This window comes from Sus scrofa, chromosome 7, assembly GCF_054392235.1.
Source record: "Sus scrofa isolate SSC_HxYL_T2T_F1_AM1 chromosome 7, Sscrofa_HxYL_maternal_Yorkshire_Landrace_v2.0, whole genome shotgun sequence".
In the NCBI taxonomy this organism is placed as follows: domain Eukaryota; kingdom Metazoa; phylum Chordata; class Mammalia; order Artiodactyla; family Suidae; genus Sus; species Sus scrofa.
In genome coordinates, this window is record NC_139389.1 from 55,186,350 (window position 1) to 55,445,002 (window position 258,653).

The following is a 258,653-nucleotide window of genomic DNA, read 5'->3' on the forward strand; positions in this document are numbered from 1 at the left end:
ATATGGAGGTTCCCAGGCTAGGGGTTGAATCGGAGCTGTAGCCACCGGCCTACTCCAGAGCCACAGCAACTCGGGATCCGAGCCGCGTCTGCAACCTACACCACAGCTCACAGCAACGCCGGATCGTTAACCCACTGAGCAAGGGCAGGGACCGAACCCGCAACCTCATGGTTCCTAGTCGGATTCGTTAACCACTGCGCCACGACGGGAACTCCCTGCTTTCTTAAATACATTATTCTACCTCCCAATTTTGGTCTTAAAAAAAAAAGGTAAGTGAGAAGTTCTAAATGATCATCCATGGGCCCCCATCTGCCCCAGTCTTTACTTTGCCTTGCTCTCTGTATTTGTTTGTTTGTTTCAAACTAGTTTATTTAGGGGTTCCACTTTCACTCCTCGATATATTTTATGTATTTCTCATATGCCTCTTCACTCATTAGTTCATCTAGGTCTGAAGGGTTACCTAGTGTCATCTTGATCAGCCAAACATCTTCATAACATGATTTGTTGACAAATCCTGGGTTTTCTGCTAGGGCGTCATTAATTTCAGCTACTTCTCCTGATAGAGGAGAATAGAGTTCACTAGCAGCTTTCACGCTTTTCCAAAGCACCAAACTCCTCCAAGAGAAAGGAAGACAAGGATTTATACCACTAAAGCCTGGTCTGTTCAATTTTGTCCCAACTTCAGGCTGACTGCAATAAACAACATCTCCCAAAGCTTCCTGTGCAAAATTGCTGATTCCCACTGTTCCAATGCCATTTTCTGTTGTTATCCATGTTGTGGAAATAAAATGACTCTGGCTCGGGTTGTCAGTGTCGGAAAATGAGCCACGTGGACAAGGGGAGATCTCGACCAGGCTCTTGACTTCTGCAGAAGGGCGCGGGTGCTCAAAAAGTGGTGCAAAGACAAGACCCTCCCTATTTATCCCTAAGACAGGTGAGGTACCTGTCCCCTTCCCATTGGTCAGGTCAGGGCGCCCATTCTTCTCGGTTGGCTGATTGAAACAAACTGTTGCTGGGAGAAGAGGGAAGGGGGGGAGGGTCACAGGAGGGCGTTTCAGCTGAAACCAGAGCAAAGTGCAGTAACCAAGATTTCCTTTGATAGAAAAAGACGTGATGTTACTTTCCCCATCCATTCATGGTTGTCACTGAATTTTTGCACCGTGAGTAGAGCAGGGCTGGTTGTGCAGCAACCTGACGGCACCTGCGGGCAGCACCCAAGGCCATGGCAGGCAGGGCACTGAGGATGTAGACAGAGAGTAGGTTGGAGACAGCAGCCTGCAAACCTGCCTTGCTCTATATTTTTAAAACGTTGAAGCATTGCTGATAGGGGGAGATTTCACATAACCATCCAGATATCAAACTTCTTTGGTAAAACTTCAGAAAAACTGGGGAAATTGGGCCTGCTGAGATATGTCAACAGAGGGCTGGGGCTGAGCCCTGTCCTCCCCTACCCCTCCACATACTCCGTGGGCAAAGGCCCCTCTGCCCGCCTCAACCCAATGGCCCATGTCCACCCTGTAGGCATTAGAATTTGGTCCTTTGAGTTCTTTTATCATCATTCAATTTCCCCTTCCTTTTTCATATAATCAGAGTCATCAATCTCTTTTTCTTTTTTTCAGTCTCTTCTTAGTTTAGTTTGTTCTTTTCTAAGACTTCACCTTTTAATCCACACTCTTATTTTGAAATGAACTAGAGTAGGAAAACTGATTGTTTAGTTGGCTCAAGCGGTGCCAGGGACAATAATTTGCATTTCGATTCCGTCCTTACGCTTTCTTTGTACACTAGTTGAAAGCAGGATATTGAAAAGATGTTTGTACACTCATACTCCTAGCAGCATAATTCACAACAGCCAAAAGATGGAGGCACCCCAGTTCATGGACAAGTAAGACATGGTCTATGCATAAGATGGAATATTATTCAGCCTCAAAAGGGAAGGAAATTTGGACAGGGGCTATGCATGGATAAACCTTCAGGATATTAAATTATGCTAAGTGGAGTTCCCGTCGTGGCGCAGTGGTTAACGAATCCGACTAGGAACAATGAGGTTGAGGGTTCGATCCCTGCCCTTGCTCAGCGGGTTAACGATCCGGCGTTGCCGTGAACTGTGGTGTAGGTTGCAGATGCGGCTCAGATCCCGCGTTGCTGTGGCTCTGGCGTAGGCCGGTGGCTACAGCTCCAATGAGACCCCTAGCCTGGGAACCTCCATATGCCGTGGGAGCGGCCCCAAAGAAATAGCAAAAAAAAAAAAAAAAAAAAAAAAAATTATGCTAAGTGAAATAAGCCAGCTGCAAAAAATAAGTGCTTAAACAAAAATCAAATGTGGAGTTCTTGTCTCAGTGGAAACCAATCTGACTGGCATCCATGAGGACACAGGTTCGATCCCTGGCCTCCCTTGGTGGGTTAAGGATCTCATATTGCTGTGAGCTGTGGTGTATGTGGCAGATGTGGCTCAGATCTGGGGTTTCTGTGGCTGTGGTGTAGGCCAGAAGCTACAGCTCTGATTCGACCCCTAGCCTGGGAACCTCCATATGCTGTGTGGCCCTAAAAAGACAAAAACAAAAACAAAAACAAACAAATGTAATTAAAAAACAAAAAGAACTTTTTCACCAAACAAACAGGCTCAAAGATTTTGAAACCAAACTTATGGTTACCAGAGCGGAAACCCTGGGGGGAAGGATGAACTGGGAGGTTAGGATGGGCATAGACGCACTGCTACATACAAAACTGATTGATAACAAAGACGTAGTATGTAGCCTGGAGAAATCTGTTCAATACTCTGTGATAGCCTATATAGGGAAAGAATCTGAAAAAGAATGGCTCTGTGTGTGTGTGTGTGTGTATGGTATACATATGCAAACATATATACCATATGTATATACATATGCATATACCATATATATACCATATACATATATATACACATATGCATATGCATGGTTGATTCACTTTGCTGTACACCTGAAACTAACAAAACATTGTAAGTCACCTGTAAAATAAATAAAGGGAGGTATTCCCCTAAAAAAATAAGGTAAAATTTGAGTATTTTAAGTTTCGTCAAAGTGCACTAATTTTTTTTTTTTTTCTTTATGGCCACACCTGCAGCACATGGACATTCCTGAGGCCAGAGGTCAAATTGGAGCTGCAGGAGCTTTGGGCCTGGCAGGAGCAAGCCTGGCTTCTTGCCCTCATCCTGGTCTCAGCTCTGGGAACCTAGGTCTCCCGGCTTCTCAGGGCCTCAATTTCCTCACCTGTGCAAACTCAAGTGATCATACGTCTCTCTGAAAGGTTGTTGAAAGGATTAAACCATATGATAGATGCAGAGAGTCTGATTCATGGAAAATGCCCAGTACGTGTTACTTTTTTCTCATGACCTTTGTCTAAAGCCATCTCTAATCTCGATGTAGTTTAGTTGGAACACGAAGGACCCTTGATCCCTGATATATTCATACCTATTTCCTGATACCTGAAATTTCTTTTCAAAGGGGCAGAGCTTTAACCACAATTAAATAGAGGCATAAAGGACACACGGCAGAAAGAGGTTACATAAATCTGAGAACTAACTATGAAGGGGAAGAGGGTTGTGGTTAGAGAATCCAGAAAGAATAGGATCCCAGTCCACTTCTCCAACAAGGATGCTGGTGTTATACAGGATCCTGCAGCCTAAGAGTCTGGGTCAGCTCTGCAGGTTCTGTGTAAAGTGCCTCTGGGGGTAACACGACAGGAGGGGGCTGACTTGGTTAAGAGCAAACAAGGCAGCGTTAAAAAGGAATGAAATTCTGACACACGTCACAACATGATGAACCTCGGAAACAGACACAAAGGAACAGATGTCGTATGACTGGAGTTGTTACGAACAACTTGCCAACCTGCTGACATGGGGTTGCAGGAAGGAAAGGGCAGCATTTATTTAAGGCACCAGACAAGGGGTCCGGGATGGCTCGTGCTCCAAAACCCTGAACTCACCCATGGATCTCAGGGAGGTTTTTTTTTTCTTTCTTTCTTTTTAGGGCTGCATCCATGGCATTTGGAGTTTCCCAAGTGAGGGATCCAATTGGAGCTGTAGCCACTGGCCTATGCCACAGCCACGGCAATGCCAGATCTGAGCTGCGTCTGCGACCTATACCACAGCTCAGAGCAACGCTGGATCCTTAACCCACTGAGCGAGGCTGGGGATCAAACCTGCATCCTCATGGATGCTAGTCAGATTCATTTCCGCTGAGCCACGATGGGAACTCCATGGGAGGCAATTTTAAAGGTCTGGTGAGGGAGGGGAGTCCCAGGATAAGTGATCAGCTCATGCACAATTCTCTGATTGGTTGCGGGTGAGATAAAAAGGCAGTAAATACTATCAATCCTTAGGCTCCAGTAGTTCTGGGGGAGGTGAACTCAAGGTCATCAAGCAGTTAAATTCCTCTCATTGGTGGGAATTCTGGTGGTGTTATAATCTGAAAGAATGATCCAGCCTTGCAAGATTTTGGGGAGGATCCAATAGACACTGGATAAGAATGGGCTTGGGGTGGAGTTCCTGTCGTGGCGCAGTGGTTAACGAGTCCGACTAGGAACCATGAGGATGCGGGTTCGATCCCTGCCCTTGCTCAGGGGGTTAAGGATCCGGCACTGCCGTGAGCTGTGGTGTGGCTCACAGACGTGGCTTGGATCCCACATTGCTGTGGCTCTGGCTACAGCTCCAATTGGACCCCTGGCCTGGGAACCTCCATATGCTGCGGGAGTGGCCCTAGAAATGGCAAAAAGACAAAAAAGAAAAAAAAAAAAGAATGGGCTTGGGGTAAATCAAGAAATACATTAATGTATAGCATTATAATGGCTGTCAAGGGTTATGAATAGGAACACCGGGCCCAAGTTTACCAGGACTGACCTAGCTCCTTGCTGTCTTCTGTCTCCCAAACTGAATATTAGGCCACTGGCAACTATATTGGGAAGAACATGGGTCCCAACTTCTGGACCCAAGATCCGGAACTGGTTCAGCCACTCATTAGTTTGTGATCAGAGATAAATTTGTGATCAGACTCTTTCTACTCTGTTCCATCCCTCAAACCAGGATATAACTCCTGCAGGCAGCTCAGCACAGTGGGAGCTTGGCCCATGGGACAGGGCCCCTGCTGAGCTTCACTTACCCTCTGTGTAAACAGGGGAGCTGTAGAACCAGCCGTGTGGTTCTGTCTGCCCAGCCTCTCATTCTTCTCCAGGTAACTCCAGCCCCTCTCCTCCCAGGAAGCCCTTCTGCTTCCTCCACACAGTTCAGCTGTGGCTGCAGCAGTGCCCCCACCCTGGATGGGACAAGCCAACCACAGAGCATGGAAGAGGTTGAAGCCAACACACAAAGAGATGTGGGCAGTCTGGACAGACTGAAATCCCCGAAACTTGCTCTTTCAAATGGATATGCTAATAAATACTTTCCCTGCTTAATCAGGCTCCCGGACTTCACACTGTACTACAAAGCAACAATCATCAAAACTGTATGGTACTGGCACAAAGACAGAACTATAGATCAGTGGAACAGGAAGGAAAGCCCAGAATTAAACCCACGCACCTACAGCCAACTAATCTGTGACAAAGGAGGCAAGAATAGACAATGGAGAAAAGACAGCTTGTTCAATAAGTGGTGCTGGGAAAACTGGACAGCCACATGGACGAGAATGAAATTAGAACACTCTCTAATACCATACATAAAAATAAACTCAAAATGGATTAAAGACCTGGATATAAAACCAGATACTATAAAACTCATAGAGGAAAACATAGGCCAAACACTCTCTGATAGAAACGACAGCAACATCTTCTCAGATCCACTTCTTAGAGTAATGACAGTAAAAACAAAAATAAACAAGTGGGACCTAATCAAACTTTAAAGTTTCTGCACAGCAAAGGAAACCCTAAACAAAACAAAAAGACAACCCACAGAATGGAAGAAAATCTTTGCAAATGAAGCAACTGACAAGGGATTCATCTCCAAAATTTATAAACACCTTCTGCAGCTCCATACCAAAAAAACAAACAACCCCATCAAAAAATGGGCAGAAGATCTAAACAGACAATTCTCCAAAGAAGACATACAGATGGCCAAAAAACACATGAAAAGATATTCACCATCACTCATCGTTAGAGAAATTCAAATCAAAACCACCATGAGGTACCACCTTACACCAGCCAGAATGGCCATCATCAAAGAGTCTACAAACAATAAGTTCTGGAGAGGGTGCGGAGGAAAAGGAACCCTATGACACTGTTGGTGGAATTGTAAATTGGTGCAACCACTGTGGAAAACAGTATGGAGATTCCTCAGAAAACTAAACATAGAACTACCATTTGATCCAGCAATCCCACTCCTGGGCATCTATCCAGAGAAAACCATGACTCGCAAAGACACCTGTACTCCGATGTTCATTGCAGCACTATTTGCAATAGCCAAGACACGGAAACAGCCTAAATGTCCATTGACAGAGGAGTGGATCAAGAAGATGTGGTACATACACACAATAGAATGTTACTCAGCCGTTAAAAGGAATGAAATACTGGCATTTTTAGCAACATGGATGGACCTAGAAATTATCATGCTAAGTGAAGTCAGCCAGACAATGAAACACCAACATCAAATGCTTTCACTGACATGTGGGATCTGAAAAAAGGACAGACTGAACTTCTTTGCAGAACAGATACTGACTCACAGACTTTGAAAAACTTATGGTTTCCAAAGGAGACAGTTTGTGGGGTGAGGGGATGCACTGGGGTTGTGGGATGGAAAGCGTATAAAATTGGATTGTGATGATCATTGTACAACTACAAATGTAATAAATTCATTGAGTAATTAAAAAAGTAAAAAAATAAAATAATAAAAATACTTTTCCTGCTTAAAAGCAACAACTACAACTCCTAAACCCTCCTCACCCCACCCCACCCCCAACCTCTCTGCAAAAATCAAAGATCAAAACCCTCTCTCTCCATTTTGCTTCAGGCTGTTGATCCAGGGAAACAGCCATCTCTGGCTTTGTCTTAACTTTCCTCTCTGGCCCTGTGCCAAGAAAACTCCTGCAGCAAACACACAATTTAACACGCAGGGTGGAGTCCAAAGGGAGGATTAAACATCAAAGCCAAAATAAGGGGCCTCTGCCCAGGTTTTAATTCTTTGTATGCTGAGGTCCAAACAGACAAAAACAGGCTCTAACTGAAATAGAGGAGATTCATAATCACCCAGAAGAGAACTTCGCATTTGCCAGAGTTCCAAACTGAAATGGGAGAACAAAGGTGGTACCAGGATCTCCATCCAGCATCTCCTGGTAGAGAGGACCGGGACCACCAGGCCCTGCCCTCTGTCTCTGTGGGTTATTTGAACTGACGGCCTCATTTGCCCTTCTCCTTCAGTCCAAATCTAAGACTCCCTGATGTTGGGGGAAGACAAGTGGGGACTTGAATGTTGCTGGGGGTTATTGGAGTCCCTGAAACTGGCTTCCTTGGGCACCAGAGTTACCTCCGGAAGCTTGTGTAGCAGGCTCTGGGCCCAGAGAGAACCCTATTAGGTAGGATAAAGAGAATAGGAGTCTTACAATAAAGACTATTAGGTAGGATAAAGAGAATAGGAGTCTTACAATAAAGACAGCAAGTTGTACCTAGTGGGATTACCGAGTACTGAAAGCTGTGCTGGCATTGGCGGGCCGTGCCTTTGGGGGTGTGCCAGGCTGGATCAGGCCAAGGGCTTGTGTTCAAAACCTGTGAAGCCGAACAAAATGAAACTGGCACGGAGCTTTGGAAAGTCAAACACAAGGTGCTCAGCTTCTCAAGGGAGGATCCGGAGCAAGGAGCCAGGACCCAGGACCCAGGAAGAAGTTGTTTTTAAAAAGCAATCCAAGGAGAAAAGGATTTTATCTTTCACCATAAAAGCCTTCTAAAGTTTTGAATTATTTCTAAGACCACAGGAATATAACAAAAAGAGGCTGGCTTAAAACAGTGTGGGTTTTTTTGGTTTGTTTGTTTGCTTTATAGCGCCATTCCCACGGCATATAGAAGTTCCCAGGCAAGTTCAAGTAGGAGCTGCAGCTGGCGGCCTACACCACAGCCACGGCAACACTGGATCTGAGCTAAGTCTGTGACCTGCACCACAGCTCATGGCAGCACTGTATCCTTAACCCACTAAACTGGGCCAGGGATCGAATCCTCATCCTCATGGATACTAGTCGGGTTGGTTACTGCTGAACCACAATGGGAATGCTTGCTTTATTTATTTATTTATTTATTTATTTATTTTGGCTTATTGTTTTGAATCTCCCCCAAATAATTTCTTTTTCTTTTTCCATTTAGTTTTGATCAGGTCAAATTCTCGGCTTTGGTGGAAGTTAGAGGAAAACATCATCCCCCAAGAGGGGCTGGGATTCCTTTGAGAAGCCTTCCCTTAATTCACCATCTTACGGCTGTGGCTGTTCAGGTGGGGGATGAGATGGGGCCATTTGCTAAATGTGATCCCCAGGTTGGGCTTCGACTGTGTTGGAAGCAAGAAGTCAGGCCCCAACCTCAGGGTTGGGCAGGGGCTGCTGACAGGCTCAGGCTGCCAGAACTCTGTTAACCATTGCATCCTCTGAGGGAGGAGGAGGACGGGATGGGGCAGGGTATAGCATAGGCATGGCCCCGGCCTTTGGTGGTCCTGAGGAAAGGGCAGGAAGTCTAGTGAGCCATGAAGTTATTTCACAAGTCAGGACATATACTGGGACACACACTCAGAAACTGATGCTGTGTGCAGCCTGGGCGGGACGTCGCAGAGCTTAGAGCTGAGTGCTGTGTTCCCCAAGCCCTTGTACCAGAGAACTCCCAACGGGAGCCACAGCTGTGCCTGGACCACCACCCTGAACAGAAGCTCCATCCCTCACCAAACAGAGCCCTGAGGGTCCAGATTTCATGGCTTGGGAACACAAGCGTTACCCTGAAAGAATGTATAGCAAAGGAGTTCCCGTTGTGGCTCAGTGGGTTAAGAGCCAGTTGTGGTATCCACCATGCCGATGTCCATGAGGATGGGGGCTCAGTGGGTTGAAGGATCTGGGCGTGGCCATAAATGTTTTTTAAAAATGTATATCAAAGCTAGGGAATCTCTGGGTCGATTTGCACACATACTCCTCAGTTATATCTAACCTCAGTGTTACTTGGAATTTTTTGACCAAAGCAAAACCTCATCTCAGGTGTCTCTGTTCAGTGGAATGAGTTGTCTAATTGCCCACTTTTTTTTTCAGGGTTGCAAAATGATGTTTCCTGAACACACTCTGTCCCCCAGGCTTCCTTGTAGAATTTACTAGTGCCAGCCATTATCTTACTCTCGATTTGTCATTTGCTGCTTTTATTCTCTCCCAAGTACTCAGCATCAGTGTGGGTGTTGGAGAGACCCTGCCCCCCTCAAATCTGCTCCCTCTTCCCCCAATGGTCCTGACCTGGATGGAGACAGTAGAACAGCGCCCCTTGCAGGCTGCTGCCAGAAATACACCAGCCTCCTCTACATAGAACAGTGGTTTCATAAAAGCTGTACCCATCACCCACAACTGACAAGCTTTAAAAATGTCACACATCAGAATGGTTTTAGATTGCATTTAATTGGCAGTTGCCACTGATGATAATATGGTTTTGTGTTTTTCAGACACTTTACTCCTAGAATCTGCACTTTACTCTTAGAATCTACAGTTTGCTTCCATGGGCGACATCAAGTGGATGCTACGATTGGTTAAGCTGCAATCATAAAACTTCTGGCATTAGAACTGCAAAACATTCCTGACAACCTTGACATAGTGGCTATCCGGGGGCGGCTTCCTCTGACTCCCAGGCTGCAGGAACTTCTTGATTGTTGGGATGTTGCTGATTCTTGTTTTAAATGCCTGAAATGATAAAACAGTAGAACCAGGGTCTCACGAGCAGTTACAACCTTCAAGAAAAACTAAAACTTTGTCCTGAGAGGGAAGCTTAGCTTGTCTGCTTGTGAGGCCCCGACTGCTGAATCCAAGTTAATCCTTCAGTCCACATTTGCTGGGTCTTCCTGCAAAGGGTAATGTGATTGCTGGCCTGCTAAATATGACCAAAATTTTCTTATTGAAAAATCATTGACACAATTAGGCAGTGCATATTAATAACTCTAGAAATTCATATTTTTGGAGTAGTAGTTCCTATCTTGGGAATTTATTGTAAGGGAATAAGTAAGGGTGTGAAATAAACATAAGAATGTTAGCACAATGAAAAACTGGAAATAACCTATGTTTCCAGGAAAATATAACTGGTTATATAGATTATGGTACACCTCTGCAAGACGCATAAGTTAACAATTTAAAATAGTATTATAGGGGGTTCTCTGATGGCCTAGTGGGTTAAGGCGCCTATGTTTTCACTGCCGTGATTCAGGTCACTGCTATGGCACAAGTTCAGTTCCTGGCCTAGGAAATCCCACATGCTGGGGGTGTGGCAAAAAAAAAAAAAAAAAAGAGAGAGAGAGAGAAGAGAGAACCTGAAATACAGTGTAACTATCATTTAAAAAAATAAAAGTAAAAAAAATTATATATAAACGAAAGAGGAAGATCCCTGTATTGACTGGGGTTACAATGCATTGCATTATATGGTTTAGTTAAAAAAAAGTCTGGGAGTTCCCGTCGTGGTGCAGTGGTTAACGAATCCAACGAATCCGACTAGTAACCATGAGGTTGCGGGTTCGATCCCTGCGCTTGCTCAGTGGGTTAGCGATCCGGCGTTGCCTTGAGCTGTGGTGTAGGCTGCAGACGCGGCTTGGATCCTGCGTTGCTGTGGCTCTGGCGTAGGCCAGCAGCTACAGCTCCGATTAGACCCCTAGCCTGGGAACCTCCATATGCCGTGGGAGCAGCCCAAGAAATACCAAAAAAAAAAAAAAAAAAAAAAGACAAAAACAAAACAAAACAAAAAAAGTCTGGAGTAGGACATAATATACATTATTTTCTGTTTTGTGTGAGAAAGCAAGTGGGGGTGATAAATATATATTCATATTTGATCATATCTGCACAAATAGGAATCTTGGAAGGGTACACAGGAAATTGATACAAGAAATTACGGGGATGGGAAGGTGAGGGCAGTGATGAAAATGAGATTCATAATTTATGCCCTTTTTATACACTTCCTATTTTTCAAAAAGATATGACTATTGCCTGATGAAGATAAAATAAAATGATACTGCAGAAGAACATGGGTTGACATGTAAATATATTTATGATAATTGCAAAAATGTTAAGAGCAGGCATAGTATATTGCCATTTGGAAGAAAAATGTAAAATAAGAGATTGGGGAGTTCTCATTGTGGCACAGAGGAAATGAATCCGACTAGGAACCATTAGGTTTTGGGTTTGATCCCTGGCCTCGCTCAGTGGGTTAAGGATCCAGCGTTGCTGTGAGCTGTAGCGTAGGTGGCAGACGCGGCTCGGATCCTGAGTTGCTGTGGCTGTGGAGTAGGCTGGCAGCCACAGCTCCAGTTAATCCCCTAGCCTGGGAACCTCCATATGCTGCGGGTACAGCCCTCAAAAGACAAAAAAAAAGAAATTAAAATTAAAATAAAAAGATGTTTAAAACATTCTTTAATTTTCTTTTGGGAGGGACCTAGAGGCACATCGTGTTTCAGGCTTGTGTCTGTTCATGTTTTCCTAGGCTTTGGTGGATGTTAGTTAATTCACTACCTGTAGCAGAGGAAAGTCAGAAAGAACAGAAGCATCAAGTTCTTCCATCATTAAAATAGCTTCCAACAGCTGGATGTCTGCCCAGCTGAATTTATTGCCAACGAGAAAATCCTCTCCTTGGTCTTTCAAAATCTGCAGAAAGAAAAGTAAGAAAGAATATCAAATAACAGTAAAGACTCTTTTGCCTGGCTAAACATTTATAAAAGCATAGGCTTTTTTGGTACAGATCACATTTATGAAATAATTTTTTCCTTGATAATTTCTGAGGATGCTGGCAAACATAGGCTGAAATCAACACACTTGTACCTTGTATCAGACCTGAACATGATCAGGCTTCTAATTCCATCTCCCAATTGACAGGAAATCTCGGGAATGAAGGATTCTATTGCATTTAGTAAAATCAGACTGTGGAAAACTTCACTAGACAAATGGCAAGAAGAAAACAGAAGAAAAAAAGAGAGGAAAGAGGACCTTATTGATTAAAGAGGCTTAAAAATATAACTGACTAATTACAAAGAATGAACTTGAGGTGGATCCCCATTTGCACCTGGGGCAACTTCCATGTGCTGCATGTTTGGCCCTAAAAAAGCAAAAAAAAAAAAAAAAAGAAAAAAGAAAAGAAAAAGGGAAAAAAAAGAAAGAGAGAGCGAAAGAAAAGAAAGAAAAGCAGAAGGAAAGGAAAGGAAGAAAAACGCCGTCTCCTTTCACTGCCCTTGCTTTATTTCAATTCTGTGTTGCTGGAGGGTCCATACTATACATGTCATTTGTTTTGGAATCCTTACTAAAGTTTTGGCCCTAACACAGCTTCTATCTTTTCAGATTTCACTCTTTCTTCTTATCAGCATTAGGAAACGTCGCAGTCCTGCATCTCTGTAGCCTGGGAGACGGAACTGGGGACTTGCCCCGCGGTCACCTCGCTCCCAGTTCTCATCAGCCCCTCCCCCATTGCCTGCTGGGCTGAGGGCGTCGGGGCACCCCGGGGAAGGGAACGTGGGGGGCCCCTCGTAGATGTCAGCCCTGCAGGATCTGCGTATGTTCTGCTGTCACTGACTACGACCCTGTGCCTGCCCCGCCTCCGCCAAACTGGATCCCAGTAGCCTACCTTTTCGAAGACGGGGAAGTACCGGGTTTTCGCTTTCTCCACCACTAAAGCCAGGTTCTCCTCTTTTTCCCCGGGGGGTTTGAAGGCAGCCAATGCCACCATCATCATGAGGTCCAGAGTGCCGTCCGCGTACATGTCGATCCTAACGAAACAGTGGGGACTCAATTGGAGCGGAGCCTCTGAATACAGGGTTTCCTAATCCACCACTTTTGGGGTGCCGCTAGATTTCTGGGCAAATGACTTTTGCTTTCCTCTCCCTTCAGCTTCCATGCTCAGGAATGATCTAGAAGCAGAACCCGTCAACTGACCATGGTATAGGAGGGTCTCTGGAAATGCTTACTGAATAAAAGAATCTGCCATAAACAAATAGATTACTATGGTTTTAAAAACGAAGCTAGATGAAGTTGACCAGATCTCTTCACTTACTTAGAGAAGATAGATGTATAATTTAGCAAGTCTTCCACTGACCTGGCAACTGAGAAAGAAGCTCTATTTCATTCTTTTTAAAAATTTCCTTACATTGACAAATACTTTTTAAAAAGAATATTTAAAAAAGAATTATATTATTTATGATCTATAATTTATTACCTATTGGTGCCATCGAGCTGTGTTAGTTATCTTTGCGACTAATTTGCAAACACATTAAGTGTTGTGCTTCTTTGTACCCCCTTCCCCCCATGTGCCAATGACCCAACAAATTTGGTTTAGTGATCTTTTTTGTTTCTTTTTTAACATATATAAGAATAATTTACTTTCATTGTTCTGAGTCACAAACCGTTGTTCTTCCATGTTAGACTGTCACCCAGCCTGCTTGTAGTAGTCTATTACAATTTATAACTAACCTGGAGGAGAAAAATATTAGTAGGATATCTGTAGCTTAGGACACATATCTTGGAAAAAAAAAAAACCATGAAATTTTTTTAAAAATTAAAAACATGCATCAAAACAATGAGAAACAAGACTCCTGTTGTGGCTCAGCGAGTTAAGAACCTGACATAGTATCCATGAGGATGAAGGTTCAATCCCTGGCCTCACTCAGGGTTAATGATCTGGCATCACCGCAAGCTGTGGTATAGGTCACAGATGCAGCTTGGATCTGGCACTGCTCTGGCTATGGTGTAGGCCAGTGGTTGCAGCTCCAACTCTACCTCTAGCCCTGGAGCTTCCATAGGCCACAGGTAAGGTCGTAAAAAGAAAAAAAAAAATGAGAAACAGACTGCATATTAGTGCTTGTTTGCACTACTATAAAAGTAGTCTATTCACGAACTGTGTTTGGAATTGCTTCTCTTGCCATGTATCTTTGGGATTGCAGGTTAGAATGACTGCGTCTGTACTGAAGATGGAGTGATGCGAAAGTCGGGGTTGGGTGCTTCGTTACAGATTTTGCTCATTCCTGTGTTAGGCGCTCTCTTTTTTCTGAATGATGAAAATGACCTTTTCTCTCACTGTGTCCTCTATGTATATTGGTGTCCATGCTGATGGTGACGAGATTTTAGAGACCACTTAAAAGGTCCCTTGACCCCAAATCCAAATAAAATTTATGGTTGCGAGTCTTTGTTTTGTCTTCAGCTTATTTATCTCCTGTGAAACAGAACTATTCCTGGGAGAAGGAACTCCATCGTCCTCAGCCGGGCCTAGCACAGTGCACAGGACAGCGTGGACACTTGCAGGTGTATAAATGCGGAAAATAAAAATAAAAAATGGCCACAAATCTCCATCCTTTAGTATTTGAGAGAAAACTTGTTAGCTCCTCCCATCAATAGAGGGGGTCTGCTTCCTGCGCTGACCTCATGACTTGTTTTGACTCACAGAATGAGGTGGAATTGATCAGATCCCGCTTCTGAGCCTAGAACTTAAAAGGCCTGGGTGCTTCACACTCTCTCTGTGAGAACCCTGCCTGGCTGCCAGGAGGACAAGCTCAGGAGGAGAGGCCAAGAGACATGTGGCCACTTGCCCCTTAGCTGATAATCGGCCAACACCCCAACCAGTCTCCTGGCTGACCACTGGTTGACCACAGACGTGGGAGTGCTTCCAGTCAAGAAACATGAAGAAACGCTGATACCCAGATAATGCATAGACTGGTGAGCAATAACAGCTTCTTGCTGATTTAAGCTGCAGGGCTTCAGAGTGCTGCCTTATACTACTTTTTTGCAGTAATGAGATCATTGATACAACCCTCAATATTTCTTTGCTGAGTCAGCCATTTCCATTTTCATGCACAATTATTTACTAGGTCATTTTATGAGAACATCCTTTGTTAGGAGGGGGAGGAGAATTGAAGAAGGCTGAATGAAGATGGTGATGAGGAGTTGAAGGGGAGACCCAGAGCAGGTATTCAGAGTATTCGTAAGGCATGGTGGTGTAGCGAGAGCATCTCCCCTTGTTCCCTGGCCTCCTCCCCTCCATCCAGGCTGAAAGGCTACACCTGAGCAGGGTCTCAGTTGGCACAGGACCACAGAGCTTGGCTAAAAACCAAGTACAGGCACAAACACTCTGGTACCTGACTCTTTCCTTCAAATCCTTCCCATGCAAGTTGTACTTGGCAGCAAGGTAGCTGAGGATGGCTCTCGTCTGGGTCAGTGCCATTCCGTCAATTTCAACCAGAGGCACCTGGCCAAAAAGCAGGAGTCCATCTGTGGTTGGAGCAAAGAAAGTTTAAGACACTCTCCCGCCATGGTTGTGATCAGCTTGCAGGAAGGGCCACTTCTAATTTCATGGAATGAGTCTTAGTTTTTCTCTAAAGTGGTGAGTTAAAGACCTCAGTTGTTGAGGAAATGCCTATCATTTACCTCATGGAAAAGGTGAGATTTGCTTGACGGTTTCATGAATTTTTGTGTATTGGTTAATTATGATTATAAGGCTTTCTGCCTTTACTATGACTGTGTTATAGTATAAGTGCTTCTAGTTCTCAAAGTTTCAGGTGTATAAGAATCACCTGGAAGGAGTTCTCTTGTGGTACAGGGGTTAAGGATCTGGCGTTGTCACTGCAGTGGCTCAGGTTGGTGCTGTGGTGCAGGTTCAAGCCCTGGCCCAGGAACTTCCATGTGTTGTGGGTGTGCCCACCCCCCAAAAAAGAATTGTCTCAGAGAGGTGGGTTATTAAAAAATACTCACCCCACTTTCTACATATTCAGACAGAGTCTGAATCCTTTAAAAGGCACATCAGATACCACTCTACATCTACACAGAAGGAGAATGGATGAGACAGCAAGGACTTAGGTCCTGGGTCCAATGTCAGCTTTAGCCCTTCCCAGCCATGTGACTTTAAGCAAATAACTCACCCGAGCTTCAGTTTTCTTTTCTCTAAAATAGTCATAATAGTGGGATGGACTGGGAATTTGGGGTTAATAGATGCAAACTATTGCCTTTGGAATGGATAAGCAATGAGATCCTGCTGTATAGCACTGGGAACTCTATCTAGTCACTTATGATGGAGCATGATAATGTGAGAAAAAAGAATGTATGAATGTATGTGTGACTGGGTCACCTTGCTGTACAGTAGAAAATTGACAGAACACTGTAAACCAGCTATGATGGAAAAATAAAAATCATTAAAAATGTTAAAAAATAAAGTAAAATCATAATATCCATCTAGGAGGATTTTGAAAGGGTGAAACAAGATAAGTAAAACACTGAATACTGTCAACAGTCAGCGTTCAGTAAAATCAAATTTTCTTCTTTGTGACTGCCTATATGAATGATGCACTTAAAGAGGTACAAATCGTGCTCTTTTCACGGGATCTTGAAGAAATGAATAGCTTTAATTTCCCACTAATACCTGTACATTAATGAGAATAAGGAATTTTACCCAGAAGAGGAATTAGACCTCACAAGTGCATTGGCAAAGGCCACAATTAATGTCTCCACCTTCCAGTATGGTTCCTACTTGACTTAATGAGAGGCAGCAAAAACATAGCACAGGAACCAGGAAGCTTGGGTTCCTGTGTTGTGCGTCATGGAGGATGTTAGGTAAGTCTTTAACTTGCTGAGCCTGTTTTCTGATCTGTAGCAGTATCTGTCCTGCTCAAATTACTGAGTTTTTTGGGGCAGCATTATGATTCTGCTGGTGACCGTGCTTTGGAAATATCACTACTATTGTTAATGGAGAGTCAACAAAACCTCCATTTCCTTGTTCAAATTTGAATGAAAAAAAAAAAAAGGAGTTCCCATCTCAGCTCGGTGGGTTAAGAACCTAACTAGTATCCACGAGGATGCAGATTCAATCCCTGGCCTCACTCAGTGAGTTAAAGGATCTGGTGTTGCCGTGAGGTGTGGTGTAGGCCACAGACATGGCTCAGATCTGGCGTTGCTGTGGCTGTGGCGTAGGCTGCCAGCTCCAGCTCTGATTCAACCCCTAGCCTGCGAACTTCCATATGCCGCGGGTGCAGTCCTAAAAAAATTTCAAAAAAGGTGAATGAACATCTAAAGCTGGGCTTTGTGCTGCTGCGTATGAGAGATGTAGCCATTCATTAGAAATGATCCCTGCTTCTGGGAGCTGATCTTGTTCAGAGGGATTTTTAAAAATCTCAGATCAAGAGTATAGGAAAAAGTCTTTGAGATCATTCAGTTCAATTTGTTCATGTCAGAGAGGATGGCACTGTGGAGGCCAAGGGGGCAATGTGACTTGCCAAGACTCATAGTCAAGGGACAGAAGTGGGCCTCCTGACCCAGCCCAGTGCCCTCCCTACCTCCTGTTAACAAGTACCAGCCATGCCCAGGAGGATGGTCCAAGCAGCACCACAGCAGCATCACAAACCTGGGGCTGGAGGATTTCATAGGCTCTTAGGGAGCACTTCCTGCTGGATTGATCATGGATTAGATTGTAGAGATGTATTCAACACATCTTATGTATTCAACACACGTATCCTGAACCACTACTATGTGCCAGTGACCATCCTTGTTTAGAGTAAAATGGGGCAGAAATCAAGAGGAAGAGGGGAAGAGGCACTTCAGAGGTATTCCAGACAATGAAGTTCCTGGACAAGAATTGGGAAAGGTCTTCCCCTCAATGAAAGGACCGTCTAGGACCAGAGATCATTTTATTCTATGGTAAGGAGACAGGGTGCAGAGAAATTAAAGGCCTTGCCTAAAGCCATACAGTTTATAAATGACAGGTCTGCTGATGACTCAGATGCCTTTTAAAAAATAACTTGTGGAGTTCCTGCTGTGGCACAGTGGGTTAAGAATATGATTGCAGTGGCTCAGGTTGCTGTGGAGGTGAGGGTTCGATATCCGGCCCAGTACACTGGGTTAAAGGATCTGGTGTTGCCACAACTGTGGTGTAGGTCGCAGCTGCAGCTCAGATTCAAACCCTGGCCCAGGAGCTTCCATATGCTGCCACAGGTGGCCATAAAAACAAAATGTACAAAAAAAATTGTATTAGTGTCATGACTGTCAGCAATAATGACACCAACTTTCCTCAGATAAAGAAAATAACATTATGGCTGTTAGAAGTTTAAGAGGGGCTGAGAAATTACTAGGCTTCTCGCAGTGGGAGAAAATCTTCTGAGGAATTATAAGGATTAAAGACTTCCTCCAAGTTTACTCAATTTTGGATTTTTTTTCTGTAGTTTTAATTCTGTAATTGTGACCTGATAAGGTGGTGTATATTTTTTTTTTTTTTGTCTTTTTGCTATTTCTTTGGGCCGCTCCCGCGGCATATGGAGGTTCCCAGGCTAGGGGTCTAATCGGAGCTGTAGCCACTGGCCTACGCCAGAGCCACAGCAACGCGGGATCCGAGCCGCGTCTGCAACCTACACCACAGCTCACGGCAACGCCGGATCGTTAACCCACTGAGCAAGGGCAGGGACCGAACCCGCAACCTCATGGTTCCTAGTCGGATTCGTTAACCACTGCGCCACGACGGGAACTCCAAGGTGGTGTATATTAATCTGTGAAGATCACTAAGGAAAGGTGGCTATGAACCATGAGAACCAGAGGATGTCTTAGGTCTGATTCAGCCCCCCTGTTTCTCCAACCCATTAGGTATTGGGAAGAATTCTTTTTTTTTTTTTTTTTTTTTTTGTCTTTTTAGGGCTGCACCCGAGGCATATGGAAGTTCCCAGGCTAGGGGTCAAATTGGAGCCGTAGCTTCTGGCCTACACCACAGCTCATGGCAACCCTGGATCCATAACCCAATGAGCGAGGCCAGGGATTGAACCAATATCCTCATGGATACTAGTTGGATTCGTTACCACTGAGCCACGAGAGGAACTCCAGGGAGGAATTCTTAAAGGAGGCTCTGGTGAGATAGAGAGTGAGCCAACTGGCACTGGGTCAACCAAGGCCAGGGTCATAACCTACTTGACAAGTTCTGTTAGCTCTGTGTCAGGGACACAGTGAATAGCCCTATTAGCAATTATGCTCTGTGCCTTTCCAATATTTGTCATTCTAGAGGCCTGTGTTTCAATTTCTGTTTTTTTTCTGATAACATTAAATAAATCAATGCTCACCTTTCTTCAACTTCTCATATTGTTCTCTTGTTTCAAAAAATTCCTCTTCGAACTACATAAAGGATAGAGATGTTGTTATAAATTTAAGATTCTACAGAAAGAAAAAGAGAAGGAAGGAAAGAAGGAGGGGAGGGAAGAAGAAAGAAAGAAAAGAAAAAGAGAGAGATCAAGAAAGAAATGCTCACAATATACCATTCCCAATGGCTTCTAGAATGAAAATTTTAAAAAAGAACCGCAAAGCTATCAACTACCACATGGATGAAAATTCTGACAGAGCATGCATGTAGATTAGCTTAGACTGACGTAGAACTGAAACCCTTTTTGGGGTGTTGCCCACTTAAAGGATAGCATTCATATTTTTCCTTTTCTTCATCTTAGTTCTGCCTTCTCTCCAAATTCTTGTCCTTTCCTCCAACTTCCCCAGTGATTTCTCCTCTTCCCTTTTCCTCTCTTTCTTCCTTCTCTCTTTTCTCTGTTATTCTCCCTCCATATCAGATCAAATGAAATTTCTTTTTGATACTCACATAGTCAGTGAAAGGGATCTAAAGTTATTGTCACTCACTGATGGAATTTCTAAAGTTTTGTGGGGGGAAAAAAGTGACTATTTCGTGCCCCAGACCTTGAGATGGGTGTGAGAAAAGGTGAGCAAAATGAAGCAAAATAAAGAAGGTCCTGAGTCCATGTTCTAGGAGAGATGACATTCAAGTAGGGACAAGGGGGTCTACACCTGCACGAAACAAACAATTCTGAAGCTCTTGTGAAAATCTACAGAAAAATTAGCAGGGGTGTTCCCGCTGTGGCTCAGTGGGTTAAGAATCCGACTAGTATCCATAAAGATGCAGGTTCATCCCTGACCCCGTTCAGTGGGTGAAGGATATGGCATTGCTGTGGCTATGGTGTAGGCTAGTAGCTACAGCTCCGATTTGACCCCCAGCTGGGAACGTCCATATGCTGCAGGTGTGGCCCAGAAAAAAGGAAAGTCAGCTGGAGGGAATTCAGAGTTAAGGAAAGATCCCAATGGGACAGACCTTTCCAAGGAAGGTCCAGTGGGTTTAAGGTTCTGGTGGGCAGCCAGGAGTAGAAGTGACTGAGATGCTGACACAACTGGAAAGAGCCCAGGGCATCACCTGGTCCCAACGAAGAGAATGATTCAGATGCAGGTCTCCTCTCTCTCCTCTGTCCTATGATCCACCAAGATCTTTTCAGCTTCACGAACCTTCCAGAACACATCTCTAGCCTTGGCCCTTCCCACCCCTGCTTAAGGGGAGGATTATAATCCCTCCTTCACCTCTTACGAAGGAAGACAGCTGGAAAGGGAAAGAGTGGATACAGTTTGAAGGCACCATCCTGACCTTTGAAGGGGGAAGAGGACCACTTCGCTCTTGCCCAGACTACCCTTCTCCCTTTCCCAGTCAGGGACCAACCTCCACACCAGCTGCAGCCAGCAGCCAACGGATCGACTCCATCCTGCCCCGGCCACGGAAGTAGTAGAGCTTGGGTTTGGCTGCCATGACTCCCGGCTTGGGTTTTCTGAAGGGCAAAATAAGGACAATATGTTTAACTACTCAGCTGTAAAACAGAATGACATAATGCCATTTGCAGCAACATGGATGCAGCTAGAGATTTTCATACTGAGTGAAATAAATCAGAAAGACAAATACCATGTGATATCACTTATACGTGGAATCTAAAATATGGCACAGGGAGTTCCTGTTCTGGTGCAGGGGAAGTGAATCTGACTGGTATGCATGAGGACACGGGTTCAATCCCTGGCCATGTTCAGTGGGTCGGGTTTCTGGTGTTGCCAGCTGGGATCCAGCGTTACTGTAGCTGTGCCTTAGGCCGGTAGCTGTAGCTCCGATTTGACCTCTAGTTGGGAACTTCCATATGTCTCAGGCGGGGCCCTAAAGAAAAAGCAAAAAAATAAAATAAAAAATAATAATATATAATGGCACAAATAAACCTATCTACAGAACGGAAACAGACACACAGACATAGAGAACAGACTTAGTAGATGCAAACTATTACATTTAGAGTGGATAAGCAATGAGGTCCTACTATAGAGCACAGGGAACTCTATCCAGTCTTTCAGGATAGACCATGATGGAAAATAATATAAAAAAAGGAATGCATGTATATAATATGTATGACTGGGTCACTTTGCTGAAAGACAGAAATTGGCACAACATTGTAAATGAATTGCACTTTAATAAAAAATAAATGTAAAAAAATTTTAGGCGTTCCCATGGTGGCTCAGCAGTAACAAACCCAACTAGTATTCATGAGGATGTGGGTTTAATCCCTGGCCTCACTCAGTGGGTTAAGGATCCAGTGTAGTGGTAAGCTGTGGTGCAGGCTGCAGATATGGCTCGGATCCCATGTTGCTGTGGCTGTGGTGTAGGCCAGCAGCTGGAGCTCTGATTTGACCCCTAGCCTGGGAATCTCCACATGCTTCAGGTGTGGCTCTAAAAAGACAAATAAATAAATAAAATTTAAAAATTAAAAAAGAAATTAAAAATCAAGAAAAAGAAAAGAAAAATACATTTAAATAACAAACTAACATACACTGCATGGTGCATCTCCACTTAAAACATTTCCAAAACAGGCAAAATAAAACTATTGTTTAGGGACGCAAACATAGGAGGTAAAGCTAGGAAGAAAGGCAAGAAAATTATCACAAAAGCAGAATGGTGGTTACCTCCAGGAAAGAGATTGGGGTTGTGATCTAGGAGGAGGATGGGGGATTTGGGAGGCTAACGATGTTCTGTTTCTGAAACAGAATCAGTAATTAGGCTTTATAATTAGTCTTTAAACTCTATAGAAATATTTTTGCACTCTCCTGTATGTAGGCTCTATCTCATGATGCAACCAAAAAAGAAAGATCAAACCATATATATTCAGGTATCTGTATTCTGCAGATTTGAGAGACTCCTCTGGTATTTTGAAAAAGGAGCCGGGGTTAATAGGATGGTTTCATGAATAACCTGCAAGAGAAAGCTTTTCTAACAGTGGGACGGAGCTGGGCCTGTTGGGTGGGAAACGGTTACCTGGGAATGGGGGACTCTTTCATTTCTGTCACGAGATTTCCTGAGTGCTGGAACAAGTCCAGAAGCAGCCCTAGACAGACCTAGACAGGATTTAATTTTTACCCGGCCAGCAAGGAGCTGGGTAACCTTAGGCCCAAGTCACTCAACCTCTCCCTGCCTGCATATCCTCCTCAGTAACTTGAAGCATCACACTAGGTGACCTGCCGCCTTTTCCAGCAGAGCAGAGAGATAATGCAAGCGTACCCAGTGGCACTTTCCACCTGTTGTTGCAAGAGCCACAGCAGCTATAATGTTAGCGACCCCACCAATCTTCCAGCATTTTAGAGGTGATCAAAGGAGATGACATAAAGTGCTGTGAATGCACTAAAGCTCTGTACCAACTTAGAGGGTAGTCTCATGCCTTTACTCACATTTGTCCCTCTGACCCCCAGATGCAACAACGCTTCCTTGGAGGAAACAGTGAAAATGCCAGCTGCTGGCACAGCACACAAGGCACTTGGAGACACTCAGGAAGCCTCAGGGTAAGCTCATGGAGAGGGAGGCCGCCCTCAGCTTCCCCATCAGGGCAGCGCTTACAGTGGTCCCCTGCCTGGTAAGCCCCAGACTGCCACGCATCACACCCTAGCCAGGATCCCAGCTGAGGATGCTGCCTGCGCTAATAAAACTCACAAGAAAGTGAAAAACAGGAATACTAGTAGTTTAGTTTATGAGAAATGTAACTATCATATGACAACAAGATCACTTGGGTTCCCAAAGTCATGGGTGTTTTGAAGCCATTTTCCTGACAGCTGTCCTCTGTGTTGGATACATATAATTTGTTATTTCTTCAGCTCTTGGAGAAGTTTTATTCTTTTCTTGCTGTGGTCTTGCCTCCCCCCCAGACACTGCCTGTATTCGGTTATTGTCAAGATTCATTGTGTTTGGAGTTCCTTGGTGGCCTAGCAGTTAAGGATCTGGCATTGTCACTGCTATGGCACGGGTTTGATCCCTGGCCTGGGAACTTCTGCACTTGGCAGGAGTAGCCAAAATAAAAAAAAAAAAATTAAAAGATTCATCTATTTTATTTTAACTTTTTATTTTAAAAAATTTAGCAACATCTTTATTGAGATATAATTCATACCATATAATTTGCTCAAAGATGCCACCATTACCATGATCGCTTTATGAATATCTCCCTCATCACAAAAAGAAACCCCATTAGCAGTCATTTCCCATTTCCCCCCAACCCCCTCAGCTCCCAGCAATGACTGATCTACTTTCTGACTCTGTGGATTTGCCTATTCAAGATTCGATCCTTTTAAATTTCCTGTTTAGCTACTGCATGTTGACAATTTCAGGAGCTTCCCGAAAACCCACCACTTTGTTGTCTTAGGAGACAGTTTGATGAAAAAGGCATGATAATTTTCTGATTAGAGGAACTATGTTCAGGTCCAGTAACTCACACTAACAAACCTGAAAATGAACCTTACAATAAAGTGAACGTGAAGACAACACGAGCAGAGGAAGATGGAAACTATACCTTTTTCTTAACTTCTTTCCAACTAGGTAACTCCTGACTCTTCTGCTCTCCTGGAGGTTCCCTGCAGAGTGGCTCGGGACCAGATAGAAGAAGCCCCTTGCACTCTTAGAATCTTAGAAGTCAAAAGAAGGAAGGCACGGGAATTTACCAACAGACCAACGGCACAGCAGGACGGACACACACACACACACACACACACACAGGGTTTCAGTGCTCCCCAGCAAGTGTCAGGAGGCAGCAAAGCCAAAGAAAACGGGCCACTGACAAATGATGCAAACCTCACTCAGAGGACCCCCTCCAGGAAGCCAGGCATCTTGCTGCCTTTAGACAAAAATAGAGAAATGCTGGTAAATTTAACTAGGTCTTGGGGAAGCTCCATCTCACCACTCTCCTTTCAAATTTTTTTTTTTTTTTTTTACTTTGCTGCACCTGTGGCATATGGCTGTTCCCGAGCTAGAGACTGAATCTGAGCTGTAGCAGTGGCACAACGCTGGATCCCCCAACCCACTGTTCTGGGCTGGGGATCGAACCCACACCTTTGCAGCAACCAGAGCTGCTGCAGTCAGATTCCCAACTCTCTGCGCCACAATGGGAACTCCTCTTTGCTGTCGTTTGACTGCGCAGAGCTCCCACCATTTGACATCCCCCCCATTCCACCGTCTCTGAGAGACAGGAATGAGGCTGCAAGGCTGGCTGGGGTGGTCTGAGGTTGATTCCTGTCATTCTGTCTCCCTAAAGTGTTTAACTGGCCCAAATCCTGTTTGAAATAAATCCAATGGGGAAAAGGAGCTCCTGCTAAAGTCCTTTTTACAGTGAGTCTATTCTGCTCCCCCAGTTAGCCAAAGCTGCAAGTTATACTTTGGTTTATACTCTATGGATCCGAATAAGACCGTATCTGTCAACCTCCAGAAAGCTGTTTCTGAGTAATGGGTGCTTAAAATGCAGGTTACAGGGAGTTCCTATTGTGGCTCAGTGGTTTACGAACCCAATTAGCATTCATGAGGCTGCAGGGTTGATCCCTGGCCTCACTTAGTGGGATCCTTAATGATCTGGCGTTGCCCCGAGCTGCAGTGTAGGTCGAAGATGCGGCTCAGATCTGGGGTGGCTGTGGCTATGGCTGTGGCTGTGATGTAGGCAGCTCCAATTTGACCCCTAGCCTGGGAACTTGTATACGCTGCAAGTGCAGCCCTAAATAAAAACAAACAAACAAACAAAAAAACCCAGAAAATGGAGTTCCCGTCGTGGCGCAGTGGTTAACGAATCCGACTAGGAACCATGAGGTTGCAGGTTCGGTCCCTGCCCTTGCTCAGTGGGTTAAGGATCCGGCATTGCCGTGAGCTGTGGTGTAGGTTGCAGACGTGGCTCGGATCCCGAGTTGCTGTGGCTCTGGCGTAGGCCGGTGGCTACAGCTCCGATTCAACCCCTAGCCTGGGAACCTCCATATGCCGCGGGAGCGGCCCAAGAAAGAGCAACAACAACAACAACAAAAGACAAAAAGACAAAAAAAAAAAAAAAAAAAAAAAAACCCAGAAAATGGTGCAGGCGACACAGTCTTTCTTACACATTCTCAAGGCACATGGGAGGTTGAAAGATGGAAGGGACAGGATCAGTCCCTTACCCGCCACCACCTCCAAGCCCTTCCTAGTGCTCCAGGGAACCCCGGAGCCCAGGGTTGAAAAGGAGGCAGCTCCACTTCAGATAAGCAGGACTGCGGTCTGCAATCCCACCTTCCAGTCCAAAAGAAGGAAACCTTTATCTCTACTTGGTAATTACCGGCCACGACACCTTGTAAAAACCCCAGTGAATGTCTGCAGCCCTCTGATGGCTGGCTCTGGACCACCAGCCGCCCTTTCTCATCTCTAAGCCTGGCCTCCACGATGTTCTAAACTGGGCTCTCGGGTGAATGATGGAGTCTCTGCAGGACTCCAGTTCCCAACTCAACCCCTCCCTGGACGAGCTGTTCCTTCTAGAACAGCAGAGACAGACTAAGGGCCTGATATCTCTTACAATCTCACACCCCAGCCGTGAACCAACCGATCTTCTGAATCAACGCTGCAAAACCCTAGGGAGGCAGCCAGCTCCTGGGAGGCATAGTTCCTCCACCTTCTAGCGTTTTCCCCAGACACAAAGTGGCTGTCACCTCAACGTGCTGCTTTGAGATACCAGTTTCTAAATTTGTTAGGATTTCTGTGCTTGATCTTTCATCCTTTCTTTCAACATCCAACATTTATGGAGCTCCTTCTGTGGCTGCAGTGCTAGGCTGGACATTCCAGGCATACAAAGATAAGTAAGATGTAATTCCTGCCATCAAAAACCTTACAAACCTGATATCTAGTGAAGGAAACATCCAGATGTCCAATAGGTTAAGTAGGAATGCAGTAATTATTTAACAAAAGCATCATATGATAGTATAGGAATTGAGCAGATCCTTACAAAATAGGTGTATATAAATATGTTTGGGTTTTTTTGAGCCCCACCCCTCCCTGACTCATGGCATGATAGGTTAAGGGCCTAAACCAGGTTTTTTAGTCCACTTTCCTTCACCTCTAATGAATTTCAACAAAAAATTTGGATAAGGCACAGGTTGGTAATACAGAAGACCGAGTTTGTGATTCAAAAAGTAAACCCAATTCTCATTGTTTAAAAAGAAATAGGAGTTCCAGCTGTGGCTTAGCAGGTTAAGAAGCCAACTAGCATCCATGAGGATGTGGGTTCAACCCCTGGCCTCGCTCACTGGGTTAAGGATCTGGCGTACACCATGAGCTTTGGTGTGTGTCACAGACGTGGCTCAGATCTGGTGTTGCCATTGCTGTGGCTGGTAGCTCCAGCTCTGATTCAACCCCTAGCCTGGGAACTTCCATGTGTGACATGTGCAGCCCTAGAAACAAAACAAAACAAAAAACCATTGTCAAAGCTTAGAAAAAGAGGTGCAATGGAACTATTCATTCTGCCCATGGGAAGCAAAGCAGGGAACAAAGGAGTTCTTTCTGGATTTCACCCAAAATGCAAACACTCTGAGAACATAGGTGCCAGAAGACCCAGAACCTGGGGGCCGTGGTCAACTCTGCACTTTATACTGATCTTGACTGACAGCTGTGTCTTTTGAGTTTAGGAATTGAGAGCCACCTCTCAGGGCTGAGGAACCTCACCTGTGTGCAGCACCACCGGAGATGAGCAATGGTGCCCAAGGCGAGGTGGGCAGAAAGCAGCCATGGCAGCGTGGGAGTCTTTGCATAGTCGGAGTGTGGTCCCTGAGTAACAAACACGCCCTAAATCTTTTAGAAAATGTGGAAGAACACGATCTGAGTTGGGCTCTGGGCCCCAGTAAAAACCAAGACCTAGGTTTAAATTTCAGCTGTCTCACTTGAGAAAGTTTTTTTTAATGTCTTTGAGCTGCAGTTTCCTCATAGTTCCTAATACACTTGGTTAGGAATGAGGTGGGAATGAGATAATGTGTGCAAATTATTGAATATAGTAAAGACTCAAAAAATGGCACATACAGGGGCACACTCGAAACATCTGTATTTCCAGATTGCAGCCACTTTCACATGTGAGGGGGAACAAAAGTCGATTTTGCTTTGGAAAGGAATGGAGAGCATTCTCCAGAAATGTGATTTTCGACCAGTAGCATCAGTTTTACCAGGGAACTTATTAGAAATACAGAATCTCCTGGGCCAGAGCTGCTGAATCAGAGTCTGCAGTTTTCACAAGACCCCCAGGTTACTAACGTGTATACAGGCAGACCTCAGGGGAATTGCAGGTTTGGTTCCAGACCATGACAATCAAGAGAATGTCAAAATAAAGCACGTTTCAGAAATTTTGTTGATGTTGTTGTTTCCTGGTACCCATAAAAGTTATGTCTACACTATAATGTAGTCTATGAAGCATGGAACAGCATTAGGTCTAAAAAAACAGGATGGCGTTCCCATTGTGGCTCAGTGGTTAACGAAAAAGGCTAGTATCCATGAGGATGCAGGTTCGATCCCTGGCCTTGCTCAGTGGGTTAAGGATCCAGCGTTGCTGTGAGCTGTGGTGTAGGTCCCAGACATGGCTTGGATCCTGTGTTGCTATGGCTCTGGTGTAGGCTGGCGGCTACAGCTCCAATTCGACCCCTAGCCTGGGAACTTCCATGTGCCATGCGTGTGGCCCTAAAAAGCAAAAGGCAAAAAGAAAAATCCTTAACATTTACTCTGGCTTTTCTGATGGATCAGATCAAACTATATTCTTGAAAACCAGTAGATCAATATGCATCACTAAGACAAAACATTCTCCCAGAGAATACTGTGTTCTGCACAGAATTTAATATGCTTGTTTGGAAAGATGTAGCATCATTTTAGCTTTCAGAGAAAGAATATGTTACAGTTGGAAGACAACAGTATTAAAGGGACAACCAAGACTTTCAATATAGCTTTAAATGTACAGTCCACTTTAAACTGATTATGAATGATTTCTCTTCTATTTGTCTATTGTATGACACATTAGCAAAAAATGTGTCTGGTTGGATTTGATGTGTTAATTAGTTGGATTCGACATGCTATCAAAGAGAAAGTCGCCCGTGTGGAACTACCCCTTGGAAAAAGACCTCAGGCGTGTATATGGCATTTTTTAATACACAAATAGCCAAATCATATTCCTGGGTGGGGAGGAAGTGGGGGTGATTCATATAATAAGATGATTCAGGAGACAGCTCTATTCAAAGCTCAGCCATAAAAAAGAACAAAATAATGTCATTTGCAGCAACATGGATGGAACTAGAGACTCTGATACTGAGAAAAGTAAGTCAGAAAGAGAAAGACAAATACCATATGATGTCACTTATATCTGGACTCTAATACACAGCACAAGTGAAACTTTCCACAGAAAAGAAACTCATGGACTTGGAGAACAGACTTGAGGTTGCCAAGGGGGAGGGGGAGGAAGTGGGGTGGACTGGAAATTTGAGGTTAATAGATGCAAACTATTGCCTTTGAAATGGATTAGCAATAAGATCCTGCTGTGTAGCCCTGGGAACTATGTCTAGTCACGTATGATGGAGCATGATAATGTGAGAAAAAAGAATGTATACATGTATGTGTAACTGGGTCACCATTCTGTACAGTAGAAAAAAAAAATCGTATTGGGGAAATAACAATTAAAAAAACCCAAAAAACCCCGAAGCTTGCAGGCTAAGTGCCTTCTCTGGAGAGCCCTAAATTTCCTTTCCATTTGGGCCTAATGGTATGATTCAAGTTGATATATCCCCCCCAAGGCTTAGAACTTATTGAAATGAAAAAAGCTAAGCTGAAGTTCCCATTGTGGCACAGTAGAAATGAACCCAACTAGTATCCATAAGGATTTGGGTTTTTATCCCTGGCCTTGCTCAGGGTTAAGGATCTGGCATTGCTGTGAGCTGTGGCGTGGGTCGCAAACGTGGCTCAGATCCCGTGTTGCTGTGGCTGTGGTGTAGGCCAGCAGCTGTAGCTCCAATTCGACCCCTAGCTTGGAAACTTCCATATGCTGTGGCTGCAGCCCTAAAAAGCAAAAACAAAACAAACAAAAAAACTGCTGAGCTAAGGAGACTTTCATCCTAGGCTGCTTAGAGAATAAACAAGGCAAACCACCTTTAGTTTTGCTATTTATACATGGGGGCAAGCCCTAGAAAAACATATCAGGGCTTGACTTAAAGAATCCTGCATTTCAACATGGCGCTGTCCCCTCAGATGCAGGACCCCAGAGGGAGACCCCACTGCCAGATCATTTGGATTGAATCTTCCAAAAGCATACACGGAATGCAAGAGATTGAATTCACCCACGAGGCACCTGACACAGAGTGGGTGAAGCTTGTGATTTTCCCAAAATAGATTTGGTCCACGAGGAAAAAATGTAATGGTTTAAATTATTTCTTAATTTCTACGAAGCATGTTATGTCCACCAATCAACTATAACACCACTTAATTCACACATACTTATTTTTTTTTTCTTTTGTCTTTTGTTGTTGTTGTTGTTGTTGCTATTTCTTGGGCCGCCCCTGCGGCATATGGAGGTTCCCAGGCTAGGGGTCGAATCGGAGCCATAGCCACCGGCCTACGCCAGAGCCACAGCAACGCGGGATCCGAGCCGCGTCTGCAACCTACACCACAGCTCACGGCAATGCCGGATCCTTAACCCACTGAGCAAGGGCAGGGACCAAACCCGCAACCTCATGGTTCCTAGTCGGATTCGTTAACCACTGCGCCACGACGGGAACTCCCATACATACTTATTTTTGAAATTACTGATATAATTTTGTCAGCATTTTAACATCTGATATTATGTGATCACACGAGGCAATGAAAGTCTGCAAAGGCCTTGTTCAGATGTACATTTGCTCTCTTGTTTTCATTTATGTGTCTTCCTCTGCATAAAAAAATGTCTGTTCCTTTTGATATAGGCAAGTTTAGAAAAACTAGGCATTAAACTAACCATAAATTAAAACAATTGCTGCCTACAAGTTGCAACTTTGGCCACAAAATAAACTACGCCACCAAGCCCAAAAAAGTGTATAAGAACACCTCCACTCACCTTATCTTTTCCAGGCTCTAGTTCCAGGTGCTGTGAGGGAATCAGGTGATGGTTTATAACTGTTCCTTCCCTATTGAAAGCTCCACCCCCTCAAGGTATTAGCCAATGAGCATTCCAGTCTGTACACCCTCTGACAGAGCATCAGATTACTCAAGTAAGAAGAAAGTAAGATTCAACTGGCTCATTGCGCAAGTAGTTACTGAGTGTTCTTTTATGACAGGGGCACTATTTTAAACCCTTGGGTGTACAGTGGTGGGCATGAAATGGAGTTTTAACTAAAGAACAACCCCCCCTTGGCTAAGAAGGCAGCTGCAAGCCTTTCCAGCTATGCTCCTCACTATACCACCCTTCTTGTAATAATGTAACAACTGTGTGCTCTCTGTCCAAGCCAGCAGCCCTGCTAATCAGGTACCCAGCATTGCTTATCAGTTCCGCTTCTGTAACCTTGCTTGCTCAGTTTCTTAGGGAGGAACACTGTCCGCTTGGGGATGGGGGAGGTCCGGGATGCTTGCATGGGAAAATCAAGACCTTGTAGTGTATAAAAGTTACTAAGAACAAAGACCTGGTGCTCAGACTCTGGAGGTGACTCCTCTGAGCCCGCACCGGTGCTGAATAAACCTTGCTTTTCCATATCTCCGAGTGCTGTTTGTCTCCTTCCGTTGCCACAGTTTTTGCGGTTTCCGCAACAGGCATGGCAAACGCAATTCCTGTACTGTTGGTGCTTACATTCTAGCTAGGGAAGCCAAGCAGTATAAATATATAAATGAATAAATGCAGTGTGTTCAAAATAATAATGGCAATAATACACGGAATGCAAGAGATTGAATTCACCCACTAGGCACCTGGCACAGAGTGGGTGAAGCCTGTGTTTTTCCAAGGGTGTCCAAAAACAGATTTGGTCCAGATGGTTATAGGTTATGGATAATGAAATTTATAACACTGTTATAAAGGGTAGGAGGGAAGAATTAGAAATACAGTTATAAGGTATCTGCACTCCCCATGAAGTATATAGTATACACTATAGGTACAGTGTTATTTCAAAGTGGTCTTATTGCAAAAGATAGAACAACCAGGAAAACTTTAAAGAAAAAAACTATAATTAACATGCTAAGAGAGGAGAGAAAATGGAATCACATGAAATGTTCAATTAAAACCAGAGAAGGCAGAAAAAGGGTGGAAGACCAAAACAGCAAAAAAGAAAAAGAAACAAAAGAACTAGGGCTGCTGCCGGAAACCGCAAAAACCGTGGCAGTGGAAGGAGACAAACAGCACTCAGAGATATGGAAAAGCAAGGTTTATTCAGCACCGGTGCGGGCTCAGAGGAGTCACCTCCAGAGTCTGAGCACCAGGTCTTTGTTCTTAGTAACTTTTATACACTACAAGGTCTTGATTTTCCCATGTAAGCATCCCGGACCTCCCCCATCCCCAAGCAGACAGTGTTCCTCCCTAAGAAACTGAGCAAGCAAGGTTACAGAAGCGGAACTGATAAGCAATGCTGGGTACCTGATTAGCAGGGCTGCTGGCTTGGACAGAGAGCACACAGTTGTTACATTATTACAAGAAGGGTGGTATAGTGAGGAGCATAGCTGGAAAGGCTTGCAGCTGCCTTCTTAGCCAAGGGGGAGTTGTTCTTCAGTTAAAACTCTATTTCAGGGCAACCAAGAAAAAACAGTCATAAGCATGGTAGAGATTAATGCAACCACATCAATAATCATTTTAAGCATGAATGTCTTAAACACACCAGTTTTAAGACAGAGGCTACTCCGAGTGGATTAAAACAAGACCCAATATTATATTTTCCACAAGAAACCCACTTCATTTTTTCTGGCCACACCTGAGGCATGTGGAAGTTCCCAGGCCTGGGATGGAACCCGCACCACAGCAGTGACCTGAGCCACAGCAGTGAAAACGCCAGATCCTTAACCTGCTGAGCAGCCAGGGAACTCCAAGACCCACTTTATTTTTTTAATTTTTTAATTTTTTTTTTTTTTTTTGTCTTTTTGCTATTTCTTGGGCTGCTCCCTCGGCATATGGAGGTTCTCAGGCTAGGGGTCAAATCGGAGCTGTAGCCACTAGCCTACGCCAGAGCCACAGCAATGCGGGATCCGAGCCGTGTCTGCAACCTACACCACAGCTCACGGCAACGCCGGATCGTTAACCCACTGAGCAAGGGCAGGGACCAAACCTGCAACCTCATGGTTCCTAGTCGGATTCATTAACCACTGCGCCACGACGGGAACTCCCCGAGACCCACTTTAAAGACACAGGTTGATTAGACAGAGAGGATTGCCAATGCATGTCAAGTGCTCTGAAGAAAATGAAATAGGATGGTGAGAAAGAGGAATGGGGCTTGGGGGTGAGCTACAGAGCTCGTGGTCAGAGGATTCACTTAGGTGGGGAGACAGAACAAGGAAACCACTTGATAATTTTCTGGGCAATTTGGGTTAAAGGAATAGACAGCATGTGCAACAAAGAGGGACACCAGCAAGCACAGGAGCCTGGGCTGGTGGCCGTTTGCTGCAAACCCTGCCCCTGGCATTAACTTTCTGCTGTTCCGGCTCCTTCATTCCTCCACCCCAGGTACTTGGGTAGGAGTGTCAGGTGTTCCTTCAGGCATCCCGTCTGCCAAAGCCCCTCTGAGAAGCTATGCTGGGTCGTGGGCTCATCAGATGCTGGTCCTTGGTGTGCATTTACGCCTTGCTGGCTCAGCCCCTGTGCTGTCAGCCTCCTAGGTTCCCTCTGCTCTGGCTCTTTGCCTCACAGGTCTGGTTCTCTCAGCACACTGATGTCTTTGAGGATAATGATACGCCACCTGACTTCCTGCCCTATTCCTGGAGCCTGGTGGCTTGTGAAAATGGGAGGGTGGAGGGTGTTGGGATTAAAGGGTCTGGACCCAAAAGGGACTGTGACAAGGTTGGGGACTGCACCTGTGCAGGATGGGGGAGGGGGCTTGTTCCCCATATGGGAAGTGAACCACATGATTTAAGTTTCTGTAACTGTGAGCAGAGTGACATGGGAACCTGTCTCCACCAGAGGCAGCTTGGCTTCTCTAATCCTCCAATTCAGGCTGTCTTCTCAAGGAGCCAGCCTTGAGGGCACCCTTGTGTCTAAGAGAATTAAAACCCTAAAAGCACTGCTTATACTATGGCTTACTGATCTACACAGCAGGCCTTTGAGTAATATCAGCAGGCAATGGCCCTGGGTAGTAAAATCCCACCCAACCGGTCATACAACAGCCCCAGGTTCCTGCCGTCCTACCCCAACTCAATGATAGAGCCCCTTGGAGGTTATCAACTCCATGTCTGACCCCCATGTGTAAGTGAATCTCCAAATGAGTATAGTGTTTCCCCTCCCTGAAGAGTTTGGAAAGAACAATCCCAAATGACGGCCCTCACTCAGACACAACTGCAGGTTCGGGGAGTGTTGCCCCCAAAGCCCTCAGGCTCCACAATCCACTGGAAGGACTCACAGAAAACAGTTACACTCATGGCTACAGCTTATTACAGGGAGAGGATACAGATGCCAGTCAGGCAAGGGATGTGAAGTCCAGGAGGGTTCTAGACGTGCAGGGACCAAATGTCCTCCTGGCAAGCACGTGTGACAATGGAGCACTGTCACCAGGCAGGCCCACCCACACCCAAGTCCAATCATTGCTGTGGCTCAGAGCCTCCACCCTATTATAGAAGTTGTTACCCTGCTGGCCCAGGGCCCCCGGCAAACAGGGCCACTCCTACCCAGCTTGACATTCCAAGGGTTTAAAGATCATCTCCCTGAAGCAAGGCCAGACCTGTCTTTGGGAAAGGACTCTTTTATTACCCCCACCATCCCACTTTCTTCTTTTTGTTCCTTTGTTCCCAGGAAGCTGGTGGAGGCACCATCCTGGGCTACCACTGCTCCTCAGGCCAGCCCCATGCTGCATCTGCCACCCTGCCTGGGCTCCCCCAGCAGCTCTAATTACTGGGGTGACGACAGAGCGCTCCCGCTGTGGAAACATGAAGACAAAGGACGATCTTCATGTCTTCATGTTGGATTTTCCTCTAATAAAACTCCAAGGTGCCTACAGTGCTGCCAATAGGCATTAAGGGACACTTGGGACACTTGACAACTGTTTTGTTTTTCACGTCTGGGCAAAAATCCCTCTGGCAGTAAGGAATGAGTGTGTCCTATGAGATCTGAATCAAACACTTGCCTTTTTTAAGTTTTTTTTTTTTTTTTTTTGCCGCACCTGTGGCATATGGACATTCTCAGGTCAGAGATCAAATCCAAGCCGCAACTTCGACCAACACCATAGCAGCAGCAATGCCAGATCTTTAACCCGATGCACCACAGCAGGAACTCCCTTTTACAGTTTTTAAACGTCTAAATATCAGATACTCCCAAAGCAGCAATTCTTCCTTTTCTACAATTACTTCTGCCATTGACACATCTCTCTCACTTACTGTGTGGTTGAGTTTTTTTCTAAAGCAGGGTCTCTGTTCCAGGGTTCTGCCTCCTGGCACATAACAGGTGCTCAAGTAATATTTGAGATGTAAATCCACACATGTTTTAAAGCAGTATTGATAAGCCAGACATACTTTTAGTTCTGAAGTGCAAAAAAATTGCCTCTATATAACCCTTTGGGCAGAAAGAGGATAAAAGTTATATATCAACTTCTATTTTCTTCTACTTGTGTCAAATGCAACTTCCGGGATATACAAATGATACGGATGTTTGCCTATGGGGAGCAGAACTGAAAAGAATACTTCCAACCAGACAGCCTTTTCTACTTTTCCAATTTTTGAACCATGTGAATGTATTAAATATTCCAAGCAATTTAACTTAAACACTCTAGCAGCAAGGCAGTGATTTGTAAATCCTTTATTTTGGCAAACATCAACTGCGTTCATCACAACCATGGGTCTATTACAGCTCAGAGGAGAGAGTTACTCACATGTAGTGGATTCTGTTGTTATTAGACGCTAAAAACAGGAAGAGACTGGAAGGGGTTGAGAACAGGATAAGGAGAGGAGAAAAGAGGCTCAGGGGACAGCTCGAGGTCCTGCCCATCCTTGCTACCAGGAAATGAATTGACAGAGTAGATCTAACTTTTAAACACCAGCCTCTCCAAAAGGGTTTTCAGAAGAGGTCCTGTAACACTCACGGGACAGAAAAGAGAGTCAGTGTTTCTAGAAGAGATCTATCTCCTTGACATGAAAGACCAACTGAGGAACAAGATACACAGTACCACGACAGAGCTGGATCACGGCAGCCTGGCTTCAGTTAAGACACTACTGTGGACACAGCGATCTCTGTGCACGGCGTTCACTCACGGCCGCAGGCAGGTCTACGGCATAAAGATGTTATACACGGTCCTCACGTAGATGTCATCCGGGGGAGGCTTCTTCTTGCTGCCAGGTTCAAGGAATTTCTTAATTGTAGGGATATTACTTATTTTCACTGTGAACTCCTGAAAAGGGAGAACACAAAAGTTCAAGGCAAAGAGCAAAGGCATTTGTTTGGAAGAAAATACGGTGGTGCAAGACGGGCCATCCAAATGTGCCCAAGAAAAATGTGCCACAGGGATCCACACAGAACTGTGATCCAGCACCTGCTCAGGGCAGATTTCTTGGGATGATTACTTTCAATCACTGCCAATAATGGCTGGAATCTAGACCAGGCTTTATGCAAACACCCAGATGCGAACTCTTTTCAGAGATAGCAAAATAAAAAAGGATCTTTGGAATGGGATTATACTTTCTTTTTTTCTTTTGGCTTTTGTCCTTTTAAGGCCACACCCATGGCATATGGAGGTTCCCAGACTAGGGGTCTAATCAGAGCTGTAGCTGCCGGCCTACACCACAGCCACAGGAATGCCAGATCTGAGCCACGTCTGCAACCTACACCACAGCTCACAGCAACGCCAGATCCTTAACCCACTGAGCGAGGCCAGGGATCGAACCCACAACCGCATGGTTCCTAGTCGGATTCGTTTCTGCTGTGCCACGACGGGAATTCCAGATTATACTTTCTTGAAGAGAAAAAGGGAAGGATGAAAAAGGCATGGCAAGTACCTCAAATGTACTGATCTTAGATAAAAATGCCTTAGATAAAATTATTTAAATCAAAGTGTTTTACAAATTCATCAGACGGTACAAGTTACATTTCAAGACGCAGCTTCCTTGGACATTTTCACTCCTATTAACAAATGAATTGGAGTTCCCGTTGTGGTGCAGTGGTTAACGAATCCGACTAAGAACCATGAGGTTGCAGGTTTGATCCCTGGCCTTGCTCAGTGGGTTAAAGATCCGGCATTGCCGTGAGCTGTGGTGTAGGTTGCAGTCGCGGCTAAGATCCCGCGTTGCTGTGGCTCTGGTGTAGGCCAGCAGCTGTAGCTCCAATTTGACCCCTAGCCTGGGAACCTCCATATGCCGCAGAAGTGGCCCAAGAAACGGCAAAAAGACAAAAAAATAAAAAAGTTAAAAAAAAAGAATCGGCCAGTTGCATTGTTTGTAGCCGAGCGCTCAGAAATCAGATAGCAGATATTCATGTAAACTGCAATGGAAGAAAAAAATCCTTTTTCTGTTCATAGAGTTAAATCTTACCAATGTTCAGTAATTAAGAAGAAACGTCCATTCAATCTGGTAAAAGTTTTGAACTACATGAAAAGATGTATAGCCATCATATATAATTATGCTAATAGAACCTTTCTTTTCTTTCTCTTTCTTTTTCTTTTTTTTTTTTTTTTTTTTTTGTCTTTTTAGGGCCCCACCTGCGGTATATGGAGGTTCCAGGCTAGGGGTCAAATAGGAGCTACAGCTGCCGACCTACACCACAGCCACAGCAACGTGGGATCCGAGCCGCCTCTGTGACCTACACCACAGCTCATAGCAACGCCAGATCCCTAACCCACTGAGCAAGGCCAGGGATCCGACCCAAAACCTCATGGTTCCTAGTCGATTCATTTCCACTGCACCACAACAGGAACTCCTAATAAAATCTTTCAAAGTAAAAGGTCATTTATTTTCAAAGCTACTATTTATTGAATGTCTATTATGTAAAACACACAGCCTTAAGCTTGCACACAAATACACATAAGCATTCATACATGTCACCAACATTAACAAAAATTCCAATACGCATGTCAATAAAAATTCTATGTAAATATACCAATTTTCTTTTTTTATTACTAATTTGAACTGTTGTGTTATTATATTTGTAAGACTGGTATTATTATCAATATTTAGAAATTTATTCCAAAGGACTTATCAATTCGAGATTTATCTGGGGTTCACACTTGACATGTATAGTAAAACTTTTGTGACCTTTGGCAAATTGTTTCTCCTTTAACCAGTACAGGAATGACCCTTTAACTCAATCAGATCCGATGTTACATTCCAAAATCCTTTAATATTGATGGCTTGATCTGATCAGATTTTAAATAGGGTTTAAAAACAAGTTGCTAGCATCATGGACGGAAAATACCAACGGGTCCTTGGGGTATTTCAGGGATCTATTGGTATGAAAGTCAAGCTGTAAAATGTTCATCTCTGTGTCTGCAGGAAGAAAGGAACAAAGAGCTAAATATAATAGCTATTTGCCTTGTTGAAGATTTCTATTCTCGTTTTGTGAGTGTGTGTATTTAACTGGTGGCTGCTGTCCTCATTTATGTCAAAATGATGTTCATCCGACTTGAAAAAAATTATTATTATTTTTTTAAAGTGTTGTTTTTTAGAAATTTAGTATGTGTCTCTCTTGGCTTTTGATAACTCGACCAAAGATATGTCAATTTGGTCTATATAGAGGATTGGCAGCCTTTTTCAATAAAGGACCAGTTAGTAAATATCTTAGGCTTTGCAGGCCATATGGTCTCTATTAGAACAACTCGACTCTGCTGTGGTAGCACAAAAGCAGCCCTAGACAACGCATTAATGAATGGGTGTGGCTTTGTGCCAATGAAACCTATATGTGGACACTAAAATTCGAAGTTCCTATAACTTCATGTGGCAAGAAGTATTCCATTCTTTTGGTATTTTTTCAACCATATAAAAGTGTAAAAACTGGGAGTTCCTGTAGTGGCTCAGTGACAACAAACCCAACTAGCATCCATGAGAACTCAGGTTCAATCGCTGGTGCTGCTCAGTGGGTTAAGGGTTCTGGTGTTACCGTGAGCTGTGGTGTAGGTTGCAGATGCGGCTTGGATCTGGTGCTGCTGTGGCTGTGGTGTAGGCTGGCGGCTACAGCTCTGATTCCACCCCTAGCCTGGGAACTTCCATATGCCATGGGTGCTGCCCTAAAAAGACCAAAAAAAAGAAAAAAAGGTAAAAGCCATTCTTTGTACAAGAGCTGTATAAAGACAGGTGGCAAGTCTGATTTGGCCCCAGAGGCAGTAGTTTGCCAAACCATTCATGTGGAAGAAAGCCTACTGGAGATAAAAGGCTAAGATTCTATGCAAAGTAGAGGCATCCACTAATGATGCCAGCTCAGCTGCTGACTTCTCATCCTGGGTCTCTATTTCCCATATGTATACTGAAGGCATTGTGTGAGATTAGTGTGGGGTTTTTGTTTTTGGTTTTTTTTTTGTCATTTTACAGCACATGGAGGTTCCCAGACTAGAGGATGAATTGGAGCTGCAGCTGCCAGCCTACACCACAGCCACAGCAATGAGGGATCCGAGCTGCGTCTGTGACCTACACCACAGCTCAGGGCAATGGCGGATTCCCAACCCACTAAGCAAGGCCAGGGATCAAACCCGCATCCTCATGGATACTAGTTGGGTTTATTACTGCTTAGCCACAATGGGAACTCTGGATGGGATTAATTTTTAAAGCCCTTTTCTGCTTCAAAATTCTATGATCCCTCCTGCCAGAAAAATACCAAGGAATAAACTGAGTCACACACTGATGTGGAATTTGGGGAAGGAGAATGGTGAGAACTTTTGGGGGTTTGCAGGGCCTCTTAGCTCTCAGAACTCAGGCTCCAACATTTCCAATCTGAGACCTTATTTCTGAGAATGGGAGCCATATGCTGATGACAAGGCTGTTTCTGATGGTGCCTCTCAGGCCCTCCCACCAGCACACATAGCACCAGCAGGTGGGGAAGGCCTGGTCCCAACAACCACCTCTCCAGTGTATCCTTCTCACCAAACCCTGCGTGGAATTTGTTCCAAGAGTGCAGTCAAGCAACAAAACTAAGGGATCACTTCTTAGATATTTCACCTCTAAGGGTTTGCAGATCAGAAAACCAATTTTAAGTTTTTATCTTCATTTCATTTTACTAACTGGAACCTAAAACAACTATACACACACACACACACACACACACACACACAGAGGCAACCAATCAATAGACATTGGAGGAAGGCCTAAGAATTCCAGGCCAATCTTCTAAAATGTTGTTTTATTTACCTGGAGGTGAGGAAAGGCAGACAGGATATTAGGAATTTTCTCTTCAAGAGCCAAAATGGTCTGGAGCAGAATTATGTCTGCAAGGCTCAGCTGATTACCGACAAGAAATCTTTGTCCATGACCCCGTAAAACCTGCAGGGTACAAAGGTTTTGCATCGGTTACAATACTCAATACAGAGAAACTGATGAAGCTATGGAATCAACAGGGCTGAGACTACCGCCTTGTTCTTATATAAAAACATCAACTAAGAGGAAGTTCCCTATAGGAGAGAGAGAGACAGAAAGGTGTGAAACAGAAGCATCCCTAAATAACTGCTTTACATCAGGATGAGACTCTGAAAAGGGGTAGGAAATATTAATTCTGGATCTAGCATCCAGTACTTTAAAAGGATACACCCATTCCATGAATGCGTCTATTCAAAATTAGCCCTGATACATTCTGGAGGTGGGAGAAGTGATGTAAGACACCCTGTCCAAGGAGTCTAATCTCATCTGCCAGTTCTGTGTTTCTCCCAGCATCATAAACTAGACATGACGGTAAAAAATCAGCCTTCCTTTCTCATCTTCTAAGTTAGAGAAAATTAAAAAGATGACAGTTCATCCTGATTCCCCTTTAGAGAGTAATATAGAGGCGCAGAGATTCACAGGAATAGAATTGGGAAGAGGCAAGGAACAGGGGAGGTGGCCTTTGAAGATGCCTACGAGTGTGTGTGGCAGGGGGAGGGAGAGAGAGAGAGAGAGAGGGATTCTATATATGACTGCAAATCAAACAGAGTCCCTGGAGCCAGAGTGGGAGAGGATGAAGAGTTTTGAGTTGCAGTCAGAGGTCAGAGTTCCAGTCCCAGCTCCATGTCACCCAGGCTTTCTGTGATTCTGTTTCATTATGTGCAAGAGAAGGCAACAATGTTTAGCGCACATGTTAGCAGAGCCCTGATACAGCCTGGGACACAGGGCCATAGAAACTAGCACTGCCCCTTCTCCAAGGCACCTGTTCCTCCTTCGTCACAGCCCATTCCCGCATTATCATATTTTACATTCACAAAGTGCCTGTGGGCAAAAGATTGTGAAGCTAAGGACAGAAAAACTCAGAAAATACCTCCCCTTTTTCTCACACCTATTTCCATGTAGATGGCCACAGGAAGTCTGCCATATTTTTACATTCTCTTTTTTTGTTGTTCAAAGTATTTAAAACAATTCCTCTCAGTTGAGAAAAACAGAGGAGTGTGAAGTTCAGAAAAACAGATAATAGTAGTAATAAGACAAGAAAAATAATACAACAGAAAACAGAAAAACAGATAATAGTAGTAATAAGACAAGAAAAATAATACAACAGAAAACCAAAAGAGCAAAGGGAAGAGAGATAAAACAGCAATGGCTCTTCTCTTCATATCAAATATCAAGTAGGATGCCACATACACAAATGACTCTGGAAGGAAAGAATGAATGAAGAGGGTGGCTTCTGTCCTTCTGTAGCCTACATGGGGTGGCACCTGGTGAATGTAAGACATGATAATGCATACATGGGTGAGCCCAAATTTTCCCCAGAAAACACAGAAGACTTGGGAAGAGGCTGGGAGGCTCCAAGACACACTAGCTCTGTCAGCTCTGTCAACTCTCAGGGGTCCAGGAGGTTGGTCCGATAGGGCTCAGCTTTTACTCCGCCTGAGCAGAAAGGGGCATTCATGGCCTGGTGATGCTGTATTCACAGGCTTCCTTGCCTCCTACCTTTTCGAACACAGGAAAGTATCTAATGATAGCCTTCTGGGCCATGTTAACCACTTCCTTTTGCTGATCGTCTGGTTTGAGGAAAGGATGCATGATAATCAGTTCCAGAAGGTCCAGTGTCCCCTCCACATACATGTCAATCCTTCAAAACACAAGAAAGTGTTTTCTCAGTCACCCTGCTCTTGGAACTCATTGGCTTCCACAGCTAAGTACCCAGAGTGCTTTTCTCTTAAGGCTCTGGAACTTAGGACCAAGAAGCATTAGTCTACATCTGTCCCTTAAGATGCGAAGTCAGGAGTTCCCGTCGTGGCTCAGTGGTTAACGAATCTGACTGAGAACCATGAGGTTTCAGGTTCGATCCCTGCCCTTGCTCAGCAGGTTAAGGATCCGGCGTTGCCGTGAGCTGTGGTGTAGGTTGCAGACGCGGCTCAGATCCAGCGTTGCTGTGGCTCTGGCATAGGCCTGTGGCTGCAGCTCCGATTCGACCCCTAGCCTCGGGAGCAGCCCTAGAAATGGCGAAAAAAAAAAAAAAATGACAAAAAAAAAAAAAAAGATGCAAAGTCATTTCTGGTTGTAATTCAGAAAAATCCCTCCTAAAAATGTCACAAATCTCAAAGCACAAGGGTCACAAAGGTTCTCTCTTCCTGGCCCCTACTCTCCACCCTCATTCTGGCACCCACACTTGATGTAGGTGGCACTTCGTATTAATAAAAATAATGGGTATCATTTGTAGAGTGCTTGGTGTGTACCACGCACAGGCTAAACACTGTATATGCAATATGTCATTGAATCCTACAGCATGATGAGGAATGTGCTATTATTATCCCCATCCCACAGGAAACTCATCAGGACACTGGGGTGTAACATTCTGCCCAGGGTCATGATCCAGGAGGTGCAAGAACCAGTGCACAGTACCCCAGGCCTTGAGTGTCACAGCTGCTTCCCATTCCTGATAGTGATATTTGCAAAGACAGATTAAAAGAAAAAACAAAGCATTTAAAGATGTTGAGGAGTTCCCACTGTGGCACAATGGGATAAGCAGCATCTCTGCAATGCCAGGACACAGGTTCAATCGCCAGCCTGGCACAGTGGGTTAAAAGTTCCGGCATTGCCGCAGCTGCAGCATGGGTCACAACTGTGGTTCGGATGTGATCTCGAGCCAGGGAACTCCATGTGCCACGTGGCGGCTAAAAATGAAAAAGCAAAGAAAACAAGAAAATCTATTTTTAAAAAAACCTTATAGGAGTTCCCGTCGTGGCTCAGTGGTTAACGAATCTGACTAGGAACCATGAGGTTGCAGGTTCGATCCCTGGCCTTGCTCAGTGGGTTGAGGATCCGGCGTTGCCGTGAGCTGTGGCGTAGGTTGCAGACGCGGCTCGGATCCCGCATTGCTGAGGCACTGGTGTAGGCCGGTGGCTGCAGCTCTGATTTGACCCCTAACCTGGGAACCTCCATGTGCCACGGGAGTGGCCCAAGAAATGGCAAAAAGACAAAAAAAAAAACAAACAAAAAAACCCAACAAAAACCCTTATAAATCAACTCTATTTCAATAAAACTAAAAAAATTAAAAACAATAAATAAAGATGTTGAAGCCTGCATCACACCCCAGACTCAGGCTCCAATATCTGAATTCAATTCTTTTCTATCATTTTACTCGTACTCTCTGTACTGATTTTCCACTTGGTCTTGATGGCCTTTCTGGGGGTTTGTTCCCTGTTTGCACTAAAGATACAGGACATGAAGTGAACAGGTGTGCTGTAAAGGACATGTAATCAGCTAAGCATTGGTAAGCGGACAAGCAAGAACAGGTGAGAGGCCACAGTACAGGGTTCTCTCCTTGAGGTCTTTGCCGAAGAGATGGTGCTTGTCTGCTATATAGTGGAGGATGCTTCGGGTCTGCACCAACTTCATCCCGTCAATCTCAACCATGGGCACTTGCTGGAACAGCAGGTGGTTCCCTGGAATGGAAGCTAAGAGTTAGAAGTGATGGCTTCCCCGCCCCCTCCCCCAACTCCTAAAAAACGCTCCGCAGAATGAAAAGGGACAGTGGGGTCACAGCCTTGGGAAACAGTATAAAGTTCCCTCAACTTCATTCGGGGCAGATTTAGCCATAAAACAAACCTGCAAATGAGCACTGACCTAAACCTGCTTTGTTTTGTTTTTGTTTTTTGTCTGTGCCTGAGGCATGTAAAATTTCCTGGGCCCGGGATCGAACCTGCGCCACAGCAATGACAACACCAGATCCTTAATCCCTGAGCCATGAGGGAACTCCTAGATCTTCCCTTTTGATTTTCACCCCGGGAAAAATAGCTTCAGCGGCAATGGGTGGGGGAAAGGTGGTGAAGACATTCTCAAGAGAGCTGCGCTGGCTAGTGCAGTAGCCAATAGGGTGTGGCTAAAACTGAACTTAAATTAATCACGCTTTTGAAAAATGTAACACTTCCTTCCTTAGTCATCCTGGACACATTCAAGTGTTGAATTGTCACAAATGGCTGCTGGCTCCTGTGCTGGCCAGTGGAGAACAGCACACTCCCATCCCTGTAGGATGCTCTATGGCTGCACTGCTTGGACAATCTGATAATGAAACCTAAGCCACGAACTGATACTCACTTGCTCACAGCTGCAGACCATCTACTACCAAGTTTGCTGTCCCTGGTCAAATAATAACCCATTACTTTCTTCAAGAAGCCTGTCTCAAACAGTTCCCCCCACCAAAGCCCGGGGAAGGACGCAAACACAGGATATAAACCAGCTTTGGGGGTGGGGGATCAAGGACGGGGGTATGTGCAGGTCAAGCGGAGATGAGTACTCAGCACATACCTAGTGACGCCCGACAGTGTCCCACATGACAGGTGCCACTACAGCCCTGTAGAGCTGGCCCTTCTCCAGGGAGCTCTGACTTGGGCCCCAGAACTCCGCTCATGGCCAGGAGGGAGGCTGCTTATGGGAGCCTGGGCGTGGATGGAGGGTGTGACCAGGAGTTAAAGGGGGTCTTTCACTGATGTCATGTCTGTTTGCTTCAGAAAGCAGCCCGGTGTAAACGGGGACTTGCACCTGCATACTTCAAGCAGGCACTGATGCCTCAGATAATCTGAAGGCGAGAAAGATGAGGAAGGAGGGGATGAGGGAGCAGAAGAAAGGGGGAGATGAGGTAGAGGAGGGCAGGCGGAGAAGGATGGAGACGGGCTGCCCACTTGGGGAGAGGGAGGAACTGCTTCTTCCTTTTAGCTGGCTTTTCCAAAACGGCTGAATAACTGAGTGCCTTCCTGGCCAATTCAGCTACTGTTCCCTCTTGCATGCCCAGTTTCAGGATACTGTTCCTGATGTTTAGAATTGAGCAGCATCTTTGCCCTTCCACATAAATGTTGGTTCTTAAAAAAAAAAAAATCAGCATTACCAATAGTAATGCATTTTTATACTCACCATCCTGCAACTTCTGCAACTGTTCTTTTGTTTCTAAAAATTCTTCATCAAACTAAATTTAAAAAGACCCCCCCCAAAAAAAGGGGAAATATCATTACAGGTTCCGGATCAAAAATACCAAGTTAAACTGCGTCAAAAACAGAGAGAAAGAACCCACTCAGTATTCACATCTTGGTTTCTAAGTATCAAGGGGCTTGGAGTTCCTGTCATGGCTTAGCAGTAACGAACTCGATTAGTATCCATGAGGATGCGGGTTCAATCCCTGGCCCCGCTCAGTGGGTTAAGGATCCTTCGTTGCTGTGAGCTGTGGTATTGGCTGAAGATGAGGCTCAGGATCCCACGTTGCTGTGGCTGTAGTGGTAGGCCAGTAGCTGCAGCTCTGATTCAACCCCTAGCCAGGGAATTTCCATATGCCGTGGGTGCAGCCCTAAAAAAAAAAAATGAAAATAAGTAAATAAATGTCCCTGGGCTCCCTGGAGAGAAGCGTGGCTCCATTATGTCAGAAAGTGAGGACACATTCAACAGTTGAGAGACATGTCAAAGGCACACAGGACCCCAGAGGGAAAGAGGACAGCACTTTGTCCTACTCTGTGATGGTAAAATTGACCATATAAGCAAAATCTCAGACTATAGGTCTTCAGATTGATGGTAATTTAAAAGAACTTTTCAAACTTAAAACTGACAAGCAATGCACTACTAAGGACAAAAGGTAACAGGATTTTTCTCATCCAGTTAACCAATCAACAGGAAGGACTTCATAACACAAAATGTTGGCAAAACCCTAGCCCATCACATTTTGCTAGAAGGATGTATATTATTTTCTGTTTTAGGAAATGACATGCCCGGGATTTACTTGATAAAAACAATAAATATCTTGATACTACTGTTAATAATTGATAGCTGGCTATGACTAAATTATGATTAAATTTCAATCAAAATTAAGTAAATTAAACTAAAAAAAAAAAAAAAAAAGGCACACAAGACTTTTTTGCGTGCCCAGAGAGATTCCCTAGCCACATTTGGACAACTGAAGCATCAAAGTGAGTGATGTCACTTACGGATTCGAACACACACCAACCAAAAAAGAAAAAAAAAAAAAAATCCTTGTGTCCACAAATGACAACACACACACACACAAAAGGAGAAGGAACACCTTTTTTTTTTTTTTACAGAATTAGCACTAATTAGTGTAGAATTATTGCTAATTAATGATAAAATTAGAAAATCACCAATTTTCACCCTGCAACATAGTAACTGATTCTAATAAAGGTTATAATGGACACTGAAATCACTGGGTCATGAGGCACAGAACAGACACACCATCTCAAAGCGTCACCCTACAAGTTACTTAATCATGACGAGGAAAAATATCTCTGCAAATTTGGAGATCTCACTGTCTACCTAACCCACTGGCCAAATTCAGCTCCCCACCAGGGTCACCTGGAATTACCAAGTGCTCCTATGGAGGATACAGTGATGCTGCCAAAAGAGTGCCCCAACCAATTTATTTATTTTGCTCTTTAGGGCTGCACCCGTGGCATATGGAGGTTCCCTGGCTACAGATCGAATCGGAGCTACCGCTACTAGCCTGCACCACAGACACAGCAACGCCAGATCCGAGCCGCATCTGCGACCTACACCACAGGTCACGGCAACAAAGGACCCTTAACCCATGGAGCAGGGCCAGGGATTGAACCCGCAACCTCGTAGTTCCTAGTTGAATTTGTTTCTGCCATGCCACAACAGGAACTCCCCCAAACCAGTTTAACTTGGACTGAACTACAAGGTGAGAGTGGGGCCTGTCCAGAACTCAGACCACTCTGTAACATAAATGGCTTGGAGTCTTCCTGATCTACTGAACTTCTGTTTTGTTTTTAAGCTCCTCCAGAATGCTCAAGGTTTGGAAATCAGTTTGGGGGACTGTTTGCCTCTGCTGTTCCTACTCTGTGGTCCTCACCCCTTGTCTGGCTCCCGTTTCCTAGACATCCAGCCACTTCCCCACCGAAAGCCTGAGCTCTGCTCTCAAGGGCAAATCTTTATTTAAAAGGGATTTGACCTTAGCCAGTAGCCCAACTCTGATAATTCTGTCATTTGGTCTCCACGTCACATAACTGACTCTTTATTTTTGCTAGCTGAAATTCATGCAAGAGTTTCAACTCCTCCTGCACCCATTTGCTGTTAAGTGAAGAGTATGGAAGAAAAGAACAAAATGTAGGTTCTGTTTCAGATGAAAAGAGTCTAGAGACATAAGCACCAAATACCTGAATCTTGATTAGATCAGGGTGAAGCAGGAGGTAGATGGGGCCCTGGGCTGAGAACAGCTGGGACTTGTCAGGCCAGGTAAACTGGCCCTTGTTTCTCTTTGTCACTTCAAGGAAAAAGTTGGGGGAGCTGAGCTTGGCTGGAGTAGAGAGATAGGATTGTTAGGATGGCAGGAAGAAGGAGGCAGAGCCTGGACCAATGAGATCGCAGGTGGAGTTTGCTGACCAGCAGAGTGGTGGGGAGCTCTGAGCAAGTGAAATTCGGGCTTCCCGGCTGCAGGTTTTTTTTTGTATAAACAGGGGTCCTTTGGTTGAGCCATGTAGTCTGTGGCCTTGGGGCTATCTTTGTCTCTGGGGACTCATCCGTTACATGGGCATGTTCTGTAAGGAGTCTGTCCTTTTAAGCCTTGTTTCATTTTCTAAGAAAGACAACCACTCCAATCACTCCTGGGGTCAAGGAGAACTCTTCATGACTCATGCACAGTGAGACTCCTAGCGGTCAGAAAGGGAGGGGGCACCAGGCTATAATAATAAGTCCTGACACCGTCCCAGCATGCTTTGTTCTGGAATCCATCTTCGTCAAAAGATGCACATGCATATTGGGGAGGATCCTATGTCTAGTCGGGTGTGAGAATTAAAACAGGATAATTGACTAAAGGTAAACAGAGCCCCGGAAGAACTGTCCTACATAAGTGATTTAAATCACCTCTCTGACATGCTCCTTACGCAGGCGGATGCCAGCATCTGCACTCCTCTTTACAGTGTATAGTCTTTGCTTCTGACTTAAATAAACTACTTCTCTGTGTGCTCTCCCGCATGTTGTACTGTGACTCTAACGATAAACTTTATACCTGTTTTCACAGTCTTTGCCTCCTTGAAACATTCTTGCTTTCAACAGGGGGCAAGAGTCAGGGCAATTGTTTCTAGCCTCTAATTAGTCCACAGGATTTCATCCAGGCTGCCCAGGTTCAGTTCCTGAGCACAAAATTAAGATTTTGCTCCAAGCCATCACTCACTGCTGTCTCTCTGAGATCAGGGAGAGGGGGCAGTTATACCTGCTAAATAAACAAGTTACACAGACACTTGGGGAACAAGAGGGGACTTCTGAATATGGATTGTGTAGGAGATGTTAAAATCTTCTTAGTTGTGACAATGATTTTGTAATTATTAGAACAATTATTCTTTCCTAGCATGAAGATACATGCTAATGGCTGCAACTTACCTTCAAATGGTTGAGGACAGAAAAAGTGAGAAGGAAGGAAACAGAAGTAGCAAAATGTTAAGTGGTGAATTTAGTTGGAAGGTGTCCATTGTACTATGACACTTGTGCTATAGGTTTTCAACTTTTCAAACTGAAAGGTTGGAGGGAAAAGAAACAGTGAAAAGTGACATACACACTGATGCTCTTCCCATCCTCACTGAGTCCTCGGACGGTTCCCTACCCTCGACTGCCCCTGCGCTGCACCCCTTCATCCCCCGCAGGAGCAGAGCTGACAGCAGTGTGGATGGATCGGACCGGTCTTGTTCTCTCCGCCTCAACTAGCGGACCTGGGGTGGGGATGGAGGTGAGGAGGTGCAAGGTCCTCATGTGTGTGTGTGTGTGTGTGTGTGTGTGTGTGTGTGTAGGGGGGGCCCTCAGTGTCCCTCCAGGCACTCCACCTGGGGCCCTCTGCACAGCAACCTCAGAGCAAGAATGTCCTGGGCATTTGTCCAAATGCCCAGCTAGTCAGGTGTGATGCCACATGTGCTCTCTCCACACTACTGTTCTCAAGCTCTTAGGACCACAATCATGTATAAAGCACATAGGAAAGTGTGTGAGTGTGTGTGTGTGTGTCTATCAGACTCCAGGCCCACTCCTCAGAGATTCACATCCAGTAACTGGGAGAAACCATTAGTGTATACTAAAAAAAAAAAAAAAAAAAAGGCCTTCCAAGTGACATGGATGGACCTAATTATTATGCTACTAAGTCAGAGAGAGAAAGACAAACATTATATGATATCACTTACATGTGGAATCTAAAAATGATACAAATGAACTTCTTGACTAAACAGAAACAGACTCAAAGAAAACAAACTCACAGTTATCAAAGGGGAGGAGGGATAAATTAGGAGCTGGGGATTAATAGATACACACTACTATATATAAAAATGATAAATAAGATCCTACTATATAGCATATGGGGAACTATATTCAATATCTTGTAATAACCTATAATGGAAAAGAATCTGAAAAAATGTGCATATAACTAAATCATTTTGTTGTACACCTGAAATATTGTAAATCAATTATACTTCAATTAAAAAAATTTTTTTTAAGTCCTTCCAAACAGCTGTGATTTTTGTTTTTGACTTCTGGAAACATGTAGCAAAATGCATCCTCTCACTAGAGAAACTTGGGTGAACTTTATAAAAACTGTTGGTTGATAAGAAGAAACTGGCATCAGGATGGGAGATGAGAGGGTGAAGAGAGAGGAAAGGAAAGTCACCAGGCAGAGACTGGAGGATCTGGCAACTGTCCGGGTGCTGTTCCAGCCTGTAAGGACAGACAGCACTTCTATCCACGCAGTCAGCCATCTCTGCTCCCATCCAGGGTGCAGCTGCTACTGGGATCCTCCAGAGAAGTGCTCTTGACCACCCCACACCCTGCCTCCTCACACCCTCCCTTCTTATAAGTGAACTGCGCAGAAGTCCTGAATAAGGAGTCTGTGGTCTTCACGTCTCCTCTTTTACACTGCTTACCTCCCTCTTTACAAGGAGAATCTGATTGGGTTTTGGGGCGGGGGGTGGTTTCTTCGGGCAAACGGAGCCCCAAGCAGCTGAGAAGCAGCATCCACCACAGAGCAAGGTCTGAGGACTAAAACCCAGGGTGAGACAGGTGATGCTGACTCTCTGAAATAGGCCAGGTTGCCCCTCAGCAGGTGTGAGTTACCTGGTTCCTGGGATGCATGTGACTTACACACTGGGCTCTACCCAACACTGTGACCCTAGGAATCATGAACTTACCCCACGGCTGTCACCATGGCCGTCCAGATTGTTTCAGATCCCAACGAACACGAATGTAGCTGAAAATGTCTTTTGGCAAAGTTCTCCCCTCTCACCCCACCCTCACCCCACCGCCCCTGTACCACCCTTTGGGAATTGCTTCTAGAAACCCTGTGGTCTGCCCTCGTGAGGCCCCTGAGGGATGACAGCCCAGCTCCTTCCACTCTGGGCAGAAGAGTGGGCTCAAGGAATGAGGAATGGAATTACATTTTGTTAAGAGAAAATAAAGTGTGTCTTGTAGCTTTTTGTTTTGGATGGAAAAATAAGGGACAGAATAATATGGATACAGAAAGTGATGGAAGGTTTGTGGGAAGTGGACACTGAGAAGAGATTTTGTGCATGGTCAAAGTTTAAAATCAATTTAATTGAGGTCATTAATTTTTTTTAGGGGGGGGTCTTTTTGCCTTTTCTAGGGCTACTCTCATGACATATGGAGGTTCCCAGGCTAGGAGTCTAATCAGAGCTGTAGCTGCCAGCCTTCGCCAGAGCCACAGCAACCTGGGGTCCAAGCCGCGTTTGCGGCCTACACCACAGGTTACGGCAACACCGGATCCCCAACCCACTGAGTAAGGCCAGGGATCGAACCTGCAGCCTCATGGTTTCTAGTCGGATTCGTTAACCACTGAGTCACGACGGGAACTCCAAGGTCATTAATTTTATTTTATTTTATTTTATTTTGGCTTTTTAGGGCCGTGCTCAAAGTATATGGAAGTTCCCAGGCTACAGGTCGAATCAGAGCTACAGCTGCTGGCCTATGTCACAGCCACAGCACAGCCAACTCGGGATCTGAGCCTCGTCTGTGACCTACACCACAGCTCATGGCAACACTGGTTCCCCCACCCACTGAGCAAGGCCAGGGATCGAACCTGCATCCTCATGGATACTAGTTGGATTTGTTTCCGCTGTGCCACAACAGGAACACCCACAGTAAATTAATTTTAAAAGTAAACTAGTACAAAACTTAAATTGGTTTCTCTTTCTCCTAAGAGAACAAAGTTTTCTAAAATGTGACTTTTGACAACAGATTATGCGAAGTTCTTTGCTTTTAAGTGATCTACATTTGCTTTTGAGATAACACAGAGAGCAAGGGACAGTGCTACTTCTCAGTCGTCCTGGCTAGAATCTTTATTGACTTCACTTTCCTCTCCTTTCAAATCTCTTCTCCTTCCCCTTATAGCTCCCTTAATAATTCTCCTCTTAATACTACTCCTTGGCTCTTGTCTAATACACCTTTTAATCAAATTCATACAAAACACAGTCCAGTCCGTGGTCAACCAAACTAAGGGGAATTGCTCCTCCTTCAACAATACTGATATCAAACCAGACCCCTTGCCTAACCCCAATTTTCCTTATTTTTCTGTCCCCTTAGTAGGAAGGACCTCATGTCCAGCCACTATGCCATCCCAGATACATCGCCCCCGTCTAGCAGGAAGTAGTTATGGAAGAGAGAATTGTTGACCCTATCCCATGTAACAAAAGCTGGAATGATAGGTTCCTAGGGGGACAGCAGATGTGACTGTTCCAGTTGAGCTACGCGGGACAAGGGCATATGGAAGGCTGCTTGTGAAGCTTGATTGATTGACTGAGGATCGACTCCTCTGCCTGCTTATATCAATCCCTGCCCTGGGAAGGGCGGTTACAACACTTATCCAGACCTGAGATGCGGAGAGGAGATACATACTCCTTTGCCACACCCCTGCCCCACACATTGGTCCCACCACCAGCCCTTTATCAGCAGAATGCCGCTTCGCAATTGTCACTGATGCCGTCCTGAGCTCAGCCCATCCATTTCAGATGCCTTAATAAATATCTCTTGCTGTTTGCTGACTTGGCCTTGTGCGTTCCTCCCTCCACAAACCTAACTGTGATGATCAAGGCTCCACAGACCCTTGCTGAAAGGGTAGTGGGGGAAACTTCATACCGCATGGATCACGCTGATGTCACGGGAACACACCGGTCAAGCCCAGCAACGCTGAAAACCAGACAGGCAGACATCATGCACCCCCGATGTCACACAAGAGAAATGTGTTCAGAGCATCACCTCTGCCACAGTCTGGCAGGGAAAAGAATTCAAGATGGAAAGAAAGAAAGGAGCCTGGATTTGATCAGATTTCTGCATCTGCAATAGTTTACGAGAAACACAGAGAATAGAGGAACATGTTAAATGTGAGTAAATCTGCCAAATCCAGAATGAGGGACAGTCTACATGGCAGTTTCTTCTACAAATGGCACTAGAAACAGATGTAGACACTTAGCATCCAGATCTTGACTGCTAAAACCATTTTCTAACAAAAGGGACCAGGGCTCCCTGGAGAAATACTTGAGCCAGGGTAAGGAAAATATGAGATGAGTCCGGAGCATCTTGAAGTGTTAGAAAGTAAGCAAATATTGAAGGAGAAAAAATAAAAAGGTAAAAAGAGGATGGGGCTACATGGAAAGAACACAGGCGCCAATCTGAAAGAGTCCCACGGTCAAAGCTGGGCCAATTTGAGCAAGAAAATGATTCTAATCCAAGGGATGAAATAAATACAACTTCAGTTCACACTGATATAAAGAAATGAGTGAATAAATACATGGGGGGGGGGGACAAATCTTCCTCACATAAAAATTCTAAATGCAGAGACTCCCCCCTTCAGGAGGTAGAGTTTAATTCTCATCCTTGGTAGTGTGGGCTGAACTTAATGATTCACTTCCAGAGAATAGAGGGAAAATTAGTCACTTTACAATGAAGGGACCTGGCAGACACCATCTTAACCAAGTGACCGAGGTTCCCCGCACCAGTGATAACTCACGTTAGCATCCCGTAACCCCTCAAGCGATGCAACTGGAAGGGCACCTCACCTCCATGGCTTCTCCCCCCAGACCCAAAACCTGGTCTAATCATGAGAAAAACATCACCCTGTGGAGGACTCCCCAAACAGCCTGATCAATACTGAACACCAATTTTCAGGACTGTCAAGGTGGTAAAACAAAGGAAAGACTATGAAACTGCTGCAGGCTGAAGAAAGCTAAGGAAGCATGATGACAAAATACAATGTTGAATCCTGGAACAGTAAAAAGACATTAGTGGAAAAATGAATTTGATGTGAATAAAGTCTGTGGGGTAGTTAAAGCAAATGTTTATTTCCTAGTTTCGACATGGTTAAGAAAGATGTTATTATCGTTAGAGGAAACTGGGTGACAGTTATACAGGTATATTCTGTTTTCTCTTTATTACTTTTCTATTCACCTAAAATTATTACTGAATTTGAAGTTTTTGGTTTTTTTTAATGCAGAGGAAATGTTACAGAGTGTTAGAATATTGAAACAAAGGTTTTCAAATGCACTGTGTGGATCTGATTTAGATCTAGACTGAAACAAGGCCTCTTTGAAACAATCAGACTGAGTATTAGAAGATAACATGGAGTTGTTGTTAATTGTGTTGGGTGTGATCATGGTTGTAGTTATGTTTTAAAATGCTCATCATTTAGAGATCAAAGCTGGAGTCTCACAGATGAAGTATATGATGTTTGGATTTTACTTTAAAATACTCCCAGCAAAGCAAGTGGAGGAGAGGAAACAGATGAAACAAGATGAGCATAAAGCTGATGGCTGTTGAAGCTGGGTGACAGGTACAAGGAACTCCTGGTAATGTTCTCTCTACCTGTGTGTATCTGAAAGTTTCCATAAATAAGGAGCTACAGGAACAGAATAAAAACAAGACCCAAAACACTGTGGGCCAAAGCATACAAGTATGCAGACAAGACAGGAAGGCTGTCAGTTTGAAGCCACAGAAGCACACAGGAAATTAAGATTTTTTTTTTTTTTTTTTTTTTGTCTTTTTGCCATTTCTTTGGCCGCTCTGGCGGCATATGGAGGTTCCCAGGGTAGGGGTTGAATTGGAGCCGTAGCCACCAGCCTACGCCAGAGCCACAGCAATGCGGGATCTAAGCTGCATCTGCGACCTACACCACAGCTCATGGCAACACCGGATCCTTAACCCGCTGAGCGGGGCCAGGGATAGAACCCGAAACCTCATGGTTCTCGGTCAGATTCATTAACCACTGAGCCACAACGGGAACTCTTCACTCAGATATTCTATATTCACAAAATTCTGGGTATAATTGGCAAATTGCAGCTTCATTCCTTTTCTCCTCATTAATAAATATTTATTGGTGGTAGATCAGAAGCCTATGATTAAGAAAAAGCTAAAAGTAAAATAGAATTCCATCAACTCCATTCTTAATAGAGAAATCCTTTTATGGAAGGGCTCTTCCGATTCGTTGAACCATGTCTGTAGTATTAGAGGGAGAAGACAGGGCTCCCCATTGACATTTCCCTCGAAAGTCCCAACGTTGTAGGACAAATTTGTGCAGAAACAGCAATTGGTAGGGAAGGTACCTCGACTCCTGCGGCAGCTAAAACCCATCTCACGGATTCCATCCGGCCTCGTCCATTGGGATAGTGGAGCTTGGGCTTCGTAGCCATCATGGCTTTTCAGCTTTTCTGAAAAACAAACCCAGCAGCTCCTCGCAAAAGAACTGCCTCAATTTCGTGTCCTCATCCCAGTCCTCAGACGCTAAATGAATATTCAAGATTTGGGCACAAGAAATTGTTTTTTTGGATTTCTGTGGTTTGGAAGGGAAGGGGTTTTATTTATATCCCCCCCCCCACCACCACCACTGCGTTTTCCCTCACTCAACAATAACATACCACCATTTTAAAACCTTAAATAAGCCCACACACTTGGCTTTCATATCATTTCTATTTATGATTTCACACTCTGGATCGTGGGAAGCTGAGGCCAGTTGCTGGAAAGACATCTGTACTAGCAACACGGGACTTCGCAGATTAGGAACATCATATACTTTGACCTTGAAAATCTGAGATTTCACAAATTCGGCCCGGACAGGCCAGACCCCAGGCCGCGGAGAAGAAACATACCCATGGAACAGCTGCAAGAATTCGCGTCCACACGCATTCAGATTTGAGCCTCACAGCAACAGGGAGGTGGATGGACCAAAGATTACTATTGTTTGCACGGCCTGCGTCTGCGGGCAAAGCGGCCCTAGGTCGCGCAAGCCCCGCCTGCTCCCGGCGAGGACACGAGCCCCCAGCCCCCGCTGCGACCAAACCACCGCTGGGCCGCGGAGCCAGGCCCCAGCACTTCGCGTGGCTGCTCAGCCCGCGTGGCCTGGCTCGGGGACCATCCGAGCCTGCCTCCCCTTACAGGGCTGCGAACTCCACAGAGAGTGTTAAAAATCATTCCACATCGAGCCGAGCAAGACCCCCACCCCGGCCCGGGGGCCCCACCGACCCGGATGGTGCGGGGGCGCAAAGGACCTAGGAGAGAAAGACGAGAGAAGGATGGGCGCAGGGTACTTAGGGTATGGAGGGAGAGTCAGAGGCTCAGAGCCAGGAGAAAAACAGTTAAGAGGGGAAAGGGCAGGTGGGGGCAGCAAGAGAAAGACAGACCTGGGTCCACTCCGAGCGCCCGGAACCGAACAAAACGCCCCCGCTAGCTGTCTGCAGCTGGGGAACCCGCGGGCTGCCGGAGATGCTCGAGGTGGGCGAGGCTCCGGAGGATTTCGCCAATAGAGACGGCAGTATTTAGCATGCTCCACCCATTCTGCAAGGCATGCTGGATAATACAAAAGTAACCCCAATTCACGTCATTTAAACCCAAATTTTAGCGATCTGAGGGATTAATTGACCTTTTAAGTGTTAGTTAGATTTTAGTTTGAAAGGCATGTTAGCGATTTAGTGCAATAAATAACTCGGCCTATGCAGAAAGACACAAATTTCCTCAGGTTTATATACCGCGCGGCCTTCCTCAGGCTCTCGGATGTGAGGGCGATCTGGCTGCGACATCTGTCACCCCATTGATCGCCAGGGTTGATTCGGCTGATCTGGCTGGCTAGGCGGGTGTCCCCTTCCTCCCTCACCGCTCCATGTGCGTCCCTCCCGAAGCTGCGCGCTCGGTCGAAGAGGACGACCATCCCCGATAGAGGAGGACCGTTCTTCGGTCAAGGGTATACGAGTAGCTGCGCTCCCCTGCTAGAACCTCCAAACAAGCTCTCAAGGTCCATTTGTAGGAGAACGTAGGGTAGTCAAGCTTCCAAGACTCCAGACACATCCAAATGAGGCGCTGCATGTGGCAGTCTGCCTTTCTTTTGACATTATTCCTTTCTTTTACTTATTCTTTTGACATTATTCTTTTCTTTTTCTTACACAGTGCAAGAGCAGGTATCTTGACTAAATTTTCAAAAGGCATTAAGTACACGTATTAAACGTAGAACTTAATTTCTCTCATTTTGTGTATTGCTTTCTCCTTCCCCTCCTTTATTCCTTGACACGGTGAATAGAGATGTTTCTTCATTTTGCATGCGAGCCAGAAAAGTCACTTTCGAATACAAATAATATATATATTCAATTTCGTCTTCCTCATTCTGATCTAACACAGTTTAACATGGAGAGGGAGCCATATCTAAACCTGCTCAAGGTGATCATTCCTTACTAATTTTTTCCACTCTCATTGAACTAAGTAGAACAAACATTATTATTCACCTTTGCTGATAAGCCATTTATCTCCATTTCCTTATTTCTAGTTGCTTGAGCCATATCATATTGCTATTTTACTATTTTTTCCCTAACGTACAGAATCGCTCACTTCACACGTCCAGACTAATAAATTAGGGATCACATCCTAGCAATCTTGTTTACCTGAAAGAAAACCTAAAGGAGTGTCATAAGACTCTGTCTTTACACAGGCTTGTGGAGATATAAAAAGTCCTGTTATAATAATTCTGCCATTCTATGGCAGGTATCCTGTCATCGTGTTCCTTGGAAGCCTTGAAATCATTCTATTCTTGGAGACTCTCAGTTGCTCTCAACCTGGGACAGTCCCACTCAAGACGTCTTTCTATCTACCTGATATATATGTTCAGAGGCCCCGGGCACTTGTCTCGGCCTTTGACCCTTCCCCCACCCACTCAGTAGTAAATCGAATCGCCTGGACAAAAATCAAGACCTTTAGATCACAGTTTAAGAGGTGCTTTTATAAGTAAATACTCCGGGAAGATGGAAGCAACAGCCTCAGCTAGGATTGAATGTATTGGACCCTATTCGAACAGCAGGTTTTGGTGGCTGAGAGCTTGACTCTGTGGGGCATCTGATCAGATGGTAGTGGGGGAACATATGCCAAAATCTTAGGGCAAAGGGAATAATTATATAGTCGGGGGTGGGGGCAGTGAAGGTGTTCTAACCAGGAAGGGCAAATCTACAGATTCACTAACAAAGATTCATCTGTAAATCATGTTCCTCAAAATTCTTTCAAGGAGTCTAAGAATGTTTGGGAAATCAGTTTCCTGTGGAATCTTGAATAGAATTCATGAAGTTATGAGCTTCTTTTGAAGCATTGTTTTGTACATGCGTTTACTATGAAAGCTAGAAAAATACAAGTGAGATATTAATCATAATGAAATCAAAAAGATTGTTTTCATCTGCTTTTTTAAAAACATTTTTTATATTAATTTTTTTTATTATCTATTTTGCTTAAAGCTAATTTTAAAAGGCCTCTGCATTGCAAGATAACCCTTCCTACTGCTTGTCTACGTATATGCTTCCAATTTCCCGGCAGTAACACTATATTGAGCGTTAAGAAGTTTTAAATCATCCAAATTCCAAATTAGGACATAGCAATGTTATCATTTGATAGAACGTAAAAACAAAAACAGATCACACATCAATTTTTCTTAAACTGTAACTTTATTTGGAGCAGAATCTTCCTTATGCAATATTTTTAAACACCTTAGGGCAAACTTTTCAAAGGAACATTTTAAGTCAGAAGGGACTTAAGTGATTTTCTGTCCTATTTTCTCATCATTATGAATATTTGCTTTATAAATAAAATATTAGCTACTCCTTTGTGATCAAATCAGAACTAAATTGTCATCAGTACTGCAATATCCGAGATCAGAAGACTGTTCAGATCATTTTAAATTCACATTAGCACAGTGTCCAGAAGAAACCAATAATACAGATTAATGTGGTATTTGCCCCCAGTTTGTCTTCTATTGGTTTCCATAATAAGGTCCTCACAATAAATTATATAAAATACAGTACTTTGGTTGGAAATTGTAAAAATAATTCCAAAAGTTAACCACATATATTAAACAAACAAGTTGCTACAGTATGCTTTAAATGATATAAAATAATTAGTATGTCAAACATTTTCTTACAAACATATTGCTTTGGGTCAGACACTGAGCTAAAATCATACAGCCTGCATTCTTTTTCTCTCCTAAATGGCACAAAACAATGGCTTGATGCCACTGCGTGAGAAAAAATGGTGCCCGTGAACTCCGAAAGTACCGTAGTTTGTACAAAATAATTCTTGTTTTATATATTGTTTTGATTATATTCAATTTTTGATAACTCCAGCTGACATGGTATCAGTTTATTAGACACACGTAGTCCTTTAGGTTAGAGTTCTGTCTAAAAAATTGCTTGAAAATCAGTTTTCTTCCTTTTTCAATCACACACAAGCTGGGTGAGGGCATAGTAATTAATGGCAGTTTATTGTAAAATGAACAATCACACCAAGAGTAGCTTTTATGCCCATTCAACTTTCTCTAAAGTTCACACATGTACTCCTTGGCATATCATTGTCACTGAACCTTTGGGAGCTGTACCATTTTCTGACACCCCTGGAAGTTTTCCAACCGGAAATGAGGTACAGTTGTGGATAGGTACAGTTAAATCATCATTCCTCTTGGTGTCTGGCAGTATATTTTATAATTCTATATTAATTAAGATATATACAACAGGCAGCATTCCATTTTCACCTAACAAAAAAATGGTGATTATTGGGAGTTCCCTTGTGGTGCAGTGGGTTAAGGATCGGGCATTGTCACTGCAGTGGCTCAGCTCTCTGCTGTGGCTCAGGTTTGATTCCTGGCCCAGGAACTTCCACATGCCCAGGCAGGCACAGACAAAAAAAAAAAAAAAAAAAAAAAAAAAAGGTGATTATTCCCCTTTATAGTTAAGTAAACAGTTTGAATGCCCAATTTATCCTTTACCCATCTCAAGGCTTGGGGGAGAGGAGGGAAGATTTTATAGGAGTTTTGCTAGTTCTTTAGAACTGACATCTTGGGAGAGTTTTCTCAGGGGCAGGTCAGCTCCTTGACTTTCAAATGAATAAACGTGTTTGACTTCCCAAGGGAAGCTGTTTGCTAATAAACAAAGGAAGAGGAAGAAAACTGAAATATTTTCTGAATTTGGGGCCTACAAAAGTATTAGAAAAACAATTTTATCATGTGTAATAACTAGGTAACTAGGTTTTTCAATTTTAATAAAGTTTAATGACCTTAACACAAGCTAGAGTGCCAAGAATATGGTATTCACAATCCATCTGCTTCTCTAGGAGGTATTTACAATTTAAAACTGGCTTTCCAGCAAGCTGGGTAAGGTTTCAGATTAACTTACTTTTTATACATAATACAGAAAAGGGAAATAAATATATAACCGCTGAGTAGAGGACTCATCTCCAAAAACATAACTTCTGTTGCTTGAGATAATGAGTTGAGAATATAATACAGAAATGAATTCAGCTTCAAGTTGTGCTTACATATACATATTTGTTTCCTGAAGCTTTGCTGCCAGTTTGTTAACAGAAAAGTATCACCTCTCAATCCACATCCACCATGTGCTTTTCTCATGCCCCCAGGGATCATGGTCCTTGGTCAAGTACATTTTTGAGGCAGACTCTCCAAAGCACAAATTACTCTCTGATTTTAGTCTAGGGCCCTTTGGGAACCACAGTGATTTGTTCCAGCTGCAAGGCATCATTAATACATAAGAGCGAACGTTTACCAACTTATTAGGTTGAACATATCAAAGGGCCAATACTCATTTTAACGTATCCTTTGCACCTACAAAAATGACGATTTCCTGGGCTCAACTTGCTGTGTCCTGGACCCAAACGAGAATGGCTTGAGCCCTGGGAGAAGGGGAGGCAACACACTGGAGATGACGTCACATTCACTGGCGGTGACCCTCCCTTTCAGGCAATCATGCTTGGAGGCGAGTGTGCCCAAAAGAGGTGGAAGAGAGTGAGTGGACTTTTGGTCTTTTTTGTTGCCAAACTAGCTTTGTCTTTTTCAAAATTGCTGTAAACATTCCTCTCCATGGAACAGCCTCTGCCCAACAAAGAGAGTTCTCATTGTTGAAAGAAACTACCCAAGGGTTAAGAGTTTGAATGTGGCACGCGATGGACACTGACATTGGGGTAACCGGAGCTTCCCAGACCAGTGGGACCTCTGCATCAGTCTTTCCTGCTCCCCAAACTGCCCTGAAAAATTGGTTACAGAACAGAAGGTTATTCATCTTCTGTCCCTAGCCAGGTCCAGAGAACTGTGCTAAATGCAAAATTCTAGGGGTTCTGATAATAAAAAATCTGCTGCTCCTTTGAGACTGAGCTTTTGGATCATGCATCCTGGCAGGGATGTATGTTTAAGCAAGTATGTTCACCTTTATGTGGAGAACACTTTGGCTTGAAAAGCTTCCCTTTTGTGTGTACTTGTAAAAGTTGACTTCAAAAATGGAAGAAAATAGAATGTGATGGCATAGCATGGTTTCAGCCAGATATCGCCACCACCAGAAAGGATGTAAAAATTTCAAAAGCTATTTACTTAGAGTTCTTTCATCTGGGCATTAAAAAGAAAACAAAGTGAATTATGTAATTGTACTTTGAGAACAGCACAGTGTATCAAAAAGTCAAACCAACAACTTGATACTGAGAACAGCAGATGATCAGTTTTCTAGGGCTGATGTCAATCCAGAAAAGCCAGAAGTACCAAATATGCCACATTAAATTTTAACCACTTTGCAAATATCTATACACATTGGGGGAAAAACCCTTTATCACGTAGCCTTAAATTGCACCCCTGTTGCAATACTGCATCAATATTATTACATTTTTAAAAATCTGTATAAAATATTATCTGGAACCCCAAAGGAAAATCAAGACTCTTTAAAAAGTCCATTACAAAGTTGACTGTATAAAATGCTAAAACATAATAATCCATATATACAAAATGCTGCTGTTTAAGAAAATAAGGGGACCCAGTTTTAGAATAAAATAACTTTGTACAAAAAAGGTATTGCATTCAAATCAATATTAAAAAAAAAAAAACTTTAAAAAAGAATATTGAAATGTCTCAGTTCGGAAGAATAAAGTGTTTCCTTTTTCACCATCTGAAAGTCTCTGGCAGGTAGAACGCCAGCGGGCCAAGGGACAGGGTCCTGCTGTCCCTTACAAAGGGCTTTGTGACAGTCATCGCCGAGACGCATACTTGGAAACCCAGTCCGTGCGGCCATGCACAGGCTGGGCGGCCGGAGGCCGAGGCAGCAGCCCGGGAGTGCTTCTAGGCTGGGTGTGGAAAAAAGGTCGCCCGGGATGAGGTCGCACAGCCTTCAGGGAAGAATAACCTGCAAGGAAGGAGAAAGGTGGGTCTGACTGATAGGGGACCTTTGCAAAGTACAGAGAAGAGCATCTTGGTGACAAAGATACCAGGAAAGGAGAGTGCAAGAGGAGCTGCCTCCTCTAAGTCCTCCTGCCCAGTTAAGTATGTCCCTATTCTGTGGTGGTCGGGCCAGAGATACTGGTGTCATTCCTGACCCTTCCTTTTTTCTCAGATCCCAAATGTAATTTGTCAGCAAATCCTACTGGCTCCACCTTCCAAATCTACCCAGAACCTGGCCCAGGTCAACTACACAAGGAACAAGGCCTCATCCCTTGCCTGGATAATCACATCAGCCTCCCATTGGTTTCCCTGCCTCCACTCTGCTCAACCCTTCAGTCTAGTGATAGCAGGGCTTGAGTGAGCCTGGAAGGCAGACCCCTCTCCCCAGCTCACAACCCTTCAGGGGCTCCCACGTGGGTCAGAGTCTGTGATGACCTGCTTAGGGTTGGCAGCCCACGGGGCCCTCTCTGACCTCCTCTTCCTGCTCCCCTCCCCTGCTCACAGCGCGCCTGCACTCCGCTTCCCTGCTGTTCCTTGAATCTTGCAGGCCCACCCTGCCCCAGAGGCCCAGGCACTAAGAGCCCATGTTATAAGCCTTGCTCACTTACCTCCTGCAGGTCTTTACTCAACTTTTACCCTATGTAAAAGTGCATCGGCACCCGACACTCCAGCCCCCACACTCCCTACTTCCTTCCCACTTCATTTTGCTCCTCAGCGCTTTGGAGCATCTTATCCAGTTAATTTATTGCCTGTAGGGTACAAGGTCCTTGACAACGGGAGTCTTGTCTGTCTCCTGCACTCGTGGACCCTAGGCCTATGAGGTCTGGGACAAAGCAGTTGTTCAATAACTATATGTTGAAGCAATTTATGAATAATCCAAAATAGAACTTACCAGGGGGAGGGTCGGGAACAGGTGCCAAGTGGACCCTCTGCATAGCAGAACCGATTTCTTTTTTCAGAAAGGAAGGGATATAGTTTCCAGCCAGTCCACTAGAACTTGTAGAGCAGGAACCAACTGATTCGCAAAAGGAAAAGCTCGTCACTACAAAGATGTGCATAGGATTCCAACGGGGGAAAGGACCGCGGGACAGGACAATAGAGAACTGGGTTTTTACTTTTAGGGGGAAAAGAATTAGGATAAAAACAGTGAGTTCTGAGCAGAGCATTTCCACACTATGCTGTTGGAAAGACTGGGGGACGGGGTGTTGGGGAGAGGGGGCGGCACAGACAGGGTGGCCCCTATATCCTGCACCCACATGAAGGCTGGGAGGTTGGTTTGCTTAAAAAAAAAGGGGGAACAAAACAGAAATAGACTCACAGACATAGAGAAGAGATTAGGGTTGCCAAGTGGGACAGGAGAGGGAGTGGGGGGGACAAGGAGCTTGGGGTTAGTAGATGCAAACTATTATATTTACAGTGGATAAAAAATGAGCTCCTACTGTATTGCAGAGGGAACTACAGCCAGTCTTCAGATAGAACATGATGGAAGATAACAGGAGAAAAAGAATGTGTGTATATATATGAATGTGTGTATACATATATATATATGACTGGGTCACTATGCTATTCAGCAGAAATTGGCACAACACCGTAAATCAACTATATTTTAATAAATTTAAAAAAATAAAAAAGGGGGAAATTTGGAATTTTCTTTCTGGAATAATGAGTTTAACCTGTTCTGATATCTGCTTTTCTCCACTCCATAACCCATATAGAAGAGTTGGCCTTCCAGGTCACTATATACAAATTCCAGAGGATGGCTACACCACAACTCATTTAACCATTCTCTTATGGATTAGCATATAGGAGGTTATGTTCATTATCTAGTTATTATACATACTTCTACTGGAAATATCTTTGTCCAGAACCAAAAAAGTAATCATAACTAAAATACAGTAAGTACTTTCACTTTTTATGCCATTTCCACCTTAAGAGTGTTTCAAGGGCAGGAACTGGATTCTGCTCATCTTAGTCCAGGCAGTTCATGGAAAGCCATACATACTGCAAGTAACTGATACACTTCAGATGGATGAATGAGTATCTATGGTGAGCCTTATTATTAAGGCATAAAGACGCACATGGAATAATGAAGAACGTGATACAAATGGAAGTTATAGCCATTAGAAAGAGTTCATGGGGCAAGAGCTGCTCCATGTCTAGACAATGCAGAAGCATTCTCAGCAATGGCTCAAGGCAGAGAGGGAAGAACAGTCTGGAACTTGTGCAGGAGGCGTTGGGTTGGTCGGCTGAAGCCCATTTTGCAATGCTGGCGAATAAACAGGTAAGAAGTAATGGAAAGAGAATTTGAACAAGGAAATCACAAAAGGAGGTGAACGTAACGTCAGTAAACACACAAAAAAGATGCTCAACCTCATCAGTGAACGGACATGCAGGTTAAAGCCACAGTAAGATGCCAGCGCACACCCTCGGATTAGCACACATTTACAGTCTCCATGGTCCAAAGAGGCATCAAGGATGCAGCCCAACTCCCATACCCTGCAGGACAGCACTTTGGCAAAATCTGTGAAGTCGAAGATGAGCACAGCCTTTAACCTACCGTGTTTATGTCAAACCCAGAGAAACCTCAGGTGTACAACGATAGGGGGCATCCATGGTCACTTTAGCACTTTTTATTTTTTGGGCCACAGACGTTCCTGGGTCAGGGATCGAACCCACGTCACAGCAGTGACCTGAGCCACAGCAGGGACAACAATGGCTCCTTAACCCACTGCACTACCAGGGACCTCCTCCAGTGCTCTTCCTAATGACACACAGAGTCAACAACTTAACATGTTAGTTAAGAAAAGAAAGGGTGTATAAATCATATTCTAACTGTCCATCAACAGATGGATGGATAAAGAAGATGGAGTATATATACATGATGCAATACTACTCAGCCACAAAAAAGAACAAAACTTTGCCACTTGCAGCACTACGGATGGGCTTGGAGGGCATTATGCTTAAGGAAATAAGTCAGACAGAGAAAGGCAAAGACTGTATGATATCACTTCTAGATGGAATCTAAAAAATACAGCGAACGAGTGAATACAACAAAAAAGAAGCAGACTCACTGATACAGAGAACAAACTAGTGATTACCAGCAGTGGGGGGAGGGACAATTTAAGTGTAGGAGAGTAAGAGGTACAAACTATTACATATAAAATAAACTACAGTATGTATTGTACAACATGGGCAATATAGTCAATATTTTTTAATAACTATAAATGGAGCGTAACTTTAAAAAATTGTGAGTCACTATATTGCACACGTGTAACTTATATAATATTGAACAGGAACCTATACCTGAATTAAAAAAAATATGTTCTAGGAGTTCCCATCGTGGTGCAGTGGAAACGAATCTGACTAGGAACCACGAGGTTGCGGGTTCAATCCCTGGCCTCACTCAGTGGGTTAAGGATCCGGCATTGCTGTGGCTGTGGTATAGGCCGGCAGCTATAGCTCCAATTTGACCCCTAGCTGGGGAACCTCCATATGCCGTGGGTACGGCCCTAAAAAGAGAAAAAAAAAGACAAAAAAATATGTTCTAGACTAATTAATAAATTGTGGCAACATACAGTTATATGTATTATATATGTTACATTACAATGTAATATATATTTTTTCATAATGTGATATTCTACGTATATACAATTGCTGATACATAATTATGAAAATGAAACAAGATCCAGGATTATATGCACATAAATTTTAAAATATGCAGAGCATGTTTTAAAACAAGCAAGTACATTCTTTGTATACTATAAAAAAAAGCATGGGAATAAAAAACACCCAAGTTAGGAGGGGTAGAGGGTTGGGGGGAAGGAGAGGAAGAGAGGAAGGAAAAAAAGGGAGGCCCAGGGTTTCGTGTGTGTTTGCAGAGGGTGGGCAGTAGATCGTGGATATCGATATATTCCTTCTTTGCTCCTATTTATTTATTTTTTTGCTTTTTTTTTTTTTTAGGGCCACACATGCAGCACATGGAAGGTCCCAGTCTAGTGGTCAAATCGGAGGAGCTGTAGCTGTCGGCCTGCGCCACAATCACAGCAACGTGGGATCCGAGTCGTGTCTGGGACCTACACCACAGCTCATGGCAATGCCAGATCCTTAACCCACTGAGCGAGGCCAGGGATTGAATCCACATCCTCATGGATACTAGTCAGGTTTGCGTTCTGCTGAGCCACAATGGGACTTCCGCTTTCTTTGCTTTTTGTATCCCTTAAAATACATGAACACTCAAGGCACAGAGGCAGGGGGAAGAGAAACCCAGATGTTTAGTTGGCACGTGGAAGCAGAAGGGGCTGCTTGTGTGGGGGAAGCTGGCCTACTGGGCCCTGGGGTCGTCAGCCTGGGGGACTTCTGAAATTCATCTGTCTATTAGAAGAGTGGGGCTGCCCTTCCAAACAGCCCGTCCTCCAACCAGAAGGGGTTTGATGCTCTGGGCTAAGGCTGGACCATTAGGTGGAAGGGACAAACCAGAGCAAGGCCCCAGAAGCCTGACCTTGTAAAGGTATTCTTCCCTCGAGCTGGGGAAGATGACGCCCTCCTCCCCAGCTCCTCTTAAGGGGAGCTGGCAGAGCCCCCGGGCCTCCTGCCGAGAGAGAGGAGCACAGGCCTGGAAAAGAGGCCCTGGGTTTTCACACCAGAGAGGCCCTTGTGATTCCACCCTAGAAAGACTAGGGAACCCACCCTGCTGCATCTAGAGGTTCCTAGGCTAGAGGTCTAATCGGAGCTGTGCTGCCGGCCTAAGCCAGAGCCACAGCAACACCAGATTCAAACCGCATCTGCAATCTACACCACAGCTCACAGCAATGCTGGATCCTTAACCCGCTGAGATAGGCCAGGGATCGAACCAGCAACCTCGTGGTTCCTAGTTGGATTCATTTCTGCTGTGCCAAGATGGGAACTCCCAGAGACCTTTGTCACTTGGGATTTAATAACCGTTACTTGCCTGAATTTATCTTGCTGATCACAGATACCGTCCCTGAAGATTTTCCAGACAAACCAGAACTGGACCATGGATTGGATGGAATGAAATCCTTGCCTGGATTCGGGAGTATGCCGTTTCTTATATTTATTCCTAATAGGGAAGAAATGCTTTTTAAAATGCAAAATTGATATTTAATCTTGCCTCACTTGTCAGAGACGAAAGGACTGCAGAACCCAATCTGTCAAAAAATTCCTAGGGCTCAACAATCTAAGCCAAATCGGACCATGCTGACCTCACTGGACAGGTGGCAGAGGCAAGACGCCGTCTTCGGATAAGTGGGCAGTCTCACTGGCAGGTGACCTGAAAGAAGTCTCTTAACAGAGATCTGCCAACAGGTCTATGTCTGATGTCTTGACCGCCTGGTGCTGTCCTGGGCTTCAGTGTCCCTCGAACTTCTTATTTCTCCCCCTTTGCACACCACTGCCTTCTCTGTCCCCTGCCCCACCTCACGCCCAGCTCTGCAGCCCTCTGCTCTCCTCCTTCTGATCTAAGAGGTCATCTTCTCACCTGTTGGGGACCATCATTGTCCTGGTAACCCTGGTCTCTACCAATAGCCTTCACTGACTCCCTCACACATGAGGCTGCCTTGACCTCAACCACAAGACGAACCACCCTCCCCCGGGCCACCCAGTTCCCACTCCCATTCAGCGTCACAGCTATCTTTCAGGACAGAAAGACTGAATTCATCCTTTACCCTTCTTCTTCCCCTGGACCCAAGACAAAATAACTCTCCCACTCACTCCCTGTCGCTAAAGAGCCCAACACCCTGTCATCTGGGAAGTGTCAGGCCAATCTCCTGAGACCACAGTGCCAACCCTGATGAGGTCTAGCAGCACTTGGGGAGGGCAGGAAACCAAAGCAAAAGCAGGGCCTCCATTTCCTGCCCTGGGGCCCCAACTCCAGCCTGAGTACCACTCCCCCAAGACAGTATCAGCTTGTGAGCCCCTTACCCATGCAGCACACAGATGTTGTCAGAACCGTGTTACTACTCCAGTTACAACCTTTCAAGAGCTTCCCATTGCTCGTCAAATCAAATCCAAATTTCTTACAAGACTCTGCGGATGCCTCACGCATCGTAACACATCCCCCCCTCCGATGGTGCTCAGGCCACACCGGCCTCTCACCAGCCAAGCCTTTTCTTACCTCCAGGCCTTGGCACTGGCAGTTTCCTCTGCCTGGCATGCTTTCAGCACATCTCTGCAAATGGAGCTCCTTCGGAATCTCTGGGGCCCAGAGAGGAGTCACCTGCTCAGAGAGGCCTTCCCCCAGACTGCTCTATCGAGAGCGGTGCCTCCCTCCCCTCATAGCACCCTTAATGTCACCTGTCACCATCTGTAACTACTGTGTACCCACGGTATTTAGGGTCTGTCTCCCATCACTAGACAGTACAAGGGTGAGGATACCGTCTACAGGCTGTTGGCTAAAGTCACTGTGTAGACCATGATGTGACCAAGATGTGCAACCCACTCGCCCTGCTTGGCTGTTCTGTCCACCTCATTCCCAGCGCCTGGCACAGGAGGATGCTCAATGTGTATTTGCTGGTGCAATAAATTTGTGGATGAACAGCTGGCTGATGCTATATATTCAGAACACAGAGAACCTGGAGAAAGGCTTGGGCAGCCTCCAACGGCTGTTTTTTCACTGCAGCCTGTGATACAGCCGGAGGGGGTGGTGACTTCGTTTCCTGAGAGCACAGGGCTGGCAGTGTCTGTGCAGAGACCCTGGGCAAGCTGTCTGACTTTTCCTCCCCCTGGGTTGGAGGGCTGCACCCCGTTTCCTCTGCCAAATTTCTTTTTTTTTTCTCTTTTTTTGGGGGGCTCATCCAGTATACGAATACCAAATTTCTTATCTTAGGCAACCCAAGAGGATAAGAATGTGAGGCATGTATTTCTACGGTGGTCCCTTCAGCTGGGAAGAGAGGAGCCCCAGGCCCTTGCTGCCCAAAGGGCATCTCTGTGAACACGTGATTCCGAGAACAAGGTTTCTCATCGGGGATCAGAGCAGGAATGCGAATTACCAGGCAGGTACCGGGAGTGCTTCAGGTAGTGCTGCTTGGCCGCTGACCTCAGGGTGGGCGTGTCACGCCTGGGGTAGGACCCCTGGGTGGGGGCGCTACTTCCGGTGCTCACTGGCTCTGAGGGCTTCAGGTCCAGAACGCTCTCAAATCTGAATGGGGAGAAGACGGGGTTAGGTCGGCCTGAGCCAGGCAGCTCATCAGATGAAAAAACGACCTCACAGGCTCCAGGGGCAGCCTGTGCATGGACGGGAGCTCACACTTGCCTGCACAGGGTCTCATCGCTCTGTCTTTTCTTGTTCTTCAGGTCAATCCCGGTGAACGATGGGCTAAAATCCGAGGCATCCAGCTCAGCCCAGTCATCAGAATCCTTTGTTGACCGGGAAACGAGACCCCACCTTCTTCTACTCTTTGGCTTGATCTCACCATTTTTGTGCTCCAGGCCAGTAAGCATTTTCTGTGTATACAAGGAGGGGGGGAAAAGCAATACTTGGCATGAATGGAACTCACCCATGAGTGACCCCCATTCTGAGATTTCTCAGTGATGAAAACGAGGGTCCTGAGGCATATCATTCCCCAATGCGTACAATTTGTCAGATGGCCACCATGGAAAACACAGTCCCAGACCTCTGACTCCCACTCCTCCCACACAGACTGCATTGGGTCCCATCCAATGGGGACACTAAGCTGTGTAAGACAAGGATTTAAAAAAAGAGAAATTTAAGGAGTTCCTGCTGCAGCATAGTGGGTCAAGCACCTGGTGTTGTCTCTGTGGCGGTGGGGGATTGATCCCTGGCCTGGGAACTTCCATATGCCACAGGTACAGCCAAAAAAGAAAAAAAAAAAAGGAAAATAAATTTAAGGTACTTCTCATAAACGAGGAAGGTGGCTGGATTCTTATCTAGGGTTCAGCTCTGAAAGCGTTAGCATGATTGACACGCTCCTAAGTAGAAAATAAGAGAATATAGTTAAGGTGTTAGTCACCTGCTCTTTTACAGAAAACTATATGAAGAATGCATTTTTTTTTTTTTTTTTTTTGCCTTCTCAGTGAACCTGGATACCATTTAATTGCAAAATTAGTGACGATTAGAAATTTCCAAACACACACTGGTGGGTCTGGGGAAAGCCCCCGTAACCTCAGGCTGTGCTAGTCAGGAGCCAGTCTACTGAGTTAAGGACTAGTCAGCAGAACAGGTAGTACTTTTGCATCAAGGTGGTAGAAAATTAGACTCTCAGCCCACATTACGAGGCTAACGGCAACCAGACTCCCTTGTCAATTATCACTTTACTGAATCTCACATTCACTGTTTCCTTTTGAGCAGAAAGAGAAGAAAGAGCTGGGCTCATCAACAGCATCAGCATGGGTAGGACTCATAACCTACAAATATCAGGGTGATGCTTGATGATTTTCCAAATACCTTCGCAAGTAGCAGGACCTTTGCTCTCCACGAACAGCCATGTCTGGTGGGGAAGACAGGCATCAGAATCCCCCCCCCTTTTTTTTCCCTTTTTAGGGCCGCACCTGTGGCATGTGGAAGTTCCCTGGGCTAGGGGTCAAGTCAGAACTGCAGCTGCCGGCCTGCACCATAGCCACAGCAACTCGGGATCCCAGCTGCACCTGCAACCTATGCCACAGCTCATGGCAAGGCCAGATCCTTAACCCAGTGAGTGAAGCCTGGGACTGAACCCCCATCCTCACGGTCACTATGTCGGGTTCCTAACTTGCTGAGCCACCATGGGAACTCTAGGATCCTGCTTTTCCAGAGGAGGACACTGAGTCCACAGGGACTGCTGATAAAAATGACGAACCCTGACTGAGTTCTAACTGGGTGCCAGGTACTATTCTAAATTCTTCATGCCTGAACTCATCTAGTCCTCAAAAGAACTGTATCTGGGGGGTGCTCTCATTATCAGCCTCTATGTTCCAGAGCAGGAAGTGAGGAGCAGGCGGGTCAGGTACCCTGCACAGGGTCACTGGGCTATGAAACAGCAGAGTTGAGAGGTGAGACCTAGGCCATCTGGCTACTGTGTCCAGCCCTCGGCTATCCTCCCACGAGCAGCACTGTAAGTGACAGGCAGAATTAGAACTTGAACTGAGACCTTGGACCTCTTCACACCTCCACGATATTGTAAAGACAGATCTATTATAATTCGATAATTATAATTAATAACTAATTAATAAAAGTAGTTAATCATTAATTCAATAATGCTGAAAGAGAAAATATTTCATGAGGTAAGGGGAGTCAGCAGAGGATCAGGCCAGACACAGGACTCTCAGGCGAAGCTTCCTGCTTACTGCCTGAGGATGCTTGGTGTGGAGAGACGGCAAGAGCAAAGGGCTGGGCTTGTCTTCTGGAAGGTGGTCTGTCCTGGAAGCCTCGGCTTTGTAGGGGTACACGAGATGCTGAGGGGGGTGGCTGGCTTGATGTGGTCTCGAAGAGATGCGCGTGTGTGGCTTGGTTGGGGGCTGGGCAGGAGGGACCGGCTTTAAGTGAGGCGGTGGGCCTGCCTTTTCCAGAACATCCTTCTGTGGTTTTCCTGAACTCTGAAGGCTCTGTGTGGTGCTGCCCAGGGGGTGCCCAATCTGGAAGTAAGGATATCGAAGTGCCTGGAAAGACATAGAAGGCTGCTTTAGGAGAAGAGTCTGGCCAGGAAGGCTGACGTCATTCAGGGTCACTGGCTAGATTTCATGTAACCCAGTTTAGAGCTGCTCAGCCCAAACCAACTATAAAACAGCATCTGGAACCTGTAAAGCCCTTGTGATTTTCCCTACCTAAAAAGAGAGTAAAATGGGGAGTTCCCGTTGTGGTGCAGTGGAAACAAATCCGACTTGTATCTATGAGAATGCAAGGTTGATCCCTGGCCTTACTCAGTGGGTCAGGGATCTGGCGTTGCTGTGGCTGTGGTGTAGGCTGGCAGCTGCAGCTCCAATTCGACAGCTAGCCTGGGAACTTCTATATGCCATGGGTGTGGCACTAAAAAGCAAAAAAAAGAAAAGTGTAAAATGTATGGGCTGGTTGCATCATTGAAATTATTTAGGTAAATATGAAGCCAGGTTCACTGCTATTCCTTATGATATTTCCGCAAAGACCTTGGCTTTGTAACTTGCTGTGCATCTTAAATATAATATTTCACCATTCTAAGCCCATTTCTTCATTCCATAGAAAGAAAAAAAATATAAAACAGCAAAGCCAAATATAAAGATCCAGGAAGACTCTGAAAGGTCAAATATAAAATAAGCAGGTACAGATAAACAACAACAATTTACTGTATAGCACAGGGAACTATACTCAATATCCTGTAATACCTATAATGGAAAAGAATTGGAAAAAATATACATGTAAAACTGAATCAACTTTGCTGTATACCCGAAACAAACACAAATATTGTAAGTCAACTATACTTCAATAAAAAAATAAAATAACAACCCACAGAATGGGAGAAAATATTTGCAAATGAATCAACTGACAAGGGATTCATCTCCAAAATTTATAAATTACCTCCTACCACTCAATACCAAAAAAATAAACAATCCCATCAAAAAATGGGCAGAAGATCTAAACAGACAATTCTCCAAAGACAACATACAGATGGCCAAAAAATACACGAAAAGATGTTCAGCATCACTCATTATTAGAGAAATGCAAATCAAAACCACCACTATAAGGTACCACCCTGCATCTGCCAGAACGGCCATCATCAAAAAGTCTACAAACAATAAGTGCTAGAGAGGGTGTAGAGATAAAGGAACCCTATGACACTGTTGGTGGGATTGTAAATTGGTGCAACCACTGTGGAAAACAGTATGGCGATTCCTCAGAAAACTAAAAATAGAACTACCATTTGATCCAGCAATCCCACTCATGGACATCTATCCAGAGAAAACCATGACTCGAAAAGATACATGTACTCCAATGTTCATTGCAGCACTATTTGCAATAGCCAAGACATGGAAACAACTTAAATGTCCATCAACAGAGGACTGGATCAAGAAGAAGTGGCACATAACACAATGGAACATTACTCAGCCATTAAAAGGAATGAAATAATGGCATTTTTAGCAACATGGATGGACCTAGAAATTATCATGTCAGGTGAAGTTTGTCAGACAATGAGACAACAACATCAAATGCTATCACTTACATGTGGAATCTAAAAAAAAGGATACAATGAACTTCTTTGCAGAACAGATACTGACTCAGACTTTGAAAAACTTATGGTTTCCAAAGGAGACAGGTTGGGGGGTGGGAGGATGCACTGGGGGTTTGGGAGAGAAAGCCTATAAAATTGGGTTGTGATGATCATTGCACATCTATAAATGTAATAAATTCATTGACTCATATAAAAAAAAATAAGCAAGTACATCAGCTTGGACACCAGAAATGCCAAGAGTGTAATAACGCATGCTATGGTTAAATCTTGCCTATCAAGGTAAGTTTTCCAGGGAGTTCCCTGGTGGCTCAGTGGGTTAAGAACCTGGCATTGTCACAACTGCGGCTCTGGTTGCTACTGTGGTGTAGATTTGACCCTTAGCCTGGTAACTTCCACATGTTATGGGCATGGCCTATATATATATATGAGTTTTCTGGATAGCTGAGGGATAAATCTTAAAGTGCTGAGGTTTGCAATTCTATCTGAAATATTCCCTCATCTTTTTGAGTGGAAGTCAATGATCTGACTCTGGGACATAGCTATAAACTCCTGTAATAATGATAACTAAGTGTAGACACAGAGGCCCATAGCATGGATACTCTCTCAGAGAGGTCCTGGATCCTAACACCAAACTCAGAAAGTCTTCTCTGTAGTCTCAGCTATCTCTGCAAGTCTCAACTGATTTGGTGGTATTTTTAGCTTTTCTGATACTTTTTTTTTTTTTTTTTTAATGAGAGTTGCAATGTTTATTTCAGGTTCTCTCTTGTTTTTTTTTTTGGTTTGTTTTTGGTTTTGGGTTTTTTTGTATTTTTTTTTTTTTTCTTTTTTGCCACACAGGTAGTATGTGGGAATTCCTGGGCCAGGGACTGAACCTAGGCCGCACAGCAGCAACGAGAGCCACAGTGGTGAGAATGCAGGAGCCTCAACAGGCTAGGCCATCAGAGAACTCCCTTCTGATACTATTTTTAAAAGTACACATTCTTCTCTTGGGTCATTGCTACAGAATCTTTTTCTTTTCATCTCTAATGTGTATCCTCTAAAAAACTGAGTTCATCAGAAAGCTTCCTTCCGAGCCCGGAAACATTTGTGAATTTCATCACCAGAAGCACATTTCTGAGGGCTCCTGAACCTTCTTGAGCCACCTAGAGTCTTATGGTACCTCAAGGATGACTCTTCTTTGTGCCACTGGAAAGGTGCTTTTCTCCACTTCCTTAACTCCCCACCCATCATCTCTCAGACCTCACAAACGCTGACATCACAACAGCTCTGTCTTCAAATATCTCCATCACCATCGCTCAGCCAAATCAATGCCCCTGTTTAGAACTGGTTACTTTTTTGATCCTCTGAGCAATGGGATTGTCGATGTAACAAGCTGAAAAGAGGCCAGACACAACTAACACAAAGAGAGGCCGGCAGGAGGCCTGGGAGCGGCTGAAGCCCACAGCAGGCCATGCCTCTTTTGGGTGCGCTTTATGATCTAAGTCAAAGTGGCCTGGGGGACATCAGGGTAGGAAAACAGGAAGTACGCAGTCAGAAGACTTGCCATCCATGTGATGGAACTGCAGTTGGTTACCCTATCTGTACTAGTTACTGGCTGAGTAATGAAAGCAAATGGCTTCAACTTTCTGAAATTCCGTTTTCTCATTTATAGACTAAAAACAGAAACGCCCATCTCATGGAGCCTTCATGGGGTTAAAGTCCCATAAAGACCTACTAAAGCATTTGCAGACCAAGAAGTACTTTAAAATGCTAATTACAGTTATGATCCTCCCTCTCTGTCATCCGTAAAATGAGTGATTTGGATCTTACAAGGCATTTTCAAACTGCCTTTCAACAGCCAGTACTGCCTTACTAACAAACTGCTACATCATTTTAACTCATAGAGAACATACTTGAATATATATATTCTCCAAAGACAGATTTATTTTCATTTCCATATATATGGTGATAGATCACATGAACTGTATGGCAATTTTCCCAGCAACTAATATACTGCTTAAACCTTAACTACTTTATACACAGAGAGTTTCAAACTATTCTAAGTTCTTATACCTTATATAGTTCGTTAGTGGTATTCAATACTATTTTTCACCTATAATACCTGATAGGTCCCTAGGGGGATGGCAGATGTGACTGTTTAAGTTGCACACATGGGACAAAGACAAAATGGAAAGTTGTTGACCAAGGACTGACGACCCTGCCTTCTTTATTTTTTTAATTTATTTTTGGTCTTTTTAGGGCCATACCTGCAGCATATGGAAGTTCCCAGGCTTGGGTCCATTTGGAGCTGTAGCTGCAGGCCTACACCACAGCCACAGCAACATGGGATCCAAGCTTAGTCTGTGACCTACACCACAGTTCAAGGCAATGCTGGATCCTTAACTTCCTGAGTGAGGCCAGGGGTCAAACCTGTGTCCTCATGGATACTAGCTGGATTTGTTGACAGCTGAGCCAAGATGGGACCTCCTCCCCTGCCTTCTTATGTCAATCCTTGACCTTGACAGGGGGGTGGCAACATTTATCGGGACATGAGACTTGGAGGAGACACAAACTGCTTTGCCACACTCCTCCCCACACATTGTTCCCATCACATTTCCCCTGCCACCAGCCCTTCATAAGCAGAATATCTCCTCACAATTGTCGCTGATGCCATCCTGAGCTCAGCCCACCCGTTCCAGGTGCCTTAATAAATCTCTCTTGCTTTACTGACTTGGCCTTGTGCGTTATCCCCTCGACAAACCTAACTATACCGATTTTCTGCGTGAGATTTATAGGAATTATGCATAGTTAGAGATGAACTTCATACGAAATGCATCAGAAGAAAATGAAAGAAAACCTGACTAGCTGTTGGCCGTTTCTTGGGGTCCCACTGAAGCATGTCTCTCAGGAGCTGAACTGCCTCGCTGCTGGCATTTGGAATCAGGGTCTTCAGGTTATTGGGTACACACTGGGGCCAGCGGAAGTTCATCGCACTCGAAAGTTGGTAGCCTTCAGGCCAGTCAGTCTGAAAGAAGGAACGCACAGGTGGAAAATCTTACTCAGCCAGTGGGGGTGACAGGACTTTATATTCTGGCACTTGTGCCCCTAAGGGAAAGGTGACAAGTCCTTACCATGCCCATACTCACTACGGTGGTGCTGCGGGCTCTGAAACACAGGCCGCTAACAGAGATGCAAGGAACAGGAAGGCTGGGAAACAGAGGGAGAGACACTGGACTGGCCGCCAACCTGTTTTATAACTCTAACATAAGGCAGTTCATCTCTTGAGATTTGGGAGTTGAACCAAATTAATATTTTCCCAACTGCGTTCTATGAGACAGAATTTTTAGAACCCGCTAATGAGAATTTTTTTTGGAGGGGAAAAAATTAAACCACTTTGTTCTTGGTCAAATGATTTTGTGAACCTCTATATATTACTTTATTCCGTCTGGATGATTCAAAGTACACACGCTGATGAGTCCAGTAGTTAAGACAGCTGTGGTCTCAACAGCTTTTCCAGGCATCAGAACCTACGGGACACTCAGCCCTAGAGTGAATGACCAAAGATGCTGAAGAAGCAGCCTTTAGGGTCCCTTTTAGTTCTAATAAACTACTATTTTACAAGACACGTTTTAATATAATTACTTTTTATTTTACTTTATTTTATTTATCTTTTCGCTTTTTAGGGCCACACCCATGGCATATGGAGGTTCCAAGGCTAGGGATCGAATCAGAGGAATAGCCTATGGCCTATGCCACAGCCACAGCAATGCCAGATCTGAGCCGCATCTGCGACCTACACCACAGCTCACAGCAACGCTGGATCCTTAACCCACTGAGTGACGCCAGGGATCGAACCCGCAACCTCATGGTTCCTAGTCATATTCCTTTCCGCTGCACCACAATGGGAACTCTGACGTTTTATTTTTTTTAAAGTGAAGTGGCAGAATATATAACTTATAGTGTTCATCCACTTGGGTAGTCACCAAGTGCCTCCTATATGTTTTGTGTTGTTGGATAGCCAAAAAATAATCCAATATAAATCTTGCCCTTAAAGACAAGGACTGACCAAAAAGAGAAAAGAAGACATCTATTTAAGAAACACGGTAACACAGAATAAAAAGTAGCAAAGGTCACAAGAGAGGAAGAGGTACAGTTCTCCAGAGGAGGGAGAGCTTCCAGCAGGAGAGTCAGGACGTCTTGAAGAGGTGACACTAATGACGCCTTCCAATAAATTAAAAAAAAAATTTGTGAGGGTCTGATTTTGTACCCACAACGGTGCTAGGACCTATAAAATAAATGCAAAGAAACACAAGACAAATCCTATCCCTGAGTGAACTTGTGGTCCGGGAAACAGGTATGTCCAGAGATAATAAATATAAAACACAGGTGAAGATGAAGAGGTTAGAGGAACAGGGGGAAAAAGATGACTGAGGGATTTGGAAGAACCCTCAGTGGGGTGGGGTTGGGGCACGTCAGACATGCCCCGGGCAGAAGCTGAGAAATTCTAAGGCATAGAACCAGGAGGGGTACAGGCACTAAGTGGGGGATAAGGGATGTGTCAGAGGGATGGGCAGTGGGTATTTTTAAGACAGAAGGACAGTTCCAGAGCTATCCTTTAGGGGGATAAATCTGGCCAGAGCCTGGAAGAAAAGCTGAGAGAAGGGAGCTTGAAGGGAGAAGGACTGGAGAGATACCCTAAACCCCTCAACCCAGGCGGTGATCACGGCAAGTCAGGGATATCAGGAGGAGAGAGTCAACCGGATCTATGGGCCAACGGCTGGGATAAGTGGAAAGGGGAGCAAGGGAGAGAGAGATGGGAAACCTGAAACTCAGTCTTGAGGCTGGGGCTCTGGGATGTGAGGGGCCACAGGCAGAAGTGGGAATGAGTAAAGGAGGCTGATTGAGGGCTAAATCAAAGGCAATCTGGGTCACCCTTGTTGAGTTTGAGTGTTAGGGGAAAAAGCCCAGAGACAGGTGTACATCTGTGAACGGAGTTAGGAAGCAGGGAGGGGAAGGCCGTGGACCACAATAGGTGACTTCCACATGGATGAGAGTTGTAGCCTGGTGAACAGAGAAGCTCTGCCAGGGAGCTGAGAAGAGGTGGGAGAAAAGTAGAGGGAGCCAGGAAGTCTTCCACTGCGGGGTGGGAGGAGGGGGCAGAGGGCTGCCCCAGTGAGGAAAGTTCCAGAAGGAGCCGTCCGCTCAGGGTGACAGACAGGGAGCAGGGGAAGCTGCTACTTTGGCCCCCGAGCCTTGGTCTCACATCATTACCTTTTTCGGAGTCCCCAGCACTTGGCAGATTTTGAAGATCGTGTCGATCTCACTGGCCCCGGGGAAGAGTGGCCGGAGGGTGTACACTTCTGCCATGATGCAGCCCACGGCCCAGATGTCGATGGGGGAGCTGTAGTTGGTGGAGCGCAGGAGCACCTCTGGGGCCCGGTACCTGCAGGACCAAGGAGAAGCTGGTTACACACCCACCAGTCAGAAGCAAACTAAACACCCAATCAACTCCCGTGAGTGTACTTCTGCCTAGTTTAGGGCGGTGCATGCACTCGGGAGGACTCAGTCACCCTCGAGGCTGCAGGAAAGCAGGGCCCTTCCGCTTCCTATCAAGCATCTGATTGCCTGTTTTCTGCAGCACCTTCAAGAAATTCGAAAAGTGAGAGAGCAGAAGAGAGCCAGGGAGAGAAGGGGGAAAAGGAGCGAAAGAGAATCTCGAACTAGTCGTCTATAGGCTCTTCTTGGTCACGGCCACTTGCTTAAATCAAATTCTTAGAGTCTGAAAGCTTTAATCACACCACTTAGCTGGTTTTCAGACAGGTCTTGGAAGGCTCTTAAACAACTCTTTTGGGTCTTCAGGAAGCTCTAGATACAGAATATTATTTAGATTATGGAAAACGCACAATGGACTTCTTTTTTAAAATTTTTTAAAAATTAAAATACAGTTGACTTACAGTATTTAGTTTCAGATGGAAAGCAAAGTGAATTAGTTATACATATAATGTGTGTGTGTGTGTGTGTGTGTGTGTGTGTGTGTGTGTGTGTATGGGAACCCCCATATGCCGTGAGAGCACCCCTAGAAAAGGCAAAAAGACAAAAAAAAAAAAAGACTAAAATGTCTTACAACACAAACTTTTTTTTTTTTGTCTTTTCTAGGGCCACACCAGCGGCCATATGGAGGTTCCCAGGCTAGGGGTCAAATTGGAGCTATAGCCGCCAGCTTACACCACAGCCACAGCAACATGGGATCTGAGCCACATCTGCAACCTACACCACAGCTCACGGCAACACCGGATCCTTAACCCACTGAGCAAGGCCAGGGATCGAACCCGCAACCTCATGGTTCCTAGTCTGATTCGTTTCTACTGCACCACGACAGGAACTCCACAACACAAGCTTTCAAAGCTTGTACAATGCCAACATTCCCACAAATATGTGTTTCAAACGGTGCTCTTTCTCTTAGCAAAAGGTTAGTATTTGTGGCATTAATATCATCCTCAGTGTAACTATATGGTCTTAAAAAATAAGAAATGCAAATATTATTATTTATCCTCAGGGTAATGGTATAGTTTTAAAGACGAGCAATTAAATCCTCGTGAGGAAGGCGGCACTCACCATCTGGTAGATACATAGTCAGTGTACGGTGGTCTTGATCGAATTTCTCGAGCCAATCCAAAGTCAGCAATTTTCACGAGCTCGGGTCCCATACAGAGGAGGTTCTCTGGCTTTAAGTCCCGATGGAAGAAGCCTGCAGAGGTGGAGAAAGAATCCAGAGGCAAGACTGCATCTGCATTACTCTTTGCAGTCGTGATTGTTCTTTTCATGACAGGGATAATTTGAAAAGTAGTCTGGTGTGACACTGAAGCCTCTGTACGTTCATCCCACTGATAATGTAGAGCCCTTTGGACCATTCATTTCCCCTTGATGAATCCAAAATGTCACATCATTCAAAAGTTGATCTTCAAAATGTTTTTCTAAGAGAGCAAACTTCTTTTAAAATATCAAAACTCCATTTTGGGATGAGATAACATGGCAAAAAGAAACTGTCACTCAAAGAAAAAATATGCCCAAGTCAGCCAGAAAGAATTTGAGATTAAAACCATTTCACAAGACAAGTCTTATGGCTACTGAGAATTTACACCAGAGCAGAAATATGATGACTTTTTTTTGTTTAAGAAACAAGGGATTTATGAATATGCCCTATTCATATCTGAGATTTTGGCATGTGCCACAATAAATATTTAAGTGTTACACACTTACAACTTGGCCCAGTGAAGAAGCACAGAGGTACATCTGCAGTTCACACTGTGAAAGGCAGAGATAACTCCTCAAATGGGAAGCTTGTCTCAGCTACAGCAGGGCTTTGGGGGTAAATGTAGGAGAGACTCAACCAACCACTGAAGAGCAACACGCACCTCTGAAAACCCCAAACCTTCCTCTTGAAGAGTATCACGGACAGACATCATTGTACATTTAGACATGAGTCTAAATCTAAATGGGTCACCAAAACTGTACAACTCTGTCAATGCTGCTGGTGGGGCTATTTGTTACCTGCCATCATGAACAATGTTAAGCTAGATTCTAAGCAGCACATCGTGGGAGACAGTAATAGCCTGTCCCAAACCACTCTTCTCCTCTACCAAATTGTCTCTCCTCAAATCTCTGATATGATATCCAGGTAGCTTGTAGTTATGCTGGATCCATCTTTCCCCAAATGGTCATAGCATTGTGTCACATTTTTGAATCGAAATACGTCCTGTCTCTTCTGTCCTTTCTCACTGCCACCTCTCCCCCCAGTCTTTGCTCTCACTCCCTAACTCTGGCACAGCCTTGCCACCTCCTCGATCCAGCATTCCTGGACACCTACACATCCTGACAGTTTAAACACTATCCTTCCCTTGTCACTGTCACACACACACACACACACACTCTCTCTCTCTCACACACATACACATTCTCTCTCTCACACACACATACACACAACCTCCATGGCTCCTTTCAAAATCATTTAACAAGTCTGAACTTCCTCCCCTCTACCTAAAGAGATAAAATTATTTTCCAGCATCCACCATCATCATGTGTAAAGTGTGTCCCAATCAAACAAAGCTCCTAATTTTTAGGTTCATTGTGTTTATTGCATTAAAATGTTGTACCCTTTTTCCTCTTTATCTACATCAACCCCAACCTTCGTCATCCTTCAAGATCTGTTTTAAATTTCCCTTCCCCCGTGAAGTCATTCTGATATGGTAGCTTTCATCCAGCCATCCATCCACCTCTAAATACCCGTTGAGGGCCAACTCCATGCCAGGCACTGGGTCAGGCTGTGTGGACTCAGAAGTAGTCCCAATGGACATGGTTCCTCCCTGGTGGACACAGAAGGCCCTCCCCTCTGAACTTGAGCAGAGGTCATTTTCAGGTACGTTAACCATCCCTTGCAGATCAGATGGAGCATTCTAGGGGTAGAAGAGGCATTTATATTTCTTCTGCAAGCCCAGGGCATGGTGGCCTCATAGTATATTCTTGTTGATTGGACGAAGGACTTGAATAGGTTTGTAGGGGCATGAAGGTGACATATATACCTCGGCCAAGGACACAGGGGCAATAGAGAGCAGGGCTGTGGGGAGGGTGGCGGTTAGGAGGCCTCATCAGACTGGGAAAGAAGGGCAGTGACCTCGAAGTTGAGGGAGAGACACTGAGGGCTCAACATGGAGTCCTCGTCAGAGAGTTCCAGTAGGACCACACCCTACCGGTCAAGGTTATTTTCCAAAAAGTCCCTGTTCTAGAAGAAGAAGAAGGGGGTGACTGCAATGTGGTCATATATGAAAACGCACTAGATGTCACGGATCACAGAAGGCACCAGTGTCTTCTTAGAAGGACACCCCCCTGTGTTCATCACTCTGATGGCACCAGGGCTTAGCCCGAGGTCAAGGTCCAGCTGGACAGTGTTGTGGCAGGATGATGGGTCTGCAGGGTGAATGGCTAAGATGGACCAAGTGAACACAACCACGGAGCTTACAAAGGGGGCTGAAGTCATCGCATATGTCCACGGGGACACAGGTGAGAAGAGGAAGTATTTCTTTCCCACCAATAAGCTGCTTCTATTTTGCATAATCTGAGGCATTGAGATACTTAAAGGAGTTAGATCTGGGTTAGACCAGAGACAGGCACAGCAGGTTTTCGACTTATATGGTGCATGTATATACATGTACGTATATGTATGAGTGTTTGTATGTATATATGGGTGTGGGAAAAAAAATACACATTCTTTTGCTTCATTCTTCATCCTGTGATTGCACCAACATATATCTAATGGCATCGTCACACCAATCCCTTAAGTATCCTAACCAAATTCATTATAAACTATATTGAAATTATAAGAAGTACCAAACTTGAGGTTGTAACCTCAACAAATTCAAACAGTAATTCACTATTAGAACGATCAAGAATGGTCTTTTCTTTTTTCCTTTTTAGGACTGCACCCGAGGCATATGGAGGTTCCCAGGCTAAGGGCCAAATCAGAGCTATAGCCGCCGGCCTACACCACAGCCACAGCAATGCAGGATCCAAGCTGCATCTGCAACCTACACCACAGCTCACGGCAACGCCAGATCCTTAACCCACTGAGCAAGGCCAGGGATCGAACCCGCAACCTCATGGTTCCTAGTCGGATTCATTTCTGCTGTGCCATGACGGGACCTCCAAGAATGGTCTTTAAAATGAAAGAAAAGGCGTTCTGCTGTGGACAAATTGGAGGAATTATCATCACCCTAATTAAATAAAAATTACCAGCACCCACCAGAGTGGATGATTGTCTGCCCTGAGACTTGGTATAACCAAGTCATCGGGTTTGGACCCTCTTTTTCAGAGCACTGTCCAGCTCCCAGAAGGCCTAATTGCTTGCTCACGTCTTGTGTGACTTAAGAATGTGTAAACAGGCAGTTCCCATTGCGGCGTAGTGGTTAACGAATCCAACTAGGAACCATGAGGTTGCGGGTTCGACCCCTGGCCTTGCTCAGTGGGTTAAGGATCTGGTGTTGCCGTGAGCTGTGGTATAGGTCACAGACAGGGCTTGGATCTGGTGTTGCTGTGGCTGTGGCGTAGGCTGGCAGCTGCAGCTCTGATTCAGCCCCTAGCCTGAGAACTTCCATCTGCTATGGATGTGGCCCTAAAAAGACAAAAAAGAAAAAAAAAAAAAAAAGAAAAAAAAAAAAGAATGTGTAAATAGGCAAGTGGTTATGAGAATGGGACCATCTTTGGTCAGTGCATCTGGGAAGGCTCTTATGGCCCCTGAAAACATATGAACTGTGAGACGATGGTCTCTCTTCCTAAACACTCAGAGCACCAGAAGCATGAAGCAGAAATGGCAGACATCATTTTCTCACTGAACATCTGAGAAAAGTGAGTCATGGGGCAGGGAACGGGGATGAAATGTCAAGCTGTCCAGCTCTGCTCTGTCCCTCTCAGTCCAGATACCAAAATCTTTTCGTTCCTTCTCCTTTTGGGCCACCCCATGGTGTATGGAATTCCTGGGTCAGGGATCATATCCAACCCTTAACAGGGATCCCAACACTCTCGAGACATCCTGACACTCCAGAGACATTGCCAAGCCCACTGCACCACAGTGGGAACTCCAGATACCAAAGTCTTGATTTGTGGTGCTTGCTCTTGTTTCTCCTCCTGACTCCCTTTTTCTCTTCTAGTTCGGCTAAAGTCTTATTTCCAAACCTAAGCAGCATTTTGCCGATAATGTGCCATTTATCCCCCACCCCCAAGCCCCACTGCATCCTTCTGGGCCACCATCTAACACCCACTCAACACACCTGTATCTTCTCATTTGGTCACATCAACTGTACTCAGATATGAGCATCATCCTTACATTCTAGACCTTGTACCTTGCTTCCACCTGGGTCATGCTCCCAAACACGTACAGTGACCACCTCCTCCCATGAGTCAAGCTCGATCCCTTCCCTGCTAATGTGCCTTCAGTCCTACTGCCACAGAGAACACGGGCACAAATGACACAAGGAGAGTGAAGATTTTGGTCCTGCATATATCCCTCAAGGCAGCTTTCCTCTCTATGGCTCATACTTCAGGCCCCACATCAAACTATCAGAGGGAAAACAGCTAGGAAAAAAGTTTAGTTGCAAATAGACTCTTCAAAATGACTGATGAAAACTGTTATCTGTTACACTGTATTCAAGTATAAGCCTTTATAACTAGGAAGCATTTGTAAGTATGTCTATAGAATACATCTATTGTAAATACGTCTATCTAGCCCTCTGTTCTTTTCATTATGAATCACAGCATTAACTATCACCAGTCTATAACCATGAGTTCTCTTCCTTGGTAATTAAAAGTATAAGACCTTCTTGTCATTTACTTACTTTTCATCTCTATTTTATTTTCATTTTACTTTATTTCATTTTTTCTTTTTCTGCTGCGCCCACCACATATGGAAGTTCCTGGGCCTGGGATCGAACATGAGTCATCTCTGTTTTAATAAAACATCACTATTTTATCACTATGAGAGGCAATGCTGCCTAGTAGTTAAGTTACAGACCAATCAGGTTGCCTGATTTCAAATCCCAATTCTGTTCACTGACTGGCAAATCAGTGAACCCTAACCCTAACCTCTCTGTGCTTCACTTTCCTCATTTGTACAATGGGGAAATAGTAGTATCTGCCTCTTGGGGTTATTTTGCAGAATTCAAAGTGTCAATATTTGTAGAGCTTCGGGAAGTTCCTGTTGTGGCTCAGCAGTAAAGAGCCTGACTAGTATCCATGAGGATGCAAGTTCAATCCCTGGCCTCGCTCAGTGGGTTAAGGATTCAGCGTTGCCATGAGCTGTGGTATAGGTTGCAGACGAGGCTCTGATCCTTCATTGCTGTGGCTGTGTCGTAGGCTTGCAGCTACAGCTCCGATTTGACCCCTAGCCTGGGAACTTCCATATGCTGCAAATGCGGCCCTAAAAACAAACAAACAACCCCCCCAAAACCCCAAAACAAACAAAAAATATTTGTAGAGCTTCTAGTGCAGTGCTTGGCACACTGGCACCTTGCAAGAGCTTGTCATGGTCAGTCGTACGAATCTTCTTATTTTATCTCCCCAACAACCTGGCAAGGTGGGCAGGTAGACAGGGTTCTATTTTTTGCAGATGAGAATTAAGGCTCATGATGCTGGTGACATGCACCCCCACCCATGAGGACATGGCACTAAGCTCTGATCTGACTCCTGGCTGATGCCCCTTCTGCTGAGGTGTGCCCCAGAACTTGTAACAATGAGCCCACTTCTTCCTCTGTGCTTCCGATTCACAATGGAAACCCTTCTAGCTGGGTTGTTCGGAGATCCTGCAAGAGCAAAGTGCTGTTAACAGAGAATCTTCCTATTCAAAACTGTCTGCCTTTCAGAATTACAGAGGCAGACCTTCGATTTAATTTCAGGGTCCCGCATGCCAGGTGAATAATGGAGGGATTTTCTCTTTCATTCTGGCAGAAAATGTGTTGTGCTTTCTTTTGTGTTAACAAGCCTTGGGTAAGAAAAACACGAGCCACAAAGAAATCTTTCTCCCCTTCACCAAAATCTGTTCATGATGAACCTGTCAGGAATGCTGGAAATAACCAGGGATGGTTCAAACACTATGAATTTCTAAGGCACATCTTCCTGCTAGGGAAGTCATCATTTCACTGATATTACTGAATTTAAGCCATCAGTATTTTATCGAGAAGGCCAGGAAGACAGCAACACACAAAAATGCCAAGAGCTGGAGTTCCCATTGTGGCTCAGTGGGTTAAGAACCCGACATAGGAGTTCTCGTCGTGGCGCAGTGGTTAACGAATCTGACTAGGAACCATGAGGTTGCGGGTTCGGTCCCTGCCCTTGCTCAGTGGGTTAACGATCCGGCGTTGCCGTGAGCTGTGGTGTAGGTTGCAGACGCGGCTCGGATCCCGCGTTGCTGTGGCTCTGGTGTAGGCTGGTGGCTACAGCTCCGATTCAACCCCTAGCCTGGGAATCTCCATATGCCACGGGAGTGGCCCAAGAAATAACAACAACAACAAAAAGACAAAAGACAAAAAAAAAAAAAAAAAGAACCCGACATAGTCTCCATGAGGATGAGGGTTCAGTCCTCACTCAGTGGGTTACAGAACCGGTATTCCCGCAAGCAGTGGTGTAGGCTGCAGATGTGGCTTGGATCCGGTGTTGTTGTGGCTGTGGTACAGGCTGGCAGCTTCAGCTCCCATTCAACCCCTAGCCTGGGAACCTCCATATGCCGCAGGTGTGGCCCTAAAAAGAAAAACGTTTTAATTTTTTAAAAGATTCCAAGATCTGACTCAAGTTCACATGCAGCCAAAGGGGAGTAAAACACAGATGCAGAGAACCATCTCTTGGGACAAAACATTGTCCTCCAAGCCATCTAAGGCCTTCCAGATTTCCTGCATGGAAATGTGTAAGGGAAGGGTGAGGGAGAAACGAGGTTTGCATTAACTATTTAATTCATGCAAGGACACATTGGCATTGCTCAGTCAGCATCAAGTGGAGCTGGGCTTCCATTCCCCGTGGGGGGGGAGGAGTCACTGACATGAACCATGGCCATGGCAACCACCCGCAGCACTGTGCTCCCCTCCCAAAGGAGTCCACGCCCTGGGACAGAAGGCACCTTCACACAGCGAGAACCAGCCAACAGGGAAGAGCCTGAAAGTCACAAGACACATCTGAAAAATGCTTTCGATTATTTTTTTCTGTGACTGGAGGAAGGGAATCACATAAAGCCCCAATGTTAAGTCAACATCATATGCAAACCATCCGAAAGTTTTTGAAAATCATTTATCCATGAAAACGACATAGGACCTGCAAAATGAGCATCCAAACCACCTCCAATGATGGTCACCATTTTCTTTGCCTCTGGTTCTGTTTTCTTGGAGAACAAGGTTTTCTAGAGAAGCCTTGCAAATGGGCACAGAGAGCAGAGCTAATCTCCGCTCTACTGCTTGAATGCAGTGGGGCCCTTGGCAGGTCTTCAAGCCTCTCTGACCCTCAGCTTCCTCCTCTTTGGGAGGAAGAGTTACCCTCTGTCCTCTCCACCTGAGAAATTGACAAGGGAAATAAATAGGGTAACAGAGGAAAGGTTATTAAGCTCAAACAGGAACTGGCACTTAGCTGAGGAGAGTGTCAACAATCTCAGAGTTCCAAAGAGCTGTTTTGACACAGTAATTTCTGGATGCCATGTTAGTACTGGATACAAATATGAGGGGTGTGTGTGTGTGTAGGTGTGTGGGATCATTTAATGGGATTAGGTAGAGACCCAGATGAAAAGCTACACGTTCTTTCTAGCAACAGATACCTCAGTCTTATGAAAGGCAACAAAGAAAGGAAGAGAAAGCCAACACATATTAACATGTTCTTACAGGTCCACCACTCGGTTTCCAGTACTGAGCAAGGAGCCCCAGTAACAGACACTATGATGGGTCCTATTTGAACATGTCTGGTTGAACCCTTCTCTTTGGAGAATCCCTTAGACTTCTCACCATTGCTTTGTCCTGGGCTCTCAGATCGAGTTAAGTGCCCCTTTCCGTCCTGTCTGTCCCTAAGACAGCGTATCAGTTTTCAGCATCTTGCCAGCTCATTCTATCCCCTGGGAATTCTGTGAATAAAGGCAAGAGTGTTCCTTCCACCCACGTTGGTGGAATCAGATAACTTTTACTGAAAATTCTTTACTAGAATTGACCCCAGTCCTGCATGTGACTTGCTAACTATTCAGCGCATGCCCACAGCCTCCAAGGACTTGTACAGACAGCCTCTGTCTGTGTTTCGTTTGGTCTCTAAATGTGAGGGGCTGCTCGGGGGTCCCAGAGCAGGCTGGGAAGGGTTCCAGATGTGCCAGGCCACTGGCTAAGGCTCGATGTCCTTTCTCTCACTGCCAAATTTGTGTCAAATCTGAACTGACTGTATCATCGAAGAGCTTCCACCCAGTTTCCTTGCTGGGTGATGATACTCATTGGCTGGTGCAATATTTGCAATGGCAATGGCAACGATACCCTTAGACTGGGCATGAAGGGATTTCTGCCTGTGCAAGATCAGCTGCCTTGTCCGTCTGTATGTATGTCAAAGTGACCTCCAATGGCCCACTGAGGAGTACCCTGGCTCCGCTAGGACATGTCCATCCCAAGGCTTTTCATTCATGAGAAAGTACTGATTCAACCTTAGCTGGGTCTGTGGCCAGTTAGTAACACAGACTGTGAGGCCTCAGGACTTGCTGGAAATACAGCCTCAAATCCACTGCTACTCAATACTGTTCAAATACTCATCCAAGAACAATAGTGATGGAGGATTTCCTGAAGGGCAGGTGACCACCCACTCTCCTGGATGCTCTAAATCTCTCCTTGACTCACCAGGCCATCCCTAGAGTGGGTCATACTAGGTCCCAGTAGGATTACACCTCTGATGAGGTATTGAGGGAGGTGACCTGAAACTGTCACTGTGTTTACCAGGAAGTCATGTTACATACTATCCCCTCTATGAGGATCCATGAGAAAAAGCTCTCCGGTATCAAGACCCAGAATGGTTCTGCTTCTCTTGGGCAACTGAACTGTTTTTACCCTTTTATGTTGGTTGTAACTGGTTGTGTTTCGCATTCTGCATTGTCTGACCGCACACTCAGACTCACACCTGGAGCTTGCTTTTCCTACTTCAGTAAAACTTGCTGACATGTATTTTGTAGATTAACCTCACCCCTGGCTACTTCCAGGCCTTGTTTTGCCTTTTTCTTTGCTTATTTTTCATTTATCTTATTTTCCTGTGTTGCATAAATCTTAAACCACTTTGCACCCCTTTGGAAAGGCTGAAATTGAAATACATGAGGAAAATGAAACCACAGCAAAGCAGTGTTAGCATGTTAAACATCCTATGTAAAAGCTCCTCTGAATTCTAGTCTGAGCTTTCTCACTCATACACCAGTTAATGGTCAGGCATAATTCTTAGATCTATAACTTATAAGCTTAATGTTAAAGCCTAAAGAATAAGAACACACAGACATGACAAATAATGAGGGAAATTCAGAAATCAAGCTATGTATGGAAGATAATATTCCAAAATCCACTGTCAGGCTCTCAACTCTTCAACTTTTTTCTGGGAGTCAATTACAAAAGACATTGATGGGAGTTCCTGTTGTGGCTCAGTGGTAACAAACCTGACTAGAATCCATGAGGATGGGGGTTCAATCCCTGGCCTTTCTCAGTGGGTTAAGGATCCAGTGTTGCCATGAGCTGTGGTGTAGGTCGCAGACAAGGCTCAGATCTGACATGGCTGTGGCTGTGACCTAGGCTGGCAGCTGCAGCTTCGGTTTGACCCCTAGCCCAGGAACTTCCATATGCCACGGGTGTGGCCCTCAAAAGACAACAACAAAAAAAGGATGTTTCCTACATCTTCTACCTGATGACATTTCACTGCCACCCCAAAGCACAATATTCCAAGTCACCTACCGTGTTTGTGAATAAATGCAAGTCCTTGCAATATCTGATACATGATATTTCTGATAGCAGACTCGGGAAACAATTTATTCCTGTGTGGGGCAGAGGAAAAAAAGTTACACATCTAGATTTACATATGCAAAGGAATCCTCTGCTTTCATGTTCTTTTGGTTATACAGTAAGAATTTAAGAAAACATTTGCTCACATGCTAGTTTGACGAGATCCTTTGATAACAAAGACCAAAGAAAACAATCATTTACCCATATAGGAGAGCATGACTTATAAACGCTAAATATATTCAGTTATATTACAACAAAGAAATGATTAAACATGTAAGAACAAACCAAAAAAATTCCCTCCAATGTATCATATAAAAATCTCTCTCCATAATCTACATTAAAACTTTAAAAATTTTGGATGGGGAAAATCTGAGGCCTTTCAGATAAGGTCTTATAGATGCAGTGGACAATGACATTTTTCCCCTGGTTGGGCAACCCACACAGCTTCACTGCTGTTATCAACACTACAAATGATATTTGTTCACTGAAATCACTCAGAGGGATGCTGTGAGTGGCCTTCACCTGCCACCAAGAAAATGTGCCAAGAGGTTCTATGTGGTTCACTGTCAAAGTTCAAAATTACCATCACAGGGAAGTTTTTCTTTAATTAGTTTCTTTGTCTTGCCAGCATGCAAGCCCTGAGCACTGCAGCAAGAAAGGTACTGAAAGGAACCCAGAAAGTTTTCAATGAGTGTCTCCCAGTGAATGAAGGTGCTTCATCCCTCACTTGTAGTGGCTCTGCCCACACACCCTGTGGGAAGGAGGGCTGCAGGTATCTGTTGAATTTCAGAGCCTGTTTGGGTAATTAACTGATTTAGACATGCAAAATGGGAATTTCTGCTGTGGTGCAGTGAGTTAAAGATATGATGGTATCACTGCTGTGGCTCAGTCACTGCTGAGGTGCAGGTTTGATCCCTGGAAACAAAACTTCCATATATTGCGAGTGCAGCCAAAAAAAGAAAAAAAGAAAAAAAAGTCATGCAAAAGAGCCACACTGTCAGTAGCATCTATGTAGGTATCAAAGGCCTCCGAAGCAGGAAGGCAGGTGGGGCCCTTTATCTCACAGGCAGCTTTAAACAGCAAAGCCCAAGCAGCATGACTGCAGTAAAGAAAAGCAGAAAGAAAACACATCTAGGAGTTCTCGTTGTAGCTCAGTGGGTTAAGAACCTGACTAGTATCCACGAACATGTGGGTTCCATCCCTGGCCTTGCTCAGTGGGTTAAGGATCCAGCGTTGCCACAAGCTGCAGTGGCACAGGTCGAAATATGGCTTGGATCTGGCATTGCTGTGGCTGTGGTATAGCTCTGATTTGATCCCTGGCCTGGGAACTTCCATATGCTGCAGGTATGGCCCTAAAAAGATAAAAATAAAAGGGAAAACACATTTACTTTGCAACATTTATTTCTAAGATCATAATGACCAAACTGTACCTTTCTTTAATAAGCTGGTAAAGATTTTCCTTCATGTACTCAAAGATAAAATAAAGATGATCATTTTCCCTGATAACTTCTTTTAACTTTACAACATTGGCATGGTTGAGCTTCTTTAAAGACTGAAAAGTGAAGAAGAAAAGAACACAAAAAAATTAGAAGTCTGTTGTCAAAAAAAGAAGTAACCCCACATGTACTTAGGAAGAAACAACTTATTCTATTTTCTGTTGCTGTTGTATTTATAAAACACCTCATTCTAGAACCACAGAATGCCACAATTCATATTTTATTGACAATATCTTAGTAAAGCATATTTCTCTGAAGTTGGTAGTAACTTGATAGTGGAAAACTATTTCAACTGACTACTAGAAGGTAAGTACTTGACCATAACTGGAACTTGCAGCTGCCTGCAGCCCCAGGTACTGGGACAGGGCTATTTTAGGTATACCCCTTCCAAATGATGGCCTTCACTCCATGAAAGTGGCCAGAGGAGAATCCACTGAGGCTCTGATTGATCTGGTATCAGAGAGGCAGCTGCTTGGAGCTGACACCATCCGCCAGCCGTCTGCAGACTCTCTGAACAGGACATTGTCCCAAGTGACAGAGGCAGGTAGCCTGGTTCCCTCAACTTTCTTCTGACTCCTTTGTGTCCACAGGACATCCAATGGCCCTCGAGAGGTGAGTTCTAAAGGAGAAGGAGGAGCAACCTCACTGGGAAGACCTCTGCTTCCAAGAACAGCAAGGGCAGAAATGTCAGGCTGAAAAACAGAGTGGCTCAGAAAACACTGTGGGACCTGACTATTCACCATGCACATATGCGGTTTTCCTCTTCCTGGAACACATCTGTGAGTGCAGCCATGTGCCAACGACTTTCTGTGTGCGTCACCAGCTCTGCTCATGGTGAACAGATAGACTTTTACATCAGTGACCAGTTCATGTACGACCGCCAGACACCCAACAACCGCCAGACCACCAGGTGATCAGAATCTGATAGGCCGTCTCCGTCAAGAAGGCCTTGAAGGGTCCCTGTGGCAGTGGGTTAAGCCCTTGAATTCAAAAAGCCTTTGCCTCATAGAGACGCGAGTCTGATGCAAATAAGTTGTAAAGCCCTCTTTATCTTGGAATTTCCTGAAAAGGAACATCGCTTCTCTTAAACAAACACTATGTCTGAAGATGCAAGTGTTAACGTGAGTGTCCAAATCTGGAAGGATGCTTGGTAACAACACACCCCGGGGACCAGAGTCGGGAAATGCATGTCGTAAGATCGAATTATTTCAAGCAGCTGAGAAGAGAAAGGAAATAGGGCCAGTGAATGAGAACAAAATGAGACTCTTCTGGAACCTCTTTCCTGAAAGACAAGCTTTTGCCAAGTGCCTCTCTGGCAGGCAATCCTCAGTTGTTTGGGCCAAAGGGCCAGATCCTCCCAGAATGACCCAAGAAGCTGATTACTTCTTCTGCTTGGGTTGGCTTTCTGGTTCTCCATCAGCAGCAAACATTACCTAACTTGTAAGCATTCACCAGACTCTCATGGGCGGCAGACATTTCTCCTGCCTGTTTGCTTCAAATGCACCTGTGGGAGAGCAGCAGAATGGACAGAGCACATTCATCCAGAGGAAAACGAAGTCAGTTTTAAAGTGTTCCAAGAAGAGATTCTAGGCAAGGAGAAGGGCACATTCTGCTCTTGGCCTCAAGTGGGTTTTGAGCATGAATTCCTGGCCCCGGGCTAAGAGCGGCCACAGGCAAGCCAAAGTCTCCACGAGGCTCACAGAAAAAGAATAAAAAGAAAGAATTCATTTTTGTGGAGGACTTGATATGGCTCATTTTCAAGAGGACTATTTCCAGAAAGAAGTCTTTTGGCTTGGGCAAGGCTTCCAAGTAGAAGAAGAGGCAGGACAGTCCTATCGGGCAGAGAAGGAGCAAATAAATCTGGTGACGGAGAACATCAGAGACGTTTCCAGGAGTAACCTGCCAGCTCTGAGGGTTGGGGAGTGTCTCATCCAAAATGGGACTTGAAGGAAGAGGGAGGCCTGGACAAACTTGGTGGGAGGGCAAGAGCGTGTCAGGAGGAAGCTGCTCCGGAGTCAGGCGTGGGAGCCGAAGGGCTCCCAGTGTCTGAGGGACGAGAACTGCCCGGTGCCACGTAGATGCCCAGGGGAGTCTTCTGACACACCCGGGCTTGCGACCAAGCTTCACTGCCTCAAACTATGTTTCCTTCAAGCAAATTACGGAGTCTCTGGGCCTCGGTGGTTCTCATCAGGAAACTTAAGATACAAAGACTTTCTGCATAGGAATTGTGGGGGTGAAACGAGAGAGCACAAAAAGCACCTAAAGTGCCTCCTGGCCTTGATAAACGGTAGATGGTGTGTGAACAGCCAAGTGTTAGAGACATGAGATGTGCGGGAAGTGGTGGGCGGGTGGGGGTGTCACACAGGCCACTTTGATGAGCTGTAGTTCCTGAGTGTGGGGTTAATGATAATTTCATTTTTTTATTTTAAATTTTTTTAATTACTCAATGAATTTATTACATTTATAGTTGTACAATGATCATCACAATCCAATTTTATAGGAGGGTTAATGATAATTTACAGAAGGCAGAGAAAATATGAGCACTGGGGGAGAGAGAGACATTCCAGAAAACTCAGGCACTGATATCCACTCAGCATATGGATATCTGGGTCTGAGGCAGGAGTCGGGCAGACTTTTCTGTCAAGGGACAGAGTAAATATTTTAGGCTTTCCTGGTTCTATGGTGCCTGCTACAACTAAGCAGCTTTGCCAGGATAGCGTGAAATCAGCCATAGAGAATATGTAAACACACAGACATGGCTGTGTGCCAATACAATTATTTTTTGCAAAAACAGGCAGGAGGCTATTTATTGACCCCTAGTCTAAATTCAGAAGAAAGATGAAAGCTATCATGGGGTTGCCACAGAAAGGGAAACAAATGAAATCACTCAGGAGAAATCCGAGAAAAAACTGCTAAGAAGAGAATGGCAGAAAAAAAAAATTTTTTTTTGTCTTTTTAGGGCCGCACCCGCAGCAGACGGAGGTTTCCAGGATAAGGGTCTAATTGGAGCTACAGCTGCTGGCCTATACCACAGCTCACGGCAATGCTGGATCCTTAACCCACTGAGCAAGGCCAGGGATCGAACCTGCAACCTCACAGTTCCTAGTCGGATTTGTTTCCACTGTGCCACAATGGGAACTCTGAGAATGGGAGAAATTATTGCTATTTAAAGGGTGAAACCATAGAACCATTGGTGAAAGGTAAGAAAGAGGTAGAAAAGCTGAGTAAAGGCAGAACCATAGGGGCCTGCAAGAGAAAAAGAAGTGATCCACAGATGAAGAAATGCCTGAGAAGATGATCCTGGACTTGGCAGCGGGTGACTTTTAGGAAAGCAGCTTCGGTAGAGCTGCAGAGGTGAATGCCCAATTCAGTCAAGTGGAAAGTCGGTATGGGGGGGCGACGGTGGAGGGCACGTCTGGAAGATGAGGTCAAAAGGAAAGGGTGGAAGCTCCAGGGAAGGGAGGGCTGAGGCTGATTAGAGAGAATGGTGGTACACAGACAGACTGAAGACAAGGAGAAGGTGAAAAGGAGAAGTTTAAAGATATGCGAAGGTTCATAATAGCCAAAGGCTTCCCAGTGTCCAAATGGACAGACAAATGGGACAAATGGATAAACAGTATACAGTATATTCATACAATGGAATGTCAATCAGCCTTAAAAAGGAGGGAAAGTTTGACACATGGATACATCATGAACACATTACACTCAGTGAAATAAGCCAATCACAAAAAGGACAAAAAAATGGCTTATTGTCATTATGTTCAAGGAACAAAACTCAGAGGGTGCCATCATCAAGCAACCTTGTTTTTCTGTAACTCTCCCTTTAATCTTGCACTAAAGGATGCTAATTTGTCTTCTGCCCTTAAATGATATGCAGAGTCATTTTCATAACTTAGGTAATGAAAAGTTCCACATTCACTTCTCATCACAAAATAATCTCTGTTCAATAAGTAATATGTCTAATCCAGTGCAACAATAAACAATTTTGAATTAAAAAAAAGTTAAATACTGTATGACTGAACTTATATGAGGTACCTGGTGTAGTCGAATTCTTACAGACAGAATGCAGAATGGTGCTGGCCAGGGTCGGGGGAGAGGGGGTCATAAGGAGTTAATAGTTTAATGAGTATAGAGTTTCAGTTTCATAAGATGAAAGGAGTTCTGGAGATGGACGATGCTGATGGGTGGACAATGTTATGTATGTAGTTATTAATACCACTGAATTGTACTATTTTTAGGTCAAAAATGCAATTCTAAATCTATCTTGAGCCCTTTGGGTTCTAGCCTGGAACACTTTGGCGATTGTTCTAATGGTCTGGACTATTTCTCTGACTACCTACCCGGTAACCTGCCACTTTCCTTTGAATTTTTGTTAACGTTAATGCACAGGCATTGTTTGCAGAAAATGTGCAAAGGAGCCTTCCCCAGAGATGATGACCAAATGTGATTACTGCATATATACAATTTCTGGATGGTATGACAGACTTTCTAATATCGTTCAGTTTGCTATGTAAACAAAACCATGTATGTCTTTTTAAAAAGGATCACAAGGTAAATATTAAGTGTGTTTCATCACAATTTGAAAGAAAAGAGATAACAGTGAGAAACCAGTGAAAGCTGAATAAATCTGTGGTTTAGTTAAATAGTACTATTTTCAAAGTTAAAAAAAAAGACATGCACACACAAACACTTAAAAAAAGTACATGCACTAATACAATAGCAAAGAAATCTTCTCCTTTCAGCTGTTAGCTGCATTATTTTCTCATCTGCCTCCTTTTTCAGGATAGGTGAAACAATTCGAACTGTATCTATGCAAGCAGAAAACTATTTTAATCAACCATACATAAATGAACCCCTTGAGTATTAATAAATACCTTAACCTCCCGAAGGTTCATGCATTCCTCCCAGGAATAAAACTTTCTTTTCATTCTAAAAGAGAAGACAGAAACAAATAGCACACTTATTCCCAATAACAGGCTACACCTTATCTTTTTTTTTTTTTTTTTTTTTTTTTTTTGGTCTTTTCAGGGCTGCACCAGTGGCATATGGAAGTTCCCAGCAAGGGGTAGAATCGGAGCTGCAGCTGCTGGCCTATACCACAGCTCACGGCAATGCTGGATCCTTAACCCACTGAGCGAGGCCAGGGATGGAACCCTTGTCCAGTGTGGTAGCCGCTAAGCACACATGACCAATGAACGCTTAAAGTGGGGCTAGTGTGACACAGAAACTGAATTTTTAATTTAAATTGAAGAGTTCCCATCATGGCTCAGCAGTAATGAACCCGACTAGTATCCATGAGGATGCGGGTTCTATGCCTGGTCCTTCTCAGTGGGGTAAGGATCCAGCGTTGACATGAGCTGTGGTATTGCTTGCAGATACGGCTTGGATCTGGCATTCCTGTGGTGGTGCTGCAGGCAGGCAGTTACAGCTCTGATTTGACCCCAGCCTAGGAACTTCCATATGCTGCGGGTGTGGCCCTAAAAAAAGAAATTAAAAAAAATTTTAATTTAAACGTATAATGACTCCCTGCCATGTTGGACAGTACAGCGATGGACCCTCTCATACAGAGGTTGGCAAACCATGGCCCACGGGCCACCTCCACCCCACCATCTGGTTATACACAGCCCACAGAAGAACGGCCCTTGTATTTTTAAATGGTCGGCAACAACAAATCAAAGGAAAAATAATCTTTTGTGACATGTGCAAATGATCTGAAATTCAAGTTTCAGTTTCCATAAACAAAGTTTTATTGGGAGACACTCACACTCATTTCCTCCTGTATGATCAATGGCTGTCTTCCTGCTACAATAGCAGAGCTGGGCTGTGATAGAGATCATATGGGCTGCAAAGCCTACAGTATTTATTGTCTGGCTCTTTGAAGGAAAAGCTTGCCAACCCCTTGTCCAGCGCCGGAGAGGAGAGACAGAGGGCCTGGTGAGCTGGTCAGAAATCCAAGTGTCAGCGTTCTTCCTCTCATGGCCCCTCAACCCCATGGTCTCATCTGAACCTAAAAGCAGCCCCAAGACATGGACGCCAGGATGCGATGCCATTTCCCCAAGGCCGCACCCATGGCTGGTCACAGACCAACTCTCCTCTCTCCCCCTCACTCTGACAGTCTGTCCCTGATGTCACATCATTTCCCGGTTGAGTGACCCGTTCCTTTATTCATGCCCCAGATATTCTGTAGCTCCTGCTACGTGGCAGAGGCCCAGGCACAGGAGATACAATGATGAGAGAGATGCTCCTTATAAGGCTGACCTCGGAGCAGGAAGGCAGGTGATCGAGCATGTTCTGTGCTGAGGGCACGAAGGGCAGGGACAGGGCCCCCATGACAGTGGACCCCAAAGCAACCTGATCTTGTCTAGGGTGTTAGGGGATAGTCCTCTGGGAAAGTGGTATTTCAAGCAAGACCTGAAGGACTGGGGGATTCTGGCTGATTGAGGTATGGAGTAGGGTGTAGCATGGGAAGGCTCAAGGCAGAGGCCAGAGTGACCAGGACAAAGCAGGCAGGGGGCTAGTGAGAGGAGATGCAGCTGAAGGAAACAGGTGGGGCTGAGTGAGGCAGCAGTGGGTAAAACTCTGGGCTTGATCCTTAAACTGATAGGAAGACATTAAAAGCTGACTTAGTTTGGGTTCCCTGAAAGCAGAGATGGAGGAAAGGACTTGGGTGCAGGGAGCTGATTTGGAGGTGATTCCAGGAAGCCAGGGCAAGGAGCACAGAGGTGGGAAATGCATGACAGGCATGTCATGGAGCTGACACCGTGGTGGGCAGGGGGCTCGGTCCCGCGGGGACCTTCTATGGACCGTGCAGAAGGTGTCTTGGTGAGTTTCCCATGAGCACCTGGGGTGGGATGCTGGCGGCAGGCACAGCGCACTGAAGTCAGGTAGGACAAAGGGGACGTGATGGTTTGGTGCAAATGAGTTTAGACAGTTAGACGCATGGGTTTAATATAATCTTTTCAGGCTGGGACAGGAGTAAGAACGGAAGCCAGGACCCCAGAGAGGAAAGTATTCCAGAGGCAGAGGTAGTAAATGATAACAGGTTAATGGGAGACTAGCGGTGGGAAAATAGAGATGTAGGTGGATCAGAGGGATATCTGGTAGTTAGAATTCACAGGACTAGATGAGCAATGCTGGGGCACACAGCGGGAAAGGGGGGGGGGCTCCCAGGTTTCAAGAGGATGGAAATGTGTCATTTATCCAGACAGGGAACACTGAAGGAGAAACTGGTTTGGAGCAAGAGAGAGAATGTTCTGGACAGAAGTTCTGTTTTGGATATGATGAGTGTGGGGTGTCTGCCTGGCATCCAAATGGAGATGCTGAAAAGGCAACTGGGAGTTCCCATTGTTGTGCAGTGGAAGCGAATGGGACTAGTATCCATGAGGATGTGGGTTATTCGCTGGCCTCGCTCAGTGGGTCGGGGTTCTGGCGTTTCTGTGACCTGTGGTGTAGGTCACAGACGCAGCTTGGATCCCGAGATGCTGTGGCTGTGGCACAGGCTGGCAAATCCAGCTCCAATTTGACCTCTGGCCTGGGAACTTCCATATGCTGTGGATGAGGCCCTAAACAGACAAAAAAGAAAAAAAGAAGGAAAGAAAAGGCAACTGGATATAGACGGGTGTGGTAAGCAGATGCTAATCTGGTCCCCAAAGGCCCCACCTCCTGTTAATTACAACCTGGCATAACCCCCATCCCTTAACAACTTGCTTTTAACCAACAGAATACAGCAATTTGAGAGGATACCCTGCCTATGATTAGTTCACAAACGCAGGAAGATGTCCCTTCGTCTTGGTAGAGGACTCTCATTGCCCTCTTGGTCCCCATAACTTGATGGAGCAAGTTGCCATGTTGTGAGCTACTCATTCGAGAGGCCCTCATGGCAAGGGCCTGAGGGCAACTTCCAGTCAAGAGACAGCAGGGGACTGAGGCCCTCAGTCCAACCACCCATGAGGTACTGAATGCTACCTACAGTCATGTGAATGAGCTTGGAACTGGATCCTTCCCCAGTCCAGCCTTCAGATGAGACCCCAGCAGCAGCCAACACCTTGACTATAGCCTCATGAGAGACCCCGAAGCAGAGAACTCAGCCAAGTCATGCTGACCCACAGAAACTGAGAGGGTTGTTTTAAACCACAATTTTTTGGAGGGGTGGAGGTGTACACTGTCATGAAGCAACAGATAATTAATACAGTGGGTCTGGACTTTTGCAAAGGGAAGGCAGACTTTTGCTTGTGGGGAGAGCAAAAGCGTGGTCACCAAGATGGAGTCACACGTGTAAATGATCCAAAATAAGTCACTTAATTTCTCTGTTTCTGTTTCCTTTCCTATAAAATATTTCTCAGAGCTCCCATTGTGGCTCAGTAGAAACGAATCTGACTAGCATCCATGAGGACACAGGGTCAATCCCTGGCCTTGTGTTGCTGTGAGCTGTGGTGTAGGTCGCAGACATGGCTCAGATCTGAAGTTGCTGTGGCTGTGGTGTAGGCCAGCAGCTACAGCTCCAATTCAACACCTAGCCTGGGAACCTTCATATGCCGCAGGTATGGCCCTAAAAAGACCGAAGAAAAAAAAAAGTTTCTTCATCTGCTTGTTACTGCCTCCCAATATGAGAAGACCCTTGAAAACAGTACTAGTGCTGTATGCAAAGTAGTGCATCCAACATGGGGACATGTTTAAGACTCCAACATTGGAGCTCCTGTCGTGGCTCAGTGGAAACAAATCCAACTAGGAACCATGAGGTTGAGGGTTCAATCCTTGGACTTCCTCAGTGGGTTAAGGATCCAGCTTTGCCGTGAGCTGTGGTGTAGGTCACAGACACAGCTCGGATCTGGCATTGCTGTGGCGGTAGTGTAGGCCGGCAGCTATAGCTCGGATTCGACTCCTGGCCTGGGAACCTCTACATGCTGCGGGTGCGGCCCTAAAAAGACAAAAGACAAAAGAAAAAAGAAAAAAAGACTCCACCATAAGTATTCCAGATCCACAGTCATCTAAATCACAGAAGTCAATGTCAGATTCTCCGTGTTCCACACGCTCCCCTTTAGAAACCTTTCAAGTGGGGGAAAGGAGACAGTACAGTTAAAACTTTGTTGACGAGGTATTACTGACATTGAATTCATGAGCATGAAGGCTAAAACTTTCTTTTTTTTTTTTTTTTGGTCTTTTGAGGGCTGCACCCTCGGTAAATGAAATTCCCAGACTAGGGGTTGAATAGGAGCTGTAACTGCCAGCCTACAACCACAGCCACAGCAACACAGGATCCAAGCCATGTCTGTGCCCTAAAACAAAGCTCATGGCAATGCTGGATCCTCAACCCACTCAGCGAGGCCAAGGATCAAACCCATGTCCTCATGGATACTAGTCAGGTTCATTATCATTACTGCTGAGCCACGACGGGAACTCCCCAAACTTACTTTTTAATAGCAATCAGTTCCCCAGACTCGATGCTTCTTCCCAGCAGGACGGAACCATAGGTTCCATCCCCGAGTTGCTTGATGGTTGTGTATCTATTCATGTTGTGCCCACTCAGGCCGGACACGCATCTCAGGGCCAAGGCGGATCAGTTCTGCAGGCCTCCCCGGAGTGTAACCAGATTTTTCTATGGCAGCACCAGCACAAGGTATTCAATAGAACGTGACTATCTCCCAAATACATATTTTCAAAGATGAGTCTTTTGCCTGCAGAGAAAAATGAGAGAAAGGGATAAATACTAATGCACATTCAGAGTCTACCTAAATCAGGCACCAGCAAACTGTAACCTGTTTTATTTATTTACCTGTTTTTGTAAATAAAGTTTTATTGGACCAGTCGTGCCCTTGCACTTGCATATTGTCTACAGCTGATTTTTTCATGCTACACAGCAGAGTTGAGTAGATGTGACACAGGCTTTATGGCCCGCAAAGCCTAAATGGCCCTTTATAGAAAATGTTTCTCAACTTCTGGTGTAAATAATGCTCTTTTCATTGCCATATGATCCAGCAAACCCATTTCTGGTTATATATCCAGACAAAACTATAATTTGAAAAGATACATGCACCCCAGGGTTTAATGCAGCACTGTTTACAATAGCCAGGACATGATAGCAATCTAAATGTCCATTAACAGATGAATGGACAAAGATGTGGGATATGTATACATACAATGGAGTATTACTCAGCCATAAAAAAGAATGGAATGATGCCATTTGGAGCAACATGGATGTACCTAGAGATTATCACACTAAGTGAAGTAAGTCAGAAAGAGAAAAACATATCATATATTATTTACACGTGAAATCTAAAATATGACACTAATGAACTTATTTACAAAATATAAACAAGACTCACAGACATAGTAAGCAAACTTACGGTTAACAAATGAGAAAGGGAGTCAGGGAGAGATAAATTAGGAGTTTGGGATTAGTAGATACAAACTACTATACATAAAATGGATAAACAACAAGATCCTATGTATAGCGCAGGGAATTATATTTGATATCTTGTAATGGAAAAGAATATGAAAAAGATTAAATATATATGTATATATGTGTGTCTATATATATGTATTCCTATATGTACATATATGTGTGTGTGTGTATATATATATATATATATATATACATAAAAATCTGAATCACTTTGCTGTATACCAGAAACTAACAACATTGTAAATCAACTATACTTCAATTAAAAATAATTAATAAGTAAATGAAATAATGCTCTTTTCCAATTTTTTATAAAACTAGAAATAGCATTCTTGGAAGGTGGATTTGTCATTGACTCAGAAATGAATAAACAGCAATTTCATGCCTTTCTGCTGACTAACCACTGTAGGCAAACATTACATGATAATAAGCGTTGATGGAAATTGCCTAGCTACAAGAATCCATGCTAAATATATGCGTTCTGTGTAATTCAGCTCCGATTAACAATGTAAACATACAAAGGCCAAGAAATGCTTAAGTGAAGGTTCTCCTAATATAAATACATGGATTCCACAAACTCTTTGTGGCTAGGCAACAAGAGTATTATTTTGACTACTGGACATTCAGAAGCTAAACAAAGATCTAATAATTTTTTAAGGCCTGTATATAGGGTATGTCCCTTTTAAAGTCATTCAACTATGTTTTTAAAAAGAATAAGTCATTGATTTTTCATTTAAAAAACTGAGTCTACCAGAGTTCCTGCTGTGGCGCAGCGGAAATGAATCCAACCAGGAAACATGAGGTTGCGTATTTGATCCCTGGCCTTGCTCAGTGGGTTAAGGATCTGGTGTTGTCATGAGCTATGGTATAGGTTGCAAGCAAAGCTGGGATCTGGCATTGCTGTGGCTGTGGCATAGGCCGGCAGCTGTAGCTCCCATTTGACCCTTAGCGTGGGAACCTCCAAACGCCGCAGGTGCGGCCCTAAAAAGACAAAAAATAAATAAAATAAAACAAGATAAAATAGTTAAATAAGAACACTAAAGGCATTTAAAAAATATAACTGTCAAACTAATTATCTGAAGAGTCAAAAGATCAGAAAATAATGATCAGAAGTATATGACACTCTGCCTCTAAATCAGATCAATGCAGCTTCTCCTTTCAGAAGAATTCCAATCAATAAATGTTGAAGGAAAGAGGGAAATAAGAAATTCAGTATTAATCAAACAGTAAAATTTGTTGCAAACAAGATTCTCTGATGGATGCAAATATTAGTGGGTGAAAATCTGAGGAGAAACAGCCTATTCACATAGTTTCGAAGTATCTCTAAGATATTTGTTTCTTTTTTTTTTCTTTTTTCTTTTTCTTTTTTGGTCTTTTTGCCTTTTCTAGGGTGGCACTGGCGGCATATGGAGGTTCCCAGTTTAGGGGTCTAACCGGGGCTATAGCTGCTGGCCTACACCAGAGCCACAGCAATGCCAGATCCGAGCCGCATCTGCAACCCATACCACAGCTCACGGCAATGCTGGATCCTTAACCCACTGAGCGAGGCCAGGGATCGAACTGGAGTCCTCATAGATGCTAGTCGGGTTCGTTAACTACTGAGCCAAGAAGGGAACTCCAAAGTATCTCTAAGATATTTATTAACGTCAAAGGGAAAAATGGTAACTCTAGAGGTAGAAATCTAGCAGAAACCTCCTTACCCAAATGATCAAGTTCAACATCACCATTAATAAGATATACAACATTGTGGACCTTGGATGGTGCTCTGAGGAGGGCACACCATCACCTCTGCGCAGCTGCCAAAAATGCAAAACCTCAATCTATTCATAAGAAAACACCAAACTCAAAATGAAGGACATGCTACAAAAAACTGAGCTATACTCTTTGGAAGCATCAAGATCATAAAAGGCAAGGACAGACTGAGGAACTGTCACAGACTGGAGGCAATTAAAGAGGCGTGACAACGACACACAATGTGAGATCCTGGAGAGGATCCTGGAACAGAAAGAGGACGTTAGCGGAAAAGTTGGTGAAATGTGAGTAAGTTCATAGCTGAGTTAACAGCATTGTGCCAATGCTAACTCTCTGGGTTTGATCACTGCCACAGTTTCAAAAGATGTTAATATTAGGGGAAGCTGGGTGAAGAATCTCTAGGAACCCTTTGTACTATTTTTGTAACTTTTCTGAAAGTCTAGTATTAGCTCGAAATTGGGAATTCTGTGGTGGCTCAGTGGGTTAAGGATCTGGAGCTGTAACTGCTGTGGCTTGGGTCCCTATTATGGAGTGGATTCAACCCCTGGCCCTGGAACTTCTGCATGCCTCAGGTATGACCAAAAAAATAAAATAAGTCTGAAATTAAAAATTAAAAGACAAATCCAGTCTGTGTTCCTTTTAAGGCTGTGCATGACCTTGAGAAACCTTAAGAAACCTTAAGAAAGGTAAAGCTTATGCCTGATTTCACTATATTCTACCATACAACTGGAAAAGCTTTTAGAGATCAAGCCTCCCACCCCCATCCCACACACACACACTCATTTCCTTTCCCCCTCCCAGAACCATTTTAAAACACCTTGGTTTGAAGGGCATTTTCCTTCCTTTTGAAGCTCTATAGAATCAGACTCCCTATAGCTTCCTTCAAGGAGCAGAAAAGAAGGCACAGGGGCTTGAATCTGGTGTGGAATTGAGGCGGGGTGGGGCTTGGAACTGGAAAGAGGTTTGTTTGCTGAGTGATTCAGATGCCATTTTGAAAAACAAAGGCTATAACTGGATCCTGTACTGAAGGAGAAGAAATTGCTACAAAAGACCCAATAGGGTCAATGGAAACAATTAGAATATGGATGGTAGATTAAAGCATTGTATCTGTATTAAATTTACTGAAGTTAATGTCTGTCCTGTGGGTCTGAAGAGCATAGTTCTATTCTTAGAAAACATACCCTGAAGAGAAAAAGTTAAAAGGCCATGATGCAAATGGAGAGAACAAAAATTGTGTGTGTGGGGGGGGTACAATGCTAACATGAGATAAATCTGGGAAAAGATATTCTTTGCACTATTCTTGAAACTTTCCTGTATATCTAAATTATTCAAGATTAAAGGTTGAAAACTCCTCATAATGGTAGAAGGGAATCTTTTAAAAGAGACATATGCATCTTAAACATTTTATTTCAGCTTAAAACCTACAAATGTAGGTTTACTTAATAAAACTGACTATGGGAATTCCCATTATGGCTCAGTGGTAACCAACCTGACTAGTATCCATGAGGACGTGGGTTGGGTCCCCCCACTCAGTGGGTTAAGGATCCGATGTTGCCATGAGCTGTGGTGTAGGTCACGGACTGGCCTGGGATCTGATATTTCTGTGGCTGTGGCGTAGGCCAGCAGCCGCAGCTCTGATTTTGACCCCTATCAAATTCGACCCCTCAGGAACTTCCACATGCCAAGGGTGTGGACCTAAAAACACCAACAAAACAAAACAAAAACCCAACTATGAACTTGTTCCTAAGACAGAACAACCATGGTTCCTTCATGTCGCAATTAGTACATTGTGGACTGTCTTGACCTCAAGCTGGGTCTCAATATAACACAGAAAGAGCATTTGGGCCACAACATAAACAATTTTGGGCTCTGTGTTTGTTTTCCTCTCTTTCTCTTCTTTTTCATGTTTATCTCCATCTGTTTTTGATATGCCATATATGATTTCTGCATCATTTATAATTTCATTTTCCAACAAATTAAAATTCCTAAACCATTGTTGTATGTCATCTTCCCAAAAAAAACAAAAAAACAAACAAAAAAAAACACCACTGGAAATTTGACTTGTCAAAAATCAGCTAACACGGCAGCACTTTTCACAATGGCCAAGACATGGAAACAAACTAAATGTCCATTGACAGATGAATGGATTAAGATGTGGCATATATACACAATGGAAAACCACTCAGCCATAAAAAAGAACAAAATAATGCCATTTGCAGCAACATGGATAGAACTAGAGACTCCCATACTAACTGAAGTAAGAAAGACAAATATCATATGATATCACTTATATCTGGAATCTAATATATGGCACAGATCAACCTTTCCACAGAAAAGAACAAACTCATCGACTTAGAGAACAGACTTGTGGTTGCCAACAGGGAGAGGGAGGGAGTGGGATGGACTGGGAGTTTGGAGTTAGCAGATGCAAACTATTGCATTTGGAGTGGATAAGCAACGAGATCTTGCTGTATAGCACAGAGAACTATATCTAACCACTTGTGACGGAACATGCTGGAGGACAATGTGGAAAAAAAAAAGTGTACATATATATAACTGGGTCACTTAGCTGTATTGACATAACATTGTGAATCAACTATAATAGAAAAAAATCAGCCAGCTAATGCAATGTAATTTATTACATGCTTTATTTTTCTAAAGTAAGCTTTGACCTAGAGACAATGAGGAGTCAAGTTTATTTAACTAGAAAATAACATGATCAGATTTGCATTTTATAATCCAGTTAGTGAGAATGTTTTTCTTAATGTCCAACCAAAACCTGCCTATTCTAATTTAACCTAGTTTCCTCTTGCTTAGTTTTCTGCACACATAAAAAAACTATCTCACCAAAATGTGTGTGTGTGTATATATATATATGAAATTAGTAATCAAATGTGTGTCTCTCAGTCTCCTCTGGCTGTAATTACACAACCTTTCCTCATAGGACCATTTTCCACTCCTTTAATTGTCTCTGGCATTCATCTCTGAATCCTCGCACATGCCTCCATCTCCTTGAGGAACTGTGGCGACTATAACTTAATAATGACCTATAGTCCAGCAGCATGTGGGCTCTCCCCTACCCTTTTTTGAAATGTCATTATATTCCTGATTCATATCTACTAATTATTCATCATAGAAGCCTTTCTTTGATGGCTACTAAAACTGTATAATTGGGACAGGGTCTTCCTAGATTATCACTGAGAAAGCTATCCGTGAAAGAATTAAGAACTTTAGGATAGAATAAGTCATTCATTCGGTACACAGTTGTCCTATGATTCTGCCTTGTTACAATTTGTCATATTGTCATAGAACAAAATTCAATTACTCTGGCAAGATTTGGCCCTCACCGTACTACGGCCGCTGCTTTTTAATTTTATTTCAGATAATTAAATATTGACTGTAAAATGGATCAGACTCAAGTCTCTTCAGGCACTGAAGTCAGGTTGAGAGTGTATCTGATTTTATTAAAGTTTACCAAGATGCCCAGCACTATGCAAAGTTTCTGGGGCACATTATGGATAAGGGGAGAGCCCTCCCTCTAAATAATTCATGATTGACATATACATGGAAAATGTAGGAAGTGCTATGAGCACACAGCAGAGAGAGCAGCCAACTCTTGGGAGGAGGGAGAGCTCTGACAACCCTTCAGAGAAGAGGCAGAATGGAGGTCTGAAGAAGAAGCAAAGTGTTATCACCTAGAAAAGAGAAAAGAAAGGAATTACAGATGGGGGAAACCATACTGAAGTTTGGTGGTAGAGGAGCTGGGTGTGTTCACAAGAAGGCAAAGCCTAGTGCTTCATACTGGGGGGTGAATAACGGAAACCCCGGGGAACTTTCAACAAATGCTGATGCCCAGACACCACCTCTAAGAGTCAGGTCTGGGCTGAGGACCCAGTCTGGGGAGTTTAGAAAGCTCTCCAGGGGATTCTAATGTGCAACCCCACTGGGAAGTACAGGGCTAGGGTATCAAAGCCATGGAGGGCAGTAAGGAAATGCAGGAAATGGACAGAAACTTAGGGTGGGGCCCGGCTGTGAAGGGGTATGTTTGTCATGCAGGAGTTTGGGCTTTACCCTGACGTTTGGGAAGTGGCCTTAAGCAGGGAAATGACATGAGGAAGACTCCCCTGGACTATTCAAACTGATGTCAGAATAGAGAGACTAGGGGCCGAGACTAGTTAGGAGGGTACTGCCACTGTCCAGGTGAAGTATGTGCAAGGCCTGAACAAAGGCACTGGGCAGGACGAATGTGAGACGGAGCAGGAGCAGGTATGGAACAGGGAACGCGTGTGCATGTGCACGCATGTGATTTGGACACACTGTAGAGAGACAGTGGGTTCTGCTTCTAAGATGCTGGATTTGAAGCATATACAAAACCTCTCCTTGGAGATGCTCAGTGGGCAGCTACAACTAGTTCTAAGGTTGTTCTATTGTTTTTCCAAAGATAATGCGTCACTGGAGTTCTCATTAGGAGGGGAGCATTCAGGCAAGGCTAATATATTGCACAATTCTGGGGTACTCAGAGAATACAGCATAAATGGTATCCACTGGAATTTTGCAACACAGTGGCCGTGGGTCCAGAACAAGGGATGTGACAGTCTCAACACAGGCCCGAATTACTGTCTAAGTTTAGATGACAAGCTTCAAGAAAGATATTAAAGAACATAATAAAGGGCTTCTAGGAAAGCACAAGAAGCACAGGTGAAGAAACACAGAACACATGAGGAAAAATAAGACCTAGGAGGCCACGGTCGTTGTTTCAAGTATACAAAGGGATATCAGAGAGGAGGGTTAGTCACACTATACATGGACCCAGAGAGCAGAACCATGACAACTATCTGAGCTTTCAGTCTCTAGTGAATGACTTCCTATACTGAAAAGAAATGAAGTGGCATTATCCAAATCAGCCTGAGACAAAAAGTCCCATTCAACCCACAGTCAACTCTAAGCCTATCCCAGCAGAAAGTGGTTAAATAGGTTCAAGATCAGTGTCATTCAGTTGGGCATCATTTTTGTGGTGGCCTGAATATGATGACTCATGTCATACTCTGAAAGGAAAGGACAAAAACTCATTGCTGCTCTGGGAAAACAACAGGGTGATGGACAATGCATTAGGAAGAAGGGAAAGAGGACAATGCCATTGCTGATCTGCCCAGTGGCGTGCTCCTCTGCTGCGTGGTTTATAGAGCTCTGATTTTATTTATTTATTTTTTAAAATTTATTATTATATATTTTTTTATCTTTTGTCCTTTTTAGGGCCGCACCCGTGGCATATGGAGGTTCCCAGGATAGGGGTCCAATCAGAGCTGTAGCTGCTAGCCTACGCCAGAGCCACGTCTGCGACCTACACCACAGCTCATGACAACGCCAGATCCTGAACCCACTGAGCAAGGCCAGGGATCAAACCTGCAACCTCATGGTTCCTAGTCGGATTCGTTTCTGCTGTGCCATAACGGGAACTCCGAGGGCTCTGATTTTATTTAGGATTCAATATAATCAGGGATGGCAGCCACCTACTACAGTCTCAGGGCATGGACTAATGATCAGTCGAGGCCAAGCCAAGCAATCCCACCTCCTACTGAAAACTCTTCAGGAGGAGGACTAGTCTCAGAGTACAGATCAGCATATGGAGATTCTACACTGTATGGACCCGGAGTTGCAAACTGAATAAAAAGCAAGATGAGCATGATTGCCATTGGTTTAGACCAAGCACTAGTTCTCTAGCTTGTCACCAACACCTTGAATGCTGTGTTAGTTGCTAATTTTTTTTTCAGTTGCCATTTATTTTTGTACCTTCACAGTCGCTTGTTTGACTGGAAGGAAAATATTTCTCTGTTCCTATGCCTCTATCAGAAGTGACAAAGGAAGGAGGGGGTTCCTACGGTGGCTCAGTGGGTTAAGAAACTAAATAGCATCCATGAGGATGTGGGTTCGATCCCTGGCCTCACTCAGTGGGTTAAGGATCTGGAGTTGCTGTGATCTGTGGTGAAGGCCACAGATGTAGCTTGGATCCCACGATGGTGTGGCTGTGGTGTAGGCCAGCAGCTGCAGCTCCAATTCAACCCCTAGCCTGGGAAACTCCAAATGCTGAGGGTATGGCCCTAAAAAGACAAAAAAAGTGACAAAGGAAGGAGTTCCCTTGTGGCACAGTGGGATAAGGATCTGGCATTGTCGCTGCAGTGGCTCAGGTAGCTGCTGTAGCACAGGTTCAATCCCTGGCCCAGGAACTTCCACATGCTGTCGGTAGGGCCAAAAAAAAAAAAAAAAAGAATTAGGATAACAATTTTAAAATCTAGGAAATTTAAAATCTAGGAAAAAAATTAACGGAAGATTATCTATAACCTAATGCTAATTAGCATAGATTGAATTTCTTTTTTTTTTCCTTTTTAAGGCTTCAGCTGTGGCATATGCAAGTTCCTGGGCCAGGGGTCGAATCAGAGCTGTAGCTGCAGGCTTATGCCATAGCCATAGCAACACCAGATCTGAATCGCATCTGCGACCTACACCACAGCTTGTGTTAATTATGGATCCTTAACCCACTGAGCATGACCAGGAATTGAACCTGCATCCTCATTGATACTAGTTAGGTTTTAACCCACCAAGCCACAATGGGAACTCCCATGAATTCTTAATTTAATAGGCCCTAAGTTGAACACAGGCATAGCACGTTAAGGAAACTTGACTACAGAATTACATGCTTTGGGCATAGCCAAAACAAAACAAAACAAAACAAAACAAAAACAAAAAGCAAAGTGACAAAGGAAAAGATAGCTTGAAAAAAATCTGGTATGAAGAGAAATTGGAGGGAAAGAGAAGTTGTTCTTTTTAAAAGAGAAGAGCAGGAGTTCCCATTGTTGCACAGCGGAAACGAATCTGACTAGGAACCATGAGGTTTCAGGTTCGATCCTTGGCCTCACTTAGTGGGTTAAGGATCCAGTGTTGCCGTGAGCCATGGTGTAGGTGGAAGCTGCAGCTTGGATCTGGCGTTGCTGTGGCTGTGGCATAGGCCAGCAGCTACAGCTCCAATTAGACCCCTAGCCTGGGAACCTCCATATGCTGCAGATGCAACCCTAAAAAGACCAAAAAAAAAAAAAAAGAGAGAGAGAGAAGAGCAACTCCTTAGCGTTGAACAAGCACATACCCTTGAGTCTTTTATGTTTCCTCCTCCCCCCCATGGCATCTGAATTCACAGCTCCTGGCCTAGCCAGTCATCACCCTCTGCCATGTGAATGGGGGGGTGGGGGGGGAATAGCAGCCTATTCATTAACTTGAAGAATTAGCTCACACAGTAATGGGTGATTCCTCTAAATAACACTCAGACTCCAAGAATAACTTGGATCACCACTTGCTATAACTAATCCATACCTGGTTCGCCATTACTAAACCATACCTAGCTTACTAATATATCAAATAAGCCAAAAAAGTAAACCAACTATCATTTTAGAGCTTACTCGGTGTACAGTACTGCTATACACATAATAATCTTTGCACATAATAATCTTTTTATCTTCACAACAGTATTATTATTATCTTTGTTTTATAGATAAGGAATCTGAGACACAAGCTACTTGTTCAAGGTTACGCAACTAGTAGCTGTTAGCATTGAGACAGGAACAAGGGCCAACTGCATCAAAGTTAAGGAGGAGGTTGCAAAAGATTCAAACATCATGAGATTTTCTGAGGATCTGAGAACAAGAGGAACTGAAAGAAGTACTTTGTAGCTCAAAGTCCACATTCTGAACCAGTGAGGTGGCCGTGCTCTGGGTGGCCTCGTTCTGCAATCGAGCTTCAGCAGACCCAGCGGGACCTCACTGGCACTGACTGCCTATAGAGGAGGCACGTGACCACCGACAAAGAGGGACTGGGTCCCAGTTTCCACTTGGCACTGACCCTCCCATGACTTGAAGCACCTCTTGGTCCTCAGGTTAATTTCTGTGAGGCTAGGGCCCTGGGCTTGATGAAGTGAGCTGATCTTCCGCTCTGATGCTCTGTGGTTCAGTGATTTCTCTGGGTCAGGCAGCATTTGTCTAAGAAAAAATGGATCCGTGTTTCCACCTTTGCCATCAGCACACAAAAACTAGCGAGGAGCAGACAGCACCCCAGAAGGACTCTGTACGTCAAACAACATCTCTTCCAGAGTAGGACACGTGTCCCTGCCTCGGTCAGACCCCAAAGCTCAGAATCTACTCTCTCTCTCTCCCCAAGTTCAGCTCAAACGTCACCTCTTCAGAGCCTCCTGCCCGATCCTGCAGATGCAGCCAACGGCTCTCTACCAGGGATGCCACAGCGCCCTGTCCCCACCTCACTGCCAGCCCTTCCCCAGTGGCCAGTGGCCAGTGACACGCAGGCCTGCCCCAGACACTCACCACACCTCCTTCATCTCTGTTCTCACGCCTCACGCTCCACTTGCACCAGCAGATTCCCATGGTTTGAATGGTCAGAACATGAAGTTTAGTCTTTGCTATTTACTTATTAGCCATTTATTTGGTCAGTATCTCACAACACTCAGCGCTTCTATTTCTTCACGTGCAAAGTGATGGTAATCAGACTGTTTGCCCAGAGCAGAAATGTTCTGAAACAGGAGAATACTAAACACTGCAGAAAGGCTAGTGCAGGCAGGCTGCCTGGCCTCCCACTACAGTGCCGGAATGACTGCATTTGGAGAATCTCAGAAAGGCCCCTGCAAATCAGGCCTTTGGCCTTTGGGTTAGGCTGTACCCAACTCGTGGAGTGACACAGCTATATTTTGCTTTCAAAGGGTTCTGGCCAATCTTTGAAAGCAATGCTTCAGTTTTTCTGACTAGGTGACAATGGGGACACCTTTCCACAACGTGCCCCAGCCCCTTCCCCTTGGCTCAATCCTCAGTGGGACAGACTACCTGTTCAGGCTAGCAGTGCACGCCTGGTGCCCTGCTCGCTGACAGCCTGGGGAACCGACTGGGTACGGGGACGGAAGTAATCTGCTCTTTATTTTGGAAGCTTGACAGTCACTGAATAAATGCCACAATGACTCATTTTTTTTAAGAAAGGAGACAGAAAACTGTATGGAAAAGTGGGCATCTCTGAGAGTGGTGGTTTACCAGCCCCACTTCCCCCATTCAGACCCTTAGCCTTCATCATTTTCCACTGAAAAGATTCCATGGCTTCTATCTGTTCTCTTAGGAAAACTGGATCCTGTGCAAAACTGCTCAATGGACCTTCTCCTGGCACTTCTGGGTTCCACTTTATCTTAACTGGCACGAATTCTAGGTTCAAACATGTCATAACTTTACACAAGTAAAGTTAATATTGTGACATTCCTTTTAAAAGGGTACCCAAAATAGTACATCTGTATTTCTATTTTTCTCTCTGGGACCTAATTCTTCTGCCCACATACATTTTCACAAAAACGTCCTTTAAGTATTCTGCCTCTTGGGCAAGTGCTTTCTTCTGCATTGGGGACAGCAGCTACAAGGCTAAAAGAACCTTCTTTATGGGGAGCTCGCTTTGCCTTCTCTGTGACAAGGAGCACATCAAAGATGTTCTGGCGATTGCCTTAACTGGAGGGATGGGCAGAGAAAATCCAGTACCTGGGCTGCCCTCTTCAATTCCCCCAGAGACCATTTCAGGCCCTGACTTCCCTCTCTTCTCCAAGCCCAGATTCTGAGGGGAGAATTCATGCACCAGGTCCTGAATCCCAGAAGGGTCTACAACTTCCCATCACTCTTCCCGCATGGGGTGCTGTGCCCTGAACCTGAGGGAAAGTCTTCCATCACTTGAAGATTATTATTATATTTTTTAGGGCCACACCTGCGACATATGCAAGTTTCCACGCTAGGGGTTGAATCGGAGCTGTAGCTGCTGGCCTACACCACAGCCACAGCAACACCAGATCTGAGCCGTGTCTATGACCTACCTACACTGCAGCTCACAGCAACATCAGATCCTTTACCCACTGAGTGAGGCCAGGGTTTGAACCCTCATCCTCATGGATACCAGTCAGGTTCATTACTGCTGAGCCACAAGGGAACTCCCACTTGCAGCTTATTTCTAAACTAGGACCCATCGCTCGATGTGGTCTGTTGGCTGCGAAGACCCAAAGGGAAAGGAAATACTGAAGACCCAGAGGATGAATAATTTTTCCTCTGACTTGTGGGAAACTGTGAATGAGCCAGGGCAACAGTGCCCCAGCTTCAGGCAGGTGGTGGCCTTTTTCTGGCCCCAGCTGCTTGCCTGATTGCCACCCCGTTTTTAAGGGAGGACGAGATGAGGATGGGGGAGTGAATCAGAACATGTCACGTGTTCAAGCACTACAAGCAAGTATCCGCTTACTCAGGGCTGATCTCACGTGATGCCGGATGGTTCTCCGCCTGGTGTAACAACACTAATCAATAACACGATTCAACGAAGTACAGGCTTAATATACAGATGAAACAGAGCAGGATCAGCAAATGTTTAATGCAAAGGGCCGTGCATTAAATGTAAGACTATGTCTCTGTCACGACTATGTGACTCCTCGGTGGTCTCCCCAAAGCAGTCAGACAGTAGGTAAACATATATGGGCACAGCTGTGCCCAAGTCAACAACAAAAGCGAGCAGCAGGCGGGATGTGCCTGCAGGGCATGGTGTGCACAGTCTTGTGACACAGGAAACCCTCCACAGAGACAGGAGCACTTCGACCCTCCCCATATAATCCTCACTTAGCCCCAGGGTCACAGGGTTACATGTACACACTGTATGTATGCTGAGAAGATAAGCTCTCCGAGGGCAGAAATGTTGTGATGTTCACAACTGTATTCCCAGCATCTAGACAAATAAGTACCTGGTATCCTGTTGGCCCACATAGGTACCCATCGTAAGGATGGGTTGAATGAATAAATTAATGAATGAGCGACTTGTGGGTTTATAAACGATCGTTCGGATTGCTGTTAATTTTCCTATACCATCAACCCACGCCTACTGCCACCCCTCATGACTTGTTGGCAAAATTGGACAACTCAACGGAGACCAGGACACAGAAGTGACGAATCCTTCTAAAAACACTGACAACACTTTAGGAAAGCATTTGCTTTTGAACAGCTGAGATCACCCGTAGGCGTAAAGAGCTTACCGTTTTTCTCACTCAGTTTTGTCTGCATTCAATCGGTCATTAGTAAGTTCACTTTCAAAGCACAGGCAGTGTCCCAGAGGACACAGCCATGAACTGTTGTCTTCTGGGAACAACGAGCTCATGCAGAGAGTAACCTTCATGACATGGTCAAGTAGGTAGCGAGATGGAACACCATTACTCCTCTATCTTTTCTATTCTAGACACTCTCTTTTACAGTAACCACGAGACCAGTCACATGATATTAGCACTTTATCACAGATCACGCTACCCCTACAGAAAGGTACAAAATGAATCACATTGATCTTTCCTCACAAATATGTGGCTTTCACAAGCCCTCAGCCATTGCTGTTCATTTATAAAGTGGCTACTAAGAGCATGATGGAAAATAAGACTATGGTGGCTTTCCATTTAAAAACCCTGAGTTCGGGAGTTCTATTGTGGCACATCAGGTTAAGGATCTGGCACTGTCACTACAGCAGCTTGGGTTGCTGTTGTGGCACAGGTTCAATCCCTGGCTCCGGAACTTCCACATACTGTGGAAAAACAAAAAACAAAACTGAGTTCGGACGACAATCTTAAAATTTGGGAAAAATCTGATGGAAGATAATATATAACCTAATTCTAATTAGCATAGGTTAAATTCTTAGTTTAATAGGCCCGCAGTTCAACACGGGCATATAGTGTTGAGGAAACTTGACTACAGAATCAGATTTTTTTTTTTTCCCATAAGGGACCTTAATGACCACCCTGAACCCTCACTTCATAGATCAGGTCCAGAGGCCCAACCAGAAGAATTCTGGTTTTCTTTAGGGCAGATGATTTTTTTGTTTGTTTGTTTGTTTGTTTTTTTGTCTTTTGTCCTTGTAGGGCCGCACCCGTGGCATATGGAGGTTCTCAGGCTAGGGGTCTAATCGGAGCTGTAGCCACCTGCCTAAGCCACAGCAACAGCAATGCCAGATCCGAGCTACATCTGCGACCTACACCACAGCTCATGGCAACGCCGGATCCTTAACCCACTGAGCGAGGCCAGGGATTGAACCCGCAACTTCATGGTTCCTAGTCAGATTCATTTCCGCTGTGCCACAATGGGAATTCTGCAGCAGATTTTTAAATGTGTGAATATAAGAGATGTTTTCATAGTTGATCAAAGAGGTAACAAATGCTCCCCCACCTCTTTCGCAAAACATGTATGAAGGTATTGCTAACCCTGAACCACATGTGAAAAAAGTAGCAGCTCTCCAAAGATGTGCTTTCTTCAAACTCCGAGACAGCTTCACAAACCAGCATTCCCAGGATTTGATTCCAGATGCACAGGGGAGTCCAGCCTCAGGCGTTCTTTCTCTGAAGGTTTCAACTTTCAGAGAACAGTGAGCCAGGCACTTAAAGTGCAGGGATGCTTCCGTTTCCTTGGAAGGAATCAAGAAAGGAAGTTCTCCGCTTGGACTGAGTAATTCCCTAGGATCTGCTGAGCAGCAGCTCTTTCCCACTATCAGACAGCACCCCAAGAGGAGCAGAGAGAGGGATGGTGAAGTCCACATCAACCTCGGCTACCATCTCGAGGACCCGCTGCTGTTGCTTCTATCTCTTTGGCTGCTTTCATTTCCTCCTGCCACAATATTTAGCATTTTAGTGCATTTTGCCCCAGAAATTTATTTGCTTTAACAAGTTGTTGTTTTTTTCAACCAGGTCATTTTCTCGAACACATGTATATGGATAAGGAAATTCAAACTGTTTCAAGGTACGCACCCCCAACCTAGGACACTGTTACACTGTCACCCTCAAACATATGGGATGTAAGTCATGTGGCACACACTTCTGTTGGCACATTCTCCCAGTCCCCACAGCAACCACAAACATGAGGTCCACAGGAAGTTTCTGATGCTCTAGTCACAGGCCGATCTGACAAGGCCATGGTTGTTCACGAGAGCTGATGAGACACTTTACAGTTAAGGGAGTGACCAGTCACAGGCTGACAGATCGACATACACAAAGAGGTCACTGTGTCCAGAAGTCTGTCAAGAAATCACTAGGCAACTTATCCTGCCATCAATACATACGCTCACATGAACCCCAAAGGGCAGAAAAACAGATGTGCTGCATACAACTCCGACTCAGCGAGATCTTGCAAAATGAAATGGAGGAGCTACCTGTGGTTGCCAAGGGAGAAGGGGAGGGAGTGGGACGGACTGGGAGTTTGGGGTCAGTAGATGCAAACTATTGCATTTGGAGTCGATGAGCCATGAGATCCTGCTATATAGCACAGGGAACTATATCCAGTCACTTGTGATGGAACATGATGGAGGGTAATGTGAGAAAAAGAATGTGTGTGTGTACATATATGTGTGTGGGTGTCCATATATATATATATGACTGGGTCACTTTGCTGTATAGCAAAAATTGACAGAACATTATAGATCAACTGTAATAAAAAAAAATGGGAAAAAAAAGAGAGGCAGTAAGGAAAAGAAAAAAATTTAAAGGCAGTCATGTTCCTGGCAAGGTTTAGATGGAAAAACAGCAACAGATCCCAGAAGCAGAGCTGTAGCCAGGAATAACCTAAGCTCAAGCCATCTGAAGAAAGGGCAGGATAACACTAAGGATTCCACATGGTTGCCCTCCTCTGCGTCCCCAGACCAGCCATGACTTGGCTCCATGTCAGCTGACAAACATCTACCAAATATCTACTACGCATTCAGGGCTCACTAAGTCACTGGAGAGGGATGAGCAGATTTTTGTCAGGTGCATGCCTGATGCTGACCACCTCCACACTGCAGCTGGGGAGGCATTTCCCCCTATTTCACACGTGAGGACCAATGCTTGGAGAAGCCATGAGGCCACGTGAGTGACAACGAGGAGTCATGCCCCGACCTCAATTCCACCTGACTCGAAAGCCCCCACCCCCACCCGCGTGACCATGCAGAAAACAGGGCTCCTGCCCTAAAGAGGCTTAAAATAACATAACCCAATTAGAGATCCATAAGGTCCATGTAATGAAGGCCTACTAAACAAACATCTGGAGCCTTTCAAGAAACAGAAAAGAATGAGTAGTTAGAGAAGAAAGAAGTTAGGCGCCTCCCCTGGGGAAAAGTAAGATTTGCAAAGGAGAAGGGGAGAGGGGTAGGGGTTTCTAGGAGAGAGACCTGAGCAGGACAGTCCTGGCCTCCTGGGAGAACAGGCTAGCAAGAAGACTACACCCAAAGGGTGCAAAGATGTATGCTAAAATGTAAACAGAATTTTTTCAAAAATTTTATTCATGCATTCATTTTAGGGCCACACCTGCAGCATATGGAAATTCCCGGGCTGGGGTTAAACTGGAGCCACAGCTCTGGCCTACACCACAGCCAAAAGCAACTCTGCAGCTTGCCGCAACACCGGGTCCTCAACCCACTGAGTGAGGCCACGTTTGAACCCGTATCCCCACGGATGCTATGTCGAGTTCTTAACCCACTGAGTCACAGTGGGAACTGCCTGAAAGGAGAACTTAGATAGGAGGAGTGAGAGGCCTGACTCTGAGAGGCCTTGAAAAATCAGGCAGATTCTTTCAGACTTGGGATACTTGAAAAGGGAAAGGATGTGATGGTTGCAAGGCAAGAAGAGACAGGGGGAAGTGATAGTTTTAAAAGATTAGAAGAACGACCAAGCTGAAGAGACCAGAAAGGGGTGTGTCTCATTCATTCATTTATTCATTCATCCTTTCACCCAGTCACTCAGCAAATATTTAATGAGGACTAAGAGCGGGCTTGGGAGGCTAGCTCAGAGGCTGCCCTGGTCTGCAAGAGAGGAAGGGTGAGGCTCTAGATTAGAATATGGAGGGAGGGCTCTATATAAATCACCTTTCAAAGCTCTGGATGACTCACTGATAGAAAGGATGAAGGAAATGAAAGACAAGAGGGTTAAAGATAATTCCAAAGGTTCAAGACTGACATAATTTCCACCAGTACTGAGAACCTCTGAAAACGATGAGAATAAAACATTGAAAGTATAAAAAGAGTTGTTTGGTTTTTGTTTTTTTTTTTTTCTTTTTAGGGCCACACCTGTGGCATATGGAAGTTCCCAGGCTAGGGGCTGAATCAGAGCTGCAGCGGCAGGTCTATATACCACAGCCACAGCAATGCTAGATCCAAGCCACATCTGTGACCTATACTATCCTTAACCCACTGAGTGAGCCCAGGAATCAACCTTGAATCCTCATGGATACTAGTTGGGTTCTTAACCCATGGAGCCACAACAGGAACTCCTAAAAAGAGCTTTGATGATGTGAAACAGTCAACAAATAAAGCCCCCCAAAATAAAACAAGCTTTATTCTGGCAGCGTGTTTACAGTCTTCTTACATACAGGTAAGAAACTTCAGTGGGAAAAACCATTTCTTTGTCACTTAATGCCCAAGTTCCCTTGGCTAGGACAGACTTCTGCCTAATCAGAGAGGCTCGGGCAACCATCCAACACATCCTTCCATCATCTAAAACTTAAATCGGTCTCATTTAGAAAGGTGGCTGCCCACTCCCGCCCTGTCATCAGATTTGACTTTGAAGAAGGGGACAAGGCAAAGTGAACTGACTGGCAGGGTCACTGTAGAGGGCTGGACCTTAGGGAGGCTGCAGTGGTACAGGGTATCATTTTAAATAAAGAATCCCAGCACTGCTCTTGTTTCTACACCCACAATTACTGGTCCTCAAATAGATAGGAAGGCCAAATTCTTTACCAAATCACAGCGCTTTGTTCTGAAACTATTTCAAATGTGCATATTTACGAATACATTAACTCCTAGCACAGCTAACATATGGCTGAGGCACACATTCTTCTTAATAATTTATATGTGCACTACATAAATTTAAAACTCATTTTAATTTCATATTCAGCAATAGTACAATTCATTTTGGAGCCACATCCTGAAAGCCCACTCACTGAAAAATGTGAGAAATGAAAACTAGCTATCAAACTGCTACAAAGAGTGCTCCAGGCTAAAATAAAAAAACACACAAGTGCCAGTACCTTAGAGAAACCTAGCCCTGGATGCAGAATTCAGGGTGATGTTTTCTCAGTATAAGCAGCTTCAGCAAAAGCAGATCTTTATTTAGTTATAAGTGAAAACGAGTACTCTTCTCTGCAGAATGAGACACTCAACTCCTTTAATATTTCAAAGTAAAAGTCTAAGCCCTCAATGCTAGCCTCCAAGTCAAACTTAAAAAGGTGCATTACAAAAAAAATGGTTGTTCTGGAAAATCCTTCAGCATCCCTCTCAGTACATCTACTCGGATTAGTAAGAGAGAAATCAGAGCAGAAAGAAACCCAGTGAAAAATGGTTGCACGTGAATGTGCGAGGATTTCTTGCACAGACCCCTTTCGGGACAGCCAAAGGCCTAGTCGGGAAAATTCCAAGAGCAAGTCCTCCACATCCTATTAAAGGGGCTGCAAATCCGGCCAGGATCTTTCCCCTCTACAACGCTGAAAGATAAACACCCATCAAAATCTTCCAGACTCCGAGGAAACGGGAGTTTTTCTGCCAAGAGGGAGAGACCCACAGGATCGCGGAGAGAAACTACAGCCCACGAGCCTCTCCCTCACCCTCCGATCCCTCGCGGGGCTACCGCATAGGGGGTCCCTCGCAGCTCGGGGTCCATCGCCCCGAGTGACAGGTCCCCCGGCAGAAGCCCCTAACCCCCGACCCCACTTACCAGCGCCGCGAGGATAGGCGGGGGCCCGCCCCTGAGGGGAGCGCGGCTCCTCCGAGGGCAGGCGCGGGGCCGCCGGGGGAGCAGGGGCGGGAGCGGGGCGATCCCCGCTAGGACGGACCGAGGGGTGGACTTAGGGACGCCCGAGGGCGCCGGCGAGAGGCGCGGGCCGCGCGGCGCATGGTGAGCGGCAGGCACCCGGCCGCGCTCCAGCCTCCGGCAGGAAAACAAACAAAAGGCAGGGAGGCTTCTGGGGAGGACGACCGGCCGCTTTCCCTGGGAAAAGTTACCCTGCAGCTCCCCTTGCTGGCCTCGCGCGTCTCCGCACCGCGCCCAGACCGCCGGGGGCGCCGAACCGCGCACTCCGCTCTCCACCAGGGGCTGAGCGGAGCCCAGGGTCCCTGCCCACCGCCGACTGCGTCCCGCCGCGCCCTCCAGCTCCACCCGCTCGCTTACTGCAGATCTGCTGCCTCGGGCATCAGGATGGGGAAATGCAGGCCGAGGATGCGCGTTCGGAGAACATCTCATTACAGGTGACCACGGTGAACACTCGGCTGGCTTTAAAAAAAAAAAAAAAAAAAGTACCTGAGAACGCCGGATATTGTGACTGCACCAATGCCACCGAAAAATGGTTAAGACAGCAAATTGTGCCATAGAGATTTTTACCAGTGCAAAATACTTAAAAGAAAAATTGGACGGTGAGCATAATATTTGAATTTTAAGTTTTTATATTGTGAGCAACTTGAGTTTGAAAAACTGTATTGTTACTCAGGTGGGGGAACAGGCTAGATAATGCTCTATGCGACTGTCCTCTGAATCTAACACTTTAACACTTTTTAAACACTCTCACATGTGTCATTAATTATATTGTAGACCTTATCTAAATCATCCCTATAAGGTGACTCTGAACCACTTCAATAAAAAGAAATTGCTTCGAGGTCCTCGATTTAAATTTACATCATTGCCCCAAGCCAGGGGTTCTCAAACTTTAGTTGGAGGCATCAGAATCACCAGGAAAGCTTGTAAAAAGCAACTGCTTAACCTCCTCCCCAAAATTCTGGTACCGATGCTGCTGGCCAGGGGAACCACACTGCCTTAAGCAACACAATTTTAGTGAATCCTTTCACACACTGTGGATCTTTATCTGAGTTTAAATTCCCCTTGCTCATATCTTTTTTCTCTCACTGTCTTTGTTTTTGAATTCTAACCGAAAAGACTTTTTTTTTCTTTTTTCAGTAAAGCATCTATGCAAAAGGCTTGAATCCCTTCTCTTGTTCCTGGTGAAGAAACCCACCAGATACAAGACACTCAAGCGTCCTTAGACTTCCTGTCCCAAATGGAAAAGAGTCAACTGGCCACTTGGCAAATGTATAACACTTATCTACCTTCATGTTTACTTATATAACAGCCATATGGCAAATGAAAATTGAAAGTCATTACCAACAAAAAGATAGGGAGATAGGAGACAGTCTAAAAGATCATATACTACCCCCCAATACGTGATTTTTAAAGTATTCAAAATGATCAGTTTTAGTCAAAATTCAGTTGTCCAAGCATCTGGCAAATGGACTGCCTTGGTCCTCCTTTAACAAGGGTCTGTTGGGCTAGTAAATGGCTTAGGTCAGGACTCCTAGTTTTAGGAAAATTGTAACCCATAATACAATGCTGTAGGGAGCTCTAGTGGATAGAGTGAGTGAATACCGATGTAAAATTGAAAATTAGTAGCTATGACACAGAACAGTGTATTAATAAAATAGGCGCTCAATTTATTTTTTACAGATACTAATTATTATATTTTAAGCTTTACTATTTATTTGCTAGAGTGGAAACCACCTCTTTGACAAGTTTAATGAAACAGAATAGTTCTGAAAATATTTCAATACCCCATTCGTTTGCAAAATTTATCTTTTTGTATTCATGAGTCACACATAACATTTTTATTATAAATCCTTACATTTACTCTTTCCCCCAGATTTAAATTTAAAATCCAATTTAAAAGAGGCCATTGGAATAATAAAGAGGTCATTGGGAGGAAAATCATCCTTAAAAGACCTAAGCCCTAGAGTCTCCTTTAAAAATTAAAAACTATTAAATTTTTGGTCTCCATTAAACAATCAGGCACTTTTTATAGGTAGCTAGTTTAGGATGCAAATGAAAACGCACCCTTCCAAAAGGGGGGACCCTAATATTAAAAAGAGCATTTAGGCCTTCCTGATTTGTAGCTCCCCATTCTGCATCCTTCCTCTTTTTTTTTTTGCCCTTAATTTTCCTGTCGAAAAATGTAGTGCATTAGTAAGATCTCCAGAATAAACTAATGTATATGAGATTTAAACTCTGAACTTTGCGGAACGTAGGTAGGATCTTGGAATCCTGATATCTATTTCTATTAGCTGGTAGAAACTTTAGAAACTTCATGAATGTTTACTGAATGAAGGGAAGCAGTTCTTAAGACTGTAGGCTTACACAGAGAAGAGAGCATGCAAAATTCAGTATTTAAAACAATGTAAAGTGTGGGGAAATAAAACGCCGCCTAAAAAATTGGTGCCTCTGTGGACATGAAATCAGATGTTTGGGCTTTAAAAGGTGGGGCGAGGACCAGCGTCTGCGGCCTGCGCTCTATGCGGAACGGCGGACTACAAATCCCAGTGTGCAGAGAGCACGGTCTCCGCCGGACTCGGGGGGTTCGGGAGCGTGGAGGCAACGTCCTTACCGCGTTGCATGATGGAATCTGTAGTGAGATGTGCGTTGCGGAAGTTGACTTTTCCTTCCCTCCGCTGCTCCCCTGAGCACATATCTTCCTCAATCTCCAGGCCTGTATTTTTAAAAAGTTCAGTCGTTATAACTGCCTGTGACCATAGTGGAGTTTCGGCGATTCCCTGCAGTCCTGGAGAGGGGCTCTAGCTGCAGTCGCCGAGAAGACCATGTAGCCACCGTCACGAGCGTCCAGTCGGAAGCCTCTTAGAGTCTCAAATCTAAATTTGAGTTAACGCCTGGTCAAGTTTGCATAAGTTCGCTGGGCCGAATGCTTGGTTGAGTTTGGTCTTCGGTAAACCAGTGTCCTCACCTGGGCTGTGTTCCTCGCCCTCTGCGGTGCAAGCACTGCCCGAGGCTCCGAGCTCTGCTGCCCACGCGGGCGGCGGCGGTGGCGGCACTGCACTGCGCATGCTCTGTTCCGGCGCAGGTTACCGCAGCACCCGGGCCGCTTAGCTGCAGCGTCGAGGTCTCCAGCAGGGCAGGCACTCCTGTGCGTGCAGTCCTCGGCCTCGGCGGGCCTCCGGCGTCCTTGCGCTCTGCTAGTCCCGGCTGGCTCCGCAGCGCGCCCAGATCTGGCCCCCTGCCCCACGAAGATGGCTGCCGTACGCCGGGCCCGCAGTTACTGCCGCTGCCTGGTGCGATTCTCCGACCGAGAACTCTGCTAAGCCGCGCCGCAGCAAACGGCAGGAGTAGACGCCGGACACCCAGCGCACCTCCTAGCGGGGGCGGTGCCGAGGGGGCGCCGAGAGCCCCGCGGCCGCGGCCGGCCGGCCCGCCAGCATGGTAACCCGCGGAGGGGCTCGGGCGGGCAGGAGGGCCCGGGCCTGCAGGGAACCCCGGGAAAACAGGGAGAGGAGCCTTCGAGGGATGGAGGCGGCACGGCTGCCCCTGTCCTGGGGCCCAGGCCTGAGAGGGAGCGGACGGGTTCTATCCCTGACCACCCCCCGAGATTCCTTCCTCCCAAGCTCCCCCCCCCCCCACTTACTCCCCCCTCCCCGCCAGGCGGGCCTCCAGGTGAGCAGAGCGGGTTTGCAGGACTGCCGAGGAAAATGCCTCTCCCCGGCCTGCAGGGGACATCGAACCAATCTCATCCCTTTTGAGGGATTATATTAAAAGCGAGCAGAGATTGAGATGAGCCGTCGCAGCATCCGAAATCGGGAGGGAGCCTTGGAGAGCGGAGACACTTGTTGATCGCTCCCCCTCTGGAAAGCCTGCCTACCCGCGGAGGCGCGGCACTGGCCCCTAAGGAGTCTTGGATTTAGGACGCACCTGCCCCGGGACGCAGCAACGCCTGGGGCAGGATTTTGGCAGGAGGTCCTGGAGGCCTCTGGTTGGAAGGATCTCGTATCTCATTTCACAGCACTGAGGGCAGGAGCAGGGCAGGAGCATCGGTCTTTGCGGTCCAGACGGAAAGACAGAGCAAGGCTCCAGAAATTGACAACGCAAATTCCATGGGACTCTTGTGTGCTGGAACATGTTAGTCTCTGATCCAAGCTGCCTTGCTTTGGCTGTGAATAAGTTGTCCAACTAATCTCTGGCTAAAGTTAAATGATTTAATGGAGAAATGATACCAAACTATCTTATAGTAGACACCCAGCGTTTATTGAATACATGAATGGTTGAATGAATTTATTTTATGAAGTTAGTCTGGAGGATAGAAAAACACTGACTATGCTTCTAAACATTCAGAAATAGTTTTCAAACCAGGCTTGAGCACTTTGTGTACTTCATTAATCCCGTGTGTAAAACAGTAAAATGATGAACACATGAACTACTCAAGTGAAAGGTGATGTTCAAACTTAATTATGAAAAAGTGCACATCTCTGGATGACAGCCAAAGACCTACTTATTTCAAGTGGTACTTGAGTTGAAAAGTGTAGTAAAACCCCACATTTGATGGTTCTTGTTTTTGTCGTAATACTGTCAAAATCAAAGTCATAGAGATTAGAACTCATAATACAGCTCAGGGGGAAAGAAAGATGCTGTCTGTATTATAGGTTTTCTGTCTCCTTTCCTCATCCTTCAGATAACCATTGTATATCCTTGTGGCATTTTCTTTATTAATTCAACCAGTTTTTTCAAGCAACTGTTAATCGGCCTGGTGCAACACCAGCTCTTTAATATACCTAACCCTGTACAGTGATTTATGGTAAACCCACTATCATAGACTGTCACCCAGGAAAAGGGACCTCAGAAGTCACCTAATCCAACACCGTCTGTACAGATGAGACAGCTAGGCCTGGACAGGCCTTTATTATGAATCAAGCAGTATGTTTGGTCCTAAAATGGCCAAGATGACTGAAATATGATTCTTGTTGTCGATGCACTAAGTCTAAAGGAGACAGTATCTCTGTACAAGTCTTAAATGTTGTGATACCAGCACAAATCTAAGGGGAAAACCGGAGAGGCAAGAAAAAGGATTGGAGAAGTCTCCTTCTAGGATAATCCCTGAGCTGAATCTTAAAGGATGACTAGTAGTAGCCAAGTGAAGAAGGAGATGCAGTCATCCCTGTTTCCGAGATCGAGCAGCGTATGCACGAGCACAGGGCCAGGGAGAGCAGGGGAAGCTCATGGAGTCAATTTAATGGGGCTGCTGGGCCGGAGGTAGAGGGTGGATTACTAGCAGGTTCCCCCCGGGACCTCAGGTCCCCTTCCATTAGTTGTCCTTAGAGTTTACGGTAATAAAGCAGACACTTTGAGAAGAGCGAGAAATAGATTTCTCAATGAGATCTGTACACGCAAACCTCTTTATGGTGCAATTTCCCACTGATGTTCTTAGTAGGAAAAGCACTCAGCTTGAAGAGACTTAAAAAAATGTATTTGGCAATACGTTAATGTTTAAATTTTCCAGTTTTCCAAAAATTCAGCCTGCCTCATTTATTTCTTCATTGATTTAGCCTTTCCATGATACCAAGCACTTTACCATATACTAACTAGTTCATGCCTAACAGGCACCTCTGGTAAGTCTGGTTGCCACAGATAAGATAGGAAGCCAGGCTTGTGTTGCACTGCGAAGTGACACAAGTATATCCGGATGCTGTGCTCAGAGATAGGTGTTGATAGAAACATTTCAGTCCTGGCAGAAATTACAACCCAAATTGGCAGTTGTAAAACTTACCATGTTTGGAATGAGTTAAATTAAGTAGATTTTATTATTTTTATTTCTAACCTTCAAAGTCACTTCCTGATTGCCACATTACTTTGTAGGGCTAAACACTTGAAGTGTTGAGCAAGCCCTATTTGCTAATAAGTGTTAGGTAGCAGACTGCACCTAGGCAACATACTGTTTTCACTGAAAGGTAGGACTCCATTTAATTTAGCAAACACTTACGGCAAATAAAAGGATGAAATGGAAGGAAACACACCTGAGGCCTCTGTTAAGCCCCAGGCCACACTCAGTAATTCCAGCCAGAATCTTCCCACTGTAATTCAATCCAATATATAAAAATATGGATTTATTTAAAAAAATGAAATAGGGGCTTCTTTACAAGAACTTTCACCATTATATGTCTTCAGTTAATGAGCTTTTCTAGGATGTTTATTAATAAAAGTCGTTTGTAGGTTAATAACATTCTGGTTCCCGTAAAGAAGAAACAACCCCATATGGACTATACATGGTCTTTTAAGTGATCCATTAAATAAAAATTATTTGTTGACCTCTATACCAGCTGTTGCTTTCTGAAGCAGAGTTGTTGTTTTTATAACTTTTTTTTTTTTTTTTTGCTTTTTAGGGCTGCACCCTCGACGTATGGAAGTTCCCAGGCTAGGGGTCAGATCGGAGCTACAGCCACATGAGATCCAAGCTGCATCTGCCACCAACGTCACATCTCACAGCAACGCTGGATCACCGACCCACTGAGCAAGGCCAGGATCAAACCTGAATCCTCAAGAATACCAGTCGGACTCATTTCCACTGCGCTACAGCAGTAACTCCCCAGAGTTGTTCTTTTTAACCACCTACCAAAACATTTAAAGCTGGAGTCTAGTGAAATTGTCTATTCTATAATATTAAAAGATTAAAGTAGGCGTTCCCCTTGTGGTTCAGCAGTAACGAACCCAAGTAGTATACATGATGTGGGTTCCATCCCTGGCCTTGCTCAGTGGGTTAAGGATCCAGTGTTGACCACAAGCTGTGGCGTAGGCTACAGATGCAGCTCAGATCCTGTGTTGGTTGCTGTGCCTATGGCGTAGGCTGGCAGCTGCAGCTCCATTTCAACCCTAGCCTGGGCACTTGCATATGCTGCAAATGTGGCCCTACAAAGACAAAAAAAAAGCCTGAGCTTTTTCTGACTGGAATCATTTGCCTTCTGTGTAATGAAAATATCTAGAGAGGCAGCCATATATTTCATCGCGCAGGTCGCTGGGTAGGAGATGCAGATGACCACGGTGTTTGTGCTTTACTGAGCATTATCTATTTTCTCCCCTCTCAGGCAGAAGCTGAGGAAGATTGTCATTCTGATGCTGCCAGGGCAGGAGATGATGATGAAAAGGACAGCTCTGCTGAGACAGATCTGCAGGCAGGTTCTTCACCTGTTCTTTTAGTTCTTCCATTGCTTTCCATGCACATGCCGGAGGTGATCCTCAGGAAGATCTGTAGGTTCTTATGTGCACTGAATTTTAAGTGTATTTTCATACTTGCTCATAGAATACTTAGTTTTAACTGTGCTATGGATTTCTTCTTCTGTGACAAGGAATACAGTCATTGCTGCTATGTAATTCAGTATATGGGTTTAAAGTGTTCAAACCAAGGTATAAACATGACTAAAACTCATCACGTTAAAAATATTGACAGATTTGACCACTTTGAAGTTTAAAACCTCTACGTAGCCGAAGATATCCTAAATCAAGAGAAATAATTAATTGAAAAAACTGTTTATAGCACATGGGGCAGAGAATTGCCATCTCTCATATAAATACAACATCCTTATAAAATTAGTAAGAACAGAAGATGGAAAGATAGCAATGGACAACTAGTGGAAAAAATTAATGTATTTATTTATAAACATCTGAAGAGCTAATTGGTTTCACTAATAATTTTTTAAAATGCAAATATAATCTACAAAGACTATTTTGGGGGGACCACACTTGCAACATGTAGCAGTTTCTGGGCCAGGGCTTAAACCCACACCACAGTTGTAGCCTGTGCCTCAGCTGTGACAACGCCAGATCCTTAACCCATTGTGCTACAAGAGAACTTCCTACGAAGTTTTTTTTTTTTTTTTTAATGATTAGTGATTAATGCCTGGTGCTGCACAGGCTATGAGGACATGCATGCAGTGTACATGAAAGAATAAGTTGCTACAACTTTTTTGGAGGGAAGACTAACAGTATGGATCAAAATGAGTAATACACATTCCCTTTGAACGAGGAAATTCTACTTACAGGAAATTAATCTTAAGGAAATTATGGAGGGAATAAACATCCATGTACAAAAATGTTTATTGTAGTATTGTTTATATGGAAAATGGAGTACTAAATATTCATCATTTGTGTTAAGTAATGCAGCCATTTACAGCGTTGAGTTATTTCTTTGTGCATTGAAATAGAAAAAATATGCATTGTAATGAGTTACGTGCCTCTTACTGAATTTGTAAGTTTTATGATACTTGTGCATTTGGAGTGTACCATCTGTAGGCACTGAGTGATTCCAAAGATCCCTTAGGTCAGAATATATCTGTTATGTGTCAGAGGAAGAAGGTGGATGTCAAAGCACTATACAGAATGTAGGGAAAAATTATTCTTAAGACTTTCATATTTTAAATATAAATAATCAAAAAAGCCAGGACTAAGATTTCCCTTGTGGCTCAGTGGGTAAAGGATCTGGCATTGTCACTGCTGCGGCTCAGGTTGCTGCGTGGCATCGGTTCAGTCCCTGGTCCAGGAACTCCTGCATGCGGAGGGTGCGGCCAAAAAAAAAAACCAGGACTAATATACACAATCCAGTTACCAAGGGCATTCTTTTGGGGGGTAGGGCCTCCTAGGTTGGGTTCCCAGGAAGGGACTCTGAGGAGGATGTAGGAGGTTTATTAAGCAATAATAAACATGGGGTCAACGCCTGTGCTGGGGGAAGCAGGGAGGGAGGCTGGAGTAGTGGGGGGAGTTGCGCTGCTCTGAGGTCTCAGTGACTGTCTTGGTCACTCCTGCAGAGGCCGGAATAACCAATCAGAGCCAGGCCTTTAGCAGTCATTGATGACTCTCATTGATCAGTCATTGGTACAGGTTGCCTGGGAAGGGGTTGTGCTCCCGCAGGGCTGGCTGTTTTTTGGTAGTTCCTGAAGGGTCCGGACAACACAGCAGGGTTCACCACACAGAGGGGACTTTACTTTTTCTATAATTAAAAAAAATTTTAATGATACTTACTAGGAAAAAAATAATTCTTTTAAAAAAGAAAATGGTTATTAAAGACTTGGGGCTTGCATGCTGAATTTTTGGATAACTATTTCAAGTAAAGAAATGTTTGAAAACATGTACATTCAGTCCCTAAATGATGGCTTATATTTTCAGTTCCAACTAAAATTTGATTTTTGGAGTTCCCATCATGGCTCAGCGGAAACAAATCTGACTAGTATCCATGAGGATGCAGGTTCAATCTCTGGTCTCAGTGGGTTAAGGATCTGGCGTTGCTGTGAGCTGTGGTGTAGGTGCGGCTCGGATCCCGAGTTCCTGTGGCTGTGGTGTAGGGTGGCAGTTAGAGCTTCAATTCGACCCCTAGCCTGGGAATTTCCATATGCTGCAAGTACAGCCCTAAAAAGACCAAAAAAAAAAATTTGATTTTCCCATACCATTAGAAAACCTATATAGAAAACCTTATTTTCAGCAAATTTTCACAGTTTCTTCAGTCTTAAGCAATAATTATCTTGGAGGATCACTGGTGTTTAATGGTATTTATTTATTTATTTATTTTTGCGTTTTAGGGCCAAACTTGTGGCATATGGAGGTTCCCAGGCTAGGGGTTAAATTGGAGCTACAGCTGCTGGCCTATACTACAACCATGGCAACACCAGATCCAAGCTGTCTGTGACCTATACCGCAACTCACAGCTACACCAGATCCTTAACCCACTGAAAAAGGCCAGGGATTGAACCAGCAACCTCATGGTTCCTAGTCAGATTTGTTCCTGCTGTGCCACGATGGGAACTCCTATTTTTATTTATTTTTTAATGATTTTTGTTTTTTCTATCATAGCTGGTTTACAGTGTTCTGTCAGTTTTCTACCGTACAGCAAGGTGACCCAGTCACATATCTATCTATCTGTATATATATATATACGCATACATTCTTTTTCTCACGTTATCATGCTCCATCATAAATGACTATAGATTCCAGTGCTATACAGCACTATCTCATTGCTTATCCATTCCAAAGGCAATAATTTGCATCTGTTAACCTCAAATTCCCAATCTACCCCACTTCCTCCCCCTACCCCTTGGCAACCACAAGTCTGTTCTCCAAGTCCATGAGTTTCTTTTCTGTGGAAAGGTTCATTTGTGCCGTATATTACATTCTAGATATAAGTGATATCATATGGTATTTGTCTTTCTTTCTGACTTAGCATGAGAGTCTCTAGTTTCATCCGTGTTGTGGTTCTTTTTTATGGCTGAGTAGTATTCCATTGTGTATGTGTGTGTGTGTGTGTGTGTGTGTGTGTGTGTGTGTGTGTGTATTTTAATGGTAATAATTTAAAGACAGCATTTTCTCATCTTAGAAGATGTACATATGTGGAAACAAATGTTGAACCTGTTGTCAGGTTGTTCCAGAGTTAAGCAGCTCTTCCTGTGAGTCCTAAAACAGTTTTCTCCCCGTAGGCACAACTCCAGATGTTCCGAGCTCAGTGGATGTTTGAACTCGCCCCAGGTGGAGGCTCGAGCAGTTTAGAAACTCGACCTTACACAGCATCAAGAGGTTCTCTACTGAAAGCAGCAGATACCAAAGGAAAGCAGGAACTGGCAAAAGAAGAAAAGTTAAGTGTTCTGGGTGTTGTACTCAGGAAGATTTTGACAAGTATACCAGTGAATTGGTCCCTCAGAACATATTGTAGGTGTTTGGATGGTACACTCCTTTCCACGGGTACACAGTCTTGATGGACCTCTTTGGTAATGCACACGTTCCTGAGATTCCCTGGTCTCTAGAAGATAGAATTTATTATGTCTCAGAATTTATTAGCAGAAGCCCAAGGAGGGAGAAATTTCTCAAATGTCAATACCTTCCCCAAAGTCCTAATGTAGTAATGCTTGCTTTTTTTTTTTTTTTTTTTTTGTCTCTTTAGGGCTGCACCCTCAGCTTATGGAAGTTCCCAGGCTAGGGGTCTAATTGGAGCTATAACTTCCGCCCTACACCACAGCCACAGTAACTCAATCCCGAGCCATGTCTGTGACCTACGCCACAGCCCATGGCAACGCTGAATTCTTAACCCACTGCGCAAGGCCAGGGATTGATCCCACAACCTCATGGATACTAGTTGGGTTTGTTAATCACTGAGCCACAATAAGAAGTCCCTCATTATTTTTTAATTTTAGCAATTCTGATAAGTGTGTGTGATTTTCGTTTGTATCTCCCTGATGGCTAATGATGTTGAATATCTTTTCCTGTGCTCTTTCCTATCTTTATTTCCATTCTGTGAAATCTCTGTCTTTTCTAATTGGATTGCTCGTATTTTTACTGTTGAGTTTTTAAAAGTTCTTTATGTCTTTCCAAATCCAAGTCTTTTGTTGAATATGTTGCTTATCCATTCTTTCAGGTTGTAGCTTGTCTATACATCCTCTTACCAGGAAATTTCCCAGAGGAAAAGTTTTTAATTTTGTGAGGTTCAGTTTATCAGTTTTCCCTTTCATAGATTGTACTTTTGGTATCAAGTATAAGAACTACTCCCCTAGTGCTAGGTCTCCAAGATTTTCTTTCTTATTTTTTTTGCCTAAAAGTTTTTAAAGTTTACATGTTAAGCCCTTGACCCATTTTCGAGTTACTTTTTATGTAAGCTGTGAAGTTTAGGTTGAAGTTCATTGCTTTGCCTGTGGATGTGTAACTGTGGTAGCACCAGTTATTAAAAATGCTAGCTTTCTACCACCTGTACTCATTTTTAATACAGATTTTCAAAAATTATTTTGCACTTACTTTTATAGGCTCGTGAACTCTTCCTAAAAGCAGTAGAAGAAGAGCAAAATGGAGCTCTCTATGAAGGTAAAAACTTAGGGCCCAGGGTCATCTTGTGACATTTTTGAATAACAACTCTTTGTTACTGACCTATTTGATTTTATTTTTTTACTGGAATATATTTGGTGTAAAACATCAGTCTCCCTATATGTGAAATCGTTTTCTGAAAACTCAGAAATAAAAACTGTATTTTCAGATAACCCATCTCTTTCCAAAAAAATACCACTGGGAAACATCATCATGTTGGTAGGAGGAGTAAAACAACCTTTTTCTACATTTAGAGTTTAGTATTTATTAATTCTTCATTATAAGAGTGTTAAAGATAAGAGTTTCTGGTGGCTCAGCAAGTTAAGGACCTGCTGTTGTCACTGATATGGCTCTGGTTACTGCCCCGGCACAGGTTTGATCCCTGGCCTGGGAACTTCCTTGTGACATGGGTGTGGCCAAAAATAAAAAGAAAGTTTTAAAAATATTGTTACTCAATGAAAAATAGTACTGCTCCTGGAGTTCCCGTTGTGGCTCAGTGGTTAACGAATCCGACTGGGAACCATGAGGTTGCGGGTTCGATCCCTGGCCTTGCTCAGTGGGTTAAGGATCCGGTGTTGCCGTGAGCTGTGGTGTAGGTTGCAGACACAGCTCGGATCTAGTGTTGCTGTGGCTGTGGTGTAGGCCGGTGGCTACAGCTCCGATTCAACCCCTAGCCTGGGAACCTCTGTATGCCGCGGGAGCAGCCCAAGAAAAGGCAAAAAGACAAGAAAAATAGTACTGCTCCTTTGACAGGTGAAAGTTATTTCAGAGGAGGGGACTCTGAAGGATGGATTGAGGAACATGTCTGTGTTTTCTAAATTCTAGTTTATATTATACAAGAAGGAATACCCTTCATCCTTCACTGTCTCTCTTATTAGGCTAGTAGAAGTGTGTAAGTAGGAGTTCCTGCTGTGGCACAGTGGGTTAAGAACCTGACTGCAGGAGTTCCTGTCGTGGCACAGTGGAAAGGAGTCTGACAGGGAACTATGAGGTTGCAGGTTTGATCCCTGGCTTCGCTCAGTGGATTAAGGATCCCCCATTGCTGTGAGCTGTGGTGAGGGTTGCAGACTAGGCTCAGATACCACGTTACTGTGGCTGTGGTATAGACCGGCAGCTGTAGTTCTGATTTGGCCCCTAGCCTGGGAACCTCCATATACCGCAGATGTGGCCCTGAAAAGACCAAAGGTGCAGATTCAATCCCCAGCCAGGGGCATTCCTATTATAGCCCAGCAGGAGCAAATCTGACTAGTATCCATGGGGACGCAGGTTTGATCCCTGGCCTCACTCAGTGGGTTAAGGACCCAGTGATGCTGTGAGCTGTGGTGTAGGCCAGCAGCTATAACTCTGATTGGAACCCTAGTCGGGAACCTCCATGTGCCGTGGGTGCGGCCCTAAAAAGACAAGTAAATAAATAATTTATTTTTAAAAAGTCTCCAGCCAGGTGCAGTGGGTTAAAGGCTCTGGCATTGCTGTAGCTGCAGTATAGGTTGCAGCTGCAGCTGGGATTCAGTCCCTGGCCTTGGAACTTCCATATGCTGTGAGTGTGGCCATAAAAAAAAAAGACAGAGAAAGAGAAAGAAAGGTGTAAGTAAACCAGGTAAGAGGACTGCCTAACAGGTTAGGTTTGTCATTAGGCTAATTATTAAAAACTAATAATTGGGGCATGGGGAAAAGGCTTGTGCTTGAATTGTTTAAAAATGCCCCTCTCCATGATGTTGTCAGAATTACTACGTTTATTCGTAAGTTCCTTCTAGTGGTGTTTTTACGTGGATATAGTAAAAGGGCCCAAACGGTGACACCCATCCATAGTTGGTATTAGCTTGTGAGACCCTTGACCCCCATGTGGTGTGACTTGCCCAGAGTCACAGGAGGTGGGAGAGTAGACTCAGCTGAGGGGCTTCATCTTTGAGCAATGAGATACTCGGCCTGTGCAGCCCCAAGGTCTGTGGTCTGTGTCTGTGGCAGAGATTTTGTTAAATGTCCCAGTTCTAAACCGCCCAGCCAGGAGAGTCATTAAAAGACAGGCGTTAAAGGTTAGTTAACTAAGAGGCAGTGGGTCCAAAGGAAGTGGCTCTGAAGGACGAATCCCCCAAAACGCCTTTACCCCGCTCCTGAGGAAGCATTTGATTTTCCTCAACTCTGCATCCTAGAAAGAAATTTGCATAAAGTTTGTTTTTGTTGGGGTGACAGCAATGGCGTTTTCAAAGCTCAGAGAGAACCACATATAGTGGCTAGTACATGAGAGGCTGAGGGAAAAGATGGGCTAACAGATGAGTAAAATGCAACCTCTTAAGTTCTCTAACACAAGAGCTTTAGAAAAAGATGATTTCTGAACAGTAAACTTGGGAAATAAATTTGTTCATTGAACTACTGCTGCATGTAGAAAAAAGGGAATTTGTTTGTAAGAAAGTTACCAAATTAAACCACAGTTGAGGGTAATCAAAGGAAATGACAAAAATGTGTGGTCATAGCTAATTTAGCTTTATTTCTTCTTTTAGCCATCAAGTTTTATCGTAGGGCTATGCAACTTGTACCTGATATAGAGTTCAAGATTACTTATACCCGGTCTCCAGATGGTGATGGCGTTGGAAACAGCTAGTGCGTATATAATTTGATAGACAGTAATATATAGTTTGTTAAAGTTAAGCCTCTTTGCCCTGTTGACTCTTAACATACGAAGATGGTGCTAATTCTGTTATGTAGTCTTTAGTATAAAGACTTATTTATAAAGTTGTAGACATTTTTTAATTAGGGGAATTTTAAGATTGAAGTATTCTAATGCGCATTTTAAACAGATGTAACAACAAGGTGATGAAAGAGTATTTTTGTTTTGTTTTGTTTTTTAGTAAAAGTAAAGATCATTGAAAGGAGTAAATTAAGGGACCCATTTCAACATTCTGAAACTTACATAAAGTTAAAACTATTAAAATGTGATCAAGCCAAAGCTGAAAAATGTTAAGAATCCTTGAACTTGGGTACATGGGGTTTCTTTACACTGGTCTTTCTCCCTTTTGTATCTGTTCGAAACTACACATTTTTTAAACGTCTTTGTATTAGGAAAACACTGGACGCCAGCCTGACTTCGTTGTAGAGAGAATATTGTTAAGACTGTTTAAAAGCACAGGGGCCGCTAAAAGAAACCACCTTCACGGCATAGATGCCACTGGCATCAGAGTCACAGAGTGGCATTGATGGTTTGTATGGACACAGATCAAGAGAATGTATTTTTAAGCCAATACTTTTGAAGCTGTTTGTAAAACAGGTATTACATTGTGTTGGCTTAATCCCTCTCTCCCCAAAAACCCATTAATTACCTCTATCATGAAGCAGTTAAGTTACCTTTATCAATAACTGATGCTGATTGCCAGTGCTTTTGTAAGTGCCTATAGTATTAACACTTAAACTTTGGTTAAGCCATATTAAAAATATGTATTGACATATTTGAGCATGTATTGACTGTTTGAACTCTGGGGCTAATAATATTGTTCACCAAATTCAATTTAAGTGTGAGGTAGTTCACACTCCAAAGGGCTCCGTTTGAGATTTTTCTGAGCCTTGTTTAAATTTGAGTAGTTTGTCATGGCTCATCGATTAGTGAACCCGACTGGTATCCATGAGGACCTGGGTTCGATCCCTGGCTTCATTCAGTGGGTTAAGGATCCAGTGTTGCCATGAGCTATGGTGTAGTTTGCAGGTGTGGTTCGGATCCCACATTGCTGTGGCTGTGGTGTAGGCTGGCATAGGCTGGGAGCTACAGCTCTGAATAGACCCCTAGAGTGGGAACCTCCACATGCCACAGATGTGTCCCTAAAAATAAATAAATAAATTTGAGTAGAGTCATTTAGACCCAGCCCTTAGCCAGTTTTATAAATAAATGCCAGGTGCTGTTACGAAAGTTTATATTAAAACATTAAAGAAGCTTTTCTTTCTGTCCTGTCCCATTATACAAACCCAGATGCTCTGAAAGTTCTTTAAGGATATGGTTCTTTATTTTCTTACCAGATCTACTAGGCCCTAGTCTCTGTGGGGTTTTTTTGTCTTCTGTAAAGTCAGTAGCAGAGGAGTTCCCTGGTGGCACAGTGGGTTAAGGACCTGATATTATCACTGCTGTGGCGCCTCAGGTCACTGCTGCAGTGTGGGTTCGATCCCTGGCCCAGGAACTTCCACATGCCACAGGCATGGCCAAAACAAAATGAAAAATAAAGTAAATTTTAAAAATTTATTTGTGGATGCTGCCTAGATTTTAAAAATCACACATTTTTCTCTCTTAAGGTAGGCTGGTAAGGCACATATATTAGAAAACCCTCGGTAAGTAAGTACGTCAGATGATGTTTGTATATTTTATTTTTATCCAATTAGAATGGATTGTGATCACTTAAAAGGCTATATTTACATAAGATTTTTAAAAATTATTTGAAATTATCCTTTTTACTAATTCTCAAAATCTCTACTTCACCATAAAACTAATTAATTACGATTCAGTGCTTTTAGAGAAAAATTCTGATTCTTTCTCTGTGGGAATTAAAATTGCTGAAGCTGTTTTCAAAGCAGGGCCACCTGTTGTCAGGAAAAAGAGCATTAAGACATTTGCTTTTAGATGACTTTTTCTAGAGCCGATTTGAAAGTACTGTGAAAACTGTGCGTCAACAGGAGCACTGAGTTTGCTCACCTCCCTTCTTTCTCAGCATCGAAGATGAAGATGAGGATGAGGACAGCAAGACGGCGGATCTCCTGGCCTACTTCCAGCAGCAGCTCACCTTTCAGGAGTCTGTGCTCAAACTGTGTCAGCCTGAGCTCGAGAGCAGTCAGACTCACATCTCAGGTGTGACTTTGTGCTCGTTACAACTCGGGGGGAAAGACTTTGACTGAGGTTTAAGTTCTCCAGGCTTACAAGTTCAGATAGCTTATGGGACCTTTGTTCTAGTTCTAAATGTGGTCGGTGATCTAGTTATAACTCATCTGTATGTGCTAATAAGCCTTTCAAGGTCTGGAGTAGAGCAGGGTTTGCAGCGAGAAGTTGTTCCAATGACAGTTGTGCTTTTTCCAATGACGACCTAAGAGGGTGAATGTGTGAGTGGTTGGGGCCCCCCTGAAGCAGTTGAAGGAATACTGCACTTCAGCCAAGTTGGACAGTAGTCCTGAGAGAGGCTGAGTGTTGAAAAAAAATTTTTCATATGTCGAATGTTTTTCGTTAGTTACGGAACCTCTCAGAGGAGAACAATTTGAAGTTTTCAAGGAGATGAAAATAACTTTTTAATATTCTGACAAATGGTATATGAATCACATGGCACGTGTACATAACTGCTTTTCTAAAGTTTATTTTTATATGTCTTGATGGCATGGTGATCTTCTGAGGGAAAGAGGCACTTTATAAAAACTTTGGCTCTGTTCTAGACTGAAAAAAGAAATATATTTGTGTCTTTAAGTTAAAAACTGTTTATTACTTTCGGGTAGTTAAATATGCTTGTGCTGCAGCTCTGAGCAGCACTAAAGGTATGATTTATAGAATGTTAGGAAGACATAAAATATTGGCACTGGAAGCGTGACAGTAGAATGACACACAGGAGAGTCACTGAGAGGTGGGTTTCTTTCGCAGTGCTGCCGATGGAGGTGCTAATGTACATCTTCCGATGGGTTGTGTCGAGCGACTTGGACCTCAGATCATTAGAGCAGTTGTCACAGGTGTGCAGAGGATTCTATATCTGTGCCAGGTACTAACTTTTTTGTTTGTTTTTAAAGCCACTCAAGCAACGTTGCAAAAGGGATTATTGTCTTTTGCCAGTTTTGATAAAAGAATTTGATATTCTCGGTAAAAGCTTACATCGAGCAATTTGGCTAAGCCGTATTTACATGAATTTCTCAAACAGCTTTGCAGGTAATGGCCAGAATGCACTAGGTTTCCAGGGTGTAGAATAATATGTAGAACAAACATATTACGTCCATGGGGTAGTTTGCATACTAGCTTGGCTGATATGGGAAAAGAATTATGCTAGGAAAATATACTTGTCATTTTCACAGTAACTCTGAACCCATTAAGTAGTAGTGATTTAAATTTAGATTGCACTAGAATTTTCTTTTGGCTTATTAAAAGTTATCCTAAAAATGCTTGGAAACATACAACCTACCAAGACTGACTGAATCAGGAAGAAATAGAAAATCTGAAAAAAAACAGTTACTGATAAGGAGATTGAATTGGAATAAAACATTCTCCCAACAAAGAAATGCTGAGGCCCAGATGGCTTCATGGGTGAATTTTATAAAACATATTAAAGAATTGACACCAGTCCTTCTCAGATGCTTCCAAAAGAATCGAAGAGGTGGGAATACTCTCAAATTCACTCTACATGGTCAGATAAAGACACTACTGGAAAAGGAAACTATAGGCCTGAATTGCTGACGAATACAGATATAAAATCTCAGCGAAATACTAGTAGACCAAATTCATCAGCACACTGAGAGGATCATTTGCTGTGATCAAGTGGGATTTATCCTTACACCCAAATCAGTGTGTGGCATACCACATTAATAAGATGAGAGAGAATCATAGTCATGGCCAAACAAAATAAAAAATTAAATTAAAAAAAAATTATTTGTGGATGCTGCCAAAATTTTTAAAATTACATATTTTCCTCTCTAAAGGTAGGCTGGTAAGGCACACGTATTAGAAAACCCTTGGTAAGTAAGTACCTCAGATGATGTCAGTAGATTTTATTTTTATGCAATTAGAATGGATTGTGGTCCCTTAGAAGGATTACTTTTCATCTTATTAATGTGATTTCTGAATATATATCCAAAAGAAAAAGATACCTGCACCCCAATGATCATAGCAGCAATTTTTTTTTTTTTTTTTTTTTTTAGGGTTGCAGGTAAGGCATATGGAAGTTCCCAGGCTAGGGGTCAAATGGGAGCTGCAGCTGCCAGCCTACACCACCACCACAGCCAGAGCCACACTGGATCCTTAATCCACTGAGTGAGGCCAGGGATCGAACCCGCATCCTCATGGATATTAGTTGGGTTTGTTTCCACTGAGCCACAATAGGAACTCACCACAGCAGCATCATTTACAATAACCAAGACATGGAAACAACCTTAGTGTCCATGAGTGGATGAATGGATAAAGAAGATGTGGTATATATGAAAAAAAGTTACCCTATACTTTTAGTCTTGCTGTGTGAAAAATAATTATAGTTTAGTATAACATTAAGAGGAGCAATCTTTTATGTCTTACAGGAGAATATATACTTAGTCCTTAGCACCTAGAACTTTTTTTTTTTTTTTTTTGGCTTTTTAGGGCCGCACCCATGGCATATGGAAGTTGCCAGACCAGGGGTCAAATCGGAGCTGCAGCTGCTGGCCTGTTCGGCAGCCACAGCAGTGTGGATCTGAGCTGGCTCTGCAACTTACACCACAGCTGATGGCAATGCTGGATCCTTAACCCACTGAGCCGAGGCCAGGGATTGAACCCAAGTCCTCATGGATCCTAGTCAGATTCCTTACTGCTGAGTCACATGGGGAACTCCCTCATAACTTTTTTATAACGTTAGTTCTTAAAATTTAGATGCATTGTTTTTATTTTTTTATATTTTATTCATGTATTTATGTATTTGTGTATGTATGTATGTATGTATGTATTTTGCTTTTTAGGGCTGCACCCACTACATATGGAAGTTCCCAGACCAGGGGTCCAATCGGAGCTACAGCTGCTGGCCTAGATAAGCCACAGCAACACGGGATCCAAGCCCCGTCTGTGACCTACACGCAACGCCAGATCCTTTCCCCACTGAGCGAGGCCAGGGATCAAACCCACAAGCTCATGGTTCCTAGTCAGATTTGTTTCTGCTGCACCACAACGGAAACTCCGATGTGTTGTTTTTAAATAAACTTAATTTCATTTGGAGTCTGTTGGGTCAAACACTGGAATTGATTGAAGCCTTTGTTTTCTGGTGATCTGTGCGCATTTCTATTTAACAGGTAAGCACCTAGTGAATTGACCCAGCCTTTTGAAATTGGGGTTTCTAGCCCTGTTCTGCCATTAACTTTTCTTTCAGTTATACTTGAGAGAACATTATAAAAAGGGAATTGATTAATAAAACAAATTTTCAAGGATAGGATAAAAGTTAGTTATACACCTATTTGAAGTAAACGTTTTAAGGACACAGCGCATCATAAATTTGGGGGAGATTTATCTCTTTTTGCAGTCTGGCTTGGATGTAAGTAGTTCTTACATCTTTAAAACTGAATGTCAGGAGTTCCCGTCATGGCTCAGTGGTTAACGAACCCGACTAGAATCCATGAGGATGCGAGTTTGATCCCTGGCCTCACTCAGTGGGTTAAGGATCTGGTGTTGCCGTGAGCTATGGTGTAGGTCACAGATTCAGCTTGGATCCCACATTGCTGTAGCTCTGGCATAGGCTGGCGGCTACAGCTCCTATTCGACCCCCTAGCCTGGGAACCTCCGTATGCCACCAGTGTGGCCCTAAAAGACAAAAAAAAAAACAAAACCAAAACAAAACAAAAAACCCAAAAAACAAAAAATTGAAAAAACCTGAATGTTAGAGATGGGGTTAAAATTACTTTAAGCCGTATTAGAATCACATCTGTCTCAGTACATCTTTTGCTTTGCTTTTTGCACCAAGCCCATAACAACGTCTCCTTGGTGCTACCTTCAAAATTTATCTCCGGTCTGACCGTCGCACTATTTCTTCAGGTCCCATTTGGACTTAGCCACTGTCAGGCCTGGTCTGCTTTATGGCCTTGGCATTCTTTATTGTCCTAGGCTTCCACTCTTAACACCCCCTGAGCATATTCTCCATTAATCAATCACCAGGGTGATCTTTTAAATGCATAAGTCATGCTCCGAGTCCTCCGGTGGTCTCCACCTCGTTCAGATAGCCACTCCTGCCTCTGACCACCTCTTCACTCAAGTAGTCTGCACTTCACCTTGGCAGTTAGCTGCAACCACGTGAACCTTTCTGCCCCTTCTTGAGCACACCAGCCAAACTCCAGCCTGAGGGCCTTGCATGCTGTGGCTTCTGCCAGGAACCCTTCCTCCTCACCATAGATACCTGCCCAGAAAAAAACAGTGTCCGTTTCCCCACTGCCATCATCCTTGTCTTTTGACCCTGATTTGTTTGGCTTTGCACTGAGCACACTACTTGGAACTTTTCTCTCTGCACTTTCTTGTTTTTGTTTGCTTTCGCTGTAAAAGAGCAAAGCCTTTGTCCTGTCCATCCATCTGCCCCTGTTGCTAGGACAGAGCCTGGCAGGCCCTCAACCAGTGTTGCTGATAGAACTTGTCTGGTAGGAAGAATGTTTCTTATGTCTGAGTGCGAAGAGAGACTGAGCCTGTTATATATTGTGATGTTGTGCTTTTATTACCTAGAGATCCTGAGATATGGCGTTTGGCCTGCTTAAAAGTTTGGGGCAGAAGCTGCATGAAACTTGTTCCCTACACATCCTGGAGAGAGATGTTTTTAGAAAGGCCCCGCGTTCGGTTTGATGGTAAGTTGAACTCTTTAGAGAAATTGTGATCTATTGTGCTGATTTTGATGAACACACTGTCTTCATTTTCTATAGCAGAGCTGAGTACCAGAAACATATGTTAAGGAAACCATGGTAGAAGTAATGCTGGAAACCTATTGCCTGATTGTAATGTTAAGAGTTATCTGTCGTATTCTTTTTTGAAAATCTGTTTCTTCTTACAGGCGTGTATATCAGTAAAACTACATATATTCGTCAAGGGGAACAGTCTCTTGATGGTTTCTATAGAGCCTGGCACCAAGTGGAATATTACAGGTACAACTGTAGAAAACTGAGTGAGTGAAAAATTCTCTCTCTCCAAGTATTAGTTCCTTAGTTATTGGACGTCTATTCTTTGTGGCTTCCGCATTTATCCACAAAATGGCCCTCAGTATTTGTATCCAGGGTTATAACAGGCACTGCACTCAGAGAACCAATAGGTGAAGATAAACCACTTAATTCGTCCTGGCCTCCAAATTTAAGAATTACTTTATACTTTGGAGCTGTCCCTCATCTTCTGCCCTTTTCAGAGAGCTGATGCTCAGCCTCACTGTTTCCAAATACCACTGTCCTTGAGAAACCCATTAAGCAGTGTTAACTGCTGTGTGATATCATTGGACCTCACCTTTGTCTGACATTAATTAAGCGCTTCGGGGGAAAAAGACCCAAAACTTGAGCAGATGTCTAATCCCATTTGCTTTTATTCAGTGAGTGAAACTAAAAGTTGCACCGTTCCCTCTAAGGAAGGTAACAAAATGCTTTGCTTCTCTGCTGCCCACCTTGCTGATCACATTCGTTTCAATGATGCCCGTGGTATTTCCATGTGGGTTTCACAGCCATAAACAAGTTGAGGTGCCAATAAGTAAGGACATGCTTTATATTTCCGTGGTGTTGTGGGTCTCTTTTCCTGGCTACACAGGTACATCCGGTTCTTTCCGGACGGCCACGTGATGATGCTGACCACCCCGGAGGAGCCTCCGTCCATCGTTCCACGCTTAAGAACCAGGAATACCAGGTAGTGTGTCCCTCTGTCGTTTTCCGTCCAGTCCACGTCTCCGGAGGTAACTGGCAGATTGTGTAACTTAATATTGGATGATTAAAGAAGCTGTCATCGGGCACTTGTGAAAAATACCACCCCTGCTTCAGTAGGTCTGGGGCCTCGGGAACTAGGTGTAGTGTGCTCACCTCCTAGCCAACCTAAACACTTCTAGCCTATGACCGTCCATTGCTTAAATAAATGCAGATAACTGACTGTTAGACCTAATGTGGATGTTTTTAATTTTTAGAACTGAGGCAATTCTACTGGGTCATTATCGCTTGTCACAAGATACAGACAATCAGACCAAAGTATTTGCTGTGATAACTAAGAAAAAAGAAGAAGTGAGTATGCAAAGAAGGGTTGGCAGCTTTCTTTTGATTTCTGTACCCTGCGCATTCACACATTCTTGATCAGGAAGGATAAAATACACTACACAATACAGGTACACAAAATGGGTGTTGCCTTAATAGCCCATCTCTGAAGAGAGCTGGAGGGTTTTCCAAAGTGCAGTTAATTTTTTTTATTGGATCAATTATTTGTTCTTCTCTAAGTTTCCTTTGCTGGTCCAGGTTTTTTTTACACGTGAAATTAAAGCCAAAAAATCTTCTGAAATAACTAGTACAATTATATCTGAATATCTTTTCAGCTGTTCTCATTTCGAATCATAGGTTTTCTTTCTAAATCGTCACAAGGATATTTTTTAGAATTTCAGTTTCTACTGGAAATAAGCTAAAGTGAGATCATTTCCTTCTTGTTCTTGCAAGAGGGGAAAAAAAAATGCCAAGCAAATAGGGTGGCTGAATTATTCCACTGCAGAATACCTTAAACTCACTTCATAGATTAAGGGCCTAATTTTTTTCACAACCTTTCTCCATGTGCGGTTTTCTCAGTCCTGGTTAAAAACCATAGTGCCCTGCAAGTCATTTGTGAGGTGTTGGAATAGACTTGCCTATTGCTTTTATAATCGGCAGAGTTTTTTTAAGTTTATTGAAGTATAGTGAATATCATTAATAGAGTTTCTGAACAAAGTTTCTCTTGCGTTAAATCCTCCCCACCCCCTCCCCCTCCCAGCACACTTTTTGGGAATAGTTAGAGCAGGGTTTCATCAAGTCCTGTCACCTTGTGGCCCTCAGCTGTGGCTTCTCTGGCTCCTAGAGTCGGGGCAGAAATGCTTCTATCCGTAGGAGCTGTGAGTTTCCTGAGGTCAGAGGTGGGTGTTGTGAGGCCTGAGTTGTTTCGGTTTTGTCTAATGAAAGAGTTCAGGACCTCCTGTGCTGGCCACCAGTTTTCTCTTCAGAATATGACACAGCAGAACCATGCATAGTGTCCGCATTCTTGTGTGTTTGGCCGTATTTGCAGAAGGGTTGTTTCCAGTGAACCTTGTCACATCTATTTCTCCGTTGACTTTTACTATTATGGCAAAAAGATAAGTTATACTCTGGGCTTTTTCTGTAGCCTTCACCAATTTATCACTTTCCCTCTTTAAAAATTTCCCAAGTGTTTTGGAGTGGAAGGAAGTACTAGGCTTAAGAGACAGGAGTTTGAGTTCCCATCTCTGACCTTGACCCTTGGCTCCCCGCCCTGGTCCTCATCCCAGCAGCCGTGACATGGCAACGATGTGGTCACACGTCACATCACACCTGGGGTTGCTGTGACGCTTGAGATGATGATGGTGGACGGAAAGGCCTTCTGCTTTTCGAGGCCTTCCTGCTTTTGCAGGCACTCATACACCAAGACAACCTTTACTGTGTGCGGGTATTACGTAACTTCTGGCATTGCCCTTGAGCCTCTGTGGCTGAGTAGTTTGTGTGAGTTGTAGCTCATCCATCTGTCTCTGTCTCTGTGTCGGTCAGTGCAGTGAGGCCTTGTTGTTCATGCACCTCTTCTTTTACAGAAGCCACTTGACTATAAATACAGATATTTTCGCCGTGTCCCTGTACAAGAAGCGGATCAGAGTTTCCATGTGGGGCTGCAGCTGTGTTCCAGTGGCCACCAGAGGTTCAACAAACTCATCTGGATACATCACTCTTGTCACATTACTTACAAGTAGGCACCTGCAAATAGCAGTCCCAAGGTTACAGAGTAGATGTGTCTTTCCGTCCGACCAAGGGGACCCTCAGATAGGGTTTGGTTCCTCAGAGTTAAGGCTGAATTACAAAGCCGAACCACAGGATAAGGCTCCCACAAACCAAGACAGCAGCCACCTTGGAAAAAACTAAAAGTGGACTACGTAGTGGCCATTGGTAAATCCCCATATGTTTGTCAAGGGGAACAGTCTCTTGATGGTTTCCATGATCCTGGCACCAAGTGGAATATTGCAGGTACAACTGTAGAAAACTGAGTGAGTGAAAAATTCTCTTTCCAAATATTAATTCTTTAGTTATTGGACACCTGTTCTCTGTGGCTTCAGCATTTATCCACAAAATGGCCCTTGTTTTTGTTTTTCTTTCCAGGGTTATAATAGGCACTGCCCTCAAAGAACCAGTAGGTGAAGATAAATCAATTGATTTGTCCAACCCAGTGCCCATGGGAGTGAGGGTGGGCACCTCCACTGTGGGGTCAAGAGCCACTTCCGCGAGTGGGAGGGGCCCGGTCACTAAGCTGTCCAGGCGCAGCTTCATTCATTATCATACTCAAGGCAGTTGTAAAAAACACCAGCTGTCTCTCTTTTTTCTTCTCTCACATTTCAGTCTTAACTATTTTTCACTCTTTTCCATTTGGTTTACCCCCACAGATTACACACAGATTTAAAGTACATTGTAGTTAGGAAAGTAAGTCTGCTAAAAAGATCCTGTGTGAGAGTTCCCGCTGTGGCTCAGCAGCTAATGAACCTGACTAGGATGCATGAGGACGCAGGTTCAATCCCTGGCCTTGCTCAGTAGGTTAAGGATCCGGCATTGCCGTGAGCTGTGGTGTAGGTTGCAGACGCAGCTTGGATCTTGTGTTGCTGTGGCTGTGGTGTAGGCCAGCAGCTACAGTTCCAATTCGACCCCTAGCCTAGGAAGCTCCATGTGCCGCGGACACAGCCCTAAAAAGCAAAAAAAAAAAGGTCCAGTGTGTGTTTCAAAGCCAAACCTGTTCATGGTTTCTATTTACTGCTCTTTGTGTAACAGATGAGGGTGTGTGCCAAAGGAACAGTGCAGAAATTAGTAGAATAAAGAAATTAGGAAAGTGAAGTATCAGTTCGTGTGGATACTGATGTGAGCTGTTATTAGGTTTGGGAGAATATTGGTTGGTGACCGAGGGTCTCCACTGGATCCCCAGTTCTGAGAGGCAGGTTGTGAAGTCACCTTCCATTGACTGACCTACTTCATGGCCTCAACCAGGTTGTTGAACCATTTTTTTTTTTTTTTTAATCACATTTCCACCTTCTGAACAACTTCCCACACTTCTGAAAGGTCCTGGCAGCTGAGAAAGCATTTTTCTCTCTTCTCCCCTTTACTAACCAATCCTCCTATCTTGGCATAATGTGAAGTACAACATTTTTTTCTTTTCAAAGCAAGAAACCAAACCCAGAAGTAGGACCAAGCAAAAGAAAAGTATATTTTAGGAGAAAAAAATGACATCATTTGTAACTGCTCGTGATCATGTTGACTTTGTTATAATGTTTATAAATTCACTCGAATTTTGTTTATTTCCCCCTCCCCCCCCCTTTTAGAAGAAAATAGGAGGCTGTGGTAGTATAACTCGTTACCTCCTTTCTCCCAATCTGAAATTACACTGTTGATCATGCAAATATGAATTCATTAAATTCTCTCTGGCATTATAATTTGTTTAAAAATACATTTTAATAAGAGCCTTAAAATGTCTATCACCTTTAATTTAGGAATCTGTTCAAAGGGTGTAATAAAAAATATCATAACATTTTTTTAGCTGCACTCACAGCATGAGAAAATTTCTGGGCCCAGGATCAAACCCATGCCATTGCAGCAACACTGGATCCTTAACTGGCTGCACCACTAGGGAACTCCACAACAGTATTTTTAACTGTCAAATGTTGAAAACAACCTAAGTCTCCAATAAAAGGGGAATTAAGTAAATTGTGGTTGTAAGCAGACAGTGAAATATTATGCAACCACAAAAAAGTCTTTCTGAAGAGTCTTTAATGATGTGAGGAAATGCTTATGTCATAATGTTTTAAAAAGCAGGATTACCAGTAGCTTGTGATCTCAATAGCAAAGCTCAATAGCAAGATTAAAATGCTAGGAAGAAACACTTCATGCAGCTAGCTATATCTGAGTGGTGGGATGATGCGTGATTTTTCTTTACCCCTTTCTAAATTTTTTTTCAAAATTCCCATTATTCATGAGTTATTTGGAATTGACTGAGAGATGAGTTAAAAATAAGAAAGGCTAAAGCCTAAAATGCCCCCCTTCCCCCCAGAATAGGCAAGGATTTTAAATGAGTTGAAATCTTGGAACAGTGGATTCTGTGCTTTCTTTCCAGATCCACTGGAGAGACGGCAGTCACGGCTTTCGAGATGGACAAGATGTACACGCCCCTGCTGTTTGCCAGGGTGAGGAGCTACACTGCCTTCTCAGAGAGGCCGCTGTAGCACCTCACGTCCGCCCCCACCACGATGCATGAGTAAGAGTAGAGAGAGAATCAGAGCACCTAAGTTATAAGTGTACATATATATATATAAATATATATATATGGAATTGGAACTTATTTTACATTGTTGGAGTTCTTTCAAGAAGAGTATAAATTGATTATTTTTTTTATTTAAAGGGATAATTGATTCTTGGGGTGTTTGTTTTGAAATTAACCTGTTGAAATCACATGTTGAAGTACCTTTGTGTTGTTAAAAAACCGTATGAGATTTAAGTCATGGCCTTTTTCAAGCAAATTTCTGAGCCGACTTCTGTCACATAAGTCATCTTCTGCCTGATCAGCCCCGTGTTTAAATGCATCAGGGAAACATCTCACAGGATCAGCATGGCATAGCGTCTTTTCACTAAAGGCTCAAAATGTGAACACCTGTTTTGGATTTGTTTGAAACTGTTTGACCAATAAAGAGCATAAATAAATGTTTCTTTCAAGAAAATATATTTGGATAGCTTTATTTATTTATTTATTTTGTCTTTTTGCTATTTCTTAGGCCGCTCCTGCGACATATGGAGATTCCCAGGCTAGGGGTCTAATTGGAGCCGTAGCCACCGGCCTATGCCAGAGCCACAGCAACGCGGGATCCGAGCCGCGTCTGCAACCTACACCACAGCTCACGGCAACGCCGGATCGTTAACCCACTGAGCAAGGGCAGGGATCGAACCCGCAACCTTATGGTTCCTAGTCGGATTCGTTAACCACTGCGCCACAACGGGAACTCCTGGATAGATTTTTTTTAAATGGCAGAATATCAAACAGTCCTATGGTAGCCGTGAAGTCTTAAGAATAAATCAGTGCCTCTTTGGTCTTGGTCTGTTCCTGTTGCCACAGCCTATGGTATCTGTACCCCAACCCACCCAAGTACCCCTACAGATGTGTGACACTAAGTGAGAAGGGCTGACCCCCTTGAGACCAGAACTCTTGTGTGTGTGTGTGTGTGTGTGTGTGTGTGTGTGTGTGTGTCTTTTTGGGGCTGCACCCACAACATGTGGAGTTTCTCAGGCTGGGGGTCAAATTGGAACTACAGCTGCCATCCTATGCCACAGCCCCAGCAATGCCAGATCTGAGTGGTATCTGTGACCTGCACCACAGTTACTGCAACGCCAGATCCTTAACCCACTGAGCGAGGCCAGGGATTGAACCCGTGTCCTCATGGATACTAGTGGGATTCGTTAACGGCTGAGCCACTACAGAACTCCGAGACCAGAACTCTTGAGCAAGCCCATACAGTCACCTTGGTTCCTAAAAGAGTGGTAGAGAATCACGTAGACCCAAGCCTGACTCTTTCTCCAGAATTAAGTTGGGGAGCCTACCAGCCACCAAGTCAACTGTATGTTACTGTCCTACCAACAGTGCTAGGAGTATTTAATTTCAGAGTTCATCCAACACACCTCTACCAGGTTCAAATTTGTTTTTGGTGATTCAAATATAATTAGAGTCAGGGGACCGATGGATTTTCAGAAATTGGCAGCTGCGGCCATGGTTGCTTTCCAGTTCATTGTGACATTAAGAGATGCTTTGTAAGTTCCCACAATTCAGTATGGGCCTTTTATTTATTTATTTATTTATTTTGTCTTTTTGCTATTTCTTTGGGCCGCTCCCGTGGCATATGGAGATTCCCAGGCTAGGGGTTCCAATCAGAGCTGTAGCCACTGGCCTACGCCAGAGCCACAGCAACGCGGGATCCGAGCCGCGTCTGCAACCTACACCACAGCTCACGGCAACGCCGGATCGTTAACCCACTGAGCAAGGGCAGGGACCGAACCCACCACCTCATGGTTCCTAGTCGGATTCATTAACCACTGCGCCACGACGGGAACTCCCAGTATGGGCCTTTTAAAAAGCTAACACGTTTTGAGAGTCCTGTTGTGGCTCACCGGTAACGAACCCAACTAGTATCATTGAAAATGCAGGTTTGATCCCTGGCCTTACTCAGTGAGTTAAGGATCCAGCATTGCCGTGAGCCGTGGTATATGTTGCATGTGAGGCTCGGATCCTGCATTGCTGCGGCTGTGGTGTCGGCTGGCAGGTGCAGTTCTAGAAAGCAAAAACAAAAAGAAAAAAGCTAACACATGTTATGTTAAATAGGAAAACCATCCATCCAGTGTGTGTTTAGAAAATTCCACTCAGGTTGGCTTTTCGCAGCGGTCTGAGACATGTGCTTCTCAAGCTGGAAAATAGGTAAGAAGCCTTGTGCCTAAGAGAAGACAGCTCTTCGTGACAGAACTCTTAGGTATTTTTCTTTTATGGTCACACCTGCAGCATATGGAAGTTCCAGGCTAGGGGTCGAATTGGAGCTGCAGCTGCCAGCCTATGACACAGCCACAGCAGTGCAGCATCCGAGTCACATCCAAGGCCTACGCCACAGCTTGTGGCAATGCAGGATCCTTAACCCACTGATTGAGGCCAGGGATAGAACCCACATCATCATGGATACTAGTCAGGTTCTTAACCTGCTAAGCCACAACGGGGACTCTGGGACTCTTAGTTTTTATACACAAGTTTTTTGTTTTTTGTTTTTTTTTCTTTCGTGGCTACCCCCACAGCATATGGAAGTTCCCAAGCTAGGAGTAGAATCAGAGCTGTAGCTGCCGGCCACAGCCACAGCATTGCGGGGTCCGAGCCACATCTGCGACCTACACCACAGCTCATGGCAACACCAGATCCCCAATCCACTGAGCAAGGCTAGGGATTGAACCTGCATCTTCATGTATACTACTCAGATTCACTTCCGCTGTACCACGACGGGAACGCCTTGATACACAAGTTAATAGAACATCTGATGAGGACAGAGTTAAATATAGAGAAATACTTCCCTAAGGAAAATAGAATTTGGAAATTCTCTGTTGTTTGCCACCTAGGTTAGGTGACCTGGTGCAGACAGCCAGGGGTTACCAAGGCTAAATATTCTATTGTGACCATGAAAGCATCTTTCACAATAAGACGCTTGGAACTGAAGATCATTGTTTTCAGATTATATTTACTGTATATTGAAAAAATTTTAATAGCAATATGCATTTATTGTGAGAAAATTAGAATGTACAGAAAGTCAAAAAAATAAGCCCATCACCCAAAGATAACTAACCAGGAGGAATTTTTGCTAGTAACTTTCTCCTGTTCTCTGCAAATCCTGTAGGAAGTACCTTCAGGAATGTCCTTCCTTTGCTCTACTGGGTCCCGACAGAACCAGTACTGTGGAAACCTGACACCAGTATCTAAACTCTAAAAACAAACAAAAAAAATTTCCAGAAATTGCCTTTCCTATCCTGCTGGAACTGCCTGTGCTCAGGTAATATCCTCAGAAGGAATCTGGCCTCTTTACATACTAAATTGCCTCCTCTTTCTCTATTACATTTTCTTAGTAGAGGGCAGGGGACAAGTGCTTGGGGCCTCTGGGGCCTGGAGCAGTGGACTCTAATTACATGTGAGGACCAAGCATTAGCCTTCTTCCCCTCTCTGTCTCTATGGTAACCACACTCAGCTTATGGGGCTCATCTTTTGACTCTTTATTCTGTGCATCTACTAAAAGTGGGACTATATTAAAAGTGGGACTATATTTTACATGATGTTTTGTAAGCTTTCTTTGCCCAACCATTTACACTGTTTTATTTAATTTTTTTTTTCTTTTTAAGGCCACACCTGTGGCATATGGAGGCTCCCAGGCTAGGGGTCGAATGGGAGCTGTAGCTACTGACCTATGCCACAGACACAGCAACCTGGGATCGAGATGTATCTACGACCTACACTGCACGCAGCTTGTGGCAATGCCAGATCCTTAACCCACTGAGCAAATCCAGGGATCAGACTGAGTCCTCAAGGGAGACTATGTCAGGTTCTTAACCCACTGAGCCACAATGGGAACTCCATTTAATTAAGTTTTCTCAATGTCTGCCTAGTCCAACTTCGATCTCCTATTTAGACACTTGCATTTTCTAATGCAGGTATAAACATTCCTGGAATGAACATTTCTGTGGCTAAATCTTAACACAATTCTTAGGATAGTGCCAAGAAGTAGAATTGCTAAATCACAAGATGGATGTTTTAAAATATCACAACCGGAGTTCCCATTGTGGCTCAGCAGAAATGAATCTGACTAGCATCCATGACTATGCAGGTTCAATCCCTGGCCTTGCTCAGTGGGTTAAGGACCTGGCATTGCCATGAGCTGCAGTGTAGGTCGCAGACTCGGCTTGGATCTGGCATTGCTGTGGCTGTGGTATAGTCCAGCAGCTGCAGCTCTAATTTGACCCCTAGCCTTCATATGCTATAGGTGCAGCCCTAAAAATAAATAAATAAATAAATTTTATAACGTCACATTTTTGTGTTAAATACCATGTAAATTATAGGAAAAACTGGAAAATAGATGAGCCCAAAGAAGGAAAAGGAAATCACGTCCAGTCACCTCACCCGACAAAATCCACCATCACCTTTTGGTGCCCATTTTGCTGGCCTTGTATGTGTACACGGGATCTTTCACTCTTACAGTGAAACACGTCCAGATCTGTCTCCTTCATCTGGGGATCTTATGCTCTGGCTTGTATAGCCAGGCTGGTCAGTTCCCCAGGGAAGGGTGTGGGAGGTCAGCAGCAGCTCTCTGTAACTTGGCGATGGTACCAGGACATACTGGTTTCGGGTGCCCAGGGGCCTCTGTGGCTCCAAAGGGTCTAAATAATTGGGGTCAGAAGCAGAAGCTGGGGTAGGATGGTGAGTCACACGCCCAGCCCTCAATCAGTGCAACAGGCATGATAGACCCTTGATCCAGAAAGGTCCCCCTGTCTTTGGTTATATGCGGTGAGCAAAGCCTGTGCATTTCTCTCCTCTCCCCTGAAACCCTGATACCATGACAGTGAAGAAACAAAAAGGCTTACATCCTCGAAAAACAGGAGAGGCACTGACAGTGGACAAGACCTATTTGGAAAGTTGAAAGACAAATAAGGAACAGAGAGGGGTGAGCAGGTAATCTGGGCGGACGTGGGGATCCACAACTTTGTGAACAAGTCAATTACACTCTCCGTGTCACAAAAGGTGTGAGAGGAAGTAACAGTCCCTACCCACAGAGTTGGGAGGATTAAATGATACTCTGTGCTGATTGCCTTGGACGATGCCTATTCCCGTTGGTGCTCAAGGAACACCAACTGTTAGATGTATTATTACTATTATCACTGCTATTGTTAGAGAGACTTGAGACTTCAGCAGGAAGCAGGAGACGCTATCAGAAAAAAGAAAAAGAAAAAGTGAAATTAATTTTGATAATATTCTTTGCTTAATCCAATGTTTCCAAAATAGGATCAACATGTACTCATTACACAGTAAAAATTATTAATTAAAATTGTACAAGTTTTTATTATTTTTTGAAATCTGGAGTGCAGTTTACTCTTACAGCACATCTCAGTGTGGATTAGCTGTATTTTAAGCACTGGAACACCACGGAGGTGATGGGCACCAGAAAGTGTGAGCAGGTGGATGCCGTGTGCCAAGCTCACAGAGACTGCATGGTTTCTCTCTTTGTTCAACTGGCCACAGAGATGGGTAAGCCAAGACTGGATCTAACTCCCACTTAATCTTAGGCTCAGCACTTCTGTGACACATTCCCCGATTCTACCAGAAAATGTTCCTGCTCTGAGTTTCCAAAATACCCTAAATCTCCTCTATGACAGCAATTATCACATTCTATTCCCATTTTTTTACATGTTGGCATCCCTCCATAAAGCCCTAGTTCTTTGAGGACAGGCACTATTGCTCTTAAATTTCTGATCCCAAACCCCTCTGTGCTGCCAATATTAAATAAAATAATCCCTAAGAAGCACCAAACGCATTCCACTCAAGCCACCTCTCGTCTCTCAAATGAATGAAAGCACGCTTTTGCCACCAGGGGACACTCTTGCCCACTCTTTTTTGCTTCTTTTTCGTAGGAGGGAGGGAGCTGGTTTTCACAGTCATAGGAAAACAAGAGCGTCCCAAATCCTTCTGGTTGGCCTTCCAAGCTGCACATGATAGGAGCTACGGTGCCTATCCAAAATGAAATGGTGTTCTGATGACAGTTCTGAAGCCTGTGGTGCTAACTCCTCAATAACACGCCAAGGAACCCCAGTTTTCTTGGCTAGAGCATATCTGGCCAGTTTATCTTGGCCGTTGGAGGAAACTGAATATCCTGTTTGGAATGACTAGAAAAGGATTCTGGGACCAGTCATCTAGGGTCAGGTTAGGGGGTGGGCCACATGGGGAAGGGCACAAGAGACGCCAGCCTGTCCCCATTTGACACACAAAGGGCCCAATTTGTAACCACAAGGCCCACGTCCCAGAGTCTTCTGCCCAGTGCCGAGATTTGCTGCATCTCCCTAAAATTCACTCAAAGCTTCCCTATCAGCACCTTCTGCCTGTGTCTTCAGTAGACATTTGGCCATAAAACCGAGATTCACAAAAGCTGTGAGATTGATCTAAGGTTTGACTAACACTAGACATTGTGTGTGCATGTGTGTGTGTGTGTGTGTGTGTGTAACAGATTGACGGTGGATAGTGTGGATAAACAGCACGAGGTTCTTTCTAACAAAATGGATTTTTGTGCAGACTAACTTTTCTTCCAACACTGGAAATATATCAGCCCAACTGACTGTGTGCAGGCCAAAGGGGCGGTAAGTTGAAACGTGCTATGTTGAAAACAATAGCCAAATTCTGTCCTGGCACAGTGGAAACAAATCCAACTAGTATCCATGAGGACATGGGTTCAATTCCTGGCTTCACCAAGTGGTTTAGGGATCCAACATTGCCATGAGCTGTTGCATAGGTTGAAGACATGGGTTAGATCTATCATTGCTGTGGCTGTGGTGTAGGCTGGCAGCTGCAGGTCCTGTTTGATGCCTAGCCTGGGAACTTCCATAGGCCCTAAAAAGCAGAAAGAAAGAAAAAACAAAGAAACCTGCTATTTAAGCAAGGTGATTGTATAGATAATTTATTGTCAAAATCAGGACAGTTTTTAGTGGAAAGAGGAGTGTGTTAATTGCAAATAATTACATAGTCACTTACCATAAGCCGGGTCTATCTTGAGCAAGTGGGGATTGATGGCCTCTGTACATCTCAGGCATTGCCAAGGCCCCACAACCAGCTTTTCATCAGATTTAACTTGGATTGAAGTTATTTGTTCTGACAGGAAAGGAGAAAATGCCTTTGGCTCCCTAGTGTGTGAGGTGACTGCCGTGGGGTCCTGCTAATTTCCCTCCGAATGTCACCGGCTTCTGCATTTGTCTGATGGGGACTTTGCTGTCAGGAGTCACCAACAGCATGAGAAGGAGCTGAGTTCTGTACGTCCGTGTCTACTATTCTCACATCTGTACTGGATTCCGTCCCATTTCTTTCACACCTGGCCCATCGCCTCCAGGTCACCTCCTGGACCTATGACCCCAGGTTACTGTGGACAGCTGCTGAGAGATGTCTTCCTTTTGCCTCACGACCTGCATTCCTTCCAAGTATCTGGCTAGAAGCCGAGCTTCCCGCCTTGTTCCTTCTCTGTTCCCACCCGTGGGGCATCTACTCGGCCTGACCATCTAGAGGAGGGGGTCTACTGGAGCACGGTGACATGGTATGCTGCAAAGACCACAAATTGGATCACAGGACCTGAGCTCAGAGCACCCAGCACAGAGCCTGATACATAGTAGGTGCTCGATCAATGGGGGCCAACTCCTAGTCAGATCATCATTGTCAGTGCTGACTGGCCAGCAGTGGAAAGGCAGCCTCTGTGACCTTCTCTGCCAGCAACGTGTCAGAGGAGGAGTTCCCTGCCTGGGGCCCTTAGTTCAAGCCTCCAGCAGTAGATGCTGGTACCTTTTGGTACAAGTGCCAGCCACAGACACCAGGGCTTCTCTAGATTGAGTCTTTCGCCTAAGCATCTTTCAAACCTAAACCTGATTCCTTTGAGTCTCTGGGATCCCAGGAGGAAGGAAAGGATCTTAGGAATAAGATTCCAGATGTGGGATCTCACCTGAAAGAGTAAGATTTTCCCCTAACTCAGAACTTGTAGAGAGAAGTCAGGAAGTCACGTAAAATGGGAGAAATACCCTGGATGTTGGCCCTGGCTTAGAACTCCCACCCTCACTGGCATTTATTCTCTTAGTCAAAGTCACTTAACACCCAGAGCCTTCTTTGTAAACCAAGGATAATAGCAGCTACCTGCAGGGTTGCCATGACAACAAAATACTACACCTCTTAAACCCTGGCACAAAATAGGCCTATTACAGATGGAGACTATTACTGCCTAGGATTATCTAAAAGAACAGTAACATTCAGGTAGGTGGGGGAGAGAGCACTATGACTAGGAGGCCGCAGAAAGAAGAGCCTAAAATTAAAAATCTTGAAAGAAAAATAAAAGCCCTAATTTTTGTTTTTAATTGAAATATAGTTGATTTACGATGTTGTGTTAGTTTCTGGTGGACAGCAAAGTGATCCAGTTATACGTGTACACATAATCTTTTTCGTATTCTTTTCCATTATGGTTTATCACAGGATAGTGAATATAGTTACCTATGCTGGTTGATTATTTTATTTATGTATGTATTTTTTGTCCTTTTTTTTTGTCTTTTTCTAGGGCCGCACCTGAGGCATATGGAGGTTCTCAGGCTAGGTATGGGTCTAATTGGAGCTGTAGCCACTGGCCTATGCCAGAGCCACAGCAACGCAGGATCTGAGCCGTGTCTGCAACCTGCACCACAGCTCACAGCAATGCCGGATCCTTAACCCACCAAGCGAGGTCAGGGATCGAACCCGAAACCTCATGGTTCCTAGATGGATTTTTTAACCACTGAGCCATGACGGAAACTCCAATTATTTTATATATAGTAGTTTGTATCTGCTAATCCCAACCTCCTAATTTATCCCTCCCCTACCCCCTTTTCCCTTCGGTAACCCTAAATTTGTTCTCTGGGTCTGTGAGTCTGTTTCTGTTGTGTAAACAAGTTCATCTCTTCTCCATGGTGGCTGCACTATTTATATTCCCACCAGCAGTGTAGGGGGCAGTCTGGGGGAGTGCTCTGCCTCTTGGTCTGCCCTCCGCAGACTGGCCAGCCCTGTGTACACCTGCTCCACGGTGTCATTGAACTGTTAAAGATGAGTTCCAGCCCGATCCCGGGCTACCTAGTTTCATCCTTCTTCATCCAAGACCATTTCTGCTCATGGCTGTTCTTCATCCCCTGGTCAAATTCAGCCTCAGCTATTGTGTTGGTTTGCTATTAGTGCTGCAACAAATTACTGCACATTTGGCTTCAAACAAGACAAATGTGGAGTTCCCTGGTGGCACTGTAGGTTAAGGATCCAGCTCTTTCACTGCTGTGGCTCAGGTCACTGCTGTGGCATAGGTTTGATCCCTGGCCCTGAAATTTCTGCATGCTGCAGGTGCAGCCAAAAAAAAAAGTTTAAAAGAAGAAAACTGACAAATGTATTAACTTACAGTTTGGAGGGCAGAACTCTGACATGGCTCTCACTTGACAAAAGTCAAGGTATCTGTAGGTTCACCTACTGAGGGTTTAGGGGACCCTCATTCCCTTGCCTTTTCTGGTTTCTAGGCAGCCCACATTCCTTGGTTCCTTCTTCCTTTTCAAAGCCAACAACACTACATCTCTCTGACCACAGCTGTCTTTCTATCTTATTTTATTTTATTTTATTGTCTTTTTGCCTTTTCTAGGGCCGCTCCCACGGCATATAGAGGTTCCCAGGCTAGGGGTCCAATCGGAGCTCTAGCCACTGGCCTACACCAGAGCCACAGCAACGTGGGATCTGAGCCACGTCTGCGACCTACACCACAGCTCACGGCAACACTGGATCCTTAACCCACTGAGAGAGGCCAGGGACTGAACCTCATGGTTCCTAGTCAGATTCGTTACTCACTGATCCATGAGGGGAGCTCCTATTTTTTTTTTTTGGGGGGGGGGGACGCACCTGTGGCATATAGAGGCTCCCAGTTTAGGGGTCAAATCAGAGCTGTGGTTGCCAGCCTACACCACAGCCACAGCAACGCCAGATCTGAGTCCCGTATTCGACTTATACCACAGCTCACGGCAACACCGGATCCTTAACCTGCTAGGCAAGGCCAGGGACTGAACCTGCAACCTCATGGTTCCTAGTCGGATTTGTTTCCGCTGCGCCACGATGGGAATTCCCACTTTCTGATCACAGCTGGAAGATGTTCTCCACTTTTAAGGACCAATGTGATGAGACGGAGTCTACCTCAATAATCCAGGCTGATCTCCGCACTGCCAAGTGCTTCACTTCATCACATCTGTGAAGGCCTTTTGCCATGTTATTGGCCTAGGGTTGTTCTAGGGTTGACCTAGGCTCCACAGGTCCCAGGATGAGCATGTGGACATTCTTAGTGGCTACCATTCTGCCTGCCAGAGGTGTGAGAACTGTCTCAGCCACGTCGGTATTGGTCACGCTGTCTGCCTGCATTCCCAGACATCTGAGTGCAGGCTGTGAGCTCAGGGATGTCAGAAGGCCGCCCAACATCACAAAGCCGATACCCACCTGGACACAGTTACAGATTTAGCACCCATGACTACATCACCTGGCATCACGCATTCAGATGACCTTCCAAGAGATGACCTTGCCACTTTCACAACCCCTGATCCTTTCCTGGCTGAAAGGATCCAGAAACAAACACTCAGGGCCTGGTTCCCAAGGAGGAGGACTAAAGCCAAGTGGTCCCCATCTTATCCGTCCTCTCTCCACCCATGACAGCACTGATGGCTCAGGACTCAACTGGTGTCACATCCTGCTGGCAAACACCATACAGAGAGGGGTGTGCGAGACCCAGGCTGGTGTCCCCTACCCCTCCCATTCTCTAGGCTTCAGGCTGGTAGGTGGAAACATGGTAACAACGAGCACACATACTCACTGCATCCTCACAGATGCCCTGTGAGGTAGAACCATCTCTGAGCCTCAGTCTCCCCATCTGAAGAATGGGTGACAATAGCAATATCAAGCTCCCAGGGCTGTGGGGAGGCTCCAATGGGACGAGGGATGTGAAGTGACCTGGGATAAGGGACTGTTACTGTTCAGGCATGAGCTTCATGCTTCTTGAGAATGAATTTGGGACGGAGACCTTGCTGGCCCCTCACATCACACCACTAGGTGACACCTATTCCTTTGGCATGAAGCCACCTCTTTCTTGTAAATTCAGGCCATGCCTAGATCAGGACCTCACCAACTTTTGCTGGAGTCCTACACAACAGACTTCAGTCAGGGGCTCTGCCTCTGTTCCCACTCCTGCCCCCGGGTTAGTGTTACTGAAGCACAACCTTGCTCTGTTGGCCCCTTTTGCAAACCCACATGGCCTTTCTCCCTCTGGCAGGGCCCCACAGGGGGACACAAATGAGCCACAGGGGGGCAGGTGGGCAGATGGTGGCTGGTGGATCCCTATGTGGCTCTTCTGAAGGGGAATCAGCTACTCTGCTCTGGCCTGAGGCCAGACGTTTTGTTTTGTGAGGTGAGGCTGGAGACCTTGATCTCCAGAGCCAGTGGGTTTCTCAGCAGCACTTCTCAGGGTCAGTAAGAGCCCAGGTCAAGCTGCCCAGTCCGTGTCTTATCTGTGTCATGATGATGTGGCTTGGCCATGGAAACCAGAAGCAAAGAGAGAGACAGCTTGAGGATTTTGCTGATAGTACAATTACTTAGCCATGCAAACAATGCCAGGCTCTGACGGCTTCTGAGAAATGGCAAGCATTTCTAAGGAACCTATAATTAAGGTTAGCCTTTTGACCTCTATTCATGCAAAGCGTGTTTCCAATTCCTGCCCAGAATTCTCCACCTCAGCCCAGTGTGCCCTGTCACCATCCTCTGGCTAAGCCCTGGCAGCTTCTATTACCTCAGAACCAATAAGATGCAGCAAGAGAAGCTGTGGTGACTCTGATAAAACAGGCTGATGGAGACAGCGTGACAATTGATGTGCAAAGGCACGTGTGTGGGAAACTTGGGGACACCATGGAGTATTGTGGGGGTGGGGGCTCTGCCAGGCACTCAGGGTAGAGCCTCAATCAATGTCACTGGATATTGTGAGTGCCCAGCTGCAGCCCTAAGTCCCCATAATACTATGTGACAGTGTGGCAGGTGTAACCCAGGTATGCCTGCTTGGCTGTCAGGGACAGTTGATCACATCAGCAGTTTGCCCTAAAGTCCACACTGTCTGCTGTGAATTATGCCTCCACAACTTATTCTTCCTTTAACTGCAAGTTTGTACCCTTTGACCAACATCTCCCCACTTCCCCATCGCCGTGAAGGCTCATCTCTTCTCTGACCCTTACTGTGCACTGTCTCCTGGGCATCTGTCTAAGTTACTTGACATCTCAGAGCTGGTTTCCTTGTTTGTGGAGATGTGGACAACCCCACACTCACTACATCCCTGTTTTAAGGATTAAATAAGATCATGTATGGAAAGTATGTGGCACAATGTCTGGCACATTCTACACTTTCAGTAAAAAGCCTCAGAGTGTTTCCATCAACAGATGGATAAAGAAGATGTGGTGTGGTGTGTGTGTGGGGGGGTGCAATACTTCTCAGCCATAAAAAAATGAAATTTTGGGAGTTCCCATTGCAGCTCAGTGGGTTAAGAAGCCGACATAGTATCCATGAGGATGCGGGTTTGATCCCTGGCCCCACTCAATGGGTTAAGGATCTAGCATCGCCACAAGCTGTGGCATGGGTCACAGGGGCAGCTCAGATCCAGTGTTGTTGCTATGGCTGTGGTGTAGGCCTGCAGCTGGCTGCTATTCAACCCTTAGCCTGAGAACTACCACATGCCACAGATGTGGGACTAAAATGAAAAAAAAATGAAATTTTGCCATTTGTGGCAACATGGATGGACTTGGAGGGCACATAATGTTAGGTGAAATATGTCAGACAGAGAAAGACAAATACCGTATGATAACACTCATATACGGAATCTAAAAAATATAACAGACCAGTAAATATAACAAAAAAAGAAGCAGACCCACAGATACATAGGACAAGCTAGAGGTTACCAGTGGTGGGGGGGAAGGAAGGGCAATACAGGGGTGAAGGAGTGGAAGTTACAAAGTTCTGGGTGTTAAGACAGGCTACAAGGATGTATTGTACAACACAGGACATGTGTCCAATATTTTGTAATAACTGTAAAGGGAGCCGAACGCTTTAAAAACCGTATAAAAAATAAAAAGTATTTTAAAAAAAATCTCAGAGTATTTAACCTTGTCTCTCAGCTTTCATGAACAGCTTTCAGCATTTCAGGCTGGGGTCTCAACAGCCCATGGACTTCAGGTCCTCAAAGGATGTGCTTCCTCTGCCTTAGAACCCGAGAAAAACCCAATGGTTCTCAAGAGGTGGGAAAAGGCTAGTGCTTGGAAAGTCAGCTGAGGACACAGGAAGAGCTCTATCTGATAAGAAACTAGGAGTTCCCGTCATGGCTCAGTGGTAAAGAATCTGACTAGCATCCATGAGGATGTGGGCTCAATCCCTGGCCTTGCTCAGCAGGTTAAGGATCTGGCATTGCCATGACCTGTGGTATAGGTCCCAGATGTGGCTAGGATCTTGCATTGCTGTGGCTGTGGCTGTGGCCGGCAGCTACAGCTCCGATTTGACCCCTAGCCTGGAAACTTCCATAGGCTGAGGGTGCAGTGCTGGGAAATAAATAAAATTAAATTAAAAAAAAGAAGCCAGACACAAGATCCTTCCTCTCTTAGAGAAAAGAAGACAGTGCTCTGGTCTACTGTGCTCACAAGAAAACTGCTGGCCTCAAGTCAAGGAGCTGAAGGAATGAGAACTCCTAGGCTTTACATCTCAGTCTGCGTCAGCCTGAAGAACACTATGTCTCCAGGTTACTGTCCAACTGGTGTATTTTATTTTACACCAAAAGAAACACGAGTTTTCTCTGATGGTTAAACAATCTCAAGGCTTCACAGAGGATACTGAGGTTTCCAAAATAATTTTTTTTCTGAGCAAGGCAAAGGAAGCTAGGAAAAGAAATGAGTCAGATAAATTTCTTCCCTCCTGTTCAAGAAAAAAAAAAAAAAATGAAAACAAAAACAACTACCCAGGAGGTGGCTTCCAGATGTTTGCAGGATGAGAGGATAAACCACTGACGTCACCCCAGGCCAGAAGCCTCCTCTTCTCATGAGACCATGCTCTTATTTTGAAGGAGGGATTCTGGTCAGAAAGTGGACAATGGTTCTATTTTGTTTTTTATTTTTTATTTTTTTTATTTTTTTTATTTTTTTTATTTTATTTTATTTATTTTTTCTTTTTTTTTGTCTTTTGTCTTTTGTTGTTGTTGTTGTTGTTGCTATCTCTTGGGCAGCTTCCGCGGCATATGGAGGTTCCCAGGCTAGGGGTCTTATCGGAGCTGTAGCCACCGGCCTACGCCAGAGCCACAGCAACTCGGGATCCGAGCCGTGTGTCTGCAACCTACACCACAGCTCACGGCAACGCCGGATCCTGAACCCACTGAGCAAGGCCAGGGACCGAACCCGCAACCTCATGGTTCCTAGTCGGATTCGTTAACCACTGCGCCACGACAGGAACTCCAATGGTTCTATTTTGAACAACAGAATGAACATTTGAGAGTTGGTTCTGGTCCATTCCATCCTCTTTTCCTCAATCACCATATGCAATTATTTATCCCCTGCTCCAACTCCTCCAGCCCTCCCTCACTCCATTCTCGAAGGGTCTCTCCCTTTCACTCATGCTGTGACCTCAGAGGAACCCAGGTGGTCACCAAGATAGTCAGTGTCCACCTTCCAACCCGCCCTGATGTCCAGTTTAAATTTGACCCCTACTGATAGGGCTACGTGAAAGAAACCAGATACAAAAGACTTCGGTTCCATTTATAGGACCTTTTAGAAAGGCAAAACTATATGACAGGAGAAGTACCTTGGTTGCTCAGCAGGAGAAGTACCCTGGTGGCTCAGCAGGTGAAGGATTTGGCATTGTCACTGCTGTGGCTCTTGTCACTGCTGTGGCACGGGTTCAATCCCTGGTCCGGGAATTTCCCCATGCCTCGTGCACAGCCAAAGGAAAAAAAAAAAAAAAGCAACTATATGACAGCGAAGTGGCCAGGGCTGGAGCTGAGAGAGGGCAGTGAGCAGGGCGCAGGTATGGCAGGACTTTTTGGGGTGATGGCAATGTTTTCTATCTTGATTTTGGTGGGGTTCCATGACTGGCCAAAACTCGTAGACCTGTACACATCAAATGAGTGACTTTTAGTATATGTGAGCTATACTTCAATAAAGCTGATTTTTACAAATGTATTGGGAAATCTGGGGAGGGCAGTGAGTAGAGGTGTCTTTAATCTTAGACTGTGGTCAGAAAACAATGGATGTCTAAATTGAAAAGCAAGAGTTACCTGGTGTCCTAGCAGTTAAGGATCTGGTGTTGTCACTGCTGTGGTGTAGTTTTGATCCCGATCCCTGGCCTGGAATTTCTGCATGCTGTGGGCTTGGCCAAAAAAAAAAAAAAAAAAAAAAAAAAAAAAAAAAAAAAAAAAAAAAGGCTGCTATCAACCTAATATCTCTCCAAATAAAAAATGTGTTCTAACTCAAAAAAAGAAAAAAGAAAATCAGATGTGTAAGCACGTGACCTAGTAGTATAGATGTAAGTTTGAGAAGGAACGGCTAGAAAAGTTAAAAAGTGGAATGTGGAGAAAGGACCTGGGAGTGGAAACGGCAGAGCAGAAATGGCTATTTGTAAAAGGTTTGGGGGGTGCCATAGGACCTTTCTTGCTTTTTTAGGTACATGTTCTTGCTTTGATAAATATCAAGATTGTTGTTTTCGGGAGTTCCTGTTGTGGCTTAGCAGAAACAAACCCCGACTAGTATACATGAGGATGCAGGTTCGATCCCTGGCCTCGCTCAGTGGGTGAAGGATCCAGCGTTGCCATGAGCTGTGTGGTGTAGGTCGCAGATGAAGCTTAGATCCCAAGTTGCTTTGGCTATGGCAAAGGCTGGCGGCTAAGGCTCTGATTGGACTCCTCCCTGGGAACTTCCACATGCCATAGGTATGACCCTAAAAACAAAAGCAAAAAAAAAAATTGTCGTTTACTAGAGAAAATGTTTGGGAGTGCAGTGTGCCCAGTTTAGTGGGTGTGAAATGTCTGAAATACACAGAAAGCCTTGAACTAAATAGAAACTAAAGTTCCCGCCCAGGTAGTGGCTGTTTCTTGACTGCTCTCTGTACAGAGAGGACCCCCCCCCCCCGCCCCAGACCCAGGAGCCAATGCCCTTGGCCTCATCTCATAGCCTGCTCCACCCTAAGCCCGTTCTTTCCTTTTGCGGCCTTTGGAATATTTTGAAGAGCCTAATTTAAAGCTCCTTGGTGATGCTATGCCTGCCAGACAGTCCCTAATCTAAAAAATACTTTGGATTCTGTCATGTGAACTGGTATTCCATCAATTCCATCGATTCGAAATTCCATGTATGGTAGTGGGGGCAAATGTTAGGTTATTTTGGCCACTGCATTGGACTAGTAGAGACTAGCATTTTCAGGGTCCTTCACTTGGCTTTGTGAGTTACTTGGAGGTCACACGATCTGGGTGTAGATAGTAAGCTTTTAATATTTTTCAACTGAAGACCTAGTCCTTGTCCTCAGGGAACAGTAAGGCATCCTTGAAATGACTTGAATTCAAAGCCCTTGAAATTACTATGCTGATTGTGCACTGAAGGAAAGAATTTCTCTTCTCTGCAAAGATATAAACACATGTTGGATAAGCTGCCTGTTCAGATATTTGCAAAAGTGACCTTTCGACTTTGCCCCAACCCTTGGCTACAAGGGTTCTAGGTCTCTAACTGGTCGTTTAAACTCAAGGACCATGCAGGAGATGCGAACTCCTGGAGCTCTTCTAGTGGAGGTGAATTTCATCAGACACTTCTTTTTTAGACTTTTAAGCCAAAATATTTATTTATTTATTTATTTTTAGGGCCACACTCACGGCATGTGCAGGTTCCCAGGCTAATCGGAGCTACAGCTGCTAGCCTACACCACAGCCACAGCAACCCGGGACCTGAGCCATACCTGTGACCTACACCACAGCTCAGGGCAATGCCAGATCCTCAGCCCACTGAGAGAGGCCAGGGATCAAATTTGCAACCTCATGGTTCCTAGTTGGATTCATTTCTGCTGTGCCATGACAGGAACTCCCAGCCAAAATTTTTAGCAAGCAGAGACTCCTGTCTTAGAGCATGGAGGAGAGGCATTTTAGGTGACAATAAATAAATTTAATGCAGCAATGAAAAGAGCAAAGTACAGCTACACACAACACCATGATGATTCTTCAGGACACAATGTTAAACAGAAAAAGCAGATATGAGAGCATAGGCACGTGGGGAGGGGGACGACTAGAGTGTTCTTGTGACAATTTATCGAGCTGAGGCTATAGCTGTGTACTCTTCTGCATGTACATTATAGTTCAATACTTTTAAAATAGGACACCATGTAATTTTATTCATTGGCTTCTTCCCAAAAAGGCAAAATCAAACTATTGTTGAGTAACACATATAAAGGTAGTAAAACTATAGAAAGCCAGCCTAGTAATCACCTTCAGAATGCAGGAAGGGGCCTGTGATCAGGAGTGGGTGGGACTGGGGGCTTCAAGCAAGGCAACTTCTGAAGTGTCAGTAAGTTATATTTCATGGCCTAGTGCTTATATTTACTTTAAACTCTAATCTGAATACATATATTTTATGCACGTAGATAAAAGAGTTCAGAAGATTCAAACCAATATAAATGTTCATTATAGGGGACTGTTTAAATTAATTATAATACAGTCATATAAGGTATTTGGGGCCATTAAAAAGAGGCAGTGATCCTTTACCCTTATAGGGATCTGATGTCAAAATTGCGTCCTAAAATGACAAAAGTCATGTTAGAAATGAATCTAGGATGATACCATTTATATATATAGCCGTTCCCCACCCCCTTACCCAAGGCTTTGCTTTCTGTGGTTTCAATTACCCATGGTCAACAGCAGTCTGAAACACTAAATGGAAAGTTCCAGAAATAAACAACCCATAAGTTTTAAATCATGCATCTCGCTGAGTAGCATGAGGAACTCTGGCTCCACTGGGTTCCTCCCACTCAGGACGGGAATCATCCCTCTGTCTAGGGCCGCCACACTATAAAGGATCCCTGCCTGTTAGTCCCTTAGCCACTATCTTGGTTATCAGATCCACTGCTGCAGTACCACAGTCCTTGTGTTCAAGTAATTTTTATCTTACTTAATAATGACCCCAAAGCACAAAAATGGTGATGCTGGCAATTCAGATATTCTCTTACTAAGCCTAATCTATAAATTAAACTTTACCATAGGCATGTATGTATATTGGGTTGGTATTAGCCAAGGTTTTAGGCATCCACTGGGGCTTTTAGAACATATGCCTGTGGATGGGTGTGGGGATGGGGGTGGGAATACACTATGCAGAGACAATCTCTAATCTTTGGAAACTAGACGAGAAACTAGTCAAAGGTGCCTTAAGACAAGAGACTAGGATCCAAATTTTATATCATATACCTTTGTTACCATTCAATTAGAAAAGATCATTTATTTTGAAAATATTTGCTTCTTGCATGGTTCTTTCCATATTTATGTCTAGGCTCACCTTTACTGCAAAGTACTTCAGCAAAAAAAAAAAAAAAAAGAGGACCTGGCATTCAAACACAGTTGCCTGACCACGGCCATGTGAGCTACACAAGGACTTTTCTAAGCAAACATTTCTCAACCACATGTTTTGAAGCTGGTGCTGAGTCAGGCACTGTAAGAATAAAGGTAAATGGGACAAAAATCTGAGCCCTTATGGACAGAGAAGACAATGAGGAGGAAGAAGGGAAGGAGAGACCATTTGGTGACAGGGAATGTCTCTTCATGCAGCCATTTAATTTTGCTGCTCTTTATCCTTAGGCATTGGGATTGGGTCATATCCTTTATCTTGATGAGTTTTAGAAATCAACTAGAGGACACATGTTTTATAAACTCACCCCACATGTTTCCTACCAAAGTACTACCTACTTCAGTGGTAGCATCTTCGCCTTCCTCTCCTCCTTCATTCTGTTTCCAAGGAGGCATAGATGAGATCCTGGGCAGCTGGGCTTTCACATGTGTGCTGTTTGCCGTGATTCAAAAGATATTGAAAATGCAGCAGATCATGCAGCTGTGATGTTGAGAGTTCCAAATATTGTGGGGGGAAAAAGAGAGAGAGAGAGGGAGCAGAGGACATTTCCTGCCACAAGTTGGACAAGTTTTCAATCCTCATTGAGGATTACTCTAGTATTTTCGTATCCTGAGGACCACTCCAGTACTCCTGAGGACTATTCTAGTACTCCTAGAGTACTAGGATGGAGGAAGACAAGCCAACAGATCACTTCTGTGAAAAAAAGAAGTCTTGCCTTCTACTCATCATCATGATTCTAATTTATCTCTGGTTATGTTTTGAAAAACATAAGTTCATGTCGTGGCTCAGTGGTTAATGAATCTGACCAGGAACGATGAGGACATAGGTTCGATCTCTGGCCTTGCTCAGCGGGTTAAGGATCCGGCGTTGCCGTGAGCTGGAGTGTAGGTCACAGATGTGACTCAGGTCTGGCATTGCTGTGGCTGTGGCGTAGGCCGGCAGCTGTAGCTCCGATTGGACCCCTAGCCTGGGAACCTCCATATGCTGCAGGTGCAGCCCTAAAAAGAAAAAAGAAAGAAAGAAAAACTATCTCCTTTAATATAGCCACTTGAAAAGTGGCTATAAGAGATTTTGGTCAATTTCTCTCTCCCCCTCCAGTTTTGCTGAGATATAATGGACGTGTAACACTGTGTAAGTTTAAGGAATGCAGCATGATGCCCCAATATATGTATATACTGCAAGATGTTTGCCATGGTTAAGTTTGGTTAACACCCATCACCACACAGCTGCAGTTTTTTTCCCCTTGTGATAAGAACTTTTAAGATCTATTCTCTTCACAACTTTCACATACACAGTACAGCACAGTAATTAACTAGAGTCTCCAGGTTGTACATTATGTCTCAGAACTTACTCATCTTAAAATTTATCAAAAGTTTCTAACTTTTGATCACTTTCACCCAGTTCTCCCACCCATCACCCTCCACCTCTGGAAACCACAGATCTGATCTCTATTTCCATGAATTCAGGTGTTTTTATATTCCACATGTAAGTGAGATCATATATCATTTGTCTTTCCCTCTCTGACTTATTTCATTTAGCATAAGGCCTTCAGGGTCCATCCATGTTGTTGCAAATAGCACAATGCTCTTCTTTTTTAAGGCTCAATAGTATTTCATTGTGTGTGTGTGTATATATATATACATCCCATTGTATCCATTCATTGGTCTTAGGTTGTTTCCTTGCCTTGGCTACCGTAAATAACGCTGCAGTGAACACGGTGGTACAGCTATTTCCTCAGGATAGTGATCTCGTTTCCTGCGGATATATACCTCGAAATGGAAAGGCTGGATCATATGGTAGTTCTACTGTTAATTATTGAGGCGCCTCCATACTGTTTTCCATAATGGCAGCACCAAATGACATTCCCTCCAGCAGTGCACAAGGATTCCATTTGAGATCATCTCAGAGAACAGAGGTTTAGAAGCATTTCATTGTTGCAGTGATCCAAGCCCAGGTACCTCATTTCTTCATCCAAATTCCATTTGCTGCTCTTGCCAGGCAGAGAGTACTGGTGACAAGGCTGAGAGGTATAGGTGAGGAGAAAGGGCTCTTCCTGAGGTGAACGGCACGTGGTGGAAGGGTAGTAGCCGTTAAAATCCACAGGCACCTTCTCTTCATAAAGATCACCCCCTTGATTTGGCCATAATGGGGGACAGCTTGTTTTGGCAGCTGGTGGTTCCATTGGGATCTGCTGGGGAAAGGGTTCTGAAGCGTTCTGGGGAGGGGAGAAGTCATAGGGCCAGCTGGTCAGAGCAAAAGGATAATTGGGGCAGCTGTTGTCATTCAGAGGATTTCTCTCCAAAGCCATGTTATCATTCCATGTTTGCGGATCACTGTAACCAAAGACCCCAGAGACAGGAAGCTGAAGCAGGTCTCGGTTGCTGGAGATCTGACCATCGGACAAACTGCATTTCTCGTAGAGCTGAGGGGCACCCAGGGGAGGAGTGGGGTCTGCCGGGTCGGTGGTGCCCCCCAAACCATAACTCTCGGAGAAGGATGAGCAATCATTCAGTGCCTTCTGCTGGGGAGTGTTCCCTATTAAATGTCCACTGTAACTACTCGGCAATTGAATGCCTTCCTGGAAAGACCGAGTTAAACTTTCCCAACTTGGTGTTTCACCTGGAAGAGGCTGGAAAGGAAAGAGACAAGCCCACATTAATAAGTGAAAGGGACACCACTACCCCAGGCAGCCACGAGTGACCTGGCACGAATAAGTGCTCTGTGGATTGTCCTCATTCCTGACATACTTAAAGCAGAAACACATACAGGGTTTTGCCCAAGCACACAAAACTTGGACGACATAAAGGCTGCTGCCATTTCGATGTGCAATCTTACCAACCAGGAAGGGCTGATTTGCCCTTTACTCAGACAGGAGTGTGTTGAAAATGTTTCACCGCAAACGCAAATCTGATCATCTAACTGCTCCTGTCAGAAAACTATAAGGGGCTATTTAAGAAAAATCAAACCACAGCTTCGAAGATTAATTTTATACTCAGGACAGCTCTCAGAGAACCTCTGATCATTTCCCTCTTGGACTTTTCTATCTTTTAGCACTGGGTGGATTCTAGGAGATCAGGGCTTTTTTTCTCAAGAGCCTCTGAATCATCTTGTTGAATCAGAAGACCTCTGGATTGGAGTTCCCGTTGTGGTTCAGGAACCATGAGGTTGCGGGTTCAATCCCTGGCCTTGCTCAGTGGGTTAAGGATCCAGTGTTGCCGTGAGCTGTGGTGTAGGTCGCAGATGCGGCTTGGATCCTACGTTGTTGTGATTCTGGCATAGGCCAGCGGCTACAGCTTCAATTCAACCCCTAGCCTGGGAACCTCCATACGCCACAGGAGCAGTCCTAGAAAAGGAAAAAAGAAAAAAAAAAAAAAAAAAAAGAAGACCTCTGGATTATGAAGTGATAATTTTTTTCTTTTTTGGATGCCTGGAGGCATATGGAGTTCCTGGGCTAGCGATCAGATCTGAGCCACAGGTAGCAACCTATGCTATGGCAACATCAGATCCTTAACCCACTGTGCTGGGTCAAGGACTGAACCTGCATCCCAGCACCGCAGAGACACCAGTGATTCGGTTGCGCCACAGTGGGAACTCTGATAAATTTCATTTACAAATGGAGGAAGTAGATTGTCCTCCAGTTATTCACAGGGAAAGAATCTGGTGAGAATTAAGTTATTCTGTTATTTATGTCGAACTATCAATTCATAAGACGATGTGGCTGGAGAGACTGTGGCCCTCTAGGGTCAGTGGGAGGAAATGCCCTTCAGCTTCTCCCAGGGATGGGAGATGCGATAGGAGGGACTAGTCGTTGGGACTCAAGGGTTCATATTTCCCTACAACAGACTCAAATGACAATTTTTTTTTCCTTAAAGTACTATAGAGCCTCCAGGAATGAACCAGCTCCATTTCTGTACTCCTGAAAAGAAATGTGGAGCACTGAACAGTAGAAGTATAGGAATTACTATCACTGGTGAGCAGATCAACCCACAAATCTAGAGTCTGATACCTCTAAAGCCATGGACTTCACAGCCCGGTCTGACTGCAGGAAGAGCCTCCATGGCCACACCCCCCATAACTACTGTTTTCAGAAACTGCCTGGCTATTTCACCTTGGTGGAGTATGCTACAAAAAGCACCTGCTTTAGTGAAGAATTAAAAAGTGTGAGGCTAGTATTTTGTGGAAATCATTTCATGTTGGTTCTATCAGAAATACAGAGTGCTGGAGTTCCCGTTGTGGAAAAGAACCTGATCAGTATTCATGAGGATGTGGGTTTGATCCCTGGCCTTGCTCCAGGGTTTAGGGATCTGGTGTTTATGAATCGTGGTGTAAGGTCTTAGATGCGGCTCGGATCCCGTGTTGCTACGGCTGTGGTATAGGCCGGCAGTCGTAGCTCTGATTCGACCCCTAGCCTGGGAACGTCCATATGCCGAAGGTGCAGCCCTAAAAAAAAGCAAAAAAAAAAAAAAAAAAAAGAATAAGAAAAAGAAAAAAGAAATACAGAATGTCACGTATAGGTTAAGTACTAATACGAGTCTCTTTTTCATTGAAGTGGGAAAGATGACTCTGAAAGGATATGAACTTCATGGTTGAGGGCAGGCTACAAAGATGGGAGAAATTAGAAGAAAACCACAGATTTAGTATCTATGGCAGATGCTTGCTCAAAGGTGAGCCTGAAAGTATATGATTTAAAAAATTTTTTAATTTTTAAATTTATTTTTATTGGTTTACAATGTTGTGTTAGTTTCAGGTGTATAGCACAGTGATTCATATATATATATATAATATATATATATACATATATATATATATATAATACACATATTCTTTTTCAGATTCTTTTCCTTTATAAGTTATTACAGAGTATTGAGTTCCCTGTGCTACATAGTAGGTCTTGTTGGCTCTCTGTTTTATCTATATGAGTGTGTATATCTTTATCTCAAACTCCTAATTTATCCCTCCTTCTTCCCCAGGAAGGTACATGATTTGGGGCTTTCATCTGTAGGGAAGGGACAGGGAAATCTACTGCTGCCACCACAGGGGTGGCAAGTCACCGAACGTTTTAAAGAGGCATGGGGCAAGGTTACCTTGATTTCTGGGCCCTGCTTCAGCTTTGAGGAGGAAGCCGCCAAGTGTGTTTTCTTCACTGCTCTTCTTGCCTCGGCTTCCAGTTTGGTTTCTGGTTTTGGATGGTCATGTTCTCCCTTTGACTTAAAGAAGATGAAGCAGTGAGACACATAACTAGATACACCTCACAGTGTGTGAAGGTTTACCCTCCACCCTGCCATGGGAGTGCGTGCTGTTGCAATTGGCTCTTGTGACAAGACTGGAGAAGTTTTTTGTTTTTTGTTTTTGTTTTTGTTTTGTTTTGTTTTGTTTTTTTTGGTCTTTTTGCCATTTCTTGGGCCGCTTCTGCGGCATATGGGAGGTTTCCAGGCCAGGGGTCTAATCGGAGTGTAGCTGCCAGCCTATGCCAGATCCACAGCCATGCAGGATCCGAGCCGCATCTGCAACCTACACCACAGCTCACGGCAACGCCAGATCCTTAACCCACTGAGCAAGGCCAGGGATTGAACCTGCAACCTCATGGTTCCTAGTCGGATTCGTTAACCACTGAGCCACGATGGGAACTCCAAGACTGGAAAAGTCTTTTAAGATCCTCCCAAGCTACCATGCACTTCCCTGCCTGCCCAGCTGCCTCTGCTTATGATGGTACCTCTCATCTACCTAGCAAAGTCACATTCATAGTGATAATAAGTAAGGCTGATTTTTTTTTTTTTTTTGGATGTGGGATCTCAGTTCCCAGACCAGGGATTGAACCCGGGCCACAGTGGTAAAAGCACCGAATCCCAACCACTAGACCACCAGGGATCTCCTGCAAGTAGCACTGATTACATTCTTTCTCATAGAATCTTCAGCCCAATGTTGTGAGGTCCCTACCAGTGTCATCATCCCCAGTTTACGGAGTAGGACATGGAGGCCTGGAAGGGTTACACCCCTTGGGTCACCTCTCTGATAAGCTGGGACTCAAAGTGTGCCAGAGGTGGCCGGGCCGAGAGCCAGTTGTTGGCCATTTAGGAACTTTGTGAGCTGGTGGTTGAAAATGGCTGGTGATCAGCCGTGAGGGGAATAGTTACCTGCTGGAAATTAACAGACCCTGCATATCAGGGTGTTTTCTTTAAAAGGCACAGATTCAAACCCAGGTAGTCCTCCTGTTGGAGGCCACTGTTTCCACCACCTCCCCGACGAGGCCTTCTTAGCACCACATTTTACAGAAAACTGGGGCTTAGGGGAGTTAGGCAACGTGTCCATGTTTACAGAGCCGGTGAAAAGTCAGAGCTGGGTCTGTGGAAGGCCTAGGCATGCCGAGGCCCGGCAATAGCCTGAACCTGGTCAGATTACTGGCCACGGCCTCCCCCTCGGAGCCTGAGTCCGGGGCAGCTGCCCCCCAGTCCTGGGCTCCAGCCCCTGGCTCCTCTCTCAAGGTGTGAGGTCCCCCAGAAAGGGCCTCAGGGAGGGGGCAGACTCCCCTCCACCTGTGCACCTCCTGGAGGAGACGAGCCTCTTCATGCTCTGTGCACAGTTCAGAATTCAAGAGAAAAGGAATCTTTAACTCAGATTCAACCTGGAAGAATATGAAGCGGCCGTCGTGCCTCCAGAAGTTAGTGACGGGAAAGCCCCCGTGGCCACGGCAGGGAATGAGCTTCAAGGGGCCATCACAGTTGGGACAGCGTTTCCCTGCAAAAGAGCAAAGGAAGGTGACTATGCTGAACTGAGCCAGGCCAGAGGAGCCCTGAGTTGCACGGCCCTGCTGGTTTCCAACTTGATTCCAGGATGGCAGAGAATGCACCAGGATCCAGTTTTACAGGCTGTCATCCACTGGGCACGGCGATCCCTGAGCCTAGCCTCCAAAGCAGCCCAAGTCCCAAGTCACTCTCTCACGGGGTAGAGTAAGCAGTTGCCTACAGAGTGGGGTATTTTACAGGTCAGGGGAGAGCTCAAAAGAGGAAAAAAAAAAATCCCTCCCTCCTTATTTACTGATACTTGAAATTCTTTGCAGCAAAGAGGAAAAATTCTTTCACGTCACCATTAGAACAAAGGGTCAAGGAACAAAACCACATGACGGAGAGAGATGGGCAGCTACCAAATTCTCACTAAAGTATAAATGACTGATACCAGATCCTGCCCTGAGAGCAAGCAAGTTTTGAAAACAAATTACAAAGAAAGAACATGAAGTAACTTGAGGTCTGAAGTGGGCAAGGCTCAGGGAATGCTGAATGCACCTCTTTCACAATCCGATGAATATGATAAAAAAAAAAGATGAACAATTATCTCAGCATGTGATTAAGGCATGAACCTAAATGACATGGAACTGGATCTAACCTCAGGTTCTGTCTCAGTTTCCACTCCAGATCAAAGCACTCAGTGAGATCATTTGGGAGGTGGGGGGGGGGCCATTCCCCCACAAAGATATCAGGTGGCAAGCCTGATAACACAACTTTTTCCTAAGCTTTAAGAGGTGCACTGGTGAATTAAACCCCTAGGTGATGTGTCCTCCTTTTAACAGAGGCCTGGAGTCAGGCACCTAAACCCAAGGGAGCAGTGTTATGAGTGGGTGCCCTGGGCGTGGAAGATCTTTGGGGCAGATACTCAGAGCCAAGGGGGGTTGGTTGATTCTCCTTAAAATGATCTACAGGAAAGGCTTTGGTCTCCACCACCCACCAGCGGAAGCTGAGCCCTTGGGATATGCGGGGATGTCATGACCCGTAGCGGCCGGAGACCCACTCACTCTGCTGCTTCTGCCGGGCTTTGTCGCAGATGGCGGGCCTCAGGTAGACCTTGCGGCCCTCAGGGGCCAAGCAATCGCGGCCGCACACCACCACGCCCAGACAGGACTTCTTGAGGATGCGGGAGTTGTGGTTGTTGGTGTTGCGCATGGCCCAGCTGCTCAGGTGCCGCTGTGCGCTCCGGTCCTCCGAGCTGTAGATGTGCTTCTCATAGGCATCTGGCCATTCCTGGAACCAGTCCGTCTTTTTCACATTCTGATCAAAACACAAAGAATATTTTAACAGTTTCAGCAGGAAAACACCACTGTGCGGAAAGGTGGTTTGGGCTCTCCAGAGCTTAGAGTGGGGCCTTTTGGCAAAGACCGAACTGGATTTCATTACAGGGAAAGCGCGAGACGCGGCCGGAGGCCACGTGACTGCTGGGTGCACCCACATCTGCTCGCTGGACCAGAAAGTGCTGGGATGCAGGCAGCCCCTCTGAGTGCTACCCGATAATTTAGGGATAAGAGTGAGGACCCTTTCTCACTAAGAATGTTGGAGGGTGAAGTAACCTTGTCCTCTTTCGCAATGACTGTGGACGGCACTGGGGCGGAGCAGGGAGATAATGCCGGTCAGGCTGTGGTTACCTCCGTAGGAAAGCGGAGGGTTTCTGCAAAGTGAACCGAGATAGGCAGAGGGAGAGTAGAGAGGCGCGTCTTTCCTCCCCGGTGAAGACTCTCTTTCCTTTGCTCTACTCTCATGTTCCTGCGAGTCCCACAGGGCGGAGGGGTGAGGAGGAGTTTGCTTTGCCTGGAAACTTCCATGTTCTCGCCCAGGTCTGGCACTGTTCCCTGCCGGTGAATAGTTAACTAAACTCAACCCTCCTTTAAGGACACAGGACCCTCAATCCTTATAGTATAAGTCGTTTGGCTTTTGGTGTCTCCATTTCTTCATCTGTGTAATGGGGATAATTAGACCTGACTACTTGGAGTGAGTCTGAGAATTAAATATGATCATATGTAAGGTGTAAGAAATACTCAGCAGGGCACCTAGCATGGAGGGAGTTCTGAATAAATGTTAGTCCCTGATGTTGTGGCTCACCCGGATGCCACATTTGACAGTCTTAGAGTGGGAAGCCTTAAGGGCTCTCCATGATCAAACTTAGACTGTGCCCAGCTCCCCAGCTTTCAGAGACCTGGCAGGGTATTAGAATATTTTTCATCAAGAAGATTCTGGAAGGTTAGGGTAGAAGATTCCAGCAGCTCCAGGAGGAGAGCTCAGGGCGCCTCTCCTTTGTTTCTGTAACAAGAAAACAGACTAAGATAGGAGAAAGGAAAGACAAATGTTTGAGAAGGAAAAAGGCAGACATCATTGGGATGGAAGGGAAGCTCAGGGAGGTGGGTGTCTCTCCAGTTAGGTTTCAAGTATAGACCACACAGAAGAACTTTGTAACCTGAGACACTGGGCAGTCCTCTGTTTCTGAAGCCTCATTTTGCTCTTCTCTAAAATGGGAACATAGTTTCGTGCTTCACAAAAGTACTGTGATGAGCAGATGTAAACTGTACATTTTTATAATTAATGATACTTGTCCTTTGAATTGAATTTCATGGGAACTGAGGTGGGTCTGTGAAATAGAAATGAGGAATTTGGAGTTCCTGTTGTGGCTTAGTGGTAACGAACCTAACTAGGATCTGTGAGGATACAGGTTTGACTCCTGGCCTTGCTCAGGGGGTTAAGGATCCTGTGTTGCTGTGGCCGTGGTGTAGGCCAGCAGCTACAGCTCTGGAACTTCCATATGCAGCCTTATAAAAAAAGAAAGAAAAAAAAAAAAAAGGAGAGGTTTTAGGTACATGAGTGGTAGTACTTGTTAATAGTGAAGAGCTGGCACCGGTGAACTAAGGCCATGGGCCAAATCCAGCCCACTCCCTGTTTTTATAAATAAAGTTTTATTGGAACCCAGCTATGTTCATTCATTTAATGTTGCCTGTGGATAATTTCACACACCATGACAGAGTTCAGTGGTTGCAACAAAGACTATATGGCCTACAAATCTTAAAGTATTTACTGTCTGAGCCTTCACAGAGAGTTTGCCAACTCCTGGCCTGGGTGTGGACCTGAAGCTGTTCCTTGTCTCTTAGCACTTCTATCTCCTCTTTGAGATGGTGGCCACAGAACCCCCTCCCTCACAGGGATGTTGTGAAAACTGAACAAGCTAATGCACACAAAGCATTCAAAACACAGTGCTTCTTTGGCTACACAGTCGCCAAGACATGGAAGCAACCTATATGTCCACTGACAGATGAATGGATAAAGAAGGTGTGATATATATACATACACAATGGAATATTACTCAGCCATAAAAAAGAATGAAATGATGCCATTTGCAGCAACATGGATGGACCTAGAGATTATCATACTAAGCGAAAGAGAAAGACAAATATCATGTGATATCACTTATATATGGAACTGAAAATATGACACAAATGAATTTACAAAACAGAAAAAGATTCACAGACATAAGAAACAAACTTATGGTTACCAAAAGGAAGGGGAGCAGGGATAAATTAAGAGTTTAGGATTAATATATATACACTACTATGTATAAAATAGATAACCAACAACCAACTACTGTATAGCACAAAGAACTATATTCAATATCTTATAATAATTTATAGTGGAAAAGAAAAACAAAATGAAAAAAAAAAAAGACCAAAATACTTGTGCCTGGCACACAGCAAGTTCCATATCAGTGCTGGCTGGTACTCTACCAGATCTGGGGCCACACGCACCAGCCAGCATGGTTCGGGAGAAAAATGACCTCAGAGAGGTCATGTCATGCTTTAAACCTTGTTAATCCACAAACAAGACAGGGTCTCTGCCCCTATAAAAGAAAAGCTTGATTGGTGCAACTCTTGTTCCCAACCTCCTTTCTCAGAGTGGTGACAACACTGGCCCTTCCGTGCTGCCCTGTGGTGTGGGAAGGGGACACTTCTCCAGAAGAGAAAGGAGAAAGGGGGTTGGCGTCTGAAGGAGTGTCTCTGGTCCACCAGGCAGCACAGTCGCATTTCTAGGAGAGAGGTCTGGCCAGGCCAAGATACTGAATAAACTGTCTGCTTTTTCCAGTCCCTTCCCTCTCTCCCCCACTTCTCTGGAAATTCTGAGCTGGATAAGGCTCAATGCCTGGGGTGAGAAGACGTCAGGCAGCCCCTGGGGCAGTCCCATCTCCAGCTTTCTCCACCCTCCGCCTCTTCTCTTCCTTCTGACCTAAAGCTTTAATAATGCTCTTTTGTCTTCTGCCACAGACATGCCACAGAAAGCTTATATATGGGTATACACACACACACACACAAACACACACATATATATATTTGCTTTTTAGGGCTGCACCTGCAGCATATGGAATAAACACACACACATATCTATATATGTTTTTTAGGGCTACACCTGCAGCATATGGAAGTTCCCAGGCTAGGGATCCAATCAGAGCTACAATTGCTGGCCTATACCACAGGCACAGTAACATGGGCTCTGAGCCTCGTCTGTGACCTACACCACAGCTCACGGCAACACCGGATCCTTAACAAACTGAGCGAGGCCAGGGATTGAACCCAGGTCCTCATGGATACTAGTTGGGTTCACTTCCGCTGTGCCACAACTGGAACTCCTGAAAGCATAATATTTTACCTTCAGAAATAATAAAAATGTAAGTTAAAACATTAAAATGTGGACCTTTAGTCATTTGGACTGCAGAAGTCTACGAGTGGATTTCAATTCAATTATATCCCATTATATTCCATTACAGTCAATTCAAAAATAAAGCACGGTTGTCAGGGCAGCAGAGACAAGGGTGAGGTGGATGGTTAAGAATCTGTCATTGTCACTGCTGTGGCTTGGGTTCGATTTCTGGCAGGAGAACTTGCACATGCTGTGGGCATGGCCAAAAAACAAAACAAAAACAAATAAAGCAAGGACTCTGGCCCCTAGAGGAAGAACTGACCTCCATTATCTTTTTTTTTTCTTTCTCCCTCTCAGTATAGTTTGATCTCCCTTTGAGGCTTCCTCTTGATGGATTATTTAGAAATATATTGCTTAGTTTCCCTGTATAAAAATAGATTTTCCTGTTGCCTTTTGCTGTAATTTCTAGCTTGAATCCACTGTAGTTGGCAAACTCCGTCTGTGCTTTTTATGATTTTTACATTGTTGCAGTTCAGTTTTAAGCTCACGCACGGTCTTTTAAACTTTTATTTTCCACATTCCCTTCACTGGTAGCCAAGTTTTCCAGTTCTGTTAATTATGCAATAATAATTTTGATGACGTACAACCTCGAGAAAATTACTGGGAATAAACGTATTCAAATCAAGATATTCGCCTGGCTATTTATTTATGACCAGTCTTTTGACCTGGATGCTTAGTGAGATTTTTGACATTTTTTGACCTTGAAATTAAGAGAAAATCCAGATTCCAGTAATGCAAAGAAGCACAGGTATCAGATGAATGATAGGGATCTCCTAAATTGAAGGCACTAGACAGTAAAATTTAAAAAGAAAGAATAATTATTTCTTAAGTTTCTTTAGCAAATCCCCACAAAAATATTTTCTTCTTTTCAGATTGTTTATTTTAATTTCTAACTTTTCATGAGTAACTCTTTGTTTTTCCTCTTGGTTAAGAAGTTTATAGTTTAAAGGGAATATTCTTAAGGTTTCCAACATGTAAATATAACGAATTTATATTTTATAATCTCATGGACAATACCATTGGGTGTTTAATGAATATTTGTGACTTCTGTTTGTAAGTTTTTTTTTTCCCTAAGGGACTTTATCCTCTAACTCACTCAAAATCTTGGAAACTCTGTGCAATCAGAATACCCTTCATCTTTCCCTTGTTCTAATTTATTGAACTACTTGTAGTTTTATTTTTTTATTTTTTATTTTATTTTATTTTTTTTTTGTCTTTTTGCTATTTCTTTGGCCGCTCCCATGGCATATGGAGGTTCCCAGGCTAGGGGTCGAATCGGAACTGCAGCCACCGGCCTACGCCAGAGCCACAGCAACACGGGATCCGAGCCGCGTCTGCATCCTACACCACAGCTCAGGGCAACGCCGGATCGTTAACCCACTGAGCAAGGGCAGGGACCGAACCTGAAACCTCATGGTTCCTAGTCGGATTCGTTAACCACTGCGTCACGACGGGAACTCCGAGACACTGCTTTCAAATTTTTTTTTTTTTTCCTTTTCTCTTTTCTGGGGCAGCACCCACGGCATATGGAGGTTCCCAGGCTAGGGGTCTAATCAGAGCTGTAGCTGCTGGCCTACCCCACAGCCACAGCAACTCGGGATCCCAGTCGCATCTTCGGCCTACACCACAGGTCACGGCAATGCCAGACCATTAACCTGCTGAGCAAGGCCAGGGATAGAACCTGAAACCTCATGGTTCCTAGTCAGATTCGTTAACCACTGAGCCACGACAGGAACTCCCTACTTGTAGTTTTAATAAGGTATCTTAAGAATTAAATACACACTATTACATAAAACTAATGAATTAAAATGAAAATTCTGAAATGAGGTATCAAAAGTATTTACATTATCATGTTATTATGTTAAAATTGATTTTCCCTTGGAATATAGTCCACTCTGATGTAAAGCAATTATCTGCAAGGTTTTTTTAATTCTTTTTCTTTTTTTTTTTTTTTTTGTTGTTGTTGCTGTTGTTATTGTTGTTGTTGTTGTTGTTGCTATTTCTTGGGCCGCTCCCGCGGCATATGGAGGTTCCCAGGCTAGGGGTTGAATCGGAGCTGTAGCCACCGGCCTACGCCAGAGCCACAGCAACGCGGGATCCGAGCCGTGACTGCAACCTACACCACAGCTCACGGCAACGCCAGATCGTTAATCCACTGAGCAAGGGCAGGGACCGAACCCGCAACCTCATGGTTCCTAGTCGGATTCGTTAACCACTGCGCCACGACGGGAACTCCTCTTTTTCTTTTTTGTCTTTTTTTTTAGTACCACACAGGAGGTGTATGGAGGCTCCAGGCTAGGGGTCGAATGGGAGCTGTAGCCACCAGCCTACACCAGAGCCACAGCAACTCAGGATCTGAGCCTCATCTTTGACCTACACACAGCTTTCGGCAACCCTGGATCCTTAACCCACTGAGCAAGGCCAGGGATGGAACCGCATCCTCATGGATGCTAGTCAGGTTCTTAACTGAGCCGCAATGGGAACTCCTGCCAGTTTTTCTTTAATAAGAATAGTTTATTAATTCCTTATAAATAAATGCTTCCCAATAAAACAGGGCTAGCAAAGAGATACACATTAAAACAAATCAGAGAGAGGGAAAAACTTAGATGTTACCTATGCAACACAGAAAAAAAAAAAATTCGACCAGCATTTTGACTTACCTTCAACATTTCAAGAATTTAGCTCTTTTGAGCCAGCTGGAAACCCAGCTCCAAGTGTTATCCAAGGGAGAAATACAATTCAACAAAATGCTTTTGAGTTAACTTAAAAATGACTCTTTTGGGAGTTCCCGTCGTGGCGCAGTGGTTAACGAATCCGACTAGGAACCATGAGCTTGCGGGTTCGGTCCCTGCCCTTGCTCAGTGGGTTAACGATCCGGCATTGCCGTGAGCTGTGGTGTAGGTTGCAGACGCGGCTCGGATCCCGCGTTGCTGTGGCTCTGGCGTAGGCCAGTGGCTACAGCTCCGATTCATCCCCTGGCCTGGGAACCTCCATATGCTGCGGGAGCGGCCCAAGAAATAACAACGACAAAAAGACAAAAAAAAAAAAAAAAAAAAAAAAAAAAAAAAGGACCTGGTGTTGTTACTGTTGTGGCACAGGTTTGATCCCTGGCCCGGGAACTTCCACAAGCCATGGGGGTGGCCAAAAAAAAAAAGAGGGCTGGACAAAAAGGACAAAGTCATGAGTGTTCCCTTCAGACCAACAACAACATGACCTGATCATGCAGTCAGGTAATAATTGACCAGAACTCCAGAATCTAGTTTACCCGTTAGCTCCCTCATGCCAAGACACATCTGATTACATTTATCTACATGAATTCACAGAATGAGCCCAAAGATTCTCCTCTGCTTGTAAGACAGAGGCAAAGGAAAATGCACTGCTTAAAATCATAATCCAGGAGTTCCCAATGTGGCGCAGTAGGTTAAGGATCCGGCATTGTCTCTGCAGTGGCTCAGGTCGCTGCTGAGGTGTGGGTTTGATCCCTAGCCTGGAAACTTCCATATGCTGTGGGTGTGGCAAAAAAACAAAAATTAAAAATTAAAAATAAATTTAAAAGGAGTTCCCGTCGTGGCGCAGCGGAAACGAATCCGACTAGGGACCGTAGGGTTATGGACTCTATCCCTGGCCTTGCTCAGTGGGTTAAGGATCCGGTGTTGCCGTGAGCTGTGGTGTAGGTTGCAGATGCAGCTCAGATCTGGTGTTGCTGTGGCTCTGGTGTAGGCCGGTGGCTACAGCTCTGATTAGACCCCTGGCCTGGGAACCTTCATATGCTGCGGCCCTAAAAAGACGGAAGACTAAATAAATAAATAAATAAATTTAAAAACTTAATCTTGGTCCAGGAATTAACTCATCAGAGATGTGGCCACTTTTTTTAATTTATTATTTTTATTAAAGTGTAGTTGATTTATAATGTGCCAATTTCTGCTGTACAGCAAAGTGACCTATCGTACACACACGATGTGGCCACTTTGATGTTGATTCACCAGGCTTTAGGTGGGCTTGTAATTATGTTTAGCCTAGGTACAGTTTTAGGTTTTCTCTACAAAAAGAGTACTTAAACCTTGAAATTGTGTGACTTAATGGCCCCATGTAGCTTTAGTCATGGGTTTAATCTGAAAACCGCTTGTGCTCAGAAACAAAATGATTCTGGGTGTTTGTCTGCTGCGGTGCTTATTGGAACTCTGTGCCCTGCTCAGAGAAACTGGCAGGTGATGGGAGCGGCATGCCTGCCTTGCATCTCCCTGCTAAGCGGGTCCTATTTAGGAGAAAAAAGAATTGATTTTCTTCCCGATTTTCAATCAGAAAAAAAAATTTCTTAAGGATTCAAAGCTCTCAAATATTACAATCAGTATTAATGAAAAGTGTCCAAGTGACAAACCACGCAATGAACATTTTTAGTGAAGATAAGTCTAACCCAAACCCAGACATTTGCAAACACTAAAGCAATTACATTTGGACTTTTAAAATGCAAACATAATTTATGGGACTAGGAAGGGAAAGCAAAATTGGTGTATTACATCACTCGAGCAGAATAAAGAAACTTTTTTTGGCAGTACTGCAGCACTCAGAAATTCCCAGGCCAAGGATCGAACCCATGCCACAGCAGAGACCTGAGCTGACAATATCGGATTCTTAACCCGATGTGCCCCCAGGGAACTCTCTGGAATAAAGAAGCTTTTATTGATGATGGTTTCTAGTAAGTTAGGTGCCTGCAATTCTGGGCTGGCTCCCTGGGGGGCTGGATAAAGAAGTGGTATCGAAATAACAAGTTAGACAAGCAGCCAGAAACAAGTGAAATGGAGATTTATAAAGACATATATGCAGCTGAAAGAAAGGAGAAGCAGACGTGAAACCAATCCAGGGAGGGATGACTTAGTGAGGACAAGAGACTCTCCAGGCCTTAGATCTGATCATGATGCTTTCCAGCCCAATAAGCTTCCCACTGTCTTTAAAATAACCAAATCCTCTTAGGACAACCTGCATCTGAACCACCTTTCAGGCCAGAGGTCTTCAGATCTCCTTGCCAAAAGTAGCCATGGAATAGACCTCAAATTCGGGGGCCCAAACTCTTATCTTCATCTGACCTAACCCTCTCACGTTGCACAAGGTACCTGTCCAGAGCAAGCCCTTTGCCAAATCCTCTGCCTAGCTCCCTGTGCCCTCGTCATGCTGAATTACATACGCCTTCTTTCAGCACCTGTAACATTTTTCTCTATGGCATTGATTCTCTGTTTGGGCATTGATCTTGTTCCACAGGCCCCAGCAGGTCATTAGCCTTCCATGGAAGTTAACCTGGCTTAGTGGTCCCTGTACCCCTGGGCCCATTATGGTGTCTGGCACATACCAGTCACTCAAAAATCTCTGATGTCCTGGTGAGGATGTCATTGTTCACTGTGGCCAAAAATTAAACAACAAATTGGATCTATCTGGGAAGTATAAAGGGCTGTGGAAACCAGGACCAGAACATGCAATGAGCTCTCAGGTGACCATCTTGAAACTTGAAGCAGGTGAATGGACTAACAAGAAAGGAATGTGACTGCAAGTTGCAGGAATTTGCCGGAATCCTGGCAAGAAGATACAATATGAAAAACAAACTATAAATTCTTGGTATGGGTGGGACAGAGAATGAAATTGGGGAAATATATAATAATTACAAGCCATTGCTGGCTTTTATAAATGTAATCCTTTAAAATATATCTTTAATGCCCAAACAGGTAGACACTTAGCGCCTGTAGGGCTGCATGAAAAGCGGGCTCCACGAAAAGCGGGCTCCACGATCAAAATAAGTTAGGGCAACACAGCCAACACAGCCTCCCTTTGGGAGCGCCACCAGTGCAATTAGAAAGGCACCAGGTCTGCAGTAAAGATATCTGCTTAACTTGGTTAAACTTAGTACTTCCTTTCTTCCTTCACAGTACCCATTAAAATTCCCCATAACTTACATACTACAGAACACATTTTGGGAACACGTCTGTTCTAAACAGCTTAGAGATTTAGGCAGAGTATATAAAGAATTACTATTTTCATTTTATAGAGGTGGTAACAAAGACTAAGGAAAATAGATTTGTTTAAACAACAAATGCTGGAAAGGGTGTGGAGAAAAGGGAACCCTCCTACACATTTGGTGGGAATGTAAGCTGGTGCAGCCACTGTGGAAAACAGTACGAAGATTCCTCAGAAAACTAAAAACAGAATTACCGTATGATTCAGCAATCCCACTCCTGGGCAGATATCCAGACGAAACTATAACTCAAAGAAATACATGCACCCCTATGTTCATAGCAGCACTATTCACAATAGACAAGACATGGAAAAAACCTAAATGTCCATCGACAGATGAATGGACACAGAAGATGTCGCAGACATGGCTCAGATCTCGCATTGCTGTGGCTGTGGTGTAGGCCGGCAGCTACAGCCCCAATTAGACCCCTAGCCCAGGAACCTCCATATGCTGCGGGAGTGGCCCTAGAAAAGGCAAAAAAACAAAACAAAACAAAACAAAAAAACACCTATTTGCATAAACGAATCACTTTACTGTGCAGCAGAAATTAATACAACATTGGAAATCAATTATACCCGAACTGAAAAAAAAGAAAATAGATTTGCTTAGAGTCACGCAGATGAAAAGCCACAGAGCCATGCATTAGTGAATTTCATATTTGTTGTTGGTGTCTAACATGTGCCAGGCAGTGTGGTTGGCACCAGGTCCCCATTCTAGGGTTTAGGCTACCTTTCCCAATCTCAGGTCCCTGAATCCTAGACTGTAAGAACTAAAAGGGTCTCTAAGAGAGCATTTAGTGCAACCACCTCATTTTCAGAAGAGGACAGGGAATCTCAAAAAGGCTAAACCACCCTGTGTCATTCTACAAATAAAAGGAGGCGGAATTGGGATTCAAAGCCGGGGTGTGATCTCCTGGCTCGCTTCTCCCAGTTCACCACTCTGACTTCAGAAATGCTCTCAAAATATACAACCTAATGTGCTTTGGAAATCCTTCTAAGACCTTTTATCTTTCACTTCAACCGAATCTTGCTAGGATTCCAAAGCCAGCAGAAACCCAAATGAGGACGGTGTTGATGCTGCTTAGAAAATACTAAGGAACGTTTTCCACTTAGAATCATTTCCCTGGCATATTTAATACATTGAAGGCCATTTACATATTTCCATGAGCAATCAGACTTTTTCTATGAACTAAAAAAATGATACGTTTCCAAAGCTGTGTGTTTTTGCTGGACATGTCTCACTTTAACGTCTTGGGGAGCTGAGAATGCTTTTGTTTTGGAAAATTCATGTTGGAACATGAACTTATATCAGGCCTGAGATCCCCTCCAGGGAAGTGTTTCTTCCTTTCTTTTGTCTACAGATCTGATGAACGATATGAATCCTCTGTCCCAGAAAAAAATTATATGTGAGTACAGCGTTGCCTGCCATTTCAGAAGGCTCTCAGAACCCATGAAAACTCCCGCTGTAGCATATGACTTGGCAAAAATCACCTATGAACCTGCTTCCTTCTTGATTTTGTCTTGATTTTACGCCCAGTGTCTCTATTTGGGGGCTGCCCTCATGTGTTAAGGGATATGGGTCCCTGAGCCTGGAGTGATCAAAATTTACCTTCAAGTTTCCCCTAAAACGGCTACAACAATTGTAAAGCAATTTATAAGCAACAACAAATCCCTAAAATAACTATTTGCGTGATTTAGCTGTGGTGGCTTTAACCATCCTTACATGAACGGAGAGTAGGACGTACTCTGGGCTCCGCAGCTCTTCTAAGACCCACTGGGAGACAACAGGGGAGGGGAGTTAAGGAGAAACATGAGAAACAAAAGAAACACTTCATCAGAGTAAAATCTGGAATGGTTATAAATCAAGACTGGGGAGGAGTTCCGTGGGTTAAGGACCTAATATCTCCATGAGGATGCGGGTTCAATCCTTGGCCTTGCTCTCTGGGTTAAGGATCTGGTATTGCTGCAAGCTATGCATAGGTTTCAGATGCGACTTGGATCTGGTGTGGCTGTGGCTGTGCCATAGGCCAGCAGCTGCAGCTCTGATCTGACTGCTAGCTGGGAACTTCCATATGCCACAGGTGCAATCATAAATAGAAGAAGAAGGAAAAACAAAAAACAAAAAAAAAGACTGGGGGATCCCCATTGTCTCTCTCCTGCTTGGGATAATTCAAATTTCTTGTTCCCTAAAATCAGGAAGACTGGCTTAACCTTTCCTCACATTCCTGGTGGTGTCCAGTAGTCTTTCCTAGTCACCTTTCCCAACAACTTCCAGTAGAAGCATTCTTCGAAGGCCACAAAGGGAGGTCAAAGTAGTCAGTTTTAAACAATGAATGTTTTCCACCAGATTGAGACTTAAAAAGTCAATTGCCAAAAGGCGCTGCAATGATATGAGACATTAATAACAGGAAACACGAGTGGAGGGTTTGGGGAAACTGTTTCTACAGTCTTCCCTTTTTCTGTAATTCTGAGACCATTCAAAAATTAAAAGTTTATGGAGTTCCCGTCGTGGCGCAGTGGTTAATGAATCTGACTAGGAACCATGAGGTTGCGGGTTCAATCCCTGGCCTTGCTCAGCCGGTTAAGGATCTGGCGTTGCCGTGAGATGTGGCGTAGGTTGCAGACGCGGCTCGGATCCCACGTTGCTGTGGCTCTGGCGTAGGCTGGAGGCTACAGCTCCGATTCGACCCCTAGCCTGGGAACCTCCATATGCCGCGGGAGCAGCCCAAGAAATGGCACAAAGACCAAAAAAAAAAAAAAAATAAAAAAAAAAAATAAATAAATAAAAGTTTATTTTAAAAAAAAAAGTTAATTGCCAAAGACAAAGGTGAAGAAAACATGAAATGAGAGTTCCTCAGTAGCTGGAGAGCAGCCCCATGAACATGGACTGTGCATTAGTTATAAAAATTCTGGAAGTGGAGTTCCCTTCTTGGCTCTGTGGAATCAAACCTGGCTAGCATCTATGAGGATGCAGTTTCAGTCTCTGGCCTTGCTCAGTGGGTTAAGGATCCCGAGTTGCTGTAAGCTGTGGTGTAGGCTGGCAGCTGTAGCTCTGATTCGACCCCTAGCCTGGGAACCTCCACATGCCACAGGTATGGCCCCAAAAAGACAAAAGACCCCCCCCCAAAAAAAGTTCCAGAATAACACTCTCCCCAGGACAGTCCAGTGACAGATTGAGGTTAGACCCACTCCTATAGCAAATAAGGTTGTGCAGGTGCTTGTGCATTATGAAGAGTCCATCTGGTCGATCTATGGACATAATGGTGGATTTTATTCTACTAGCTAGCGATGGGGGCAGCTGAGCCAAGCCAATGTTGAAAGGGAAGGGAAGTAACGTTTTCTTTGCTTCTGTCTGTAACTGGGGGAGTCTGGTAAGTAAGGGCCTGCAAAAATCATTGGTCTTGGCATCTTCTCTTAAAGGTCCTTAGTCAGGGGTTCCCATCATGGCTCAGCAGAAACGAATCCATGAGGACATGGGTTGGATCCCTGACCTTGCTCAGTGGGTTAAGGATCCGGTGTTGTCGTGACCTGTGGTGTGGGTTACAGATGCAGCTCTGATCTCGCGTGGCTGTGGCTGTGGTGTAGGCCGGCAGCTGTAGCACCGATTAGACCCCTAGCCTGGGAACCTCCATATGCTGCAGGTATGGCCCCAAAAAGACCAAAGACCCCCCCAAAAAAGACAAAAGACAACAACAACAACAAAGTCCTTAGTAGGATCCCAGCTGAAGCTCTGGAGGAGCGGCATTTACACAGCGGGAACATTTACCAATCCCTTCTCGCTCTTAGCAAGTTAATGGTCAAGGCTTCACAGACAAATGCTGAAGGCAGTCTTTTTTCTTTCTTTCTTTCTTTTTTAAATCTGGTGTTTTGTTTTATTTTGTTTTTGGCCACAGCATGCAATGGCTTCTGGGATTGTTAGTTCCCAGACCAGGAATTGAACCACAGAGTGAAAGAGCCGGATCCTAACCATTAGACCACCAGGGAACTCTTCATGAAGGCAGAGTCTTAAAGCAAGTACATACCTGTGGCAGTTTCATATCATTAATATCCCAGCTTAACACCTCTTTGTCCTCAGAACCAGCGTTCTCAGGTTCCATGATAAAGTCAGGTCACCCACAGTCTCTGTCTGTCCAAGTGCCCTTAGAAGAGCTTGAGAATGTCGCTCGCAAAGGCTCTTGACACAGTTGGATCAGTTCACCCAAGAGGTTTAGGCCAGGAGACGGTCTTCCAGACACTAAAAAATAAATGACAGTAATACTGACCATTAATGAGATAAAAATCAGTGCTTGTCTGCCAGAAAAGCCTATGTCATTGACATTTTTGCAAGCCCTAACATACAAACAAAAACGAAATGTAAAAAGCCATTAGAGACTTTGCTGAAATAAAGATTGGCCATAGGGAATCAAAAGATGATGTTCACTTTCATCCTCAAGTCCGGGATTCCCTCCTCACTGCTAGCCCCAGGTGAGAAGGCCTTAGTTGGGCCCCTGGTCACCTACAGCCAATGATTAGGACCTTTTCTTCCTTGTGCCTCTGTTGGAGCGGGAGGGAGAGAATTGGCTTAATGTTGTTTCCCTGCATATACCTTCATAAATTAACTAACATGTGGGAAGGTTACGAGAAGGGACCACCACAACCAGATTTGTACTGCAGCAATTTTTTTTGGGGGGGGAGGGTGGGATATTTAGGGCTGCAGATGCAGCATTTGGAAGTTCCCAGGCTAGGGGCTGAGTCAGAGCTACATCTGCTGGCCACAGCCACAGTCACAGTAACGCCAGATCCAAGCCATATCTGTGACCTACACCACAGCTCACGCCAGATCCTTAACCCCCTGAGGCCAGGGATCGAACCCACATCCTCACAGATACTCGTTGGATTCGTAACCTGTTGAACCACAATGGGAACTCCCCACAACCAGATGTGTCTAGAAGTCTTTTTAAAATCTAAATTGACATAGGTTGGCGCTGCAGTGCCGCAGATCCCTGCTGTGGTGAGGGTTCGATCCCTGGCCTGAGAACTTCTGCATGCCACACAGGCAGCCAAAAGAAAAAAGGAAAAAAATTTAAATTGTCATCGAGTTGATAATCTAGTATGCACTCTATATCTTCAAATATTATCAAACAATATTCTCATTATGGATTCCTCTAAAATCTTGGCAATACTGACCTTGCAGACCTGATAACTCTTTGTCGTGGAGGTTACCTTGGTGTCAGTTCTTACTCACCCCTCCTTGTTGATAATAAAAATTAGTCCCAGACATTGCCAAATGTCCCCTGAAGGGAAAAACTGTTTGAGAACCATAGTTCTAAAACAGTGTTTCTCAACTACATTTAAATTCAAAGCACCCTTTAAGACTTTCTGACTTTATCTCTTGCAATCTCGCTCTTCCCTGCAACACCCCCTCAAGAAAATTCTGTCTCACTTTACTTTGATTCAATTCTATTATGAAAACGATAGATATTCAAAAAGATTTAGGCAAACTGTGTTTATTCCCCCATGAAGAATATTCATTTCTAGTTATAACTGGTTAAAGGGGATTGACCAAAAAAGAAAAAGAGAGGAATTTGAAGTGTCCAACTCTGAGGACAAAAACAATCATTCTGAGATGAAATGTGCTTTTAGCAGAATATGAAGATTCCATTTGCCGGTGCTCTAGTAAAAACAAGGACCATGACGATGTCACATAGAACCACTTAATAGTCAGAGTTCCCTTGTGGCTCAGTAGGTTAAGAATCCAGCATTGTCACTGTAGTGGCTAGGGTCACTGATGTGGCATGAGGTTTGATCCCTGATGGGAAATTCCACATGCCGTGGATGTGGCAAAAAAAAACAAAACAAAACACCAAAGAGCTACCTGATAATCAACTCAAACCACAAGTTGTTTTGTGGGGGGCCATGCCTGTAGCATGTGGAATTTCCCAGACTGGGGATGAAACCCTGTGTCACATCAGAGACCTGAGCTGCAGCAGTGACAATGCCGGATCCTTAACCAGTTGCATCGCAAAGGAACTCCAAACCACAAGTTATTTTAATAGTCTTAACCTTAGGGAGTTGCATGAGCTCTGTTGCTCACTCAACTTTATCTAACCCTAATACTTGTCAATCACTAAGGTAGACCATGGATGCAGAAGACTGTTGGCCTGAACATAGAGATGAAGTTCTTGACCACTAAATCACAAGCTAATCACCAAATCACAAGCTAAGAGTCTCTTCCCTTCCTAATGAACCCACCCTACAACCTAGTGGTCCAAGATTCAAAGAGCACCAACCCTCCCCCCTTGCCCCACTCAAACACTGATGTGCAAGGTTCAGTCCTCGTTGAGTTTTAAATCAAATTCTATGTTTGGGAAATAAACACTGAGTTACTGAAGAAATAACGCCACAGACTGACTTTAATCCAGACTTAAACAACAAGTATATTAGACCCCAAATATCAAGGTCAAATATGATAGCAATGGTTTTATGCACTTCCTCTTGGCATATTAAAAACAGTTAACTTAGATGGTCTAAAATTTGTCATAGCTGATGAGAACAGATTGATCTTTAAAAAAAACACCAAACCTTGAATAACTAGATTCACATTTCAAAAAAATCAAAGATATGGTTGGAAGCCTAGGCAACGTAAATATATTTCTCTTATTTTTAAATTAAAGTTAGAGGCATCGAAAACCTTGCTGCAGAAAAACTACATTGCTTTTTTTGATTTTTTTTGATATAAATGTTTGCCAAATGAATGAACATGAACTTAATTCTTCTCTGAAAGTTAAGACCAAACTATAAGAAAGAAGAAAGGACAGTGTGCAGCCTTTAAAACTTAAGGGAGCAAATTCAGTTTTGCTCCAGGAGTAAAAAACTCTATTTGTCAGTATTTCCTTTTTTATTTTAAAGCAACTTGGGCCAAAGTATGTTCAAGTCTCATCATTTCTACAGAAAACCAACCAGAACAAAGGAAAGCCTGTAGAAATGGGGTGTCCATTATCACACAATTTATACTTACCTCCCAATTTCTAGTGCCTTACATTTAAAATGTTTTCCTTACCTTTTTTAAAAATGGAAGTATAATTGATGTACAATATTATATTAGTTTCGGGCATACGATATAGTGATTCAATATTTTTATATGTTCCAAAATGATCACCACGATAAGTCTAGTTACCGTCTGTCACCGTACAGTTATTACAGTGTTACTGTCTATATTCCCTACCTGGTATATTACATTCCCATGACTTAGGTATCTTACCGCTGGAAGTTTGTAGTAGCTTTCCCACCTCTGACTTCTTATGGCGATGCAGACAAAACTGTGTCATAAAAATCTCATCTCTGGTTCAGGTCCCAGCAAGCTCTGGTCATTTTCTGTGCAGAAGCGGCTGTTCCCTAATCCAGGTCAAGGTACACTATGCTAATGAGCTCTGGCAATAATCCAATCAAAATCTAGATGCTCTCCGCTTGGGATAGGTAAGAGCGACCTGGGAGCCACTTAACCAGCGATTCTTCACAGAATGCCAGAAATGTGATGAATATTCTACGTTAACGCCTATGAACTTTCCCCTCGTTGATGTCAAGAGGGCATTTTTAACAGCAATGGACTCTGAAGAGATCCTCACAAGAAAATCCAGATGCTTTTCTTCTCATAATTTCAAAGGTTGGCCCCAAGGTAGCCTGATAAACGGGAGATTCTAATTCCTCCTCCATTTACTTCTGCTTGTGTACAAGAGAGAGCAGACAGAAATGTCACAGTGAGAGAATTTCCGGGAATAGAGGTTGGATAGCCAGCTTCTCCCAAACCAGCTTCTCCCAAACCTCAGCCCTAAGAACGAGGCACCACTAATTCTGAGTGTTGCGGTCTCCCAGAATAATACAGTTCATGCTCCGAGAGACATTGACAGTGGTCAGGGCACAGCCCACACCTGTTCAGTTCACCTGCTATGTTCCAGGCAGGAGATACAAGGAAGCAACAGAGCCATAATGAAGTTTAGTGCCAGAAAAGATGAGCAGACACTGAATGACCTAGGATTACGCGATGCAGGGAATAGAGATAATCTAGAAGGATGCGTAGAGGGGGGTAGGTTTTACACTGGAGCAAAGAGTATCAGGGGAAACGTCTTCGGCTAACATGATGCCCAATTAACCTTTTGAAGGACAAACAGTCAAGGCATCAAGGAATAAAAGAGGTTATTCCAGGATTTCCCTGGTGGTGGAATGGGTTAAAGAGCCAGTGATGTCACTGACGTGGCTCAGGTTCTTGCTGTGGCTCAGAATCAGTCCCTGGCCTGGGAACTTCCATATGCCATGGGTGCGGCCATAAAATTCAAAAAAATAAAAATAAGAAAAAAGAAGAGTCTTTTTCTTTGTAAAACTGTAGCAGGGCAAAGCCTGGCACAGAGCCAGCTGGCCAAAGTGAACGGTCCCCTGGGTCCCGCCTCAGAATCAGGAAGCAGGGCAAAGGGTGGATGTAGAGCTGAGAGGCAATCAGGTGGTAGCTGCAGCTGCCATAGTTACCCACTCGTTCGTGTCACCTAGCTGGAGTGACTTCTCCCTTCCATATACCTCCACCCTATCCACCTTTCAGGAGCCCCCAAAATGCCACCTTGTTATGACATCCTCCCACACTAGTCTAGAGCACACTTCCGTGGTGTTCCAGAACTCTTAACTGAGTTATAATCTGTCTGACATCACCTAAAATAAGCACTTTCCCCCCAGATACAAAACAAATGCATGGGCTTTTTATAAAACTCATGTTTCCATCTCTTAGAGATTCCCACTGGTAATATTTTGGTCATATCCTTTCAGACTTTTGTTTTCTGGCACACATCACCAAGCACAGGTCTTGTTTTGCATGATTGTAATACTACTGTACACTGTTGCTTTAACCGTTCACGAGCGCTAGTCCTGGTGGCTCATTCCTCCAAGGCCAAGTTGGTGTCTTTCGCTTTCCTTCTCTTTACAGAACTATCTGCTAGAATCCCAGGCTCAGCGGCAGAGCCATCCTTGTCCCAAGCACCAACCCCACCCTGACACAGGGAGAAACTCAGGCACTCTCTGGTTGAGCTCTGACCTTATGTCCCAGACAAGTGACAGCACTTCTGCTTTCTTCAAGCCACACCCTACATTCCTGCCCAAATTCTCCTAACTGGATCTCTGTCATTGTTATAACAATGACAGTAATCACAAAAGTTGTCCTTGACCAAACACAACACATCAGGTGCCAAGCTAAGCAATTTGTCTTTGCAGCATCCCTATTCTTTAATCCTCACACCTGCCTCATAAGATATAGTATTATTAAGCTATATTGGCCCGAGGAAACAGGCACAGAAAGGTTAAGTAACTTGATCATGACGAGATGATCCAGTAACCAATCTCTTGGCATCAGCAGACTGGCCTTGGTCAAAGAAGAACTATTAACTAGAGAAGAATGATGTTAAAAGCATTCCCTTCCTGACAGAGTGAGTCCTGTCTGACCTATAGCCCCTGTGGCATCAAGATTTCTCTGCTTCTTTACTGCACTATTGTGAAGAACATTTCTTTCCTCCCCCAAGGCTGTTTATCAGAATTTTCTGTCCCTTCTGGCATGGGACCCAGTCTGACCTTCGCAGTCTTCTCTGGAATTTTCCAAATCAGAGGTGAGGGGACGGCTCTTTCACCTCAGATGCCAAATTATAAGTCTGACCTGGGAGCTGCTATGGCCACCTCTGTGGCCACGTGACAGATCTGAGAGATGAAACCAACAAAAGGGCCAAAAGCAGAGGAGAGACAGATGAAGGGAGAGGAAGGAGGGAGGTCTGGATGCAAGCAAGCCTGAGGCCAGCCCTGACCTCTCCTTCCTTCTCAATCACATGATCCCCCAAAGACCATCTCTCTACACTCTCACCCCTTTGAGACGGGTGTCTTCACCTTGCACCTGTTGGGTCTACTTACACATCTTCTATCTAGGGTACGCCTGAACTTAGCCCAGACTTCAAAATAAACTACTGTCCTCTTTATTGATGCTTCTAAAGGTGGGCACCCAAAGGGACTTGTCTGACACAAAACATCAGAAAATGCTTTGTAATGTCTCGAGTCCAGATGCAAGACACAAAGAACAGCCCTCGTCTGCCTAATGAGACACTGAGGAAGTGCACGCAGCTTTAAATTGGGTAGCAGAGGGAACACTCTGAGATCACTCTGCTGTGCTGTGTAAAACTGAACTTTGGGTTTTTCCTTTAGGGTTTCTCAAATGTTAAGCCATTTATGGTTCTCACATGAAGAGTCTCCAAATTCTGTCTAATTACTTCAGTTCTAAAGACAACCTGCATCATTTTAAAGTGGATTCTGAGCCAAATCTGTTCTGAGAAATAAGAAGCTGACTTAGCATTTCCTTTCTACATCTCTGGGCAGACAAAGATGGCTGGCTATTTTTGTTTGTTTTCTTTTCTTCCTTTTCTTTCCTTTCTTCCTTCCTGCTTTCCTGCCTTCCTTTCTTTCTTTGACACACCTGTGACATATGGAAATTCCCTGGTTAGGGGTCGAATTAGAGCTACCTGCCTATGCCACAGCCATAGCGACACCAGATCCCAGCTGCATCTGCAACCTACATTGCAGCTTGTGACAAAGCTGGATCCTTAACCCACTGAATGAGGCCAGGGATGGGACCCGTATCCTCATGGACACCCTGTTGTGTTCTTAACTCCCTGAGCCACAATGGGAACTCCTGGTTTTTTGGTTTTTTTTTTTTTTAATAATATTTTATTCAGACATCTTTTTTTTTTTTTCTTTTTCAGCCACGCCCGCAGCATGTGATGGCTGTTGAGATCCACAGTTAATGATTCAGGTGCGAAAGCCCCTTGCTCCTATGGTATTTTTGGAAAATACTGTGAAATTTAAAAGCATTTACTTTAACTACAAGATTGGAGAACTGTTTTACCAATAGAAAAGATGACTAACATATGTATATAAAATATCAAAATCACAACCGTGAACCCAAATGTCAACCCCATACAAAAGGAAAAATAAAAAACAAGCTTTCAAATTCATAGTGGTGGGTTGTTTCCAGTTTCCTACAAATATCTTCCTGTCCTTTTGTACTAAAAAGCAAAAAATGAGATGTCCTACAGATTGATAAAGATGTGGGTAATGGGTGAATTGAGAAAATTTGTCTGTTTCTTAATATTTTTGCAAACTAGGAAATGAACACTGTTTTTGTTTTTGTTTTGTCTTTTTGCCATTTCTTGGGCCGCTCCCTCGGCATATGGAGGTTCCCAGGCTAGAGGTCGAATCAGAGCTGTAGCCACTGGCCTATGCCACAGCAACACAGTATCCGAGACATGTCTGCGACCTACACCACAGCTCACGGCAATGCCAGATCCTTAACCCACTGAGCGAGGCCAGGGATCAAACCCACAACCTCATGGTCCCTAGTCGGATTCACTAACACTGAGCCATGACGGGAACGCCTGAACACTGTTTTTAAAACTTAAGAACGGCAGATCGAACAAAGCAGGAATATGATCCCACCATTTCCATGAAGGGGTGAGGTCCTCAGGGATGGGGGGGTTCATTAAAAAAAACTTATATTCGTCAAAATACGGTTTTATGGTGATTTTTCATAAAATATGTTAAATGGACTGAGCTGCTACCATTATTTTAGGTAAATCAATGAATATTTCAAAAAACTTCAGCTCTAATTTGTACTGTGCTACATATTGACAGATGTAACCACATACACAAAAGATCTTTAAGGGTCTTGTTAATTTTCAGGAGTGAAAATTGGTCCTGAAACCTAAAAGTTTGGTTTATACAGTAAACTATACAGTATCAAGAACTGGTATACAGTACCAAGAACCTGAAGTTTTGAGCTTTGGCCATGGTGTGGGGCAGGCTGTGTCTGGTGACATTCAGCCCCCAGAGTATCAACTGCCCCATCTTTACCTTCCATGGACTCACAGCTCAGGACTAGAAAGATGGTGGGAATTGAGAAGATGATTAGGAGAGAGAGAGATGCATTCGGTTAAACCGAACACCATCTACAGATGGCCAACAAGCACATGAAAAAATGCTCAACATCGCTGATTGTTAGAGAAATGCAAATCAAAACTACTATGAGGTACCACCTCATACCAGTAAAAATGGCCATCATTAATAAGTCCACAAATAACAGATGCTGGAAAGGGTGTGGAGAAAAGGGAACCCTCCTACAATGTTGGTGGGAATGTAAACTGGTGCAACCACTATGGAAAACAGTATGGAAGTACCTCAGAAAACTAACTATAGAACTACCATGTGACCCAGCAATTCCACTCTTGGGCATATATCTAGACAAAACTTTCCTTGAAAAAGACACATGCACCTGAATGTTCAATGAAGCGCTATTCACAACAGCTGAGGCATGGAAACAACCTAAATGTCCATCAACAGATGAATGGATTAAGATGTGGTAAGCAGACATAATGGAATACTGCTCAGCCATCAAAAAGAACAAAATAATGCCATTTGCAGCCATGAGGATGGAACTAGAGACTCTCATACTAAGTGAAGTAAGTCAGAAAGAGAAAGACAAATACCCTATGATATTAGCTATCTGGAATCTAATATACGGCACAAATAAACCTTTCCACAGAAAAGAAACTCATGGACTTGGAGAAGAGACTTGTGGTTGCCAAGGGGGGGGGGGGGGAAGGGAGTGGGATGGACTGGGAATCTGGGGCTAATAGATGCAAACTATTGTATCCGGAATGGATAAACAATGAGATGCTGCTGTAGAGCACAGGGAACTGTATCTAGTCACTTACAATGGAGGATAATGTGAGAAAAAGAATGTATATACTTATGTGTGACTGGGTCACTTTGCTGTACAGTAGAAAATTGACAGAACACTGTAAACCAACTACAATGGAAAAAATAAAAATCATTTTTAAAAAATAAAATAAACTGAACACCACCAACATCCGTAGGACAAAATATCCCTCTGGGAGGGAGCCATGACCACAGCAAGGCTTTGTGGCACCCAGGATCGATGCCAGCAGACCCAGAACCCACCACCTACCAATTCCTCAGCCCAAGGGCTCTCAAGCATCGCAGGGGCTGAGCCCAGCAGAGAGGGAGACACTGGACCTGTAGGAGGCGACAAGCTGTGTGGACCTTAGCAGCCAGCAGCTCCAAGGTAGGCTGACCAGGAGAGGAAGGAAACTCTGCATGTGCGGCAACCCAAGATTCAGGGATGAGCACCCACAAGCCCCTCCTACTCCAACCCCAAGCCACCCCCATGCCCAAAGAAACAACCAGAGATGATTGGGGCAGAGCCGAAATCCTGCAGGTGGGTTCAAGGGCCAGAGAATAACTGCCTAAAATACCTGTGCCATCTCAATTTAAACTCTGCAGCCTGGCAAAGGCACAGGTTAGATACTTACAATTAAATAGTACTGAGAGTGTAGCACAAGGAATTAACACACCCTTGTAAATCAATTATACACCAATATAGAATAAACATTAAAGAAAATAAAGAATACTAAGAAAAGTGCAACAAAAATGGTTAACAGCCGTTCTTTGTATTATGGGATTATTGATAATGTTTATTTTTTTATATATCGATCTATAATTTTCTAAACATTCATAAGAGGCATGCATCCTTTTTATCATATGATACTTTTTTCCTTTAAAGGTCAATGATATAAAATTAAAATATCTGCTATGTGTACAGTACTTATAGCAGCAGTTCTCAGACTTTGGGATCTCAGGACAGTTTTCACTTTGAAAAATTAATGAGACCGTCAAAGAGCTTTTGTGTATGTAACTATACTTGTCAACATTTACCATGTTAGAAATTAGAACCGAAATTTTTTGAAATATTAATTCATCTAAAATAGGAGTCACAGAGTTCCTGTCATGGTGCGACGGAAACGAATCCAACTAGGAACCATGAGGTTGCCGGTTCAATCCCTGGCCTCACTTTTAATGATCCGGCATTGCCGTGAGCTGTGGTGTAGGTCACAGACTCGGCTCAGATCCTGTGTTGCCATGGCTGTGGCATAGGCTGGTAGGTGCAGCTCTGATTCAACTCCTAGCCTGGGAACCTCCATACGCTGCAGGTATGGCCCTAAAAAGACAAAAGACAAAATAAAATAAAATAAAATAAAATAAAATAAAATAAAATAAAATAAAATAAAATAAAATAAAATAAAATAAAATAATAAAATGTTAAAATAAATAGGAGTTCCCCTTGTGGCTCAGCAGAAACGAACCCAACTAGTATCCATGAAGTTTGATCCCTGGCCCTGATCAGTGGGTTAAGGATCCAGCCTTGCCACAAGCTGTGGTATAGGTCACAGACGCTGCTCAGATCTGGCATTGCTGAGGCTGTGGTGTTGGCCGATGGCTGCAGTTTCCATTCAACCCCTAGCATGGGAACTTCCATATGCTGCAGGTGCGGCCCTAAGAAGCAGAAAAAATAAAAATAAAAAAATAAAAATAAATCATCTAAAGTAATAGTAATCACCCATAACATTTTAAAGAAAATAACATCTATATATTGAAAATCAAAAATTGAGAAGAGTCACATTGCTTGACATGTTTGCAAATTTCTTTACTATCAAACCTAATAGAAGACAGCTAGACAGCTCACTTCTCCTGCGTTCAATGTTACAAACCCACCTGCCATGCAACCTCTGGGAACTCTGTGGCGTACCTGTCAGAAACCTGCAGTGAAGAAAGGCAAGGGACAGCTTAGTATTAACATGAAAATAGTTTTGCTCTTGGAACCCTTCTAAAAGGGAGTGGGAACCACCCCCGCAAGTCTTCATGGAGCACTCCTTTTTTTTTTGTCTTTTCTAGGGCCACACCCATGGCATATGGAGGTTCCCAGGCTAGGAGTCTAGTTGAAGCTATAGCCGCCGGCCTACACCACAGCCACAGCAATGTGGGATCCAAGCTATGCCTGCGATCTATACCTCAGCCCACAGCTCACAGCAATGCCAGATCCTTAACCCACTGAGCAAGGCCAGGGATGAAACCCGCAAACTCATAGTTCCTAGTTGGATTCGTTAACCACTGAGCCACAATGGGAACTCCATGGACCACTCTTTGAAAACCCTTTTCTTTATACTATGTGCAAAAGATATGCACAAACATATCTCACTGCCTCTCACAAAAACTCTTTGAATTTGGTATATTTTTAAACAGATGAGGAATCAGGTTCAGAGAGGTTAACCAGTTCATCCAAGATCACAGGCTCAGCTTCTTGTCTTTAGACTCTGGATCCAGAACTTGATTCCAGATAACCACCCACCTTTTCCCAGATAAGCAACAGCCTGGGACACTCAAAGAATTTTTACACAGTAATTAGAATGGCTAATATGCTCACTTTAGGATGTGGTGGAAAAACAGGGACTTGGAGAAGTCCCGCTAAACAGAACATGAGGTTACAAAAATAAGAACAGGTTGGGGGACACAGGAGCCCCGAGTTTTGGACGCCACTGCTCCACTTATTGTGTGACTTCAGACAAGTTTCTTTGCCTCTCTGTGCACAGGGATTGCCACATCTGCAAAACCGGACGATGATATCTTAGCAGCCTGAAGCCATGGGCTGGACCAGATGATTGCTCAAGGTGCCTGCTAATGGAATGGCTGACATTTTACCACTCATTTAGAAGTCTAGAAACACAGCTCAGCTGAAATGGACTTGCCTTTTAAAAGTGAGTCCCTGTAATTCTTTTTTTTCCCCCCTCTAATGTAATATTTGAAACATTGCATTTATGGAAAGCTATTTCATCCATCTTTCCTATAATGCCTTCAAATTTTGTCCAGAAAGTTTAGCCTGGAGAACAATTCACTGAAGTCACTTGAAAGTTGATTTGTAGAAATTCAATGCATTTCAACCTGCCCCATAAGTGTCTTGAACACCTTGTGTTATGTGGCAGATGAGTGAGAGTAGCGAGGTGTGCACACTCGATTTTAATTCTAGGCATGCTGCTGGATTCACACACAATGCATTTAAGCTGCTTTATCCCCCACCACCACCCCGCCTTCTTTTGCTTTTTAAGGCCTCACCCTCCACATCTGGAGATTTCCAAGCTAGGGGTCCAATTGGAGATGTATCCACCAGCCTACACCACAGCCACAACACCACCAGATCCAAGCGGCATCTTCAACTTATACCACAGCTCATGCAAATGCTGGGTCCTTAACCCACTGAGGGGGGTCCTGGATGGAACTCGTGTCCTCATGTATACTAGTCAGGTTTGTTTCCACTGAGCCATGATGGGAACTCCCCCTATTTTCCCCGTATTTTTTTTCTTTTTTTTTGTTTTTTTGTCTTTTTGCCTTTTCTAGGGCTGCTCCTGTGGCACACGGAGTTCCCAGGCTAGGGGTCAAATCGGAGTTGTAGCCACCGGCCTGCGCCAGAGCCACAGCAAAGGGGGATCCGAGCCGCATCTGCAACCTATACCACAGCTCACGGCAGCGCCGGATTGTTAACCCACTGGGCAAGGCTAGGGATCGAACCCGAAACCTCACGGTTCCTAGTCGGATTCGTTAACCACTGTGCCACAACGGGAACTCCACCCCGTTTCTAAAAATTGTGGTAAAATATAAATAGCATGAAATTTACCATCTTAACCATTTTTAAGTGTTCAGTAGCATTAAGTGCATTCATGTTGTTTTAACTCCATCACCACCATCCATCTCCAAAAGTCTTCGTCTTGCAAAACAATTAAATAATAACTTAAAACCCATTAAATAATAACTTTTCTTTCCCTGCAGTTCCTGGCAAACACATTCTACTTTCTTTCTCTATGCATGTGACTACTCTAAGTGTCTGATAGAAGTGGGATCACACAGTATTTTTCTTTTTGTGACTGGCTTATTTTGCTTAGAATAAAATCCTCCAGCCTCATCCATGTTGTAGCCTGTGTCAGAATTTTTTTCTTTTTAATGCCGAATAATATTCCATTGTATGTATAGACCCCATGCTGTTATCCATTCATCTGACAGTGGACACTTGGGATGTTTCCATTGCATTTCAAACCATTTTCAAGCCTTCCTTCAAAGGTTAGAGAAACACTACATCAGCCAAGAAAAAAGAAAAGGAAAGAGAAAAGAAAGAAAGCTAATGGCAATAGACATGGATTGGAGAAGTGTGCGTGGAGTTATTTCAAATTCGAGAAGCAAATTCCAGTGTTTAAAAAAAGTCAGATTTTTGTCTTTGTTTTTCCCTCTTCTCTAAAGAGATGTTACTAAATTGTAAGTTTCATAAGATCAGGGAATGTACTGAATTCAGAGAAGGACTGCGTGTCTGGCACATTCCGCATAACATGCAGCAAAATTCCTGGCAAATTCCATTAACTTATCTTTGAATCCACAGTGGAGTGTGCCATTAATGAACTATTTTGATCTGAATGACAAGATGTGACTTTACCACAGCCTTACAAGATGGACAGGGTGACTGTGTGTGCAATTTTGTAGATGAAGAAACTGACAATCTCAGCCATTAGCTAGCTCATCACAGGGCAACAGGGAACAGCGGACCCCATCAGAGGTCTTACACCAGCTCCAGCCCTGTCCCTTTGTCCTCACCACCTATGAGTAGTTGTGAATGAGCATTTAGGGTCCCCTCCTGGGTACCATTTCACCATGAGGCACAACAATGTAAATTAGACCACATCTTAAGGTCCATCTAAGCCTATGATTTTATGTGACAGTTTTCCATGACAGTGAATTCCTTGATATAAAGATGTGTCTGTGTGAGATCAGACCTGCTAGCATATTTAATTAGATATTAGTGAAGTGATCCCAAGTTCTGTTAGAGACCCAGCAATAATGGGAGGAAATCAGCAAAGAGGGGCAAGGAGGGTAGAGGTGAACAGGTTGGGTAGGAAGAGCGTTGCTCTTTGATCCTCATACTGAGTTTAAAAAAGAAAGACACAAAGATGGTCAAATGTGTGAGGGTGGGTGCAGGCAGGACCATCCAGAGCAAAGCTGTGAAATTCACTGCCCCTCGACTGCTCTATCCTCTTTGGTCTCCTCTCTTGTGTCTCCTTAGATTGGACCTTTCCCTGCTCTGCCCAGAGCTCAGTACCTCAAGTTGCCCTGTATGCCTAGCCCTAAAGGGAACCATCTGAATGCCCTTTCCAGATAATGTCCCATCCTCTTCACTTTTCCCCCTGTCTCCTCATCAGAACTTGCCCGTTTAAAACTTCTGGTTAGAACTCCTGGGCATATATCCAGACAAAACTATACATCGAAAGACACATGCACCCTTATGTTCATAGCAGCACTATCACAATAGCCAAGACATGGAAACAACCTAAATGTGTTATCTAGAGATTAATGGATTAAGAAGATGTCACACATATACACAATGGAATACGACTCAGCCAGCCATAAAAAGAATAAAATAATGCCATCTGCAGCAACATGGATCCAACTAGAAATTCTCATATTAAGTGAAGTGAGCCAGAAAGAGAAAGACAAATACCATATGATATCACTGATATGTGCAATCTAAAATGTGGCACCAATGAACCTATCTACAAAACAGAAACAGACCCACAGACATAGAGAGGAGGCTTGTGATTGCCAAGGGGAAGGAAGGAGGGAGTGGGATGGAGGGGGAGTTTGAGGTTCATAGGTCCAAACTATTACATTTAGAATGGATGAGCAATGAGGTCCTACTGGACAGCACAGGGAACTATATCCAGTCTCTTGGGATAGACCACAATGGACGATAATATAAGAAAAAAATGTATATATGTATGACTGACTGGGTCACTTTGCTGCACAATAGAAATTGGCACAACATTGTAAATCAACAGTACTTTAAAAAAATAAGATAAAAAAGAAATAACTAAAAGTGAAAAGGAGGAAAATAACAAAGCAAAATAAGAAATTTTCCTGGCATCAAAGGACATGAGTCCCAGACCACACATTCTGATAAGTGAACAAAGACCTGCCTGACACATCACTGTGATCATTCAAGACATAGCAAATCAAGAGAATAACCCTTAAACTTCTAGAGAGAAAAAGCAGATGGCATGCAAAAAGTGGGAAATCAGAGTTTCACTGAATTTTTTTTGCTGTTGTTGTTCAAAAGTACCAACTCGGGAGAACCAGAGGATGACAGAGAGAGGCCTTCAAAACTCCAGGAGAAAAGCACCTCCAATACAGAATTCTAAAGGTGGTCACATCAGTCAAATGTGAAGGAAGAATTAAAACATTTTTAAACATCAAGGGCTTTAAAAGTTTACTTCCTATGCACAGGGAGCCAATGAGAAGGATGTGTTCCACCAAAATAGGAACAAGTGAATGAAGAGAAAGGGCTCCAGGAGAGCAGTGAAGCACCCCAGACGATGGACAGTCCCAGAGGGCAGGGATGCTCTGTTGAACAGAGGCGCTGGGAGAGAGAGTGTTGAAGGAATAAATGTCTTCTAAGTGTGATGGTGAACAGTATGTGTCAATTTGGCTAGGGTAAGGGTCTTAGATATTTGGTTAAGCACCAGACTAGGATGTGGCTGTGACAGTATTTTTAAATGAGATTAACATTTTTGGGGTTTCAAGGGTTTTTTTTAATTTTTTAATTTTTTATTTTATTTTTTTTGCTTTTTAGGGCCATACCTGCGGCATATGGAGGTTCCCAGGCTAGGGGTCAAATCAGAGCTACAGCTGCCGGCCTACACCACGGCCACAGAACTTTGGGATCCCAGCTGCGTCTACAACCTACACCACAGCTCATGGCAATGCCAGATCCCCGACCCACTGAGCGAGGCCAACGATCCAACCCGCATCCTCACGGATTCTAGTTGGCTTTGTTTCCACTGCACCATGAAGGGAACTCCCTCAAGGGTTTGTTTGTTTTTTTGTTTTTGCTTTTTTTTTTTTTTTTTTGGCTGCACCTGCAGCATGCAGAAGTTCTCGGGCCAGAAATAGAATCTGAGCCACATCAGTGATGACGCCAAATCCTTAAAATCCTTAATCACTAGGCCACCAGTGGACTCCAAAGTCTAGTGATTTAAACATTAATCTTGGAGTTCCCTGGTGGTCTAGTGGTTAAGGAGGTTAAAGTCACTGCTGTGGTTCAGGTTCAATCTCTGGCCAGGGAACTCCCATGTGCCCTGGTCATTGTTTTTACCCGTCACCAGACCAGGTCAGTGACGTGGGCCTGGTGTGTTTGCAGTAGCAGCATCTGGCCAGGGGGTGGCAGCCCTGTGTCACCTGCTGCCTTAGTAGCCGCAGTTCCCGCCAAGGCCTCAGGGTGAGGGGGCAGTGCCAGAGCACATGAGTGTCACCAGAGAGGCAGCTAAGTTGGCAACACGCAAAAGCTGTGATCACAGCAGCCATTCAGCAAATATTTATTTGAACGGGTCAGCTCTATGGCCAGTCATTAAGATCATTCCCTTGAGGGCATCCTCAAACTTTGGCAGGTGCCACAGCCCTGGGTCATTCCACTCTGTTTACCCTACTCCTGGCCCTTGGCAATGAAAAGTGACTTGAAAAAACAGAGTACCAGGCCTGACTGCTCTCACTTTAAATAAGTACCACAGGGGCCTGTAATCAACCTGTATTTCCCCAGGGTATCCCTCTAACTGCCTCCTGGATGCCCATTTTACACTTTCAACTCACTCGGCCAGATCTCTGCCAGTTGATGGGTTTGCTTCCCAGTTTGCTGAGCAAATAAAGCAGCCGGAAGAGACCCTTCACGACGTCCCCACCAGCATCCACACCTTTGCGGCTGGCTTCCCTGATAGTTAGTGTGGAAGAACTGCCCCGACCCTCCTGCAGGCAAGGCTGCCTGTGCCCTGGATGGAACGCCCTTCTCATCTCCATGGGAACCTGAGCCCAGCAACTGTCCACCTTCACACACATCATCAGTTTTCCTCTACTGTGTTATTCTCTCGAGCACCCACACCTGCTCTTTTCAACCCCGCCTTTCTTTAGAATCTCTCTCTGGCCTAAGCACCCATCAGCTATGGCCATATCTCTTTCCCTTTTCCAGTAAAATTCCTGGAATTTTCCAGAATCGCTGTCTCCAATACCTTTCCCGTCATTCTTCTGACAGCATCACTCTAAAGGCCCCCCTCTCCCTTTGAGACCATGTGGGCTGGCAGGCAGCCTGTTCCCCCTGCCCTGCCCTGCCCCCTTACCACTGAAGACCTCATCAATGGCCTTTCATCATGTCCTCGTCTTGGCTGGCAGGGCCACCCTGTTTACATTGAGACCACAGACTTGGCATTCGGACCTGCTTCAGTTTTTTTCTCCTATCACTTGCTAGATGACTTTTTTTGTCTTTTTGTCTTTCTGTCTTTTTAGGGCCACGCCCGCGGCATATGGAGGTTCCCAAGCTAGGGATCTAATCAGAGCTGTTGCTGCCGGCCTATGCTACAGCCACAGCAACGCGGGATCCGAGCCACGTCTGTGACCTACAGCACAGCTCACAGCAACGCCGGATCCTTAGCCCACTGATTGAGGCCAGGGATCGAACCTGCAACCTCATGGTTCCTAGTCAGATTCGTTTCCGCTGCGCCAAGACGGGAACTCCTAGATGATCTTATATTCTTTGCATGTTCTCTATTTTCTCACACAGAAGATAAGCTTTATAAGGGTGGACACCTATTTTGTTGGGTGATATGTTCCCAGCGCCTACAATAGTGCCTGGTACATAGTAGGCACTCAATAAATGCTTCTTGAATGACTGAAGTTATTCGGAGGATAAACCTATCTCCCCAGAGGGTTTTCAGGGTTCAGAGAGCAACAGCAGCACTGATCTTGGAGTGATCAAGACTGGGGCCATGACGGTGAGAATGGACAAGGCCAGGTTCTATGCAGTGAGATTTCCTGAGTGTCCATGTGTGCACAGCTGTGGGGAGCGGTAACAATGGTTATAGGGACGCCACCCCCTGTCCTTCTGGTTGAGCTGGATTTCCTCCAGGTGGCTCCAAAGGTCAGAGCCAATGCCAAAGGGGGAAACTGAGAAACTCACTTGAATTTTTTTGGAAGGAAAAATCTTTGAACAATTAACTCTGTTCAGGATGAACTAGACTGTCTGTGTGTGTGTGTGTGTGTGTGTGTGTGTGTGTATGTGTGTGTGTGTGTGTGTGTATTAAAGACAGACATATGGAAGTTCTAGCAGTGACCTAGGGCTGCTGCAATGACAACGCCGGATACTTAACTGGCTGTGCCACCAGGGGATTCCTGAATTGCACTGTCTTAAGAGGTCTAGTTATGGCCCCAAATCTAGAAATCACTATTTTGCTGAGATGTGGGCTCTTCATGGGAGACTGGACTAAACTGCAAAAGTTGTCTTTGGAGTTCCCATCGTGGCTCAGCCAAAACAAATCTGACTAGCATCCAAGAGGACACAGGTTCAATCCCTGGCCTTGCTCAGTGGGCTAAGGATCTGGCGTTGCTGTGAGCTGTGGTGTAGGTTGCAGACACAGCTCAGATCCCACGTTGCTGTGGCTGTGGTGTAGGCCAGGAGCTGCAGCTCCAGTTGGAACCCTAGTCTGGGAACTTCCATATGCTGCAGGTGCGGCCCTAAAAAGACAAAAAAAAAAATAAATAAATAAAAAAAGAAGAATCACCTGGAAACTTGTTAAAACAGCTAATTCAGTAGGTCTGATCTGGGCCCAATAATTTGCATTTCTAGCAAATTTCTACCTGTAATGAAATAAAATTAAACAAAAATATTAAAGTTGCCTTTAATATTCCAAGATACTTAAGCCTAAATTTTGGTTTGGAGCCCTATTCCACTGTGTCTATGCTGCTGTTTAATCATTTGCATATTTGTTATTTTTTTTTTCAGAATATCGCCTATCCCCAAGGATTTCCTCCTGATAATATATGTAGCTAGCTTCCATATGAGTTGACATGTAATAGAAAGCAAATAATTTTTTACCCTTTACTTGGAAATTTTCTCCTAGATTTCAGGATTTCTAAACTATTCGGAGGTCACCCCCCTCTTTATTTATTTATTTTTTTAGGGCCATACCAGAGCATACGAATGTTGCCAGGCTAGGGGTCAAATCAGAGCTGCAACTTCTGGCCTACACCACAGCCACAGCAATGCAGGATCCAAGCCACACTTCCAAACTACACCACAGCTCATGGCAATGCCGGATCCTTAACCCACTGAGCAAGGTCAGGGATTTGCTAGTCAGGTTCATTACCGCTGAGCCATGATGGGAACTCCCATCCCCCTCTTTTTTATAAAATTGTCAAGCTATTTCTAAAAATCTGCTCCCACCACACAATGTCTACTCCCCATCTTTTTTTTTTTTTTTTTTATCAGTAGCAATGGTCAGTTCTAAAAGTCACTACTAAAAGTTAAGTGCTATCTCATTTCATCTTTGCAGAAGGTGTGCAGGAGTCAGGAAGCTGAGGCTCCAGAGATACTAATGAACTTGCCCAAGGCCATACATATATCTGGTTAAGTGGCCCAAGGTGGCTGAGGAGATTCCACAGTTTTCTTTTACGGGTCTGTATTTACTCAAGTATTTATTCCCCTCTTTTCCATCAGGAGCTCCTCTAGGAATTGAGGACACCGCTGTGCACAAGCCCCTTCTCTGCTCCCTGGGAACTTAGTCTCCACATGTAGGTTAGAGAGTTTTTAACCATCACTGAGACTTACCCACCCTGCCATCCCCTCCTGCACCTAGTGAGAACCGCTGCTGTGGATGCTGTGGGTTTGCTGCTTCTCTACTGACTCTGTAGTTTGTTCCTGAACTTATTATATCATCATTATGCAAATAACCTAATCATTTCCCATTTCTTCCTTCCCTCCTCTCTTCTCTGTTTCTTTCCTTCCTTTTTAGGGCTGTACTTGCAGTATATGGAAGTGCCCAGGCTAGAAGTTGAATCGGACCTGCAGCTGCCCGCCTACGCCTCAGCCACAGCAACGCAGGATCTGAGCCGCATCTGCAAACTTCACCACAGCTCAAGGCAACACCGGATACTTAGCTCACTGAGTGGGCCTGCATCCTCCTGGATCCTAGTCTGGTTTGTTTCCACTGAGCCACAGCAGGAACTCCTATTTCCTATTTCCGATTGGCTAACAGGAGCTCACTTCTAAGTGGCCACGCATCTTAGCCAACATCTTGCAGCATGGACTATAACTTGAAAACTCTTTATCTCCTTTGAGTTCCAGTTTGCTTTCAGACCTCAGCCACAACCTGGGTGTGTAACAGGGAAGGGGGTTGTGTGTGCACGCTGAAGCACAGCAGGAACAGGAAATCAGCAGAACATGTCTGCCTGCCTCTTTCCTCTTCAGCAAGGTCTGAACTTAAACCTCCTCCAGGTCACCGCCAGCTCTTGCTGGCTCCTCCCTAACCCCTCCTTAAGCCGACCCCGCAGCACCAACGGAAGGCAAGCAGTGCATATTTTCAGGGTTCAAACTTCCTCCTTTTATTCAGTCTAATTATATTCACTTATTCCTGACAAATTAAAAAGAAAAAGTCCAACTATTTTCTAAATTAATTTCATTTAAAAGTAATCGGAAGATCATGAAAGCTTAAAAGAAACCAAGTGCAGCTTACCCAACTCCCGTTTATATAAGTGTAATATAATGTGTTTTTAAAACACTTTCATACTAAGATAGGTCAAATGGAGTGAGTGTACCGAACATTGATTTGCTGCTACTTTTCTTCACACGGGCGGGAAGGGGTATTAAACTAGCGGTTCTAAGTTCTTAGCCTTAACATCCAAGGCCCCCCACCCCCACCCCTGACCTTGATCTAAATGACCTTTCTAGGTCACCCTGGATGGAAACCCAGACTAATCCCTTGTGTTTGGCCACACCCAGTGGCATGTGGAAGTTCCTGGGCCAGGGATCAAAGCTGTGCTGCAATTGCAACCTGTACTACTTGCAGCAATGCCGGATCCTTAATCCACTGCACCACACTAGAATTTCCCTAACTAATCTTTATTTAATGCGCAGTGCTGGAAGTGTGATAAGTATTATTTATTTGTCATCTATGGTGTTATCCATCTGCTCGCGATGTATTTGATCCCTCGTGAACAGTTAGTTCCTTGAATCCCTCACTTCTGATGGTCTCCTCCATCCAGTGTCACTCATTCCTCCAACGGTTGAACCCTCGCCCCTGTCGTGACCAGTAACTGCCTCTGCTCCTCATCTCAAGGTCAGCCATTGGACTCTACCTCATCCTCTCTCCCCAGTAACCCGGCCCAGACTAAACCTCCAATCCATTGATGCACAGGTTGCAATGTTCCCCCACCTTCTTTTTTTTTTTTTTTTTTGTCTTTCTAGGACCACACCTGGGGCATATGGAGGTTCCCAGGCTAGGGGTTGAATCAGAGCTATAGCCACTGGCCTATGCCACAGCCATAGCAATGTGAAATCCCAGTCGCATCTGCTACCTACACCACAGCTCATGGCAATGCCGGATCCTTAACCCACTGAGGAAGGCCAGGGATCGAACCTGAAACCTCATGGTTATTAGTCAGATTCTTTTCTGCTGAACCATGATGGGAACCTTCTTTGTCTTCCCTCTCCCTCCTGATTCTGGGACACACTTACTCTAAGGAACTATTTGTTGTTTATTTGTACTCTGGATTTAACTGGGCATCCTGTGTATTTATTTGCTAGAATTCACAATCCTATAATCATTATGATCACCCTCTCACATAAAAACTCTCTCAACTTCTTTGGCCTCTACTCCGCAAAACAGCCTAGGCAGAAGGACAGATTCTAAAGATCTACTTTCTGATGACTCTGAAACCCCATCCACGCAGCTGTTTACAGCTGCAGGAAAACACCCCCACCTCCCCACCCCCACCCCCACCCCCGACCCAGACAGATCTGACTTCAGAGTCCAGGATACGAACCTCCAAAGGCGCAGTAATGCTTCATGGAGAATCGTCTACTTAGACGCCCCTGGTTAATCCACACTTTGTGTTTTATGCCTTTGCTTCCTCCTCAGACTGGCTCTACTTTCTCCTTCATCCTCATTCTCAAGGTCCTACCTCACTGAGAAAAAAAAAATGTTCATGAGCAGATTTTTGGAAGGATTTTATTACAGCGTTACGTACATCAACTTTTTTATTGTTTTTCTTTTTTCAGCTAAAATACCTACAGCATTTGTTTCAGTGTGAGTCTGCTGGCAAGACTCTCTCCCAGCTTTTGTTTCTGAATATGTCTTTATTCACTGAAAAAAAATCGAAGCACTCAGGAGAAGGCCATGCACCACTGGTATCCACCTTCTTCGAACCCATGTGGGTTACTCTTGTCCACTACAGAAATTGAGAGTTTGCAGACTATGGCTCTCAGGCTAAATCCATTTCTGTACAACCTGCCATTTCCCTTCGAAATGGTTCAAGGAAGGGGTCATCAAAAGAAGAATCTATTTTGTGATAATGTGAAAATCATGTACAATTAAAATGTGAACGAACTTTTTTTTTTTTTTCTTTTTAGGGCCATTACCCAGGACATATGAAACTACGCCATACCTAGTTCCCAGGCCAGGGGTCAAATCAGAGCTGCAGCTGCTGACCTATGCCATAGCCATGCCACAGAAGCTTGGGCTCAGAGCCACATCTGTGACCTATACTGCAGCTTGTGGCAATGTCAGATCCTTAACCCACTGAGCAAGCCTGCATCGTCAAGGAGATTATGTCAGGTGCTTAACTCGCTGAGCGCAACAGGAACTCCAAGAGTCAACAAAGTTAAATGAGGTTTCATAGTGACACAGCCATGCTTCTTCCTTAACATATGGTCCATGGTGGCTTTAGAGCCATAGCAGAAGAGTTGCAACAGAGACTGTAAGACCTGCAAATGCTAAAGTATTTACTATCTGTTCCTTTCTAGAAAGAGTTTGAGGTCCCCTCACCTCCTATGCTCCAATCCAAAACAACTTAATCCCACCCCTTCTCTGGTACTCAAGAGTATCACCCCATTAACTCCATCCCGATCTGCATCATCAGTTTTCCCTGTCTACCACATCCCTCCTATTTGCATACCCAAAAGCTCTGATTTCCCCAATCTTAAAAGAAAATTTTTTAAAAAAGAAAGAAACATCTTCCTGGCCTTCCCTCTGCTCCTACCAGTTCTTATCAGCAGCCAAAATCACCAAAGAATTCCCTGCCACGATTCGTACCAAGTATCCCTTGGATTGTCCCCTCACCCCACAGAAAGAGCTCTCATCAGTAACCCAGGGCCCCTGCAATGCTAAACCCAGGGGTCAGTTCCTGGCTCATCCTACCTGGTCGTCTCAAAGCTGTGACACCGAGGATCACTCTTGGCCTCAAAGCTCTCCTTTCACTCAGCTGCTGAGATACCACACTCTCTGGGTTTTTCTCCTGCCTACTGGATGCTTCCTCATAGCCTCTTCCCCTGGTTCCGCTTTTTCCCCTCTTATCACTGGAGCCCCAGGACCTCCTCGCTCTGTTGCTGCTCTTTCCTTCCTACGCTGCTCCTGTCTCAGAGTTTTCAAGCCTACCTCTCAGGCTTGTGACTCCCAAATACCTACCCTCACCCACGTCTCTCCCTTAGAGTCCACACTTGGTTTCCAACTGCCTGCCTGGAGTCACCCCACGAGCATCTCAAAGTCAGCATCCCATCCAAGCACTGGTCCAGAGTGAAATCCAGGAGCCCCTCCATCTCTGCCCTCCCTCGGTTACTGGTACCCCATTCTCCCTTTCAGCCATGAATCCCTGCACTCTTTTTGATTACTCTCTTCCTCTCCATCTAGAATTGGTCAGGAAGATGCTGTTGGCTCTATGTTCACAATTTATCTGGCATTCCTGGCCATTTCTCACTGATCTCACCACCTCACCATCTCACCTGGATTATGGCCATTCCCTCCTAACACTTTTCCCTGCTTCCACCCTTGCTGATACCTTCTCCACCTGGCAGCCAAAAAAAGAAATAGAAAAAAAAACAAACAAACTCCTGTTAAACAGAAGTCATGTCATAACCTTCCATGGGAGTTCCTGCTTGACACAATGGGACCAGCGGCGTCTCTGGAGAACTGGGACACAAGTTTGATTCCAGGCCCAGCACAGAGGGTTAAGGTTCTGGTGTTGCCACAGCTGTGGCTCAGATCTGATCCCTGGCCTGGGAATCCCATATGCCACAGGGCAGCCAAAAAAGAAACAGACAAAGAAACAAACAAACAACCCTCCACTGGTTTCACTCAGAACAGGAGCCAGAGATTTTATAATAACTATCAATGGAGTATAACCTTCAAAAATTGTGAATCACCATACTGCACACCTGTAACATATGCCATTATAATCAACTATGCTTCAAAGTTAAGTGGTATTTCATTTTACCTCTTAAATTCAACAAGGAAGCCATTGGAATGAAGTGGCCCAAAGGCTTTTGTGGCTACATAAGCAAACCAAACCCCAAGCCTGAAATGCCTGAGTGAAGAAGTCAAATCCTAAGGGCAACCCCATCACACACAGCCAATCAAGCAATTTCTCGTCTATGCCTTGCACCCTCTCTATGTCTTTTCCCTGCTTTGGTCAGCAGAGCTCTCTTAAGCACGCCCAGCTTGGTGCTGCTTGATTTGAATCAGTTTTTGCTCAAATAAACTCTTTAAATTTTTAATAAGCCCCAGTTTCTATTTTAATAACCTACAAGGATACCAATGTTTTAAAACTTTAAGTAACTTTCACAGATCACAAGTTATTAAGTTGAAAAGTGACAATGAAGACCTCAATCTTTTTTCACTGCATGAATCGTGTTGTTTCCAGCTTTCTAAAGGCTGTCTCTTGTGTTCCTGTCATGAGAATCCAAGGAATGACAAGGACACTCATGCCACAGACATGTACTTGGAGCCCATGAGGAAATCAAACTTCTGTAAGTCAAGGCAGAACTTCCCCAAATAACACCAAAGGAAAAGTTAAGAGTGGACACTTGCTCGTAACTATAATCCCGTCTGTTCCTAAAATAATTCACAAGTTCAAAAAACATAAGCCTAAAATTATTTAAATTGTAGGTATCTTTTTAAAAATGCTTGAAGAGGTAAACACATAACAAATCACTTACTTTTATCAGGTTTAAAAATTTCCTGGAGGTCCCGTCGTGGCGCAGTGGTTAACGAATCCGACTAGGAACCATGAGGTTGCGGGTTCGGTCCCTGCCCTTGCTCAGTGGGTTAACGATCCGGCGTTGCCGTGAGCTGTGGTGTAGGTTGCAGACGCGGCTCGGATCCCGCGTTGCTGTGGCTCTGGCGTAGGCCGGTGGCTACAGCTCCGATTCAACCCCTAGCCTGGGAACCTCCATATGCCGCAGGAGCGGCCCAAAGAAATAGCAACAACAACAAAAGACAAAAGACAAAAAAAAAAAAAAAAAATTTCCTTCATGAAACTCGTGTTGAGGAGAATCATGATGAACTTGATGCCTGCCTGGAGGTTTGGGCAAGAGGAAGTGATGGAGAATAGAGAGAAGGAAGATGGAGAAAAAAACAGAGAAAAAAATGTTACCTAAATAATTTAGACAGGAGTTCCCACCGTGGTGCAGTGTGTTAAGGATCCGGTGTTGCCGCAGCTACAACTCGGATTCCTTCTCTATCCTGGGAACTTTGATATTCCTCGGGTGAAGCCAAAAAAGAGAAAAAAAAAATAATCGTTTAGACAAGGAGTTGCCATTGTGGCTCAGCAGTTAAGAACCTAACTAGTATCCATAAGGATGTGGGTTTGATCCCTGGCCTTGCTCATGGGTTAAGGATCTGGTGTTGCTGTGGCTGTGGTGTAGGCTAGGAGCTGCAGCTCCAATTTGACCCCTACCTAGCCTGAGAACTTCCATATGCCACAGGTGCAGTCTTAAAAGGCAAAAAAAAAAAAAGTTTAGAGAGATGTTTCCTAGACCACTACAGGTTGATGATCTCAGAGAACTTGTCTTTGTTTTAAAAAATCTAAAGACTATTTAGCGGATCCTGTCTTTTTCCTCCAGGAGAACCAAGCACTGTAGTCCAGATGAGGATTATTTTACCAAGAAGAGAAAATCAAGAAAAAAAACAACAGTAGAAAACTACTACCATCTCATCCCCAGGCCCTTTAAACCCCAAGCTCAGGCTCCACCCATTTCCGCCCTGGGAAGCCCTCAGATTTGCATCAGAAACTTTGTAGGAGGTAGGCTGAGAAGCCTGGGAAACTGGAGATCAGCTGTGCCCAAGAGTACAAGCATCCCTTCAATATGGGTGTAGGGATGGACCTGGCCCTAAGATCTGTAGGAAAAGGGGATGTAGACAAATTTTTTTTAATAGGTTTTTTTTTTTTTTTTTTTTGGTCTTTTTAAGGCCGAACCCTCGGCATATGGAGGTACCCAAGCTAGGGGTCAAATCAGAGCTGTAGCTACCAGCCTAAGCCACAGCCACAGCAACGCAGGATCCAAGCCACATCTGCAACCTACACCACAGCTCAGGGCAAGGTCAGATCCTTAATCTACTGAGCGAGGCCAGGGATTGAACCTGCATCTTCATGGATGCTAGTCAGATTTGTTTCTGCTGAGCCATGATGGGAACTCCAACAATTTAATGTATTACCACGAATTCTCACTTAAAAATTAAGGAGTTGTGGCTCAGCTGGTTAAGAACTTAACATAGTGTCCACAGGGATACGGGTTTGATCCCTGGCCTTGCTCAGTGAGTTAAGGATCCAGTGTGGCTGTGGCTGTGGCAAGGCTGGCAGCTGCAACTCTGATTTGACCCCTTGTCCAGGAACTTACATATGCTGCAGGTTCGACCTTAAAAATTAATTAATTAATTAATTAAAATTAAAATTAAAACTGCAGGAGTTCCCGTCGTGGCGCAGTGGTTAACGAATCCGACTAGGAACCATGAGGTTGCGGGTTCGGTCCCTGCCCTTGCTCAGTGGGTTAACGATCCGGCGTTGCCATGAGCTGTGGTGTAGGTTGCAGATGTGGCTCGGATCCCACGTTGCTGTGGCTCTGGTGTAGGCCAGTGGCTACAGCTCCGATTCGACCCCTAGCCTGGGAACCTCCATATGCCGCGGGAGTGGCCCAAAGAAATAGCAAAAAGACCAAAAAAAAAAAAAAAAAAAAATTAAAACTGCAGGCTCTCTACTAGCTAATAGTTAAACACAGGAAGTGTCAATCCAGTCATATTAGTATCACTCGTTTAAAAAAATCATATGCTGCCAATAACCAGGTAAGCCTTGTCAGTGCCTTCATAATGCAATGTGAAAAGGATAGATAGGACCTTGTTGTGGGCCTGGAGAGGCCTCGAGGTTCTTCCTCATTCATCCCAAGCTTACTCCTTTTAGACAGAAAAAACAATAGGCGACCGACCACAAAACTCCATGAAATGGGAGGGTGTGGGGTCAGAGCCACTGAGCCTGAACTACCCCCCTGCCCAAGAGGACTGCACTTCAAGGGATCCACATTTTTGAAAAAGAAGTTAACTGAGGAGTTCCTGTTGTGCCTCAGCAGGTTAAGAACCTAGCTTGTGTCCATGAGGATGCAGGTTTGATCCCTGGCCTCGCTCAGTGGGTTAAGTATCTGGCATTACCACAAGATACAGCATAGCTTGAAGATGCAGCTCGGATCTGGGGTTGCTGGGGTTGTGGCTTAGGCTGGCAGCTGCAGCTCTGATTCTACCCCTAGCTGGGCCAGGTTGGCTTTCCAAGTGCCCTACCCAAGGGAAGGAGCCTGGGGCTGATGCCTGAGGATATCTAACTTGGAACTAGTCCTCGCTCAGCAATCGAATGTTCAGGATTTGCTTGTGGAACCCCTTCCACTAAGCTGAGGCCCTACCCAAGTGCCAGGAGCCAGGGTCCTGGTCTGTCCCATCTGTTTTTTTCCTTTTTCTTTTTTCTGGGGTTGGGGGGGCACCCTCGGGTATATGGAGTTGCTGGGCCAGGGATCAGATCTGAGCCATAGTTTCCACCTGTGCTGAGGCAACGCTGGATCCTTTAACCCACTGTGTCAGGTCAGGAATTGAACCTGCATCCTGGGCTGCAGAAATGCTGCAGATCCCGTTGTACCACAGTGGGAACTCCAGTGAAAATATGTACATGTATTTTTTTTTTTTTTTCGCTTTTTAGGGCTGCACCTGAGGCATGTGGAGGTTCCCAGGCTAAGGGTCCAATTGGAGCTGCAGCCACCAGCCTACACCACAGCCACAGCAACATGGGATCTGAACCTCGCCTGCGACCTACACCACAGCTCACGGCCACGCCAGATCCTTAACTCACTGAGCGAGGCCAAGGATCAAACCCGAGTCCTCATGGATGGTAGTCAGGTTTATTAACCACTGAGCCACAACGGGACCTCCCCAGCCACAACAGGAAATCCTCCCACCTGCTTTTTCTCCAGAGGCCAGAGCCACATCCCCTGCAGCTTCACCTAGGAAACACGGTTAAGTAAAATATTCAACGATGTCGTTAGGCATCATCCACTTAGTCAAATAAGTGGATGGTCATCTGAGAACCAGGTTCTGGCCCACTCTATACCTGATGTGGAAGGTAGCAATTGAATCAGATCCTTAGCACATATCTTTATGTTGATCTACAGTAGATCAATAGAATATTTTTGTTCAAACCTGTTTAACAGTTTGCTAACCTTACCCAAGTTAGGAGGATAGTTAAATCTAAGATATAACCTCCCCAAGGGTCATGATTATACTTAACAGATTAGTCATTACCACTAGAAAGCTTGGCTTTAGTTTAGAGCAATTAATATAAGAGAGAGGGCATGGAGCTTGCAAGGTGGGGTAACCCTAACACACGTTCTGACTACATGGAAGAGATGCTTGGCTGCCTTTATGCCAGACATCAAGTCTGGCAACTGGAACTTAAATCCTGGCTATTCTGCCCCATTTACTACTTAGAGGCCTTGGCAAATCACTTACCCTCTTGGCCTTTCATCTGTAAAGTGGAAATGACCATACATCTCTGCCTCACTGGTGAGACAAATTTATGTGGAATAACTACTGAGTAACCCTAGGACCCAAGAGCTTTGTACAAATTTTAGTTTTGGGGTTTTTCTTAATTTTTTTTTTTTAATGGCTGTGTTGTGCATCTTTTTGTGGGAATCTCAGTTCCCAGACCAGGGATTGAACCCAGGCCACAGTGAGTCTTAACTACTGGACCAAAAGGGAACGCCTCAAATATTAGTTATTTTAAATATCAGCTGTTATAATTTCTAAAATGATCAATATTGGCCAAAAGCCACTCGGGGTTTTCTCTAATCCCTCCACAGGACTTTTGGATCATGTTCTGTATTTTTATATTTTATATATTCTCAGTAGATGGACAAGAAGAAAAATTTACTAATATCTTCACAACTTCCATTTATGACTCCCAAAGAAAACAATTTGTGTGAAATCTAAATGCCATCACTAGAGGTATGAATGAGAACAAAAGGTTGAAATCAACCTAATTGTCCATCAGCAGAAGCTGACAAAATAAATTATAGCTTATTCTTCTAGAGAATACTTTTCAGCTCCCAAAAAATACAATAGGGAATCTCTTTAGGTATAATTATGTAAAGCCCTCAAAGGATATTGTTAAGGGAAGAAAAGCAAGGTGCATGCATGGCATGTTTCTACTTAGGATTTTAAAAGGTGGGAGTTGCTGTTTTGGCTCAGTGGGTTAAGAAGGATGTAGGATGTGTCCTTGAAGAGGTGGGTTCAATTCCTGGCCTCACTCAATGGGTTAAGGGGCATTGCCACAAGCTGCGGTATAGGTCAAAGATTCAGCTCAGATCCCACATTGCTGTGGCTGTGGAGTAGGCCTGCAACTGCAGCTCCAATTCCACCTCTAGCCTAGGAACTTCCATATGCCACAAGGGTGGTCTTAAAAAAAAAAAGAAAGAAAAGAAAAGGGAACACTTGTACACCATTTGTGGGAATGTAAATTGGTGTAGCTACTGTGGAAAACAGTATGGAGATTTCTCAAAAAACCAAAAATAGAACTATCATATGACACCAATTCCACTCCTGGGACTACATCCTGACAAAGCAAAAACACTAAAGATACATGCACTCCAATGTTCACAGCAGAATTATTTATGATTTCTAAAATATGGAAGCAACATAACTGCCCATCCACAGATGAATGGATAAAAAAGATGTACATATGTACAATGGAATACTACTTAGCCATAAAAAAGAATAAATTTTTGCTATTTGCAGCAACATGGATGGACTTGGGGGGTATTAAGCTAAGTGAAATAAGTCAGACAGAGGAAAGACAAATACTGTGTGGAATCCACTCATGTGTGGAATCTAAGAAATACAACAAACTAGTGACAGAAAAAGATGCAGACTCACAGATATAGAGAATAAACTAGTGGTTACGAGTTTAGGGGGTAAAGGAGAGAAACGAACTCTTTCGTGTAAGACTGTCTCAAGGATATGCTGTACAACATAGGGGATATAACCAATATTTCATAATAACTGTAAAGGGAAAGTAACTTCTATATTTTGTAATTTTTAAAATTTTTTTAAAAGAAAAATATTAGGACCCAGAATAAAAACTATAATAGTAAATTATGAAGTGATGGATGTGCTAGTTAGCTTGATGGGGGAATATATCAAATCATCACATTGTAGATTTTATTTTATTTCATTTTATTTTATTTTATTTTATTTTATTTTATTTTATTTTATTATTTTATTTTAATTTTGACTGCCTCCAGCATCTGGAGTCCCTGGGCCAGGGATCAGATTTGAGCCACAGTTGTGACCTACACTGCAGCTGTGGTAATGCCAGATCCTTAACCTACTGTGCCTGGCCAGGGATCAATCCTGCATCGCAGTGCTCCACAGATGCTGCTGATCCTGTTCCACCTCAGTGGGAGCTCCTGTACATTTTAAATATTTTACCATTTTATTTGTCAATTTTACCTCAATAAATTTGGGGGGAAAAAACCTTCTGAAGCTCTAGTAGTTAAATCAGGGTATATTGGTTCAATGAAAGGCAAATGAACAAATAAAAGAGAAGAGAGGCCAGAAGCTCCACATCTTTTGAACCACTGATTTATAATGAAGGTGTAGAGAAAAGACCGTCATTCCAACAAACAATGGTAAGCTAACTGGATATTCATATAAGAAGAAAAACGAATCTTCTTTTTTTTTTTTTTGCTTTTTAGGGCCTCACTCGAGGCATAAGGAAGTTCCCAGGCTCCCAGGCTGGGGGTGGAATCACAACTGCAGCCGATGGCCTACACCACAGCCACAGTAATTCAGGATCTTGGCCACATCTGCAACCTACATCACAGTTCACGGCAACGCTAGATCCACCAACCACTGTGTGAGGGCAGGGATGTTCTTGAGGCTGGAGAACATCTAGAACTCACAGAACCCTGAAGGTATCATGATCTTGGAAACTGCTTGGCAGTCTGCAGTACAGCTGGCTACTTATACCCTGTGGTCCAGCAGCCCCACTCCTACGACTGCAACAGAACTCTCAGGTATATTCACTGCAAGACAAGAACAATTGCAGCAGCACTATTCACAACAGCCCCACGCTGAAAACAACCCAACTGTCCATAGATAGTAGAATGGACACATAAAGTGTATTATATTAATTGTGCAGTGGGATGCTATTTAGCAACAAGAATTAATCAACCACTAATATGTGTAACAACAGGGATGAATCTCTTTCTCTTCTTTTCTTCTCCTTTTTCTTTTTTTCAGCTGCCCCCCGGTATATGGAGATCCCAGGCCAGGGATCAGATTTGAGCCACAATTGTGGCCAAAGACCTACAGCTGTGCAATGGCATTATGCAGATCCTGGCAATGCCAGATCCTTTAATTCACTGTGCGAGGCCAGGGATTGAACCTTTGTCCTGGCACTGCAGAGATGTCGCTGATCCCAAGGGAACTCCTGAATCTCTCAGATGTAACACTGAGGAAATATCCAGGCATGTTAGGATACATCCTGAGTTGGAGTTCCCGTTGTGGTGCAGCAGAAATGAATCTGACTAGGATCCCTGAGGATAAAGTTTCAATCCCTGGCCTTGCACAGTGGGTCAGGTATCTGACATTGCTGTGAGCTGTGGTATAGGTCGCAGACAGTGAGGCACTAAAAAAGCAAAAGGCAAAACGCAAAAAAAAAAAAAAAAAAAAAAAAAGGAATACATTGTAAGTTATATAATTTCAAAAGCAGGTGAAACTAATCCATAGTGTTAGAAATTTGAATAGTGGTGGGAGGGGTGAGCCAGTGGGCTAGTTAATGACTGGATATGAGCTTTGAGATTCAGAGAAAGTTTTCTTTCTTGGTCTAGGAGGACGTGAGTATATTTATTTTGAGAAAAAATGTTGAGCTGATCCCTTAGGGTTTGTGTATTTTTACCTCCAGATATATATGCTTTCATAGAAGGTTTACATTTTAAAGGTGGGGTATGTATGGAGTTTCCATTCTGGCTCAGTGGTAATGAACTCGACTACTATCCATAAGCACTTGGGTTAGATCCCTGGCCTTGCTCAGTGGGTTAAGGATCCAGTGTTGCCATCGGCAGTGGTGTAGTTTGCAGATGTGGCTCAGATCTGGCGTTGCTGTGGCTTCTATTCACCCCCTAGCTTGAAAACTTCCATATGCTACAAGTTCAGGTCTCAGAAGCAAAAAATAAAGGGGGGGGGGCGTAAGTAAATATTCATACACATATGCATTAAAAATCCCTGGAAGAGGAGTTTGCGTTGTGGGTCAGCTGGTTAGGGATCTAACATACTCTCCGTGAGGATTCAGGTTCAATCCCTGGTTTTGCTCAGCACGTTAAAGATCCTGCATTGCTGAAAGTTTCTGTGCATGTCGCAGATATGGATTGAATTTGGTGTTGCTGTGGCTGTGGAGGAGGCCTCAGCTGCAGCTCTGATTTGACCCCAGGCCTGGGAACTTCCATATGCTGCAAGTACAGCCCTAAAAAGAAAAAAAATACCTGAAATAATACAAAGAAACTTGTTTTGGGGTGTGGGTGCTGTGCGGATAGGGACAACTGTGGGAAGGAAACTCTCTATTCTAATTTTTCCTTGTTTTTCAACCACGGGAATGGATTACCTATTCTAACATTTAAAAAATAAACTTTAGGAGTTCCCTCGTGGCTCAGTGGTTAACGAATCCGACTAGGAACCATGAGGTTGCAGGTTTGATCCCTGGCCTTGCTCAGTGGGTTCAGGATCCGGCGTTGCCGTGAGCTGTGGTGTAGGTTGCAGACGCAGCTTGGATCCCGCGTTGCTGTGGCTCTGGCGTAGGCCGGTGGCTACAGCTCAGATTAGACCCCTAGCCTGGAAACCTCCGTGTGCCTCGGGAGCAGCCCTAGAAAAGACAAAAAAAAAAAAAAAGAAAGAAAGAAAGAAACTTCAGAATTTAAATACAATGTAAGATATGAAATGAAAATAACACTTTTCTAAGATTCTAATAGTTTGATTTCTTGATGACAACCAAAATTACAGGAGATAATATTCATCAACAAACACTAAGGCAGTTTATTATCTTACTAAACAATCAACTCTCAGTTTTTAGCAAATGTGATAGATTTTTTTTAGCAGTAGAATTTATTTTAAATTATAGCCGATTTACAATGTTGTATCAATTTCTGCTGCACAGCAAAGTGACCCAGTCATACGTATATATGAATTCTTTTTCTCATGTTATCTTCCATCATGTTCTATCCCAAGATATTGGATACAGTTCCCTGTGTTATACAGTAGGATTTTAGTTAGTTTGTTTTTGTTTTTTTAGGGCCACATCCATAGCATATGGAAGTTCCTAGGCTAAGGGTCAAAGTGGAGCTGCAGCTGCCAGCTACACCCCACCCACAGCAATGCCAGATTTGAGCCACGTCTGTGAACTGCACCACAGCTCATGGAAACAGTGGATTCTTAACCCATTGGGCAAGGCCAGGAATCGAACCTATGTCCCCATGGATGCTAGTCAGATTCGTTTCCACTGAGCCATGATGGGAACTCCCGATTTTAGTATTTTTTCACTTGAAGTATTGTTGATTTAAAATATTATCTAAGTTTCAGGTATACAACATAGTGATTAACAATTTTTAAAGGTTACACTCCATTTATAGTTATTACAAAACATTGGCTATATTCCTTCTGCTGTATAATATATCCTCTTAGCTTATTTTTTTTTTACGCAATAGTTCGTACCTCTTAAAACAAACATAATTTGATCTCATGAAAAGGAGAGCTCAGCAAAGGACTTGGGACTGTAAAATTTAGGGTGAAATAAATATTCTTTGTCTGAGAGGTGTCCTTAGCAGGGTCAGGGGCTCCAGCCTTAGGGAGCTATGGGGCCCATTCGTCAAAAATGGAAATTTGAAATGAATTCTCCACCAGCTGAGAAGAATGCTGCTAAGGAAACACCGTTTTTTTGTTTGTTTGTTTGTTTGTTTGTTTTCTATTTAACCCTTCCTGAATGTTTTCCCATCAATTCTGAGCCAGATGGTTGGCAATAAAAATGCTTATTTAGTCTTTCATTTACTTGGATCAATACAGTCAGATCCTTTAACAAAAAAACCTCTGGGTCACTGCTTGTCCCAGAACAGGCTGTTCTAGTTAAATCAAGGTGAGATCAAATGTTTCAACCTTGCTTTCAGCAGCTGGCACTGAATTTGCAAGAGGAGACTCTAAGACAGTACGGATAAAATGAAGAGAACAGGGCTACTAGAAGAGGGCTAAAATGAAGAGGAAAGGGCGACTGCGGGAAGGACCACAGTGGAGCAAACACAAAGGGAAAAGAGAAGCAGAATTTACACTTTTGCTTTTATCCCCAAGGCAGAGGAAACTGTTGCAGGGAGGCAGTGATTCTCAGAATGACTCCGACCTTGACCTTGCGCTGGCTGGTCACTGTTCCCAAGTTTGGCTCCAACCCGTTCTGCCAAGGACACTCCCCTTCCTTTCCCTCCCTCCCTCTCTTCCTTAAATCTGGGTTTCATTCTGGTTTGGTTTGTTTCTAAGGTCAGGTTAATTAATTCAAGTATTAATTAGGTAGGGTCAAATTCACCCTCTTTCAGTGCATAGCTCTATGAATTTTGACCAATGTATTCAGTGACGTATCCACCAACATTTCCACCCTCCTCCTCCCAAATCCCCTTGCCTCTTTGTATTTAATCCCATCCTCCTACCCTTGTCAACCACTGATCAGTTTTCTGTCCCTTTAGTCTTTTTCAGAATGTTGTATAAATGACATCGCAGAGCATTCAGCCTTTTGAATCTGGCTTTTTCCACTCAGCACAATGCTTTCAAGACTCATCCACATAGTTGCATGTATCCACAGTCTATTCCTTGTCACCGCTGAGTAGTATTCCATTGTGTGGCTGCTGGTTTACCCATTCACCTGCTGATAGACATTTGGTTTCTTTCCATTATGGAACCATTATGAGTAAGGCTGTGATAAACATTTGTAAACACCTTAGTTTGTTATGAATATTCAAACATATATAAAAGTGGAGCAAAACTGGTAGAGTGACCCGGCCCATATGTATCATCAGTGAAATTCCAACAGTATCAAAATTGTGTTCCATATTCTACATCTATCCCTTTTTCTTTTTTGCTAAAAGATTTTAAAGAAGATGCTTAAAATCATATCAATTCCTTGAAAACACAACAGATCTCTAAAGCATGATATTTTCTAATCCAACCACAATGCCACACCACTCCTAACTAAATGGCTTTTTCTTGGTATTATCCACTGAATGGCCCATAATCAGATTTCCTTGCTCATCTCAAAAATGTCTTTTCACAATTGTTTCTTTGAGTTAGAGTCCACGTTACACAAGCTTCCTGTCACTCACTAACTGCTGTCATTCTTTGACCCTCCTGTCATCTAATTACAGAAAACAGGTCTGTTTTCCTGTAGAATGTTTCCATATTCCAGATTCGTCACTTCATTTCCTTGTGGTGTCCTTTAATTTTCCCCTCTATTTCCTGCATCTCATGTAAGTTAGCTCTGAGGACCTAATTAGGTTGTTGGCAATGCTAAAAGAGAAACTGAGGCATGTTAAAATTGTTCAGAGTTTAAGCAAAAATTGATTCCAAATCCAGCAGCATCAAACCAAGGCTATTTACGCATCTTCCACCAATGGGAGCTGGGAGAGACTGTTATAGAGAAAAGTTGTTTGTGATTGGTTGTCCTTAGGTTTCAATTTTGTAACCTCGAGGGATTTACAGTCTTAGCGTTTGCTTTGCTTATGCAAAGGGCATTAGAGGCACCTCTGGTCCATGACCTCTTTGTTTAATTAATGTAACAGGGGCAAGACTCGTTCCTCAGTGGGGCAGTTAGCTTCATGTCCATCACCTCAGGACCCTCATCACTGCTGTCCCTATCAGAGATGTTAACTTTATCTGCTTCTTTGTTTTGCTTTTTAGGGCTGCACCTGCAGCATATGGAGGTTCCCAGGCTAGGGGTCTAATCGGAGCTGTGGCCACTGGCCTACACCACAGCCACAGCAATGCAGGATCCAAGCCGAGTCTGTGACCTACACCACAGCTCAGGGCAACACTGGATCCTTAACCCACTGAGCAAGGCCAGGAATCGAACCTGCGTCCTCATAGATGTTAGATTTGTTAACCACTGAGCTACGATGGGAACTCCAGAGATGCTAAGTTTGATGGATATTAGAACACGGGTGGCAGGCCAGGTGTGGAAGGGACCATCATGCCATCTTTGCAAGTCATGCTGTGCTGCTCTATTTGTGAGGCCCTCTCTGTTCCCTCCCAGGGAGTCACCATGCAGATGCAGAAGCCTGGCCCTCTGTTCCTCACTCCCGCCCACACACCCCATCCAGAAGGAACCCTTTCTCCTGATGCCTCTATTTGCCTCTGGCTGCAGCATTTAACCCGGCTGAGTGTTTGCGATTGTGTCTGCCCCCTAGAGGCACCCCCTAGAGGGTGCAAAGTTTAGTGGACAGAGCAGTGGTTTGGGTACCTTCTTCCTATTTCTCTAAGTGGTGTGATGTTAGTGCTAAGAGTACAGCTCCTGGGGAGGAGACCACTTCAGATCAAAGCATCTTTATTGCTTGATTGTGTACTCTGGACGAATGACCTGGATTCTGTGTGCCTTGGTTTCTATGCCTTCAAAATGAGTATAGTTATAAAAACTCATTCATGGGGCTGTGGTGAGGAGTAAATATTCAATAAAAACTACATAGCTTGGAAGTTCCTGTGGCTCAGGGGGTTAAGACCCCAATACAGTGTCCATGAGGTTGGGGGCTTCATCCCTGGCCCTGCTCAGTGGGTTAAGGATCTGGTGTTGCCGGGAGCTGTGGTGTAGGTCACAGACACGGCTTAGATCCCGTGTTGCTGTGGCTATGGTGTAGGCCAGCAGCTGCAGCTCCGATTCCACCCCTAGCCTAGGAACTTCCATATTCCACAGGTGTGGCCCTAAAAAGGAAAAAGCAAACAAACAAAAAACTACATAGCTTCATAATCCTTTTTGTCTCACTGGCTATTTACGCATAGCTGTTTGTCCTGTTGGTTGCCGCTTGTTCAGACTTTGGTCTATATAATGTTTGCTTCATGCTCAAGAATTAAGCGCCGATATAGAGTTGATTTTCTTTAACTTATAGGATGCTATGACCCCCAAAGTGGTGGGTACAAGAGATTATCTGGTTCAGTCCAGGGCCTCCCATGGGGAATAAGATATTGTTCCCATCTTACAGAGGCACTAGCTGTGACCCTCGGAGACTCATCCATTCCAACAAATGGGAGGGAATTAAAGCTTTAACAGCAAATGAAACATGATAAGTGATGGGATAAAGGGGTCTTGCTGACCTTACAGCTAAGAAGTGTTGGACAGAAAATCAGATTTTGGGTTTCCTGCTTGTAGATCTAGGGCTCTTTCTCTTACATCCTAATATGCATAGATTTATCCAGGGTTTGGATCTTCACTTGCACTCAGTGATGTGACAGTAACTGGAGCAATGAGCCAAGACTAAATTGAAGAGGGAAAAAGCTGCAAAGCCAATTTCGCCAGAATTCTATTTCTGCAGCACTTTTCTCTCCATTTTGCTATATTTTTTTCTTCTGCCTGCTTGTCTGTGATTAAAGCTTCCAGTAGGAAATAAAAAAGAAAAGCATGCAATTGCCTCCTGTAACACCTGTATGAGTCCAGGAATAGTGGTCAGGCCCTGGCGGGTGACTCTTATCACCTCCGTGACTAGATCCCTGCTAGTGGTCTGGGGCGAGGGGGGGAGACAGTTTGGTACACCCAGGAGGTGCCACCAGCAGGACAGGACCACCTAACCCTAAGGGGTACACACAGTCTTCTTCCATCCACCACCAACCCCAATTTCTGACTTTGGGAACATCTTTCCCTCCAGCCAAGGTGTAGTCTCTAAGATTACATCATTAAAGTGCAAATAGACCCTAAAGAGCTATGGGGCCCATTATGCTAATGAACAATGACTCAGTGCTTCTCCAATCACTCTGATTAGGTCTAGGGCAAGATCCTGTACACTTGCAAATCACCCTTTTATCAAAGATCCCAGCTTCTAGCAGGCAATGGTGGGTTTTTTTTGTTTTTTGGGTTTTTTTTTTTTTTTGTCTTTTTTTCTTTTTAGAGCCGCACCTGTGGCATATGGAGGTTCTCAGGCTAGGGGTCAAATTCGAGCTGTAGCTGCGGGGCTACACCACAGCCACAGCAACGTGGGATCTGAACCTCGTCTGCCACCTACACCACAGCTCACGGCAACGCCAGATCCTTAACCCACTGAATGAGGCCAGGGATTGAACCTGTGTCCTCATGGATACTAGTCAGGTTTGTCAACCACTGAGCCATGATGGGAGCTCCCCAGCAGGCAATGGTTTAAAGTAGATTTGAGAATATTGCTTTCTTTCTGTTGTATTTATTTATACAGTTAATGATATGTGTGGCAAAGCATTTTCCATTTTAGGATGTCACATCAAATCATCTTTTAAGATATGTGTATTTAACTTTGTAAAAAAAGTGAATAAATTTAATAAAAGTTATTAGGCAAATAATCACACAGGTGGTCCTCAGTAATGGCAAAAATTGGAAGGCTACACGCAAATGATCAAGTGGAGAATTATGCCATCCTTGAAATAAGCTGGCTTAACTTTAAAAAAAAATTTTATTGGGAGTTCCCATTGTGGCTCAGGGGTAACAAACCTGACTGGTATCCAGTGAGGATGCAGGTTCAATCCCTGGCCTCACTCAGTGGGTTGAGGATACAGCCTTCCCTTGAGCTGTGGTGTAGGTTGCAGATGAGGCTTGGATTCCAAGTTGCTGTGGCTGTGGTGTAGGCTTGCAGCTGCAGCTGCAGCTCTGATTTGACCCCTAGCCTGGGAACTTCCATATGCCAAGGGTATACCATGAAAAGCAAAAAAATCCCCTTGCATTCACAAATATCATCCTTGATCCTGTCCATGCTTGAATGTTTACTGGGAAGGGTTCCTGGGATACAAGAGACGTGGGAAGGAGGAATGACTAAATTCCTGGGAGTGACTGCCCAGGAGAGAGGCTCCTGGAACAGGTCAGTATTAGAAGATGAGAGGAGGGGAAGGGGGTGCTGTAGGAAGTCTGTAAGCAGAGGGAAAAAGAGGCTGAAAACGCAGACAGGAGAGGTCAGGGCATCATTCCCTGATGTGAGATCTCGGTTCCCAGACCAGGGATGGAACCCCAGGCTGGAGCAGTGAAAGCACAGAGTCCTAAACACCAGGCCCCAAGGGAACTCCCAATGATCAGTGGTCTTTGATGTTACAAAAAGAGTCTGACTAGGAGTTCCCATTGCAGCTCAGCTGTAATGAACCTGACTAGTAATCATGAGGATGCAGTCTTGATCCCTGGCCTCGCTCAGTGGGTTAAGGATCTGGCGTTGCTGTGAGTTAGGGTGTAGGTTGCAGACATAGCTTGGATCCCATGTTGCTGTGGCTGTGGCACTGGCCTGCAGCTGTAGCTCTGATTCAGCCCCTAGCCTGGGAACCTCCAGATATGCCACAACGCAGCCCTATAAAGACAAAAAAAAAAAAAAAAAAAAAAAGATTATGACCATCTAAAGGCTCAAATGATGATTAGCATTTTTTAGCAATAAAATACATTAAGAAGTGCAAGGAGTTCTGGGGCAGCCTAGTAGTTAAAAATTGGGCGAAGCAAAGGCCGCCTCTCTAAACATGGGCGAACATATTCTTTCGGATAAAGTCTTCATGGAAGAAGTGGGAGGAAGATAAGGCTGTACTTGAAATTTGGCTGTCTTGGCACCAGTGGTCTTTTCTGAAATGATACTTCTCTTTGTTAATGGAGCTCATCAGTGTATAAATAGCACATTTGGCACATGGCCTTGAGCACAACAATCTTGTTCTGAGTCAGAGGGCGAAAGGTCCTACTTCCCATATGAGCTGGAACTCTGTGACACGTCGCTTTATTATTCAAAGTATTCAGAACCTCAGGCTCTGTCTCCTTTGCGGGACTGAGAATGATTCGAGGGCAGGGAATGTTCTGGTCTTCCTGGTATCTCTACTGTGGTGCTCCGGGCCTAAATTATTTGAGGGCAGAAAGATGTAGAAGGAAGGGATCTACCTTATAACACCGCTCCTGGGGGCAGCCACAGGGGTAAAACAATTCGCAGTGTTGGTGGAAAGGTGAGGCTCCAGGCAGCTCTTGGTGTCAAGCTCTTTCAGAGGAAGTGGGTAGCAGGGCCTCTTTTTGCATAAAGGGCACAGAAAATGGAATCAATGCAGACATGGCGTCAAAGGCCTTGCTCCTTCCAAAGCAGCTGCTGCCAGAGCAGCGGCCCAAGAAGACAGCCATTCACAGCAGCTGGATCTGGCTGCCTCCAAGGAGGACCACAAGGATGGGGAGGTTGGAGGAGGACCCCGACATAAATGTGGAATTGTGGCATGGTTTGGTGCCTCCAAACTCACCTGATGGCTGCTCTCGTGTGTCCTCAATTCTTCTCAACTTTGCAGGGTTCTCATTTTCGGAAGCACCTGGATTTCAACTGGGAGCATCAGAGGGCCAAGGAGTCAAGTTCATAAGCTCTCCCATTCTGCTTCTTGCAGATGGCATCAGTTTTGAAGGGGAAGGCATTATTTTTAGCTTCCTCCTTGCTTCCATCTGTGCCTTGAATGATGAAGTCCTAGAGTTTCCTCTCCAAGTGTTTCTGGGAACGCAAGAAGCAAGCGCATGTTCAACCCAGACAGAGACCAGATGTCTTTTTTTTTTTCCCATCCTTTTCAATATCTCTCTTTCCCTTATCCCCAAGCCTCCACCTTGTGTTCCCACCTCCACCCACCTACTAAAATCATCTCCATTGGCTTTCCAGAAAAGTGGCTTGTTTGGGAGAACTTGTGAGATAAACTTTTAATAATGTTTAAAGTCCAGTCTAATTCTTCTGATGTTTAGTAGAAGTGACTCCACTGGATCTTTAAACAGATGACAGCATTACTCAACTCTTATCATTAACATGCAGAGGCTGAGCTAAAGGGATTAAAAGGTACACAGCTCAGCATTTGTGGGTTTATTTAACCCCCCGCCCCCATCTCTCTGAGAGTAGGCTGGTGAAGTCGCTGTTTACTTTGAAATGTACAAAATACTTCAAAAATCTAACTTCATTCTGTGATTTGTTTTTGCTAAATTATCCTTTTCTAATCTGTGTTTGGTTTTGGCTGAACCTGAGGCATGCAGAATTTCCCTGGGCCAGAGATTTAACTTATGCCACAGCAGCAACCTGAGACACTGCCGTGACAATACCAGATCCTGAACCCACTGAACCACACGGGAACTCCTATGCTTAACTAATCTTAAAAACAAATCTCAGAGAGAAAATTATAATTTTCATTCATGGGGTTCAAAAATCTAAGATCATCTTTCAAACAATTTTCTTAAGAGAGAAATACACATAAAGAGTTACATTTTGAGAATGTTTGTGCCTACAACATAAAAACATGCTCTGTGTGAGTAATGAATAGTTCCTAGTATTGATATAATCTGATGAAATGCATTCTTTCTTTTTTAAAAAAATGTGACTGTGATGACCACCAAGGGAGTCAAATTATTGTTTGAGATTAAATGCAAAATCTAAAAGATGTTTGAGATTAAATACTATGAAAAATGGAAGCATTTGATGATTCTGCCAAAATCAGTTGATGTGTTTTAAAGTTGTATTAAGTCTGGTTATAGTGGCTCTTGAGATAGTAATGACTAAAATTTTATTTTATTTTATTTTATTGGACACCCCTCAGCATGTGGAAGTTCCCAGGCCAGGTATCAAACCTGCACCACAGCAGCATCTCTTGAGTCACTGCAGTGACAATGCCAGATCCTTTACCCACTGCACCACAAAGGAATTTGTAGTGATTAAAATTTTACAGAAACAGAACTCGGGGAGTTCCCATTGTGGTGCATCAAAAATGGATCTGATTAGTATCCACGAGGATGCGGGTTCAATCCCTGACCTTGCTCGCTCAGTGGGTTAAGGACCCAGGTTCGCTGTGAGCTGTGATGTACATTGAAGACACGGCTCGGATCCCGCGTTGCTGTGGCTGTGGCACAGGCTGGCAGCTGCAGCTTCAATTCAACTCCTAGCCTGGGAACTTCCGTATGCTTCTGGTGAGGCCCTAAAACAAAACAAAACAAAACAAGCAGAACGTTCTTTTTGTTCCTTAGATCATGTAAATAAAGCCTGAACCTGACAGGAAATCCTACCATTCATTTTTTACAAAGTTCCGAATAGTCAAGTCAAAAAAGAGATTTCTTGGCTTCTTTGGTATGGTTCATGCAAATGAAAATTGGTCCCTGAGATCTAAAGAACACAGTGTTAAATTAAACAATGCAAATGACCTTAGGCAGAGGCACAGGTGGGTGGGGAGAATGGAGGCAGAGAGAGAGATGTTTTCCCCATGAACTTATTGTCCCCAAAAGGCGGACAGTTTTTGAGGTCACATTGACACAACGGTTGGGAAGACTTTGACAGAAAAAGTTTGAGGAAGCCAGTGTGAAATGCTGGGATGAAACATAAGTGGTAAAACCTTGAGACACAGAAAGAAGTTCACTGAAGAGAGCAAGACAAATACTGTATGACCACACTTACACGTGGAATGTGAAAAACAAACAAAAGAACAAATGGAACAAAACAGAAAAACAGACTCAGGTACAGAGAACAAACTGGTGGCTGCCAGAGGGGAGGTGGGTAGGGGGAGGATGAAAAGGTACAAACTTTCATCTATAAAAGGAGTAAGCCACAGGGATGTAACTTACTGCATGGGGAACATAGTCAATAACATTCAGTGACTGTGCCTGGTGACAGATGGTTACTAGAATGATCCTGGTCATCAATCCATAGTACCTTGTCAAATCACTATGTTATACACCTGAAACCAATAAAGTGTTGTATGTCACCTATACTTCAATTAAAAACATAAAAAAAAGCAGGGAGTTCCCGTCGTGGTGCAGCGGAAACAAATCTGACTAGGAACCATGAGGTTGTGGGTTCGATCCCTGGCCTCCCTCAATGGGTTAAGGATCCGGTGTTGCCGTGAGCTGTGGTGTAGGTCACAGACGTGGCTCAGATCTGGCATTGCTGTGGCTGTGGCGTAGGCCTGCAGCCATAGCTCAAATTAGACTCCTAGCCTGGGAACCTCCATATGCTGTGGGTGTGGCCCTCAAAGGACAAAAAAAGAAAAAAATAATAAAAATAAAAAAGCAGAATTTGAAAGCTCAAATAATGAAATTAAATTTAGGAGTTCCCTGGTGGCTCTGCAGGTTAAGGATCCAGCATTGTCACTGTTCAGGCATGGGTTCAATCCCAGGCCTGGGAAATTCCAAACGGCCAAAGAAATTTTTAATTTAATTTTAAATAAAAAAAAAAGAAACCCATTGAAGCTTGGCATAGCCTTTGTTTGCTCACTCTCCAACCAAACAACATCTCTGCTTACATGTTAAATAAGAAGGAAATATTCCTTGAGAATACATTCATCCTCATGTGCTATGTGAATAAAGAGAATGTTGCAATACTGTTTGACATGGCTTGTTGGTTCTTTCCATCCTAAGTACCTTGTGCTGTCCTTTACTAAGCTTAAAAATTGTGCAAGCAATGTTGATTGCACACACACTCACAAATTTCAACCTTCCCACTCTGCCAGTAGACCCCCAAATAAATTTTATCTGCCTGAAATGATTTCTTCAATAGCTCCCACTGCTCTGGGGATTTAGTATGATCTGACCAGGCAGGTGCAGCCCCGCAGGAGCTGCCCCTGGACCCCTGCATCCATCCATCTCCTCCCTCCCTCCTGATGCCTCTGCCATATTGACTCTGAGGTCATGGACTCTGCCTGGCTTCCCCTTGCATCTCCAAGCCTTTGTTTTTCCTGCTCCCTTTAATGCATGTCTGCCTAATGCTGATCCGTCTCTCCACATTTAGCTCAATGTCACCTTTTCCTGAAAAATCCTACTGGACTTTCTCCTTGCTCAAATCAGAATCGATATCTCACCAGTGTATTTCCATGCATGCTCTATTGTATAGTGTTACACTGACTCAGAATTCTGCCTTTTCCTGTTTCCTGTTTCTTTTATGATAGCACAAAAACTCTCACATAGCAAGTGATGAATGAATTTTTAATCACAGTTTGTTGCTAATCTTGTTTCTAGTCCACCTTAGCTTACTCACTTGTGTGCTTAAATGGATGAGGACAAATAAATCTTAAATTTGCTTGACTAAAAATATTTTCCTGATAGTCATTTGGCAACCTGAAAATTAGTGGGGGAAGTAAAAGACAGTTACTGAACAGATTGCCTTTGTTTATCTTCTGTGAATCATTTATCTAACCTGTGAATTGAATGTTTTAACCTATTTTTTCTGGGGAAAATAATAATAAAAATAATGAAAGCCACATTTATTATGGGTATATGGTAAACATCTTTTTTCTCCCAAGTGCTACAACTGTAATGCCGAAAAATTTTTTTGTGGCCATGCTCACAGCATGTAGAAGTTCCTGGGCCAGGGATCAAACCTGCACCACAGCTGTGACCCAAGACCCTGAGATTGTTAACCTGCTGAGCCACAAGGGAACTCCTGTAACTCTAAAATGTATCTTTCCCCATTCTACTCACTCCCAAGACACACACACACACACACACAGAGTCCCCTAGAGCACCTTACCAGATTTCATTTTTATTATAGTCCTTTAAGACAAATATATTCATTTTCAAAGTCATTATGAATCCTGTAAAGGAAAGCTGTAGAAGATGATAACAAAGAGACCCACTCGGTTGGCATATGAGGCTCGCTTTTGAGCTCTTCAAACAAACCAAGAAACCAAGAGCAAAATCCTCTAAGAAGGCAAAACTTGGAATATTCTCCCAACGCTGTTAGACCCATGGCACCCAATCATGTGCATTTCAGTACAAAGTCAGTTTTGCAAGTCAGCTGGTGGAGAGAAGAGTTATTTTAGAAAGATCATCATAGGAAGCTTATTTATACTCTCTTTGAAGTAATGAGTCCAATGAACTCTTGAACTGGAGACTTGAAGTCCCTAATTTTTGCTGTCGCTTAGAAAAAAATTGCTGTTAACAATTCTCTATATAGTGTATTGGAGAGCAACCAAAGTGGCTGATAATATTATTGGCTGAAATTTTGGCTTGTTTGGGTAAATACCAGAGAAAACATTTTAAGAATGGAGCTTGAAAATTAGACAACATTAAACATAAATGTCTCAATATCAAGTATAGTTTATACTTCCAAATGGACGTGAAGGACTATTAGATCATCTTGTCCAACAATTCTGTTTCAGAAAGATGAAGTTCTAGATCTGGCCTAGAATTTGGCACAGAAAAATTTTCCACAAAATGTAACAAGAAAGAGAATTAAAGCAAGGGACTTAAATTCAGTTTTAGCTTTAGTGTTGCCTCTGTGATCCTGGCCAAGCCACTTCCATATGAACTTGGATTTCCACAGCTACTACATAAGGGAGTTGGACTTGTAGTTTCCTTACGTCTCTCACGATCTGTGTTGGCTTTTCCATATCCAGATAAAGGAGGCCAAATGTTTTTGGTTATACAACTGCCATTTAAACAAATGACCCTCTCTTGTCTTCATGGAGGAGGAGGTTACCCATATGTCTTGCTGCCTTGCATCCTGGGGATCGTGGGCGAATCCAAGTCAGCAGGCACAGGCTGATCGATGCCCACAGCCTGTTCTGGGTCCTGGCTGGGAGATGGCTGGAGGCAGTTGGATCTTGCCTCCCCCTACTCCCCCATCCAAACTGGCAAAGTGGGAGAGCAGTCAGGAGGTGCCAGCAGTGATGTAACCCGCCCCCAGGATGGGAAATGGGATGAGTGTACAGTGATTCCAGGACAAGCTCTGTTCAGGTTGTTTGCTCTGTGTATAGAGCCCAGTGACCTTCAGCTGACCTTGACACACCTGTCTCTTTCTTCTGCTTCCCCCGCCTTCTCTTGGTATTTAGTTCCCTTCTCTCTGTGCAGATGGTTCCTTGTTATCTCATAGAGAAGGTGATGTACCCAAGTCATACATCTTAACCCTTCTGCAAGGTCTTCCTTGCTGCCAGAAGCCTGATTTTGTTCAAGGGTGGCCTCGACCCCAGGAGGCCAGCCAAGCGAAGGTCTTCAAAGCCTCATCCCCAGGGGGAACTTCGACTGGTGAGAGCCAATCACTGCTCCCGTCTCCTGCTGTCCTCACCAGTGATTGGTCCAGGTGTGAGCAGGTACCTCTGCTCCAACCAAAGGAGGTGCTCAACTTTGAGACTCCTGGGAAAGCAGGTGTTGTCACATCTGCCTGCAATATCTGGGATGCTGCACATCTTTTGAAGATGAGAAATGTAAGCTGATGGGCGCAGTGAGGTTGGCTGCACAGAGAACAGGAGAGAACCACTTGTGACCTTGGCGATGTAGCCTTACTTAATCAACATTGGAACCCCTCTCCTGCTTGAATTCTTGCTATATGAGGTAGCAATTTTTTTTTCTTACAGTAAGAATCAGAAGCCAGAAGCCAAAAACATCACACCACTGCTCATGCCCACTCACTGGAGAGAAAGAAAGCCCAGACTTTAGAGTCGCATGGACCAGGTTTCAAATCTCACTTCCTCCATCTGTAAGTTGTTGCTGAGGAACAAAGGACCTCAAAACTTAGGGACTTCAAAACATCAAGCATGTGTTATCTCTCATTTTCTGTGGGTTACAGATTTGGGAATGGGCGACTCTGTCTGAGGTTTCCTTCTTTCATGAACAGGTGTTGGCTGGGGCTGCAGTCATCTGAAGGCTTGCCTGGGGCTGGAGGGAGGTCCCAGCTCCCCTCACCTAAGCTTCTCTCAGGCCTCTTTGAATGGCCTTGGTTTTGTAAGTGAAAGTTTTATTATTGCTTTGGTACAGCACCTTCCTCTCCACGGGGAAACACCGGTGGGTCAGGAGGCAGAAGGTGTAAGAGGAACACGTGGACAAGAATCTCTATTGTGGTTTCCACAGGAAGGAACAGGGGAGGCAGAGTAAGCAGGCTCAGAACGGGCTACTTTGAATTATTTCGGCAGTCTCTGGGGCACAGTGGCTGTACCCTGGTCGTTAGTACCGGCCACAGGGTGATTAGGGCAGATAGATAGTGGCCCAGAATAAAGGAGGTGTTTGGGATGTGGGTTCTGGATAGGCTGGTTTGCATTTGAAAACTAGACTCAGAGTTCCCATTGTAGCTCAGTGGTTAAGGAATCTGACTAGGAACATGAGATTTCGGGTTCAATCCCTGGCCTTGTTCAGTGGGTTAAGGATCCGGCATTGCCGTGAGCTATGGTGTAGGTTGCAGACGTGGCTCGGATCCCGTGTTGCTGTGGCTGTGGCGTAGGTCAGCTGCTGTAGCTCAGTTTTGACCCCTAGCCTGGGAACCTCCATATGTTGAGGGTGTGGCCCTAAAAAGACAAAAGACAAAAAAAAAAAAAAAAAGACATGGTTACTACAAGCTCACAGCATGGTGGCTGGCTTTACCTGCAGAAAGTCATCCAGAAGAGCAAGGAAGAAGCTGCGAGTGCCTTTTACAATCTGGATTCAGATATCACACACTGTCCTCTCTTTTGTTCTCTACACAGCAATCCCAGTTCGGTGTGGAGGGGACCCCACAAAGGGGTGAACACCCAAGAGACGAGGATCATCCGGGACCACCTTGGAGACTGGTTACCACATGTTTGAGAAGTTACTTCATCTCTAGTTCTCCGTTTCTTCATCTGAAAAAGATGGTAACAGCGTTGTGCTCGTCATATTTCTTGGTTACAAGCAATGGAAAATGACTCTGGCTTCCTTAGGCCAAAAGGGAAGTTCTTGAATGGATTTGGGGCAACGCACATAATAGGAAGGAGGACCGTATACTCAGCTTCACAACATGTGCAGACACCAAGGAAGGTCACACAAGGTTAAAGCCTCAGGATGGGTTGAGTTGGGAAACTGGTGTTGATGTCACCCCACAGGACACAGGGTGTTGTTGCCAGAGCTGAATTCTCAGCACCATGGCTGCTCTGGATAACTCTCAACTGCTTCTGCTTCTGCCCTGAAGGTTCCACAGCATGGAGAGGGCAGGGACAAGAGGTCTGGCCCCTCTACTTGCAAGAATTCAACAAATGTCCACCACAAAGACCAGCCTCCTGGGACTCTCTTTAGTTTTATTTTATTTATTTTTTGTCTTTTTGCCTTTTCTAGGGCCGCTCCTGCGGCATATGGAGATTCCCAGGCTAGGGGTCGAATCAGAGCTGTAGCCGCCGGCCTACGCCAGAGCCACATCAACTCGGGATCCGAGCCTTGTCTGCGACCTACACCACAGCTCATGGCAACACTGGATCCTTAACCCGCTGAGCAAGGCCAGGGATCGAACCCGCAACCTTATGGTTCCTAGTAGGATTCGTTAACCACTGCGCCACAACGGGAACTCCTGGGACTCTCTTTAAATAAGAGTATGAGTCTTTGAAAAATTGAGAGTGATCAGTACTGTTTGGTTGTTTAACAGAAGGAGGAAAACAGGCACCTTGGAAGGGCACAGAGTGGTTTAGAGATCTCAAGTTGAAAGGGATCTCATCTTAAACCCTAAGGCGTTCTCATTTACAGACAGACTGACCATTTTTTGGTCATACTTTCACCCCATCCCAGCTCTTATACACATATACAAATTATTAAATTGCTGCAATTTTTACACATCCTATCTCTGCCCTGATCTGGTTGCCCTGTGACCAGAGTTGGAGGAAAGAAATATTTTATTTTACTTTTTAAATGTGGAATGCTTCACAAATTTGCTAATCTTCTCTGTATTATTCCAATTTTAGTATACATGCTACAGAAGTGAACACAAGGAAAATTTTAAAAGCTTTAGCTTTTCCTATGAAAATTGCAACTGTGGCCCCTTGGTAACCTGTCATTAACCACACAGTCAAGTAGCGCTGCCTTGTATTTGTGTTGTTTGCTTCTGTCTCAGTTTGAATTGTCAGAACATAGCAAGACACCTCTTCCCGGAGAGCCCATTTTCACTAGCTGTTGGCATGAGTCTTACAGACTCAACTATTTTGTTCGAAGTGTTTCCCCACCTTGGGTTTGAAATCAGTGAAGTTAATGTATTTAACTTAGTGGTTCTCCAACTTCAGGGTACCTGAGAATCACCAGGAGGGCGTGCTAACACACAGATTGCTGGTTCCCACCCCCAGAGTCTCAGATTCAGTAGGCTGTGGTGGGGTCTGAGAATGTGCATTTATAGTAAAATGCCAAGTGGGGCTGATGCTGCTTGTCCAGGGCCATTTGAGAGCCACTGAATTGGGTGACTTGATTCTGGTGCTAGACTGCTAGGTAAACTTTTTATACTCTCCCCAGTAATTGCCCTTCATAAAGAAAGTCAAGACAGCGCTCACAGGGCAAAACTCTATGAGATTCAGAAATAAATACTGAAACATGATTCCAGTTTGACTGCACAGAAGAGAAACTTGACTGCAGAAGCTTAACCCGATAGCAATTTATTATTTTCTCACATTCTCCAGAAGACCAGAAGCTGTCCAAGGCTGGTGAGATGATGTTATATGATCAGCGGCTCAGGCTCTTGCTAACTTTCTTCTCTGCCTCCCTTGGTACATGGCTACAGACCTCATGGTCACAAGATGGCTGCTGCACCTCCAGATATTGCCTGTGCACTATAGTCAGGAAGAAGATGAAAGATGGAGAGGAAACACATGTGGGAGCTTTTCTGGAAATCCTTCCATAGACTTCTGTTCCCAGCTCATTGGCTAGAACTTTGTCTATGGCCATGTTTAACTTCAAAGGAGTCTGAGAATTCAAGTAGTTTTAGTTCAGCACTTGCTGACCCAAATAAAATAGGGATCTGTTAAAGAGGAAGAAAGAAAGAATGGGCAGTCTGTCTCAGCATTCATTTTCTTGACTCCCAAGGGATCCCACACTGTGTACTGAGGCCAAGTCCACATACTGTGTGTGCTAAACCTACCTCACAATAGCCGAAGGGCCAAAGGAATCAAAAAGAGAGACTCAGAGTTCCCGTCGTGGCACAGTGGTTAACGAATCTGACTAGGAACCATGAGGTTGCGGGTTCTGTCTCTGCCCTTGCTCAGTGGGTTAACGATCTGGCGTTGCAGTGAGCTGTGGTGTAGGTTGCAGATGTGGCTCAGATCCCACGTTGCTGTGGCTCTGGTGTAGGCTGGTGGCTACAGCTCCGATTCGACCCCTAGCCTGGGAACCTCCATATGCCGCGGGAGCGGCCCAAGAAATGGCAAAAAGACCAAAAAAAAAAAAAAAAAAAAAAAGGAGAGACTCTACACTAGCATTTCTTTCTTTTTTTAAAAAAATTTTCTTCTTAGGGCCATACCTGTGGCACATGGACGTTCCCAGGCTAGGGGTCCAATCAGAGCTGCAGGTGCTGACCTAAGCCTCAGCAACAGCAATGCCAGACCCAAGCTGAGTTGGCTACCTATAGCACAGCTCACAGTAACACGGGATCCTTAACCCACTGAATGAGGCCTGAGTTCGAACCGGGGTTCTCACGGATACTAGTCAGGTTTGTTACCTCTGAGCCACAAGGGGAACTCCTTGAATTGTTTTTTAAAATATAGTTGATTTACAATGTACTGTCAATTTCCACTGTACAGCAAAGTGACCCAGTCACATATATACATACTTTCTTTTTCTCATACTCTTTTCAATCATGTTGTATTAAAGAGGAAGGAAGGAAGAATGGGCAGTCTTTCTCGGCATTCATTTTCTAGACTCCCAAGGGATCCCACACTGTGTACTCAGGCCAAGTCCACATACTGGAGACTAGATATAGTTCCCAGTGCTGTAGAGCAGGAACTAATTTCCTCTTTTTTTTTTTTTTTTCTTTTTTGGTCTTTTTTTTTTTGTCTTTTCTAGGGCTGCACCCATGGCATATGGAGGTTCTAAGGCTAGGGGTCTAATCAGAGCTGTAGCTGCCGGCCTATGCCACAGCCACAGCAACTCAGGATCCGAGCTGTGTCTGTGACCCACACCACAGCTCACGGCAATGCCGGATCCTTAACCCACTAAGCAAGGACACGAATCAAACTCGTGACCTCATGGTTCCTAGTCGGATTCGTTAACCACTGAGCCGTGACGGGAACTCCATTTCCTCTTTTTTTAAGATTTTAAATTTTTTCCATTATAGTTGATTTACAGTGTTCTGTCTGTACCTCTTTTCTTATCCATTCTAAGTGTAATAATTTGCATCTACCAACCCCAAACTCCCTGTCTATCCCACTCTTTTTCTTTTGCTGATTTGTTTAATTTGAAAGTATCTATGGAATTAGAAAGTTCCCAGGCCAAAGATCAAACCTGTACCACATCAGCAGCCAGAGCCACAACCGTGACAAGACTGGATCCTTAGCCCACTGAACCACCAGGGAACCCCTATACCAGCATTTCTTGCTGCAGGCAAATCAGTGTACCATGAAAAGGGAAAAGTCTGGGTTAGCACTTGTTTCTTCCTACAGAACTTCTGAGAAGTTTTATTATACTTATATATATAATGACTTTCCAAGATAAGGATAAACATACTGTGTTTCCCAAGCTATTTGACAGCAGAAGCCTAAAAAAATTTTTTTCCTGGAGTATCTCCCTGAACTAAGTGCCATGGGACTTTTGCCAGAAAACACTGATCCATACATCTGATAGTAAGTATATTTTCAGAGCCGTCATATGCAGAAAAAACTAGTATGTTCATATCAAATCAAGGGGACCATCCTCTTTTTTTTTTTTTTTTTTTTTTTTTTTTTAAGGGGAAGGAAATGAAAATAAGAGCAGATGGTGAGTCAGGACACAGGGTGTGGTACCAGTCCGATGTCTGGTAACCGCATGAACTTGATGAGGCCTTGCCGCCTCTGAAGTTCCCACTCTGATTTGCAAAATGAGCTCTGTAAGTGATCGCCAGGCTGCATCCCAGCAAACCAAAATTCTGCAACTTCAGCTCCTACAAACATTCGGAAGAGATGGCTGGATAAATCTTTGCTAATGGGAGACGGGGAGAAAAGAAAAAGGCTTAAGATTAAAAAGTCTTTTAGAAGTCAAGAATAGTTTTGTTGTGTTTTGGCCATGCTCGAGGCATGCTGACACTCCCAGGCTGGGGATGGAATCCATGCCGTAGCAGTGACCCAAGCCGCTGCAGTGACAAGGCCCCAGCTGAGGCACAGATGAACTACAGAAATAGTCTTTTTTGTTTTTTTTCTTTTTCAGCCACCCTCTAGGCAGGTTTCTGGGCCAGGGATTGAATCCGAGCACGAGCTGAGACCTATGCCACAGTTGCAGGTGTCAGGGATCCATCTGGCGCCTCCACGGAGACAAACTGGCTCATTAACCCACTGCACCACAGCAGGAACTCCCAAAAATAGTTTTAAGAGGGGAAAAAAAAAAAAAAAACCTTAATGAAGATGAAGGCTGGAAAATGTGAAAATGCCTTAGTTTACTACAACTGCTGCTTAACAGTTGTCACAAACTCGGTAGCTTAAAACAACAACAAATTGGAGTTCTGGTTGTGGCTCAATGGGTTAAGAATCCAACATAGTGTCTGTGAGGACACAGGTTCTCTGGCCTCACTAAGTGGGTTAAGGATCCAGAATTTCTGCAATCTGTTTCATAGTTCTTGGATGTGGCTCAGATTCAGCATTGCTGTGGCTGTGGCCTAGGCCAGCAGCTGGAGCTCTGATTTGACCCTTAGCCTGGGAACTTCCATATGCTCTGGGTGTGCCCACTCCCCCCAAAAAAAGGAAGAAAAAAAAAAAGCAAAAACAAATTTATTATTTTACAGTCCTGGAAGTCAGAGCTCTGACATGGGTCTTGCTGGGCTCAACCAAGCTGTCAGCAAGGCCGTGTGCCTTTTTGGAGGCCCTGGGGAAAAAGCCCCTTCCATGAATCTTCCAGTTTCTAAAGGCTGCCCACATTCCTTGGCTTCAAGCTCCCTTCCTCCATCTTCAAAACCAGCCACATTATGGGAGTTCCTGTCGTAGTGCAGCAGAAATGAATCTGACTAGGAACCATGAGGTTGCAGGTTTGATCCCTGGCCTTGCTCAGTGGGTCAAGGATCCAGCATTGCTGTGAGCTGTGGTGTAGGTCACAGCTGCAGCTCTGATTCCACCCCTAGCCTGGGAACTTCCAAATGCTGCACCTGTGGCCCTAAAAAAAAAAAAAAAAAAGCATAGGGCGAGAAACTAGAGGATGTCATGAAAAATTGAAAATAGGCTTAATGGTTGGCTCTTCCTTGTTATTTATTATCTCAGTAAACTGATCTTTCTTTTCACGTCCCTGCAAAAGAAACTAGGCTTAATAATTTGTGGGGTACAAAAGAAATTGATATGAAAATAATTCCAAGGCATTGGGATGGATGGGGAATTTGGAGTTAAGAAGATGCAAACTATGACATTTAGAATGGATGAGCAGGAGTTCCTGTTGTGGCTCAGTGATTAATGAATCCGACTAGGAACCATGAGGTTGCGGGTTCGGTCCCTGCCCTTGCTCAGTGGGTTAAGGATCCGGCGTTGCCGTGAGCTGTGGTGTAGGTTGCAGACGTGGCTCGGATCTGGTGTTGCTGTGGCTCTGGCATAGGCCGGTGGCTACAGCTCTGATTAGATCCCTAGCCTTGGAACCTCCATGTGCCTCAGGAGCAGGCCTAGAAAAGGCAAAATAAATAAATAAATAAATAAGATAAAATAAAATAGAATGGATGAGCAATGAGGTCCTACTGTTTAACACAGGGAACTCTATCCTGTCTCTTGGGATACACCATGATGGATGATAATATGAGAAAAAGAATGTATATATATATATATTTATATGACTGGAACACTTTGTGGTACAGCAGAAACTGGCACAACATTATAAATCAGCTATAATTTAATAATTTTTTTTTAATTCCAAAAAAGAAGAAAACTTAAAAAAATCAAGGAGAGGGAGTTCCCATTGTGGCTCAGCGGTAACAAACCTGACTAGTAACTCTGAGGATGTGGGTTTGATCCCTGGCCTTGCTCAGTGGGTTAAGATGTGAGATGGTGTAGGTCACAGATGTGGTTCAGATCTGGCATTTCTGTGGCGTAGACCTCAGCTGCAGCTCTGATTGGACCCCTCGCCTGGGACCTTTTGTAGGCTGTGGGTGCAGCCCTAAAACCCAAAAATAAATAAATAAATAAAAATAAAGGAGATAGGTTAAAAAAATCCAAAAAAGGAGATTAGTGACAACGTGGACAAAAATAGAACAACACAAGCTGACAATGTTCTAAGCACTGAGCAGAGTGGAGGCTTGTGTGGGGTTGTTTTCTCTGTTATGTATCATTTCTTCACAACAAAGAACTAAACCTCTAAAACTCACCTATTTGAAAGCACAACTGTATTAGCCTTAATAACTAAGTTGGTCCTTCAAGGCTTTGGTTGGTTTTCAGGGGTGGAAGGTGGTCAGAGGAGCCCCAAGGATGGTTTGCAATCATCACAGAGCCCCAGTGTTTGAAAGGATTTCTAGGAACCCAGTGAGGTGAAGGCAGCCTCGTGTTTCTTAGTGGCTTCAAGCTGTGGATCACAAAGGCCCACAGTTTTTATATCCAAGGTAAGCGTGGGCTTGGGACCAAGCGTGGCCGAAGAATCGGTCCACGGGTCAATAAGATGGAAAGAACTGAATTCCAGTAAAGGGACCCAAGCGCAAAGTGTACAGGGAGGCTTGCTCAGCCTCGGCACTGTTGGCATTTGGGACTAGATAGCTCTTGGTTGTGGCGGCTGTCCTGCGTTAGCATCATCCCTGCGTTCTACCCATCGGATGCCAGGAGCACCCTCTCCTGGGGTTGTCACAACCAAAAATGACCTCAAACATAGCCAAATGTCCCTTGCGGGGTGGGGGTGGTTAGGTATGTGCAATGTTGCCCCAGTTGAGAACCACTGGTATAGACTGGGAACAGGTGACCCAGAAGTGAAGCCCAAGAGCCTGCAGAGATTCTCAGGCTGCCAGGACCCTCAGCCAGGAGACTTTCCCGGGACCTTTGGCTGGAGCTCAGGGGCTGGTAGGGAGCAGCCAGCAGCATCCAGCTGGTTTGCCTTTTGGTCTCTAACTTGCGCTCCTGGTCAGGAGAGAGCAGGATCTTTTGTTTACTAGCTGCACTCCAGATATTTTCCATTTGTTATGAAAGCACAGGCTTCAACGGCAATTCACCTGGGCAGGTAACGGGCTCATTTGCAGTATAAACAGCTTGGGATCTATTATAGGTTAGATATAGGTTAACCACCAGCCCTTCTGACCCCGGTTTGTAGAGAAGGAAGAAAAGGAGGACTGTGGAGATTCTGGGGTGTAAGTGGGTACAGGTACAGATGAGTTAATGACTGGAAAGAGTGCACCCCTGGAGGGTGAATTACAAAAAGGGTGTCCCTCTGGGTGGGTCAGGAGTGGGACTGGGAGAGCAGAGGGCACGGGATCTGCAACTCAGCCACCCTCAGCACCAGCCCCAGGGAGGCCAAGCTCCGCCTCCCACGCTGCATCCCAAGTATCCTAGGAGACAGAAGTCTACATGGGAAAACCTTGGGACTTATATGCTGCATTGGCGAACCCTTAGGGGAGGCCTTAAACTTCACACCAATGGAATTAGAATTTTATGTGACATGTGGTTGGAAACAAAGGCAATGATTCTGTAGGAATGAGTGAAAGGTAGTTTAAAAATATTCTAAAGGAGGAAAAGAGCAGCTAGGAGAGGCTGTAGCTAGTCAACACCATGCATCTGGATGGAGGAGCATATACATTTGTAACTCTAGGACCTAGATGATGGGGGGGGTGCAGAGGCAAATAAGAAATCGGTGCTTTTGCGAGTGAGGGGAGACTGCTGAGGACTCTCCTGAGTTTCAGACACTGACATCCCGCCTCCGGTTTAGGAGGTGCTGTTCCCCAAAGCTAATCATGGGCTGCTGTGTGCATTTCTGTGAACCTGCTTCAGTGACCCAGGAAGAGCCGTGCTTATCCTCTTCCTGGATGGGCGAGGTGTCCTTTCTGCCAAAGGGTCAAAGACATTCTTCGTCAAGAAGATTCTCGCTGAGTGCACAGGTTTCCCCATATGATAGATGGAGAGCCTGAAACACAGTCAGATCAGCCACCAACGCTTGCAGGGTTTCGGGTGAGAGAGGACCAGTGCCCATAAAAGACAAACAGAGGAGAGACGGAGGGAGAGAAGAGGAGGCAGAGGTTGGAGCGATGTGGCCACAAGCCAGGGATGCTGGCAGCCATCAGAAGCTGGAAGAGCAAGAAAGGCTTCCCCCTGGAGCCTTCGCCAGGAGCCCTGCTAACACCTGATTCCAGCCCCCAGAACTGTGAAGGAATCATTTCTGCTACTTTTAGGCACCACGGTTGTGGCAGTTTGTTATGGCAGCCCTAGGAAAGGAGGGCTCATGACAACAATGACCAATACCGTTGAGCATTTATTAGGCCTGATCATGTGCCAGGCACTTTGCTGAGCCCTGCATTATTTTCATTTAGGCCTCATGAGATGGGTGCTTTTATCATCCCCATTTTACAGATGAGCAAAATGAGCTTCAAACAAGCAAAGTTGCTTGCCCGAGGCTACATGGCTGGTAAGCTGGGACTGGACTCAGGTTTCTCTGACTCCAAAGACCTCCTTGAAGCACTCATGGGAGCCCCCTGCCTGGTCATGCCTCTAGCTGTAATAAGGACAAGCCCTGTGCCTGGTGGCTGCTGCCTTAATGTCAGGTGTTCTATTCCCTACCCCCAAACCCTGTACTTAAAAAGAGGTCCAATTCTTTTTCTTTTCTTTTCTTTTTTTATTAAAGAAGAGTTGATTTACAATGTGACAATTTCTTTTTGATTCTTTTTTTTTAGGGCCACACCCACAGCATAAGGAAGTGCTCAGGCTGGGGATCAAATCAGAGCTGCAGCTGCTCGCCTGCACCACAGCCACAGCCACACACTAGATCTGAGCCACATCTGCAACCTACACTGCAGCTATGGGCAATGCCGGATCCTTAACCCACTGAGCAAGGTCAAGGATCGAACCTGCATTCTCATGGATATTAGTCAGGTTTATTGTGGAAATTCCACAACAGGAATTTCCTGTTTTTTAATTTTTTTATTATAGGTGAGTTACAATGCTCTATCAATTTCTGCTATACAGCAAAGTGACCTGGCTGTACCTTACCTTCTTGGAGGCCCAATTCTTTTAGTGCCCTTTCCCCCAACCCTCAGCTCTCCATCACCACCTCAGAAGTGAGGTGTAAATGACAACTGATGATTCTCCTAACTAGTGGATTACGGGAACCTGTTATAAAGAAATATTTTAGGTCCCCATAATCACGCATAGTTTTTTGTATCTATTTAGCCTCTGGGTCATTGGAATTTATTTGCGGATGCTGCCAAGATGAATCAGAGATCTGGGGAAACTATCTGTCCTTGAAGAAGGACAGCAGTCAGGATGGGTTTTTGTTAAGTTTCTTTTTGTTGATTTTGCATTTATGCAAAACTGTCTCCCTGTCCCAGGAGAAAGTTAGAAAAGTTTATTTTCTTAAGACTTAAAATATATCCTCTGAGCCCACTCACCCATCGTCAGACCATCAATGCTGGACTCTGCATGATTTAGGAAGTAAGCCTTTCTTTCCTCCTTTGCTTTTGTCCTATCTCTTGAGGACTAGGAGGGTTTTTTTTTTTTTTTCCCTTCATCTGCTGATGAGTCTAATAACTCTGTGTGTGTGTGTGTGTGTGTGTGTGTGTGTGTGTGTGTGTGTGTGTGTGTGTATTTGTGGTGGATGAATAAAATGGTTACTTTTTTTTCTTTTTTTTTTTAGGACCATACCTGAGGCATATGGATGTTCCCAGGCTAGGGGTTGAATTGGAGCTGCAGCCGCCAGCCTACACCACAGCCACAGCCAGAGCCACAGACACTTGGGAACGGAGCCACATGATTGACCTATGCTGTAGCTCATTGGCAACCCTGGATCCTTAACCCACTGAGCGAGGCCAGCACTAGCGCCTGCATCTTCACGGACATCGTGTCAAGTTCTTAACCTGCTGAGCCACAATGGGAATTCAAGTGATTACTTTCATTTTGTTACCCTTTATTTCTTTTCTTTCGCACAGAAGCTGCCCCATTTAATAGGCGGAAATGTTGCGCCTATAAAAATCCTTCCTCAGAAGCCATCTGGGTGTTTGGGTCTTTTGAGCATGAGATGCCCATTCTCCTTGCTTGGCCCCATAATGTGCTGGGTGCCTTGCTGTAAACACTGCACTTGACTTCACCACAAGCTGGTGTCAGTAGATTGGCTTTACTGTGCATTGGGCAAGTGGACCCAAGTTTGGTTCAGTAACATGGGTGCCCCTGGCCTGGGGGAAAGTGAGCAATATCTCCCTTAAATTCACTTGACTTCTCCCCTCTTTCCACCCCATTCTGCTATTGTCTTCAGTTTTCCTAGCCCTGGACAGTCTTTCATCATACAGTAAGAAATGAGCTTAACATCTGCGACTCAAATTCTTACTAGCATGTAAAGCACTATTAGAAAGCTGTGAAAGTGAGAATGGGGAGAATATATAGGTCAAGGGAAGATGGGGAAAGCATAAAGAAAGGAAATTTGAGGGTACTGATGTCAAGTCTGGCAGCTTGACCGGTTTGCCCAGCTATGACCCTGAAGCTGAGAGTTGGCTGGGTGGAAGGGCAAACCAATTTGCCCCTGTCTCTGTCGAGAGGGCCGAGAATCTCTCAGAAGAGATGTTCAGAACCAGGCTGACTGTGAACTGATGCTGCCAGATGGCAGAACAGTCGAAATATTTACTGTAAAGCCCACACTGTTTGGGAAAAGGCTGAACTTGTGTTCCTGCTACAGACCTTGGTGGGTTCCCTTCTCCTAATGCTTCCTGCCTCCCCTGCCATTGGCCTTGGTGACTCACTGAGAGACTCACGGCCCATCTCTGCAGGGTTGTATCCATCTGAACCAGCCTCCCCTCTGGGTTTCCGGTAAAAGATGCCACCTGTCAGAGTCCTAACTGAATCTCTGTGGGGATGGCCCTGCCTTATTTTCCATGCAACGTGGGATAATCTTGTGGGGTGAACTGAAATGCCTTGCTCTGTTTATTAATGGGGAAGCTGACTACCAGGGGTCCTCTTGCCCCAGATTTCAAGGGGCTGAGCAGGCACGTGGACCCTGGACTTGGGTCTTTGCTATCACACCAGGAGAGATCCATTCATCCGAAACTTATTTAATGACTCACATAACTTCTTGTGGCCTCTAACATCAAAATGTTGTCTTTCCATGGTTTGGACCCCAAAAACAATATCTTCAAGGGGGAAAAGGGTTTCTCCTATTTTTGGGAAGGTACTTATTTCAGATAGGTTGAATCTCTGGGTGATGGACTGACCGATGCTGTCCAAAAAATTTAATGGTTCTCCCATTATACTAATCACAAATGTTTATTGCAGAAACTGGAAAATTTAGAAAAAATACGAAGGGGAAAATAAAATTCACCTATAATCCTCTCACTCATTTAATTGCTGTTGACATTTTGATATATATTCTTCCTGTCCGTTTTCACACACATAGGATCACATTTGAACAAATTGGAAAAAATGTGGTATAAACTGATGTATAATTTGCTTTTTCATTTAATATTTCCATGACCATTTTTCTTACATCATTCATTTTTTTCCAAGCACATCTGATGTACCTATGAATGATGTACCTAATTTACTTAACCCAGGGAACTTTCACACTGTTACCAATTTTTTTTTTTTAACTATAAACACCACCACAGTGGGCATTATTGGTCTTATAAATATTTAGTGATGTTTTAACCCAGTGATTTGTCTGGACATTGCTTGGCAAAAATTGAAAAGGGGGCGGGGGGAGAAATCCAGACAGCTAATTTTAAAAATAACATAAGTAAAATTTTTTAAAAATTAAAACAATTTAAAAATATAGACATTTGGAGTTCCCAAAGTGGTGCAGTGGAAACGAGTCCTACTAGGAACCATGGGGTTGCAGGTTCGATCCCTGGCCTTGCTCAGTGGGTTAAGGATCCGGCGTTGCTGTGACCTGTGGTGTAGGTCGCAGATGCAGTTTGGATCTGGCGTTGCTGTGGCTCTGGTGGCATAGGCTGGCAGCTGTAGCTCTGATTGGACCCCTAGCCTGGGAATCTCCATATGCGGCAGGTGTGGCCCTGAAAGGACAAAAGACAAAAAATAAGTAAAATAAAATAAAATAAAATAAAAATATAAACATTTTTCAACTGAAAAAAATTTCAGATTTTCATGATGATGATGATGATAATAATAAAGGCAGCTAATTGGCATTCACTTAAATTATGTTAGGTGGAGAAGGAAGAGAAGTGAGGCCACTGGTATCTCTTCTGTAAATGTCCCCTTCGTTCCCTGTGCTTTTAATTGTATTTCTCTAATAGCTCTCACACTATTTATCATCTCAAGCCTCTTTTGTAGCTGCCACTGCTTTCAGCTGTCGTTTTCTGTGCCCCTCCCTCCCCCATCCCTGCCTTGTGGGGGTGGCTCTCATTACAGCTCCCCTGTTGCCGGCTGATGATGAATGTTTTGTGTCTCAACTCAGTGCCTGAAAAGCTATTTGGAAGAGCAGCACATCCTTGAAGGATCCTTGTCACAGCATATGAAATCGTCCCCACAAAGCTTTGGCAAACCACTGGGCCGTTCTCCTGTGGATGCAGGACCTGGCCTGGCTGGTGTCAGGGAAGCTCAGGGATATTAACAACAGGGCAACCTCTCTCATTACCTTGCTAGACCAGACTAACCTCCTTCCATTCCCTTCTCATCAGGCACCATCATTCTGTTTGCTCTAATAACAAGTAGAACAATTGTGATCATTATTTCCAGCTCTAATTCAAGAAACAGATTAAGATAGGTCATAAAATCAAATCCGGCTCAACTGAATACCTTAAAAAAGTCTCTTGTGTTGCAGGCTCCCAAAAATAGTTCCCAGCACTGTCCTTCACCTTCACGATTATTTTGGTCTTCACCTCTAAATCTGCACAGTACAGAGCAGCAGAATTTATACATTAAGTTCATGAGAGAAGAGACAGCTCATTCATTCTTAACATTGGCGGGGGTTGACAGTTCACCAGCATAAGCTTTGACTCTGAAATACATCTGGGCCCGCTCTGCCAAGGTGACTAAAACACCTTATTGATAACCACAGTGTCCTTCTTGGGCAAGACAAGGTTACCCGCCCCCAGGGGGGTTAGCCCTGCATGCTCATCCTCTTCTGTCCATTCATTCACCTCTTCATTTATTCAAACATTGGAGACTTTCCTTTGGGCCAGGCAAGAGCAACAGCCAACCTTCTAGGTGGGAGACAGACATTAAAAATGAAACTCTTACAAAGGGAAATAAAGCCAAGTAAGAGAAAGGAGTGTGGGAAGAGGGCCCAGGGAAGGTACTTTAGACCAGGAAGGTAGGGAAGGCCTCTACATTCAGGGAGGAGGGATTTCAGTTCAGGAATAAGTCACAGAAGTCACTTACCTGAGGAGTAGCAAGCAGCAAGGATGAAGATGCATCGAGATGGGAAAGGCTCCCCCTCAAGAACCAGCAAAGAGAAGTCCATGTGGCTGAAGATGGAGCGAGGGGGCTGGGGCTGTGCAAGGAGACCCTACAGGCCTCAGAAAGGTCTAAGATTTTACTTGCTACTAAGCAATTGTGTGGAGGTGACCCTGAGGTGGGTTCTGCCATGCTCTATCCCAAATGCCAGTTCACTGTAGACTCAGGTCCCTGAACACAGCAGTCACCACCTTGGGTTCCAGCAAGCTGGGAGCAATGAGGGAATCCTTTTTTTTTTTTTTTTTAATTGTATTTGATTCATAATGTTGTTATTCTGATACACAGCAAGTGATTCAGTTATGCATATTCTTTTCCACATTCTTTCCCATTGTGGTTTATGACAGGATATTCAATTCCCTGTGCTATACCATAGGTCCTTGTTTTATATGTAGTAGTGCATATCTGCTAATCCCAAACTTAATTTATCCCTTCCCTCTCCCTTTCCCCTTTGGTAATCCTAAATTTGTTTTCTGTCTCTGAGTCTCTCTCTCATTTGTCTCATTCAGATTATCCATATAAGTGATGTCATCAATTTGTCTTTCTCTGACTTAACTCACTTAATATGATAATCTTTAGATCCATCCATGTTGCTCCAAATGGCATTATTTCATTCTTTTTATGGCTAATATTCCATTGCATATATGTACCACATCTTTATCCATTTGTCTGTTGATGGACATTTATGTTGCTTCCATGTCTTGGCTGTTGTAAATGGTGCTATGAACATTGGGGTGCATATATCTTTTTTTTAATAATGATTTTTATTTTTTCCGTTATACCTGGTTTACAGTGTTTTTTCAATTGTCTACTGTACAGCAAGGTGACCCAGTTGTACGTCCATATATGCATTCTTCTTTCTCATATTATCACGCTCTATCATAAGTGACTAGATATATAGTTCCCAGTGCTACACAGCAGGATTTTTTTTTTTTTAAACAGCCACCCCTGAGGCACATGTAAGTTCCCAAGCCAAGGATCAAATCCCAGCTGGAACTGCAATCTATGACACAACTAGCAGCTGCAGTGATGCCCATCCTTAACCCACAGCAATGGGTCAGGAATTGAACCAGTGTCTCCGGAGACAATGATTAACCTACTGGGCCATAGCAGGAACTCTGCCTGTATCTTTTTGAATTAGAGTTTCCTCCAGATATATACCCAGGAGTAGGATTGCTGGATCATATGGCAACTTCTTAGTTGCCAAACTATTCTCCAGAGGCATTTAGGATTCTGGGGGGAATCTAGGGCTTCTCCAGTCCTGCAAATGGTCACCATGGCTGCCAGGCCCACCCTCTTGGCACTTTTACAATTCAGATGAGCTGCTCCAGCATCCTAGGTCGACAGGAAGCAGATGGAATGTGTGACAGAAGCAGACTTTATTCCTGCTGCCCCTGCAGGTTTTTAACCTCACATCACCATCAGCTCTTACACGGGGATAATTCCTTCCAGGTCCCCTCTGTAGACCATGCGATCTATGTGTATTTTCTCCAATCCTGGAGAATCCAGTTATAGGTTAGAGAGTCTGACAAGGTCACATCGTGCCTTAGTTCAGGCTGCCATAACATCACCATAGACATGATATAAGTAAATATACCTCTCACAGTTCTAGAAGCTGGATGTCTGAGACCAGGTGCCAGCTTGGTCGGGTTTTGGTGAGGCCCTCTTCTGGCCTGCAGACTTCTCCTTGTGTCCTCATATATGGAGGGCAGAGAAGCAAGCTCTCTTGTGACTCTTAAAAGGGCACCAAGGGAGTTCCCTTGTGGTGCAGTAGGGTAAGGATTTGGCGTTGTCACTGTATAGCAGCTTGGGTGACTGCTGTGGTACAGGTTGGATCCCTGGCCTGGGAACTTCCATATGATGTAGGCATGGCCCCCCCCCAAAAAAAAAGAAAAAAAGAAAAGTTTTATTTTCTTTAAGGGGCACTGATTGCTTTCACGAGGGTTCTACCCTCCTGACCTGTCTAATCCCAGTTAACTTCCAAAGCCCATCTCTTAAGACCATCACACTGGGGGGTAGGGTTTCAACATATGAATTTTGGAGGCACACAAACATTCAGTCCATGACACATGGACTCGGATCTAATTGGCTGGAAGGACCTAATTGGCTGGAAAGTCTGTTTTTCTTGCTATACATCATGCTGTCTCAACTTTCCCGAGTACTTGATTCATTCAACAAAACACTGACTGAACATGTGTTGTGTGTGGTGCTGTGCTGGGCACACACTAGGGATGTTGACCCAAATAAGGGACATTTTCTGCCCTCAAGCATCTTAGAAGCTGTTCAGAATCCATACTGCCTCTCCCAGAATGAAGTGAGCTTGTAATACACAGCCCCTGCCACCACACAGACACATGCACCATTTTAGTCTTTGAACACGGGGATTTCTCCTATTCTTCCCATTAAAGGACCTTGGCAGCTACCAGGCAGGGTGGGCCACTGCCAAGCATGAAAAGCATCTGTTGACTTATTAGTCCTCAGATGACACTGGTACTACCATTCACAGTTGGATTTCACTTAAATTCAGATCCTTAATTGTCACTTAGAAACACCTTCAAAGAGATCACCCAATGGTGCAGAGCTGAAATGACAAGACCTCAATGTAGACGCCTACCCATCACACTGAGGTGCTTATGGGACTGTCAGAGCCCAGCATGCAGCTCACTCATGCATGGCGAAGGGACATGGTTCCGGTGGAGAACGGATAACTCTAAGAGCTTCCAGATGGCTTTCTAGAGAAGGCGGGAGACTTCCAGTGACATCTTATTCAGCTCAGGAAAATATGAACTACCCATTTAAACACATAGGTAGACACCCCAACATCCTTCCGTAGGCCTCAAAACAGTCTCAAGTAAAACAGTGCCTGAGATTATTCTCAACGTCATTACCTTGCTTGTGTCCTTCAGAATAGTTACCATGATTTGTAATTATTTGGTTTGCTCGTTTTTGTCTTTCTTCCAGAATGAGGTTATCTTTTTCATTGCTGTTGCCCCAGCAATGGGCAAAATGCCCAGAGCAGAGCAGAACTGCGAGCAGGGGCTGGGGGAGACAGCACGCTTCTGAGATCTCATAGACTTACCTGAGACCAAAGAAATTTGGAACTCTCTTCAGTGTCTGAGAGAAACGGATTCAAAAATTTTATTGTGATGTTGACGAAATAAGCCCTACGTTGTTGTCCAAGCAAATATATGTTACTGTCAGTTCTTCAAAAACAAAATGAAAACCAAATGTGATTTTTTTCTGACAAATTTATTACTTTTACAGATGATTTGGTGTCACCTTTTATGTCTTGGCAGTTTCTTTGACTCAATGGCATCACAGAAGGAAGAAATAGTATAATGGATGTAAAAGTCCTTTAAATATTGCAGAGCTTTTAGATGGTTTAATATTTGGGGATGTCTGTATAATTCTCCTAGCACCTCTGATCCATTAACTGAGGACCCCCACTAGATAATGTGCGCTTTCCAAATATTTTAAAATCACATAGCATGTAGGTCAATATCGCCCTGATTGGAAAGGAAGCAGCCAGCATGAGAAATAACACAGCTGTCCCTGTGCGCCAGGTGCTGGTCTGAGAAGCAGCCTTCTAGGCGCCTCCCTGCAGGGTGAGTGCATGAGCTTGGACGAGTAGGACCACTTGAACCCTGATGTTAGGCTTACCTGGGCAGGTCATGGATGCTCTCTGGTCTCAGCTTTCTCATCTGTAAAATGGGGAGAACAGATGCTAACATCTGACACGGGGAGGAAAGCACATGCACCTCGTGTTCACTGGGCACTAGGTACAAGGTGCTGGTCTCCATCAGTCTGGACTGCTGTGAGAGTACCCCAGACTGCGAGGGTTACCAGCTATGCACATTTATTGCTCACAGTTCTGGGGGCTGAAAGTCCAAGATCAAGGCGCAGATTCTGTGACTAGTGAGGCTCTACTTCCTCACAGAAAGTCGTTTTCTCTCTTCTTGGCAGGAGGGAAGAGCTAGCCCCCAGAGCGGGGTGAAGGGGAGGCTCTTTCCCGTGTAAAAGGCACTAATTCCAATCACAGGGATGCCACCCTCATGACCTCATCACCTCCCAAAGGCCCCATCTCCAAATCCCATCACTTTGGCCATTGGGTTTCAACAGATGCATTTTGCAGGGACACAAACTTGCAGATCATGGCAGTCCTCCCTATCTGACCCCTTCTAGAATACCTGAACCAAGGTAAGTCCCTCTGGCATTCCGGAAGGCTGGCGAGAGCACCACGGCTGTTTAAGCTCAGACCACGAGAAGCTGCTGCCCCCAGAACAGCACTCCTTCTCTGCTGCTTTTATTTCATCAGGGTTCCTTTTTTTTTTCCTCCTTCTATTTGAACTTTGTATTTTCCTCTATTCTTTTCCTGCCTTTGCTTTTTCAGAAACCTCATTACAAATCCCACCAGAGGCCCTGGGACACAGGCTGTGTGCATCTGGATCTTGGGCCACCGTGGACACTTGAGAGGTTCTTGAATCTTTCAACTTCCTTTCATAAAGGAGGTCATTTAGGGAGTTCCTGTCGCAGCTCAGCAGTAACGAACCTGACTAGTATCATGAGGACTTGGGTTCAATCCCTGGCCTTGCTCAGGGGGTTAAGGATCGGGTATTGCCATGAGCTGTGGCATAGGTCGCAGACTCAACTTGGATCCTGTGTTGCTGTGGCTGTGGTGTAGGCCAGCAGCTGCAGCTCCGATTTGTCCCCTAGCCTGGGAACTTCAAAAGGAGGTCATTCAAATTTCTTCCCATTCATTCTCTTCCCTATTGGGATACACTAAAAAACACACTGTAAAAAACATAAAGTTCTTTCTCAACTATATTCTCCAAACATTAGGGACAAATTTAAACAGGCCAAATAAAATCACATAAATCTAGACAAGAAGGACCTCATTTAATTTCACATGTATTTCTCTTCAGGGCTGCATTTCCCAAGAAGCCCAGGGTCCCACAGAGCAGGAGAGGGTTACTGTGTGTCAGGTTCTGTGCATCACATACTGTGTTTCAAGTCCTGCTTCAGAGATGCACAGGAAGCATATTCTGCCTTAAGTCAATGTCTTGGAAAGACAAGGAGCTATAAGCAAAATTAGGGCTCTAAGCTGAGCCCTGCTTTGGAATCACAATGTTCCACAGAAGGGACTAGAACACCCCTACAAGCCCTTCATTTATAGATGAGACCTAGAGATTCATGATGCATTCCTACCAGGATTACATGCAATTAGTGCTGTAATTCAGCCAATGTACTCTTTTTGAAATTTGATTACAACACAGGGAATACAGCCAATGTTTCATAAGAACTGCAGCTGGAAAGGTATCTGTAAAAATTATATAAAAAATAAAAAGATAAATAAAAAAAAAAAAAAGAGAAAAAGAAAATGTGTGTTCCCTTACCAAAAGCTAGTATTCACTCAGCTTCAACCCTGGGATAACCTATTGGAAATAACTTGTGTTGAGCCACAGAACTTAAAATCTGGTGCAAAACTGATGTGTGCACATTTCCCCTTGTTTTCTTACCTTCTTGGTTTTTTTAATTTTTTGTCTTTTTAGGGTGGCAACCACGGCATATGGAGGTTTCCTGGCTAAGGGTGAAATCAGAGCTGTAGCTGCCGGCCTACACCATAGTCACAGCAATGCCAGATCCAAGCTGTGTCTATGACCTAAGCCACAGTTCGTGGCAACGCCGGATCCTTAACCCCACTGAGCAAGGCCAGGGATCGAACCTACGTCCTCATGGATGCTAGTCAGATTTGTTTGCCACTGAGCCACGACAGGAACTCCTGGTCTTTCTTTGGTAATAAACAACTGACCATTACTATAAGGCCCTGTGCCCAACCCTCTGCACCTCACCTCTGCATTTACCCTCAGCCTTCTCCGCTACACACAGACCCACAGTGCTCTTCACAGCGAGGAAATTGAGGTTCAGAAAAGTGAGGTGACTTGCTTGGGGCCCCAGAGACAACAGCAAAGTCTTTACTCCAACACGGACGCAGAGACAGGAGCACCGTCTGTGGCCTCTGTCTATATCCCGGTTTTAAAGTAAGGGTGGCATTTAGGGCCTTGCTCGAGGACCTCATATTTCCCTCTTTCCAGAGTCCTCAGGAAAGCTTAAGACTTGGATCCGAACTGCTCTCCTGAGAGGGTATAACGTGACTCTGGGCCTTGGCCTTAAAATACATTTCACTGGGGCCTGAACTCTGTACAAGCATCACGTGGCCTTTCAAGGGAGGGATGACCTCAGCACCTCCTGAGGGAGAACAGGAGGCCTGAGACTGCAGAAGCCTGGTGCTGACGGTCTGCTACAATAGCAGGTACCAGTTTCATTGGAAGCACTGTCAAGGGGCAGGCATACAACTTGCCAAAAAGTGCTAGCTTGATTAAAACACTGTCAGAATTCATCAATCAAGGGAAGCCCACATCTATACCCATTATTCGAATAAAGAATGCCAGAGAGTTCCTGTCCTAGCGCAGCGCAAACAAATCTGACTAGGAACCACGAGGTTGCACGTTCGATCTCTGGCCTTGCTCAGTGGGTTAACGATCTGGCATTGCCATGAGCTGTGGTGTAGGTTGCAGACGCGGCTCGGATCCTGAGTTGCTGTGGCTGTGGTGTAGGCAGGCAGCTGTAGCTCAGATTTGACTCCTAGCCTGGGAACCTCCATATGCCACATTAAAAAAAAAAAAAAAAAAAAAAAGGAAAAAGAAAATGAATGCTAGTGATGGGAGTTCCCTTGTGGCTCAGAGGTTAAAGGTCCTGTGTGTCACTGCTGTGGCCGGGGCTGCTGCTGTGGCATGAGTTTGATCCCTGGCCCAGGAACTTCCAAATGCTGTGGAAATGGCCAAAAAAACCAAAACCTGTTGTAACGTGCATTGACATAATTAATTGCTTATGAAGTTTTTGCTTATAAGCCAACATGGAATCCCACCTATGATCTGTTCCCTCAGTGCCCCAAGTTTTCAGACCTCCAAGACCATGTCTTTTTTTTAATTATTTTTTTTTTTATTTTTATGAGAGCATAGTTGACTCACAAGGTTGTATTAGTTTCAGGTGTACAGCAGAGTGAATCAGCCATACATAGACCTATCAAGGCCATGTCTTTGGTTTAGAGGAATTTTCAGAAGGGCTGAGGCCCCTTTGGGTCTGCCCCATCTGACAAACGACTTCCATCAGTTTTAACAAAGATGTGAGCGCCAGTTATTGTTGCAACCCCCTCTCCTGTTCCTCCTGAGCTCTGCTGTAAAGAGGAAGAGGGCAGCGGGACAGAAGGCACAGCTATGTAAGAAGGATTCTTTTAAGACTAATTACTAGGCAGGAAGGAAGGAAGGCATAATTCCAGGGAAGCAGCCCTGGGAACTGATCAACGGGAACACCCAAATTACACCCTCTGCCTACTTTACCTCTTATTTAAAAAATAAGCTGTTTCTGCCACACATCCAGGAGTTCCATGCAGTGTGTTGTGTGTGTCCCAGTGTCTCAGCCTTGTGGTGCAACAGGTTAAGGATCCTGCAGCAGCTTAGGTGGCTGCTGTGGCATGGGTTCAATCCTGGACTGGGAACTCCCGCATGCCTCAGGCACGGCAAAACAAACAAACAAACAAGCAAAAAAACACCCTTGGGTTGCTGCCCATGTTTCCTGAACATGAAATGCTGTCTCCTCAGCAACCTTCAGCCACCACCTACTGATGTGCAGGTCATCTTGAAGGCTCAGACTGAAGGGGTGCTTCTTGATCCCCGTGCCAGAAGCAGTCTCTCTCCTGGACGCTTATAATTCACACCCATCTCCTGCTCTCACCACGCACCATCCTGGCTGGAGTCATCGGTGTGCAGGCTGGATCCCAATCTAGCAAAGGCTCCTTTGGGGACTGAAGTCTTTCCTCACAGATCCTCGTTTGCCCATACACCTAACTCAGTCTCCTGTAGCAAGTACTCCCCTGGTGAGCCAGGTCACACTCACACCAAAACAGCCATGGGCAACAGGGGGACAGTAAAGACTGTACAGGAGAGTCTGGATGATCTAAGGGGACACCCAGGGACACCAGGACTGGATCCACATCACCAGTCACTGGGTCTCACTCTGCTCCAACTCCCACCTGGAGCCCAAGCCGTCTTCCACAACCTGAGGTCACCAGCCAGGCGCAAGATCACAAGCAAACTACGGCACAGGCCAAAGTCAGCCTGGGAACTTTCTCCCTTTGGGGTGAGTGTCATACATATGCTGGAACAGAGAGAAAAAGAAGCTCCTGGGCTGCCCACGGTGAGTTTTAAAACTGCAGTGGTGGAGTTCCCTTCGTGGCTCAGTGGTTAACGAACCTGACTAGGATCCATGAAGATGCAAGTTCGATCCCTGGCTTCACTCAGTGGGTTAAGGATCTGGCATCGCCATGAGCTGGGGAGGAGGTTGAAGTTGCGGCCCAGATCCCATGTTGCAGTTGCTGTGGCTGTGGCGCAGGCTGGCAGCTGCAGCTCTGATTCAACGCCTAGCCTGGGAACCTCCATATGCTGCAGATGAGGCTCTAAAAAGCAAAACAAACAAACAAAAAACTGTGGCGGAGATGAGTACTAGTGGCTGGTGGTGCACTACTGTGAGAGCAGAAAGCAAACCACTATTTTGCTGACATCTTTTCTACCAAGGACAACATTCTCCAAATTAATGTTGAAGAGAAGCAGCTGCGTAGGAGGTGAAGTCTAGGACTGATGTGGGGATAGCGGGAGACTCCTGTTCAAGATCAGCTCAGGTGAAGTGCACCCATGCCTGCAGACGGGGTCACAAGACCGCTGTCAGGGCTTGGGGAGGGATAATAAGCAACAGGAGACCAGAGACTGAGGAACAATGCTCTGTCCTCCCAAGAGGAAATAGAGAGCAGATTCCAGAAATACCAAAATGGTGAGTTTAACGTAAAACTCTGACAAAATCTGGACTATAGATGGCCTGTGCTCTGACTCCCAACAGCTGGTTTCTTTTCAACTCTTGATTCAACAAGTTTCCTGTGAAATGAACTTCCTTTTTGACAGGATTGCTAGAGCCACCAACCAAGGAAATAACAGTAAAACAGTAGCGGATCCTTTAAAGGCACCAGTGGGGTGGGTGGAAGGTAACAGCTAACATACAGTGCACGCTGTACTGGAGGTAATGCCAAGAGCTTTGTATGTATTTATCAATTTAACTCTCCTAATTGATTCCCGTAATGCAGAAATTAACATTTTTCTGATGTGGCAGATGGGAACACTGAGGTCAAGTTAAAGGTCACAGGCTAGGATTCCAACCAGGCAAGGTGGTAGCCCCAAGCTGTGCTTCTCACATTAGGCTACACTGTGTTTCCTATAAATGGCAAGGCTGCTCAAGAGGGGAAATGGAATCCTTCTCTCTTCATAGAGGTGGGTGAGCTTGCTCTTCCATTTGCATACAGGAGAGAGAAAGGGGGGGGAACACATCTGGCCTTGCCCAGCCCTCTTACCTCCCCCCACCCCCCGCCCCCCACTTCTCTGATCACCAGGATCTGTGGATACTACTAAGCATCAGAGCAAGGCCATCTGGACAGAACCTGACCCTGCAAAGGAGCTTGTAGTTTAAGGTTGGTAAATTCCAGGGCAGATAGTTAATTTTTTTTTTTTTTTTCTCAAAGACTGCACCTGCAGCATATGAAAGTTCCCAGGCTAGGGGTCAAATCGGAGATGCAGCTGCCAGCCTACACCACAGCCACAGCAGCTCAGGATCAATGCTTCATCCTCGACCTACGCTGCAG

The 258,653-nt window shown here is 44.4% G+C and overlaps 6 protein-coding genes, 1 non-coding gene and 1 pseudogene across 14 annotated transcripts; 1 reads left to right on the top strand and 7 right to left on the bottom strand.

The window, feature by feature from the left end:
- Positions 1-386: 386 nt before the first annotated feature.
- LOC146401591 (glycine cleavage system H protein, mitochondrial pseudogene) lies at positions 387-1,525 on the bottom strand (annotated as a pseudogene).
- Positions 1,526-9,568: 8,043 nt separating this feature from the next.
- LOC100510917 (glutathione S-transferase A4) lies at positions 9,569-30,363 on the bottom strand. Of its 5 annotated transcripts, none has more exons than XM_084968348.1 (8): positions 30,335-30,363; positions 23,795-23,906; positions 20,653-20,758; positions 19,229-19,280; positions 15,278-15,410; positions 12,778-12,919; positions 11,676-11,807; positions 9,569-9,866 (listed from the first exon to the last, which is right to left on the bottom strand). In XM_084968348.1, the coding sequence occupies exons 3-8, from the start codon at positions 20,737-20,739 to the stop codon at positions 9,744-9,746; spliced, it is 669 nt and encodes a 222-aa protein (XP_084824474.1). In that variant the 5' UTR covers positions 20,740-20,758; positions 23,795-23,906; positions 30,335-30,363; the 3' UTR covers positions 9,569-9,743. The 5 variants fall into 5 exon arrangements, with proteins under 5 accessions (XP_084824474.1, XP_084824473.1, XP_003128841.1 ...); XM_084968347.1 differs by lacking the exon at positions 23,795-23,906 and adding an exon at positions 26,944-27,045; XM_003128793.5 differs by lacking the exon at positions 23,795-23,906.
- Positions 30,364-35,176: 4,813 nt separating this feature from the next.
- Positions 35,177-55,716, bottom strand: GSTA4 (glutathione S-transferase alpha 4). 2 transcript variants are annotated; one of them, NM_001243379.1, is made up of 7 exons: positions 55,623-55,716; positions 54,549-54,653; positions 44,866-44,917; positions 43,268-43,400; positions 41,443-41,584; positions 39,718-39,849; positions 35,177-35,780 (listed from the first exon to the last, which is right to left on the bottom strand). In NM_001243379.1, the coding sequence occupies exons 2-7, from the start codon at positions 54,636-54,638 to the stop codon at positions 35,658-35,660; spliced, it is 672 nt and encodes a 223-aa protein (NP_001230308.1). In that variant the 5' UTR covers positions 54,639-54,653; positions 55,623-55,716; the 3' UTR covers positions 35,177-35,657. The 2 variants fall into 2 exon arrangements, with proteins under 2 accessions (NP_001230308.1, XP_084822236.1); XM_084966110.1 differs by having other exon boundaries at positions 55,092-55,677.
- A 2,179-nt stretch (positions 55,717-57,895) lies between these two features.
- On the bottom strand, positions 57,896-122,886 carry CILK1 (ciliogenesis associated kinase 1). 3 transcript variants are annotated; one of them, XM_084968352.1, is made up of 16 exons: positions 122,444-122,886; positions 120,190-120,291; positions 100,234-100,497; positions 95,698-95,752; positions 90,758-90,879; positions 89,280-89,359; positions 79,420-79,552; positions 78,076-78,247; positions 75,662-75,829; positions 70,970-71,281; positions 68,940-69,130; positions 68,677-68,825; positions 66,621-66,749; positions 64,113-64,193; positions 62,565-62,714; positions 59,487-61,637 (listed from the first exon to the last, which is right to left on the bottom strand). In XM_084968352.1, exons 3-16 carry the CDS (start codon positions 100,332-100,334, stop codon positions 61,483-61,485), a joined length of 1,998 nt encoding a protein of 665 aa, XP_084824478.1. In that variant the 5' UTR covers positions 100,335-100,497; positions 120,190-120,291; positions 122,444-122,886; the 3' UTR covers positions 59,487-61,482. The 3 variants fall into 3 exon arrangements, with proteins under 3 accessions (XP_020954487.2, XP_084824477.1, XP_084824478.1); XM_021098828.2 differs by lacking the exon at positions 64,113-64,193 and having other exon boundaries at positions 57,896-61,637; positions 62,565-62,687; XM_084968351.1 differs by lacking the exons at positions 64,113-64,193; positions 120,190-120,291; positions 122,444-122,886 and adding an exon at positions 119,737-119,954 and having other exon boundaries at positions 57,896-61,637; positions 62,565-62,687.
- LOC146401592 (uncharacterized) lies at positions 100,234-122,886 on the bottom strand. The gene is made up of 3 exons (XM_084968353.1): positions 122,444-122,886; positions 120,190-120,291; positions 100,234-100,497 (listed from the first exon to the last, which is right to left on the bottom strand). The coding sequence occupies exon 3, from the start codon at positions 100,472-100,474 to the stop codon at positions 100,364-100,366; it is 111 nt and encodes a 36-aa protein (XP_084824479.1). The 5' UTR covers positions 100,475-100,497; positions 120,190-120,291; positions 122,444-122,886; the 3' UTR covers positions 100,234-100,363.
- On the top strand, positions 122,875-147,271 carry FBXO9 (F-box protein 9). Its single transcript, NM_001160297.1, is given in 13 exon segments — positions 122,875-123,270; positions 126,918-127,004; positions 130,293-130,448; positions 131,607-131,664; positions 134,163-134,262; positions 136,350-136,486; positions 137,261-137,375; positions 141,047-141,165; positions 141,369-141,459; positions 142,103-142,198; positions 142,470-142,563; positions 144,117-144,268; positions 146,669-147,271. Coding segments are annotated over 13 exon segments (1,317 nt in total). The 5' UTR covers positions 122,875-123,267; the 3' UTR covers positions 146,778-147,271.
- A 16,759-nt stretch (positions 147,272-164,030) lies between these two features.
- Positions 164,031-190,400, bottom strand: GCM1 (glial cells missing transcription factor 1). Its single transcript, XM_021098829.2, has 6 exons — positions 190,240-190,400; positions 187,022-187,233; positions 173,288-173,540; positions 172,124-172,236; positions 170,586-170,708; positions 164,031-168,130 (listed from the first exon to the last, which is right to left on the bottom strand). The coding sequence occupies exons 2-6, from the start codon at positions 187,094-187,096 to the stop codon at positions 167,399-167,401; spliced, it is 1,296 nt and encodes a 431-aa protein (XP_020954488.1). The 5' UTR covers positions 187,097-187,233; positions 190,240-190,400; the 3' UTR covers positions 164,031-167,398.
- Positions 190,401-236,075: 45,675 nt separating this feature from the next.
- Positions 236,076-236,179, bottom strand: LOC146401593 (U6 spliceosomal RNA). Its single transcript, XR_014811544.1, has one exon. It is a non-coding gene; the product is annotated as a U6 spliceosomal RNA (small nuclear RNA).
- Between the last annotated feature and the right edge of the window lie 22,474 nt (positions 236,180-258,653).

Coding starts and splice junctions, on each gene's coding strand:
- LOC100510917 (XM_084968347.1), bottom strand. CDS start 27,029: ATGCAAAGACTCCCACGCTGCCATGGCTGCTTTCTGCCCACCTCGCCT. Junction 12,920..15,277: donor GATTTGAAGGAAAGAGTCAG/GTACCAGAGTGT, acceptor CTGTTTCGTTAG/GATCGACATGTACGCGGACG. Junction 11,808..12,777: donor ACTTCCCCGTCTTCGAAAAG/GTAGGCTACTGG, acceptor TTCTTTCTGCAG/ATTTTGAAAGACCAAGGAGA.
- GSTA4 (NM_001243379.1), bottom strand. CDS start 54,638: ATGATGGCTACGAAGCCCAAGCTCCACTATCCCAATGGACGAGGCCGG. Junction 41,585..43,267: donor GACCTCAAGGAGAGAACCCT/GTACTGTGGCCT, acceptor TGTGTTTTGAAG/GATTGACATGTATGTGGAGG. Junction 35,781..39,717: donor CTGCCTTTCCTCACCTCCAG/GTAAATAAAACA, acceptor CTCCCTTTTCAG/GAGTTCACAGTGAAAATAAG.
- CILK1 (XM_084968352.1), bottom strand. CDS start 100,334: ATGAATAGATACACAACCATCAAGCAACTCGGGGATGGAACCTATGGT. Junction 68,826..68,939: donor AGCGATGAGACCCTGTGCAG/GCAAGTGTGAGC, acceptor CTCCCCATTCAG/ATTTGAGAGCGTTCTGGACC. Junction 66,750..68,676: donor GCACTCCCGGTACCTGCCTG/GTAATTCGCATT, acceptor CTTCCCTATTAG/GAATAAATATAAGAAACGGC.
- LOC146401592 (XM_084968353.1), bottom strand. CDS start 100,474: ATGTATTTGGGAGATAGTCACGTTCTATTGAATACCTTGTGCTGGTGC.
- GCM1 (XM_021098829.2), bottom strand. CDS start 187,096: ATGGAACCTGAGAACGCTGGTTCTGAGGACAAAGAGGTGTTAAGCTGG. Junction 170,709..172,123: donor GCCGCTTCATATTCTTCCAG/GTTGAATCTGAG, acceptor ATCTTCTTTAAG/TCAAAGGGAGAACATGACCA. Junction 168,131..170,585: donor AGCAGGGCCCAGAAATCAAG/GTAACCTTGCCC, acceptor TTTCCTTTCCAG/CCTCTTCCAGGTGAAACACC.